Source organism: Littorina saxatilis, linkage group LG5 (genome assembly GCF_037325665.1).
Source record: "Littorina saxatilis isolate snail1 linkage group LG5, US_GU_Lsax_2.0, whole genome shotgun sequence".
NCBI lineage: Eukaryota > Metazoa > Mollusca > Gastropoda > Littorinimorpha > Littorinidae > Littorina > Littorina saxatilis.
This window is the reverse complement of record NC_090249.1, coordinates 6032916-6314920: the sequence shown is the minus strand read 5'-3', so window position 1 is coordinate 6314920 and position 282005 is coordinate 6032916. Positions and strand designations below refer to the sequence as shown.

General features: G+C 42.4%; 17 protein-coding genes and 1 long non-coding RNA gene across 21 annotated transcripts in view; 10 read left to right on the top strand and 8 right to left on the bottom strand.

Moving 5' to 3' along the window:
- Positions 1 to 6169: 6169 nt before the first annotated feature.
- On the top strand, positions 6170 to 15194 carry LOC138966179 (U-reduvitoxin-Pr21-like). The gene is made up of 4 exons (XM_070338310.1): positions 6170 to 6333; positions 11095 to 11230; positions 13010 to 13122; positions 13894 to 15194. The coding sequence occupies exons 1-4, from the start codon at positions 6270 to 6272 to the stop codon at positions 14034 to 14036; spliced, it is 456 nt and encodes a 151-aa protein (XP_070194411.1). The 5' UTR covers positions 6170 to 6269; the 3' UTR covers positions 14037 to 15194.
- Positions 15195 to 18561: 3367 nt separating this feature from the next.
- Positions 18562 to 24208, top strand: LOC138965986 (serine/threonine-protein kinase mos-like). The gene is made up of 4 exons (XM_070338071.1): positions 18562 to 18830; positions 20667 to 20828; positions 21541 to 21865; positions 22720 to 24208. Exons 1-4 carry the CDS (start codon positions 18562 to 18564, stop codon positions 22978 to 22980), a joined length of 1017 nt encoding a protein of 338 aa, XP_070194172.1. The 3' UTR covers positions 22981 to 24208.
- Positions 24209 to 41033: 16825 nt separating this feature from the next.
- Positions 41034 to 71485, bottom strand: LOC138966178 (uridine-cytidine kinase-like 1). Its single transcript, XM_070338309.1, has 13 exons — positions 71410 to 71485; positions 66216 to 66475; positions 65836 to 65942; positions 63726 to 63896; positions 61853 to 61924; positions 60305 to 60556; positions 59411 to 59529; positions 56285 to 56378; positions 55737 to 55799; positions 54477 to 54599; positions 54133 to 54298; positions 44083 to 44181; positions 41034 to 43432 (listed from the first exon to the last, which is right to left on the bottom strand). Exons 1-13 carry the CDS (start codon positions 71457 to 71459, stop codon positions 43380 to 43382), a joined length of 1629 nt encoding a protein of 542 aa, XP_070194410.1. The 5' UTR covers positions 71460 to 71485; the 3' UTR covers positions 41034 to 43379.
- A 214-nt stretch (positions 71486 to 71699) lies between these two features.
- On the top strand, positions 71700 to 82853 carry LOC138966177 (squalene monooxygenase-like). Its single transcript, XM_070338308.1, has 8 exons — positions 71700 to 72150; positions 72577 to 72799; positions 74959 to 75136; positions 75914 to 76010; positions 76402 to 76687; positions 77265 to 77600; positions 79801 to 79888; positions 80725 to 82853. Exons 1-8 carry the CDS (start codon positions 72019 to 72021, stop codon positions 80915 to 80917), a joined length of 1533 nt encoding a protein of 510 aa, XP_070194409.1. The 5' UTR covers positions 71700 to 72018; the 3' UTR covers positions 80918 to 82853.
- A 10403-nt stretch (positions 82854 to 93256) lies between these two features.
- Positions 93257 to 106125, top strand: LOC138966176 (putative ferric-chelate reductase 1). Its single transcript, XM_070338307.1, has 6 exons — positions 93257 to 93682; positions 97046 to 97276; positions 99777 to 99928; positions 102379 to 102470; positions 102945 to 103195; positions 103610 to 106125. The coding sequence occupies exons 2-6, from the start codon at positions 97060 to 97062 to the stop codon at positions 103984 to 103986; spliced, it is 1089 nt and encodes a 362-aa protein (XP_070194408.1). The 5' UTR covers positions 93257 to 93682; positions 97046 to 97059; the 3' UTR covers positions 103987 to 106125.
- Positions 106126 to 106396: 271 nt separating this feature from the next.
- LOC138966175 (ankyrin repeat domain-containing protein 66-like) lies at positions 106397 to 115492 on the bottom strand. Of its 2 annotated transcripts, none has more exons than XM_070338305.1 (4): positions 115363 to 115492; positions 111994 to 112160; positions 109166 to 109394; positions 106397 to 108800 (listed from the first exon to the last, which is right to left on the bottom strand). In XM_070338305.1, the coding sequence occupies exons 2-4, from the start codon at positions 112142 to 112144 to the stop codon at positions 108707 to 108709; spliced, it is 474 nt and encodes a 157-aa protein (XP_070194406.1). In that variant the 5' UTR covers positions 112145 to 112160; positions 115363 to 115492; the 3' UTR covers positions 106397 to 108706. The 2 variants fall into 2 exon arrangements, with proteins under 2 accessions (XP_070194406.1, XP_070194407.1); XM_070338306.1 differs by having other exon boundaries at positions 115231 to 115363.
- Positions 115493 to 118766: 3274 nt separating this feature from the next.
- Positions 118767 to 126815, top strand: LOC138966174 (uncharacterized). The gene is made up of 9 exons (XM_070338303.1): positions 118767 to 118901; positions 121033 to 121150; positions 121651 to 121691; positions 122581 to 122698; positions 123134 to 123174; positions 124772 to 124889; positions 125282 to 125322; positions 126018 to 126135; positions 126704 to 126815. Exons 1-9 carry the CDS (start codon positions 118841 to 118843, stop codon positions 126714 to 126716), a joined length of 669 nt encoding a protein of 222 aa, XP_070194404.1. The 5' UTR covers positions 118767 to 118840; the 3' UTR covers positions 126717 to 126815.
- A 412-nt stretch (positions 126816 to 127227) lies between these two features.
- Positions 127228 to 148843, bottom strand: LOC138966173 (coiled-coil and C2 domain-containing protein 1A-like). The gene is made up of 17 exons (XM_070338302.1): positions 148714 to 148843; positions 147038 to 147154; positions 145859 to 145949; positions 145321 to 145454; positions 144504 to 144594; positions 141528 to 141649; positions 139379 to 139469; positions 137703 to 137836; positions 136760 to 136871; positions 135871 to 135995; positions 133945 to 134001; positions 133476 to 133565; positions 131818 to 132443; positions 131170 to 131227; positions 130571 to 130667; positions 129887 to 130011; positions 127228 to 129408 (listed from the first exon to the last, which is right to left on the bottom strand). The coding sequence occupies exons 1-17, from the start codon at positions 148720 to 148722 to the stop codon at positions 129367 to 129369; spliced, it is 2121 nt and encodes a 706-aa protein (XP_070194403.1). The 5' UTR covers positions 148723 to 148843; the 3' UTR covers positions 127228 to 129366.
- A 3913-nt stretch (positions 148844 to 152756) lies between these two features.
- On the bottom strand, positions 152757 to 163171 carry LOC138966172 (histone chaperone asf1b-like). Its single transcript, XM_070338301.1, has 4 exons — positions 162962 to 163171; positions 159582 to 159697; positions 159020 to 159196; positions 152757 to 156491 (listed from the first exon to the last, which is right to left on the bottom strand). Exons 1-4 carry the CDS (start codon positions 163068 to 163070, stop codon positions 156228 to 156230), a joined length of 666 nt encoding a protein of 221 aa, XP_070194402.1. The 5' UTR covers positions 163071 to 163171; the 3' UTR covers positions 152757 to 156227.
- LOC138965808 (uncharacterized) lies at positions 157130 to 158613 on the bottom strand. Its single transcript, XR_011455534.1, has 2 exons — positions 158067 to 158613; positions 157130 to 157511 (listed from the first exon to the last, which is right to left on the bottom strand). It is a non-coding gene; the product is annotated as an uncharacterized lncRNA (long non-coding RNA).
- A 4612-nt stretch (positions 163172 to 167783) lies between the features above and the next one.
- On the top strand, positions 167784 to 171708 carry LOC138966170 (vimentin-type intermediate filament-associated coiled-coil protein-like). Its single transcript, XM_070338300.1, has one exon. It carries the CDS (start codon positions 168205 to 168207, stop codon positions 168766 to 168768), a length of 564 nt encoding a protein of 187 aa, XP_070194401.1. The 5' UTR covers positions 167784 to 168204; the 3' UTR covers positions 168769 to 171708.
- An 8849-nt stretch (positions 171709 to 180557) lies between these two features.
- On the top strand, positions 180558 to 198598 carry LOC138966169 (uroporphyrinogen decarboxylase-like). Its single transcript, XM_070338299.1, has 10 exons — positions 180558 to 180631; positions 181495 to 181600; positions 182201 to 182280; positions 183158 to 183256; positions 183724 to 183885; positions 184467 to 184631; positions 185620 to 185757; positions 187816 to 187916; positions 188479 to 188545; positions 197449 to 198598. The coding sequence occupies exons 1-10, from the start codon at positions 180602 to 180604 to the stop codon at positions 197611 to 197613; spliced, it is 1113 nt and encodes a 370-aa protein (XP_070194400.1). The 5' UTR covers positions 180558 to 180601; the 3' UTR covers positions 197614 to 198598.
- Positions 198419 to 216074, bottom strand: LOC138966168 (chloride channel CLIC-like protein 1). Its single transcript, XM_070338298.1, has 8 exons — positions 216028 to 216074; positions 214561 to 214717; positions 212586 to 212867; positions 211461 to 211691; positions 210478 to 210615; positions 203195 to 203389; positions 202673 to 202900; positions 198419 to 201246 (listed from the first exon to the last, which is right to left on the bottom strand). Exons 2-8 carry the CDS (start codon positions 214696 to 214698, stop codon positions 200830 to 200832), a joined length of 1629 nt encoding a protein of 542 aa, XP_070194399.1. The 5' UTR covers positions 214699 to 214717; positions 216028 to 216074; the 3' UTR covers positions 198419 to 200829.
- Positions 216075 to 221750: 5676 nt separating this feature from the next.
- On the top strand, positions 221751 to 228838 carry LOC138966167 (cytochrome b-c1 complex subunit 6, mitochondrial-like). The gene is made up of 4 exons (XM_070338297.1): positions 221751 to 221877; positions 224021 to 224044; positions 226763 to 226921; positions 228625 to 228838. Exons 1-4 carry the CDS (start codon positions 221833 to 221835, stop codon positions 228655 to 228657), a joined length of 261 nt encoding a protein of 86 aa, XP_070194398.1. The 5' UTR covers positions 221751 to 221832; the 3' UTR covers positions 228658 to 228838.
- Positions 228839 to 230800: 1962 nt separating this feature from the next.
- On the top strand, positions 230801 to 237186 carry LOC138966166 (ATP synthase subunit delta, mitochondrial-like). Its single transcript, XM_070338296.1, has 4 exons — positions 230801 to 230959; positions 232624 to 232777; positions 234778 to 234866; positions 235928 to 237186. The coding sequence occupies exons 1-4, from the start codon at positions 230837 to 230839 to the stop codon at positions 236051 to 236053; spliced, it is 492 nt and encodes a 163-aa protein (XP_070194397.1). The 5' UTR covers positions 230801 to 230836; the 3' UTR covers positions 236054 to 237186.
- LOC138966165 (diisopropyl-fluorophosphatase-like) lies at positions 237090 to 245248 on the bottom strand. The gene is made up of 5 exons (XM_070338295.1): positions 245043 to 245248; positions 243628 to 243768; positions 242427 to 242558; positions 240912 to 241128; positions 237090 to 239358 (listed from the first exon to the last, which is right to left on the bottom strand). Exons 1-5 carry the CDS (start codon positions 245214 to 245216, stop codon positions 239093 to 239095), a joined length of 930 nt encoding a protein of 309 aa, XP_070194396.1. The 5' UTR covers positions 245217 to 245248; the 3' UTR covers positions 237090 to 239092.
- A 5133-nt stretch (positions 245249 to 250381) lies between these two features.
- Positions 250382 to 278241, bottom strand: LOC138966164 (uncharacterized). Its single transcript, XM_070338294.1, has 6 exons — positions 276923 to 278241; positions 276159 to 276434; positions 257247 to 257481; positions 255676 to 255846; positions 255072 to 255271; positions 250382 to 254513 (listed from the first exon to the last, which is right to left on the bottom strand). The coding sequence occupies exons 1-6, from the start codon at positions 278072 to 278074 to the stop codon at positions 254193 to 254195; spliced, it is 2355 nt and encodes a 784-aa protein (XP_070194395.1). The 5' UTR covers positions 278075 to 278241; the 3' UTR covers positions 250382 to 254192.
- Positions 278242 to 278486: 245 nt separating this feature from the next.
- The window catches only part of LOC138966163 (homeobox-containing protein 1-like), a 17091-nt gene continuing 13572 nt past the window's right edge, over positions 278487 to 282005 (top strand). For all 3 annotated transcript variants that reach the window (XM_070338291.1, XM_070338290.1, XM_070338292.1), the window contains exons 1-3: positions 278487 to 278632; positions 280644 to 280856; positions 281992 to 282005. The exon at positions 281992 to 282005 is cut by the window's right edge and continues 429 nt beyond it. In XM_070338291.1, coding sequence (XP_070194392.1) covers positions 280644 to 280856; positions 281992 to 282005 — 227 coding nt within the window. In that variant the 5' untranslated portion in view covers positions 278487 to 278632. The remainder of the gene's footprint in view (positions 278633 to 280643; positions 280857 to 281991) is intronic.

Sequence of the window (282005 nt, the reverse complement as noted above, 5' to 3'; positions counted from 1 at the left end):
CATAACACATTTTATCTATATATATAATATATATATATATATATGTTATTATTCAGGAAAGTTAAAAGCATAGATTAAATCCACTTTTGTGTCTGTTATTGCAATCTTTTTAACGATCGGCGCGAGTTTTCGATCTCAAAATACAACCGCAAAAGTCGCCGATGCAAATCCAACGAAAGCACGGTTCAGTTTTAAATTCCATTATACTTATAACCTGCAAAACGCTGTTTTCAGTTTCTTGCATCAAAACTTTTCTACGTCTTCTGCTCCTATAAACCACAGAAGAAACCCTAGTCGGATGAAGCTGGCCGCAACATCTGACGCAGTGAAAAATCAACCGACAGAACGTGAACCCGAACGCGTCGAAGCAGAGGCCAACGAAACTTGGTCTTCCAACGAAAGGGTGAAGGAAGAAGGGGAACACTTACTTGTTGTTTTACGCCCCTCCTGATTTCCTCAAGTCCTCGGTCCACACAGTTTACTTACCTCAAAGGAGCTATCAGACGTTTAAAACAGTACAGACATATATGATGACGTTTCCGACCAATATCCTTGTATATTATATATATACCAACCATTTTAAGCACCGGTAAAGCAATCAACAGTCCAACCAGACATCGGTAAAAGAATAAATGCTCTGTGATCTTGCAAACACAAATTGTGTTAAAACTGCAAAAATAACCTTTGTTTCAATTTTTAAAAAAGCACCTGTCAACGAAATTTCAGCGCATCACTGTCTGCATAGACAAGGACTACAACTGTCAAAAGGTTTTCGATTTCAATAACGCACAATTCTCATTTGGCATCGATGTGTATTTAAATGTGACTGGCTAGTTCATCAAATAATTGGCCTCTTCTGTTGGCGTCGACTGATTACTCTCTTTGCTGTCGGATAGCTCCTTTAAAACGGCAATGCACAAAACATGCAAAACGAAACGAGGCAGAAAGACAAAAGCATACAACACAAGACAATTAAAATAGCACAGCGCAAAACGAAACGAGACAGGCAAACAAGACCATACAAAGCAAGACAACCAAAACAACATCACAAGACAAACGACAATCACACAAAATGAAATATCTATAGACGTTCACTTGAAGTGACGCTGTCCGTCGAGCGTCCAGTACTGGCAGTAGTAACCAGAAACAAGCCAGCTTTTTTTTATAATTTTTTTTTTAGACATGATTGTTTCAGATTTGTGTGGGTGTTGTTATTTGTTCCTTCTTTTTTTTACATTTAGTCAAGTTTTGTTTCTTTTTTCTTTATTCTTTTTTTTTCCTTTGTCGTTTTAGACGTGTAGAAAAAGACCTATGAGTTTATTAGAATGTTTAATTTCAGACAAGAAAGAAAACGTGAACAACAGTGGACAGAATCACTTCAAGGGCCTATAAGTAGACGTGAATACAGGACATGAAATACCGGGCATATAAAATGTGGGTGACAAAGTTAGCAACCGGCTGGGAGCCGGCCGCTGGGTGTACATACGGTGTGCATGCTGGAAGTACTTGACGTGCATGTCCAAAATACTTTAGTTGTGGTGCATGTACGACCTGGTGGTTGGATGGGTCGGAGTGGAACACTTGACGTGCATGTCCAAAATACTTTAGTTGTGGTGCATGTACGACCTGGTGGTTGGATGGGTCGGAGTGGAACACATGCGGAGACAAATGGCCAGAAAAAATACCCCTTCCTAGCAAGAAACTTGTCAGAGGAAACAATGCAATTCCCACTGATTTCCAATGAACTTTTCATTGGTAAAATCAAATCCGAAGAACCCGTTTTATTTGCATTGGCATTACTCTTTAAAATTAAAAATATAACTCTTAGCTTTGATATTTTTATGTTTAGAATTCTAGTATTTAAGGTGAAGTAATCGCCATTATTATTGCAGGTATGTCAACTTGGAACTATTTTACAACTGCGAACAGACCACAAAGAAGGTCTTGAGTGTCTACCTGTAGACAAGTTTCGTTTTAAGTCGAGGTCTCCTTCCCAAGCGAGAGTTCTTACCTTCACCTTCCTTGCCGATGCCTGCTTGCCTTGGTCCTCTCCTTTTCCGGCACAGAATATGGTATCCAAGGTTCGCAATACTGTCCCGTCGTGAAGACAGGATGGTATCTATTGTTCATCACAGTGTCCTCTTCCGAACACAAGAATATTATCCACTGGTCACGACGATGTCATATTCCGAACACAGAATAGCATCCACTGCTCGCAGCACTCTTCTTTTTGTGAACACAACAGCCCCCACTGTTCGCGACGCTGTCCTTTTGTGAACACAACAGCCCCCACTGTTCGCGACGCTGTCCTTTTGTGAACACAACAGCACCCACTGTTCGCGACGCTGTCCTTTTGTGAACACAACAGCACCCACTGTTCGCGACGCTGTCCTTTTGTGAACACAACAGCCCCCACTGTTCGCGACGCTGTCCTTTTGTGAACACAACAGCACCCACTGTTCACGACGCTGTCCTTTTGTGAACACAACAGCACCCACTGTTCACGACGCTGTCCTTTTATGAACACAACAGCACCCACTGTTCACGACGCTGTCCTTTTGTGAACACAACAGCACCCACTGTTCGCGACGCTGTCCTTTTGTGAACACAACAGCACCCACTGTTCACGACGCTGTCCTTTTGTGAACACAACAGCACCCACTGTTCACGACGCTGTCCTTTTGTGAACACAACAGCACCCACTGTTCACGACGCTGTCCTTTTGTGAACACAACAGCCCCCACTGTTCGCGACGCTGTCCTTTTGTGAACACAACAGCACCCACTGTTCACGACGCTGTCCTTTTGTGAACACAACAGCACCCACTGTTCGCGACGCTGTCCTTTTTTGAACACAACAGCACCCACTGTTCGCGACGCTGTCCTTTTGTGAACACAACAGCACCCACTGTTCACGACGCTGTCCTTTTGTGAACACAACAGCACCCACTGTTCACGACGCTGTCCTTTTGTGAACACAACAGCACCCACTGTTCACGACGTATCCTTGTACTTGTGCAAACACAATAGCATTTCCTCAACTGTTATTATCACAGACCAATACCCACTGTTCAAAACGGTACTTTCAGAAGACAGAAAAGACTCTTTTTCATGTAGTAGCCATTGCTGTGAGCCAAGTTTTGTTGGTTTTTATTTTGGTGTTTTTTTGGTGTGTTTTTTGGTGGGGGGTGGAGGGTCATTTTGTACACTGTTGTCAACTGCTTATGTCTTTTGTGTGAACATAGCCTGTTGGCATTTACTGCTCATGATATCTTCCGATACAGAATTATATCCACCATCAAATTATTATATCATTATATCAAATAAAGAAAGGCGCAGTTTCACCAAGAAAGGTATCAAGTGCTGATTACAGAAATTACTTTTACATCAGTCCTGGATCCTTCAGTCCCCAGTTCAGCTACTGTCTGCTTGTCCAAGTTGGGTGCAGCGTGTATCGGTGTGTCCTGCAATAACAAATAATGAAATAACTAACAACAACAAAAGTAAACCGTTTAAATTATTCTCCCCATAGGGAAGACTAAGGAAAGGCTTCAAACATACTGACCTAACCTATTTCATAAAATATTACACAACTATGCATGGGCGTATTAAAACAGAGAGAGAGAGAGAGAGAGAGAGAGAGAGAGAGAGAGAGAGAGAGAGGTGGTGGGTGCTGTTTTTCTGAGAAACTACTGAAGGAGCAAAACGAACATAAAGTAAGCTAAGCTGAGAGAGAGAGAGAGAGAGAGAGAGAGAGAGAGAGAGAGAGAGAGAGAGAGAGAGAGAGAGAGAGAGAGAGAGAGAGAGAGAGAGAGAGAGAGACGGTTACGGATGAAGGAGTAAGGGACCTTTGCCAACTGATGCACAAGTTCCACAACATCCCAAGAATACTGACACTGCAAAACGTACTGGGTGATGGCGTGCACGACGGTACAAGGTTCAGTTTGCCCAAAGAGATTGAAAGGAAGCGCACAGGAAGACAATAAATAAAATGTCCCGAATGCCCACCCCCCATGTCTACCTACAAACTAGTTTTCATAATTTGTCGGGGAAGCTGCTTTGTACTTCTTCTTTTTTTTAAACATACGCCGTACAAACAAACTATCGTCTGCTCACACTTGCTGCAAAAATGTGGTGACTGTTCGCCTGCATTTCAGTTTCTCTGACTAAATTGCAGGAAGAACCTTGAAGCTATTCTGTCATTGTGTGATCACATTGACCACATTCTAACAGTCAAAGATAAACCGTACATTCTATCAACTTCAAACACAAACATTACCAAAATGACACGCCAAATCCCTGTCGTCTGCAGCCAAGTGTTGTCCACAAATATGTAAATGATGTTCAGCTTTGATTGTGATTGGTCGGCTCATCGAAAGAGCTCACGTACAAATCGTAGAACCCATGGAACCTGCGACGATGAAGCTTGTCGTGTCAACTGTGTCTGTCTATTGACACAGAATGTATTTTTAATTCACGTGTAAATGATAAATGGTAAGAAGGAGGATGTGGGCAGTGTAGTCGGTGGAATCTTTCTGTGCCCTGCACGTTTTGACTCGAAGGGAACGAAAGATGTTTTGAAGTGTGTGTGTGTGTGTGTGTGTGTGTGTGTGTGTGTGTGTGTGGTGTGTGTGTGTGTGTGTTTGTGTGTGTTAGCGTGTATGTGTTTGGGTGGGGTGTGTGTAGGGGAAGGGGGGAGTAATACCCAGATTTAGTTACGTGGGAGGTTAACCGGCACACACTAAACAAAGCACTCTTCTTTCAGTACGTGACGTCCCTTATTCCACGGGGCTGCCTCCATTACTCACGTCTTCAATGCTTTGTGCTGTTTATCACAAAATATGAATGTATTCTAATATGGGTTGCTTTACATGCCAAAAGTATGCACTGATACGTAGAAGAATGTACAAACATCTATCAATATCAATTTTAGGATTCCAATCAAAAGAAAAAGGGGGATATGTGTGTGTTGTGTTGAGAACCTCAGACGCTGCTTGTTACAATCATGACCGCCGTTTATGTCGCTGCAGACACACTTGAAGCCAAACCCTAAGAATCTCTCACCGCATTCACACTGTCAGGAGATCTTACAGTCAGCTTCCTGCCAGATTTGGGTGTTTCTGCCTTCTTGTTGATGTTGTTGACTGATCCTGTGGCTTTAAATTTGTGAACCCAACGATAAATTTGGCTTTTCTGGGGATAATTGTTGAAGTGGAACTTCCTGCGATATTTCGCTTGCACTGTTTTGAATGATTTCGTCTCCAAATAAGTAGTGACACAAAATACTTTTTGCTCTTTTGTCCAAGGCATTTTTAATTTGTCTGATTGCTAATTATTCGTTGTTATGGTCTCCTCTTTGCAAATCTGAAAAATAAGAAAAATAACATAAACTATTGACAGAGTTATTAGCACTAACATGGGTTGCAAGTATTCTGGGACACCCTGTATGATAACAGTAATAACCATGTGCAATATAAACAAGAAAAAAATCATCAATCTTAAAGAACTGAGGCAGTGGAACACGCGTAATGCTGTTAAAATCTATGATTGCAGATAATACAAGATCGTGCTCTAACCTACTGGGTTCTATTTGTACAACATCTGCTGCTTCACAGCTGGAGAAACAAGGGGTGGAAATCGTGTGGAGATAATAATTACGTTTGTAGCTTTTCTGTTCATTTTCTAACTTGCAAAATGCGTTGTTTTGTCACAAATACATGCAGAACAGATGTCCATCGTGTCAAGATTAAAATCTGTATTTATGCTCACGGTTATAAAAAAAAAAAAACCACACACGTGAAAACAAAGCTCCCAATGACACTTCGTTGTTACGGCGAACAAACAGAGTAAAAATTATGTTGTTGATGTTTTGGTGTAGTTTTTTTTTTATATATATATATACTGTTCACATTCAGAAACGCATTAATTTTTAAATGAACACGAAACTGTGAATTAAACTTCACTACTACGACCACAACAATTGTACGAATACTATGTTTTTGTAATATGCTGTTCACACACTCAGAAACGCATTGAGCTAAGACGACATTTCACAAAATAATACAAACACAAATGCAGACCTGTTCATGCAGATTATTCGCGTTTCTTTTCTTGGGTAGTATACTTGTGGACAATGATTCGGCCGTACGTGTTTATATACACGAGTATTTCACGTATTGCTGATACCCTCGCTCTTATCTTCTGCACAGTTGTGAACGATTTACAGCCTACAGAAACTGAGAGAAGACTGTTATAGGATAATAATTCAAGATGAAGACTGCTACCGTTGTTTGTGTTTTTATCGTGTGCTTCTTAATCGGCGACGTACATTCAGGTATTTTCTGTCTGTCTGTCTGTCTGTCTGTGTCACTGTCGGTGTCACTGTCTGTCTGTCTGTCTGTGTCACTGTCTGTGTCACTGTCTGTCTCTCTGTCTGTGTCTGTCTGTCTGTGTGTGTCACTGTCTGTATCACTGTCTGTCTGTCTGTCTGTCTGTCTTTATCACTGTCTATGTTACAGTATATGTCACTCTCTGTGTCACTGTCACTGTCTGTGTCATTGTCTGTCTGTCTGTCTGTCTGCCTGTGTTTATACCAGTCTATGTCTCCGCGTGTGTCATTGTATGGCTGTGTCTCGGCGTGTGTATGTCTGCGCGCGTGTCTGTCCAACCGTATTTGTTTTAGACTGCACGTATCTGTCTCTTGGGACCCACACTTTCAAAAAGCAGATTTCCAGGCTCGGAAGTGAATAAGTAATTTCTACAAGATTTGGGAAAAAAATCTGAATTTTGAACCAAAAACTAAATGTGTGCATGTGTGTGCGTGTGTGCGTGTGTGTGAGGGAGAATGTCTGTGTCTGGCTGTCTAGCTTTGTCTCTGTCAGCCTGCCTGCGAGCCTGTCTGTCTGTCTATCTGTCTTTCTGCGAAAGTGCGCGTTTCCATCCCCCGTATTTGCATGTAAATGTACACACCCTGTAGTTATTGACCTTTGTTCTCGTGGAAACCACCATGTGAACCAGAGATCTGTATCTCTGTGTGAACCACAGGACATCAGTGTATCTCTGTGTGAACCACAGGACATCTGTATCTCTGTGTGAACCACAGGACATCTGTATCTCTGTGTGAACCACAGGACATCTGTATCTCTGTGTGAACCACAGGACATCAGTGTATCTCTGTGTGAACCACAGGACATCTGTATCTCTGTGTGAACCACAGGACATCAGTGTATCTCTGTGTGAACCACAGGACATCTGTATCTCTGTGTGAACCACAGGACATCTGTATCTCTGTGTGAACCACAGGACATCTGTATCTCTGTGTGAACAACAGGACATCTGTATCTCTGTGTGAACCACAGGACATCTGTCCAGACTTTGACAAGGAATAAGAGCATCTCTCCACAAAGACACATACCACACATATCGGTTCAAAGCACACTCTTCACGTGAAAATATCATCACTCTTAGATCTGGCCAAGCTTTCACGTGGAATAAGACGTACCATCCCACCACTTGGTCACATACCATCCCACCACTTGGTCACATACCATCCCTCCACTTGGTCACATACCATCCCACCCCTTGGTCACATACCATCCCACCACTTGGTCACATACCATCCCACCACTTGGTCACATACCATCCCACCACTTGGTCACATACCATCCCACCACTTGGTCACATACCATCCCACCACTTGGTCACATACCATCCCACCACTTGGTCACATACCATCCCACCACTTGGTCACATACCATCCCACCCCTTGGTCACATACCATCCCACCCCTTGGTCACATACCATCCCACCACTTGGTCACATACCATCCCACCACTTGGTCACATACCATCCCTCCACTTGGTCACATACCATCCCACCACTTGGTCACATACCATCCCTCCACTTGGTCACATACCATCCCTCCACTTGGTCACATACCATCCCTCCACTTGGTCACATACCATCCCACCACTTGGTCACATACCATCCCACCACTTGGTCACATACCATCCCTCCACTTGGTCACATACCATCCCACCACTTGGTCACATACCATCCCTCCACTTGGTCACATACCATCCCTCCACTTGGTCACATACCATCCCACCCCTTGGTCACATACCATCCCTCACTTGGTCACATACCATCACACCACTTGGTCACATACCAACACACCACTTGGTCACATACCATCACACCACTTGGTCACATACCATCACACCACTTGGTCACATACCATCCCACCCCTTGGTCACATACCATCACACCACTTGGTCACATACCATCCCACCACTTGGTCACATACCATCACACCACTTGGTCACATACCATCACACCACTTGGTCACATACCATCACACCACTTGGTCACATACCATCACACCACTTGGTCACATACCATCACACCACTTGGTCACATACCATCACACCACTTGGTCACATACCATCCCACCACTTGGTCACATACCATCCCACCACTTGGTCACATACCATCCCACCACTTGGTCACATACCATCACACCACTTGGTCACATACCATCACACCACTTGGTCACATACCATCACACCACTTGGTCACATACCATCACACCACTTGGTCACGTACCATCCCACCACTTGGTCACATACCATCCCACCACTTGGTCACATACCATCCCACCACTTGGTCACATACCATCCCTCCACTTGGTTACATACCATCCCACCACTTGGTCACATACCATCCCACCACTTGGTCACATACCATCCCACCACTTGGTCCCATACCATCCCACCACTTGGTCACGTACCATCCCACCACTTGGTCACATACCATCCCACCACTTGGTCACATACCATCCCACCACTTGGTCACGTACCATCCCACCACTTGGTCCCATACCATCCCACCACTTGGTCACATACCATCCCACCACTTGGTCACATACCATCCCACCACTTGGTCACGTACCATCCCACCACTTGGTCCCATACCATCACACCACTTGGTCACATACCATCCCACCACTTGGTCACATACCATCCCACCACTTGGTCACATACCATCCCACCACTTGGTCACATACCATCCCACCACTTGGTCCCATACCATCCCACCACTTGGTCACATACCATCCCACCACTTGGTCATATACCATCCCACCACTTGGTCACATACCATCCCACCACTTGGTCACATACCATCCCTCCACTTGGTCACATACCATCCCACCACTTGGTCACATACCATCCCACCACTTGGTCACATACCATTCCACCACTTGGTCACATACCAACACACCACTTGGTCACATACCATCACACCACTTGGTCACATACCATCACACCACTTGGTCACATACCATCACACCACTTGGTCACATACCATCACACCACTTGGTCACATACCATCACACCACTTGGTCACATACCATCACACCACTTGGTCACATACCATCACACCACTTGGTCACATACCATCCCACCACTTGGTCACATACCATCCCACCACTTGGTCCCATACCATCACACCACTTGGTCACATACCAACACACCACTTGGTCACATACCATCACACCACTTGGTCACATACCATCACACCACTTGGTCACATACCATCACACCACTTGGTCACATACCATCACACCACTTGGTCACATACCATCCCACCACTTGGTCCCATACCATCCCACCACTTGGTCACATACCATCCCACCACTTGGTCACATACAATCCCACCACTTGGTCACATACCATCCCACCACTTGGTCCCATACCATCACACCACTTGGTCACATACCAACACACCACTTGGTCACATACCATCACACCACTTGGTCACATACCATCACACCACTTGGTCACATACCATCCCACCACTTGGTCACATACCATCCCACCACTTGGTCACATACCATCCCACCACTTGGTCCCATACCATCCCACCACTTGGTCACATACCATCACACCACTTGGTCACATACCATCCCTCCACTTGGTCACATACCATCCCACCACTTGGTCACATACCATCCCTCCACTTGGTCACATACCATCCCACCACTTGGTCACATACCATCACACCACTTGGTCACATACCATCACACCACTTGGTCACATACCATCACACCACTTGGTCACATACCATCACACCACTTGGTCCCATACCATCACACCACTTGGTCACATACCATCCCACCACTTGGTCACATACCATCCCACCACTTGGTCACATACCATCCCACCACTTGGTCACATACCATCCCACCACTTGGTCCCATACCATCCCACCACTTGGTCACATACCATCCCACCACTTGGTCACATACCATCCCACCACTTGGTCACATACCATCCCACCACTTGGTCACATACCATCCCACCACTTGGTCACATACCCTGACATGACTGCTATCTGTGGTGATTCGGATTTGTTTTCGTGAATTAATTTCTTAAAAAGCTACCAGTGGCTTTCACAAAGATAATTCATTAAACAATTCCCCACCGGCACGGTTGGCCTAGTGGTAAGGCGTCCGCCCCGTGATCGGGAGGTCGTGGGTTCGAACCCCGGCCGGGTCATACCTAAGACTTTAAAATTGGCAATCTAGTGGCTGCTCCGCCTGGCGTCTGGCATTATGGGGTTAGTGCTAGGACTGGTTGGTCCGGTGTCAGAATAATGTGACTGGGTGAGACATGAAGCCTGTGCTGCGACTTCTGTCTTGTGTGTGGCGCACGTTATATGTCAAAGCAGCACCGCCCTGATATGGCTCTTCGTGGTCGGCTGGGCGTTAAGCAAACAAACAAACAAACAAGCAAACAAACAATTCTCACTGTACACAGAGAGCACAAAGGCGGTTCATTTTTGGTATGTGACCAAGTGGAGGGATGGTCCTTTTCCCTGTGCAAGCATGGTCAGATCTTAAGGATAAGGACAAGGATAAGATTCATATAGTCCTGTGACGTTACCCTCATGAATATTCGGGCTGCTTTCTCCCTGGAAAAAGCGAGCTGCCATCCAGCATACGGCGCTACCTTTTTTCCTGCATGGTGAGACGAAGTGTTTTTACGTGAAGGAATGTTGCTTTAACGGTTAACTGGCAACTGGCATTGTATTTCAGAGTGTCTGGACAGCATGGGCAACACCAAGACGGACGGGATGGGAACGTACCTCGGAGAAGATGGTTGCAACACATGTTTCTGTCGCGGCGACTTCTCTGTGTGCACCAAGATGATGTGCATACCGGGACACAAGAGGTGAGCACGGGCAACCCGTAACTAATAGTGCACGCAATTTGTTTTCATACGCTAACTGTTCAGAACATATTTCACGGGTCGATACTCCGCGCCCAGACGCCCAATAAGGATCTATTTGGCCACTTGAAACTAACTATGAGTGATACGGAAGTCGGATTGTCCACATTCACTGTTTGAGCTGCCTTAGCTTGATGACTTTTCTTGTTCTCCCGTTCACTGTGTCTTGAAAAGCGAAATCAAATAGCATTGACTTCCAGGGTGAACAACATAATTATGTTGGCACTAACTCCGAAAGGCATTGACCAATCACAAAAGGGCACTAACGACATTCAACAAACATGAATTCCCCAGAGTTCCCTCTGATTTGAAACAATTCAACGCTCCTTTGGATGCCTTTAATTTGGTGCGATGACACCTTCGGTTTATTATGGTAAGGGGAAGCAACCGGTTGCGGTTGGGCGTCGACAGAAACAATAAGGAACGATAGGCTTAATTGTGCTTTACTTTATCATTCCATTCCTGGCAAATTCGGGTCGTTTTCTCTTAGTAAACAGCTAGCAGCAACAAGAGTCGCGCTGAGCAGGTGTATGCCATTCTGATAAACATCGGTCCACGCTATCGCTCATGTCTGAGGGATAAATGAGACCCGAAGGGAAGGAACTCATTTTACCTGAGTTCAGGATGGGTGTATGCGTGCTACGGTGTGGTCAGCCACCTGCACTTCTGGCAAACCGACCGAAATCTTCCACGTGTCAAAGCGATAGGACATGCTTACTGTCTCTGAGTTGACCAGAAGCTCTCCCGACTTGGATTCGAAGCTGCAGCCCAAGGATCAAAAGTCCTGTGCTCACTCAACTGAGCTACCATGCCCCCATTGTTATTAGGTATGATTACCAATTCAGTGCCCCATATGGCCTTTTGACCAATCAGGACGGATTCTAGGTGACCCTCTAAATGTTATAACGTTCAGGCAGGGACCCTTTTTGTTTATCACGCTAAAAATTAACAAGACAAAGTAAAAATGTAATTCAACAATATCAGCGTGATTTATTCTAAAGAATGACACTTCAAATGCTGTCAGATAATACTCTCTTTATCTAAAAAATACCGAAAAGCGAGTTTTGTCGGTGGGTGCGTTACGGAACAGCAAGGCACCGCCCATCGTCTGAGTGTGCAATGCCGACCGCTCACTTGAAATCTAAATGATCAAAGTTCGCAAAAATGAAGTGAAAGTGCGTGACTCGCTTTACATCAATGTATATTTACGTCATTTCCCATCCGTCTGGAGTCGGTTCTAAATCTGTCGCTCTCTGTTCAACGAGAAAAAGCGAAGAAACCGAAACACATGTTCAACATGGTTTATCTTGTGAGATTGTTGTGCACGTCAAAGGCAGTTGATCTGTGAATATTCATCACGTCAGGTGTGTTACTCTGATTGACTGACTCAGGTCACGAGAATTCTTTGACTGACAGGCATAATCAGGTAATAAAACCGTTATTTCTAATATGCTGACTGTTAGCAAATGATAACAGACATGTCTCACAAACGATATCAGCATTCGCCCAAAAGGCTCATGCTTGATATTTTTTTTCTCGACATGTCTTGTTATCATTTGCAAACAGTCAGCATAATTATTAGAAATAACTCATAATATCAAGCTGGAAATGTTTGAATGGTTTGCACCTCTTTCGGCTCCTATGATGTATCCAACGAACAACACATAGTTTAAATTCAGATCAAGATTTTGTATGTTCGTGTTTTTTTTGTTTTTTTTTAAGATGCATGGGCTCAGATGGGCGGATTCACAGCAGCGGGGACTCTTTCAAGTCGGCGGACGGATGCAACACGTGTGGGTGTCGAGACGGCTTTATCATGTGTACCGAGAGGGCCTGTAAGTACCAAGTGCAGTTAGGTGTGTGTGTGTGTGTGTGTGTGTGTGTGTGTGTGTGTGTGTGCATGCGTGCGTTGATGCGTGCGTGTGTGTGTGTGTGTGTGTATGTGTGTGTGTGCGTGCATGCGTGCGTGCGTGCGTGTGTGTGCGTGTGGGCGTGCGTGCGTATATGTGTGTTGTGTGTGTTTGTGTGTGCACGGTTTGTGTGTGTGTGTGTGTGTGCACGGTTTGTGTGTGTGTGCGTGCGTGCGTGCGTGCATGCGTGCGTGCGTGCGTGCGTGCGTGCGTGTGCGTGCGTGCGGGCGTGCGTATGCGTATGTGTGTGTGCGTATGTGTGTGTGTGTGTGTGTGTGTGCACGGTTTGTGTGTGTGTGCGTGCGCACGGTTTGTGTGTGTGTGCGTGCGTGTATGCGTGCTGGCGTGCGTGCTCGGGTGTGCGTGCTGGCGTGCGTGCTCGGGTGTGCGTGCTTGCGTGCGTATGCGTATGTGTGTGTTGTGTGTGTGTGTGTGTGTGTGTGTGTGTGTGTGTGTGTGTGTGTGAGTGTGTGTGTGTGTGTGTGTGTGTGTGTGTGTGTGTGTGTGTGTGTGTGTGTGTGTGTGTGTGTGTGTGAGTGTTGCTCTGTTTGGTCTGTCTGTCTGTCTGCTGTCTATTTCAGTATGCACATGTCTGTTTGTATTTTTGTTTTTCTCTGTGATGTTGAGTTTTAAGTCCCCTGTCTTGTCCGCCTTTCTGTCTCCACGTGATGAATATTCCTCATTGTTGTTCAACAGGCCTCAACGGTTGTCTGGACTCTACGAGTGGTACATTCCACCAAGTGGGCGAGTCTTTCCCTTCCTCTGATGGCTGCAACACCTGTGTCTGTTCCACGGGAAATCAGATCTCCTGCACTGAGATGGCCTGTCTGGCTGGCTGAAATGACGCACCTTCCACGACGCATTGAAACCTCTGTTTAACGACCCTCCCTCTATTGTACGACTGTGTTTGATTTTAAAGTCTGCCAATGAATTTGGAAGTAGCCTAGCCATTCGCTCTTTGCTTTCCAACTAATATTGACTCCATCTACATGAAGCTTGTATTTTCGCAGACATTCTCTTTAGGCCAAAAAAAAAAAAGCAAAATAGCGTAAAAATATGGTTTTTTGGCAAAAAAAAATCCCGACCTACCGACCCTATTTTTTTGGCCTATGTTACCGTAAACAGACCTCTTTTTTTTGGCCTTAAAGAAATCTTTCATTTTAAGACCGTATTTTGACAGCCCTTGTCTTGTACTCAAAGTCTGTCAATTTACCTTAATGTCCAAACTTCCTCTACTTTATGACCGTATCAGTTTTCTCACACGTTCTTCTCTAAAAAATCCTAGGTTCCTCTATTTTAAGAAACTCCTATTTTTAGACTCCCTCTATTCTAAAACTGTATTTTCACAGACTTTCTATCTTATTCCTAGTCTCCTCCGAAAACGGCGTATGGCTGCCTAAATGGCGGGGTAAAAAACGGTCATACACGTAAAATTCCACTCGTGCAAAAAACACGAGTGTACGTGGGAGTTTCAGCCCACCAACGCAGAAGAAGAAGAAGAATTCCTAGTCTGTCTGAAAATGTTTCCCTAAATGAATTAAACCGTATTTGTGCATAATCCTTTCTGAGAGTCGACTGACTGATCAACTTACCTCTATTTGACGACTCCTTCTTCTATACAAGAGCGTAATTTCGTACACCTCTAGCTCTGGCTGAAAGTCCTTAAATCAACCTCTGAATTAAGATTTCTCTTCTTTAAGAGCGTAATTGAATACTCAGACTTTCTTTTAAACAGTAAAAAAAAATAAAAAATCTAGGCCCTATCAGTTTATATCTATTTTTAGCTTCCCTCTCATTCACGATCGACCGTATTCGCTTTTACCTCGTCCTCTCAACGTGTGTATATTTATCGGTGCTTTGACGCTCAGCCTCTCTTTTCGGATTAGATTCTCTAAGATTTCAACGGGTCGTAGAAAGAGGGATCACTGCAGCAGTGAAAGACGTCGCACAATTGCAAGAATATGTTTGCCATTCTAATAAAAACTGTTCGTGATTTATTTATCTTGTTGTTTTAAGTATGAAACGTTTTTCAGTCTTTGTGCGGTAGATTGGTTGAGTGCACGTGATATGTCTGTCTAACTGTCTGTCTGTCCGTGTGTGTCTGTGTGTGTGTGTGTGTGTGTGTCTCTCTCTCTCTCTCTCTCTCTGTGAGTGTCGACTCGGAAAGCGCCAAAAAAAATGTCTGTGAGTGTTAACGGATGTGTAGCTGATTTGAGCAACTTTACTCCCAAATGAAAGGTATAACTATGTCAATGTAATTTTGTAATGTTTGAGTTCTCCTCATGTTTGTTTGTTTGCTTAACGCCCAGCCGACCACGAGGAGCCATATCAGGGCGGTGCTGCTTTGACATATAACGTGCGCCACACACAAGACAGAAGTCGCAGCACAGGCTTCATGTCTCACCCAGTCACATTATTCTGACACCGGACCAACCAGTCCTAGCACTAACCCCATAATGCCAGACGCCAGGCGGAGCAGCCACTAGAATGCCAATTTTAAAGTCTTAGGTATGACCCGGCCGGGGTTCGAACCCACGACCTCCCGATCACGGGGCGGACGCCTTACCACTAGGCCAACCGTGCCGGTCCAGTTCTCCTTATGTAATTCCTTAAATGCACATTGTGTTGCATTCCATACAATATATTTCTGCATTTTATATTATGGAATTTTGATTTGTTATGTCCGTCTGTCTTTATGTGTTGTATTTATAAAGGACAAGTTGGAAGAATAGGCTTTGCCTAAAACCTTTATCCTTTTGAAATAAAGGTCTGAGTCTGAGTCTCTCTCTCTTTTGAATCTTAATCCTTGTAAAATAAAGTTCAATTCTATTCTCTTTGTTCGATTTTCCTCACGCACATGTACACACACGGGATTCTGTGTGATGCTGACGTGCGTATGTCTGTCTGTCTGTCTGTCTGTCTGCCTGCCTGTCTGTCTGTCTGTCTGTCTGCGCACGGTTTTCTATTTTGTGTCCATCGCCAACAAGTTGCACGACTAAAAACAGTACACGTATGCTTGTGTTTGTGAAAATGAGTTGCGGTGGTTTTCGGCTAGCAAACGCTGTTGCCTCAGTACTGGGAAATATGACTAGTGTGAGCGAAGTTCACACTGAGTATGAACAGAACGCAGTTCGCAGAGAGAGAAAAAACGTCTTCCTTTCTCAGTGAAGCGCTGTGCACGGAAGAAGAAACACGCGATAGGTAAGTGTGTGTGTGGTCTGCCTTGGTGTTTGATTTTTGCTTTGAATCTTGCTTTCAATTACATTTTGCTTTGCTCGGTTATATGTGCTTAGCGTGTGTGTGTGTGTGTGTGTGTTAGTGTACGGCGTATGAGCACTGGATTTTAATTTAACTGACAACACAAAGAAGCGACTTTTGTCTTGAAATGTGTCCTTTTTATATTTAGTCAAGTTTTGACTAAATATTTTAACATCGAGGGGGAATCGAAACGAGGGTCGTGGTGTATGTGCGTGTGTCTGTGTGTCTGTGTGTGTGTGTAGAGCGATTCAGACTAAACTACTGGACCGATCTTTATGAAATTTGACATGAGAGTTCCTGGGTATGAAATCCCCGAACGTTTTTTTCATTTTTTTGATAAATGTCTTTGATGACGTCATATCCGGCTTTTCGTGAAAGTTGAGGCGGCACTGTCACGCCCTCATTTTTCAACCAAATTGGTTCAAATTTTGGTCAAGTAATCTTCGACGAAGCCCGGACTTCGGTATTGCATTTCAGCTTGGTGGCTTAAAAATTAATTAATGACTTTGGTCATTAAAAATCTGAAAATTGTAAAAAAAATTAAAAATTTATAAAACGATCCAAATTTACGTTTATCTTATTCTCCATCATTTGCTGATTCCAAAAACATATAAATATGTTATATTCGGATTAAAAACAAGCTCTGAAAATTAAATATATAAAAATTATTATCAAATTTATTTTTTCGAAATCAATTTAAAAACACTTTCATCTTATTCCTTGTTGGTTCCTGATTCCAAAAACATATAGATATAATATGTTTGGATTAAAAACACGCTCAGAAAGTTAAAACGAAGAGAGGTACAGAAAAGCGTGCTATCCTTCTCAGCGCAACGAATACCCCGCTCTTCTTGTCAATTCCACGGGCACTGCCTTTGCCACGGGCGGTGGAGTGACGATGCTACGAGTATACGGTCTTGCTGCGTTGCGTTGCGTTCAGTTTCATTCTGTGAGTTCGACAGCTACTTGACTAAATATTGTATTTTCGCTTTACGCGACTTGTTACATTATTTTAGTCAAGTTTTGACTAAATGTTTTAACGTAGAGGGGGGAATCGAGACGAGGGTCGTGGTGTATGTGCGTGTGTGTGTGTGTGTGTCTGTGTGTGTGTGTGTGTAGAGCGATTCAGACTAAACTACTGGATCGATCGTTATGAAATTTGACATGAGAGTTCCTGGGTACGATATCCCCGGACGTTTTTTTCATTTTTTCGATAAATGTCTTTGATGACGTCATATCCGGCTTTTCGTGAAAGTTGAGGCGGCACTGTCACGCTCTCATTTTTCAACCAAATTGGTTGAAATTTTGGTCAAGTAATCTTCGACAAAGCCCGGACTTCGGTATTGCATTTCAGCTTGGTGGCTTAAAAATTAATTAATGACTTTGGTCATTAAAAATCTGAAAATTGTAAAAAAAAACAAACATTTTTATAAAACGATCCAAATTTATGTTTATCTTATTCTCCATCATTTTCTGATTCCAAAAACATATAAATATGTTATATTTAGATTAAAAACAAGCTCTGAAAATTAAAAATATAAAAATTATTATCAAAATTAAATTTTCGAAATCAATTTAAAAACACTTTCATCTTATTCCTTGTCGGTTCCTGATTCCAAAAACATATAGATATGATATGTTTGGATTAAAAACACGCTCAGAAAATTAAAACGAAGAGAGGTACAGAAAAGCGTGCTACCCTTCTCAGCGCAACTACTAAACCGCTCTTCTTGTCAATTTCACTGCCTTTGCCATGAGCATGAGCGGTGGACTGACGATGCTACGAGTATACGGTCTTGATGAAAAATTGCATTGCGTTCAGTTTCATTCTGTGAGTTCAACAGCTACTTGACTAAATGTTGTATTTTCGCCTTACGCGACTTGTTTCAGTTCAGAAAGACAACCCAATTTTGGTGGACGCAGTCAGTGTAATAGTTTTATTCTTATCCCCATGTCTAGATTGCACTCTCAGCCCCGACATAGTCTCCGGACTGCAACAACAACACCAACCTCACCACCACCAACCTCACCACCACCAACAACAACAACAGCACCACCGACAACAATAACAACAACAGCACCACCGTCAACAATAACAATAGCACGATGGTGAGCGAAACGCTGCTGCACTCCAGCCCTTCCACCCCCAGTCGCTACATCGGCTCGCCCATAGCTAGGGGCAACACGCCAGCGCGCTGCGGACGAGTCGAGCAGGACCAGATCATTCTGGGCAACCTGGTGGGGACAGGGGGGTTCGGGTCGGTGTACGTGGCCAGTATCCGAGGCCGCACTGTGGCGGTCAAGATGTACCACAAGCACCTCGCCAACCCCAAGGCTCTGGTCCAGTCCTACAACTCCGAGCTTCTGGTGTACAGGTAAGATTTAAATGAGTACAGTGGAACCCACCCCCCCCCCCCCCACCCCCTTTTCAGACCTAAACAAATATGAGAAAATCGGGTTTCAAAAGAGGGCAGTCTTGTTTGTTTGTTTGTTTCGATCATGAGCTGAAACTCCCACGGCTTTTACGTGTATGACCGTTTTTATCCCGCCATTAAGGCAGCCATACGCCGCTTTCGGAGGAAGCATGCTGGGTATTTTCGTGTTTCTATAACCCACCGAACTCTGACATGGATTATAGGATCTTTTTCGTGCGCACTTGGTCTTGTGCTTGCGTGTACACACGCGGGGTGTTCGGACACCGAGGAGAGTCTGCACACAAAGTTGACTCTGAGAAATAAATCTCTCGCCGAACGTGGGGACGAACTCACGCTGACAGCGGCCAACTGGATACAAATCCAGCGCGCTACCGACTGAGCTACATCCCCGCCCTGCTCTACCGACTGAGCTACATCCCCGCCCTGCTCTACCGACTGAGCTACATCCCCGCCCAGCTCTACCGACTGAGCTACATCCCCGCCCTGCTCTACCGACTGAGCTACATCCCCGCCATGCTCTACCGACTGAGCTACATCCCCGCCCTGCTCTACCGACTGAGCTACATCCCCGCCCTGCTCTACCGACTGAGCTACATCCCCGCCGAAGGGAGTCTTTAAATGTGGAGTAATTTGATAGAGGTTATGAACAGAAAGTCTGAGAAAACAAGGTCTTAAAAGGAAGGGGTCTTAAAAGGGGGGTTCCACTGTAATTATTGCCTTCTTTAAGGCTGTAAACCGGCTCAACCCCCGTCTCGGTCTTCGAGTTTCGGCTAGCCACCAAGCCTTGCTAGTCTCGATGATGACGAAGTTGACTTTGCGAAGACTTCGTGAAGGTTTGTTTTCTTTACCAACGATTCAGTGCCAATTTGGGCTTCGTGCAGCAAACTCTGCGTGAAGTAGATTTTGCGAAGTTGACTTAGCCGAATTAATATCAGGCTCCAAGACCAGATGTCTTCTTCTCCAGTCTTTCGACTTAATGTCGTCTCTAGAGATAAATTTATTCTGCTTATTCTTATCCTTTTTACAGTGTTTAACATTTATTTTCGGGTCTAGCTGTTTTGGCCAGAAAAGGTCATAGGTCACCTGCAGACATCAAAAGTGTGTACTATTGAGCGCATAATAACCTATATAATATACGCAATTCAGACGACAGTAACCTACTGATTTACTGGTAACTGATGTGTCCACTTTTGTTTACATGTTTGACAGTGACCTAAGTATGCTTGCAAATGAGACCATCCCTGATTCTGGGAAACAAAGCTTTAACAACGGTATTAGTGAAATAAGAATGAAAAACCTCGAGTCCTCCAAATTTCTGATCTGATTTGTTCGAATACATCATCAACCCACAGTTTACTCGTTGTATACAGAGATGGGCACCTGTTGCATTTGTTGCATTTATTGCGACACTACAGCCGCAGTTCTGTCCGAACCTGTTTAAATGTATTTGAAAAAGACTCGTGATTCTTGCACAATGTGCTTGTGTTGTCCACGCAGACTTGTCCAGAAGCACCGCAATGTGGTGAGCGTGGAGGAGGTCTGTCGTCGGTCCTAAAGCTGTTTCGTTGGTGTCGTACTTCTTTAATGTAATTGGTACAGACTCGATTCTTGCACAATGTCATTGCATTGTCTACGCAGACTAGCCCTGAAGCACCGCAATGTGGTGAGCGTCTGTCGTCAGTCCTAGAGCTGTTTCGTTGGTGTCGTACTTCTTTAATGTAATTGATACAGACCCTTGATTCTTGCACAATTAATGAGCTTGTGTTGTCGATACAGGTTGGGCCTGAAGCACCGCAACATAGTGAGTGTGCTGGGCGCCACGTCGCTGCACGGCTTCGTGGAGGGCGCCTACATCATCATGGACTACGTGGGAATCCATAACCTACAGACCGTCATCAACGACCCGCTCCACGACCTCGACACCCCTACCACACTCAGGTGGGCGGTTCTTTCATTTTTCATTTTTCATGTCCATTAATGTATTATCCCAATGCTGGGAAGTTGGGGGCGCTTCTCCCAGTGCAAAACTGGCAGCAACCAAAGTCGCGCTCTCCAGGTGTGTGAGTGGTTCGGTGCAATCAGACACCTGTGTTTATGCCACATGTTTATGTTTATAAATTATGGCAGAATGGTCGATGTCTTTTACGTGCCACTGTGGTGACACACAGTTGGGCCATAGATACCGTCTCTGATTCTGCACATAAAGCTTCAGAAGTTAGTTGTAGCGTTATGCCCGCGGTGTTGTCAGGTTCTGTCAGTAGTTGTTGTTGTTGTTGTTGTTGTTGTTGTTGTTGTTGTTGTTGTTGTTGTTGTTGTTGTTGTTGACGAAAAATCAGATTTTCTATAATCCTGTGCTTGGTGGTATGCTTTGATGCAGGACAGAAAAGTGGACCAACACACCACTAGTGTGGTAGAACTCCTTAGCCCATACTGAGTTCTCTGTAACTTAAACTCCTCATCCCCTACATTCGTATTTAGTTTTTGTTTTGTTTGTTTGCTGTTGATATTCTAATGTTATCATTCAAGGGAAAAAAAAAGAACCTTCTTGTACAAACGGGTTTTTTTTGTATCAAGCTCATACGGGTAAAATGTGTTTTAAGAAAACAGCTTCACACACACAAAATTGAGGTTTCCGTGAGTATTGTTTCAGCCTGGCATTGCAGATGGCCCGCGGACTGCACTACCTCCACTCCCTCAACATCGTACACCTGGACCTCAAGCCAGCCAACTGCATCCTCACCAAAGACCTCACGCTACGCATCGCGGACTTTGGCTGCTGCCACCAGCTGGCCCCCGTGGGAGGGAGAGGGGAGGAGGAGCTCGGGGAGGGGCTGGGAGAGGGAGGAGCAGGGGGAGTGTGGAGGGGGAACGAAGTGGCGGGGACGCTGGCGTACAGAGCTCCGGAGCTGCTGAGGGGCCTCAGGCCGTGTCCCCGCTCTGACGTGTACTCCTTGGGGGTGACTCTGTGGCAGATGGTGAGTAGTGCAATTTTTGTTGCTGGGCCTCATCTAAAATGGTTGTGATACAATACAATACAATACAATACAATACAATACAATAACTTTATTAATCTCTAAAAGAGAAATTACATTGCTGAGCTGATGTCTGGAATTGCTGGCTTCACGTAAACGTTTGTTTGTTTGTTGATTTGTTGATTTGTTGTCTGCAAAACAATTAACATGGAAGGATCAGGCAGACAAGGACCTCTCACTTTTCCCAGTTGCTTACTGCTTTGGTACATATGTAGATAGTGAGATAGCCACGTGCGTTTGTGTTTGTGAACGTTAGCTGGATACTTGTTCTAGCCGCGATCAGTCAGTCAAAAGAAAAAAAAGGCTGAAACTTTCCGTACCCCCGGGGCTCCTCAGCACACCTAACTGGTCGTTTGTTTGTTTGTTTGTTCGTTCATGGGCTGAAACTCCCACGGCTTTTACGTGTATGACCGTTTTTACCCCGCCATTTAGGCAGCCATACGCCGCTTTTGGAGGAAGCATGCTGGGTCTTTTCGTGTTTCTATAACCCACCGAACTCTGACATGGATTACAGGATCTTTTTCGTGCGCACTGGACTTGGTTCTTGTGCTTGCGTGTACACACGGGGGTGTTCGGACACCGAGGATAGTCTGCACACAAAGTTGACTCTGAGAAATAAATCTCTCGCCGAACGTGACGTGGGGACGAACTCACGCTGACAGCGGCCAACTGGATACAAACTCCAGCGCGCTACCGACTGAGCTACATCCCCGCCCCTTATATGGTCGAGTAATCTGTTCGGCAATGCCAAACACGTAACTGTTCTCTTCGTGGTTTTTTTCCTCCATTTGTTGCAGCGCACCCGTCGAGGACCGTACGAGGGCTTACCGCCTCATGCAGTGGTCTACCAGGTAGTTTCCAACAACCTTCGCCCTCGTCGTCCTCCCATCAAAGACGTCGACGTCGATGACGACAAGGACGATGACAAGGACGACGACAATCCGTTTGAGGTCCTGTTCTGCGACCTGTACACGCAGTGCTGGGCAGGAGCCCGCGAGGACAGACCTACATCGCTGGATATCGTTCACGCCGTGGGTCTCTGGATGGAGCATGTGTGAATCATGTGACCTTCATTTGTTGTGACGTCATCACAATACAACCAACAAAACCAGCCGTTGCGGCTTCACTGCATGTGTGTACTTCGTATCCTGCTGCAACATTTTAAAACGAAAATGAGATGATCTAGGTTTGGTGTGATGATCTTACCACGAGTAAGCTCACGGTGCCAACCTAATGACATCACCTAGCTGATACGGCCTACAAGTTATATCAGCCTGGCTTCTTGAATAATGTCATATCATGTTCAGGTGACGTCACGAGTCATGGAACAAAGACATGACTACTTTCCATCACTCCATTTGTGACTGTCGGGTTCCTCCGGGCCATTTTCAAACACACACATTGAAGAAAATCGTTTGGTGTGGTGTTTCCGCTATTTCGATCCAGTACTGAGTTGTATCTATAGCTTACATGCTTGATTGTAAGATGCTGTCTGATGGTGTGTGTGTGTGTGTAAGTCATTACGGTCACAGCGACATTCAAGGAATCACAGGAGTTCATCAGAAATTGTGTTTACACACACTGTGCTACCATGTCAAGATGCTTTCACCGATCACAGCACTAAACGGCTACACGGATTGTGTGATAAACTGTCCTGAATGCCGTGGCCTGCAATGTTTGAAGTATTTTCCTTAAGGTGTGAGAGAAAAAAGCTCATTATAATCGTTCATATTTATTATTACTGTTGTTTTGGTTAATCAAATATTGGTCGAAAGATCAATATGAAACACCAAGTCTTTGTAACCTATTTTAACTTGAAAGAGATATATTTCCCTTCAAAGTGGCCCATCTCTGATTCATGTAAAACATGATCACAAAAATATGGCACAGTTGTAACAGCCTCAGAGATGATAAATGTGCACAAACACTATTGTGAAAAGGCTACGTTTACAGGAGAATGCATTCCGTACCATATTATCGTTGTGCCGCTCCACAATAGCCCAATATAATTGGTTTACGCTTTATGGCCTTTCCTGCTGCAACATTTCCAAGGTATCATCTACATGTCAAAGTCATCATGTTGAACCAGAACAGTGATTTGAGTCTGGTGAACACTGCAAGTGATAACCAGCCTCTTTATTCAAGACACCAACCTTCTTGGGGGGGCCCGGTAGCTCAGTTGGTAGAGCACTGGACTTGTGATCGAAAGGTCGCTGGTTCGAATCCGGGCCGGGACGGACACGGGTCAACTTAATGTGCAGACCCAGAGACGGAAGCCATGTCCCACCCCCGTGTCATCACAATGGCATGTAAAAGACCTTGGTCATTCTGCCATAAGTGCAGGTGGCTGAATACACCTAAACACGCAGACACCTGGGTAGCGCGACTCCGTTGCTGCTAGCTTTCCACTGGGAGGAAGCGACCCGAATTTCCCAGCGATGGGACAATAAAGTAATGAAAATGAAAAATTAAAAATGAATTACACGCTTCCAAAAGCACAAAATTGTGATTTTCATGATTTAATTGTTGTGTTCATTTCTGGAGTGTTCGCAAGGCCCAGGGTTTAATAATAATTTTTTAAATAAATTTGTATGATGCCAAAAATGTTTTCCCATGTTAAACAAGAACAGGTCTGACCGCAGCAATCAAGATCAGATCTACATGACTTATGACACAAAAGGAAGAAAAAACTGCTAAAAGCGGAGTGTGTCAACTCACTGCTTTTGGGTTTGGCAATGACTGTTTTGTTCTGGCATCCAAGTTTCCCTTGAGATGATGTTTATGTGTGTTTGAAAATACACACCTTTCATTTTCAAATGCAGAACAACTGCATGACATTGACTAGAGCATACAATCTTTCTCTATATTGAAAATGCTTCAACTTATTGTTATAAAAATTGTGTCATGCAAGTGATTTTATGTCAAAAGATATGTATTTACAATTGTTAAACCCAGCTTTAATTTGTTTGTTTGTTTGTTTGCTTAACGCCCAGCCGACCACGAAGGGCCACATCAGGGCGGTCCAGCTTTAATGCTTTAGTTTTGTGCTAATGGAAGTGTGTCTAGCAGAAACCAAACACCAAAAGTGTTTAGTGTACATGTACCTGTAGAAATACCGCCTGTATCTAATGAACAAATAAAAATTGGGCAGAAAATGAAATCTGTCCTCGTATGCATGATAATTAAACTGTGTGTTTCTGAGCTGTTTTGTATAATTTCTATAAATAAATGACCAAACAAGCAAGCAAACACACATAAACACGCACACACTTTATTTTATCAATTTTAATGTTGTACATGTACATGCCTTTTCGCCGAGACAAATAATTCTCTCATTTGATTTCTTTCTTTATTTGGTGTTTTACGTCGTTTTCAACCACGAAGGTTATATCGCGACGGGGGAAGGGGGAGATGGGATAGTCAATTGTTTCTTGTTCACAAAAGCACTAATCAAAAATTTGCTCCAGGGGCTTGCAACGTAGTACAATATATTACCTTACTGGGAGAGTGCAAGTTTCCAGTACAAAGGACTTAACATTTCTTACATACTGCTTGACTAAAATCTTTACAAAAATTGACTATTCTATACAAGAAACACTTAACAAGGGTAAAAGGAGAAACAGAATCCGTTAGTCGCCTCTTACGACATGCTGGGGAGCATCGGGTAAATTCTTTCTCGTCCCAACCAATATGCGACTCCCCCTAACCCGCGGGGGGCCTCTCATTTGATATGTACAATTGTTTACTAAAGGCATGCACAATACGCATACTGAACACATGAGGTTTACAACATGCTCAACACAAAGAAAGTAATCTTGTGTTATTGACATAACGACTGTTGCCACAATCAACTTTTACAGCTGATTCAATCATGCCACTTTTTCAAATCAGCGATAAAATGTTTTTCTTCAAGGCAAGGCATTTTACACATATATATGGCAAGCTTATGTACAAAATCATAAAACATGTTGGTTATGGGGATTTGGAACAGACGCACTATTTCCTTTTTTTCTTCATTTCTTCAGGATCAAAAAACAAGACTGTAAGGTTGTTGGAACGTTTGTGATTTTTCTTTTTTTATTTCTTTATTTGGTGTTTAAAGGCATATGTACTCGATGACTATACACGCTAATTGCTTTACCAACAGCTGGAGACATGCTAAATTAAGTTCCCTGCAAAATATTGTGGTCTAGGACCCCTTCAATGTTGAGATATGTTAATTTTCATTTTGATCTGGATCGTCCTATTTATAGATTTGGCAACACATGTAACGTTGATGCAAGGGAGCTAACACCGCGGCTTTGTTGACATCCTCACTTTTTCAGAGGCTAGAACAAGCTGTAATGCATGTATTATGGTCCGCGCATGGTGACATATCGTCATTATATGGTCTTATGGTGCGTTTGACATCGATTATGGGCAAACTACACTTTGTAAACACGGGAGCGCGTACATATGCCTTTAACGTCGTTTTCAACCACGCAGGTTATATCGCGACGGGGAAAGGGGGGAGATGGGATAGAGCCACTTGTCAATTGTTTCTTGTTCACAAAAGCACTAATCAAAAATGTGCTCCAGGGGCTTCCAACGTAGTACAATGTATTACCGTACTGGGAGAATGCAAGTTTCCAGTACATTCTTTCTTTAATTGGTGTTTATCGTCGTTTTCAACCGTTCAAGGTTATATCGCGACGGGGAAAGGGGGGGGGGGGGGGGGGGGGGATGGGATAGAGCCACTTGTTAATCGTTTCTTGTTCACAAAAGCACTAATCAAAAAATTGCTCCAGGGGCTTGCAACGTAGTACAATATATGACCTTACTGGGAGAATGCAAGTTTCCAGTACAAAGGACTTAACATTTCTTACATACTGCTTGACTAAAATCTTTACAAACATTGACAAGAAACACTTAATAAGGGTAAAAGGAGAAACAGAATCCGTTAGTCGCCTCTTACGACATGCTGGGGAGCATCAGGTAAATTCTTCCCCCTAACCTGCGGGGGGAAAACGTAAATCAAAGATTGACTAAAATCAATAAAACCTCCAATCACAACAGCATACCATATGTACACAAAAGCAACCCTGTTCGTTCCGGCCTTCACACTAAATAAAACCCCACCAAAGCAGAAAAGCTCATTTGAAAAATCTATCTTTATACAAAACTATTTGAATTTTCAATCCACTCCAATAAATTTTGACCTCACAAGAAATATGATTCTACTTCATAGGGTCAGACACAATACAAGAGATAATCTGCAAAAGTACACCATCTTTCGTCTCTCTATCTTTAATAGTTTGTTTTCTTTTTTGAAACCACCTCAATATGTGTTGTAACTCTGTACTCATACACACAAAGCTACTCAACATGTGAAAGGAACGCCAACAGAATTCACTACAAACAAAGTGGAATCCACGATTAAACACACACACACACACACACACACACACACACACACACACACACAAACACACAAAAGAAAAGCACACACACACACACACACACACACACACACACACACACACACACACACACACACACACACACACACACACACACACACACACACACACACACACACACACAAAAGAAAAGCAATTTACAATTTCGATCAAGAAAATGTTTGCTGTTAGCTGGATTGCAGGGAACATCAGAAATGCATGTATTCTTCCTCTCCTCACACCCAAACTTAAAAGCAAAATCAAAATCAACACAAGTTGTGTCGGAAAGAACGCGCCAAATATCCCAGTAACCAAGCACACCCAGCACAGCAAAATCATAAACCACACAAAACCATACAGCACTTTAAAACATTCAAGAGTAGTCACAAACAAATCATACCAAATAAAAGAAAAAAGAACATTCAATGCACAAGTACATAATGTACATGACTTATCTTTCCGTCAACGGCATCAAATTGTGTACAAACACTGAACTATGTCAAATTGTGTGCAAGTTGATAAACTGCTACAGGCACACACAAAAATGTCTCCAAAAAGATTGACTGATACGACTGAAAACAAAACTACAAAATACTTTGTATAAACAAAAAGCAAAAAAACAAAAACACTGGGTTTTGTCAAAACAGTTGACTACTTGATACATGTACAACAGAAATGTTAAATAAAAAGCAAATCATTTCATTTTCATAATTTGTACTCGCACAAACTGTATCAAATTGGGACCAGAACAGCACAATTTGTTTTATATGTAGAACAAAATCTCCGAGTACAAGCGAGACAAAGTTGAAACCAAAGCCATGTTAGGCCTAAAAACAAAATAGGTGTGGTTACGGTAACCCGACCTACCCTATTTTTAGGGGCCGACCCTATAACTTTTTATTACATTTGTCAAAAAAACACACAAAAAAACAAGAAAACGAGTGCAGAAAACGCAATGAAAGCGAAATCGCCCGAGTCGCACACTTATTTCCCTGTCAAGTAGGTTTAATTTGTACACATTACAAAAAAAAGTTTTACAAAAAAAAAGTGATTGCCTACCTTCCTACCCTATTTTTTTTGGCTATGTTACCGTAACCACACCTATTTTATTTTTTTTGCCTTACAGGCATCTGTACACATCATTTAAAGATTACATTTTTAACTTTCTTGTGCACAATAAAAACTTTCATTTTATGACTTTTAACAAAAAATGCTCAATGCCATTATTTCGCCTGAATTTAAAAGCTGCTAAATAAACTATGTGCAAATAGACACTTACATAAACATCAAGCCTAATACTCATTGCAACACAAACTTGTTCCTTTCATTTAAATCCAAAGATCAAGAATAAGTGAACACATAAACTGTGTTTTCTCCTGAGAAATGAAAGAGATGGTCCCACAGAAGGATTGGCAGGAAAATAAACAAAGGAAAAAAAAGGGTAGGCATCATTCAGCAATCGAAATGCATGATACAGGGTCCCCACTGGTTTTTTGAAACAAAATTCCATGACTTTTCCATGACTTTCCATGAGCCTCAATAACATTTTCCATGACTAGATCCACAGGTCGCCATTTCCGAACACGCAAACTTTTTACGTCTTGTACTGCCAGTTTTGACACTGGCTTGCTTTGCACTGAATTTGAGTCAGTTTCTACGCAGTGTCTCTTCGACAAGAAAAGGAAAGCATTTGCTACGCAGTCAGATTATCGGTAATGTTTGCTGGTCCTGTCATTTCACTAAACTGGACCACAGGCACAGGCGGAAGGTATCGTTCACTGGACCACTACTTTCATAGAAAGACTTTCTATGAAAGTAGTGGTCCAGTGAACGATACCTTCCGCCTGTGACAGGACCAGCCACTGTTTGTATCCATCTGCACTTTCGTAAATTCCGTTTCGTAACCGTCACTGTGACTTGACGAACTGTCATTTTGTAGAAGGGTGGAAGGAGGAGGAGGAAAATAAAGACGACAAAGAAGTCTCCAAGACGTTGCCATTTCTCTTGCTCTTTATTCCATATTTAACTTGACATAACCTCCGGTAAACTTGTAAACATACAAGCTAGAAGCTAGAAGCTTGAAGTTTGAAGGGCCTGAAAACATACAAGAAACACTAGTAAGTATTTGTTCTAATAAAATTATACAAGAATCAAGTTCAAATAAAATTATAAAACAACCTTGAGTTGGAATGCCTGTGTTTTACAATTGCTTGAATGTGATCTGGCTGAGTGTCTGTATAAGTGCAAATGTTCAATGGAAATATTTCATAATGTTCCAAAAACGAATTTACAATTTGATTAACAATGTTATAAAGTCTCATAAAAAGAATCTAAGCTTTGATTGCTGACATTCAGAAATCAAACAGAACTGTTTACATTTTGAAAAAGGGGTTTCCCCAACTACACACATTTCTACGACATCACTACTCTATGAGTAAACTAATACACCATTTCCGGTGACGTCATGGGTCTGTGCATGGAAATCCTTTTTATGACATCACAGGTTACACGAGATCTATTGACGTCACAATCTAAAAATACGTCCAAAAAATAGCTAAAGTGGGGAAGAAGAAGGGAAAAAGGGGTTGTACTTGATCACTATGCCTAGCTTGGGAAAAGTCTTAAAAATCATCTGAAACTGTTTCCTGCTGATTTACGCACTTATCTCATATCGGAATAACCAAAGCATAAAAAAATCAATGCTAATTGCTGATTCCGTTTACAGTATACATTTTCATAGACCGGTTGAAAAAGCACATGTTTACTGCCTGACTTCACTTCAAATGGCTCTAACCGACAAACCATGAAGAAAAGCCTCAAATGAGCATACATCGTCAATAATGAAATAACAATGCATCATATTACATACCTTGGGACAAAGATCTTGCACACTCTTGCTTCGCTCTCCCTCTCCGTGGGAAAGCCACTCGGAAGGCGCAAGGATAAATTGTACGAATACTAAACATGAGGAGAAAGTAGGTGACAAGAAACTAGACCGGAGAAGAAAGTTATATTTATTTAGATTTCTGACTGAAACTATTGAGCTGTCGGAATAAAGGGACAGAAATATAGTTTTAGAGCAACACTCAATTTACTAATTTCAGGAAAGAGGTTGCATTAAGAAAACAAAAGGGACGCTAACTAAAATACTACGCAAAGAAAACTGGATCCCCATGAGCTCGAAGGTAGAAGTTTGATTCCGGATCTTCGGCAGCTCATAGGTACCAGTAGTTAGATTTTTGTCTGGTCACATAAATCTCCCCTGCTCAATATTCATGGTCCCCATGAATACAACCAAAAACTACAACAGCAAAAATCTATTGTCCGCACCCAAAAACCAGCGGATAAAATACACCAACAATTTCCTGAAAACGGTCTCCAAGTAAAACCATAACTAAAAACCACCGGCAAACATGTTTACAAGTTCTATACAGACATGTTGAAAATGTAACGTCAACTCAACTCTCCAGACTCCGCATGACACAATTTTAGGCAACGACAATCGGATAAAAATGGCGAAGAGCGTTAAAGCTAAACAAAGTTGGATTATCGTTACAGACAAATCAATGTCTATTGTCGCTACATACACATGTCTACTCAAACGGATATACCTGAACACCTCAGGTCTCCAGTCATGAGAAAATCAGTACGCAGCTATAATATTTACACCCAACAAAATCAACTAGCTAATCTTCCAATCGTTAAAGATTAAAGGTAATCTGTTGGCTTTTAAACCTGACAAGAATAAACCAGTGCATTTAAGCCAACCGACTCGAAATCGTCAAAACAGAAAAACCAAATCATCAGTATTTCACCGATGCCAGTACAACAAATCCGAAAACTTTACTAGAAGGACCACCTCAAAACGTCCTTTTGAAACATACTTACAAGAATTATTCTCACAAACAAAAACTTCAACGCATTTACATTATGCTCCCCAGCTCAAATGAAAACCAGGGTCTCATAAAAAATGAAATTACCTCCCCTGCTCTGTTAGGAGCAGAGGCGAAAAAAAAACAATTATAAAAAAACAAGACATGTAAGGCTGGAGATGTTCCTCAAATGCAATATCATACAAACATACATTTTAATTTCAAAAGCAAAAAAACCTGTGCAGCATATATTCTTCATAACAAATGTGTGAGGAGTCTGAGTCATCAGTTCAGTCTAGCGACTACATATAGGTGACAAAAACAAACACTAGCTTGTATATCCACTTAGTGCAAAACTGACTGAAACCAGGTTTTTAAACCGAATGATCAGAAAGCCTAATACAAAGCTACACCATTTCCCGTCGAAGTACAGTACACTTGTACTTAAGTCTCATATTTAGGTGAGTAACACTAGCTATGTTTAGCTGACTGTTAACCCTAACACTGACAAAGCAACCTGTTAAGTTGAATAACTAAGTTTATTGTCTTTATCATCATTGCACATGATAGATCCTGTATCTATAGGCATCCATCCACACACACAAGAACAGTTTTTGTGACTACAGAATACTGAATGTCATTGTCACAAATGACTACAGCTGCTGAAATCTGACAGGGGGTTTACCCTTAGTCTCTCTGTGGGACCGTCTCTCTGGGTCAGGGGGAGGGGGCTGATATGCACGTGGACGACCACGTGGGATTTTGGGCCCTGAGGCTGGGAATCTTGTTGGTGAGGCCGGGGATGGGAGTACCGGTGCGACCACGGGTACTGCAGGGATTGGAATCCTGGATGGTCTGAGAGGGGGAAGGGTCACCGTCCATTCTACATACACATCCGACTCTTTCTGAACTGGTTCGGACTCTGGCACTGCTGGCTCGGGGGTGCCCATGGGTTGGAGAAACAGGGGGGGAAAGTACGGTCGGAGTTCTGAACGCGTGACTGTGAACGCTTGGCCAGCTCCATCTTGCGGTTTGACTACATGGGGACCGCCACTTGCCGTTGGCGCCTCGACTACAATGAACACTCGTTCTCCCCACTGGTCTTGGATCTTGCTGCGCCCAGAGTAACGCCGTCGTAGCAACACAAAATCGCCCGGTCGCAGGTCCGAACTTGCCAGTCCACGGTCGTAGCGTTCCTTCCGTTTGTCTGCCTTGGCACCCGACCGCTTTGCAGCTGCATCATGCGCCCACTTCAATCTGTCGAGGTGGTTTCCCAACCACTCGTTCGGCATCACGGCTTGCCAAGCTTCTTGTTTCTCTCCCAAAAACAGGTCTAAAGGCATTCTGGGGTCTCTACCGAACATCAAGTAAAATGGGGAGAAACCGGTAGTGGCATGGGGGGTACAGTTGTACACGTGGCAAAGTTCCGGGAGGTAGGCGGGCCATTTCTTCTTCTGTTCTGATTCCAGAGTTCGCAGCAAACCGTGCATGGTGCGATTAAATCTCTCGCACTGGCCGTTCCCAGCTGGATGGTAAGCTGTAGTGCGAGATTTCATGATGCCGTAGTGTGCACAGAGCTCCTGCATGATGGACGACTCGAAGTTCCGGCCGCGATCGGAGTGGATGCGCTGGGGAATTGCATAGTGCGCGAACCAGTGTGTGATCAATGCCTTTGCCACTGTGGCTGCCGTCTGGTCCTTGGTGACGACTGTGATGGCGAATTTAGTGAACACGTCGGTGATGACTAAAACGTTTTCTTTCCCATCACTGGACGGTTCCAACACCGTGAAGTCAATGGAAACCACTTCGAGCGGCTTGGTCGCCAGGAGGTGTCCCATAGGTGTTCTAGGCGTCGTGCCTGGTTTCTTTGCTACTTGACATCTCTGGCAACGTCTGCACCACTCGTCTGCATCAAGGTGCATGTTCGGCCAGAATACACGACGGCGTAGCAGTTGGAGGGCTCGGTCTGGGCCCTGGTGACCAGCTTGCTGATGGACAAGGTCCAGCATCATAGGCCGCAGACTTTCTGGCACAACGATCTGTGAAATCGTGCCGTGCACGGGGTCTATAGCATCTTTGTAAATCACGTTGTCTTCTATCCTCATTTTGGCAAGATGACGGAGATACGGCTTTGCTCCACTTCCCAGGGTCACGGCTTCTTTCAACGAGGGTCTGTTCTTCTTTCGGATGAAAGGGGCGAGAGACATGAGGGAGGAGTCCGAAAGTGTAGCCTCGGCAAGTCTTGCTTTTCCGAGCGAGGGGAAGCAGGTCGCTAGGAGGTCGGGGTAGGTGTCCTCTTGCACTTTCAGGGGGTTCTTAGGACCGGTGATGTCGAATTGTTCCTCTCCGAGGCGGCTGATTGCGTTAAGCTCTTCAACCGATGCTCGATGAACAACCACTTCTATTTCAGGATCCCTCGTTTGCTGACTGCACGAAACCGCGATCAGTTCGTCGTCTTCACTGTCCGATTTGGTGTCGGGGGTGGGGAATCGACTTAACGCGTCGGCGTTAATGTTTTCCCTTCCCGAGCGGAACTTGATCGTGAAATCGAAACACGCCAACTCTGCTGCCCACCTTTGTTCGATCGCCCCCAACTTGGCCGTCTTCAAATGACTGAGTGGATTGTTGTCCGTGTACGCCAGTACAGTTGATCCCATCAGGTAATGTCTGAACTTTTCGCATATCGCCCACTTCAGGGCAAGTAACTCTAGCTTCAGGCTGCTGTAGTTACTCGTGTTCCGTTCTCCCTGTCGTAACGTACGACTGGCATATGCGATGACTCGGCGACCTTCTGGTTGGTCTTGGCTCAAAACGGCGCCTATGCCTTGGCTGCAGGCGTCTGTTTCAAGGATGAAGGGGCGGTCAAAAGATGCATAGCCCAACACCGGTGGTGAAATCAAAGCGGCCTTCAGGGTGTCGAACGCTTTTTGACAGTCAGGAGTCCAATTTGAGGCGATGTCGACGTTCTTGCTTTGTCGTTTCTTTGGTCCCTGCGTCTGATACGCCAACGAAACGAGGTTGTTGAGTGGGGCTGCAATCTTGGCGAAATTTCTCACGAAGCGTCGATAATAACTGGCGAAGCCAAGAAACGCCCTCAGTTCTCGCAGCGTGGTCGGCACTTTCCACGACGATACAGCCCTCGTTTTCTCTTTGGACGCTGCGATGCCGTCTGCAGAGACGGTGTGACCAAGGTACTCTACCGACTTCTGAGCAAATGTGCATTTCTTGGGGTTGACTTTCAGCCCGACTTGCTGCAATCTTGAGAGGACAATCTCTAGTCTCTCGAGGTGCTCTTCGAAGTTGCTGCTGTAGATTAACAGGTCGTCCAGGTACACCAGAAGAATCTTGAACGCCAAATCGGACATGGTGGAAGACATCATTCTTTGGAACGTGGCTCCTGAGTTAATTAAACCCATTGGCATTCTCAGATATTCGTACAACCCGAAGGGTGTGGTGAATGCGGTCTTCTGCCGGTCTCTTTCGTCCATGGCGACTTGATGGTACCCAGACGCCAAGTCCAAAGTGGTGAAAAGCTTTGCCTTGCCCAAAGCGTCCAGTGAATCATCTATTCTGGGAAGGGGAAAAGCATCAGGGATAGTTTTGGCGTTCAATTTCCTGTAATCTATGCACATTCTGATGTCTCCGTTTTTCTTTCGCACTATCACGATGGGCGACGCGTAAGGGCTAGTGCTTTTGGTGATGATGTTTTGGTCCAATAAACTCTCAATATGTTTCTTGACCTCTTGAATTTCATTCGGGGGAATTCTCCTGAAAGGGGAAGTGACTGGGACATCATCTGTCACATGGATACGGTGTTTGTTCACCTCTGTGTAACCGAGGCCGGTTTCAGGGGTGTAATACAGGTCGGGGAACTTGGAAAGGAGTGTTTCTAACTTCTTCTTATCTGAGGGGGCAACATCACATTCTGACAAATCAAAAGGGATGCTACAATGTTCCTCTGCTGCGTTCACTACCACCACCCTGTCACATTTCACTTCAAGCTCCACTGAGCTTCGAGGCGCTTCACCGCAAACAAAGTGGAAAGTGCCTATTCTTGTCTTTGGTTTCAAAATTATGTCTTCTACGTTCACATTCACCACTTGCACCCACACATCTCTCCCACGCACTTCACTCGCAGTCGGCAGTATAATCAAGCCATGGGGAGAAATGGGTAGGGGCTCAATCAAAACCTGAGACGGCCGGAGATCAGTCTCACGCAACCCACCCACACGTACACGGACGGCAGATCCAGAAGGGATCAAAACAGAGTCTCTACCGGCTACTTTAGCTGTCCCTAGCAGCTCTGGGCACGACTCGAATTCTTTCAACTCGCTCAAAATGTTCATGCCTATAATAACGTCTTCGCTAGACTGACTGCTGGCCGACTCCTTTCCCACAAGAAAAACTTTTTTTCGGACCAACTGTCCCCACACAATCACATCAGATTCGAAATAACCATCATATGGGATTTCTGACCCATTTGCCGCTGTTACTTTCATGGTTAATGGCACTGATCTCACGTTGCGTGAAAATTTAGCAAACACGCGTTCGCTAACTAAACTAACTTGGGAACCCGTGTCAATCAACGCAGGAATCTTGTGGCCGCCAATGTCTACCACCGTTCTAGGGCTCTTCCCCACAGCTCTGGTGAGAAAGGAGTCACGGCTCAGTTCATCATCCTCCACGTGCCGACTCCTTAGTTGCGCCGTGGAGGCCCTCCGTTTAACTGTGGGCATGACCGCCGAATATGGCCCAGAACCCCACACTCCAGACAGTACGGCCGCCCATCCTTGGAGAAAGGTAACTTCTGGCCGGGGTCGCGCTGGCCGCCTTCACGGTCGTCAGGACGCCGATTCCTCTCCAACCGGTCGACTCGGGTGGTCAGCTTCTGCAGTCCCGACAGCACCTGTTGTTGAAGGTCCAACACCTTGGTCACCTTCGCTTCCAGCTCCAAGTTGGTGGAAACTTTCTGGCTGCTAGCGGACGTACTGCTAGAGTCTTCTTCTGCCCATCTTACTGCTTGGTCTCGTAGAGCGAGGAACGTGACGCCTTTTTTCCTCTCAATCTCCTCGCGCAACTGCTTGCGCAAGAAGTTGTTCGTCAGCACACCGACAAACCTGTCTCTCAATACATCCGCAGCCATGGCTGTCTGCTTCTCATCTTTCAGTTTCTGTTGCAACTTCATGAAAGCACTGTTCAGACGATGTGAGAATGATGTTATACTTTCACCCTCTACCTGTTTTACTAAGTAGAACTTTTCTAGCAAGTCGCTAACATTGTCTTTTTCTCCGAATGCATCTTGTAGTGTTTGAAGTAATGCTTCAGCCGTTCTATCAGGATTCCTACAGGCTACCTCATCTCTCACGTCTTGTGACACGTGTCTTATGATAAAATCATACTGTTCGTCTTCTTCCAAGCTTCTTTCAGACAGCAATCTCGCGATATCTTGTTGAAATTTATCAAAGTTTTGTCCGTAAAATTTTTTTACTTCTCTCTGTTCGGATGGTAGGATAATCAGCTTGGTTTGCTGCTTCTTAAGTTCCGCAACCTCTCGTTGCAGTGCCGCAACGGCTTCCGCGGCTTCGTCTGCCATGATCTCGTTCAGGATGTAGTTGTTGTCCTGCGCGGTGTTACTGCGCCCATCCTGCCCTCGAAGTTGCTGAGGTCGTTCAGGATGTTGTTGTCCTGCGCGGTGTTACTGCGCCCATCCTGCCCTCGAAGTTGCTGAGGTCGTTCAGGATGTTGTTGTCCTGCGCGGTGTTACTGCGCCCATCCTGCCCTCGAAGTTGTTGAAGTCGTTCAGGATGTTGTTGTCCTGCGCGGTGTTACTGCGCCCATCCTGCCCTCAAAGTTGTTGAGGTCATTCCCGCGTCCACAAGGCCCTGTGTCCATCCTGTTGTCGGCGACGCCACTTGTAGAAGGGTGGAAGGAGGAGGAGGAAAATAAAGACGACAAAGAAGTCTCCAAGACGTTGCCATTTCTCTTGCTCTTTATTCCATATTTAACTTGACATAACCTCCGGTAAACTTGTAAACATACAAGCTAGAAGCTAGAAGCTTGAAGTTTGAAGGGCCTGAAAACATACAAGAAACACTAGTAAGTATTTGTTCTAATAAAATTATACAAGAATCAAGTTCAAATAAAATTATAAAACAACCTTGAGTTGGAATGCCTGTGTTTTACAATTGCTTGAATGTGATCTGGCTGAGTGTCTGTATAAGTGCAAATGTTCAATGGAAATATTTCATAATGTTCCAAAAACGAATTTACAATTTGATTAACAATGTTATAAAGTCTCATAAAAAGAATCTAAGCTTTGATTGCTGACATTCAGAAATCAAACAGAACTGTTTACATTTTGAAAAAGGGGTTTCCCCAACTACACACATTTCTACGACATCACTACTCTATGAGTAAACTAATACACCATTTCCGGTGACGTCATGGGTCTGTGCATGGAAATCCTTTTTATGACATCACAGGTTACACGAGATCTATTGACGTCACAATCTAAAAATACGTCCAAAAAATAGCTAAAGTGGGGAAGAAGAAGGGAAAAAGGGGTTGTACTTGATCACTATGCCTAGCTTGGGAAAAGTCTTAAAAATCATCTGAAACTGTTTCCTGCTGATTTACGCACTTATCTCATATCGGAATAACCAAAGCATAAAAAAATCAATGCTAATTGCTGATTCCGTTTACAGTATACATTTTCATAGACCGGTTGAAAAAGCACATGTTTACTGCCTGACTTCACTTCAAATGGCTCTAACCGACAAACCATGAAGAAAAGCCTCAAATGAGCATACATCGTCAATAATGAAATAACAATGCATCATATTACATACCTTGGGACAAAGATCTTGCACACTCTTGCTTCGCTCTCCCTCTCCGTGGGAAAGCCACTCGGAAGGCGCAAGGATAAATTGTACGAATACTAAACATGAGGAGAAAGTAGGTGACAAGAAACTAGACCGGAGAAGAAAGTTATATTTATTTAGATTTCTGACTGAAACTATTGAGCTGTCGGAATAAAGGGACAGAAATATAGTTTTAGAGCAACACTCAATTTACTAATTTCAGGAAAGAGGTTGCATTAAGAAAACAAAAGGGACGCTAACTAAAATACTACGCAAAGAAAACTGGATCCCCATGAGCTCGAAGGTAGAAGTTTGATTCCGGATCTTCGGCAGCTCATAGGTACCAGTAGTTAGATTTTTGTCTGGTCACAATTTTTTTCACCGTGATACACAGTTCATTGCGAAGATCTTCCTTGGTAATTCGTTCCAATTCTGCATACTTTTTGTTGTCAAGAAACAACTCGAAAGAAAGTTTCAAACTCATCATCCTCCATCTTGCTTGTCGAAGCGCTAAAGTACTTTATCGATGCAAAAACAAAAGCAGAAAACTTCGACGAAACCGACTCAAATGCAGCGCAGACGACACGACGAGATAACGGAAGGAAGTGAGCCTCGCTTTGGCTTAGGTGCCGTTAAAAATACCGTTATTCTCGTATGCAAATACGAACAAGAAGTTGGTCATACGAACAAGCCTTGTGCTGGCGACGCAAATCGCTGCTGGCTGGCAAAGGGGGGGGGGGGGGGGGGGGGGGGGGGGGGGGGAAATGGCTGGGCGACGAAAATAGCCGCTGGCGTGCTAAAGTGTGTTTTTTTTCTTTCTTATTTTTGTTAAATTCCATGACTTTCCATGATGACTTGAATTGAAATTCCATGACTTTCCAGGCCTGGAAAATTAAAAATCAAATTCCATGACTTTCCAGGTTTTCCATGACCTGTACGAACCCTGATGATAATTGTTAGCAACCCTACAAATGATCTCTACAATCCTGATCAAATGCTTGGCCACAAGAGAAAAAAAAATCTCATTATTCAAACAAATCCACTGCAGTCCTATGTATAACAAGAAGAGCAAACGCTCGATCGAGTCACTTTCGCAGTTCTGAATATTATATGAGGCATCAGATGGACAGGAAGAAATTGCTATTCACAACACAATGAGTCACGTTCACATAAAATTTGAGCCCGGTCACTTTTATAGTTTCCGAGAAAAGCCCAACGTTAAGTTGTGTGTTGCCGAACAGAAAAGGCTAGTTATCTCCCTTGTTTTTCTGATAACGTTCGTAAAAGGCTACAGATGTAAATACTTTGATGTAAAGAATAATCCTACAAAGTTTCAATCACATCCGATGAACTTTGTCAAAGATATAAAATGTCTAATTTTTCCTTTGACGCTGACCTGTGACCTTGAAAAAGGTCAAAGGTCAACGAAACCATCGTTAAAGTGTAGAGGTCATTGGAGGTCACGACTAAACAAAATATGAGCCCGATCGCTTTGATAGTTTCCGAGAAAAGTCCAACGTTAAGGTGGTGTCTACGGACGGCCGGCCGTCCGGCCGGCCGGACAGACTAACACTGACCGATTACATAGAGTCACTTTTTCTCAAGTGACTCAAAAATAAAAAAACACAGAAGAAAGTATTTAAATAATTAAGTTCTAAAGAATTCTGAATATCACAACAACAAAAATTTTCTCAACACAAAAATCAAATCCCTGGCGTCTGTCTGGCATGATTTGTATGCAATATATACTTCCTGAAACCAAAAGAAGTTCTAAATTAAAATTAATGCCACAAGCAACCACACAACCCAACCAGCTATTTCTTGGCAGAGTACTGACCGATCGATTATTTCACAACTATTAGTCTCTCGACAACAACAAAATCTCCACAGACTCAATACGAACTATTAGTCTCTCGACAACAACAAAATCTCCACAGACTCAATAGTCTATACAGGACACACACCCCCCCCCCCCCTCCTTCTCCCTGTAAAATGGCAATGCCTCATGTAAAACAAGTTTTGATCTGAAACAATGCACAGCAATTTCAGATCATCATTATCATGCTAACAATTTGTCCACAGATATTCTTAAAATATATCCAAACAAGACCTGATAGGTTATTTCTACAACGAATATATTTTTTAAACTGTGTGGGGTGTTTGTTTTTTTTTACAAATAGAGCTTCATCATAACAGGCATTCTATGTAAAACAACAAATACAATCCCCAGCCTCCCAGGTTTTCTTTGGTGTGTCATGTCTATCACGCATGGATATATTAACTCTCGCATGCAAAAACAAGTCGCGTAAGGCGAAAATACAACATTTAGTCAAGTAGCTGTCGAACTCACAGAATGAAACTGAACGCAATGCAACGCAGCAAGACCGTATGCTCGTAGCATCGTCAGTCCACTGCGGACGGCAAAGGCAGTGAAATTGACAAGAAGAGCGGGGTAGTACTTGCGCTGAGAAGGATAGCACGCTTTTCTGTACCACTCTTCGTTTTAACTTTCTGAGCATGTTTTTAATCCAAACATATCATATCTATATGTTTTTGGAATCAGGAACCGACAAGGAATAAGATGAAAGTGTTTTTAAATTGATTTGGACAATTTAATTTTGATAATAATTTTTATATTTTTAATTTTCAGAGCTTGTTTTTAATCCAAATATAACATATGTATATGTTTTTGGAATCAGAAAATGATGGGGAATAAGATGAACGTAAATTTGGATCGTTTTATAAAAAAAAATATTTTTTTTACAATTTTCAGATTTTTAATGACCAAAGTCATTAATTAATTTTTAAGCCACCAAGCTGAAATGCAATACCGAAGTCCAGGCTTCGTCGAAGATTACTTGACCAAAATTTCAACCAATTTGGTTGAAAAATGAGAGCGTGACAGTGCCGCCTCAACTTTCACGAAAAGCCGGATATGACGTCATACAGGGTGACCCAAAAAAAAGAGTACCCAAACAAAACGTCATAAATTAAACAAAAATAAAGCAATCTTCATAAAATTTATTTACACACACAAGTAGCCTCTGCGTGATTTGCACAGAAAATTTTAACGTTCTAGCTTGTCTTTCAGGAAAGTTATGCTCATTCTACAGAACATGCTCCAAATGGCCTCCGCGCCGCTGCAGGCAAACTTGAACTCGCAGTGCAAAGTTATCAATCACCCGCACACACTCCTGTTGCGAGATTCCGCGAATGATTGTTGTGATGGCTCTCTTGAGTTCTGTGATTGTCTGTGGGTTGTTCCTGTAGAGGTTGTCTTTCAGGAGCCCCCAAAGATAGAAAGCCATTTGGAGCATGTTCTGTAGAATGAGCATAACTTTCCTGAAAGAGAAGCTAGAACGTTAAAATTTTCTGTGCAAATCATGCAGAGGCTACTTGTGTGTGTAAATAAATTTTATGAAGATTGCTTTATTTTTGTTCAATTTATGACGTTTTGTTTGGGTACTCTTTTTTTTGGGTCACCCTGTAAAAGACATTTATCGAAAAAATGAAAAAAACGTCTGGGGATTTCATACCCAGGAACTCTCATGTCAAATTTCATAAAGATCGGTCCAGTAGTTTAGTCTGAATCGCTCTACACACACACACAGACACACATACACCACGACCATCGTCTCGATTCCCCCCTCTACGTTAAAACATTTAGTCAAAACTTGACTAAATGTAAAAAACCAAGGTAATAATGTATGTGCTGAACAATGGTGTTAACAAAGAGTGCTTGTTGCAAAAAAAGACCTAACACTAGAATACCACAGTAACATGCTAATATCCTTGCATGAAATAACTAATCTGGACAAACAGACAAACAGATTGACAAACAAACAGACAGACAGACAAGACAGACAGAGTGAAACCTATACCTATACACACCACCGCATCTACCGGTATCAAAAAGGACTGGGTGGCCGAGTGGTAACGCACTTGCGCTCGGAAGCGAGAGGTTGCGAGTTTGACCCTGGGTCAGGGCGTTAGCAATTTTCTCCCCCCTTTCTTAACCTAGGTGGTGAGTTCAAGTGCTAGTCTTTCGGATGAGACGAAAAACCGAGGTTCCTTCGTGTACACTACATTGAGGTGTGCACGTTAAAGATCCCACGATTGACAAAAGGGTCTTTCCTGGCAAAATTGTATAGGCATAGATAAAAAATGTCCACCAAAATACCCGTGTGACTTGGAATAATAGGCCGTGAAAAGTAGGATATGCGCCGAAATGGCTGCGATCTGCTGGTCGATGTGAATGCGTGATGTATTGTGTAAAAAAATTCCATCTCACACGGCATAAATAGATCCCTGCGCCTTGAGTCCGAGTCTGGAGATACGCGCGCGATATAAGACTTCATATAACATAACATAAAAAACACACCAAACAGGCACATTCTAACCAATCAAACACCAAATAAACAATTTGCCAATGATGCACCTGTCCCAAAATATACACCTGACAAAGTTTTGTTCAGAGCATTGTTCTCTGTACACAGAGAGGGTCCAAGCGAAGTCAAGTTTGACGACAAATACCACGATACAAACTCAGAGGTCAGATCTGGCAAGTGGCTTTTTACAGCAGAGAGAAGACACAGCAGAATACACTGGGGGAAGGCTGCATGAACAACACTTACAGTTTTGAAAAATAGTCCTCACTTAACATCTATTTCCCATTGGTTTCATACACTGACCCTGGGCTATTTATCTATGATAAAGCAGATTATGACTTTTATATCAAGTTTATATAGGAACAAATCAAAATGACCAGACATTTTTGTTGAGTAGCTAAAATCCCATACAAACAAAATTAGAACAAACTTCAGGCATCTTTATTCAGACAGTTAGAATTTCAAATTTTCAAACAACAAAATGTGCAGTTTTGACTTCAAACTGTTCACTTCACTGAGACTCAATCTTTAAATATTTTGCCATCAAAATATTTTGTCAGACCTAAAAAAGTACATGTATGCTAGAGGTTTTCCCTAATTTAAATGTTTTCTGATCAAGAGTAAATCTTTTCAAGGCGTAAATGTTCCACATGCAAACTGCCCCCAGAAGGCAAAGTCACGGAGTACATGACATGTAAAAATACTTTTAAAGGTAAGTATCCGGGCAGTGACAGTTTTGACTTTTCTTTCTATTTCCAGCTGCCTCTGTAAAGACATGGCATCTCCTGAGATCAGTTTTTGTAAGCCACAGGAAAAAAAGGAAGAAAAAATAAGGAAAATAAACTCAAGAGGCCAAGTGGAAATGTGTCAAGTTGAAATAAAGTTGGTCGACTCCAGCTCTATACCTGGCTCTCTGTAAAGTCTGTGCCGAAGAATCTGTCCCCATAGTTACCTGCAAGATAGACAACAAAAAAACATGATACAAATGGCTGCCAGTGGTTAATACAACACCAATACTATAGCTCTCTTTCTTAGCTTTCTTGTATAAATGTCCAATAAAATGCCTAATTTTCTTTACCCAAAAACCCTTTGCCCAAATCTGTGTTATCATGACAAGCCCTTAACTGTATTACTACAAACCTACTAAACCCATTCTTTTGCTTAATCCTCATTAACAAGAAACCGTAAGCATAAAATATCAGTATTGGCAAGCCAAAGAGTTAAATAAATTTGAAAAACATCCACATTTGTTGACGTTCTTTTTTTCTTTTTGTGTAGTGTTCTCCTTCTGCTTCTGTTTGGATTCTTTAAATTGGACAGGTGTTTTTTTCCATCCGACACAATCATACTTATTACAAAACCATCCCCAGATATCGGCGTATGGCCACCTAAATGGCGGGGTAAAAACGCTCATGGACGTAAAACCCCACTCGTGCAAAAAATAAGTGTACATGGGAGTCTCAACCCAGGAAAGCAAAAAAGGAATAATTCCAAAACCAGAACCAAGAAATAAAAGGTGGTTGGTTGTTTATTTATAATTGTTTAACGTCTCTTCACCAGTTAAGTGCTATTTGAGACCGATGCACAGAAGGTGGTGCCTACCTATTCCAGGCAGAATGTGGAATTTCTCGTTGACTTCCTTGTCCACATCGGTGGTGACAATCTTCAGCTTGGGGAATGCGTAGGCCACGGAGTGCACACCTGCAGCCACAAACAACTTCAGTAAATTAGCGCACACACTTTGACAGGAACAATTTACACACTGACAAGTTCATGCAATGAATTTCTCTTACAAGAGAGTGAAACAATTTTGGCAAAAACAGCAGAGGGTGTGGTTTGAAAAAATAACACCTGAACAAACTCACTTCCAGTTATTTATAACTCATCAGTAGGTTCAATTCAAGACTCTGAAAGGTGCAAAATCATGTGCCTTCTTTAAAAATAAAGCATGTACTGGACTTCTTTCAAAACTATGACTCTCGAATAAAAGTAGAACCTGCGATGTAAATGTGTGAACACACACACACAAATATCCCACCCTCTCTCTTTGTGTCTCTCTCCACTATCCTTGTATAATACAGTTTTTGAGTTTGAATTATAGATTTCTCTCTGTCTCTCTCACACTCTCTGAAAAAAAAAATGGCGCCGCACGGCAAGGGCGACTCGGTGTTGGTGATGTTTGGACTGTTGTTTGCAAGTTGTATGCTGATTGAAAGAACTGAAAGTGTGCTGAGGTATAGCAGAGATGATCTTCTACGTGTGAGAGAGACTATTGGCAGTAAGTACAGCCCTGAACTCCTGATTTCGACTGATTTCCTTTTGAGTGAACTCGACTTCTCTGCCACAAGCGCCCGCAACGTGTCCTCGTCCCCTAACGAACAGTATCGTAGGCCTCATCGCAAGCGAGGCAAGCGTGGCGGCTTGCTTGTTCGTCTTCGTAACCGCTCCACTCGTCCCCCTCTGCCGTCGATATTTCTGTCAAACGTGCGTTCATCAGACAATAAGAAAGATGAACTGTTCTACTTGTTGAAGACCCAGCGTGATTACAGTGACTGTTCTGTGTTTTGCTTCACGGAGACGTGGCTAAAACCCACCACACCTGACGCCCCCCTCCAACCCTCCGGCTTTTCCATCCATCGTGTCGATCGGTCGCCTGAACTCTCTCAGAAGACACAGGGAGGTGGGATTTGCTTTATGATCAATGATCGATGGTGCACTGACTGTAAAGTGCTTTCTACGCACGGTTCGCCAGATCTCGAAACGATAACTCTACAGTGCAAGCCTTTCTACTTGCCGAGAGAGTTTACCTCCCTTGTCTTGGTCGGCGTGTATATTCACCCACAGGCACACGCAGCTACAGCCATTCAAGAACTCTCTAGGCAAGTGACTGTAATGGAGAATAGGTTTCCTGACTGTCGGGTGCTGGTGATGGGGGACTTTAACCATACGAAGCTGAACAAGGAACTCCCCAGGTACAAACAGCACGTCAAGGTTGGCACGCGTAACAAGGCTACACTCGACCACTGCTACAGTACCATCAGTGGTGCGTACCGCGCCATCAGTCGCCCCCCTCTCGGTCGCTCCGACCACGTCATGGTCTACCTCCTCCCTGCCTACCGTCAGCGGCTGAAGACAGCCAAGTCCCACGTCAGAACAGTTAAACGCTGGAACTCAGATTCCATCGAGCAGCTGCAAGGCTGTTTTGGCTGTACAGACTGGGCGGCGCTTACCCAGCCATGCGTCGACGTTCACGAGCAGGCCGACGTTTTGACGTCCTACATCGCATTCTGCGAAGACGTCTGTATCCCGACCAAGGAGGTGAAGTCCTGGGCCAACGACAAGCCGTGGTTCAACGGCAGCCTGAAGAAGCAGCTGAAGGCCAAGGACGACGCCCACAAGAGCGCTGACGAGGCGCAGTTCAAGCGGGCCAAGTACGACCTCCAGCGGGAGATGTGTAAGGCGAGGTGGGACTACAAGTGCAAACTGGAGGAGCAATTCCAGTCCGGCAACTCTCGTGCTGTGTGGCACGGGCTCCAGGCGGTCACGAACTACAAGAAGAAGAGCCCCCCAGTAGCCGACGACCCCACCCTCCCTGACAAACTTAACGAGTTTTACGCTCGTTTTGACCGCGACAACCACACCCCTGTGACGGCGTCATTCCCCGACCCCTCGTCCCCCCTGCCTCCCCCCTTCACTGTCAGTGAGCGGGATGTCCGGCTGCTTCTCCGCAAACAGAAAAGCAGGAAAGCGGCTGGCCCAGACGGCGTCTCAGGCCCTACCCTACGGCATTGTGGGGATCAGCTGACACCTGTTCTCACTGACCTCTTTAACTCCTCCCTCCAGCTCTGTACTGTTCCCCACTGCTTAAAGGCCTCAACCATCATCCCCGTCCCCAAGAAGCCCACAGCGTCGGCCATGAACGACTACAGACCGGTGGCCCTTACCTCCCTGGTGATGAAAGTGCTTGAGCGCCTGGTCCTCAAGCACCTCCAGTCCGTCATCAGCGGTAGGCTCGATCCCCTCCAGTTCGCCTACCAGGCCAACCGGTCTGTGGACGACGCTGTCGCCGTTGCCCTCCACTTCATCCTCCAGCACCTCGAGACCCCCAACTCCTATGCCCGCCTCCTCTTTGTGGACTACTCCTCGGCCTTTAACACCATTATCCCCCAAAAACTGTATGACAAGCTCCTCCTCTTTGACCTTGCCCCTTCCCTCTGCCTGTGGCTCCTTGACTTCCTCCTTCAGCGCCCCCAGACAGTCAGGGTCAACGGCCTCCTCTCCAAGACGCTGGTCCTGAGCACCGGAGCACCCCAGGGGTGCGTCCTCTCACCGCTGCTCTACTGCCTCTTCACCAACGACTGCGTCGCCTCTCATGACTCAGTTCAGCTGGTGAAGTTCGCTGACGACACCACAGCCGAAGGTCTCATCACCGGCGGTGATGAGACCGTGTACCGCCAGGAGGTCGACTGTCTGGTGTCGTGGTGCGACAACAACAATCTCCTGCTGAACGCCACCAAGACCAAGGAGATGGTGGTGGACTTTCGCAGGAAAAAAGGCCCTGTGGCTCCACTGATCATCAACGGCGATCCCATCGAGATGGTGGACTTTTTCAAGTTCTTGGGCACCACCATCTCCAACGACCTGTGCTGGGATGATAACGTTGACGCCATCGTCAAGCGAGCGCGGCAACGCCTCTACTTCTTGCGCCAGCTCAAGAAGTTCTGCCTCAGCCAGGTCATCCTGGTCCAGTTCTACAGGGCCGTGGTGGAGAGCATCTTGACATTCTCCATCACAGTGTGGTACGGCAACACCTCCCAGCTGCTCAAGAACAAGCTGGAGCGTGTGGTGCGCACTGCTAGCAGGATCGTCGGCTGTGAGCTGCCCTCCCTAGCATCCCTCTATGCCAAGCGCATGCTGTCCAGAGCCCAGAAAATTGTGGCTGACGAGTCCCACCCTGGCCATCCCCTCTTCGAGCGCCTGCCCTCAGGTCGTCGATTCCGATCCCTGGGGGCACGCACTCGACGTCTCCAGACCTCTTTCTTCCCCCAAGCTGTTTCCTCCCTTAACGCATCCCATCCCTCAGTTGGGCAGCTTCGCAGTCGGTGATCCTGCTGGCGGTGAGCCCACCACATCCTGTGACTCAGTGTTAGGTAGTGGTGGTGGTGGTGGTGGTGGTGGGGAGGGGGGGGGGGGGTTGAGTGGGACTTTGATGTGTGATTCGAAAATTTTATTGTAAATTTTCATTTAATAAATATACCTACCCGAATCACATGTAGCATTGACACAATCGGAGATGCTAGGTTCTGAAAAGGCTAACCGTCTAAGGGAAGCAACCCCAACCACAAAAAGTGTAAACGTAGCCATGGTAATGACCATACACCCGGGGAGTTACCTCCCATCGTGCATGCCATGTCACTACTGCTACTGAACACGTGGCTCATATCATTCGACCTAAAGAATAAATTCTCCAAATCAAAAGCGGGGTTGGCGGGAGGGAATATACTATGTGATTCGGGTAGGTATATTTATTAAATGAAAATTTACAATAAAATTTTCGATTAAATTACATATTCCTACTCCGAATCACATGTAGCAGATTGCAACAACAAGGCGGTGGGAAAGAAAAATCTAACTCACTCAAAAAACCTTGCCAAAAACCTGGACCGCTGCCAAAGAATCAGGGCGGTCCCAGTGGGAAAGAAAATCTAACCCACTCAAAAGCCCTTGCCAGGGCTGGCCCACTGCCAACAGGCAGTGAGGGAACCAAGGAAAGTCCTGATTGACAGCCGAGAAGTATCTCAGGCAAAGCGAAAGAGACAACCTCAGAGATCCAGAAAGCTGTGCTCAGCACTTCTTCCAATCTCCTAGCCGTAAAAAAGCAGCACAGGAATAGACCCAAGCCTTGGATTAAAAACCCTGGCGAGCCAAGGGAAAGACAAGCTTCCCCCCCCCCCCCTTTTATTGGAAGGAAATGCTAATGTCCTGAGAAGATCCGTGCGTAAGGTTGTCCCCTCAACTGAGAAGGACGAACCCCCGCGGTGACCTTAAGACAACCATGCCAAAGTCTGCAAACCTTGGGATGTAGTAAAGCCCAAAAGGCTTGTGAGAAAGAAGTCAGCTCAAAATAAGAGTGACCAATCCCCACGAAAGAGCGAGAGAGAGACATCCAAGCACTAAGTACCAGAGTCCACCTCGAAGAGAAAACTCACAAATAGAAGGTCGCCAGTCATCCCCTACCAGTCCCTGCGAACGCAGGGAGAGAGGTAGCACCCGACAGCAGCCACTTACGACTGTGCGTAAGCTACCGGAAGTGAGGACCCACGGTGGTCAAAAACCGATGTGACTGGCAACCATAAACAAAATGGCTAAAAGCCAGAATGTTCCCAAAACAGTCTGCTTGAAGGTAATCGAGAGTGAATCAAAAACCGAAAGCAGAAAACCAAGACTGGTAAACGTAAACCGTGAAGCCAGCCAGCCATAAGACTCCCGAAACCAGAGTTCTCAGGGAAAAAACAGGCAGTTAACTTCCTAGCCAAATCAAGAGCCTACCTGAGTTTGGCCAGAAACCCAGAGCGCGTCTGTCCCTGTCTGAAGACAGAGTCCAACGCGGAGAAAAACGGACAACCGCCCTAGACAAAGTTGCCTTTTGTAGCCGGGCGACTGTAAGGAAACCCGACCCAACGGACGTCATCCGGACTCGCCTCATACTAAGATGAGGAAGAAGAGAGGAAAGGCCCAAGACTGAAGTCACAGGAACCGAACCTTAACTAAACCTCTGCCCGAAGGAGAAGAGTAGCCAAAACCTGAGAGAGAGGAGGAAAGCCACAAAGAACTACTCCTCAAACATCCATTGTCCAAGACAATGCCCCCTCAGGAAAACCTGAATGTTACTTCCGAGGCCAACTCAAGTGAACCTTAAGTTTGGACGAAACACCAGAACGCGTCTGATCACTAGAGAAAGACAGAGTCCGACTCGATGAAAGACAACAAGGACCAAAGTCCGAACGTTTGTGGCCAAACAGGGGTAACCTGAAGCCAGAGAACCCCACAAGCCACAAGAAACAGGAAGGCAACAACCACCATCGCCGCAACGTGGAATGGCTGTTGCCCGGCCAAGGCTGCCTATTGGCTGCCAGCTTAGCTTAACCAGAGGAATGAGCATGCTTCTGCTAAGCATGTTTCTGAGTATGCTAGCCCTACCTTCCTTCAACCCTTGTAAAGCAGTCAGAGACCTGGTGATCTCTACTCGACTGAATCTCTACTGCAGGCAAAGTTTAAGCGACTCTCTTTGACTGTTCAGGGAACTGAGAACGCGAGAGAAACGAGTCCCTCCGACACCCGCCGTACGAGCGTAGAGAAGGAAGGGCAGCCTCATCTGCTCCATGCTCACCCTAGCAAGGGCTGGCCAACAGAGTAGAGAAAGGAGGCAAGTTCCAAAGGCTGAATAAGCAAGAAGGAACAAAAGGTGAAGCCCGTGTAGCCGAAGCCAGCCAAGGCTGCATGTTCCGGAACTGAACCATAGTAGAAACAGCGGCAGAACCAAAACACTAGAGATACCACCTTCGGGAGGAGATGGCCTAGCCAAAACCTGCAACCCGTGGTACCTACAAAAGGTGACTAAGGAACCGGAAGTAGAAAAAACATCCTATCTTCACGGAACGGAAGTCCGACATCGACAACAAAGTCAACCAACAAGGAAGCCACCAATGTCGATGCACCCAAGGGAAATCCTGAGCCGAAGCTTGAGCTGCGACGGAAATCCAGAACGTGTTCGATTGCTGACTAAAGACTGAGAACCAGAATAGCTCAGCTACGAACGCAAACCGAAGTCACAGTTGCTGGTGGTAAACTGATGAATGAGATGACCGGAAACCGGAAAACCATCCAACCGGAAAAAGACCTGACTTATCCCCCTACTGACGGTCGTGAATAGGGGAAACGTCCAGGGCCACCCGAACTGACTAGGCAGTAAACGCAACACCCAACAGGTAAAGTGAAGACTGCCCCGGCTGAGGCTAAAAGCCTAAATGCCCGTAGGCCAGCCGCTGTTCCTCACCCACCGACCTCCGAAGGAGTGTCAGGAAGAGGAGAAGTGTATCCGAACAGAGCCGGAAATGCAGCAGACAAAACCGCAAAAAACGGAAGCGAAAGATGCATAGAGTAGACTGAGGCCGGAAGCCCGAACGCCCGTAGGCCAGTCCTCTGTCAACTCCAGTCAAAACCGCAACGTGTACTTGAAATGGAGGACTTATGCTTCCAGTAAAACCGGAAACACCACGCCGACAACGGCTGCCGCACTGGTGAAACACAAATGCCCACGACGGAACAAGAGTGAGACAGACCAGAAGAGGACTGGGGCCGGAACCCGAACGCCCGTAGGCCAGTCCTCGATCAACCCCAGACAAGCCACTACGTGCGCTTGTGATGGAGAACCTATGCTTCCAGACAGGAAGTGTAGGAGGCCGAAGCCCCGCCCGGGAAAACCTTCGACGTGACCTCTGCCGCAGCTTAGAGGACAGCGTTAAGCCTTTTTCCCAATAACCAGCACGTGTGGAATCGCTGACGACAGACTGAATGTCCGACACAACCGGCGAAAAAACCGAAGTCCACGTACTGGTGGAAGGCCGGTGAAACGGCATAACCGGAAAACCGGAAATCCGTCCCCCCCGACGTCGTCCTAACTCATGCCTCGACCAGGCTAAGAGAGAGAAGACGGCAAGTCTGCAGCCGCAGGCACCGGAACGGCAGTCGACGCGACAACCGAAGGTTGAAACGCTGACTACATCGGCCAGAGCTGAGACACCACCTGCCCGAAGGGCTGGCGCTGCTCCTCAGCTACCGACATCCGGGAGGAAGTGGAAGCGAAAGGAGCAGTAAATCCGGGTGGAGCCGGAAAGCACCAGACGAGACCGCGAAAAGCGGAAGCGCCGAATGCGAGGACGGAGGCCGGAAGCCCGAATGCCCTAAAAGGCAACGTCCGGTCAACCCCGGAAACGACCACAGCGGGTGCGTACGTCAGAGGACCTATGCTTCCAGCGAGTGCCGGAAGCGCAGCGCCAGAAACGGCTACCGCCATTGCTCCGCCACACAATGGTCTTCGAGGAAGCCAGGGTGTGACTGAACAGAGGACGAATGCCCGGGGGGCAACGTCCGGTCAACCCCGGAAACGACCACAGCGGGTGCGTACGTCAGAGGACCTATGCTTCCAGCGAGTGCCGGAAGCGCAGCGCCGGAAACGGCTACCGCCACTGCTCCGCCACACAATGGTCTTCGAGGAAACCAGGGTGCGACTGAACAGAGGACGAATGCCCGGGGGGCAACGTCCGGTCAACCCCGGAAACGACCACAGCGGGTGCGCACATCGGGGGACCTGGTCAACCCCGGAAACGACCACAGCGGGTGCGTACATCGGGGGACCTATGCTTCCGGCGAGTGCCGGAAGCGCAGCAGTCGGAAACGGCTAGACAACTCCGGAAACGACCCCAGCGGGTGCGTACGTCGGAGAAGTAGCCGGAACCAACTGCCGCCATTGCTCAGCCACACAATGGTCTTCAGTGAAGCCAGGGTGCGACTGAACAGGGGTTTGCGGGTCGTGAACCCGCCGAAAAGAGCTGTGTCCCAGCAGGGACTGTCCGACGGCCTCACGAGGGCCTGTGGACCAGCTCGACTTACTTGAATCGCCAACCACAGCGGTAGAAGACGAAGAAGCAAAACATCCGCCCTAGACAACGTCTCGGCCGGAAGCGTCAAAGAAGCCAACAAGGTGACGTCGCCCACAGACAGCGGGACCAACGGAAGACGCAGGCTTGGAACGCGAAAATTTCTTCACAAAGATAAGCAGACACCTGCAACACCTGATCTGCTAACGGCAGAAGGCGAGGAGAAGAAACAGGACATACAACAGTATATAACTGCCCCACAAAGTGTTTGTTCGAGGCAGAAAGAGTAACGAACAAAACATAACAAACATGTTAAATCCGAAACCACGACCAGTCCTACGGACTGGTAGATACCTGCTAAAACCTAGCCAAGTAAACCACTGTCAGCAACGCTGATACACAAAATGGCGGCCAAGCGATAAGTTACTGGACAAAATTTAGAAGTCCAAAACGGACGAAAATTAAGCAATAACAAAAATTCCTGTCAAAGTAATGACGAAATATGAAATGGCTTACCAACTAACAAAGCAGAAGGCAAAAACGCAGGTAAAGTAAGGAGAACCTCACCATAACATAGGCCTAGCCACATAAATAAGCTGTCAGGAAAGCTGAGCAACCGAAAGTGGCGGCCACAAGATAAGTTACTGAAACGCATTTAGGAGTCCAAACGGACAAAAAGTCAGCAACTATAGATAAATTCCTGTCAAACCAAAGACAAGAAGGAACAAGCTTACCAACTAAACAAAGCAGCAAGCAAGTAAGAAGGTAAAATTACGTTTACCTCCAAAATACATCGGCCTAGCCACAAAAATCTGTCAACTCATGCTGACAACAAAAATGGCGGCCAACAGTAGTCACTGAAATATCACAGGTCCAAACACGGACGAAAATCAGCAACTACAACAAATTTCCTGTCAAAATAATGACCAAAATGGAAAGAGCTCACCAACTACGAAGCAGGAGGCAAGATAGACGGTAACGTGGCCGGTGGGTGTCAAAACAACACCAAACAGCGCAGCCACAGGGGAGCCCAAAAATCAACAACCTGCTCCCTCGAAAGCTGTAAGGTCGAATGATATGAGCCACGTGTTCAGTAGCAGTAGTGACATGGCATGCACGATGGGAGGTAACTCCCCGGGTGTATGGTCATTACCATGGCTACGTTTACACTTTTTGTGGTTGGGGTTGCTTCCCTTAGACGGTTAGCCTTTTCAGAACCTAGCATCTCCGATTGTGTCAATGCTACATGTGATTCGGAGTAGGAATATGTAATTTAATCCTGATTTCCAAATGTTCAACATTTTCTTTAGCTGCATTATTTTAGTTATTCATGAGTGGGTGGGTGGAGGGGATGGGCTAGTTCTAACTATGCATTAGATTATAAAATTGTATTCTGTGTAGACCCTTCCACCAGCATCTTAGACCACTCTTTGTACATTTTCTTTTAATAGATGATTGTCATTTGTTTTACCTCATGTCTGCCCTGCGTGTGATGGTGTGATCGTGACTGCTGTAGTGTGGGCGTGTGTGTGTTGGTGTGTATGTCAGTGTATGTGTGGGCGTGTGTGTGTGTCAGTGTGTGTGTGGGTGTGTGTGTGTGCGTGATTTTACCAACACTACGCGAAATTCCTTGTGCTTTAAATGTTTTTTAATGTCACTTGGCTCAATAAATACTGTATTCTGTATTCTGTATTCTCTCTGCAGCAGCCTGCTCAGCTCTCTGGGTGAGGTCTGGTTGAAAAAGTCTCGTTTGTATTGCTTATGCCATAACCCTTGTAAAATAACATTTGATTTGATTTGATTTGATCTCTCTGTAACACTTTCACATCAGTCCGCTGAGCTCACGCGACTCAGCCATGAGCAGTGAGCAGAGCTTGATGTTGTGCTTGGGCAAGTCTCAGTCAGGCAGCACTCTGATGGCAATAATGCCTCTCTCTGTCACTCTCTCTCACACTCTCACTCTCTCTCTCACACAGCAGTCTGCTCAGCTCACCTGACTCAGCCATGAGCAGTGAGCAGAGTGTGATGTTCTCCTCGGGCACGTCGTGGTCAAGCAGCACTCTGATGGCCATCATGGCCGCAGCACCAGTGGCCACTGTGGCGTCCATCAGAAAGATGTGATAGTCACGGATGTCCTTCGGCAACCTCAGGTAATGCAGCTGCAACAGAATTATATCTTGACCATGCTATCTTTTTATCTTGATGCATCTTTATATGTCCTCTTTCTATCCATATTTGTGTTTGTGTGTGTGTGGGTGTGTGTGTGTGTGTGTGTGTGTGTGTGTGTGTGTGTGTGTGTGTGTGTGTGTGTGTGTATCAGGAGGAGACATAACCCACCTCAGGTTCCCCAGTGTCCAGGTTGGTCTGAATGAGAATTTTGCCAATGCTGATGTCCTTGATTACTTCCCTTAGCGCCTGCTCCATTGTCTCCCCTGCTCGCAGGATTGACACGCCTGCCATCTGTGAAAAAATGCTGGTCTTTAGCTTTCAATCTTTTCTTCAACCAGCGCAACACAACTTATTATGTTCTGAAGAAAAATGTATGAGCCCACCCACCCCTAAAGCAAATTAAGCAAAAAATAAATACACAAGAAGGGCAAAGCCCATACGACTCACATGCTTGACCTTGACCCTTACGTGACCTTGACCTTCAGGGTCAAGGTCAAATAACTAAACCTAGCAATGACATCATACACTAAGAACTGCTTTACACATTTTTCCTACCAAAATACATCCAAAAGGTCATCCAAGGTCATGCAACACAAAACTGTTAATTCAAGACATAGGAAGTACAATGGTGCTTATTGGCTCTTTCTACTATGAGATATGGTCACTTTTAGTGGTTCACTACCTTATTTTGGTCACATTTCATAAGGGTCAAAGTGACCTTGACCTTGATCATATGTGACCAAATGTGTCTCATGATGAAAGCATAACATGTGCCCCACATAATTTTTAAGTTTGAAACAGTTATCTTCCATAGTTCAGGGTCAAGGTCACTTCAAAATATGTTTACAATCCAACTTTAAAGGACCCTTGCGACCTTGACCTTGAAGCAAGGTCAACCAAACTGGTGTCCAAAGATAGGGCTTACATTGCCCTGTATAGCATACATAGCTAAGGTGGCCATTCTCGATAACTTCAGAAAAAAATGCGAAAATGTGAAAAATGGTCGTTTTTCAGACAACAATTACGGCCCCTGTGACCTTGAACTTGAAGTGAGGTCAAGTTGCCGCACATGTTTTTTGAGATCTTGTAACCATACACCATCAGGCCACATCAGGTGTTGATAGACTTAAAGTGCCCAAGAAATATCCAACGTTAAAGTTTTCCGGACGGACGCCGGGACGGACGGACGACTCGGGTGAGTACATAGACTCACTTTTGCTTCGCATGTGAGTCAAAAATCACCAAACCAACCAACAGTAAATAACAGCTAAACCTAATACAAACAGACACTATGCTTTTCTCTGCGCTAGTCTTCATTTGAAACTCCCAGTGTGAGTATTATAACTAGTTTTATAGTTTTCCTAGTTTGATCAACATCCCTTAATGCCACAAAACAAGGTAACAACCAAGAGAACTGTTCACACTTACCTTAATATCTGACAATCTCTTTCCTGAGTATTCAATACCCGGTTGTGTTTCCACGGTGACAGACTGAAAACAAGCAACCATCTTTGAATCAGCAATACCATTTCCAGTTCACTAACACTGCAATGTAACTTGAATGCCAAGAATGTTAAATTCTTGCTTTATGTCACATGCCCCTTATTTCCTTTTATTTCTAGTCATTTCTTACATCATACAACTTCTAGTCTGTTCTCTTCAGTTCCCTATTTTCACCACACACACACTCTCCTCTCCCTTGCTGCCTTTACCTTCACCGCCCATGAATAGGGTCAGGTATCTATTTCCAGCTGGATGGGCTGGAGCTGGAGACTGGTCGGAAAAGGCGGGCATTTGCGTGAGAGGCAAGCGCTCTAACCACTATGCCACTCTAGCTCTCATACCTAATTTTGAGTGCCGACAAACACAGAAACACAGACGCCGTTTAGCTGGGGCTTTCAAATTTACGGAAAATTGTCCATCCATGTCAAACAATGAAAACGTCTGGAAAGTGATATCATTGCAAGACTTCTTACCTTGAAAGGCAACAAGGACATGGCAAACTCAAACAGCAGATGCATCAGTCTTTTGGAGTAGAAGATGAATTCATCTCGGTTTGTTTCCTGGTTTCTGCACACGCATAAAACATACCAAACCATGCATGAACAATTACGTTATCCATGCTGACTGTTCTCCCAGCTTAATAAGGCGCTGATGGCATGTACAGTAGTACCTGCGATGAGTGGCCACTCCAATGAGAGGTCTGGACACCTGCACATAAAGTACACCTTTCGTTGTCCCATTGACTATCAATTTGACAAAATTATACCTCTCATCAAATGCCACCTGCTTCATATGGACACTTGTGGATGGACTCAAGGTGTCTTTTTATCGCAGCATAGACCATTTATCCTGGACCGCCAACTAGCTCTCTCTCCGCTCTGTCTCTCTATTACGAGGTAGCGGCCTCATGCATTTAGGAAGCTACGCTTACTAGCCTTTCAGAAATCAGGGGGATGTCATATCCGGTATTGATTGTAAACATGGACGAAGTTGCCGAGGTAAGTTTTGAAAATGCTAAAATAAACTCAGCTAAAGTGCATATGGAACATGTTTTTCGATGAGTTTTGTAAAGTTTAGTTTGGAGTTTTGGAAAATCCAGTTCATTGTCACCTCCCATTGTCACAAATAACTGGAGCGTGCTTTCTTTTCACTGTCTTTCAAACCGGACGCTAAGCGCCCCTGTGAAAGTCGAGCATCATAACCTCGAAGGGTCACGTGACGAGTTGGCGGTCCAGGCTATTTGGTCTATGATCGCAGGTACCACTGTCCTGGGTGATGGTGCATGTCATGCATTTGAGCGGTGTTCCTACATAACTAAGGTAACACTACAGTGCACCAAGAGAAGTTGCATATCTGGTAATGGTACTACAGTAAAACCTGCGAGCAAAGGACGCTCTTGGGGAGCCTTGCCACTGTCCTTTGTAGCAAGGTGTCCTTTCTTATGAATATGAATGCGCCAACATTTTTTTGGACAAAAAAAAAAAGTCACAGATTCTTTTTTGACAGTGATTATTAAAACTCAAAGTTTTGAAGCCCTCAAGTTTTTTTGTTTTTATATTTAGTCAAGTTTTGACTAAATATTTTAACGTAGAGGGGGGAATCGAGAAGAGGGTCGTGGTGTATGTGTGTGTGTGTGTGTCTGTCTGTCTGTGTGTGTGTGTAGAGCGATTCAGACTAAACTACTGGACCGATCTTTATGAAATTTGACATGAGAGTTCCTGGGTATGAAATCCCCATACGTTTTTTTTCATTTTTTCAATAAATGTCTTTGATGACGTCATATCCGGCTTTTCGTGAAAGTTGAGGCGGCACTGTCACGCTCTCATTTTTCAACCAAATTGGTTGAAATTTTGGTCAAGTAATCTTCGACGAAGGCCGGGGTTTGGTATTGCATTTCAGCTTGGTAGCTTAAAACCTAATGAGTGAGTTTGGTCATTAAAAATCTGAAAATTGTAAAAAAATTATTTTTTTTATAAAACGATCCAAATTTACGTACATCTTATTCTTTATCATTTTCTGATTCCAAAAATATATAAATATGTTATATTTGGATTAAAAACAAGCTCTGAAAATTAAAAATATAAAAATTATTATCAAAATTAAATTGTCCAAATCAATTTAAAAACACCTTCATCTTATTCCTTGTCGGTTCCTGATTCCAAAAACATATAGATATATGTTTGGATTAAAAACACGCTCAGAAAGTTAAAACAAGAGAGGTACAGAAAAGCGTGCTATCCTTCTCAGCGCAAGTACTACCCCGCTCTTCTTGTCAATTTCACTGCCTTTGCCGTGCGCGGTGGACTGACGATGCTACGAGTATACGGTCTTGCTGCGTTGCATTGCGTTCAGTTTCATTCTGTGAGTTCGACAGCTACTTGACTAAATGTTGTATTTTCACCTTACGCGACTTGTTTGTTTTTGTTCAAAGAAAAGGAGAGAGAGAGAGAGAGAGAGAGAGAGAGAGAGAGAGAGAGAGAGAGAGAGAGAGAGAGAGAGAGAGAGAGAGAGAGAGAGAGAGAGAGAGAGAGAGAGAGAGAAAGAGAAAGAGAAAAGAGAGAGAGAGAGAGAGAGAGAGAGAACGAGCGAAGGCGAAGGAGAGAGAGAGAGAACGAGCGAAGGCGAAGGTGAGAGAGAGAGAGAGAGAGAGAGAGAGAGAGAGAGAGAGGTGCAATCGGTTTCTTATCTGAAGCAATGGGCCATTCACTGGAAGATTCTTTGATCGAGCTGTTGAAAACCACTAGAAGAGTTCTTCGTTCAACTCATCATAGGTTGTTTTTCTTCTCTTAACACATTTTGCCGTCGATCTGGCACCGGAGTCCCACTGACTGAGAATTTGTGTTCGATCAGCTTTTATGTTGGAAATTTGAGTTTTTCCGCAATTCAGCTCATCAGCAACTTTTCGAACGGTCTTTATGACATCGACTCTCTCTTCTAAAGTCAAAATTTGTCGTTTTGGCATGATGAGACGAAGACGAAGGATGAGACGAAGATGCACCACAGTACAGAAAGTAGAAACCCGAAATGTTTGTGAGTTCACGGCATCGACCAATGAGTGTGCACCATACAGAAATCAACTTCTTTCAAGTGCTGTCGTTGGCTTACAAAATAAGCTTCTCGCGTGTTCACATCGCCAGCGAGATTGTATTTGCAGAACCAAGATGGCGGACCAGCGTCTGCTAAAAGCTGTCTGCTTCAAGGGTTTGTCCGTTGTTGACAAGTAACGAACCCAATCGGGACCACAAAAGGGTGTCCGCGTCCGCGCCTTTGAGGTGTTCGCTCTTTGAAGGTGTTTTTGAGAGTAAAATACATCTGTCCTCACTTGAATTGTCCGTTATGCTAAGGTGTCCGCCAGATGCAGGGTTTACTGTAGTCCAATGCATCTAGGTCAATGTTCCACAACTAAGAAAACTAAGGGTAACCTGCTGGAAGGGACGAAGGAGTAAAAAAAAAAAAAAAAAGGGAGAAAGAGGGATAAGAAGACTTGGAATAGAGAGGGGAAGGGAGATAATGTATCGTTTTTGTGAGAGTTGGTGTCATGCACTTTGGAAAATTCTCAACAGAAAAAATAAACATCATGCACCTGTAGGATTTCTCACCTGATAAAGGTATGGATGCCATGCACCTGAGGTGTTTTCACTAGAACATACAAGGAATCTGGCATGGGTTCATCCTTGTGCTCAAAGTTGGCCAGCTTGTTGCGAAGCTTAAAGCCACGCTGAAAAGCAAGACCACATTCACTCACAGTCTGAACAAGGACACAGTTCTTCTCTCATATCTATGCCTCTGTCTTGAGATCAACCCGACACACAACAATAAACAAAACAATGTGGCAGAAATTTGTGAGTATATCCACATGAGAAACTTACAAAAGATACTGTGATAAGAAATACTCCATCTTTAACAATTTCCTTGCCCTGAGAAAAACCCAGTTGGTCAATAATTCTATTAACGTTACGAGGAAGACTTCAGACTAGCACATGCACTACAAGGCAGGTTTGTGTCCGATAGCAGTTTAGTGGCAACATGACAATTTGTGACAAACCAAGTGTGCATTTTGTAGACCACACTTCAAGCATATCTCTGTACACAATGAATCTGTAAACGAGACCCAACAGCCTCCAGAAATGCAGAAAAGTTCCGAATCAAATCTTTTGTTACACAAAATTAACATAGCACTCAAAAAGTTAAGACAGCCAGAATTATCCAGTCCCACCCCCCCCCCCCCCCCCCAGCAAGATAATCCAGAAAAGTCTATCCCAAAAAAAATTAATCAAAGCACTCAGAAAGCTTAAACAGCCAGGGCTGCTTTAACCAGTTACCCCCCCCCCCCCCCATAACCTCCTTACCAGGGGACTGAACCAAGCTGAAATATTACAAGCAACCAGAGGGATGAAGCAACCAAAAAAACATACATCACAGTCCCCCCCTCCTTGCCAATCCCCCCCCCACCCCCCCCCACACACACACACACACAAAGAAAACCAACTTACTGCCAAAAGCTGGTTGTGGACGTGCATCACGATAAGGTTGATGGCCACGTCATTCTCTCCGCCACGGGGAACAATGATGTCAGCTGCAGTCATGGTTGGTTCGATGTAATGCTCGAAGGAAGGCTTGACGAATGTGCTGTACTGCTTCAACACCCCTTCCAGGTCTCGGCCTCGCTCCGTGATGTCGCGCTTCAGTCGCCTCGCTAACCGCACATCCGAATCCGTGTCCACAAACACTTTCAGGTCCATTAGCTGAAGAACAAAAATAATAACAATAACAGATAAGAACCGAAGGAAAAACAGTGTAAATAAACACACAGCATTCATAGTTACTTTTTGATAAAGGACGTAATAAAACACAATCTGGAGAGCAGAAGAACAATGGTGACTGCAGTGAGTGAGAGCAATAAATCAAAAGACCCAAAAATACAGTACTCACGTGTGAACGAAGAATGCGCAACAAATAGCAACAATGTTTCAACCCCAGTAATCGTTACATCTGTAGTTCTTCTTTCTGTTCTATTGTCTGTCTTTTGTTTTCCCCTACTTTGTTTCTGTACCTAAAGAAGACCCTAGGGTTGAAACGTTGCTGTTATTTGTTCCCTATTCTTCGTTCACGCGTGAGTAAAATATTTGTTGGTATTTTTACAACCTGGAGAGCTAATTTAGTTGCTGGTCACTAATTACAGTCATTGGGGGGGGGGGGGGGGGGAGTGTACACAAATAAGTAGCCTAATGCATTTATACCCAGTAGCAGCCTGCAGTGCTCCACTCAACTTACAATAGCATTGCATATAAAGCAGCATCAGCTCACCCCAGCAGAATATTAAGTTGTAACAACGCCAGTGGTCTCATGACTGCACTAACTTGCTCATATCATCTCTGGACAAAATGTCAGCAGCATGAGCATGCGTATGATCACACAGTCTTGAATGTCATTCCAAATGTCAGTCACAACAGCTGCGAGATATGTATAACATGTGACTGGAAGCCAAAAGAACAACAGCTGCGAGATATGTATAACATGTGACTGGAAGCCAAAACACTTTGCGCCAAACAGACCTGTTTAACCCATAACTTGATAGAGCAACTGTCAAGTCAAAAAATAGTAAGGCCAAAAAAAAATAGGTCTGTTTACGGTAACATAGGCCAAAAAAAATAGGGTCGGTAGGTCGGGATTTTTTTTTTCCCCCAAAAAAACCATATTTTTACGGTTTTTTTGCCCAAATGCCAAAAAAAGTCTAGGGTCGCGCAAAAAAAATAGGGTCGGTCGGGTTACCGTAAACAGACTATTTTTTTTTTTTGCCTAAACTGATGACCAAAATAATAATCCAGTAAATGTAGTTACCAAACACCAACACGAGCAAAACCAACCTAATCTGCCGCACATTTGAACATCACAGTCTAGATACAAATGTTTCATTTTTTTGTGCTCAAAATCCTTAAAAAATCTCAATAAATTGCTCCAGAATAATAAGAGTAAACGAACCTGACAACAGATCAAAAGAGAGAGACAGTGAGAGTTACACAGACTCAGACCTCACTTACCTTCAGCAGTTCCTTGCTTGTAAAAGACATGATGCCCTCAAACACTATCACGTTAGCACCATACAGTGTTTTCTGTGGATAAACACAAAGAAACTAAAACTTAATGAAAAAGAATGAGAATGGCAGAGAGACAGGGAAAGCTGCTGCAAGATAACGACAACAATGATTATTCAACAGATATAAAATCTATGATATGTTCTGCCTGCCAACTCCAATTACAGAAATAAGTAAACGAATCAAGTATTCAAAATATCAGGGTAATCAGTGTGTTTCAAAGAATAAAATCGATTGATTATCTAAGGAAAACCTCCCTGGTAGTTAATTATGCAGCAATTCCTAATGCACATCATTATGCAACCACGTGCATGACATACTTGAATCTCCTTTGGAGGCAAAGCCAGTCAAACAGGATTGATTGGGGGCTAAATAATAGCCCTATAAAAATCTACTATGATGAACTAGAACGTTTGCACGATCCCCATCACAAACAGCTGCCCACATCTGACAGGTGTGTCTAACCGACACTACTATAAATACTAAATAGCTCACGCTCAAGGTCGGCATATAACCGTGTAAATGCAGAGCAGCTGTTGCAAAAGGGGAATACTGCATCACCCTTTCACAAATATATGTGACCCTCCACCACGAAATGAGTCGCATGTCACCTCGCGCGGTTCTGCGCTAGGTTTAATATAAGTCCGGGGAGTGTCTGGTAACAGTGTGAGGGTCACCTTAGTCACAGGCTTATAACTCAAACAGTTTTCGCTTTTTTCTAAAACGGTTTTCACTACTGGATAGAGCATAAAAAATTCTTTAGGATAATGTAAAAATATGAAAATCATGCAAAGGTGACATGTGACTCATTCCGTGGTGGAGGGTCACATATATGTCAACACCAACAGACAGAAATGGCCAGTCACACAAGGACACTTGCCAGAACTCCGCCACTTGCTATCTTAGCACTTTGCCAACCTTATTTGCAAACACACAAGCAAGTAAGGCACAAAAAAAAAAATAGGTCTGTTTACTTTACGGTAACATAGGCCAAAAAAATAGGGTCGGTAGGTCGGGATTTTTTTCTTCTTTTTTTTCCCAAAAAACCATATTTTTACGTTATTTTGCAAAAAAACAAGATATTTTTTTTTCCCCCCCCAAATGCCAAAAAAAAGTCTAGGGTCGTGCTAAAAAAATAGGGTCGGTCGGGTTACCGTAAACAGACTTTTTTTTTTTTTTTGCCTAAGCAATACACAGTCAAACCTGTCGGAGATAACGACCACCTAAGTGACCGCTCAAAAGTGGATGTCGCAGACAGGTGGTCACCATGGAAAGGTGAATTGCATCGACAAAAATACTTGTCAGGGATTTCTTTAGGTGTTTTTTGTGGGCAGGTAGTCGTTATCGAGAGGTGCGGGGGGGGGGGGGGGGGGGGGGGGGGGTGGGCAGAGCAGGTTCCACTGTACCCACAATATTTTGGGATCCCTGGCATGGTTGGAAAGGTGAATTTTTTTGTGAACAAAAATACTTTCAGGGATCTGTTAGGGTGGCTTTTGAGGGCAGGTGGTCGTTATCGAGAGGTAGTCGTCAGGGCAGGTTCCACTAGTACTATACAGGGATCTCTGGCATGGGTGGAAAGGTGAATTATATTAGGAAAAATACTCGTCACGGATCTTTTGAGGTGGTTGCTGTGGGCAGGTGGTCGTTATCGAGAGTCCAGGGCAGATTCAACTGTACCTACCATATTTTGGGATCCCTGGCATAGTTGGAAAGGTGAATTAAATTGTGAACAAATACTTTTACAGATCTGTTAGGGTGGTTTTTTTGGGCAGGTGGTCGTTATGGACAGGTGGTGACCAGGACGTTTCACTGTACCTACCATATGGGGATCCCTGGCATGGGTATTAAAGTTGTAGACAGGCACGTCAACATTTTTCCCTTCCTTCAGTCTCTGCAGCGTGGCCGCCAGAAGCGGGACGTCAAAGGCGTCGGGGTGATCAAAGTTGTACTCGTTGCGAGCTGCTTGCTCATGCTGCTCGGAGTTGAGTACCTAACAAATGCACGAAAGATGCTGTAACAAACCATATGTCTGTGCTAAATAAAAACAACATTTACTACTCATGAGGACTAGAGATCAGCAACTGTATCAGACTGAAAAGTTTATGAACCTGTCAAGAAAGAATACTTGACTTATTGACATATATATTATCCTTCCCTTCTTTTTATTCTCCCTGGAATGGGACTTGAGAATGATAGTTAGAGGGCAAGGCCAGGCAAAAGGCTGAACAACAAGAGCAACAAGTGCTCCATTTTGCTTTTTTACTGGGGGTAGAAAAGTGTAAATTGTAATGTCAGGAATAACAGTATGCTTTGACTCATGACTCACAATTTCTCGGTGCTATCTAAATTCAATAAGCAGAGCATGAAGTATACAGGGCAATGCTTGTGGATTTCACTTCAGTTTCAGTAACTTGTCCATGCTTCTACTGCAAAACCGCTAAACCTGGTCATTCACCAAGTCACAGAAGATTGAGGACTATCACCCCAGAGCAAAGATAAACAAGAAGGGCAAAGCCCATACGACTCACATGCTTGACCTTGACCTTTACATGACCTTGACCTTCAGGGTCAAGGTCAAATAACTAAACCTAGCAATGACATCATACAGTTGATACACTAAGAACTGCTTTACACATTTTTCCTACCAAATACCCAAGGTCAAGGTCATCCAAGGTCATGCAACACAAAGCTGTTAATTCAAGACATAGGAAGTACAATGGTGCTTATTGGCTCTTTCTACCATGAGATATGGTCACTTTTAGTGGTTCACTACCTTATTTTGGTCACATTTCATAAGGGTCAAAGTGACCTTGACCTTGATCATATGTGACCAAATGTGTCTCATGATGAAAGCATAACGTGCCCCACATAATTTTTAAGTTTGAAACAGTTATCTTCCATAGTTCAGGGTCAAGGTCACTTCAAAATATGTATACAATCCAACTTTGAAGAGCTCCTGTGACCTTGACCTTGAAGCAAGGTAAACCAAACTGGTATCAAAAGATGGGGCTTACTTTGCCCTATATATCATATATAGGTGAGGTATAGAATCTCAAAAACTTCAGAGAAAATGGGAAAAATGTGAAAAATAGCTGTTTTTTAGGCAACATTTATGGCCCCTGCGACCTTGACCTTGAAGCAAGGTCAAGATGCTATGTATGTTTTTTGGGGCCTTGTCATCATACACCATCTTGCCAAATTTGGTACTGATAGACTGAATAGTGTCCAAGAAATATCCAACGTTAAAGTTTTCCGGACGGACGGACGGACGACTCGGGTGAGTACATAGACTCACTTTTGCTTCGCATGTGAGTCAAAAAACACTAGCATCAGTACTTATCAGCCCTGATCTTTAACCCCATCCATTATCAAAGCGGCTGAAGCCTCTCAACCACACGCATCTTTCTACTGACAGTGTTAACAGTTTGTAGTTTCCTGGATGCATAAAAATGTGCAGCATACGTACATGCACAACATACTCTGCCTAAAGTTTGTTGGGATCCACCAATATCATGAGATAATCATTATTCTTACTTTGGACTAAGTATCCCCCCACCTCCCCTCCCTACTCGAATGCTCATGTCAGAATTTTAGCATCTGTCATTGCCACATGTACACATACAGTTTAGGCCAAAAAAATAGAATGTTTGTTTCCGATGACATGGCAAAAATAATTAGAGTCGGTAGGTTGGGGTTTTTTCTTTTTCTTTGAGTGGCTTTTTATCGGCTGGAAATCGGGTGAGCTGTGTCACTTGAATGTCAAAGAAAAGTAACTTTCCTGACAAAATCTGCAAAATCAATTTGTTTCTTGTTTTCTTTTTTGAAGCGTCAAAAAAAGTTCTAGGGTCAAGAGGAAAATAAAAGGGTTGATCAGGGTATCAGAAACATTAATTTGTTTATTCTTGGTCTAAAAGTTTCTGCAAACTTACTTTATAAAAAGAGTCCATGCTGAGCAAGCTGACCCAAGGTACATCCAGAGCCTCGATGATCTTGTTCGCCACTGTGGTCTTCCCCGAGGCACTGCCTCCGCTGATTCCTGTAATCAATACAGATCAGATTTCACTTTCACACAAACAGGCACACATATCGTACAGACAGACATATACTTTTAAAGTCTAAAAAGTAAATCACAAACATTGCTTTGACGTTTATGATTTTTAGCACAAGTATGCGTGTGTGGGGTTTTTTTTACCACGTAACTTTTTTCTATTCATTATATTCTTTGCATATATTTTCACCAAAGTAGTTTACACTGGAACTTCGACAGCACAGATTTGTATCTAAATTTTATCTTTATGTTCTGACTTACCAATAACGAAGGCATTTTTCAACTGTCCGTGTGTGTCGTACCAAGGTGGTCGTCCAGCTGTGTACAGAGTGCGATTTGCAGTGTGCACAACCCGTGTCGCTTTGGTAGGGTTGGAGGCATAGCCTTTCTTCTTTCCACCTGAAGTCTTGGTAGGGCTCTTTGGAACAGGAGATTTTATTTCGGGTGAAGCTAGCCCTGCTTCAATTCCATTGTCTGGGGATGAAGCATCCCGATCACTGGACGCATCTTCACCGCTACCACTGTACATTTAAAGCATAAAAACTGAGTGAAACTCTCAAATAATTTTTCTGCTACTGAACCAAAACAAAACTGTTCATGCCAAAGCGTTAATAACATTAAAACAAAAACCAAGGACAGAACATGCTAACAAACAATAACAAATTTGAATGAGGGAAAAATATTCATACGACTAAGTGCCAAAAGGTGCTCACAGAACAGAAGACGACTTTGTTTTACAATAAAAATGTTTCTAAAAACGTGTGTCTGCTGAAAATTGGTGTGTGTGTGGATGAATGTGCGAAGAGATAGTGGACATAATTTCGTGTGTCTGACTTGAACGGTTTTGAAGTTATCTTTGTTTAAAGTCAAAAATAACGCCAAAACCGGCCATCTGAAAACGGACATCGTGATACCTCGTGTTTTGAATATGCCACAGAAAAATAACAAGAAGCACAAATGCCTTGCATTTCGTTTGATTGAATGCTTGAAACATAGCTTAACAGACGAGACCAAACGTCAAATCTAAATCTTGAGAGAATTTTTTTTTTTCGATAACCGAATTTTAAGGTGTCGCACGCAAGATGTGTCGTCATCACGGCATACATTTTTCAATCGCAGATATTTACCAAATTTCTTTTTCAAAAACTCTGGAATTGATGTTGACACGTCAAGCGATAACGGTGTATCAAACTGCTGTCTTTCAAGTAATCCAGCAAAGACTGCAGAACTTTTGAACAGCAATTTTGAAAACGATCTGAAAATGTCGTCATATCTTGCATGCGACATAATGTTCGGTAATTAACGGTTATTTTCTTTTAAAAACAAAACTTACATGTACAAGGATCTACTTCATCTAGGGAACCATGTGACACATTCTGTGTTCAAAATTTGTGAAGAAATCACGAACCATGAAAGCGCTACCAAGTGTTGAAATTATGTTGTCAACATCTTTTGAGATCTTGCGTGCGACACCATCTTGCGTTCAACATAAAATGTCACTAGCTTATCGAGTTTAATGGGAAAACTAACTATTTGTTGTCTTAGTTTAATCTTCTTAATTATAAGCGTAATAAAACAGAACTTCCAAGATAAATTTTAATTGAGATTAGCGAAAGAGCGGGTACGCAAGTCGACCTTAAAGCAACAAAATAAAAACACGAGCGTTTGTCGTGATGTCTTGCGTGCAACACGTTCTCAAAAAAGAAAATATATTATTTTCTCAGACTTTTTTAAGTTAAAACCTTGCAACTTCACATACATTTGGGCCTAATCGCCCCCATGCATGGTAAAAGTCTTGTTGACCCTTGTCAAATTTCAAGGTCACGGCTGGGTCACATGGAGATCAAAAAACGTAAGAAAAATATTTTTTCAGAGATTTTTGAAGCTAGAACCTTGAAACTTCAAACAACGCTTTTGCTTAATCATCACTCGACAAGAAAATTTCAGGTTGATCTTTGAGAAATTTGAAGGTCATAGCAAGGTCTCGTGTTGGTAAAAAAAAAACCCACAGAAATTAACCCTTTTCTCAGAATTATTGAAAGCAAGAACCCTAAAGTTCACACACTTTTGGGCTTAATTAATAGCCTCCATACACGGTGGAAGTCTGGTTGACCTTTGTCTAATGTCAAGGTCACGTATGGGCCAATAATTTTTTTTAAATTATCACTTTTTTCCGTTGTTTTTAAAGGGAGAGCCTTCGAACATCATAAACGCCGTAGCTCAATGATTCTTCGACACAAAGAAGTTCAGAAAGATCCTTGTCAAATGTGAAGGTCACAGCAGGGTCTCGTACGGGTAAAAAACAAACAAACAGACAATAATCCTTTTCACAGCTTTGTGGTAAGCTAGAAACTTGAAACTTTACACACATTCAGGGCTTGATAACGTTTTGACACGGTGAAAGTCTGGTTGACCCTTGTCAAATCTCAAGGTCACAGCCGTGTCGCTCATGGGTTAAAAAACCAGACTGTTATCCATTTCTGTTTTATTTCTAAAGTTAGAACCTTGAAACTTCATACAACGCAATCGATCAATTATCCTTCGACATGGAGAAGATCAAGTCGATCCTCAACAAAATTCAAGGTCACGACTGGTTCTCCTGACTGTATAAAACGGCATTTTTTTTCTCAGACACTTGTGAAGCTAGAACTTTGAATCTTCACGCATATTCGGGGCTAAATAGCCTTCTGACATGTTGGAAGTCTGGTTGACCCTTGTACAATTCAAGATTACAGCTGGGTTGCGTATGGGTGGCATTGCTTTTGAAGCTGGAGAAATTGAACTTGGTATAACACATTTGCTTGATAATTCTCCGAGATGGAAATTAAAGCTTAAGTTGAGTCTTGTAAAATTTCAAGGTCGCAACAGGGTCGAGTTGGGATCATCAAAATGGAAAATTATCAATTTACTGACCATTTGTACATCTAGAACTTTGAAAATTCACACCAGTTGGGTGCTAAAAAGCCAGCCTTCAGGCATGGTAGAAGTATACTTGACCCTTGTCAAATTTCAAGGTCACAACTCGGTCGCGTATGGCTTAACAAGGATAACAAATGATTTTCTGCATTGCCTTTAAAGCAATAGCCTTGGCACTTCGCACAACGCCTTTGCTTAATGATTCTTCAAATGTTTCTCGTCAAATTTCAAGGTCACAGCGGGGTCAAGTTGAGGCACAAATAATGCGAAGTTATGAAATTACCAAACTTATTGTAAGCTAGAGAGTTGAAACTTCATCGATGACCTTTACACGTGACTACAGTATGGGTGATAATACTCAAATTACAAAGTCACAGCTATTGGGGTCGAGTGCAGGCCAGAAAGTTAATTCCTTTTAAGCTTCAAAACGTGGCTACGTTATAGTCACTAGCTCGTATTTATATTTCTGAGGCTAGAACTTAAACACATGTGCATCTTTGTAGATCTAGAGCTTGAGCTCTTTCAAACATGACCCAAATCTGGTTGACCAAAGACAAATTTCAGGGTCACAACAGGGTCAATTTGGGATCTTAAAATGGAAAATTATCAATGTTTTGAACATTTTTTAAACTACAGTTTACACTTTAACAATTTCTAGGATTGGATGCCCCTTCTGACGTGACCAAAGTCTGGTTGACGTTTGTGAAATGACACATTTATATTTTTGACATCAACAAGACCTTGCTGTGACCTTGATGCTTGGCGTTTTCATAAAGACTTCATAAAGACTAGACAGTGTAAAGGACAGCATACTCTAGAAATGTGTGTATTTTCACAGCTCGTGCTATAAACGCATTGACGAAATGAAAATATTCCAAATTTTGAACCAAACCTGACCCCGCTATGACCTTGAAATTGACAAAGATTAACCAGGTCACTTTCTTTTTAAATGGCATCAACATTCTAAAAGTATGTAAAGTTGGCTAAAGTGTAATGTTTCTAGCTTTAAAACATGTAAGACAACGAACATTTTCCAATTTGGAAAGCAACTTTACACCTTACTGTGACCTTTGAATTTGATGAGGTTTGATGCGACCTGCGCCACACAAGGGGGTCATTAAACCTTGGAAGTGTGCCAAGTTTCAAAGCCCTAGCTTCAAAAACATGCGAGAAATCCTCAATGACAAATCTTTATGTTTGACCTCAACGCAACCCTGCTGTGACCTTGACCTTTTCAACCTAATCTGTAATCGCGTGTAGAGGTCATCATACACTAAAAATGTCTGTATTCTCAAAGTTTGTGCTATAAACGCGCTGAATAAATTGACACTTCCAAATTTTGAACCAGATGTGACCCCACTGTGACCTTGACATTCTTAGAAAGATTAACCAGGTGGTCACTTTTGTTAAGATTTCATCAAAATTCTGAAAGTATGTAAAGTATGTAAAGTCTAACTGATCTAGCTTTAAAACATGTAAGACGTACAACGACAATTGTCCAGTTTGGAAAGGAAATTTAACCTAGCTGTGACCTTGAAATTCAATGTGGTTTAATGTGATCTGTACCATATCTGGGGGTCACCATACTTTGGTAGTGTGCCAAGTTTCAAAGCCCTAGCTTCAGAAACGTGCGAGATAACCTGAATGCTACGTCTCAGTGCCATGTTGAATAATATAACGAACAAAATTCCCGTTATTTGTGAAATAATTTGAGTGCATTTGTCTTTTCTTTTTATAATTGGGTTCCAACATCTGTTGTCTTAACAAAAATCACAATATCAGTCTTGTTTGTCAACTTTTATTTTTTAGCCCCTTTGTCCGCTTTTCGTGCGCACCTTTTGGCACTTAGTCATATACATTTTCTTAACTTCATAATTTCTTCACAATTTTGTCTTGACATTTTACCAGTCTTTATCTATTATGGCTATTAAGAGAACACTCATCACATACAAATGTCAATATATATTTATCATTTGTTTACATGCAACTGCAAGCACCTGGCATATTTTTATTCTCATTTGAAACTTTGCACCACACTTTGAAATGCAAGTAAGTCATTGGTATAACAATTCCACTCTACAAAATGTGACAATTATGATGTTCAATTAGCAAGGCAGCTGCAAACCAGAAGTGGCACAGTACTCTGAAGAGGGGGAGGGATCTCTTGAACTCTTCAGTCTTTCAACTTTGTTCCGAGCACTCTGTCTGCTCCAGTATGGTCACGCCCTGCTTTCCGAGTGTCATTATCATTTTTGACTGCACAATAACACCTAGCACTTAACTCGACACATTTACATCAATGAAAGCTGGGCCTAAGTCATTAGTGAGTCGTGTGCCACGCACAACTAAACCCACATCAACACGCATGCATTTTGGCCCCTCGTCGGAAGCAGACAGCATGATTCACATGTGGCGCAACAGTTAGCATCACAACAAACTGTTTTCCCGCGATCCCATGAATGACAAATCGTCGTTTTAAGGTAGGTACCGTAACAAACTAATTTCCTGTCGAATGTGCTTAGAAGAAAAAGTTACCTACCTGTCAGAAGCCGAGCTGTTTGTGCTAAATTTGAAAACAATGTCTGTCATTGTTTTTTGGATTGATCCTTGTGGCAGGAACACCGCAGTGAAGTTAAAATGGAGATTCTAAAAATAGACTAACCTAAATAACGGCAACTTTTGCTTTCTTTAATTTTTTTACAGTAAATATGATAACCTATAATATTTTCAGTGAAAAAGTTATGAAACTTTTAAGTTCATGAAATGAAAAGCTGAAGGAGCTTAAAGTATCTCTTGCTTCTGATTGGATAATTTCAATCAGCAGACGAATCATGTTGAATGTGAGGTGATGCTGTTTCGTCGAGATTAGACCTCGGTGCTTATGCAAAAATGCCACTATAATCAAATCAACAGTGCTGATTGCACAGCAGGGGTGACTTAAAAAAGTGAAAATATATTTCAAGTATGATGGTTCCGATCTGGCATGTGCATCAGTGAATTATTGAAATTAAGCGTTTTGAACGCACGGATTTCGGTTTCATACCAGCGGACTGAAAAGAAACCAAGCTCTGACAAACCAAGCATCAAACCAAGCGTGCGATCTTCACATGTTCAGTAACTTGGAGATATAACTAACCAAAAAAAAAAAATGCAAAGCCAAATAATTCGCATTGGTGGAGAAATATGGAGTCAACTGCCATCACTGCTAGCAATTTTTACAACACTTTTTGTTTGCGTCGTCTGCTGTTTGTTCATCTTTCTTTTCCTCAGAAGAAGGAAGGTGGGTGCAATATTGTTTATGTATGTTTAAGACAGGTTCGTATGTTGTCGTGATTGTGTACCAGTCCTCCCTTACTATTGTATCTGAGATGTTCTTGCTTCCATTATTTCAAGCCAACGCAACTTTGATCCTTTAAATTTCATTTCATTTCTGAAGCACACACATACATAATATATACTCAAACACATATGCTAAACACAGACACACGACTTCACAGTCCCACAGAAAATGGTCAGACACACTAAAGTTTCAGAAAGTTCTTTTCAAGGAACATATGGTGCACCAGGAAGCTTTAGATTTTCGGTTCTTCACTTTTTTCTCTAACGACTAATAATTAATTGGCCTGTCTTGTAATTTTCATGAAACAATTAAATTATTAATTGATTTAAAACAAGATTTAGTGTGGACTCGTGTTTTTTCTTACAGACTCCTTGCAAAGTTGAAGCCCCAAGAAAACAGTTTACCGGCAATGATCCAGAGATCATCATCATTGGTTCCGGAGTGGCAGGATCGGCCATGGCGACAGTCTTGGCTCGTGACGGCAGACGGGTGACAGTCATCGAGCGAGATCTGAAAGAACCAGACAGGATTGTGGGAGAGCTGCTTCAACCCGGTGGATTGGAAGTCCTCGAAAGGCTTGGTCTAAAAGGTCTCATTTTGTTGTCTCTTTCTGCTCTGAATTGTTTCTTTTTTTCAAGCCTTTTAATTATTTTTCTTAAATGTATTAGCTCTACTATAACATGTTGTAAAAAATTTGTCGCTCAGTGGCATAAGAACTAGCGGTTCCTGTTGATGTTTTTTTGTTGCTCTTCTTTTTTTGTTTCTATATATTTTACATGCCTTTTCTTGTCCTTATTTCCTTACTGTCTTGCTTCCTTGTTTACTTGTCTCCTGTTTTATGTATGTGGAGTTACCTTTTTTTCATAAGCTTTTTCTCCTGACTGTTTGACTTTGTGCAGTCTGTTTTCTGGCTTTTTACATTTAGTCAAGTTTTGACTAAATGTTTTAACATAGAGGGGGAATCGAGACGAGGGTCGTGGTGTATGTGTGTGTGTGTGTGTGTGTGTCTGTCTGTCTGTGCGTGTGTGTGTGTAGAGCGATTCAGACTAAACTACTGGACCGATCTTTATGAAATTTTACATGAGAGTTCCTGGGAATGATATCCCCGGACGTTTTTTTCTTTTTTTCGATAAATGTCTTTGATGACGTCATATCCGGCTTTTTGTCAAAGTTGAGGCGGCACTGTCACACCCTCATTTTTTAATCAAATTGATTGAAGTTTTGGCCAAGCAATCTTCGACAAAGGCCGGACTTCGGTATTGCATTTCAGCTTGGTGGCTTAAAAATTAATTAATGACTTTGGTCATTAAAAATCTGAAAATTGTTAAAAAAAAAAATTATAAAACGATCCAAATTTACGTTCATTTTATTCTTCATCATTTCCTGATTCCAAAAACATATAAATATGTTATATTTGGATTAAAAACAAGCTCTGAAAATTAAAAATAAAAAAATTATGATCAAAATTAAATTTTCGAAATCAATTTAAAAACAAAACTTTCATCTTATTCCTTGTCGGTTCCTGATTCCAAAAACATATAGATATGATATGTTTGGATTAAAAACACGCTCAGAAAGTTAAAACGAAGAGAGGTACAGAAAAGCGTGCTATCCTTCTCAGCGCAACTACTACCCCGCTCTTCTTGTCAATTTCACTGCCTTTGCCACGGGCGGTGGACTTACGATGCTACGAGTATACGGTTTTGCTGAAAAATTGCATTGCGTTCAGTTTCATTCTGTGAGTTCGACAGCTTGACTAAATGTTGTATTTTTGCCTTACGCGACTTGTTTCCAGTTGTAAATGGGGGAGGAGTGACCTTTATCAACACTTGTTATCTCTTTGCTGATAAACAGATTCCATGACCTGGTGTAAGAAAGATGGACCAGCGTTTGATTAGTATTGCGTAGGTGTAAGTTAGATTGCATAACTCCTGTCATCACTGGAACACTGTAGAAATGAAGAAAGAGTTGAACAACTTGATGTTTTTCCACCCATGAATTTGACACTGAATTCAGAAAGACGGCTAATTTGTGAATTTATTAAAGTTTGCGTCTATTGAGCATGTGTTTGCGTTTATGGTCCGCTCTCTCTCTCTTTCTCTCTCTCTCTATCTCTTTCTCTACTATTACCTTTGTTTGTGAATGCTTGTAGCTTGATTGTATCGTTTATACATCCTCATTTTAGCAACGAAATGACTGTAAGATAAGGCTAATATCTCCATCTTTGAGTAAAACAGATTGTTCATTTGTTCGTTCCTTTGTTCATTTGTTCGTTCTCTCTCTCTCTCTCTCTCTCTCTCTCTCTCTCTCTCTCTCTCTCTCTCTCTCTCTCTCTCTCTCTCTCTCTCTCTCTTTCTCTTTTTTTTCTTCATACAAACACATATTTCTCTGTTATATATAATTTTCAAGCATTGCTAAAGAATCACAATGCATCTTAAAATGTCTTATTGGTTGCTTAACATGTTAATTATGTAAATATGTCATTTGTACTATAGTTAAACTTATCTTTTATTTCTTCTTGTTTGTTACCCCTCAATGGGCGAGGGCCGGATGAAAAAAAGCATGTATAAATTGCTTATTCTGTCACCCTCGTAAAATAAATTTCAATTCAATTCAATTCAATTCAATTCTCTCTCTCACACTCACTCCTCTGTCATTCTAAACCTTTATCCTTGTAAAATAATATTTGTTCGTTCATTGGTTCGTTCACAGATATCACTCATTCAAAAACTCCTACTTTATCTTCAGATTGTGTGGAAGGGTTTGACGCCCACACTGTAAAAGGCTACGTCATCCATGACTTGGAGTCCAGTAGCCGAGTCCACATCCCTTACCCAGAGAAAGATGCCGAGCAAAAAGTGGGGCGAGCATTCCATCACGGCAAGTTCATCATGGCCCTCAGGCAGGCTGCCAAACAGGAAAACAAGTAAGTTTTTTGTCTTTTTTCGTGGCTTTGACATTCAGAGCACATTCATGTTTGTTAATTTATTTGTGCTGTTTGTTTTCTCTTGTCTTTATGAAGTTTTGCCTTTTGGACATGTGCCGTCTATCCTGTGAATTGTACAAAGTGTCACATTTTAAAATGCAGACCTGAATGAAGACACACGTTCAGACCTGACTGGACAAGCACACAGGCATAAATAATTGCCTGCACACACTTGTGCAGGTACATGCAAGTGCGTATGCACACACAAGCACACAGGCATGCGTGCACACACGTGCTTGCACATACAACCATGTGAGCACACATAAACACACACAATCCCCCTCTTTCTCTCTCGATCTCTCTCTCCCCCATATCTCTCTCTTTCTCTCACTAACACATGTGTACACAAACAAAGCGCACGAGGGAGAAAAATCACAGATGTGACACACCCAAGAGAGGGGATGACATCACAGTGCATTCACACAGGCACGAATGTACACACAGAAACAAACACACACATGTATACATACACACACACACTCATATGCACACATACACATGTATGCACGTACACAAGCATGTGAGCACATACATAGTGTATGATACATACATGTGCAGACAAACCCGTAAATACCTTTAATATATCTTGCAGGTGGGAATAAATAGATGGAGAAGTATTTGAAGATCTTATCCTTGCTTGTTTGTTTCTGTATGTTGTTTGTTGTCTCTTTTCTATTGTTCAATTCTCATCCAGATGTTAATTCCTTATGATTACAGCGTCCATTACATAGAAGCAACAGCGAGTCGACTAATAGAGGACAACGGTGTCGTAATCGGAGTACAGTGCAGGTTAAAGAACTCCAATGAACACAAGGTAAGGCTAGGGTGAATGTCACATCAGATTGTCCCCCCCTTGAACTGTTAGTGTGCATAGTCTGGCTGAGGGGCAGGTGGTGAACATTTTATCATTTGAAGAAAAAAAAAGCAACTACTGTCTCTACTTCAGCTAACTATGATAAATACAGGGATCAGTCTGTCTTAGAAGCTTTGAAAAGTGTTTAAAAATATTGACTGCAAAGGACGCATAACAACATGGGTACAATGCCAGAAGTTGTAAATGGAAATTTATGATCCGATTGGTTTTCTGTTCGTTTGTTGCATTGTTGTTGTTGTTTTTTAGTAGGGGGGGGGGTGATTTGTCTTTATAGACAGATGTATTCTGTGCTACACATCACAAATTTACTTCTAACACACTTCTGTTTCAGGAGGTTTATGCACCTTTGACCATAGTGGTAGATGGGTGCTTCTCCAAATTCCGCAAGGAGCTGGTCAAAGAACCTGTGAAGGTCACCTCACACTTCGTCGGAACACTGATGCAGAACTGCCCCCAGGTGAAAGCCAACCATGCGGAACTCGTCCTAGCGTCTCCAAGCCCTGTGCTGGTGTACCAGATCTCTTCCAAAGACACCAGAGTGTTGGTGGACGTGAGAGGCAACATGCCCAAGGACCTCAAGGGTCATCTCATAGAGCATGTCCTGCCCCAGCTTCCTGGTAGGTTGTTTCTCAGAGACAGTGTGTCGTACAGTGGAATCCCCTTTTAACCTTCACCGGATCACTCTTTGGGCTACACAGTCTCGATCGTCGCGATATAACCTTCGTGGTTGAAAACGACGTTAAACACCAAATAAAGAAAGAAAGAAATACACAGTCCCGATGATGTGGGTTGTGTACGACCCATACTTTCTAAAGAAGCATTCAACGTAAAAAGTATGGGTCGTACACAACCCACGCCATCCGAACCGGGATAACTCTTTACTGCCTCGTTGCAGAGAATGGGTCGTACACGGCCCACGCCATGCAAATAGGGATAAACACAGTAAAATGCCTTCTTTAATTCCATATGGGTCGTCCACGACCCACAACATACGGACTGTGTAGTTCATGACGTCATTGTTTATTTGTTTGTTTACAAAGATAATCCTTTCAAATTGGTCGATAGGAGAGAGCGTAATTCAGCAAAGTAACAAGAATCTGAATGTCTCTTTTGTCCCAGAGCACTTGCAGGATCCTTTCCAAGACAGCAGAATACAGCCAAGTAACAAGAACCCGTATGTCTCTTTTGTCCCAGAGCACTTGAAGGATCCTTTCCAAGACAGTGTGGAGAACGGCAGGGTGCGCAGCATGCCGAACAGCTTCTTGCCCCCCAGTCCCGTGGAGCGGCCGGGCGTCCTGGTCCTCGGCGACGCCTTCAACATGCGCCACCCTCTTACCGGCGGAGGGATGAGCGTGGCGTTGAACGACGTCGCCCTGTGGCGCGAGCTGCTCAGGCCAATCTCAGAACTGAACGATTACGAGCAGGTGCTGGGAGCGCTGCGTGTGTTCCACTTACGTCGCAAGAACACCCACTCCTTTGTGGTCAACATTCTTGCCCAGGCCTTGTATGAGCTGTTTGCTGCTAATAATGGTAAGTTGGCTGTTGTAGATCAAGAGATCTTTATCTTTTTGTATTGTTGAAGGCATTGCATCACTGAACAGCATGTAGATAGACCTGAAGTCAGAATTCCAGCAGTCTGATAAGCACTCCATTAAGCAGTCTAGAAAACTATGGTCTGAGTCATGAAAAAGTGATGATCATTTTGTGGTATTCATAGCTTTGGAAAAAGATTGTTCGAAGTTTTTTTGTACAGGATTAAACTAACAATGTCCTGCAGGGAAAGGTGTTTTTTTTTTTAATTCATGGCAGTTCATATTGTTTTAAAATCAGCCACTGGGCATTTCAGATTGTTTTGAAGCCACTTGGCTGGGGAGATTGTTTTAAAATGAGCCATCTGGCAATTCAGCTTGTTTGAAGTTAGCCAGTTAGTTTCAAAGGAGAAAAAAGTCACTTTGAAAAATCAGCGATTGTTGGACTGTGTTCAGGACTATAGTACAGTCCAGAAGATAACTGCGGTGTGCAACTCAAACTTTCTTGGTCTTACATAACAAATAACAAGTCGCGTAAGGCGAAATAACAACATTTAGTCAAGCTGTCGAACTTACAAAATGAAACTGAACGCAATGCATTTTTTCCGCAAGACCGTACACTCGAAGCATCGTCTGTCCACCGCTCGTGGCAAAGGCAGTTAAATTAACAATCCCCAAAAGCGCGGTTGCGCTGAGGAGGATAGCACGCTTTTCTATATCTCTATTCTTTTTAACTCTCTGAACGTGTTTTTAATCCAAACATATATCTATATGTTTTGGGAATCAGGAACGGACAAGGAATACATGTAAGATGAAATTGTTTTTAAATCGATTTTGGAAATTTAATTTTAATCATAATTTGTATATTTTTAATTTTCAGAGCTTGTTTTTAATCCGAATATAACATATTTATATGTTTTTGGAATCAGAAAATGATGAAGAATACAATAAACGTAATTTTGGATCGTTTTATAAAAACATAATATTAATTACAATTTTCAGATTTTTAATGACCAAAGTCATCAAATAATTTTTAAGCCTCCAAGCTGAAATGCAATACCAAAGTCCGGCCTTCGTCGAAGATTGTTTGGCCAAAATTTCAATCAATTTGATTGAAAAATGAGGGTGTGACAGTGCCGCCTCAACTTTTACAAAATGCCGGATATGACGTCATCAAAGACATTTATCAAAAAAATGAAAAAAATGTCTGGGGATATCATATCCAGGAACTCTCATGAAAAATGTCATAAAGATCGGTCCAGTAGTTTACTCTGAATCACTCTACACACACACACACACACACACACACACACACACACACACACACACACACACACACACACACACACACACACACACACACACACACACACACACACAAACACACACACATTTCGATTCCCCCCTCTATGTTAAAACATTTAGTCAAAACTTGACTAAATGTAAAAAGTATGGTTCCTCCGCCAACACCTTTAAGACTGTTTTCTCACAATTTCTGTTCATAACCTGGAGGTGGACTGGGTGGCCGAGTCGTAACGCACTTGCGCTCGGAAGCGAGAGGTTGCGGGTTCGACCCTGGGTCAGGGCGTTAGCAATTTTCTCCCCCCTTTCCTAACCTAGGTGGTGGGTTCAAGTGCTAGTCTTTCGGATGAGACGAAAAACCGAGGTCCCTTCGTGTACACTACATTGGGGTGTGCACGTTAAAGATCCCACGATTGACAAAAGGGTCTTTCCTGGCAACATTTTATAGGCATAGATAAAAAATGTCCACCAAAATACCCGTGTGACTTGGAATAATAGCCGTGAAAAGTAGGATATGCGCCGAAATGGCTGCGATCTGCTGGCCGATGTGAATGCGTGATGTATTGTGTAACAAAAATTCCATCTCACACGGCACAAATAAATCCTTGCGCCTTGAATATGTGCGCGATATAAATTGCATAAAATAAAAATTAAAAACATTAAAAAATAAATCCCTGCGCTTAGAACTGTACCCACGGAATACACGCGATATAAGCCTCATATTGATTGATTGATTGATAACCTCTGTAAATTTACCCCCATTTTAAGGCTCCCTCATTGTTAAGCCCTGATTTTCTCAGGTTTTTGGATGTCTCAAAAGGCTGGTTCCACTGCAAACGTTTCATTGACTTTCATTCGTCATTCCTATGTAATAAGAGGTTTTTTTATTTGAATTTCAGAACATCTACAGACCCTGAAGCGAGCGTGTTTCCAGTATTTCCAGCTTGGTGGGGAGTGTGTCTCTGGTCCTGTTGGTCTTCTTTCTGTGTAAGTTAGATTTTTGGGTTTTAGAGATTATTTTTATATTTTATATTTTGAGGTATGATACAGAGAAAATGGTCAAATGTGATTTTCGCGGCGACTACAGCATCCCTTAGAACTACTCTCCTCTTTTTTTTCTTTCTTTTTTTAATGTCTTATACAAGTTATAGGTAACAGACTTTTTGACAAGAAAAAAAAGAAAGAAAAAAAACGCGACAGGACAATGATACTATGTGTACCATTAGTCGAATAGCACTCTCCTCCTTAGATGCATTGTCGCCTGAGCCTTCAGGAATGGTCTTCCGAGAGGGGCGGGGATGTAGCTCAGTCGGTAGCGCGCTGGATTTGTATCCAGTTGGCCGCTGTCGGCGTGAGTTCGTCCCCACGTTCGGCGACAGATTTATTTCTCAGAGTCAACTTTGTGTGCAGACTCTCCTCGGTGTCCGAACACCCCCCGTGTGTACACGCAAGCACAAGACCAGGTGCGCACGAAAAAGATCCTGTGATCCATGTCAGAGTTTGGTGGGTTATAGAAACATGAAAATACCCAGCATGCTTCCTCCGAAAACGGCGTATGGCTGCCTAAATGGCGGGGTAAAAAACGGTCATACACGTAAAATTCCACTCGTGCAAAAAACACGAGTGTACGTGGGAGTTTCAGCCCACGAACGCAGAAGAAGAAGAAAAAGAAGAAGGTCTTCCGAGAGTCCTCTTTGTGGACAGCTTTGAGCTCTGATTTCACACCTTTTGCAAGGTCCTGGATGCAGTGAAACTTCGTAGCATGATAGATTTCGATATGGTAAAACATTCTGTGATAAATTCGTCTGTCGTTTTTGTTTCAGCCTTTCCCCCAAACCTCACATTCTTCTGGGCCACTTCTTTGCCGTTGCCCTGTACGCCGTGTACTCTGTTGTGAAAAGTGAACACATCTGGGGATTTCACCGTGCCATATACCGTTCCGTCATGATCTTCTACTCTGCATTGACAGTGATTGTGCCCCTTATTTGGACCGAAGTCAAGTCACTGCTTTTCTGATGGATGAAATGTTTCCAGTGGCTGTAGTGATGGATGGATGGGAGTTCAAGCTCTTTCCTTCAAGATTGACACCAAGGGCAAAATCCTCCAATTGTAAATAATAAACTGTGAAGAACACAAAAAATCGGATTTAAAAAAAGCAATTAAAAAAAATAGTTGAGAGAAAATACACAAAAAGCAAACTCTTTTAGGTTGTAAGGCTTTTTCCTTTTGTGTTCTTTAAAAAAAAAAAAAAAATTAATGTATTTTGTGAGTGTGTGCGTGTTTATCTGTGTGTGTGTGTGTGTGAGTGGTCACTGGTGTTTGAAACAGTCAGGGAATGTAATGTTAAATATTGTTACTTAAAATGTATACATGTACAGTATTACCTTTCTGTTTTGAAATATTCTTACTGTGAAAGCATTTTATAACTTGTGTGTTTTGTGAGTTTGAGTATTACAGTGTATTACATTTATGACGGGCGCAGTAGCGTAGTGAATAAGACATCGGCATCCTAATCGGAAGGTCGTGAGTTCAAATCCTGGGCCGCGGCTACCTGTTGGGTTTAGGGTGGAGATTGCTCCGATCTCCCAGGTCAACTAATGTGCAGACCTGCTAGTGCCTTATCCCCCTTTGTTTTTACACGCAAGCACAATACCAAGTGCGCACGGAAAAGATCCTGTAAGCTATGTCAGAGTTTGGTGGGTTATGGAAACACGAAAATACCCAGCATGCATCCCCTGAAATTGGCGTATGCTGCCTTAAAAAAGGTCACACACGTAAAAATCCACTCGTGGGAGTTTCAGTCAATGAAAGAAGTAGAAGTATTATAATTATCAGCTGCTTTTGAATGATGACAATTAATTCTGTGTGTATTTGATTGTTGTGATTAGTACTACAGTGTAGTGTGAAAACTAACTCTCTCTCTCTCTCTCTCTCTCTCTCTCTCTCTCTCTCTCTCTCTCTCTCTCTCTCTGATTATAAAAAATTAAAGATTCTTCCTATCAAATCAAGATTTACCTATAACAAAGGTGCAATGATGCATAGAATTATGTCAGGGGATGCACCTACATTCATTGCCTCAAATTTCAAACTGAATAATTCAATAAAACTAAACAAATTAATTACCCCAACCCCTAGAATTGACCTTTACAAATCAAGTCTTTCTTATTCTGGCGCCTTATTGTGGAACTCCATTCCTGATTTAATTAAAATGCAATTCAGTGAAACTTCCTTCAAAGAAATGTACATGCTGTTTCTCTTGGAAACAAGTAAATAATTATGTGATAATATTACATCATTGCTTGATATTCATAATGCATTTTGAAATGTCTTTTTTAATCTTTTGACATGTTAGTTATATAAATTGTATTGTAATTAACTTAACTTCTATTTCTTCTTGTTATTAATCGAGTTACCCTCAATGGGCGAGGGCCGTACGAAAAAAAGCATGTATACTTTGCTTATTCTGTTACCCTCGATAGATAAATAAAGTTCAAAGTTCTCTCTCTCTCTTTCTTAATTTTTTTAAATTTTTAATTGTATCATTGTGTGTCTGTGCGTCCCAAGGACAGATTGTAAGAAAAGGCATAGCCTTAAATTTTAATCCTTGTAAAATATAGTTCAATTCAATCCTCTCTCTGTCTGTAGATGGATGGTGTCTGTTTCACTCAATGTGGAAGTCTTTAGTTGGGACTATTTCCTGTTGGTCTCATCAGTCAGTCTCCGGGAAAGTAAAGAAATGCAATCAAAAGTTATCATGACATGCATCATAAAACAGGGCGTTTTGACACTTGGTCACATTCATAGATATATCCATGGTCACATTGCATGCATTAGATATTGGCATGTAATTAACGATAACTTGTCTGGAATTTGTGATTCACAGATGTGGTTTGCATTCCAACTTTTCTGGATGTTGATGCGTTTCTGTGTATAAATTAAAAATGTATTGATATGCCACTTCTTTTGTCTGTAGTGTGTGTGTGTGTGCGTGTGCTCAACATAATCTACCTATTGGTCAGGACATCTTCCATGTGGAAGGTTTAAGGTTCAACCCCCCCCCCCCCCCCCCCCCCCGCGGGTTAGGGGGAAGAATTTACCCGATGCTCCCCAGCATGTCGTAAGAGGCGACTAACGGATTCTGTTTCTCCTTTCACCCTTGTTAAGTGTTTCTTGTATAGAGTATAGTCAATGTTTGTAAAGATTTTAGTCAAGCAGTATGTAAGAAATGTTAAGTCCTTTGTACTGCAAACTTGCATTCTCCCAGTAAGGTCATATATTGTACTACGTTGCTAGCCCCTGGAGCAATTTTTTGATTATTGCTTTTGTGAACAAGAAACAATTAACAAGTGGCTCTATCCCATCTCCCCCCTTTTCCCGTCGCGATATAACCTTCGTGGTTGAAAACAACGTTAAACCCCAAATAAAGAAAGAAAGAAAGAGGTTCAAAACTCAGCTGCCCAGCACTTCTTTTTTTGTTGGAAAAAAAATGTGATTGAAAACTAAATGCAAAACCGAACTAAATATAGGCGCTTCTAGCTTCGCTGTAAATTCGTCCAACTATTTTTTGTTTAATTTAAATCATATATATAATTTTTTGATTGATAACTCTTGGATGTTCCTTGATTTATTACTTAAAAACGAAAAAAAAAAACCAGCCTCAAAATTGTCCTGTTTGAATAAAAACAACTCGAGTTGGATTCTTAAATAAACAAGTGTTGACCTTAACGGGGTCGGGGTGGACATGGATTTTTGATCGAGACTTCATGTAAATCTCAAACACCATAGATCGTTCACTCTGTGATTCAATTAGAGAGGGAGAGCCCGGGCCGTATTCTAATCCGCGACCAATGCAAATGCTAGGTTTTACTGAAGAGAGACAGACAGACAGACAGACAGACACAGACAGAGAGACAGATGGAGGGAGAAAAAAAAGTGTATGGCATGTGACGTACTGCATAACTTTGACCGTGTGCTCAGTTGTATTACACAATGCACAAATGCGCGCGCGCATGCGACGGTGTGTGTGTGCGTGTAATCTGCACTCAGCGGATTTATTGCTAGTGTCATTAAATCATTACCACTAATAATGCTTCCCAATAACCGTCAGAAAAAAGGTGAATATCACACACAAAAACAACACACACACACACACACACACACATAACGGGAATTTACAGAGGTTCACAAGAAAGGCACACACACCAAGGAGAAGTATACAGTCAGACTCGGAAGGGAAGTAACTCGGAGTTCTGGGTGCGGGAATTCCCGCAAACCTATGGATCTGTCAGTGGGTTTCGTCCCCTGGCTCGGTTTGTAAAAGCATTAAAAGCCAATATCTTCCGTTTGACTACCGTTAGGAATGTAATTTTTTGCATACACCCTGTCTAACCCTATTCCTAACAATTTCCCGAAATTTGAGCTTAATTGACCGAGAGATACAAGTCTTACCCGACAAACACCGACCGACTGACCGCATGCCCGCCCGCCTCAAACAAACAAACAAACAAACAGAGCAAATCCAGTAAGCCCCATTATACTAATGGCGGCTTAAAAAAACCACCGGGTTAATTCTATAGTCTAAGAAAACAAAAGACGGGCGCAGTGGCTTGGTGGTAAGATGTCGGCCTCCTAATCGGGAGGGCGTTAGTTCGAATCCCGGTCGCTGGTGGGTTAAGAGTGGAGATTTTTCCGATCTCCCAGGTCAACTTATGTGCAGACCTGCTAGTGACTTAACCCCCTTCGTGTGTACACGCAAGCACAAGACCAACGGTGCGCACGAAAAAGATCCTGTAATCCATGTCAGAGTTCGGTGGGTTATAGAAACACGATAATACCCAGCATGCCTCCCCCGAAATCGGCGTATGCTGTCTGCATGGCGGGGTAAAAACGGTCATACACGTAAAAATCCACTCATGCTAAAACATGAGTGAACGTGGGAGTTTCAGCCCATGAACGAAGAAGAAGAAGTAAGAAAACAAATTGTCCAACAGTTTCCATTTGCAATACTTTGGAGTTATAACTATTCCTTCCTTAATTTTGTTGTCTTGCTCAGTTATAAACTCTTTGAAGTAATTGTCTCCTTTTTGACTCACATGCGAAGCAAAAGTGAGTCTATGTACTCACCCGAGTCGTCCGTCCGTCCGTCCGTCCGGACGTCCGTCCGGACGTCCGGACGTCCGTCCGGAAAACTTTAACGTTGGATATTTCTTGGACACTATTCAGTCTATCAGTACCAAATTTGGCAAGATGGTGTATGATGACAAGGCCCCAAAAAACATACATAGCATCTTGACCTTGCTTCAAGGTCAAGGTCGCAGGGGCCATAAATGTTGCCTAAAAAACAGCTATTTTTCATATTTTTCCCATTTTCTCTGAAGTTTTTGAGATTCAATACCTCACCTATATATGATATATAGGGCAAAATAAGCCCCATCTTTTGATACCAGTTTGGTTTACCTTGCTTCAAGGTCAAGGTCACAGGAGCTCTTCAAAGTTGGATTGTATACATATTTTGAAGTGACCTTGACCCTGAACTATGGAAGATAACTGTTTCAAACTTAAAAATTATGTGTGGCACATGTTATGCTTTCATCATGAGACACATTTGGTCACATATGATCAAGGTCAAGGTCACTTTGACCCTTATGAAATGTGACCAAAATAAGGTAGTGAACCACTGACTAAAAGTGACCATATCTCATGGTAGAAAGAGCCAATAAGCACCATTGTACTTCCTATGTCTTGAATTAACAGCTTTGTGTTGCATGACCTTGGATGACCTTGGGTCAAGGTCACATGTATTTTGGTAGGAAAAATGTGTAAAGCATGTGAGTCGTATGGGCTTTGCCCTTCTTGTTTTGTTGTAAACGAAAGCAGTTGTTTTAATACAGGCCACCCCATACAGACCACCCCATAAAAAGGCCAGGCCACCCCATAAAAACGCTAATAACTACTACGACATGTTAAGTGAATTACTTCATATTTGGTTTACATTAACTTCCGCTTATGCTTGATCAATTCACAAAGTTTCGAATTCGTAGATCAGTTGGTCTGATTTTTGTGTTCTTTCGAGAGAAAAAAAGTTCCACCAAATTCGGGAAACGACTCAACAGCAGGAGGGTCGAAATTGAGCAGTACCCATGAACTCTCACCCGATTTAAACCTTCAAGAATGTTACCTTTTGCCATGTATCTGATGGTCCAAGTATGCAAAAAACACCAAAGATCCTTGTTGACCCAAAGAAATCAATTACAACCAGGTTCAGGCCAATCCCCATTCAGAAAAATGTTCGGACAATTCCGGAGGGGTTATTTGGAACACATTTTGAAGAAAAGATAAAAGTCGGACCATTTGACCTACAGACAGGTAAAGTTCAGCAATGATCGCGTACACACTGAAGTTCATGCACACCAACTATGAAGATATTTGCTGAACTCAAATTAACTGGAATATTTTTAAAGGTCTTCCTTCGTGTTTAATTCACACTTGCAAGTTGCGCGCACAAATGTATTATACGACATGCGCGCAGTTCCTCAATTCGGAAAGGCTTTATCCCGCCTGTCTCCAATTATAAGTCACCGATTATCTGAAGTTTCTTTTCATACACTAATTCCTACAGATAACCAGCCCACTAGCCAGATAACCAGCCCACTAGCCAGATAACCAGCCCACTAGCCAGATAACCAGCCCACTAGCCAGATAACCAGCCCACTAGCCAGATAACCAGCCCACTAGCCAGATAACCAGCCCACTAGCCAGATAACCAGCCCACTAGCTAGATCATTTAACATATAAACGTGTTTGGGTAACAGTGTTCCTCTAAAAAATAAAATTAAAAAACGTCTCCGATTGTCCAATTATTTTCACTTGCAGAACTTCTGAGTACCTGTTTAAATCTGTCCAACCGTTTATTTTTAACTTGTCTGTCGCTAAACAAATTCTTTGATTTAATTGTCTCAGTTTTTAAGAAGAGTAATTATTTTTATTCTAAGAAAAATTATTAATGTTTAAGACAAAAAAAGACATCTTGCCCAAGTAATTGCATCAGTTTTGCATAACAGAACTTAGAGCTTCTAACTTCCCTGTTAAATATGTGCCGCTATTTTTTCCTTATGTGTTTCTTGCTTAAAAAAGGTCTGTTTAAAATGACAGCACCTTTGTTATACCTTCAAATTCGAGAAGCGGCTTCTATAAACTAAGAGAAAAAAAAACCGCTCCATCTGTTTCCATTTGCAAAACAGAATCTGGAGTTTTTCACTTCCCCTTCCTTGCCTAAAAACTCTTTGCATGGTCTCATTAAACAAAAGCACTTTTATGTCTCCAAAAAAAAAGTTAAACATTTAAACAAATACAAAAAGAGATAGAAAAAAGCCCCGACTGGTTAATTCAAAATAGCCAGTCCAACTGTTTCCATTTGCAAAACAGAACTCGGAATTCCGAATACCTCTTTAAATCCGACCAAACGTTTTCCCTTTAATTTGTCTTTCGCTTAACAAACTCTTAAACGTGATGTAACGTTGAACAGTATCGCTTAGTTTAACCCTGTAGCGTTTAACTTTGCGGTCAACGACTGATTGAGTTTCATTCCTTTGCTTTTTCTGACCGCCCACTTCTGTGTAGCGTGGCCTCGGTGCAGGCAAGAGGCCACCATTTGTTCTTCTAATGTTCGTGTCAGCTCTCTGTCTTTGCGTCGCCAATGTTTGTCCTGGACACAAACTAACACACAAGAAGGTTTGGGTGGGAGGAGTGTGAGACAAGGCCCGGGGGGAGAGGGGGGGGGGCGAGGTAAGGAGGAAGAAGGGAGGTAGGGGAGGAGAGATTGAACTGGCGTGAGGAACTGAACACAACTGAGTACAGTTGAACCCAACTGAGTACAGTTGCACCCCTGTTTTAAGACATCCAAAAATATGAGAAAATCACGTCTTAAAAAGGAGGGAACATAAAATGGGGGGGGGGGGGTAAATTTACAGAGGTTATCAAGAGAAAATCAGAAAAGTAAGGCCTTAGAATGGGGGAATTCTTAAATCGGGGCAGAGGGGGGGGGGGGGGTCTTAAAAGGGAGGTTCCACTGTAACTCTTGCTTCCTTCCCTTGTCAACTGACCCTTTCCACCTTTGCCAATCCCTCCACTCACCCTCCTTTCCGATCTTGTGCTGTTTTTCTCTCTTCGTTTTTCGCATCTGCGCCTTTTGAAACTAGTTTAAATTTGCTTTGTTGAAAAATATTGTTCGTAAACTTCAAAAACATTTTAACAACAGCCAGTTTCTTTTCACACTTGCATTCACGCCCAACTGTCAAGAAAAACACATGAACCAAAATATGATGCAATCGAAAGCAGAGGAGTCTTGGCAGGTGACAAAACTGTCAACTGAAATGCAGAGTATTAAACGTTATTTGCAGTTTTCACCCAAATATGACATTTAGTCTTTCGGATGAGACGAAAAACCGAGGTCCCTTCGTGTACACTACATTGGGGTGTGCACGTTAAAGATCCCACGATTGACAAAAGGGTATTTCCTGGAAAAATTGTATAGGCATAGATAAAAATGTCCACCAAAATACCCGTGTGACTTGGAATAATATGCCGTGAAAAGTAGGATATGCGCCGAAATGGCTGCGATCTGCTGGCCAATGTGAATGCGTGATGTATTGTGTAAAAAAAAATTCCATCTCACACGGCATAAATAAATCCCTGCGCCTTGAATATGTGCGCGATATAAATTGCATAAAAAATAAAAATAAAATAAAAAAATAAATCCCTGCGCTTAGAACTGTACCCACGGAATACGCGCGATATAAGCCTCATATTGATTGATTGATTGATTTTACACATGTTTATCGAGACATACATTATTCTGCGTACCAGACAGCATAAGCGCTATTCATTATATGGAATATGACTGAATTGCAAATATTTTATCTCTAATTCACGGTCTCGCTTAGCCATATCGGTTAAAGAGGCGTAAACAAAAACAAGAACCAACCGTTGTCTCTAATTCATATTGCGTATGGCCCGTGAAGGTGAGTCGAATGAGCATTTGCTCGATTTTTACATTTTGTCAAGTTTTGACTAAATGGGAATCGAGACGAGGGTCGTGGTGTATGTGTGTGTGTGTGTGTGTCTGTCTGTGTGTGTGTAGAGCGATTCAGACTAAACTTCTGGACCGATCTTTATGAAATTTGACATGAAAGTTCCTGGGTATGATATCCTCAGACGTTTTTTTTCATTTTTTTGATAAATGTCTTTGATGACGTCATATCCGGCTTTTCGTGAAAGTTGAGGCGGCACTGTCACTCTCTCATTGTTCAACCAAATTGGTTGAAATTTTGGTCAAGTAATCTCCGACGAAGCCCGGACTTCGGTATTGCATTTCAGCTTGGTGGCTTAAAAATTAATGAATGACTTTGGTCATTAAAACTCTGAAAATTGTAAAAAAAATATTTGTTTTAATAAAACGATCCAAATTTACGTTCATCTTATTCTCCATAATTTTCTGATTCCAAAAACATATAAATATGTTATATTTGGATTAAAAACAAGCTCTGAAAATTAAAAATATAAAAATTATGATCAAAATTAAATTTTTGAAATCAATTTAAAAACACTTTCATCTTATTCCTTGTCGGTTCCTGATTCCAAAAACATATAGATATGATATGTTTGGATTGAAAACACGCTCAGAAAGTTAAAACGAAGAGAGGTACAGAAAAGCGTGCTATCCTTCTCAGCGCAACTACTACCCCGCTCTTCTTGTCAATTTCACTGCCTTTGCCATGAGCGGTGGACTGACGATGCTACGAGTATACGGTCTTGCTGCGTTGCATTGCGTTCAGCTTCATTCTGTGAGTTCGACAGCTACTTGACTAAATGTTGTATTTTCGCCTTACGCGACTTGTTATTTCCCCCTAAAGCTGGCTATATATATATATATATATATATATATATATATATATATATATATATATATATTGCGGTCTTTTGTTCAGTGATATGTAACTGTAGTGAAACCCATCCGCAAACTTCGTCAGTCAAGGTAGGGCCCGGGGAGACATCATAGTGTGCTAATTGTTCTCTTTCAATTCAGTCGCGGTGACCCAAGCACGTTTCGCAGTTTCTAGCGAAACAGTTCTTGAAGGTTGTGCACAAGGGCAAGAACCGGTCCCCGCCGTCTGGGAATGTTTACAAACATGCACGGGCTATCTACCTCCACGGAATTTTTTTTACTTTCGCTGGAATAAGTTCAAGCGACGAAATGTAATCATCTTAGTTCTCTTCGGCAGTCCTCTGAAACACTTTGGAACTTAGCTGTCTCGGTGTTTTTACTTCAAAACTGAGCATTTAGCGGCTTTCAAGCGTGGTGTGGTATTCTTCGGCTGTCCACAGAAAGACCGTTGAAAGGTTTCCAGAAATCTTAATCCTTGTGCTTCAAAAGCATGGGTTCCATACTTGCTGTGACGTTTTATCTTTTAACTAAAGAGTGCCTTGTTAACAAGAGTTAATGGCCTCGTTGGTTAAACCATTTCATCCTGAAAACGGACATCATTTTAACTAAAAATACTGAAACGTCCACGAAAATGTCTTTACTTTAAGATTTTGGATTTGATCCCAGCTGGAAGCATGGATATTAAATCATTCCGTCGAACGCTGAAGAAGAAGAATCATTTTGGTTCTCGGCGCCACTCGGCCAAAATGCCCTCAATAGCTGTCTGGAATATTCTCTTTTGCTTTAGAAGCATGGTTTTCCTGCTTTCTATTGGCGTCTTCTCATTCTGGTAAATACAGTATGAACAGGTAAACCAAAAATTCCGTTATTTAGGATAATTGATGTAAAATATAATTTTTTAAATAACAAGGTTTTCTGCAAATAGGGTGGGTGGGTGGGTGGGTGGGTGGGTGTGTTTTGTTTGTTTTTTATTTGTTCATTTTTCTTTCATCAATTTCAAAACATACAAGCTGTCTACACTGGGGGGTGTTTTGTGGCTGACTTTCTTTCAATATTTATGAAGCATCCGCTGTAATTTGACATGTTTCTGCTATTTTCAAACAACCTAGAACCAGACGGTATCAAGCAAAAGGATAAATGCGAGCTGTGCATCTGCGATCGATCAAGAATGAGCTATACATCTGAGTTTTAATCCAAGTTTTTGAGGGGTCAGAGAAAATGACGCAGAAGGAATTAGAAAATTCATCCCCAAAAATGGCAATATGAAAGCATTTCACCTTTCTAACACTTTTTTCACTTACGTAACAGTTACAACAATAACCTCAACCCATATGGACGCTTGACGTTCAAGAAAATCAACAGATGCTTCATTTTTTTCACACATCCAACAAACGGCATTTTTCTCTGGCAGGTGGCATAATAACTAGCCTCATTCGAGTGCTTTTTGGCGGATGAAATACGAATAAGAAACATGAAATAAATACCAACGCACACACGATTCATTCAAAACCGTGTTTGCCTCTGCGCGCCACGAGAGGCGAAGCTACGCTAAACTGCCAAGGTCCCAGGCTGTCTTCAGATCCAGAGTTACTCCAGGACTTTTTGCGATGTCCCCGCTCGTTCGCATACGCCATTGTTGAATCGGCCGGTAAATATTGATCGTGTCCACGCAGGCATTGTTTCTCCTAATTTACCCCAAACACAAAAACTGTCCCCCGGGCCACCAAGTTGTCTGACTTGCTTGCTTGTAGCTTTACAGTTGCCAGCTATCATGCAAGCCGCATTGTGAGTGAGAAAGTGTGTGTGTCAGGGCGAAATTCGTTGGATGGGCAATGCTCAGGCCAGACATTTTGCAAGAACGTTTCTCCCAATGGAAGCTGATATATTCTGAGATGGGATGTGCGGATAGACGCTAAAAACGCCTTTTCTGCCAATCTTAGCACACGGAGAAGCCAATGTGTAATGTTCAATTTATTGGAATTTCTTCGAGGCTTCGCCAGAAGGCCCCTTCCTCCCACAAAGATCCCCACCCCGGAACCCTCGACCAAGTTTCATTTTTACCCAAGTACCCCTACGTATTTGCGCTTTTGTGTATACATTTTTGCTGGCAATGCCAGACACATTGTTTGAAGTTGGCAAGCCTGCGTGTTCAACCGCCTTAACCAGGGACCTCAGTTTCAGAATCGCCCTTTTTCCAGATCCTCGGAAAAACATTCGTATGTCCCAGACATCCTGGTTTTAAGCTGCCAATGAAAGGTCACCTCTTCTTGATAAACATGAGAAAAGGTTTAGATCAAAATCATAAAAACGTAGGCTATGGTTCAGCCAGAATCAGCCTTGGTTGCATCCGGGTCACGTTGTGAATGTATAAATAACTGGGGTTCGTGATGATTGTGACAGACATGCCGGCGCCTTACGATTGGGGGTTGTTCGCGAAATCTTTACACCCCCGGTATAGGGGTGTGTATAGGATTCGGTGATGTGTTTGTTTGTTTGTTTGTGTGTTTGTGTTCGCATATAGATCTCAAGAATGAACGGACCGATCGTCACCAAACTTGGTGAACAGGTTCTATACATTCCTGAGACGGTCCTTACAAAAATTGGGACCAGTCAAACACACGGTTAGGGAGTTATTGGTGGATTAAGATTCTACAAGGACTTATAGAGGGACATATTAATGGTCAAAGGGAAATAACCTTCTCAGTTGGTGGCAGTGAGAATGGTAAGGACGGGGGTGTTTTTCCTACCTCGGAGGAATTTCTTGTTTTTACTGAATCTTCAGTGCCAAAGCTTCGTGCAGCGAGCTTCGTGAATTACACTTCGCAAAGTCGACTTGGCACAATTGATATCAGGTTTGAAGGTGATCATAATACTATTTTAACTTCATTTCTGCAATAATTCGAACTTTGAAGTGAAGCGTGTTGCATGGGCATTGGTTTGTGTCACCCTTTTCTTGGAAGACAACAGTACTGCGACGAAGATAGCGTGAGCCCAAGGAACGCATTTAAGAGGCAGACCCGGTAATCTTTTAAATGTGTGTTTGTTTTGGATATCTTTCGTTTGTAGTCTTGTGAAAAGAGTTGCATCACTCATAACAGGAATACCTAGGACATTTTTTTCTCTCTGGTACACTTTCTTGGCCAGAGCACAGACTTCTCTACCTTCCACTACCACCCTCTTTTATTTTTACTCCTCCCCCCCCCCCCCCCCCCCCCTCCCCGCTTCTCGTCTACACGCGGTGCAGTGTCCGTTCTGTCACGGGATCGTGTAATTTTAGAAATTGAGGAGCGACTTGATATGTGGGCGCAGGTGGCGTTGGCGCTGGCGTCGCAGAACCGATGACGTCATCACGAAATGTTCCGGTCGTCTGCGAGCTGGAGTTCGTGAAACAGTTACCTCCCTGATCTCTTCGGAAGAGGCTCATTTGGAGTTTAGGCTCATCGGTTGTTGGCTGTTATCTGGCTTTTTTTGAATAATGGGGTCTTGATTGTGTGGCCTTAGATACGTTAATTACGTGTGCCTGACATCGAAAGTCACAAAACGAGGAAAGATTGTTTTTCCATTTTTCCAGTAAAGTGGTTGCTTGAGAAATTATATTTAAAAAAACAAGACGAAAACCGGGGTAAAATCAAGATTCATAATTTGCAAGCGGAACGGACTTTGGATTTTGTCTTGGTGTCAGAAAGACTCATTTGGAAAAATGACAACGGACAAAGGAATTAGTCTGTATTAAAACTCAGACTGCACATCTTGTAGTATTGTGAAGTATTTGAAGTGTATAAATCTACTGCGCTGCGGAAACGTGGATCAAAGTTCATTGGATACATTTGGTGAAACAGGTAAGATACTTCCTTCTAAATCTCTTCTCTTTCGTTTTTTCTTCTAAACATCAGTTATCAAATCGTCCAACTATTTTGTTGGTGTTTAAATTATGGTCTTGGGTGTAAATAACGGTCAGATTTATAAGAGAGGCAAAAGGACGTTACACATTTTACAAGCATCAAACTTGAAACAAATATAATACATATCATAAACATAACATTTGACACAAACAGGTTTTGCAAATCAGACTGCTTTTACAATAAGGCGTAATTGGCAAAACACAAATTTTGTGAATGTGTGAAAGTAAACTTAGTGAATTTCAAGTTGTGTACAAAATTTAAATCTTGACAAAATGTAAAGTTTAACACGAATAAACCTGTGCTCAATCATTCCATGCAAACAAAAGCGCCACATTTCACATGTCTCTTGTATTCTTCAGTAGCATTAACTGATAAATATAAAGCGTATATGATTTATTATTGGATGTATGCAATTCCCTGCAGGACATCACCATTATGCAAAAAGATGGTCAATAAGAGTTGCTTGAGTCTCGTACAGTTTTGAAAAATTATACAGTTTTTTCATTTCCAAGCAACAAGAAAATCCATTTTCTGTCAACCACGTCATAAAACTTCCCCAGAAATAACACTTTCATGCCAAGAAAAATATCCCATGCAAAAACTAAGGCTCGATATAATCCCAAGCCTTAGGATCATACTCAGCAAAAGGCTTTAACAGTTCGTTGTTCAAGTCGATCCCAAAACACACCGGATAGTTAACAAAACAAGGGATATTGATGGTAATATCCACGGTTGTCCAAGGTCTTAGAAAGGCTGAACTAAACCTTTGAGCGTGGCCAACTTTTTGACGGACACCTTCGTTATGGGCAATAGTCATAATCGTGTCAGACGCAAGACAGGAGCCAAAATAAACACGCTTCCCCTTTGTCATTCTCTTTTGACGGCCCGGTTTGTTTCAAAGTAAGGCAGAGCAGTGTCTGAACCAGTTGAGGCAGTCCGTTTCACATGGATGGTCAATAGTCAGCCTTGCGCAAAAGTATGTCCCACATCAATCCTGTAACACTTCTGTCATTTTAAACCTCATTTAAGTTTCACGGTTCAAGTAAACTTAGCAAAAATATTATTGCCAAAAATTTCTCATCCCAATTAAAGCGTTAATTCCCGTGTCATTTCACTCAGACTGTATATGCCATTTAAGGCCGTCCACTTGACTATCTGGATTCCCTTTTGGATAAAAGATTTCTGTTACAGGGGTCACGTGATCGCCGCTCAAAATCGACCGGGAAAAAACTGAAAGGACCAATTAAAAATCGACGAAAAATCATAATACGCAAAACTTGAAAACTTTTACACACGAGAAGAAAGCCAAATCAATTAACTACCCAGAACATGTTGTTTAGTTAAGCTAGCTTGCGTATTTCGTGTGCTATGCTATTCCTACTGATGCACGTGTCGATCGCAGGAGCGGTCAAAAACAGGAGATTTTGCGTCATTTCAATTGTGCAGAATGTAAAAATAAAAGTATTGTAGGGAATGTTTTGCATCTTGAAAAGGAGTTCTCAATATATCAGTTTCTTCGTAGAAAAATACGCTGAAACTAGAACTAAAAATGTTATCTACAGGCTTTACTACAGACTTTTTTGCACCAAAACTGGAACTGGAAATGTGGTGGTTTTTTTAAATCTTTGTTACACTGAAACTGGAACTTATGATATTATCTTTTTCTCCCAATTGCAGGTGTTTCTTACACTAAAACTTCGAACTGAAAATATCTTTTTTTTCTATTTTCTGCAGACTTTTATTTACACTAAAACTGGAATTGAAAATATTATCTTCTTCTCTTCACTGCAGACTTTCCTTACACTAAAACTGGAACTGAAAATAGTATCTTCTCTTTACTGCAGGCTTTTCTTACACTAAAACAGGCACAGAAAATATTATCTTCTTCCCGTTACTGACTGTGGAGTTTTCTTACACTAAAGCTTCGACCTAAAAATATGATCTTCTTCTCTTTACTGCAGACTTTTCTTACACTAAAACTGGAACTGAAAATATTATCCACTTCTCTTTACTGCAGAGTTTTCTCACACTTAAAACTGGAACTAAAAGTATTTTCTTCTCCTCTTTACTGCAGACGTTTCTCGCACTAAAACTGGAACTGAAAATGTTATCTTCTTCTCTTTACTGCAGACTTTTTTCTGCACTAAAACTCGAACGTAAAGTATGAGTGTTCTGTTTCTCCCCATTGCAGAAATGTTTTGACATAACACTAAAACTGAAAAAAAATTCTTCTTCTCCCGATTGTAGACTTTTCTTACTCTAATACTTCGTACAGAAAATATCTTCTTCTTCTCTTTAGTGCAATTTTTGTGCACTAAAACTTGAAGTAATACCGGCCCCCGTAGCGCAGTGGTTAGCGCATCGGACTGTGGGCCGGGAGGTCGTGGGTTCGAATCCCATCAGGGTCATGTGGGTTTTTCGGGCTACGGTCGGCTCCTACCCACAGTGGAAGTGCTATGGTTCCTATGGGAAGGCTGGAATCACACAGCCGAGTGTCATTCACTTAACGAATGCGACTTTGAGGGTGCTCAGGTTCTGTTTACCTGACCAACACCGCAGGTGCTGCAGTTCTCGGGCCTGGTTGACACCAGGATATATTATGACAGTAAGCGTAGAGTGCTGCCCTGTCACGTAGTCTCAAACCAAAATTGGAAATCCATAGCATCATCATTATAATCATCCTCATCTCATTAATCATCCAAAAATTATAAATTGTCCTTGCTCTTGTGGCCCTTCATGCCCGGAGCTCTCATGGTGACCTTGGTCTCAGTGTTCCTGTTCCATCCTTCCCTGAAAAGTACTTCTGCTGTCAGTCTTCAACGTGTGACGTTCTGGGGGGTCGACGGAGGGACGTGGTGGCTGTCTGCTCTCTGGAGGGGACCCTCACTCAGTCTGGCTCCGCGACTTAGCAGTCAATGTCGTTAGTAGGGGGCATAGTAGGTAGTGGGCTGCGTCCGTTAGCTCGGGACAGACCCACTACTGAACACCGTCGAAGTGACTCAGCAGAAGTGCAGTGTCATCTTCCGAGGGTAGCCTACCGCAACGACCCGACATCCCTCCCTGGAGCGTCTGTAAAATCGGCAAGTCTGGCAGCGGAACGAAATTCAGATGTGGATGGAGCAGTGAGTGCAGGGACGGGGCGGCGTGAGAGCACACCGGGACAAGGAACAGGTGTAAGGGGAAAAAAAAGAAAAAAAAAAAAAAAACTTGAAGTAATAATATTATTATCTTCTTCTCTTTTCTGCAGATTGTTCTTACACTAAAACTGGAACTAAAAATATTATCTTTCCTTTACTGCAGACTTTTCTGTCACGATGACACCACAGCAAAAGATCACGACCACCGCGTGGAACCTGGTCCTGGGACTTCTGTTTCTAGTGCGAGGTGGGCGTGGATACCCCGGGGGTGCGCCGGACATGGCCTGTCAATCAATGCTGCCCACCGGTCACGGGGCGGCGCCACAAGCCTCGGACCCGCCCTTCAACATCTTCGTAAACAAGAAAAGCTACAAACCCGGAGAGACTTTACAAGGTAAAATAAAATGGATTGTAACATCTTCGTAAACAAGAAAAGTTATAAACCCGGAGAGACTTTACAAGGTAAAATGAAAGGGATTGTAACATCTTCCTGAACAAGAAAAGTTATAAACCCGGAGAAACTTTACTAGATAAAATTAAAGGGATTGTAAAATCTTCGGGAACAAGAAAAGTTATAAACCTGTAGAGACTTTACTAGATAAAATGAAAGGGATTGTAACATCTTCGTGAACAAGAAAAGTTATAAACCTGGAGAGACTTTACTAGATAAAATGAAAGGGATTGTAACATCTTCGTGTCCAAGAAAAGTTATAAACCCGGAGAGACTTTACAAGGTAAAATGATAGGGATTGTAACATCTTCGAGTCCAAGAAAGTTATAAACCCGGAGAGACTTTACTATATACAATGAAAGGGATTGAAAGTATTTAACAAGTCGCGAAAGGCGAAATTACTACATTTAGTCAAGCTGTGGAACTCACAGAATGAAACTGAACGCACTGCATTTTTTCACAATGACCGTAGTCCGCCGCTTGTGCAAAACGGAGTGAAACTGACGAGCCTGTTCAGCGCGATAGTAGTTTCGCTGTGCTGCATAGCACGCTTTTCTGTACCTCTCTTCGTTTTAACTTTCTGAGCGTGTTTTTAATCCAAACATATCATATCTATTATGTTTTTGGAATCAGGAACCGACAAGGAATAAGATAAATTTGTTTTTTAATCGATTTCGGAAATTTAATTTTGATCATAATTTTTATATTTTTAATTTTCAGAGCTTGTTTTTAATCCAAATATAACATATTTATATGTTTTTTGAATCAGCAAATGATGTAAAATAAGATGAACGTAAATTTGGATCGTTTTATATTAAAAAAAAAATTACAATTTTCAGATTTTTAATGACCAAAGTCATTAATTATTAAGCCACCCAGCTGAAATGCAATACCGAAGTCCGGCCTTCGTCGAAGATTGCTTTACACAAATTTCAATCAATTTGATTGAAAAATGAGGGTGTGACAGTGCCGCCTCAACCTTTACAAAAAGCCGGATATGACGTCATCAAAAGTATTTATCGAAAAAATGGAAAAAATGGCCGGGGATATCATTCCCAGGAACTCTCATGTCAAATTTCATAAAGATCGGTCCAGTAGTTTGGTCTGAATCGCTCTACACACACACACGCATAGACAGACAGACACACACACATACACCACGACCCTCGTCTCGATTCCCCCTCTATGTTAAAACATTTAGTCAAAACTTGACTAAATGTAATTTTAAAACAAGTCGCGTAAGGCGAAAATACAATATTTAGTCAAGTAGCTGTGGAACTCACAGAATGAAAGTGAACGCAATGTAATTTTTCAGCAAGACCGTATACTCGTAGCATCGTCAGTCCACCGCTCATGGCAAAGGCAGTGAAATTGACAAGAAGAGCGGGGTAGTAGTTGCGCTAAGAAGGATAGCACGCTTTTCTGTACCTCTCTTTGTTTTAACTTTCTGAGCGTGTTTTTAATCCAAACATATCATATCTATATGTTTTTGGAATCAGGAACCGACCAGGAATAAGATGAAAGTGTTTTTAAATTGATTTCGACAATTTAATTTTGATAATAATTTTTATATATTTAATTTTCAGAGCTTGTTTTTAATCCGAATATAACATATTTATATGTTTTTGGAATCAGCAAATGATGAAGAATAAGATAAACGTAAATTTGGATCGTTTTATAAATTTTTATTTTTTTTTACAATTTTCAGATTTTTAATGACCAAAGTCATTAATTAATTTTTAAGCCACCAAGCTGAAATGCAATACCGAACCCCGGGCTTCGTCGAAGATTACTTGACCAAAATTTCAACCAATTTGGTTGAAAAATGAGGGCGTGACAGTGCCGCCTCAACTTTCACGAAAAGCCGGATATGACGTCATCAAAGACATTTATCAAAAAAATGAAAAAAACGTTCGGGGATTTCATACCCAGGAACTCTCATGTCAAATTTCATAAAGATCGGTCCAGTAGTTTAGTCTGAATCGCTCTACACACACACACAGACACACACACACACACACACACACACACACATACACCACGACCCTCGTCTCGATTCCCCCCCTCTACGTTAAAATATTTAGTCAAAACTTGACTAAATATAAAAAGGACACAAATATATACTATGTTTTAATTTTGTGTTGCATGTCTGTATCCTTATCTATTTGGAATATTACTGAAAAGACTGAAGTGCATGTCACAAAATGGTACACAGCTCTGGATATGTACATGATAGTAACCTCGCTTTGGCGAAGTATGAGACTGATTTTCTGCAGAGTTCTTGTCGTTCGTATACTGTGTGTATTTGGAAGTGTTATTTGACAGTCAAAGTAGATATCGTATACCTCACAGATGTGTTCACGACAGGCAACACCCCAAAAGTGGGTCCGGTTTTAACCTGCTCTATTATACTGTTGTCCATTTTTTTCATATTCTTCATCAGTCGTGGTGCAGGCTGAAGGAGACGACTACTACAAAGGATTTTTCCTGCAAGCGCGCATGACCGGATGTAACGTGAACGAGACCAGGATTGTGGGAATGTTCACCACCACCGACGGAGAATTGCAGACCAGACATTGCTTTGGGGACGTTCACGTGAGTAGCTTTTCAGAAGTACAAAATACAGTTTCTTGCAATTTCCAAAATTGTGAAATTGCCATTTTCGTCCGGAAAATTAAACTTTTCAGGATCGATGTGAAAAACCAGTCCACCTGCGGCTAAGATTATAAAATTGAAAGGCAGTTTAATGACAATTAACAAACTTCTTACACGATCGAAGCACCAAATTAAAGTGTACGTGAATACGCACCCTCATTTGTTGAAACTTTCCGTTGGTGGAAATTCAAAGGAATACTAAATATAACTGATCAATGTAATCGCTAGAATGTCTTTCTGCTGCCTAATTTCAGTGAATCAGCAGAAGCTAAAAGGTTCGATTTTGTTCAAGTTTTTTTTTTTATCTGACGTTGTTGGAGAAAAGTTAAAAGGTTGACCATAAGTCAGCAGATCCCATTTTCGAGTGTGTTTGTGTGTGTGTGTGTGTGTGTGTGTGTGTGTGTGTGTGTGTGTGTGTGTGTGTGTGTGTGTGTGTGTGTGTGTGTGTGTGTGTGTGTGTAAATGCGCGGTAGACTGAAAACTATTTTGTTTAATTATTCTACTTTCATTATATTTAGTCAAGTTTTGACTAAATATTTTAACATCGAGGGGGAATCGAAACGAGGGTCGTGGTGTATGTGTGTGTGTATGTGTGTGTGTGTGTGTGTGTGTGTGCGTGCGTGCGTGCGTGCGTGCGTGTAGAGCGATTCAGACCAAACTACTGGACCGATCTTTATGAAATTTGACATGAGAGTTCCTGGGATTGATATCCCCATACGTTTTTTTCATTTTTTTGATAAATGTCTTTGATGACGTCATATCCGGCTTTTCGTGAAAGTTGAGGCGGCACTGTCACGCTCTCATTTTTCAACCAAATTGGTTGAAATTTTGGTCAAGTAATCTTCGACGAAGCCCGGGGTTCGGTATTGCATTTCAGCTTGGTGGCTTAAAAATTAATTAATGACTTTGGTCATTAAAAATCTGAAAATTGTAAAAAAAAAATAAAAATTTATAAAACGATCCAAATTTACGTTTATCTTATTCTCCATCATTTGCTGATTCCAAAAACATATAAATATGTTATATTCGGATTAAAAACAAGCTCTGAAAATTAAATATATAAAAATTATTATCAAAATTAAATTGTCCAAATCAATTTAAAAACACTTTCATCTTATTCCTTGTCGGTTCCTGATTCCAAAAACATATAGATATGATATGTTTGGATTAAAAACACGCTCAGAAAGTTAAAACAAAGAGAGGTACAGAAAAGCGTGCTATCCTTCTTAGCGCAACTACTACCCCGCTCTTCTTGTCAATTTCACTGCCTTTGCCATGAGCGGTGGCCTGACGATGCTACGAGTAAAATGGCATTGCGTTTCATTCTGTGAGTTCGACAGCTACTTGACTAAATATTGTATTTTCGCCTTACGCGACTTGTTTTTGTTTTCCATTCTCCATTGCATTCTTAAAGTCAGACCAATCAAAATGCTTTGTGTAGTTAATCGTATACTATTTTTTATATTTAGTCAAGTTTTGACTAAATATTTTAACATCGAGGGGGAATCGAAACGAGGGTCGTGGTGTATGTGCGTGTGTGCGTGTGTGTGTCTGTGTGTGTGTCTGTGTGTGTGTGTGTGTAGAGCGATTCAGACTAAACTACTGGACCGATCTTTATGAAATTTGACATGAGAGTTCCTGGGTATGAAATCCCCGAACGTTTTTTTCATTTTTTTGATAAATGTCTTTGATGACGTCATATCCGGCTTTTCGTGAAAGTTGAGGCGGCACTGTCACGCCCTCATTTTTCAACCAAATTGGTTGAAATTTTGGTCAAGTACTCTTCGACGAAGCCCGGGGTTCGGTATTGCATTTCAGCTTGGTGGCTTAAAAATTAATTAATGACTTTGGTCATTAAAAATCTGAAAATTGTAAAAAAAATTAAAAATTTATAAAACGATCCAAATTTACGTTTATCTTATTCTCCATCATTTGCTGATTCCAAAAACATATCAATATGTTATATTTGGATTAAAAACAAGCTCTGAAAATTAAATATATAAAAATTATTATCAAATTTTTTTTTTCGAAATCAATTTAAAAACACTTTCATCGTATTCCTTGTCGGTTCCTGATTCCAAAAATATATAGATATGATATGTTTGGATTAAAAACACGCTCAGAAAGTTAAAACGAAGAGAGGTACAGAAAAGCGTGCTATCCTTCTTAGCGCAACGAATACCCCGCTCTTCTTGTCAATTCCACGGGCACTGCCTTTGCCACGGGCGGTGGAGTGACGATGCTACGAGTATACGGTCTTGCTGCGTTCAGTTTCATTCTGTGAGTTCGACAGCTACTTGACTAAATATTGTATTTTCGCCTTACGCGACTTGTTTTCTGTTGTTTTCTCTGTTTTAAAACTGGATTCGTTTCCGTGAATTCTCTTGCAGTCGGCAGTGACCCACAATTCAAACAGAAAGAAACTGTCGAAAACTTTCTACTGGACGGCTCCGGTTGTGACGTCTGGTCACGTGGTAATGAGGTTTGTACACTGTGATGAGCAACATAATTATTAAGCGAAATGTTTCAGTAATTTGTAATAAACTCGACAAAACGACAAAAAAGTATTGCACCCCTTAATGTACCCCAGCTAAAACATTCATTCCCGTGTCATTTCATTCAAACTTTCTATGCTATAAAAGGCACTCAACTTGGCTGTCTGGCACGCTTTTCGGATCAAAGATTTCTTTTACATGGGTTACGTGATCGCCTTGCAAATAAGGGTACCCCAAAATCGACCTGACAAAAACTTACGGTACGGGCCATTTAAAAATCGACAGAAATTCAGAACAGGCATAACTTGGCAATTTTGACGTACGAGTTGAAAGTCAAAACAATTATCTATCAAGAACAGGTTTCGCAATCTTGTGTATTTCGTGTGTCACGCCATTCCTATATACAACTCAGTGCACAAAAGTCCGTATCCCATGTCTATGTTTTTTGTTTTGCTATTCAGGGCCACAATTGTACGAGAGCTGAACGAGTACTGGACAGAAGTCGAATCTCCAGTGGTGGCGGACCTCAACGCCAACATATCCCCCAAATGTGCGACCACCCTTGTGCCCCCCTCCAAGCCGGAGACCTCTTCAGGTACTACCAATGATGTCTCAACTTCTTCTGGAAGCTCCTCCACTTCCACGAGTACTGACGCACAGGATGGGACAAATCTTGTAGACACTGACACCACCACGAAAGGCAAACAAATGAGTAAGTACTTGTACATTGTGAGGATGGTGATTATTGTTGCAGGTATGTCGGTTGGCGTCGGTAGTCGAAATAACGCTGACACTTCTTTCAAAGCGACGAAAATGTTGTCGTCATTTCGGCAGATCCGTTCCCGTGTTTGCTTTTGTTTGTTTTAGTTTTTTTCGCCAAAGCGCTAACCGAAATTTGCCGAAACTAGTATAATTTTTATTTCGCAAAATTGGTCGACGAAAATCAATTCCACTAATACTCTTATCATAGTGACTTACCGAAGAAGAACCATAGAAAATTGACGCATCAGGACATACTTTGAATTTAAAATCTCCTCTTGATTCTTGTCATTTTATTGCAAATGTTACTACTTAAAGGCAGACGTGCCCAAACATTCCAAACTAATATCAAATTTCTACCATTCAGGCACGATCAAAACAAGCACCGTGACTAAGCAGAAACAAGCAGCGCAAGTGACGACGAAGAAAACGGAAATGACGACAAAGAAAAAAGCGGAAGTGACGACAAAGAAAACGGAAATGACAAAAAAGATGAAGGCGGAAGTGACGACAAAGAAGCAATCAATAGAGGATGCAGATGGAAATATGCCCTCCTGGCTGGGACCTTCTTTTAACGAAGTTAAAACGACGGAGGAAACGGGGACAAAAGATCCTTCCTGGCTCATACCCGCTTACCAGAAGGCTGTCTCCTCCTCCCCGTCCATGCTCTTGCTTAAAAGCTGGTGGTATCGTTGTGGTTTGGTGTTTTTGTCTGCGATCTGGACTGTTCTGGCGTTGTCTTAAAGAAAAGATTTTAAACTTTGTGATGAACTGCTGTACATAGCGTTGTCTGGAATAAAACTAGGGTTATGGTCGGAATGTGATGTTGTGTGTATGGTGTACATAGATCTGTCAGTTAGCTTCATAAAGTATGCCTTTAAAGAAAGCCCTTTCTCCAAGCTGCCAACCCACCCCGAGCGCCAGTACCTATCTTACAATTATTTCTCATCTTTGCCAACGTTCTTAATAGAAGCGTTCCACTTTTGAACACGCTTACTGCAACCAGTTTTTAACACAGCGTGAATTGTCAAGACATGTGGCACATGGTAAACACAGTGCATGTATTTCAATGTGAACAATACAATATTTAGTAAGTCTTAGCTTTAACACATCTCTACACATTGTGACCACACCAGTACGGTTAACTCAACTCAACTCAACTCAAATTTTATTGGCTTCAATTTTCATAGAAGAATTTGTCTTGCGCTTGGGAGAAAGTAAGAGTATAACATATAAAAACAGCATTCATATCACATTTCATGTATCACACACAGTAATCACTAGTATAAGCCTACAATTATCACATTTGTACCTGTATCATACATGCAAATAAATAGTATCACATTTCCACGTATCACACACAATATATACATTACATAACATACAGCAAGCTTCCATCTCCCGCCCCCCCCCCTCCCACACATACATATCCTCGCACGTGCGTCGACTCCATACAAATGACATCATCAGTCCATTAACTAAAATGCACAATGACTAGCAGTGGGTACATGATACTTAATACGTGCTCAACTAGACCTGCTAACTAAAATAATAACAGAAACAAAAACAAGGACTGGGCACAACATTTACACGTGTGTGACCTACTTACATCAGGTGCCTGTGATCTATAAATAACAATGATTGCGTTTAAAGTAAAACATGAATAATGCCGATGTTTACTAACAATGAATACATAACAACTAAGATAAGAATGTATGTGCTTTCATAATATGATTATTTTATAAAACACAGTGGGGAAATTTGGAAAATAATTTTTATACGAAACTGCGCCTAATGTGCCTAAGCAAATTAGAGACTTGGCTGACGTTCGCCTTCCCGCACAGCGATTGTGTTCATGGTAAATCGAGTTTTTTGCCCTTTAAATCCAGGTTATTTTGAGGGTGAAAACTTATTTTTAACCTTTTTAAGTATCTCGAGGTTTTTGTCAAACTATTGGGGCTACTATTCAATCTTTTACGGCGAGCCTGACAGTAACCAGAACATCAAGCGGGCGATGCAGATGCTTGGAGTGCGTAAGCTTTTCGTTAATTGATTTTATTTTGTTTCCTGTTCGTGTATTTTTTTTCCTTTTTTGGATGCTTGAGTGTTGAAGCTTCCAAACCAAAACCAAAAGTCGCAAGGACTTTTTTTGTTTGTTTGTCATTTTAGTTCTTCATGTTCTTTGCCAAGCGGTTTTTTTCTCCATTCGTGCATCAAAGTTCAGAACGTGAGCGATGTAATGCATTGTATAAATTATACGGTCTGTAAATCCAAAAACAAAAAGACGTACAAACTTTTTGGATAATTATATTGTTTTCAATAACAAACGTTCCCAAAACTTACCGTTCTTGTTTTTTATTCATACGGTCTGTGTTATTTGTATGTATGTTGCCAGACACGGTTATATATTCTTTGGCTTACGTGCGCAACACTTATGCATCATATAAATCATACGGTCTGTGTTATTTGTTTGGATGTTGCCACAAATGGTTATATCCTTTGACTTACGTGAGCAACACTATGCATTGTATAAATTATACGGTCTGTGTTATTTGTTTGGATGTTGCCACAAATGGCTATGTCTTTTGGCTTTTTGACGACATCATCTGCTTCTATGTGACTAAGATTTACTGTTTGAGTGCTTTATGAAAAATGTTTCATCGTTTTCAAGGCTAACATTATTCTATGGTGTGTTTGTTTTGTTAATGACATCATTGAGGGCCTCATTTCGCAATTTTTAGTCTGTATAATCTCCCTTTTATTTTACATTTGCTTGGTATCGTGTGTTTTTGCTGTTGTTTGTTTGTTTTGCTGGGATACTACTACTTTGAGATGAATAGTGAACCATATGTCATAGATTGTAAATAAATACTTTTTTGCCTATTTGACAAATTATGTTGTGTTTGTTTCAGCAGTACCCATCTAAAGTTCTCAGATTTTAGAGACTCTAGACTCGTCCGAACAAAATGCAGTCACAAACATACACATTCACGCACGCATGCACGCACGCCTGTACACACACACACACACACCCAAGTTACACACGTACACACATACACACTCACTCACACACACACACACACACACACACACACATACATACATACATACATACACATGCAATCGCACACACATGAAGACAGAGTCACAGAGATCATGTTTCAGTCTCCTCCACCACTATGTTGAATATATATCTACACATCTTTAGACGAAAATAAATACAGCATACACATGTTAAAACCGATAGTTTGCTTGATGTAAGATTGCAACAACAAATTACTAACTGTATAATAAATAAGAACAGAAAACCAAAAAATAAAAATAAAAATAAATGCATTGATAAATAAAATACATAAATGACTACAAAATTTCAAATAAAAATAACAATAATTATGAATGCTTTTTCTACCTTCGGTGTTTATTGGTGGTTTTTTGTTTTGTTTTTTTGTTGTTGTGTCATTTGTAATACCAGACGTACCCAAGGATGCAAGCGGTCTCGAGTATAAAACAAATCCATGCCAAGACACGCGTACCATAAACGCGGCCGTTAAATCGGCTACAGGTTCCAATAAAATATCCCCATACAACGATAAAATATATCTTGACTTATAGTGTTCGAAGTATGTATTCTCTCCACGTTAAATTACATGTAATTTTAATTCACGCTGATTATTTAATTTATTGAAAGAATCGTCATAAGGTTACACTTCTGTACACCTTAATTTGTCACGTTACGTCAGTCATAATCGTTAGTGCGCATGCGTGCCACATCACGTGATTGCAGCATGCAAATCATATGACGATCAACGCAGTTATATTACTGTAGTAACAATTTAAATGAATTATGAGCCGTTATCAAATTCTTCCCAGACAAAGAAGGCGCTGAAAATCCAATGGTTTCCACGTATGTTCACAGAGAATGACTGCATCGTGAGCAATGTTCTTTGCATGGAATTGTTTTTTTTGAAAATAGTAACCAAAATTTCCCACTAAAGTATGACACACCTACTTTACTAAAGTCGTGAAGAGAAAAAGACATGAATTACACACAGCTTGGTAAGTATTACAGTATTGCACATTCGTATCCGACCATAATTTGCTAAGAAATAATGAATGCAAGGTTAATTTCAAAACTTCGAGTGTCTGAATAATAACTTTTTAAAACAAAAATTACGAGAGTCAAGAAACATTGATGAACAGTATGTGCATCGAACAAAAACAAAACAAAGATACACGTGGAGCGGAAAAAAAGTTAAACTTGGAGGAAGCAGAGACATACATTGTTCTATGTCTCTGGAGGAAGTAAGAGTAAGAATAACTTTGCTGACTGTAATTGACAGAAAATGATATGGTTCTAATTTCGCTCTCATATAAAAGTTTGCACTTTGCTGAGATATGTGTATATCTTTGATGTCTAAGGTGCTGTTTATAAAGATTGAACAACGGTCTCACCAGTCTACTTATATGATTGTTTGATTGTACTCATTAGACCAGATTCTCCAAAATGCCACGTGCCAACATCGTCATTACGAGCACGCTTAATCACACGGCTAAAAATAAACTGATTGAATAAATGCATTAGAATTGCGTCACTAGGACAGCTATTTTAAAGTGTTCCTCTCATTTTCTTTCTCACGCACACAAGTACGTTGGTTTAAAATTATTTCACAGATACCGCAACACGGTGGCCTAGTGGTAAGGCGTCCGCCCCGTGATCGGGAGGTCGTGGGTTCGAACCCCGGCCGGGTCATACCTAAGACTTTAAAATTGGCAATCTAGTGGCTGTTCCGCCTGGCGTCTGGCATTATGGGGTTAGTGCTAGGACTGGTTGGTCCGGTGTCAGAATAATGTGACTGGGTGAGACATGAAGCCTGTGCTGCGACTTCTGTCTTGTGTGTGGCGCACGTTAAATGTCAAAGCAGCACCGCCCTGATATCACCCTTCGTGGTGGACTGGGCGTTAAGCAAACAAACAAACAAAAATATCACAGATAAAAGAAACGTTAATTCAATCAAGCTGGGTTTTGAATGTACATGTAACAAATTCTGTGATAAGTCAGATTACTGGTGTTCAATTTTTGATAAACACCGGGAACGCTCATGGAACATCTGCTAAGGAGGCGCATTGATACACGTGCAACCAGTTTCTGTTAGCTGTGGGGGTCGTTTGCAAGTAGTTAAGACAGAGCGAGCGCAAAACGCCGAGACGATAAAGCATGCGAAGAGATGACGTCGATCGCATGACGGGTTTTACTACGGCTCAGTCAACGCTCATCAACTCAAAGTTTGAAATTGAAGCCTATCAGTGTGTAAATGCGACTATTTTCTAAGGAACTTTCAACTACGTTTCGTGCGGCCTTTGGTTGGCTTGTTATTGGTTGGTTGGTTGGTTGGTTGATTGTTCATCGCAATATTGTTCTTGTGGCCAATACAATATGCAGGCCTACGACTGATGCGGTATGACGTCACGCAGAGCCATTGTCGTCGTCACTAAAATCATCATCCTCTTCCTCAAGAATGCCGCCCGTTTTACGCCTCTCCACCAACTCCGCTTCGGCCCTGAAAGGCATTTACCAAAAATAACCATTATAATAAATTTTAAAAAAAAAATTAAAAAAAAATAATCGCCAAAAAAAACACCAAGGGATTTATGCATGAACAGTGTTGTCTAGCATTCAGTCGAGGAAGTTGTTAAATACAGTAGCGTCAAAAACTACGAGACTCGCTTGGATTGAACTTGAATCGTGGCCCGGCGAATGTCTAACAATAACAGGTGTTGACCCGTGATTTGTAAAAATGTAAAACCGCAAAGCCTCTGTAAATTGACCTCAATTTCAAGACTCCCTCTTTTCGTAGACCTGATTTTCTAAAATAAAAAATGAACTGGATCCGAGGTTTCAAAAAGGGTGTTCCACTGTACTCACTGAAGGAGGTACTTGACGCAGTCGTGATGGCCGTAGATAGAAGCAATGCGCCTGGGCGTGTCACCGAACTTGTCCTTGCGGTCAATGGGCACGAGCGCGGCGTGCAGAGCTCTGAGGGCAGGGATTCTGTTGCTCTCCGCAGCACAATGGGCTGGGGTCCACCCACTCGACGTGCGGGCTGACCCGTCCGCTCCGTACTCCAGGAGCAGGCGGATGCACTCTACATAGCCTGCAACACCACGAGGCTCGATCGTTATGCATGGATAATGAAGGCGCAATGCAGAAGAGCAAAAGTGACTGAGTGTGAGAACGATGAATACAATAAAAAGATTTTTTTTTAAATACTTTGCTTACGTGGGAACGAAGAAGACGAAATCAATAACGGTTTTTTCGTGATGACTTAATCAATACGCTAAATACCTTCATATCCGTTATTTGTTTTGTCTTCTCCGTTTGTTCCGACGTGAGGACAGAATATTTGTTGGTCTTTTTATGAAGGCGCAATGGAAGGATGAAGCTTCTGTCCCACGGGGCTGAGTCCATCAGGGAGTGGTCTTGGTAGTTCGCTAGTTAAAGGCGCAATGGTTTTGGGCTCCATTCATTTATAGTGCGCGGGAAGCCCCACTGGCTCTGTTCTCTGTTACCTTCTGTGCAGTATTGCGTTAGTGTGGTTTAGAGAAGGGACAGCAATAAACGCGGATGACCGCCTTAGACGTGTTTGTTTGTTTGCTTGTGTGTTTGTTTTTTTGTTTGTTTGTTTGTTTGTTTGTTGGTTTGTTGGTTGGTTGGTTGGTTGGTTGGTTGGTTGGTTGATGGTTGGTTGGATGGTTGGTTGGTTGGTTGGGGTTGGGTGGGTTTTTTTTTTTGGGGGGGGGGGGAGGGGCGACTGTTCAGTTCCGATTCGTGAAGATGTTGCTTTTGGGACAGGGAGGGGGAGAGATCAGAGGGCTCCCTAGTGAACCTCCAATCGTCGCCCCGCCCACCCCCAACCCCCTTAAACTCGTAAACAAGCACTGTGCCTCTGTGATATGCCAATATCAAACTCACCCCCACTCCCACCCCACAGGATATAAAAGGCTGTAGGACCTGAAGCTTTCTCTCTTTCTTTTTATATTTAGTCAAGTTTTGACTAAATATTTTAACATCGAGGGGGAATCGAAACGAGGGTCGTGGTGTATGTGCGTGTGTGTGTGCGTGCGTGCGTGTGTGCGTGCGTGTGTGTGTGTGTGTGTGTGTAGAGCGATTCAGACTAAACTACTGGACCGATCTTTATGAAATTTGACATGAGAGTTCCTGGGTATGAAATCCCCATACGTTTTTTTCATTTTTTTGATAAATGTCTTTGATGACGTCATATCCGGCTTTTCGTGAAAGTTGAGGCGGCACTGTCACGCCCTCATTTTTCAACCAAATTGGTTGAAATTTTGGTCAAGTAATCTTCGACGAAGCCCGGGGTTCGGTATTGCATTTCAGCTTGGTGGCTTAAAAATTAATTAATGACTTTGGTCATTAAAAATCTGAAAATTGTAAAAAAAAATAAAAATTTATAAAACGATCCAAATTTACATTTATCGTATTCTCCATCATTTGCTGATTCCAAAAACATATAAATATGTTATATTCGGATTAAAAACAAGCTCTGAAAATTAAATATATAAAAATTATTATCAAAATTAAATTGTCCAAATCAATTTAAAAACACTTTCATCTTATTCCTTGTCGGTTCCTGATTCCAAAAACATATAGATATGATATGTTTGGATTAAAAACACGCTCAGAAAGTTAAAACAAAGAGAGGTACAGAAAAGCGTGCTATCCTTCTTAGCGCAACTACTACCCCGCTCTTCTTGTCAATTTCACTGCCTTTGCCATGAGCGGTGGACTGACGATGCTACGAGTATACGGTCTTGCTGAAAAATGGCAGCTACTTGACTAAATATTGTATTTTCGCCTTACGCGACTTGTTACATTTAGTCAAGTTATGACTAAATGTTTTAACATCGAGGGGGGAATCGAGACGAGGGTCGTGGTGTATGTGTGTGTGTGTGTGTAGAGCGATTCAGACTAAACTACTGGACCGATCTTTATGAAATTTGACATGAGAGTTTCTGGGTATGAAATCCCCGAACGTTTTTTTCTTTTTTTTGATAAATGTCTTTGATGACGTCATATCCGGCTTTTCGTGAAAGTTGAGGCGGCACTGTCACGCCCTCATTTTTCAACCAAATTGGCTGAAATTTTGGTCAAGTAATCTTCGACGAAGCCCGGACTTCGGTATTGCATTTCAGCTTGGTGGCTTAAAAATTAATTAATGACTTTGGTCATTAAAAATCTGAAAATTGTAAAAAAAAATAAAAATTTATAAAACGATCCAAATTTACGTTTATTTTATTCTCCATCATTTGCTGATTCCAAAAACATATAAATATGTTATATTCGGATTAAAAACAAGCTCTGAAAATTAAATATATATACAAATTATTATCAAAATTTTTTTCAAAATCAATTTAAAAACACTTTCATCTTATTCCTTGTCGGTTCCTGATTCCAAAAACATATAGATATGATATGTTTGGATTAAAAACACGCTCAGAAAGTTAAAACGAAGAGAGGGACAGAAAAGCGTGCTATCCTTCTCAGCGCAACGAATACCCCGCTCTTCTTGTCAATTCCACGGGCACTGCCTTTGCCACGGGCGGTGGAGTGACGATGCTACGAGTATACGGTCTTGCTGCGTTGCGTTGCGTTCAGTTTCATTCTGTGAGTTCGACAGCTACTTGACTAAATGTTGTATTTTCGCCTTACGCGACTTGTTTCTTTTTTCTAACCTTTCTGGCAAGCCCAGTGGAGAGCTGTTCTGTTGTGGGTGTCGATGTCTTTGAGGTTGAGGTCATACTTCCCCGATTTGACGTACTCCTCCAGCGCGTCATAGTCTCCTGTCGACGCAGCGTCGTGTAATTCGAGCCCCATTTGCGTCATGATATGAGTGCACGAGCTGTAAACATGTTATGACCTCATACTTTATAGTGACGTAGTGCGGATAAACTTATTATGTTTGCTATGAAAAAGTGATAATAAAAGAATGTGGTAGCAATTTCAAAATGTACATTTGTAAAAATAAAACAAATAAAAATGAAACCTCATCATACACCTGAACACCACACAACTACACCATTTCAGCAACCACATTACAAATTACACCAGTTATTCAAAAAGATGCACTGCCAACTCGTGTCTGCGTATCTAAAGAGACAGTGGTCCATGCACTTCTCCTCTTGTGTATCTAGCTAAGTATTCAGGCAGCTTCAACGACGTATTGTTCAGATTCAGATTCAGTCAAACATAACCCTTTGCTCGTTGCGGCTCTGGTAAGGTGGTACGTAAACATCCACAGGACAACAAACCAGGCTAACAAAAATCAAACAGGCAAGCAAGCGAACAAACAAAAGTTAGTATAACAAAGAGTTCCGTGAAGTTAGAAGCTTCGAAGACCGTTTCCGTAAAACCTTTCTAAAAGGAAACAGCGGTACAACCTATTAGCGATCGTGAACTCTTTCCTCCAACTGAATGGCTTTCTTTTCAATTGAATTTTGTAGGTCGTCTCTAAAGGTCCGGTCATGCAGGAAGCACTTATCATGTTGAAAAATGTCTCTTTGAAGAACTGAAGCGACCTGTGCTTTTTGTGTGGGTTATTTCTATATACCTCCATTCAGGGAATATATTATCATTCAAACAATCCAAGTCAAGTTGAGTGTGACACCGTTTTTGTGAAAAGGAACTAGCGGCGAAAGAAGGTGCGACGTTTTCTATTTGCTCTTTCTGCATTCAACACGGGTTGACAAATAGGGACTCCGCCCCAACTTTTAGAAGAAGAATAAATCCCAAGTCAATCATATTATATATATATAGGCTTGCTTGAGTTTTTTTTTAATTATCGATTTGTGAGCGCCAGAGAGAAAACGACTGGGGGAAGCGGGAGGTGGGTAGGGCAGGCAGAGAAAAAGACACACAGATCGTAGGCTAATGATACTGGGGTGAGGGCGGGAGGGGGTGTGCGAGTTGTATTAGAAAGCAGGGGGAGAGCTCCCCCCCCTTCCCCCACCTCCCCCCCATACACACACGCACACTGTTATGAGACAGACAGACAGACAGTTTGTGAGCCTCCATCTCTTGGACAATACCAGTGTCCATTAATTTTAAATGAACACTCATCCCCGTGAAAACAATCTGACTCACCATCTCAGAACTGGTCAGGCTTTTGCATGGAATAAGACAATCCCTCCACTTGGTCACATACCACAAATGAACAGCCTGGGTACTATTAATTTTGTGCGACGTGGGAATTGTTTGATGAATTAAATTCGTAAAAGTCACTGATGGCATTTTAAGGAATTATTTCATCAAAAACGGCTAAAGCACCACATAACTTTTGGTATGTGTCAAAGTGGAAGGATCGTCGTATTCCATGTAAAAGCCTGAGTCCAGATCTGAGATGGTGACCCCAACTGTGTCGATAAGAAGGACTTAAACTTGGTTTTCAATTAGTGCCGCCCGGTGTATTTGGAGACATGTACGTACGTTTAACATTGCGTGGAATATCAGTTCAGGAAAACATACGATCTGAAGTTTTATATATTCTGACAAGCCGCCGTTTGGTACGAGGATATCTACGCTTTTTGTTCTTAACAAAAAAGTTTCATCACGTAAGAAAACACTGTTGCGGTTGTTTGATCGTACTCTAGCTTATTGTCGATGACTCACTGCTTGGTATAATTCCTTTATTGTATTGTATGCAATTAGGCTGTTCCTGTGCGTAAAGTGCTTTTGAAGGTGGGCACACGTGCTTTCTTTTGTTTATCAAAATAAGTCGCTTCTACTTAAAAACTTTACAAAGAATCCTGATGGCAGAAAACAAACGCTTTGAACTAAGCAATTCGGGAATGAAGCCACATGCCTAATCAATAGTTTTCTCAAAAATGTGTTTAGAAATACACTGAAAACGCAGTGTTGTTTTGATCCACGGAGCTTTATCGCGAGAGGAGTTAGTATCACTCACCTGAATTACATCAAAATGCTTGGTTCAATAAAGAAAGAAAAAATACTTCCAGCAGTGTTTCAGACCATGCAAACTGAGCTAAATTGGTGGAAGAAAGTTTATTATCCTACATACGTGAGAGAGACACTCGTGAGATAATAATCGTTCAAATCACACGTGTGTATATCATGTAAATGAGGTCATGTCAAGCAAGTCTGATACGTAGGGACCTGTTTTTTCACTGCTTATGATGTCAAAGTCACCGAGACAAACGTCATTATAGAAAACAAAAATTGCGCTCGCTAATTACCCTCGATGAATTGTTAGAACTAACACGTCACGCCACACTTTGAGAGTGACGTTTCTTTCCTTTGACGTTATAGGTTGCACGAGGCTTTAGAAGAGATCGAGGTTCCAAAACAAGCGTCTTCAATTTAGCTGCCTCGACTGCAGGACATTTTCAGTAAAAGACACGTAACTACAGTATGTAGGATAAACAGAATACTACATGGCTTGCTGTTTCGTACCAGATTTACACTCGTTACTTTTTCAAATAGTGAACAGCTCGCTTTCGCTCGCAGTTCAATATTTTTTTTTTTTTAAAACTCGTGTAAATCTGGTACGACACAGCAACCCATGTATTATTCTCTATTTCACATACCTTCAGGGTGACGGTTGACTATTTTCAAGTCAAAGAGAGTAACCTATTTCCAGCGCCTCTACTCATTGTTTGCTTGTCACAATGCAATAATTAAAAGTCTTCACTACGCAATGAATAACACGTTTATTACATTTGCTGGCGGCTCGCTTGAACGGTATGTCGTGCAGAATATGAATACACTATCAACAATAGAAGTATTTGACTGTTGTCCAGAAATAATAATACACATATTGTCACAGAACAATGTTGACAATGACGACAATGACATCATTCACGATTGCACTGCATGTACCTGATAGGTCCGAGTGAGAAGCCAAGACAATATCGATACACCTCAACAAAATCCCTCAAGAAATCGATCTTTCTCACCTTTCTCCTCAGTCAAAACCCCTAAACCGATAATCACACACACAGATAACTACATACTCTCAAAGTTAATCCGTATTGAAATATAGACTCCTGCAAAAAATAGCAGAAGTAAATATGGAAGGCTTTACGCACCTCTCCGAGTAGAGAACGCCTCTCTGGGCTTCCCTCGCAACCAGTATGGCGCGCGCTTTGTTCGCTGTCACTGCCGTGCGAGATCGAAGTGGTGGCGATCGGAATTCGTTTAATAGGCGCTTGTCGTTAGTATCTGGTTCGACTTTCTGTTGACAAGAGGTGTCCATACCGCCTCATTGGTACTGATGTGCTTTGTTTTTGCTCTGACTTTTCCATGCCAATGACCTTCTTCTTTGTTCATGCGCTGAAACTCCAACGGTTTTTAACGTGAATGACCTCTTTTACCCTGCCCATTCAGGCAGCCATGCGGCTTTCGGGGGATGCATTCTTGGTATTTTCGTGTTTCTATAACCCACCAAACTCTGACATGGATAACAGAATATTTTTCTCGCGAGTACACACGACTGAAGGGGGATAAGGCACCAGCAGGACCTGGGAGATTAGAAAAATCTCCACCCTCAACCCACCAGGCGCGGTCGGGATTCGATCCCATGACCTTCCGCTTGGTATGCCGACGTATTAACCACTAGGCCATTGCGCCCGTCTCCTGCCAGGAGGAAAGGCAGGCGGCGATGGGGGGGGGGGGGGGGGGGGGGGCAGGCGGGGAGGGGGGGGGGGGTGATCGGACGAACATGCATAGCGGGATAGTTCTTTTTAGATCGCGCTTTGTGTTGAAGACTAGGGATGGCACTGTTTTAAATATATACCCACCTTCCAACCAAAACTGAACACTGCCCGTGGTGGCTGCTTTCTGTTGAAAATTTTACTGAATAAATTTTGCGGAGCAGATTTATATATTTGTTAACCAATGTCAAATACCTGTGTTCTCCAAGCAGGTAAAACGCATTAGTCAGTTTTGCATTTTTTTCGCTAAGCTCGCACATTTTATAACACGGAAGTTCTGGGCAATGCAACACATGTCAAGCGCCTGTGATTCCGAGCGATTGTGGTGACGTCAGTGATAAACCTGTTCAAGCTGGTACCGCCGCCTTGGGGTCAAAAGTCAACGTGGGTCAGAGTGCACGACTTTCTATAGGCGATTGTGACTAACGTTGTTCCGCGATCCGTACCGAACAGAATTGTTTGCTGTTGCGGTAAAGTTATGAGTCTTGAATACAGTGTGGAAAGGTTATAAGGGCCGGAGACCGGGGATTTCTATACTTGATCAGGGACTGTAGAGTACACAGTCTGTATACTCTACATTCTCTCTGACTTAATTCAGTTGGTGCCTCTGAGCATTTTGACAATTCCCTTTTTTTCCTATTCTAGTGCACTCGAGGAGGGCTCGGACATCTGATTAAATTCGAAACGTCCACAACCTGACAGCTTGTCGAGGCACGGTGTGTGGCGTGGAAAGTTGGATGAGTAAAACATCTAGTTCAAGCAGCTCCACAGAAGACACACTGTCAAGAACAACTGAAAACACATGCCCACACTGACGTGCACACATTAACTCAGTGCACACACTCACTCACACACACACACACACACACACACACACACACACACACACACACACACACACACACACACACACACACTAACACACACCGCCACTGACACACACGCGCTGGCACGCCGCGGCACACACACGAGCCCGCACACTGACACGAGCGCACACAAACACACACACACACAAACACACACACACACTGGAAAAACGACTGACAGATACACAGACTCTCTCTCTCTCTCTCTCTCTCTCTCTCTCTCTCTCTCTCTCTCTCTCTCTCTCTCTCTCTCTCTCTCTTCAGTGGCATAATTAAACGCTTTTTGTTGACGACCGGTACAAATAAGGGGACAAATAAACTTCAGAATCATCAAAAATCAAACAAATGTCTTGAAAGGTACACGAGTTCGTACATGGTAGTCCTCTGACCTTTGATACCGTCAGCAGGTCCTTAAATGACCTTATGATGTACCAGTTTTCCTTATCTTTAATGCAGACTTATAGAAAGCTGGAACAACTTTTAAGTACTATATTACTGACAACAGGAATATGATCTACAAGTTCCTATCCCCCTACATTGGCTCTGTCGACGCTCGTTTTAACCACTTCCTTCCCTTTTCATAATAAACCGACCATAGAGCGTCGTCGTCCCGAACTAAATCTTCAAAATCTCCAAAAGCGTTTGGAATTCTGGTTGGCTCAATTGGTACAGAGCTCGACCACTAATTTTGACCCGTTGGTCACGAGGTCGAATCGCTTAACTGGCCCGGGCAAGAATATTTGTTTTTTATTTTTAAATGTTTCGAATTAATTTTTTGAACTCGTAATCCTTGTATTTTATTCATGTTTACTTCATTCCAAAGGTTTGAGTGGTGTGTTGAAAATCGAATTTATCAAAGCGTTGCAAAATTATCGAGTTCTTCCAGTGAACGATTTCCACAGAATTACCCATTCTATTTTTAGTAACACCGCCTTCTGGGAAAATAATGCCCTATGGCCGATTTTATTCTCCGCGCGTCGACTGTATCATGTATGTAATGTTCGTAGACTACTTCTAATAATAATGTACTTCTGTACTAACTCAATTCAAAACTCCAAGAGTGGCGTGCCTGGCCATGTGGTCGAAGTGAACTACATTTACATAACTTCACGTGCGATGTAACGTGTTCGTGTGTAATGCACTATGCACTATAAGGTCATTCTTCAACCAGTTTTGTCTGATTTTGTCATTTAAGTAGTATTGTATATGTTATTTTTGTTGGCTTATTACCTCTAGTTTTACTTCAATTCTGCAGTTAATGATTGGGTGTGTGTGGGCTCTGACACCTCCGCCAACAAAGTCTTAATCTAAATCTCTTTTTCTTTTAGTGCTAATGACTGGTAAAGCTTTGCATTTTCTTGTGGAAAGGAATCTGAACTACTATTAGTAAAATGTTAATTTCTTGAACTCAGTTTTACACAAAGCATACCTTGGGCCAGTTTCAAGATGATTGTATGTATGGAAGTGTATATTGCCAATTTATTTTGTTTGGTTGTATAGTATTGTTGTATTTGTCCGCTCAATTTGTATACATTTATTAACTGTCTGATTTGTTACCTTTTTTTTTGTTAAAATTATATCTTTGTTTCAAAGCCCTCTGGGCCCAAAACAATAAAATACTTGACTTGACTTCACTTGGTTATCAACAGTTTGCCCCTACGTATAACGGCGTTTAATCAAGAGTTCAAGACAACGTGAGGACGTAAGTCAGAGATTGGAGTCACAAACATATAACAAACTAAAATTATGTTTTTCTGCAGCACCTATGAAAGTAGGTCAGCAGGTAACGAAACACCGAAATCTTATCAAATATTAAAAACTAAAAACGAACACAGTGACGTCATTGCGTTCCTTCAAAAGTCAATGAATATTCATAAAACGCGGTCTACATTTTTGGTGTATAAAAGTCAAGACTAGCGTGTACACCTGTCACTTTTCTTGCTGTCTTTGACTCGCTGTTCTCTTGTTCTTGGTCAGTGTCTGGCACCATGTTCTGCAAAGTCATCGTTCTTCTTCTGGCACTGGGCTGCAGCCTGGCTGATCAGAATGGTAGGTGACATTTGAATTACTGTTTTTTGTGCTTATGTTTGTTTGTTTGTTTGTTTGTTTGCTTAACGCCCAGCCGACCACGAAGGGCCATATCAGGGCGGTGCAGCTTTGACATATAACGTGCGCCACACACAAGACAGAAGTCGCAGCACAGGCTTCATGTCTTACCCAGTCACATTATTCTGACACCGGACCAACCAGTCCTAGCACTAACCCCATAATGCCAGACGCCAGGCGGAGCAGCCACTAGATTGCCAATTTTAAAGTCTTAGGTATGACCCGGCCGGGGTTCGAACCCACGACCTCCCGATCACGGGGCGGACGCCTTACCACTAGGCCAACCGTGCCGGTGTGCTTATGTTCCAGATTGGGTTTTACATTTCGTCGTCGTGGTGGAATTTTGGCGTAACTAGTTTTAAACAGCTTTCCAGAAGGAAAAGACGAATTATTTTTTATTATGAAATAGTGTGTATATTTATTACGAGCTACGCCAAAATTCCACGACGACATCGATTTGTTATTTTAAAACAATATGTGTGTCTCCTCTTTGGTTTTCTTTTCTTTTAAAATAATTTTTCCGGGCATGTAACATTCTGATTCAAGTAGACATTACAATTTTGTTTTACCAAAAACATGTATTTATTCAAATTGCAATGTCAGCCTTGAAAAAGTAGTTGCATTTTATTTACTTATTTATTTATTTGTTACAATTGTTGGGTTGTTCTGGAGGTTTTTGTGTGTGTATGAGGCTTTTCTGTTTGTTTGTTTTCTTGTTAGAGCTAGCTGTACGTGCTCTACAAATGACGCGCTGGAAATTTTTCCGAAGAAAAAGACAAGAAAATTGACGGGCAATTAACGCAATATAACTTCCTTTTTCGTACGCTGTGGCGAGAAAAAATCTGGAAAAGATTATGTGTTCAATCTACATGTAGCCTACACACTATTTATAAAATGTACACATTTATAACCTCTTCAATCTCGTTCATTTTGATGATAATGATAAGGAAATGGAAATGATGAAGATGATATTAAAAACTTAATTGGAAATGATGAAGATGGTAATGAATAGTTTATTGGAAATGATGAATATGAAAGTGAATAGTTAATTCAAAATGATGAAGATGATAGTGAATAGTTAATTCAAATTGATGAAGATGATAGTGAATAGTTAATTCAAAATGATGAAGATGATAGTGAACAGTTAATTCAAAATGATGAAGATGATAGTGAATAGTTAATTCAAAATGATGAAGATGATAGTGAATAGTTAATTGGAAATGATGAAGATGATAGTGAATAGTTAATTCAAAATGATGAAGATGATAGTGAATAGTTAATTCAAATTGATGAAGATTATAGTGAATAGTTAATTGGAAATGATGAAGATGATAGTGAATAGTTAATTCAAAATGATGAAGATGATAGTGAACAGTTAATTCAAAATGATGAAGATGATAGTGAATAGTTTATTGGAAATGATGAATATGAAAGTGAATAGTTAATTCAAAATGATGAAGATGATAGTGAATCGTTAATTCAAAATGATGAAGATGATAGTGAATAGTTAATTGAAAATTATGAAGATGATAGTGAACATTCAAAATGATGAAGATGATAGTGAATAGTTAATTCAACATGATGAAGATGATAGTGAACAGTTAATTCAAAATGATGAAGATGATAGTGAATCGTAAATTCAAAATGAGGAAGATGATAGTGAACAGTTAATTCAAAATGATGAAGATGATAGTGAATCGCTAATTGAAAATGATGAAGATGATAGTGAATAGTTAATTCAAAATAATGAAGATGATAGTGAATAGTTAATTGAAAATTATGAAGATGATAGTGAATAGTTAATTGAAAATGATGAAGATGATAGTGAATGGTGAATTGAAAAGGATGAAGATGATAGTGAATAGTGAAGCGCATAGTGCTTTTAGTTATGCGCTATAGAAATCTCCTTAATAAATAAATAAATTGAAAAGGATGAAGATGATAGTGAATAGGAGGAGGAGTCGAATATCAAATGAAAATTGAAATGCTCGTAACGTTGACCATAAAGATGGGTTTTATTATTTTTATTTTATGTTTTATTTATTTTGTTGTTGTTGTTGTTGTTGTGGCTCAGCTGGCTGCCTGTTCGACGGTACTAATTACGCCAAGGGCGACAAGATCATTATCCAGCCCTACCTGGCAGAGCTGACTTGTCTGGGAAACAACTTGTATTCTGAAGTCACTTCTCTTGGGTATGTATGGGTATTATTCGTTAGAGCACACAGGATCATATATATCATCAGAGAAAAATACCCTAGCAGTACACGATTCGCACACCCATATAGTGACAGCCAGCCAGCCAGCCAGCCAGCCAGCCAGACACGCACGCACGCACGCACGTACACACGCACGTACGGCACGCACGCACGCACGGCGCACGCGGCACGCACACACACACACACACACACACACACACACACACACACACGTCCCACAAACTTTGATTCCTCGAACACGGTAAAACGTTCAACAAGTACATGTACTTCTTTTATACAGACACTGTTTTATACATGTATACTCCTTTCAATTGTTGACAGAAAATAGCTTTCTTGTTGCAGGGATAGTTTACCAGATACAACTCTTTTCAGTTGATTGGACTTTTGACGGACTGTGGTATTCTTCTCTCAATCAGTATCGTTGAGGGTCTGAAAGATTCAACTTTACATTTAGGAAGTTTCTTCTGTCGTTGCAGAGGAGTGAGTCCCAAGCAGACTCGTGATGTTGATGGTCAAAGTAAGTACATAATTTCATTTTTAATACTTTATTGTCCCATCGCTGGAAAATTCGGGTGGCTTCCTCCCAATGGAAAGCTAGCAGCAACAGAGTCGCGCTACCCAGGTGTGTGCGTGTTTAGGTGTAATCAGTCACCTGCACGTATGGCAGAATGACCGAGGTCTTTTACGTGACACAACGGTGACACGGGGGTGGAATATGGATACCCCCTCTGAGTCTGCACATCAAGTTAACCCGTGTCCGTCCCGGCCCCGATTCGAACCCGTGACTCTAGGATCAAATCAAATCAAATCAAATTTTATTTTACGAGGGTCAAGTTGTGGCATAAGCATTACAAACGAGCTTTTTTTCAACCAGCCCTCGCCCAGAGTATCATCTGTCATTGACTGTCTGCAGTATTTGCTTCTTCTTAGTTAATTGACTGAAACTCCCACAATTTGTTCGCGTATGACCGTTTTTACCCCGACATCCATGCAGCCATACGCCGCTTTCGGTGGATGCATGCTTGGTATTTTTGTGTTTCCATAACCCACGGAACTCTGACTGACATGAAGTATACGGGATCTTTTCCGTGCGCACTTGGCCTTGTGCTTGCGTGTACACACGAAGGGGGATGAGGCACTAGCAGATCTGCACAAAAGTTGACCCGGGAGATCGAAAAAATATGCACCCTTAACCCAACAGGCGCGGCCGGGATTCGAACGGACACGACTACCTTTCGCTCAGGAGACAGGCGCCTTATCCACAAAGCCATTACGCGCGCGTGCAGTATTTGCTTCTCTTTTTTTGCGGTTTAAATCGCATTGAAGACATATCAAGAAAAGTATTCTTTGTCTTGTATATTTAACCTACACATTAAACAGTTTATGCTGTCTTTTTTCTGTCATAGCTGGCTGTCTGCTTGACGGTACTGTGTACGCCAAGGGCGACAAGATCATTATCCAGCCCTGCCTGGCAGAGTTGACTTGTCTTGGGAATAATGATTATTCTGAAATTACTTCTCTGGGGTATTTATTACGCAAACTCTTTCTTACACACACACGGACACACAAACAGACACATACATTCAGCCAGACACACATACACTCCCACACATTGACACACACGCGCACGCACACACTCACACACACACCACACACACGCGCACGCACACACTCACACACACACACACTCTCTCTCTCTCACTGACACACACACACTGACACACACTCATGCACGCACACACACTCACACAATCTCGTACTGAGTGTGGCCTCGCCCTCCATATCCTGATCGCGTAGTTGTGCTTGTGTGCCACGCAGCTTTCACACGTGTGAGTGTGTATGACTATGAGTGTGTGTGAAAAACAGTTCCAACGGAAAACACTGTGCACATGTTATTACTCAATTATATACTCGTGTAAGGTGTTTTTACATTTATAATAAATGCCATTTCTGTTTCAGAGGACAATGCCCAAAACAAACTCGTGACGTGGATGGACAGAGTGAGTTATGGTTCTTTAGTTGTTATTCATTTAGATTTGTATTTATTTATCTTATTGTTATGTTTTTCATTCTGTTGCGCTTTATTCCCAATGCCTGGGTGCGCGCGCGCGTGTGTGTGTGTGTGTGTGTGTGTGTGTGTGCGTGTGTGTGTGCATGAGTGTTTGTGCGTGCGTGCATATGTGTGTGCGTGTGTGCCTGTATGTTGGTCTTACGGCCGTCTGTGTCACTGAGTGTGCATGAGCCTGCGTACGAGTAAATGTATGGAAAGCCGTTTGGCTCATAACCATTACACGTGTAAAAAATTATTAGTACACGTGTAATAAATAATTAATACACGTGTAATTAATGATTAATACACGTGTAATAAAAATGTCATACACGTGTACGAAATGATCATTAAATACACGCGTAATAAACATTTCTTACACGTGCATGAAATATTTATTACACGTGTATTTAATCATTTCTTACACGTGTATGAAATATTTATTACACGTGTATTTAATCATTATGCTATTCCATAGCATAAGAAAAAAGATAAATTACACGTGCAATAAGAAATAAATACACGTGTATTAATCATTTATTACACGTGTATTTATGATTTATTACACGTGTAATGGTTATAACCATTACACGTCAGTGTAAAAAATGATTAGTACACGTGTAATAAATAATTAATACACGTGTAATTAATTATTAAAGGCACAGTGCAGCTCACAGCCTTCGTTTTACGTTTTTGTTGCAGCTGAGTGCATTTACAGTTCAAAAATCCTCCTATGGTAGTAAAACAAACCCAAAAATACCCAACGACGACATCTGTGAAGCTCGACAGTTTCTTGTTCACGCGAGTGCATAAATTAACCTAGTTATTACGTGGTGTTTGGTTGGAGTTCGATTCAACTGAGTGATTCCGGCCTCCATTTTGTTTTACACAAACTCATGATGACGTCTGACATAATTTGCTAGTGACGTGTCTTTTTGTGCATGATGTGGTGATCTACCTGATCTAAATTTAGATCCAAAAATAGGCCAAGACCAGCCGGGCCCGAGTACGAAATTAATTCATAAAAAAATCGCAGTTCTTGACTCTTTGGGTGCAAGTCAATGAAACTTGGTAGTTCTTCTAATGGATAGCTGCCTGAGGTATGACTAAAAGCCCCCTGCAGGGGCTCCGTGCACCTGGATTTGACTAGTTCAGTACCTTTAATACACGTGTAATAAAAATGTCATACACGTGTACGAAATGATCATTAAATACACGCGTAATAAACATTTCTTACACGTGCATGAAATATTTATTACACGTGTATTTAATCATTTCTTACACGTGTATGAAATATTTATTACACGTGTATTTAATCATTATGATATTCCATAGCATAAGAAAAAAGATAAATTACACGTGCAATAAGAAATAAATACACGTGTATTAATAATTTATTACACGTGTATTTATAATTTATTACACGTGTAATGGTTATGAGCCAAACGGCTTTCCATATAAATGCGTGCGCCTTAGTGCTTGTTTGTAAGTGAATGGATGAGCCAACTAAAAATGCAACGCAGAAACTGACAATGGTTTTATTCCTGTAGCTGGCTGTCTGTTTGACGGTACTGTGTACGCCACGGGTGACAAGATCATTATCCAGCCCTGCCTGGCAGAGTTGACTTGTCAGGGAAACAACGCTTATACTGAAGTTACTGCTCTGGGGTATGTAATATATTGGGACACACACCGACAAGCAGTGAAAAGGCCTGCCAACACACACACACTATGATACGCACGCGCACACACATGGGCGTACACACACAAGCACACACAGGCTTGCACACTCCGACAAACACATCCTTTCTCTGTATGTGTAACCCCCACCCCTTCAAACATAATTGCATGCGATCACACACAATTTGGTGCACGCCTCTCTTACCCCCTAACCCCTTCTTCCGTTTCTCTTTCTTTCATCTGTCTTCTGGCCTCTCTGACACTCTATGATAACTTGTATCACAGATAGACTACCAACATTGACTTCCACACCTTGTGCTTACCATTTGTTCCCCGACAGTGTGATACATGTAATGACAAGCCTTGTGTCTTTGTTACAGAGGGGTGTGCCCCAAGCAGACACGAGACGTGGACGGCCAGAGTAAGTCAAGTAAAGTCCCTGTCGCTGATATAGCTGTTATCATTTTGTGCAGCCACTCAGTAGGAGACATTGCAATACCCATGCTCATCAACACACACGGCACACTTGGCGCGCACACTCACAAACGAACGAACACACACACACACACACACACACACACACACACACACTCAAACAACCTCCCTTCTTCTCTCTCTCTTTGTTCCATTTTTCAGAACAAGAAAAAAAAGAAAAACCGCCAAAAATACTCTGTCACATTCTTCTTCCTCTCCACTCTTTTCTTATTTACTTGAATAATCCTGGCTTTCCTCTCTGTGTAGCTCACGCGATTGTCGTTCACGTATTAGAAATGAAAGTGTACATGTACAACAAACGGTAACACTAGTATTAATAAGGGAACCTAACTGTCCATGTATATGTATGTGCATATGCATCAAGTAAGAAATGGTGAGCTGTCAAGCAGTTACCTCCCATCAAATAAAACAACTTGGAAATTAGATCGATATTTGGTTGTCCCAAACTTGTGATTCCACCAAAAAAAGGCTGACTTTTCTGGACATTGTCAAGGTCACTATTCAGAGGTTGTGCGTTCTTACAATAGAATTGTATGATGCATTATACAATAGTATTGTTAGTTAGTGAAACCTCTGAATAGCTTATAACCATAATGACTCGACTGCTTTGTTTTCTTGTAGCTGGCTGTCTGTATGACGGTACTATGTATGCCAAGGGTGACAAGATCATTATCCAGCCCTGCCTGGCAGAGTTGACGTGCGAGGGCAACAACAACTACTCTGAAATTACAGAACTGGGGTGAGTAGCATATGGAAATTCGCTTCATTGGACACTTGGGCTTCAACAGTAAACATATCTTTACTGTCTCAAGCGATAGAATTTTATAGAATTGAGGTAAATTAACACATATTTTGAAACATCTGACAAGTTCTTAGGATGTGTTTGGGTGTACTTACTAAAGTATCACTCATATGAAGATACAATGGACACATTTTGGAAATAACTGAGGTTTGGGGGGTTGTGGAAGTGTAGCTTTCCCTTGGAAACAATGAGGCAAGCTACACATGATATTGTAGGCTTGTCTCAGTGTTGCTATGTAAAATAAAAAGGGGGAAGCAACTCTTCCAAAACCCATACAAACTTGACCGATATTTCTGAACGCCTATTTCCGTCAGAAAATCATCAGTCTATAAATGTGAATACTACCAGGCTTCATGCAAAACTATTGTTAAACTTTCCCCTAAAATGATCCTGTGAAAGAAAAATCATCCATATATATATGTAATTCATTTGGAACAGATCAACAAAATATAGGAGCACTGTCAAATCTTGTATCCTTCGTACAGTGTTTTCTGGTGTTTTTCAGTGGCCAGTGTTAGGTGAAAGACTGAAGCAGAAGATCAACACTCACAGAGGTTCAGGACCCTCCCTGATGAGTGTGAACTTGATCTGTAAAAATTAAATATTTTGTATTTCAATGTGCCTCATGTGATATTTGCCAAGTTTGTATAATAACCGTTTTAAATAGGTCTCTCCTTTTATTGTTATCAGAGAGAGAGAGAGAGGGAGAGAAAGAGAGAGAGAGAGAGAGAGAGAGAGAGAGAGAGAGAGAGAGAGAGAGAGAGAGAGAGAGGGAGAGAGAGAGAGAGAGAGAGAGAGAGAAAGAGAGAAAGAGAGAGAGAGTGTGTGAGCAAGGTATATGTCATATTCGATAAGTTTGTATTATTACATTTTTAAATACATCTCTTCTTTTATTATTATCAGCCGGAAAGAAAGAAAGTGAGTGAGAGAATGATGGAAAGAGAGACAGAGACAGACAGAGAGACAGAGAAAAGCAAACACACACACACACACACACACACACACACAATGAATGCAAAGAAAACTGCATTGGGATTCAATACAACTTTTAAAATACAATCTCTCTGTGATATAACACCTCAGAACAAATAAATACTTCAACAATGATAACAATTTCTTCATTTGCGTCAGTTCTTTGGGTATTTCGGAGGTGTCAGAATACTGGTGTATGATTAAAGGAATGTCAGGCAAAGATAAAGCCAACCAACAAGCAGTTTTTAACATCAGCTGCCTTCTGTAGTACCATCGTCGATATTTCCAGTAAAATCGTACAACAAATCTGTCTCTAGCATTCGTAAAACAGGTGGGAGAATTCGACAAAAAAGTGCAGAACTGGACACCACGCACACACAAAAATTCAAGAACAATGAAACAGCGGAAAATTGCATTTTGATTTGAGAACCTTGCCCTGACAAACTTTTCATAAAATGTCAGATGCATGGTGAAGTTTTGACAAAATGGAATGCTAACAATAGATGCAGTGAAAGAAATATCAAATAAGGTGATTATAACAATATTTTAGACATAGTAATTCTTTCAAGACAAAAAACCAGTACAGATAAGTTGGTTTGTTGCAACGCATATTATGAACATAAAACATACAACATAAACTACATTTGTTTTGTAACAAAAAGAAGTCCCTACGAACATTAAACAATATTTACAACATACAGTCTTTGATCTCTGAACTGTCACTTTTATGACACAACTGTCATTCATATTTGACAAAAAACAATGTCAGACATAATAAAATTCAGACAATTTCTTTTTTGAGTACAAAATAAAAACCAGTGATTCAAGATTTAAATGGATTTGGTGGGATTAATTAAAAACAAACACATTTTCAACAGTTCTGCAATTCCATAAAGATGCAACATCCCAAATACTCTATTATTTGAAGCAGAACTTTCCTATAACTACCTCATATGCAAAAACGTAAAACTTAGGTCAGATCTCTATCTCTCTCTCTCTCTGACAGATGCTTGTGCATGCGCACACACACTTACACGTACACACCAATGTCTTTGATTCATGTATATTTGGTAACCATGGAGAGGACAACCTTCCCATATATATATATGTACAAACGCCTCAAACCTTGCAATCCCAAGGGTAAGCCCAGCAGTGATATGTTCCATTTCCACACCATGAGAAATACCCAATACACTTATATCCATACAGACATAAATACACCTTACAACCCTTTGAGAATACCAGTCCAGAGTACACAACTTTCCAGGAACATTACAAAAATGGACTATACAATACAATGTAAATGCAATAACCCTCCTCCGATATGCCATTTACAACGGCTTTGTCATTCATGAAATGACAATACACAAAATAATATAAAAACTAAGGAAGGTGTCCATACATTGAGGAAACAATATGGGGAGCATTACATGTACCACAGAAGATGACATTTTTTTGTTCTCTAGCAGTATGGCTGGCTGTCAATACACAAAAATAATCATAATAATAATGAAAAAAATAAAAAATAAATAAATAAGTTATATATTACTTCCATATTTGGACTGATACCCTGGAAAAAAATTTCTTCGACTGGAACTCATGATACTTTTGTCTTGCTACTTCATACAATACTTCTACTGGCGCTCACAGTCTTATGTTAATGGTACCCTCAATGCTTCTCTATTTCTGGCATCTTAAGCAATTCTTTACTGCTGGCACCCATAATACTTCTCTACTACTGGTACCCATAATGTATTTTTCTGGTACTGGCACATCTAATAGTTTGAAAAACCCTTACTGTAATCTTGATGCATTCGCTGATTAAATGTCTAAACATTCACACATTTAAATTGTCAACTTTTTTTTTTATAAAATCAGCTTGGAGCGAAAAAGGTTTGACGTTTTCCGAAGTTGCTAATACATAACGGATCACATGATCATCTTTTGGAAAATCATCTTCATTTGTCTTGGTGAAAGCAGGGAATCTGGTTCTTTCTTCATTGACAAATACTGTGGCACCTATAATTGAGGGCCACTCCAATAAAAGAAAACTTCTGCATAAGGAACAGCCTCCCTTGTTCTAATAACTTCACCAAACTCTCCCTGCCATTAGAGGACTACTACAAGAGAAGAGACACTCTGGCTTGGTCGCATATTCAAATTCTTTCTCCTGCCACTCAGGCTTTGTGTTGTCAGCTAAGTCTGCAGCTCTGGTAGTCGTTTCCTCATGACCGCAAGCTGTGGTCAAGAAAAACAAAGGAAAGTCATGTTAGCACTGCTCAGTGCTTGATACATTGTGTTATCAAAATCAATTTTTGTCAACATTCAAAATTGTTAGCTATTCACATGAACACCAAAGTGAACCCCTACTTCATTATGCATTCACATTAGCATGCACGCATTACATATAATTATGTTGCATGTACAAACTTTCTCAAAATGAAGGACTATTGTGGTTATCAGTTCTTGCTCCTTACCCAACTTTCTTTCTCATAAACACTTTCAACTTTCACTTGACCGAGAGACAAACAAATTGATTGACACACGACAGAAAAACATTACCCTCCTTACTCACCCCACGTTCAGCAATTTCTTTCTTGATGATAAGAGAAGCCAGTGTGTCTTTCTGACCTCCCTCCCTGGCTAGCGCTCACTCTCTGTCACACACATCCCCCACCCCCCACCCCCCCCCCCACCCCCCTTCCCTTCCACTCACCTCTCGTTCAGCCAGTTCTTTCTTGATGATAAGAGAAGACAGCGCCTCCTCCTGACCTCTCTCCCTGGCCAACTTCATCTCACAGTTGAGGTTGGTCACGTCCTCTTCTACCTCACCCAGGTACGCTGCAACACGGCAACGTCAGGGTGAACTTCTCAAGAAACAGAGGAACTAAAATGTGTAACTGCCTGAAAAATGTGCTATTTCCACAGGAAAAATGTGCAATAAGCGCAAACCATGACGACCGTTTCACAACTGAAAAAATATGTGCTTCTGTAGTAGAAGTGAACCATAAAACAATTTCCCCCGAAGACGGAGTATGGTTGCCTAAATGGTGGGGAGTCATACAAGTAAAATCCCACTCGTCCAAAATGCGAGTGTACATAAGAGTTGCAGCCCATGAGCGCTGAAGAAGAATACAACAATTATTCTCCCTGACATGAGTTCACCCAGAAGAGGACATTAAAACAGAATGGGCTTTTCTACTGCTCTTTTGTGCAAGTGTGATTTTATCTCCTTCTAGTAGCAGGTGTTGCCGACAAATCTCACTCAATGCACTTGCCTGTATGCAACACACATACACACACACACACACACACACACACACACACACACACACACATACATACACACACACACACACACACCCATGTACACTCAGGAATAAAACAGCAGTTAACTTACCAAGCCAAGCCTCATATCCTCCTGCTCGAAGTCGTTGTTTCTCCTCTTCCATCTGCCGATTCAATTTCTCTGCTGCAACCTTTGCATCGTCGCTGCCCTGGAGATAAATAAAATAAAATTTAAAATTCAACAAGCCTATCATCAAATACAGTTAAACCTGCCCTCGCAACCATCTCTCAAAAGCGACCACCTGCCCACAACGACCACTCCCAAGGACCCCAGACGAGTTTTTCTTTTTCTAATTCAGCTTTCCATAGCAAGCACCTGTCTATGATGACTACATTTGGTCGCTCCCTTGGGCGGTCAATATAGGCAGGTTCCACTGTATCATAAAAGAGTTGCAATTCTAAAAACACATATTCTTAAAACAGAAGCTCACCTGCAGCATGATGCATTTTGAAAGTAATTCTTACAAAATGAGAAAAAAAATGAAAAAAGGCCTACTAACATGGCATGACATGTAACATTATGTACTGAAAGTGAAATCAACAACTCCTGCCTTGTAAAAAAAAAAAGAAGAAGAAAAAAGGCGTGTTATGTAGGCAGAAACCTGAGGAGGGACAAGTACAAATTCAACCAAAAAACCCATAAAAACAAACCTCTTTTTCAAGCTGCATTCTCTCATACTTCAGAATCTCAATGCATGTCATCTCAGAACTGAAATATAAAAAAGACAGTGTTAGCAAGAAGTTGGCTTCAGGAGCAACCAAATAGCAATTCTGTTATCATGAATGCTACCAGATGCTCTATGGTATGAGGTACCCAAATAAAATTCATCGAAATGTTGTCAACCCAAAATCAAATACTTTCAAGTAAAAAGAAAACCCAAAACTGTCACATGTGCAACTGCAAGGCAGGTGCTTTTCTGCTGGAAAAATATGCTCTTGTAGACAACTACACCCACAAAGTCTGATCTGTTGGCTGTAAGCAAAATACTAACGCTGTTTTTGTGTGCTTTTTTCATGCTAATTTGACTAATGCAAACAAGAGTATCACTTCCATGCTGAAGTAATGTTGGCTATAATCAAAAGCCCTCTAGATTTAAACTCTTTCTTCAGTTCACAACGAAAAAATGCATACTTTGCACATGGTTGAAAACCAAACATTTTCTCCCAGCATATTCTTGCTATTTGCGGTGAATAACTGTTAACAAAACCACTAACTTTTCAGTGATAAAGAATGCTCTAACAATTCAAGCCCACTGTGCATAATTGTGTCATCACTCAATTTTCGAAGAAGAAACCAACCTGAGATTAGATGTTCCGTTATTCTGCACGGTCAGTCTGCTCACTTGCTGCATAAGTGCCGTGCTCTCCTTCTTCTTTCCATCCGGCAGAACCTGATTCTGACGTACAGGCTCCAGAATCACACTGTTACCGTGAAAACCGTTCACCGATTCCAGCAAATTGTGCTGCGGAGGCACAGGTGAAGTGTTCACCCCAGAACCTGGTTTCAGCGCTCGACTGGGAATCAGAGGAGTAAGAGGCTGGTTGGGAACACACTGAGAACTTTGTGGAGCGTTCATGACGGCACTTTTTTCGCGCGGCGACTGTGCAGGCAACATCTGTTCAGAGTTTTGCGTTAAAGCGTACAAAGGGTTCAAGCCCGAAGAAGAGGGCGTCTGCTGCGACAAACGGTGTAGAGGTTTGTGACCTCTAGGTTGACCTTGCCGCACAACGTTCGATGATTTGTCGGTGGGTTTGATCTTTTCCGGGCTGGAACTGCTACTGTCCGATTGTGAACTGCTTCTGCTGCTGTTGCTGCTGCTGCTGCTGCTACTGCCCACAAGGGGAGATGAATCACCCAGATAGGCAGACAACTCTTCCGCCAGGCTTATGCCACCAAGACTGCTGTCTGGATGCGGTCGTTCTTCCTGAAATAGGCGAGTTGCAGTTGTAATAAAACCGAGATTTGTGTTCTCCTTGTTTACCTTAATAGGTGAGGGAGGGTAGGGCGTTGGGTGAGATGTTAGTGCATACAGATACTAGTACAGAAAAAAAAAGAAAAAAAAAAAAGGAGCTGAAGAATCTAGGTGTAACATTTTACCCTGTCCATGTCAGCAACAGTCAAATCAAACCACGTATGAGTTACAGTGGACAGACAGACTTACTGGCTAATTTCGCTTTAACCAACCAAAATTCCCCGACAGCAATTGACAGCAGATCCACACAAGTCAGGTTTTTCCATGACTGATAATACTGGCAAATCCAAAACTGGTACAAGTTAAATGAGCACTTCTAATCTATCTCCACCTTTTAGCCAAAAGAAAAAAAGCAAGAAGGGAAGACCCTGAAAGCACAGCCATACAATCCCCATAGCTGCCAACCCCTGTGAAACCCAAATAGTAGCATAATGCTGCAGTTTGACAGTTTCAGAGTAGCAATGAGCTTTTAAGCGTAGCATTGTCTTCAATTTGAATCGCACACCCGCATTTTGCGAGGTTTGCCTTGGACTTTTTTTTTTCCTCTCTCGTTGTCCGTGTCAACGGCATGGCGGCAAGTGGGACACAGTGCCTCGGTAACCCACACCTCCAAGAACGTGTTCAAAGTCAATCAAACAGAACACGCAAACCAAGACTACAACGCTCTTGACTGGATGTAGGACAAAACCGTCCCCTGATTGGATCAGACGTTTCCATCACAAGCGCAGTTTTTACTGACTGCTGCTGACTGTCCAGTAATAAGTGGAAATTTTGCATGCTTGTCATTTTTTGTTTAAGCGTAGCTATTTTGGGCTTAGCGTAGCCATTGCTGCAAAATCGTAGCATGCTACGCTGAAATCGTAGCAGTTGGCAGCTCTGAATCCCTCCCCAAACTTCTTAAGTATTCACAACGCAGTCCTATTCTCTAGCTGCTATTCATCTGCCCCCCCTGCCCCAGGCCCTCCAATTTCAAAATCTCTTCACCCTCAGAGCTGGCTCTTGTGGCCTCTGTTGTGTCAAGACCCTGGCTGCTTCCTCAGTGGTGGGCGTTTGTTCTAATGGTGGTGGTGGCACCTGTTATGCAACAAAAAAATTCTATTATACTCAACTCTAGTATTGAAAAAGGTCAAGGAACAAACAGAAAAAAGTAAAGTCTCTTTTTCTCCAAGAAAACCACCGCAGAGCAAGATAGCTACCTAGCTTTTCTACAGTGACCAAATCACTGCAATTCATAACAATCTTTCTTTCCCCCCAAAAGCCAGTCAATACAATGGCCCTTTTACCACAATCATGACAACCTTTCTTTCCATCTATCAACAAAGCAACATCAACTGTTTGTGTCCCAACAAAGCAACAAGTTCATACAGTAAGCAGATCTGTATCTGAACCACACCAATGGCAATTCACAAAAACATGAGTATCAAATTCAAAAGTAAAATAATGTTTCTTATACCTGAGTCATGTCAATGGGGACTCCCTTATCAAGGGACTGCACCAAAGCCTGAAGTCCCTGCAACAGATTCAATCAATCCAATGTCATTCGCTGCCGGTATTACAGGTTGGTCTTCCCAGCTTGGATTTGCAGCTACATGCTACAGTGGAACCCCCCTTTTACGACTTTTAACAAAGTTAAAAAACAAAGGATTACTGTACTCACCGTTACAAAGACGACACAAGACGATTACGAATTTTCGCTTCTGGAAGCTTCATCAGGAAAAGAACATAAAAGACAACAAAAAGCAGACGCAACACGGAACGAACAGGATTTGAAAGAAAATGGAGGGGAAACACGCAAAAAGGGGAAGGAACTCTAGGAACGGAAATGAATGAAAGGGGAGAGAAGTGGTTGGATGATGTCAAGGGCACAGGCATACAGACTAAAAGTAATACTACAGTAATCCTTTGTTTTTTAACTTTGTTCGTCTTACCACAGTCACTTTGTTGTTTAGACTTTTAACAAAGTAAGAATATCAGGTATTAAAAAGGAGGGAGTCTTAAAATGGGGGGGGGGGGGGGGGATTTTAAAAGGGGGGTTCCACTGACTGTATACAATACAATGGTACCTGTTATGAACAGACATGCTTTGGGACAAGTCAGAAGCATCCCTATATTGTAGGTGGTCATTTGACACCAGGTATATATTTTTGGTCAATACAATCGAACCTCCCTTTTAGGTCCCCACAATTTAAGACTTCCTCCTATTCAAGACCTTACTTTTTCACATTTTCCATTCATAACCTCTGTAAATGTACCTCCATTGTAACTCAAATGTAAGACTCTCTCCTTTATTAGGCCTAAAAATAAAATAGGTGTGGTTACGGTAACCCGACCTACACTATTTTTAGGGGCCGACCCTATAACTTTTTATTACATTTGTCAAAACAAAAAAACCCACACAAGAAAACGAGTGCAGAAAACGCAATGAAAGCGAAAGCGCCCAAGTCGCACACTTATTTCCCTGTCAAGTGGGTTTAATTTGTACACATCACAAAAAAGTTTTAAAAAAAAAGTGATTGCCTACCTTCCTACCCTATTTGTTTTGGCTATGTTACCGTAACCACACCTATTATTTTGTTTGGCCTTAGACCTGATTGTCTCAGAAGTTTTGAGGTCTTAACAGGGGGGGGAGGTCCACTGTAGTCAAATTGACAACAGGTGTCCTTTATTTGAAGGTGTCCTCCCATCAGAAGGGCCTTATATCACAGGTACCACTGTACAATGCATACAAACTTTAAAGAGTTATACATACAGAGAAACACAGACAAAGACCAAAGCACAAGCATGCAATTTTTAAAATGATAACCCTGAAGCTTCCCCTTAAATTACCGGTAAAGCAAGAACTCCTCATTACCTGTCCACAAATTACAGTGCTGACAGAGATAATCATGACAGTTATTATAGTGCTGTCAAGGCTCAACACCAGATTTTTAGCAAACGTGATACAGTGGAACCCTCCCCCCTACACATTCTAAGACCTCAAAAACTTTGAGAAAAAGGCGTTTTCAAATGAAAGTTAATTTACAGAGTTTTTATTACATTCAATTTTACTGAGGCTATGTATGACCACAGTATCTGAAAAATGTAATACATTAAAAAGAGTGAAGTCTTAAATTGGGGGATCTTAAAACAGGGGTTCCACTGTATCCAGGGGTTCCACTGTATCTATCAGTTGCTTTAGGACGTGCAGATGTGTGGCTTTCCTCTTCACCTCAGAAAAAATATAGCACAAGTACTTAGTAAATTCTGAGTTTTTTTTCTGCACACACAAACAAATTATTTGAGGGAACACTATCTGAAGGCTTGTTTACACAGGTGCATGTGTATGCAATCACACTTTTTCCCCTTTTGACCAGTGGATGAACGCTTAATGGACGCTTACCTTGACCACTCTCATGTGCTGCAGGGCCTGATCTTTCTGACCAGCGCGTTTGGCTTTCAGAGCCTCCAGCTTGTACTGGTTGCATCTCAAGCGTACCGTCTCTGCATCCTGGATATGCTGACTGGCTGAAAAATGGAGACAAAAGAGGACCCCTTATGCTCTATGCTCCTCATCTTAATTGTAAACAATCAGTGATGTGAACCAAACCCAACGCAACAGGGGAAAAAACAAAAAAATAGAACCCTAAAAAAGAACCCACTACACATATGTCACCTTTCAGAAGTTATTTACTCCAAAACATGTCACAACTAAACTAACAAAAAATATTCCCCTCCTTGAAGCGGCAATACATTTTCTGCTGGCAGTACACATTTTTGTGTGCGGACTGACATCATGCTGATATGAATTAAAAAAAAAAGAAAAGATAAAATTCATGAGTCAGAGTGTGATGGGGTGGAGGGACAGAGGATGGATCGAGCCATTCGTTGAAAGGACACAGAGCAGGTACCAAAATAGCACTCTTGATATGACAGATTTTTTGGAGCTACGTTTTACTAAGGCCAAAAAAAATAAAAATAGTCTGTTTACGGTAACCTGACCGACCCTATTTTTTTCGTGCGACCCTAGACTTTTTTTTGGCATTTGGGGGGAAAAAAATAAATAAAAAATAACGTAAAAATATGGTTTTTTGGGAAAAAAAAAAGAAAAAAAAAATCCCGACCTATTGACCCTATTTTTTGGGCCTATGTTACCGTAAACAGACCTATTTTTTTTTTGGGCCTAACAAAATCACTCACATTTTTAACCCCAAAGCATACCATGCCTCAGAAAAAGATATGGGCATTTGTATCCCCCATTCAAAACACTGACATTACACAGCACACTGTACCTGGGACCCCAGCCTGATCAGCCAAGCGTTCAATGTCGGCCAAGGAGTACGGACATGCCGACATGTCCAGTGGTTTACCCATCTCGTAGTCTTGTAGAACTTGGGTCAGCATCTGCAAGCAAATTACTTAGTTAGGATTGCAATTTTATCTCAGTTTTAATAATACAACTTTATGAATAGTGTTCATTTTTAGGATGTTCAATTTCATGGCGGAGTCACACCAAGACAACGCACGGCCAGCGCACTGAAAATGAAATCAAAAATGAAAAATAATGATCACCGCGTCGTTGTGTGACCGCGGTTTTGTAGAAGCACATTTTTGTGCATGCTCAAAAAGTCCCAACGCACACAGCGAATGACAACGAATGCGTAGCGTTGGTCTAGCGCACTCGACAAACGAGTAACGCATATTGACGCACACCCAGTGAACGACAACGCACTGAGCAAAATCGCAATTTTTCGCGATATGTTCAGTGCGCTGGCCGTGCGTCGTCTTGGTGTGACTCCGCCATCAGAGCGAAAACTTTACAACCAGTGTCAAAACAAGATTAAATTTTTTTTTTAAACCATCTGATGAGTCACGGGGAGAAAACATTCAAAATACTCCATATCAGGTAAGGGGAAGCTAGTCTCTGGTAGACACAGTCATGCCACAATCAATGTCTGTTTCACAGTAGGACCTGCAACGCAATGCCTATGCGTCATATGGTGTAACATCTTAAAACCATGACATGTCTGCCCACTCCCCCCAAAAAGGGTTACATGCACCAAAGATACTCTCTTGGATACCCTTAAAATCTCCTTCTCTTTACAGGCCTTTAAAATCGCTTATATGTTTAGAAAAAAAGAGGGGTACAGTACAGTACTAGCAGAGGCCATCTTAATCACAGAGGAATTCACACACACACACACACACAGAGACAAACAAACAAGAACTATTTACCTTTGCATTGTGTAGCAGTTGACTCTCCATTTTTGTGTCACCCCTTGCACCAGCAAGCTTGGCGGCTCTCGCACTGAGTCCACTCATTTTTGTCAGCAGCTCAACTGTCGTTCTGTACTCCTCTGTTTGTTTGCCTGTGTCATCATCATCATCATCATCATCATGTTTGGCATATACTCATCCTAATATCTGCACCCTCAATTCTGACTTGATCACTGTCACAACCTTACCATCGCTCCACATAATCATAACTGTACATGTCACTATCACACAGTTACAAACATGAAATTTTACTTCTTTCCACCCCAAGCACAGTTTTCAACTTCAACAGCCTCACAAACTTCCCTGGCTTTCCTAGTTTATGAGTCATTCTCTACACAATATCACACTCAAAAACAATTTGTAGAAAAAAAATGACTAGCTGACTGAGGGGGGCCCAGTAGCTCAGTTGGTAGAGCACTGGACTTATGATCCCTGGGTCACAGGTTCAAATCCAGGTTCGGACGGACACAGGTCAACTTTATGCAGACCTGTTTACCCTAAACCCGAGGCAAGAGTACTTTCCCAAAAAGTTGAGTGTATTTTTCAAAAAGTTGGTGTACTTTGCAAGCAAAGCCATATGGGGTAGGGAAAATGTACGCGTGGGTGCAAACGTGTTTGTGTAAGAATAGCATGTCTTGTGAACACCTTCAGAATTTAACTCCTTCCAATACAACAGGAATAAAACTATTTTATTTACCTGTCAGTTTATAGCATTATAACCAGTGTCTTCCAAACAGATTGATTTGATAATGAAAAGATGAAGTTCGTGAAATAGCATCTGCGGTTGACAGTGGCAAGTTCATTTTTACCATCATCTCAGAAAATATTGCTTCAGCGCGGACTACAGCCTTTTCTTCTGGCAGGATTTGCTTTGCGGGAATGAACTTCATAATTCCTTGGCAGCTTTCAGCGGATTTCTTTGCAGCAACCTTGTCCAGGTGAGTTTTAGAACTGCAGTGTCGTTCGATGTCATATTTCCCAGCATGGGCAACGGAGAAATCTGATTTACAATACTTGCAGTGTGCATGACTTTTTCCCATAGTAGACTCCACAATTCCTGGCTCTTTCTTATATTTCTCCAAGAAAATCTGCTGCTTCTGCTGTTTAGACTTGGTACAGTCATCCGAAACTGGCACATTTTTCCGCTTCATTTTGCCACGATTGTCCAGATGGCACGTGCCAACAACTGAACAAGGTTTCCACAGCTGAAGACTCGCTGTCATGGTTATCTCCCTTCGACCGAAACCGGTATCAGTTGTACCATTCCGTAATCAGCACACCAACACCGGAAAACGTATTCTAGACTTTTTCTTAGGCGTATTTTGTGCGTGTGTCGCGTATTTGCGTACCGATAATAATTTGGCGTACAAAATACGCCCAAATCGTACTGGTAAACAGGTCTGTTTACGTGCAGATTCAGAGACGGTATTCATGTCCCGTGTCACCACAGACGTTAACGACCTCAGTCATTCTGCCATAAGTGCAGGTGGCTGATTACACCTAAACTCACACACACCTCGCTAGCGCGACTCTTGTTGCTATTAGCTTTCCACTGGGAGGAAGCGACCTTAATTTCCCAGCAATGGGATATTAAAGTAACTGAAAGGAAAAGACAGATAAAAGTGCAAGCTTACGGAATTTGCTGCCAAGAGCAGGCGAACACGGAAGGTCCTTCTTGTAAACGGGAATGTTGGCTTCAGCACGTTTCAGCAAATACTCCAATTTCTGCAGCAAGAAAAAACAAAAAATGGCAATTAAAACAGGAGGGAAAAGAAAGAAAAAATAGCTTGCAAACAGGTCTGATCACAAGCTGATGCTGTGTTAGGAGTGACCTTCAATCAATCAATCAATCAATAGGAAGCTTATATAGCGCGTATTCCGTGGGTACAGTTCTAAGCGCTTGTCGAAGAGTTGTCAACACAGGACTAACAATTTGTTTGTTTGTTTGTTTATTTGTTGCTTAACGTCCAGCCGACTACGCAGAGCCATATCAGGACGAGGAAGGGGGGGATGAAGGGGGCCACTTGTCAAGCGATTCCTGTTTACAAATGCACTAACCCATTACTTGTGTCCCAGCAGGCTTTAGTAAAACTAAATTAATACCTACTGGAAGATTACCAGTTTCCAGTATGTTAAAATAGGCTTAACCTATCTACTGCTGGACTTACATCAGAACACTAACAGATTAAACTATACATGAATCGCGAGACAAGCGGCAAGAGAAGAGATTTTTGGAAAAAATACAGGTGAATGAGCAAGAAGGCAGAAAAAAGAAAAGAATTCATGAAGAAAAAGAGAGCATGACAGGAAAGAGGAACCAAAAATCTACCTAACAGCAAACTAGAAAGCTCCTGCGGTTCCAAAAACAGGAGGGGCCTTTAATTTCATAACCGCAGTGCCCCACTGCGGGAACAGGACTAACAAAGAAACTAACATCTACAGACGGACACGAACCCTATCACACACTAGCAAACCCTGATAAACATACAACAAACAACTGTTTAACAACAATGTACACATCAATAGCTAGGTCCAAACAAAATAATATTAAGCACAAAGAAAACACCTCTCACAGAGCACAGCACAAGAATGTCTTTTGGGGCACAACACATCACGTCGAACATGAAAGTCGCAGCCAGCTACGGGAAGAACTGAGTCTTCAACCTACTCTTGAACGCGTCAAGAGAGGGGCTCTGGCGAAGCTCAAGCGGCAGGGAGTTCCAGATGGAGGGGCCCGCGGAGGGAAATGCACGCTGACCAGCAGATGCGAGTTTCGAGCGAGGGATGTGAAGGCGGAGTGGGTCAGCAGCAGAACGAAGGGGACGGTCGGAGGGCTGGGTGTACAGGTCCAGGGAGGATTGAAGGGACCTTCATGAAAGACTGTGAATGTCTGCCTGTCATGTTTGACGTTCTTACATTCTTGACCAATTCCTGCTTATGCTGTTTAACCTTGCATGTAAAACCACCTCAAATTGTTAGACTGTAAAAAATTTTTAAAAATTTAAAAATCATCTGCATTTCACTTTATTTCAAGTACAGTACCTTGATTGCACTGCAGACTTAGGTACTGGGTTATAACTGAATTCTTGTCAGCGCTGCTTGAAAAATCCTCATGCATTCTACGATGCTTTAGTAAACCCACACAATGTTTCTGAAAAGGATTCGTTTGTTTGTTTGTTTGTTTATTTGTTGCTTAACGTCCAGCCGACTACGCAGAGCCATATCAGGACGAGGAAGGGGGGATGAAGGGGGCCACTTGTCAAGCGATTCCTGTTTACAAATGCACTAACCCATTACTTGTGTCCCAGCAGGCTTTAGTAAAACTAAATTAATACCTACTGGAAGATTACCAGTTTCCAGTATGTTAAAATAGGCTTAACCTATCTACTGCTGGACTTACATCAGAACACTAACAGATTAAACTATACATGAATCGCGAGACAAGCGGCAAGAGAAGAGATTTTTGGAAAAAATACAGGTGAATGAGCAAGAAGGCAGAAAAAAGAAAAGAATTCATGAAGAAAAAGAGAGCATGACAGGAAAGAGGAACCAAAAATCTACCTAACAGCAAACTAGAAAGCTCCTGCGGTTCCAAAAACAGGAGGGGCCTTTAATTTCATAACCGCAGTGCCCCACTGCGGGATTCTGAAAAGAATATCAGCTTTCCATTAAACAATGTTTGAAACCTAAATAAATGCACCACGTGTTTATTCATCATGCATTATATATGTGAGTGTGCATGTTGATCTGTGTATGTATCATGTATGTGCAATGGAACCATACCTGAATTCCCAACTGCAATGTCTGCACCTTGGTCTTCTTCCCCTCCTCCTGTGCTACTTCTATGGCCTGGTAATACAGCGCGATTCGCTCTGTGATCACTGACTGGGGGTCAGCCACAAACTCTGAAAAATAAAAACAATTCATGACAAAAATCTTCTTCTGCGTTGATGGGCTGAAATGCCTACAAAAATTCATGTTTTGAGTGGTTTTTTTTAAGGGTGTCACGATTTAGTGACATGGATCGAGAAAGTGTCACTCTGTGGGGTGCCTTTCTCGAATTGCGACAGAAAGCACCTGTTGTTTTCTGTCAACGGCTGGTTTTTTTTTAGCTGACATAGCATAGCGAACACGGGAATTTCGTGTTGCATGGATTTCACGTGGGTGATTTCTGCTGTCAGGGCAAAACTGTCGATAACTGAACTGGGGTAGTGACAAGGTGAGTCACGGGATTCTGTCAAGGTTGTCTGTGTGAGACAAGTATCGACACACTCAAAACTCAGCGGCTGGAGAGAACAGTCGGTGTCATATTTTCCTGCGAGTTTGATGGTCTTCAACGCGTTGACTTCTGCACTGTTTGTCAACGTGCCGTTCTGCTAAGTACAGTAGGGCTTCAAGGAACTTCAAGTTAGACACCACTTTCTCTCTGTTTACATGCTGGCTGACGGACGGGGCGTCAATGTATTTCTTCGCTGTGCGGGGAAAGTTTTTCACCGCATAAGGATTCAGCGCAAGAGGGTGGATGGCGGTATTTCTGTTGACGAACGGGAGCCATTCAAAAGGAAGCAGTTTTGCTTAAATGAGAGAGCTACCTACATTGGGCTGTTGAGGTAATAAATCATTATTTAACGCTGTTGACGAGTCTGTGTTTGTGGAATGAAATACTCTCTGTTGTTCTTTCCAGGTTAGCGCATAATTTGCTCTTTGTGACGCTAAAATACTAATCTGTATATGGTTTTTGCAGATATGGAGAGAAGGAAGGAAAATGGCTGATTTGTTGTTGTAAAAGTTCGTTTGTGCAGGCCCACGTGCTCTATGAAATATGTAAAGGTGACATGTTTGATGGTGGAGGGTAAAGGGTTGCGTGGCATGTTTAGTGCACCGATGCTTTTTGTTGCAGCCTATCCTTCTACGTAACGTTCTTCTACGTACTCATCGGTATGCTGTAACCTGAGTGTTGGAGCTGTAACCTGCTAACCTGGTGTTCTGGTGTACTGGTGGTTGCTGTCGTCATCCTGCCAATCTACACTTCTATCTTCTGGTAGACTACGGGGAGGATCTTCAGCGACTGAGTGTGGCGCCTGATGTCTCCACTGTTCCCTGCTTCGTCGCCACGCTAGCCGGCACTACATTCGACGGAGCAGTTGTAGAGACTAAAGACTAATTACGGGCCGCCCACTCAGTGGCAAAAAGCTAAGTGCACCATGTCATAGCGCCCTTATACCACCTTGTCATCTTGTATATTAATGATTTCATGTGAGTAGTGACAACGTGGGGTGTGTGACACCTGCATTAACCAGCACTTTTTACAGATCAGCAACTTTTTTTTAACTATACACGGGATCAGCATGTTACTATAATTTTCTATACTTTAACTGGCATTTTTGTCAGTGACCACTTGATTTACGTTTTGAACGTAAAAAGAACATCTTTTGGAGTGAAGTCACGAGGGAGGTGGCGTGATATTACATAAACAGGCGTCTGAAACTATTACTTTTGTTGATTCTATTTAATTGTATGACTGCGAGAGTGGATCGTGGTGTGGTTAGTTAGTTAGAAGTAACTAACCGTTCATAATCACCTTATGTGATATATTGAAACGTGACAAAGGGGGATAAGGAAAAGGTTAAGGATAAGGAAAAGATTTCATATAGTTGCCCTCGTGAAAATTCAAGCTGCTTTCTCAATGGGAAAACGAGCTGCCATACAGTATGGCGCTACCTATTTTTTTCCTGCATGCGTGTACTCATGTTTCCAAGCCATGAGACTTTCGCTGTAAACTTGGGTTCTTTATCATACGCATGCATGCACACCGGACCCTGAGGAGAGTCTGCACTAAGTTGTCCCTGGGAAATAAATCCCTCGCCGAACGTGGGGATTGCACCCACGCCGATAGCAACAATTGGTTTTGAAGCCAGCGTCGCTACGGACTGAGATATTTCCCCGCCCGAAAGTGCACGACTGTTTTTACCTGCCATTTAGGCAACAGAAATCTGAAAAAGGTAGACTGCTTCACAAGATTGTCAAAAGCAGTCCTACATATACAGTGGTACCTGCCCCCTCTGATGAGAGGACACTTTCCAATAGAGGACACCTGTGTTCTTTTGTCACTTTGTCTATTAATTTGAATAAAACATACATGTTATGAGAGGGCACTTGCATTGTGGGACACGTTCGGTGTCGTCGTCCTTTCAACACAGGCGTTGCAACAGTGGAACCTCCCATTTAAATCCTAACAAAATCTGGGAAACAGGAGGGAGTCTTAATGAAATGTGGGTACATTTACATGGGTGTTACTGGGAAAAATCAAAAAACCTGAAAGGCAGGGGTCCAAAATGCTCAAGTTTGAAAGAAAGTTTCTGGACACCGACGAAACCAAATCATAATAAGCAAGATGGCGGCAAATCCAAGGGAGCGAACCGAGAAAGCACGCGAACTGGTGTCAAAAGTCGGATCGGAACCGCTGCTCGTTATTTCAACTTAGCGAAACGAAGCTTTTTTTGTTTTTGTTTTTGAAAACCCGGAAAACCGGAATTTCCGGCTTCAGATTTTTTCAAAAACCGGAAATCCGGCAAAAGCCGGAAGAGTAACACCCATGCATTTATAGACGTTCTAAACAAAAAAATCGTGGAAAACATGGAATTACAGGGGGGAGGTCTTACTTTAGGGGTCTTAAAAGGGGGTTCCACTGTACCTGTTTAGAAAACACCTACCGCAACCACTCAAAAGGTTAAGATGTCAAGCGAATACGGAACTTACCATCATCTGTGGGAAGACTTACAGGAGGCGGAATCTCCTCAGCTCGGATAGGGAACCCTGCCTGGGCTTTCTCTTGGAGTTTCTGTATCATCTGGTGTAGACACATTGAATGAAAGAACATTATTACAGGGTAAAGAAAGAACATTATTACAGGGTAAAGAAAGAACATTATTACAGGGTAAAGAAAGAACAAGCTATTATACATGGAAAAACTTATGTATTCGATTCATCAAATAAAAAAGTGGCAATGAAAAACTATGCACATCTATCTCCAGTGGGTTTTTTTACACTAATAACTGAATTTAATAATTGCCATGATGCTCTTTTCATTAAAATACTGCCTATAAAACAATAAAACTCAAGTCTTGAAAAAAATAAAGAAAAATTTCATGAATGAACAGCAAACGAGGGGAAAGAAAGAATGAGTTATATCAATAACGCAAAATAAGTCCTAGAAAAAAAAGTCTTGATATGAAAGAATTAAAAACGCTTTGTAAAAGAATTCAAGAAAAAGACAGCAGCCCGCTGCACTTTAAGTACAGCATGAAACAGAAAGTATACTACTTAAGCATAGTGGAATCCTCCTTTAAATACATCCAACAATCCTAGAAGATAACGTACGTCTTGAAAGGGAGGAAGTCTTAAAATTCAGACAAATTTACATAGGTAATGAACAGAAAATCCGAGAAAGCAAGATCTAAAATAAATAAGAGGCAAGTCTTGCAATGGTTTTAAAAATAAAATCAGGGTTTCATCGTGACCTTATCTTAAAATAAAAAATAAGAAAGAAAAACACACACACACAAAAAAAACTCACTTGTAAGCCTCGCTGTAGTGTCTGTATCTGTTGCGTGCGATTCTCCCCAATTTCTATGTCAGCGTAATACAGTGCCTTGTGGTAGTCTGCCAGTCTTGCTGACAGCTCACCTAGTGGATTGGCCAGCGGCTCGCCTGTTCATGGCGTATATAAAAAAAATTTTATAATCAAAGGGAAGTTTGAATGACATGATAAACAATCTTGCTGAAAACAATTGCGTTTGTGTGTGTGTGTGTGTGTGTGTGCATGTGTCTGTCTGTGGCAATGTGCCTGTACAGTGTGAAAGTATGTACTGTTTATTTGTGTAACCATGAAGAGAACAACTGACTCATAATTTACAGTACATGTACTTTTTTTTAAATGAAAAAACTTCATACTTATGACACAAAATATTGAAGCTAACAAAAAATCTTTCAGTCTAAAATTTTTACACAGATGTAAGAATATTGCAGAAAAACGCTGGTATATATATTGTTCTTTTAGCTCTCAAACAATCCCAACCAGAACACACATCTGCAAGCAAAAAACGGATTCAAACCTGCGTTTGAGTGAATGCGTAGAGGAGGGGGCACCATATCCACAGTAACCACTTGACCAACGCTGACTCTCTCCATCAGATCCATCAGTTTCTGTCAGAAATAAATAACAACAAATAGTGAAATACTGCAGTGCGCAACACAGAAATTCATGCCTGTACGTCTGGGTGTATCACTGTCAGTCTCACTTTCTCTCTCTCTGGGTGACTGCATGCATGTGTCAACTTTGACAATGGAATATAATAACTGTTCCATCAATTCAATTCATTCAATTCAATATGAGGCTTATATCGCGCGTATTCCGTGGGTACAGTTCTAAGCGCAGGGATTTATTTTTATTTTTTATTTTATGCAATTTATATCGCGCACATATTCAAGGCGCAGAGATTTATTTATGCCGTGTGAGATGGATTTTTTTTTACACAATACATCACGCATTCACATCGGCCAGCAGATCGCAGCCATTTCGGAGCATATCCTACTTTTCACGGCCTATTATTCCAAGTCACACGGGTATTTTGGTGGACATTTTTATCTATGCCTATACAATTTTGCCAGGAAAGACCCTTTTGTCAATCGTGGGATCTTTAACGTGCACACCCCAATGTAGTGTACACGAAGGGACCTCGGTTTTTCGTCTCATCCGAAAGACTAGCACTTGAACCCACCACCTAGGTTAGGAAAGGGGAGAGAAAATTTCTAACGCCCTGACCCAGGGTCGAACTCGCAACCTCTCGCTTCCGAGCGCAAGTGCCACCCAGACCAATTCATCAACAGCTGTAATAGAACCTGACATTTTGAAATCAAATCAAAGCCGGCATGCGATCATAAGCTTACTGAAAAATCATGTACGCACACCAGCTCCGCTCTCTCATTCTCTCTGTCTCTCAGCGGCTGATGTGTTCATGTTGTGCGGCAGTCGCTTTGAAATGGGGGGGGGGGGGGAGAATCCGAATTTATTCCACAGAAAACGTCTGCGTGTCAATGGCATTGATAAACATTGATTTAGTCATCGTTTGCCTTTGACTGGTTGCCTTGGCAGGTTGACCGATTTTCATGAGAGCATTGTGGTCAGCTCATGATGTCATACCGGTTTGAAAGATATCTAGCGCAATCACTGTGTAAGAATGACTATCTCCCTAAAATCCTGCCATGTATAACCAGGTCAAACAGCACCTTACCTGAATATCTTTCTCCAGCCTTTCTCTGCCTGTGCTATCGTTGGCAGCTGTGGCATATTCTATGGCCTGAAGATACATGGCCACCCTTTCTTCCAGTACACTGCTCATTACTGGGGTCTGCAGAAAGAAAACAAAACAAGTGTTAATTTAATCCAATCTCGTCTGCCGTATTTACAGGTGTGGGCACTTGTCCAAAATGTTGCATTTTAATTTTATGAAACATAGCAAATCTTTGTCGACCAAAAGTGGGGGATTCCCTGTAGGTGGATTTCCTGTGAGCGTTTTCTTTGTATACAGGGAATCCCCCTGGGTGGATTTCCTGTAGAGTTTTGCCTATCTTGCTGAAAGTCACATGATGCTTTACAACATTCGTAGAGTTTGATGTTTTTCAATCTTTTTCGGTATTTCTTGGAAATTTGATTTTGTTTTGCAATTTTTATTGAAAAAAAGTTTTAAATCGATAACTAAATGAAAGTAAACCCAGCTAAAATAAATTAACTGCAATAACGACATGCTGCATGCGAATTAAGGAATTTCACAAGATTTTCCTGTCGAACCGCCATTTTGAAAGGGGAAGCAACGCTCAGGTAATTCAAATGGGTTAACGGCAGTCGAGCGATTGAACGGTATTGTACTTTCCTACAAGAAATCCACCTACAGAGAATCCCCCACTTTTTGTCGACATAGACCCCTTCAGCTCCATGCATGCCCGTGAGTTATGACAGTGTTTACATCATCATTCACACATATAATACTTATACAGCAATTTCACATCAGAAATATATGTTAATATAATGTTAGCATCATTTACCACCCTTGGAGGGTAATATATGTTAATATAATGTTAGCATCATTTACCACCCTTGGAGGGTGATGGAGGCACAACTCATAGCTATCAGGATCACAAATAATTTGCACATTTGTGCACAGCGTGACAAATCTGATCGTTACTCGATCCTATCTAATTTGTGCCCATGCAGATGATTCTGCGGGTTTTCTAATGAAACAACGAAAACATACTCTGATTATTCATTGGTCCTAAGAGGAAGTAACGCTCAACTAGACTTATTAGTAAAATAAAGGTTTGTCATGCCTGCAAACTATAAGGTCTGTCATGCCTGCAAACTATGCAATATTGTTTCATATTGTGATGTTGTGCCGACAACCTATTTTTGGGGGGAGGAAGGGGCATACATTCGTTCCTCACAGCTAGTGTCTCTTTTTTCTTTTTGTAAAGTGTATAGCTGCCCAAATGGAGGGAAGCCTTTCAACAACATAATTTCCAGAGGCGTAATTGCTAACTCCCTTAAAGTTAAACTGGAGCATGAACAAGAGAATGTTAGTTTATACATAAACTTTAAGCAAATGTTTAGGTAAGCTTAATTGTGACCATGTCACGTCAAAGCTGAAAGCCTGTCACTATTCACCCCTGCATTGACCACTTGTCACAGACGGTTGAACATGTAATGATGTATACATTACATGTCCTACGCATCCCCATTCTCGTCCAATTTTTGCAGCCAACGCCTCTGGACAAAGCCCACTTTCGTTCTGATCACACGTCTGCTTCAGACCTGTGACACGCAGAAAACTTGATCGACCGAAGTTTATGAACAATCAGTCAAACGTGTCAGTAATACCAAAGTAGCTCCTGAAAGATTTGATCAACCACCCACCTTATCCATGGCGGCTGCCTGTCTTTCTCCTTCTTTAAACAGCAACGAACAAGAAATCGTGACACTGTCACAAGATCACATCCTTTCCCTTCTTCCCGCAGACATCATGCCACGTTCAAACAAAGGACATCCCGCTTCAAACTATGCGGAAGTGTGTGGTGGGAATTGATAACAACGGCGGGCGTTGTATGTTCTGAACACGCTTCTTCACCAAAAGTGGGTCAGTGGCAAGTGGTTGAAAGGAGGCGAGAATTTGATCCGATTATCTCCCTTGTGAAGAAGCCTGTCAAATGACTGTGCCACAGAAAGTTCACACTTTGGCATTTGGGGTTTTCTGTGTTCCAGTAAATCCCCATGCGAATATTTTACTCTCTGGCCGAACTGATGTATATCATGATTTACTTCCGTACTAATCTGAACTACATGCATAATACTACTTTTTCTCTTGAAATGGTTGCAGAGCTTCATTACATTTTGCTAACCTAGCTTAGATATAAAACATATCTTTTCAGGATACTTTGACCATAAAAAAAGCTAAATCTTGATGGCTATAAAACACATACACAAACATTTGTTCATGCATGCAAGGCATTGATGCAGCAGTGTATCTAGGCTTACCCAATTCAACACACTCCAATCCAGGTGTACTGGAATTCTTTTCATCAAAACTAAATGTTAACAGAATTATATTTTAAAAATGCTACCCAAGCTGTGATAGTTTTGGTGTTCAACAAAATCAAAATAAAACATTCTGGGGATCTGAAGAATGATCTCTGGTGTTTTGTAAGTTCCTGATATCCGCCGCTTGCTGTGACGTTAATCTTTTAATTCCACCCGACACAGATGCTCTAACCCTAAGTCTTTTAAACAAGAAGAGCAAACGCTCGATCGAGTCACTTTCGCAGTTCTGAATATTATATGAGGCATCAGATGGACAGGAAGAAATTGCTATTCACAACACAATGAGTCACGTTCACATAAAATTTGAGCCCGGTCACTTTTATAGTTTCCGAGAAAAGCCCAACGTTAAGTTGTGTGTTGCCGAACAGAAAAGGCTAGTTATCTCCCTTGTTTTTCTGATAACGTTCGTAAAAGGCTACAGATGTAAATACTTTGATGTAAAGAATAATCCTACAAAGTTTCAATCACATCCGATGAACTTTGTCAAAGATATAAAATGTCTAATTTTTCCTTTGACGCTGACCTGTGACCTTGAAAAAGGTCAAAGGTCAACGAAACCATCGTTAAAGTGTAGAGGTCATTGGAGGTCACGACTAAACAAAATATGAGCCCGATCGCTTTGATAGTTTCCGAGAAAAGTCCAACGTACGTTAAGGTGGTGTCTACGGACGGCCGGCCGGCCGGCCGGACAGACTAACACTGACCGATTACATAGAGTCACTTTTTCTCAAGTGACTCAATAAAAATTGAGCAAATATAGTTCTTCTGCAACATTTAATTTGTTTGCTCTTCAGCTGAAGTGTACAAGCCAAACTCCAAGCCTTATAGTACATTAAAAAATGTGTATTGCTAAACAAGCAGGCATCTACATGTATATTTTCCTGGAGTTAACTTGTGCATAAGCCGAATATAATCAACAGGCATGGGAATTCCAAAATAGAAAAAACTCTGAAAATAGGCCAAGGTCCAGAGGCCGCCCAGGCCCCGGCGGGGTACAGGGGCTCTCCCCATTGGGGGGAGAAGCCCCCCGGAAGAAAAACGAATTTTAGCATTTTAGACCAATATTTTGATAGTTCTTGTGTAAGCAAATAATGGATAGAGAGACAATAGTATACATATAATTTCATTTAGCTTTTTTTTTGCAGCGGACAATTTTTTCCCCCGCTGAAACGTAATTTCCTTTTCGCGGAAATATGCGATTTCGCGGACAATTCCCATGCCTGAATCAATCAGTGCATCTCATGATCTGTATCACGAAATGAAATCCTCCAACAAGGTGTTTTGCAATGTGTTTATTGCAGAAAATATGCTCATAAGCTTTTTCTTTTGACAGTCAGTGAAGAGAATCCTTGCAGTATCTGTATGTTCCCTTTCTTGTTGCTGACTGGTTTGCTTGCAATATACTGGACTGGACATTCCATGTACTTACTTAACTCATTGCATAAGCACTGAAATCAACAGTGGTGGCTACCACTCAGTAAGGCCAACAAAAATAATAGTTGTGATTACGGTAACATAGCCAAAAAAAATAGGGTAGGAAGGTAGGCAATCACTTTTTTTTTTTAAACTTTTTTTCTAATGTGTACAAATTAAACCTACTTGACAGGGAAATAAGTGTGCGACTCGGGCGCTTTCGCTGCGTTTTCTGCACTCGTTTACTTGGGGTTTTTTTGTATTTTTGTGACAAATGTAATAAAAAGTTATAGGGTCGGCCCAAATAAATAGGGTAGGTCGGGTTACCGTAACCACACCTATTTTTTTTTTAGGCCTAAAGAAAAAACGAAAGAGATGGAATGGAAGGACAAAGACAGAGAGTGAGAGAGGAACACACATACACATACAAACACTGGTGCAGTTTTGTCTTATATTGTATTATTTCAGGTTTTGGCAAAGAAATAACAGAAACCAAATTCTGCATCAACCACGCACAGTCAGTACTAAATCAAAAGTGGATTTCACACATTCCACCACAGCACAGATTGGTACCTGGAAAGACACAGTGCTTTCCATGAAAAACATTTGGCTCACAGTCACAATCTGAGATCTGGTCAAGATCATACCTGGGATTCGGTTCTTTCTTTCTTTCTTTGGTGTTTAACGTTGTTTTCGACAACCATTCAAGGTTATATCGCGACGGAGGGAAGGGGTGAGATGGGATAGAGCCACTTGTCAATTGTTTCTTGTTCACAAAAGCACTAATCAAAAATTTGCTCCAGGGGCTTGCAACGTAGTACAATATATGACCTTACTGGGAGAATGCAAGTTTCCAGTACAAAGGACTTAACATTTCTTACATACTGCTTGACTAAAATCTTTACAAACATTGACTATATTCTATACAACAAACACTTAACAAGGGTAAAAGGAGAAACAGAATCCGTTAGTCGCCTCTTACGACATGATGGGGAGCATCGGGTAAATAAAATTCTTCCCCCTAACCCGCGAGGGGTAACGAAAGAGATGGAATGGAAGGACAAAGACAGAGAGTGAGAGAGGAACACACATACATACAAACACCGGTGCAGTTTTGTCTTATATTGTATTATTTCAGGTTTTGGCAAAGAAATAACAGAAACCAAATTCTGCATCAACCACGCACAGTCAGTAACTAAATCAAAAGTGGATTTCACACATTCCACCACAGCACAGATTGGTATCTGTAAAGAGACGGTGCTTTCCATGAAAAACATTTGGCTCAGTCACAATCTGAGATCTGGTCAAGATCATACCTGGGATTCGGTTATCCCCCCACTTGGACACATACCCTAAATGAGAATTCAACACCCTGATTGCCTTCTTTGTAGAGTGAGATTTTTTTAATGAATAAATTAGCATCTTAAATTTTAAACTCTGTACAGGAAGCAGTCAGGTGGTGATTTTTGGTATGTATCCAAGAGGAGATGGTCTTAGCCTATGTAAGAGCCTGAACAGGTCTGAGATACAGTGAGCTAAACTCTTTTCATGTGAAGGAATCTGTTTACACGCTTTACAGTAAAATAACCTTCAGCCAACGGGCTCAAACTACATATACATGAATTGAAACAATAAGTTTACGACATAAATTAGTTTCGACTCCTCCTTATCAACAAAAACACTATAAAAACAGACCTAGGTGATTCATAAATATTGTTTCAATTCATCCATGCGAGTTCCCAGACGTGAATCTCCAGTAATTTACGCATACTTTTTTAAAATTTGTTTTGATCCTAGGATGGCCGAATGTCCTATAGATTTGAAACACGAGATGTCTTTTGACAAAACAATTTTCTTGCAGCCAGGACATTTTGAATCCAGGTCCAACTGACCTATTGTCTTCTGTCCAGGAACATTACCGATTCACATTTATTTCTGAAGAAAAGGTGAACCACTGTTTCTTTATTTCAAACAATAAAATGTTCACTCTACAGTCTCAGAAAAGCAGAGATGGAGAAAAATAAAATGCATTGCAGTGCAAATCAAATTTGTTATTCACACACACACACAAAATTACTCATAATCGCTCAGGATGAAATAAAACACATTTTGTTACCAGTGAAGATTTCTGATAACTAAAACCTGTACTGTGTACAACTATGCATGATTTCGAAGACGCTTTGCATAATAACAACACCAAAAAAAGGTTTCCACAAACCTCTGAAATATTGCATCGACATATTTCCGTGGGGAAAAAATGCCACTATCAGTTTGAAGCTTGGGAGGTACAGTAAATCCTCCCAGTAGCAACCTTCAAAATTTTCAGAAAAATGGGTTGTAAAATGGAGGAGTCTTTATTGAGAATAACACATTTTGGAACCCGCGTCAAAACCCAATAAAAATTCCTGGACGTTTAATAAGAAAGAAAGTAACGGTTTGACATGATTTTACTCCCTTTGTGGGCGGGGATGTAGCTCAGTCGGTAGCGCGCTGAATTTGTATCCAGTTGGCCGCTGTCAGCGTGAGTTCGTCCCCACGTTCGGCGAGAGATTTATTTCTCAGTCAACTTTGTGTGCAGACTCTCCTCGGTGTCCGAACACCCCCGTGTGTACACGCAAGCACAAGACCAAGTGCGCACGAAAAAGATCCTGTAATCCATGTCAGAGTTCGGTGGGTTATAGAAACACGAAAATACCCAGCATGCTTCCTCCAAAAGCGGCGTATGGCTGCCTAAATGGCGGGGTAAAAACGGTCATACACGTAAAAGCCGTGGGAGTTTCAGCCCATGAACGAACAAACAAACAAAACTCCCTTTGTTACTGGCTGCTGCTCTTTTTCTCTTTCGACATGCAGGTTGCCACACAAAAATACCACTCTGTCACGATAAACAATCATAGATTCAAACTTAGCACAAGAATGCACTGGCTCTATCTGCAGGAAAAAACAACAGATAACAAATCAGTAGAGCCAAATGGCTGATGACTCCCCACTGTCCTCATTATTTTGAATGTGAAACTGCATATAAATGTATGCAATTTATGATTACATCATCCATACTTGTACGGAAGGTATGTGGTTCACCCTTACACTCTCAAACTGAAATACAATGGCCAGAATGTCTATCAACACATGTGTATAGAAAGGCACTAACTTTTTAATGCCTGCAAGTTTTATTTTTACAGCCTCTTTCTCAAAACCAAAACAAAGAAAAACAACCATGTCATTACATTCTCACAACACCCAACTAAAATTGTATCAGCCCTGAATTTACAGAAAGCGAAAGATATCTGATAAAGATCCCGTAAAGTAAATGTTTTTTTCTGAATAGGTTAATGAAATAACATTGACAAAGGCATGTCAAGATGGAAATCTGTCAAAAACAGCTTATTTAATGCAACCATACTGTCTGTTGTTAATTTATATGCATTTTCCTTGAGAAGTAGTGGAATACAAAAGACACAGCTCTGGAATTGGAGGGTGTTGTCAACCAAGCACAAATACTCCTCTTACACTAGAAGCAGGAAACCAGAAAGACTACGATATATTATGCAAATATCAGTTTAACAAGAAGAGCAAACGCTCGATCGAGTCACTTTCGCAGTTCTGAATATTATATGAGGCATCAGATGGACAGGAAGAAATTGCTATTCACAACACAATGAGTCACGTTCACATAAAATTTGAGCCCGGTCACTTTTATAGTTTCCGAGAAAAGCCCAACGTTAAGTTGTGTGTTGCCGAACAGAAAAGGCTAGTTATCTCCCTTGTTTTTCTGATAACGTTCGTAAAAGGCTACAGATGTAAATACTTTGATGTAAAGAATAATCCTACAAAGTTTCAATCACATCCGATGAACTTTGTCAAAGATATAAAATGTCTAATTTTTCCTTTGACGCTGACCTGTGACCTTGAAAAAGGTCAAAGGTCAACGAAACCATCGTTAAAGTGTAGAGGTCATTGGAGGTCACGACTAAACAAAATATGAGCCCGATCGCTTTGATAGTTTCCGAGAAAAGATATAAAATGTCTAATTTTTCCTTTGACCTGTGACCTTGAAAAAGGTCAAAGGTCAACGAAACCATCGTTAAAGTGTAGAGGTCATTGGAGGTCACGACTAAACAAAATATGAGCCCGATCGCTTTGATAGTTTCCGAGAAAAGTCCAACGTTAAGGTGGTGTCTACGGACGGCCGGCCGGCCGGCCGGACAGACTAACACTGACCGATTACATAGAGTCACTTTTTCTCAAGTGACTCAATAATATACGACACCAATACATGCACAGCCTGACAGTGACCTCAAGATTAATTTTCTACTGCCGATATGTCGAAGTCACAGAGACAAACTTTGTTCTTAAAATTCTTGGTCACTTCCTTAAGAGACATGTAGAAGAAGTGACAGAATGTTTACACAACGTCATTATTTATGGTACGTCTTTTCGAACTTTGGCTTTTGAAATCAGAGATTTGACTTCGAAAGAGAGGGTAAAAAAGATATCTTGTTTTTTGTGGGGGATTTTGTATTATCAATATCCTATGTCTTTAAAGCACACACTTATGCATACCCCCTACACCTTTCACAAACATTTTGCATTCATCACATCACACTGAACTCTGCTCTACAAACCAGACATCTGTGATCTGAAGTTGTCACCTCTTTAGCATAGATCAAACTTGTTAACCTGTCATAGTTTAAAAGAATTACACCAGTTAAATAATTATACACAAAACATCTGCACAATACACACCAAAACTCGACACAAACTGCTGAGTAATACTAATAAGTTCCCATGTACATCAAGGAACACATACAGTATTGTTGCTTGCCTTTAAATAGATTCATTCATAACAGCACGGTCCTGTCATGTTATGTGTGGGGAAAATAAAACACCCAGTGATCAAAACTATGAAACGCACACCGATTCAATTCTGGAAATGGCAGTTCACCCACACAGACTGTCGAGATAATACTACACGCACACTCAGTGAAATTTAACAAGTTTTACATTTACGGGACACACACAGAAACAGGGATGCAAGCACACATGAGTTCTCCCTATGCATCCAAATACAAGTTACGAATAAATTGCAAGCAGTCACACCCCTTCTTCCTTGTTTTTCATTCAAACTATTAGCTTGCAAAGAAGCCTACATTTCAGGTAGACACATACGCAACACATCCACACACTGTATCCTTCCTTTTGGACATGATTGTGAGAATATTTGATTACTGAACCTACAATCAGAAACGATACGCGTACCAATGGTAGAAAACACAAATATCTGAAAACCAATGAGCACAAACCAAACATCAAACGATAAAACAGTTTTAACACAACTGCAAATATCGGTTAAAAAAATATGCTCAAAGGTGGGTGAACATCTGAACAATGATTAACACAAAAATTGCACTAAACTATCTCTATGATTTACCAGAGAACAGTTTTTCAAGTTCGTCCATGCTTTCCTCACGAGGGGGAAGCGGAGACTTTGACTGAGGGAAAGTGTTAATATTGGAATCATCCATGAGATTGGATAAGGATTCAGTGTTTCCTGTTGGCATCACGTTTTCCAAGTTCTCCTGAATCTGCTGCCGATCTCTCTGCTCCTTGAGTTGCTGTTCGGACATCCACTGAACGTTGAACCGTGTCACTCGAGGCTTGTCCGCAAGAATGTTCCGTGTGATCTGTATCAAAAGAAAAAAATTGGACTCATCATTTACTGGTATTTGAATTTAGTGAAAGGATAATTTGGTTGCATGCACCCCCCCCCCCCCCAAAATAAAAACCTCCAACATAAACAGATACAAGAGACACCATAGGACAGAAGTCAAACACAAAGTACACAGTCATTGAGTCAAAGCATGGTCACAAACACACTCTCTAGATATATACAAATATCACTCAGTAAAAGTAACACCTTCTAACATGTAATGTAATGCTCAAATCAGACCCAAATGGACTTGTTTTGAGGGCTGTCCATTTTCATAAAGTTGTTATGCAGTACAGCCATTTAGGCAGCCATACACTGATTTTGGGGTAAAATCAGGTTTCAAAAATGAAAGAGACAGTCAAAACACAGGTAAATTGACAGATTTTATCAATACAAAATTAGAGACAGAATGGTCTTGAAACTAAAAGGGGCAATTCTTAAATAACCAGTATGAATTTGTGTGTGACTGTGAGGGATGTGTGTGTCAGGGTTCCTGCAGGGCAGAGCTGATACAATTCAAGGAGTTTTCAAGGACATTTCCAGGACCAAATAAATGCTTTTCAAGGACATGATTTTCCCCAAATTAATGCAAAGCACCAAGCTTACCTTCAGTTTTTCAAGTCATCAAGTTTCTGGTGAATTTCTATTAGTCATTCCGTAGTTGTTTCCCTTGCCAACTTCCGGGAAGGGAAGCAACTACGGGTGACTAGTAATAGTTCATCTGCTTTCGTTTTCACTCGATCTTTTATTCTCCCCAAATGTGTACTGTATTTGCAGGCATGGGAATTGAAAATTGTAAAAAAGGCGGAAAATTTATAACTGAAGACGCGAAGCGTCAAGTCGACGGCACGAAGCGCCTAGCCTTACTAGGGGGGTCCGGGGGCATGCCCCCCCCTGACATTTTTTTCTCCAAAGAACCCAGATGGTGCAATCTGGTGTCATCTGAGCTCCAAGTTTGCCATTAAATTCTGTTTTTAGAATCAGAGTTTTTAGCCTACAACAAGAAGAGCAAACGCTCGATCGAGTCACTTTCGCAGTTCTGAATATTATATGAGGCATCAGATGGACAGGAGGAAATTGCTATTCACAACACAATGAGTCACGTTCACATAAAATTTGAGCCCGGTCACTTTTATAGTTTCCGAGAAAAGCCCAACGTTAAGTTGTGTGTTGCCGAACAGAAAAGGCTAGTTATCTCCCTTGTTTTTCTGATAACGTTCGTAAAAGGCTACAGATGTAAATACTTTGATGTAAAGAATAATCCTACAAAGTTTCAATCACATCCGATGAACTTTGTCAAAGATATAAAATGTCTAATTTTTCCTTTGACGCTGACCTGTGACCTTGAAAAAGGTCAAAGGTCAACGAAACCATCGTTAAAGTGTAGAGGTCATTGGAGGTCACGACTAAACAAAATATGAGCCCGATCGCTTTGATAGTTTCCGAGAAAAGTCCAACGTTAAGGTGGTGTCTACGGACGGCCGGCCGGCCGGCCGGCCGGACAGACTAACACTGACCGATTACATAGAGTCACTTTTTCTCAAGTGACTCAAAAATGTACCAAATTTTGCTTACATGTATTATATATTATGGTTTAAATTTGTAAAAAAATGTATCTGTTGAGACAAACAGGAAAATGTAACTTGTAACACAATCTGTGCAATCTGGTTTACTTTCAAACATAATAGTTCAATAACTGAGGCGGGCGGTAGCAGTGCGTGAACAAAGTACGGAAAGTTTTCGCGGGCTTTTGCGCAAAGGCCAAAGTAACCGGTGCTTTTTTTGTGTGCCTCCCCCCTTTATTTTTTCGGCGGACACTTTTGCATTTTCGGCGGAACAAAAAAAAAAATTCGGCGGAAATCCGCCATTCGGCGGACAATTCCCATGCCTGATTTGACGAAAAAAAAGGGGGTTGCATTTTTTTTTTAAATAAGACAAGCTGCTGACGAAATGTATAGACAACAATTTGGAAAAATCAAGTACTTTTCAATGACTATTTAACAAAACTCTATTTTCAAGCACTTTTCAAGGCCTGGAAAAGGTTTTCCAATTTTCAAGGAGTTTTCCAGGGTTCAAGGACTCTGTACGAACCCTGGTGTGTGCATTGCAACTCGCAAGAAAAGACAAGTCAGAACAAACATAAGAGTCTCTTACTCTTAGGCCCCCCCCAAAAAGTTGTATGTTTCTGGTCACCTGACCCTACCTAGTTTTTTCCCGCTGACCCTAAACTTTTTTTTATTTTATTGCATTTGTAAAAAAAAAATATAAGAAAAAAAGCATCAAAATGAAAGTAACAGACGGCAGACGACACAAGGGGGATAACCCCGCATCCCGTTTGTCTCATTTGTTTTGTAATGTGTTGTCTTTCTCTTTGTATAGTAAGTCCAGTCTCTTTGCGTCACTGTATAGTTATTTTCTACCCTGACCAAAAAAACTACCTACCTACCCTATTTTTTTGTAGCCATGTTACCAGTAACATACAACTTTTATTTTTGGCCTTACCTTGTCAAACTGTGGGATGGAAGGAATGTTCTCTCTCAGCTCTGGGTCATCATACTCGTTGTTGACAAAGTAGCCGACACGGATGAACTCCTGACCACGATAGGAACAGGTCAGCAGCACGACGGTCACCCCCAAGACATCAGCGTCTGGAATTCGTTTGGTGTCAGGTGGACCTGCCTGCAGTATAGGAAAATGATGTGAAGGGGGTCAGAGGGATGACATTTCAATATTCAAATCTTCCATGGTAGCACAGAAAATCTAGCAGGAGCACACTAATACATGTATTACTAACCAATACAGCCAATGAGCCATACAGTCAGAAATGATCTTGAGCTTAGCAGAGTCAAGCGACACACTTATCACACAGCAAGAGCAACCACCACTTAAAAAACAAACCACAACACCACAGGATGAGTAACTGAAGACTTAAATGCAAAATAAACATCGCATTAAACTTAAAGTAACAACATTCTCAACAAAGTTCTAACAATTTTTAAAAATGACTAAATAAACAAATGGAACAAAATTCATTCTCAGTTCACCTCCTTTGAGTATGCCTTACCTCAAAAACGAACATATGACTGCCACCTGGAACAGGACCAACCAAAATGGTTTCAAGCACTTGGTCACAGTCCATACTTTCTGCTGAGCCAACATAGATGATTTTCCATTCCAAATCTGCAAACAAAATACATCAGGCCTAAAAAAAAAATAGGTGTGGTTACGGTAACCCGACCTACCCTATTTAATTTTTAGGGGCCGATCCTATAACTTTTTATTACATTTGTCAAAAAAAAAAAAAAAAAAAAAAAAAACGAGTGCAAAAAACGCAATAAAAGCGAAAGCGCCCGTGTCGCACACTTATTTCCCTGTTAAGTACCCGGTAGGTTTAATTTGTACACATTAGAAAAAAAAGTTAAAAAAAAAAAAAAAGTGATTGCCTTCCTACCTACCCTATTTTTTTTGGCTATGTTACCGTAACCACACCTATTTTTTTTTTTTGCCTCAGGGTAATTATGGAGTAGAAACCACCAATAGCTATAGAAAAAGACACTTCTTATTTTGACAACCCTTAGACTTAACACCCAGGTGATCATAGCACAGTGGATAACAGCACTCAGGACTGTTGCCCGGGGGTTGAGTCCTCCTGTCACCGTTTTAATTTTTTGTTTTTAGGATTTCAACATTCATTTTGAAATCTTTCATGTCCTCCTCCTCTTCAGTCTTCAAACAAGTTTAAGTGCTGTATGAAAGATTAAAGATCGCCACAACAAATCCCACGATCGAGTCACCTATTCCATTGACATTTTGCCATCAGCCACCACAGTGTATGAGTCTGCGAACCAAGCAGCGCCGGTTGAATCACAACTAGCCCAGAGGCATGAAGCAGTATTTATCAACAAACTGCAGTACATAAATAAATCAACGCTAGGAACTCCATAACCGACTCACTGGATCTCCAAACACGGACAAGTAATGAATAATAGAATTGTTGAAAGCAATGAAACTCGAAGTAAAATGACTAAACATTATCTGTAATACTAATATTAAAAATAGAGTACATAGTCAACTTTGTCAAGACAAAGTGTTACGTTATTATGAGATGTTAAATTGTTATTAAAAGTTATACAATAACTATTACAGAGTGCTCTTTTCAATTTCAAATTCCAGTGACATTATCTGTAACAAACACCGTTCTACTACTGCAAGGCAGAAAGTATCCTCATAAAATGGTGTTTGCATGATGTTGTCACTGTCCGATATTTTTTTCAGATTGTCACACTTAAAAAAGAAACTGTGTTACAACTTACAGTTACACCCTAGGAATCAGATGACACTAACAGTAACACCGACAGTGATACACTGATACTATAGAACCTTGTGTGTCACTCACAGATTGCAAGCCTCATTCGAGTCATTGGTTCCTGACTGTAGTACTGAATTAATTTTACTACGGACTCTTCTATTAATCTGTAAAAGTAATTCAGCAAAGAGTTTCCATTCAATGATTCATTGATTCAGCACAGAAAGATGCTGACTTTGGTACACATGACATGTGCCTATTAGGCAAAAAAAAAAAAAATGCTTTGGTTACGGTTTCATGGCCAAAAAAAATAGGGTAGGTAGGTCGATTAAACTTTTTTTTGTTTTTGTTTTTTTGTTGGTCCCTCTTGAAATGATAAAAATAGTTTTCGAGAGTCATGCCAAAGTCCAGTTCGAAAGAGTCTTCGGGCTCGGCACTTATTTTCGTCGACCCAACACATTTTATCCCGAACAGTTTGCCGTCCAAAGTTGGATGAAAATCATGAAAAATGTCCACCAAGGTTGCACTCTTCGAGTACCGACTTATCAGTCGTGTTTGTTCGATATGAACGCACTTTCCGAATACGATTGCAAATGCAGACGACATCTTTTTACGTTCGCGCAACGAACGAACGCACGAGACTGACTTCCCTTGGATATGGGAGTTGTAAAAAGCGGAGTGGTGTCCCTTGTCGGGCTTGTTGTTGTCTGCTCGCCGGCGATCGATGTTTTCTCTGTGCCGTGGTGTTGTCGTTTTCGGTGGGTTTTTGTGTGTGTGTGTGTGGTTTTTTTTTTTTGTGTGTGTGTGTGTGGTTTTTTTTTTTTGTGTATGTATGTGTTTGGTTCATTGAGTCACTTGAGAAAAAGTGACTCTATGTAATCGGTCAGTGTTAGTCTGTCCGGCCGTCCGTCCGTAGACACCACCTTAACGTTGGACTTTTCTCGGAAACTATCAAAGCGATCGGGCTCATATTTTGTTTAGTCGTGACCTCCAATGACCTCTACACTTTAACGATGGTTTCGTTGACCTTTGACCTTTTTCAAGGTCACAGGTCAGCGTCAAAGGAAAAATTAGACATTTTATATCTTTGACAAAGTTCATCGGATGTGATTGAAACTTTGTAGGATTATTCTTTACATCAAAGTATTTACATCTGTAGCCTTTTACGAACGTTATCAGAAAAACAAGGGAGATAACTAGCCTTTTCTGTTCGGCAACACACAACTTAACGTTGGGCTTTTCTCGGAAACTATAAAAGTGACCGGGCTCAAATTTTATGTGAACGTGACTCATTGTGTTGTGAATAGCAATTTCTTCCTGTCCATCTGATGCCTCATATAATATTCAGAACTGCGAAAGTGACTCGATCGAGCGTTTGCTCTTCTTGTTTTATTTTTAGCTTTAGGACCAAAAAAAAAGTTTAGGGTCGGCCCAAAAAGTTAGGGTCGGTCGGGAAACCGTAACCAAAGCATTTTTTTTTTTTTTGCCTTAAAGTCCTAAGTAACATAAACACAGGACTTGTTTGTATTTCATTACACACAATTCTTCTGATGTACACGTAACAAGAAGGTGCACTTTCCAACGAAGACAAAACTTATAGTCACCAAAAATAATCGGACTTGTCTTGTCAAATACCATCCTTTGTTTGTGGGTGACACAGAACAGCAGGATACTGCCACTGGATAGGCCGGTGTGACGTTTTCATCTTTCGCAGTGGTGATATTTCGATTCTCGGCCTCGTTGATACAGTATAAACTCTACACTGAACAAAAAACCACCCTTCGATAGTACTGATGAGCGACCTTGTGTACCTTACATTCATGGGGCCAAATTTGTCCAACCAATTTTTTTTATTTAACTTAGAAATTTGATTCATCCTAAATGCTAAAATGTTTCCCTTCTTACTCAAGGGACGTAACCACTCGGTACACGTTTTCGAATAAATCGATTTTGGGGGTGAAATCTATTACATTTCGCCACCAATTTTCTTCACATGCAAGAAACTGACATGCTTTTCGTCCATAAATAATTTCACTTCTTAATTTTACCAGGAAACAACATTTCAGTCTTGTGAGTATATATCGAGGGGGAAATATGTACACAGGCGAAAGATGAAATACCAGACATCCTTAACTTACCTTGTGGCAAATCTTCCGCGCACTCAAAAGTTATTTCAAACTGAAAAGGGCGTAGGAATGGTGATGGATTGTCCAAGACAGTCACATTAACGATGTTCACGAGTGCCATAATAACTTTCTCGGACAGAAATCTGTGGTCGCCTGTGCTCTTCCAACTCGTTGGCGCGAACAAGGTGCCTGTTTGTAAATCTTGCACCACGCATGCGCAATATTCTGCGTTCTGCCGTCCAGAGTTGTCGTGTGAGTTTAGAGGGAGCGGTCAGCGACCATAAACTCTATTTAAACGAGACAGATATGCAGCAAAAGGAGGGGGGGGAGGAGGTGTCAGTAGAGGTAATGCAGGAGGAAGTGATAGCAGAGTCCCGTGGGAACGAATGCGGGGAATGAAGAGGGTTGGAGGGCAGGGGGGAGGTGATGAGTGAAGGAGAGCAGTCTGGAATGAAACAATGGTAACAGATAAGGGAGTCCGAGAGAGAGCGAGAGAGAGCGAGGACCGAAGTCATTAGTAGCAGCGCAGCGGCCAGCAAGCAAGTTCAGCGATTTTCAGTTCTGCAAACTATGGAGTTCAATTTTTCTTCTTGGGCAAAAAATCTGCCCCAACCTGTAATTGAGGTTCTGGAAAAAGAGGAGTTCACAAGCCTCAGTGCCTTGAAATATGCAGGAGAAAAGGACCTGGAAAGCCTTAAGTTAAAACGAGGCCACATAGTGGAATTAAAAGCGGCAGTGGCAGACCTGCAACAGAAGTACGGGGGAGGGCCGTTGCGTGCTGCCGACCAAGTGGCACCGCTCCAGGGTCTTCTTGGCAACATGGCCATACAGTCTGCTTCACCAGGTGAGACTTATTTACGAATTGTTGACTTCGTACCGGCTTCTATGGCGGTGGAGGAAGAGGTGACACTCGGGGGAGGTGTCACGCTCAAGCTGGCCAACAAATCAAAGTTGGAGAAAGTATCCCCCTGCCACTGGATCGTGGCAAATGCTAAAATAATGGCAAAACTCATGAACACCGCCGTGGACTTCGACCACGAAGCTTACCTCTGTTATACAGAGATGGTGGGCGAGCTCGGCGCAAGATTTTCCTGGCAGTCGGTGCTCCTTTACGATGATGAGTACAGGAAGCGCCAGTCTACCAGCGGGTTTGCTTGGGGAACCCCCAACCCCCACCTGTCCACAGTGATTCTCCGTGAGCGTGCCCAACAAGTTCCTGGCAACAAAAGCGGCAAGGCCATGACGGGAAGCGGCGGTATTCGACGACCTGTGGGACCCAGTGGGAAGGAGGTGTGCCTGCAGTACACAAACAAAGGCACATGCCTCTACGGGTCCCGCTGCAGGTTCGAACACGTGTGTGACACGTGTGGAAAGGAGCACCCCGGCAAAGACCACCAGGCGACAGCAAACACCAGTGCCTAGGATACAGCGCAGCGAACTGACAACACAACGGTAGGCCCCACCTATTCCAGCCCGTTCCCTCAATTAGATCCTCATGACTGTGCATTTTTGGGAAATCATGCATCTATTAGTGCAAAATCTCAAATGTGGCACTCAGTGCTAGAGGGCGATTGTGACAGAGAATTTTTGTTAGACGGTATACAGCACGGTTTTCGGGTAACAGAAAAACATAAAACATGTGTGTTAGCAGCAGAACAAAGCAATCATAAATCAGCGTACGATCATCGCGACGTGGTAGAACAAGAACTGTTAGATCAAATAGCAAAAGGAAATTATATAGTGGCAAGTAAGAAGCCAACGGTCGTAAGCGCACTAGCCGCGATCCCCAAAGAAGATGGTAGCGTTAGGCTAATTCATGATGCCAGCAAACCAACAGGTAGGGCAATGAACGATTACTCCATCCCTGAGTCAGTGAAGTTTCAAACAGTCTCTGATGCGTGCGCCTTAGCGAAGACAGATTATTGGTGTGCTAAAGTCGACTTGCAGTCCGCATATCGCTCAGTGTGCATCAGTCCGGATGATTATTGTGTAACGGGACTCAAGTGGCATTTCAAAGGTAAAAACAGACCGACTTATTTGTTTGACAGTCGACTTCCATTTGGTAGCAATGTAGGACCGTCACATTTTCATAGACTTTCACAGTCAATTCGCAGGTGCATGGCCAGGAGAGGCATGCCTGGTGTGTTAGCATACATAGATGATTTTCTTTTAGTAGCAGCAACAAAAGAGGAGTGCAACGACATGTTATTTTCTTTGATTAGATTATTGAGGGAACTAGGCTTCAACATTAGCTGGAAGAAGGTGGTGGGGCCCACCCAACGTATCACATTTCTTGGAGTCGACATCGACACGCGAAACAACACTCTGTCACTTGGAAGTGACAAACTGCAGCAACTGCGGCGGCGACTACTGCAATTTCGAGGAAAGAAGCGCGCGACAAAAACTCAGCTTCAAAGCATCGCGGGTTCTCTTAATTGGGCCTGTCAAGCTGTCAGAGGAGGAAAATTCTTTCTGCGGCGGATACTGGACACAATAAAACCCCTTCAGCAGCAGCGGCACAAAGCAAAGCTTTCTAGCGAATTCCAAAAAGATGTGCAATGGTGGCTTTCTTTTATGCATGTATTTAATGGAACAGTGTATTATTTCCACAATGCAAAACAGCATGTCCATGTGGACGCATGTAATATTGCAGCAGGTGCCTTTTGGCAGGGCGACTGGCAGTACACCTATTTTAAAAAAGACATGCCGGCAGCGAACAATTTACACATAAACTTTAAAGAAGTATGTGCTGTGTTACAAGCTGTGACACGATGGGCACCGATGTGGTGCGGACAAGAAGTGATTGTGCATACTGATAGCACTGTGACAAAATCAATTATCAATAAAGGCAGATCTACTAATAAGTATGTCAACAGCTTACTTCGGAAAATGGCATGGGAATGTGCTAAAGTAAACTGTAGCATTGCGGCGGTGCATGTGGCCGGTTGTGTAAACATTATGGCTGACACTATTTCACGTCTTCACGAGCCTAGGCGGCGCGAAGAGTTAGTGCGGCTGTTGACTTTCTGGCACCGGGGGAGACCCCCCAACGTGAACCTGTGTGATCATATGTCTGACCAAGCCCTTGTGTTCCTTCTTTCCAGATGAAGGATGCGAATAATGTTTATGTAAACATTGTAAACAAGACATTGTGTTCTTGGGCGGCGTGTTTGGTGTGTTTTTTCTTTGTGGAGTTCTCCAAAAAATCGAACTTGTTCCAGGACAACGGGAATCTTGATCCCGATAAGCAGCTTACACGAGATCGCGTGGTGATTTTGGAGACGGACAGTGTGTCAATAACTTTTCAATGGAGTAAGACAATTCAGCGTAAAGAACGCTCCGTGGGAACAAAAAGGGCTTCCTGCAATCCCTTCACATCCTTTATGCCCAGTGTCCGCAGTGACTGATATGTTTCATGTTTTTGGGACCGATGGGCCCCAAGGCGCAGGTTTTTTCCGATCAAAGGATCTGATTTCAATAAGAAACTGCGTGTAACTGCTGCTGTTGCTGGAGGGGATTTCTCTAGTCACAGTTTCTGGCGGGGCGGCGCCGCGGGGGCGTTGAGTTGTGGTGTGCCGGGTGAAATCGTCAAGGTGATGGGGGACTGGAAAAGCACTGCTTACTTAGGTTACTTAGATCAGCTGCCGCCCAAGGTGATTGACTCGTATAGATTGCATATAGTCCGCAAAACACCTTCAACTATTACAATATAACAATCCTAACAAAATATTACCACTTCTTGAATTGGGCGGAATAACGAGTGTTAATTACTTCCTATTTGGGATTTATCTCTGTACAATGTTATCTTTCATGGTCATTGTCAGATGGTATTTTTCTCTGAAGTAAACTGCCCTCGTTACTTGGCCCAAATCAAATAAACCTTTTGGCTACGTATGTTGGTACGGAAGCGCGAGTCTGTGTGTGTGTGTGCAGTGCGTGCGTGCGTGTAGGTGTGTGTGTGTGTCTGCGCGCGCGCGTGTGACGGTGTCTGTATGCGTGTGTGTATTAGCCAGGGACAGTTGCCTAGTGTTCTACAATTGCAGCTAGGGGGGGGGGGGGGGGGGGAGCATTAGTGAGTAGTTTAAGTGTGAGTTTAGAGGGAGCGGTCAGCGACCATAAACTCTATTTAAACGAGACAGATATGCAGCAAAAGGAGGGGGGGGAGGAGGTGTCAGTAGAGGTAATGCAGGAGGAAGTGATAGCAGAGTCCCGTGGGAACGAATGCGGGGAATGAAGAGGGTTGGAGGGCAGGGGGGAGGTGATGAGTGAAGGAGAGCAGTCTGGAATGAAACAATGGTAACAGATAAGGGAGTCCGAGAGAGAGCGAGAGAGAGCGAGGACCGAAGTCATTAGTAGCAGCGCAGCGGCCAGCAAGCAAGTTCAGCGATTTTCAGTTCTGCAAACCCCCCATCCACCCCCTGGCATCCACCTATTAGTTTTGTTGACGGTTCGCTGCGTGCATTGTGTACCCCCCTTTTGGAGATGATTGCATTTGCATCATTTGAATCAATTTCCTGCATAGTATAACTATAATCAAAATGAGGGCTATATGTATGTGTTAATTAGTAATTGATGTTTTGTTGAATTCATTGTCATTTTGTTTTATGAATTGATATGTATGTAAACATTTGTTTCTTTTGTGTGTGTGTGTCTGCGCGCGCGCGTGTGACGGTGTCTGTATGCGTGTGTGTATTAGCCAGGGACAGTTGCCTAGTGTTCTACAATTGCAGCTAGGGGGGGGGGGGGGGGGGGAGCATTAGTGAGTAGTTTAATACCCTGGTTTCATCTCCGTTCTTGGAATAGATTTGTATTCTAAAACGCACAACACATATGAACGAACTAAAAATAAATAAAGAGAAAGCCCCATAGACGAAATTTTTTAGCTCGTGGTACATCAGCATACTTTAGAAAGTATTATATAGCTTTTCATAAGAGGAACGCTCTTTCGACTTGGAGATAGAAAAGGCACTTCGTGACAGCATGTCAACATAGGTTATTCTGGTGATTATATGGGCTTCTGCTGTCTTTTTTTTTTCGACGGATGTTCTTCTTTTGTGGAAGATAAGCCTGTATTGCCGTACTCTAAAACATGGGTCCTCGTGCTTTCTCAGTTCTCTGATCAAAAGTTTGGCCGTCTGAGCTTGATTAAACTCCAAACATTGATTTGAAGTGAACCCAAACTAAGCAGATCGGTGTGTTGGTTTCTGGAAAGTACTGGTTTTTTTTAATCTGTGGCATACTTTTCAAAGACGAACATGATCCCGAGAACCAGCATCGATGAAGCCAATAAGCATCTAAGTCTGCTGCACACTCGTGTGAGCGGTCTGGAAAAGACTGTGGCGGAGCAGCATGATGCTCTTGTTGCCAAAGATGAACATTTGCAGAGCAAGCTGGCAGAAATTTCGTCTGCTAAAGACGCAGAGATCGAGGGTCTGCGGCGCAAACTTCACGAAACCGAAAGAACTGTTTACTTATTACAGCAACAGGTGCAGCACAAGGACCACGAGATAGAAACCCTACAGCATAAGTTTGGGTCACTGGAAACTTTGCTGAGTCACAGAACCAGTGTGCAGCACCTTCTGCATGCGATGAAAGAGGCGGAGAAAAACATTCGGGAAGTTGACCACAGCAGAGGGTCGCCCCCACCAGACCCTCATGCTCACAGCAAAGATCCACCCATGAATGGTGTTAATGGCGTGTTGTCCAGCCCAGAATCACACACTGACCACAAGGCTGACCATCCAACAAAGCGTGGATCTGCGTACAAAAAGGGCCAGGGAAAGAGTAAAAAGGGTACTGGGAAGGAATTCTACTTGTGAACATTGCTTCCACTTCCAGTTCTAGTACAGTTCTACATACCACTGGACATCAAGCTGAGGAAATAATCAACCAGGAGAGTCATTATGTGTTCATGTTGATGCTTAGTATAGAGTCTAAAAAAAATAAAGAAGTGTTGAGAAGAAGATGAAAATCTTTAGCAACTGCATGACTTTCAAAAGAGCAGGCCGGAATATTTTTTACTTGCTATTACCAGTCATGGATGAGACGTTCATTCAGAATAAAACAGTAGTAGTCCTGGAGTTTATGATAAACTGAAGAAAAAAGAGAAGAAAAAAAGCAGTAACTTCTTACTTTCAATAAGGTACAAGTTGTGACTCAAACAATAAATCATTAAATGTATATAAATTCAGTGTTGCAAACTGTTGAGGGAAGGAGGGAGGTTGTTGCATTAGTATCAAACCTTGTAGGTCAATAACAAAGACTTTTTTAATTGCTTTTGTATATATGATTATGAATAGTCATAAATATTGCTTTTACAATTCACTACATGGTATAGATCTGCAGTTAAAGCGCATAAATATATTTGGGAATTGCTGTGTCCCTTAGTAACAACAGGCCTAGTATATTTTTAGTCAAGTTAACAGACAAAGGCACAACAGAAGGTGTCCTTTACTATAGGAGTTGTCCTCTCCTCCAAGGGGCCTCACATACATTGCAAGAACCACTGTAGCAGCTGATAATTAGTGAAATCATGGTAGCGTCCGTAATCAGAGATACATATAATATATATATATACATATATATACATGTCTGAAAGTGAAACCTATGTAAAAATATTATAGTAACCATACATTACATGCATTGAATTTGTTTTGAATATATTCTAAGGTTGGGCCACTCATGCATTTTTGTCTCTCTTTTATTGGAGTTTTGGAGAGAAAAAAAGGGTTTAAAAGGTGTTTTCTTTCATGGTTTAAAGGTTTATTTGCTGAGTGGCTCATGCAACGAAAATGTTACATGTTACAGGTTGACTGGGGCAGAAGCAAATTTCATTAAACAGAGCAATGTAAACAAAAAATGCTGCTGCATATTGCTTGTAGAAAACCACTAACTTTTAAAAGGGTGAAGGGTATCATGTCTGTAATCAAAGTACAACCAGCAAATGTTTTTGAGTCACTTGAGAAAAAGTGACTCTATGTAATCGGTCAGTGTTAGTCTGTCCGGCCGGCCGGCCGTCCGTAGACACCACCTTAACGTTGGACTTTTCTCGGAAACTATCAAAGCGATCCGGCTCATATTTTGTTTAGTCGTGACCTCCAATGACCTCTACACTTTAACGATGGTTTCGTTGACCTTTGACCTTTTTCAAGGTCACAGGTCAGCGTCAAAGGAAAAATTAGACATTTTATATCTTTGACAAAGTTCATCGGATGTGATTGAAACTTTGTAAGATTATTCTTTACATCAAAGTATTTACATCTGTAGCCTTTTACGAACGTTATCAGAAAAACAAGGGAGATAACTAGCCTTTTCTGTTCGGCAACACACAACTTAACGTTGGGCTTTTCTCGGAAACTATAAAAGTGACCGGGCTCAAATTTTATGTGAACGTGACTCCCAGTGACCTCTACACTTTGACGTCTGCTTTGGTGACCTTTGACCTTTTTCAAGGTCACAGGTATGTCTTGAAGGAAAAAAATTGAAATATCATATCTCTGAAACTATTCATCGGATTTGATTCAAACTTTATAGGATTATTCTTTACATCAAATTATTTACATCTGTATTGTGTTGTGAATAGCAATTTCTTCCTGTCCATCTGATGCCTCATATAATATTCAGAACTGCGAAAGTGACTCGATCGAGCGTTTGCTCTTCTTGTTTAAACATGGAACTGCTGACCCCTTCTTTTAAGTGAAACTCTTTGGAGTGCTTATATATATCATGTTTTGTTTTACAACAGCTGATCTGTTTTCACTTTTGTTTCTATTTTAATTCAGGGTAAAAATTAATGCTCACACGAGTTGCATTTCTCTGCTGTTTTTCTGGCAGTATTGTACGTATTGTTTCAATGCAGGGCTCAGCCTGTAAGAAAAAGGCTATGGGTCATTTGACCCCTCATAAAAATTGTGATGGAACATAGTTGTGGAACATATTTGAAGATGCAAGGCACCAAGCGGAGTTGGGGTTTCCAGGGGAGATCCCCCTCCCCCATCTGAGCTTAGGATTTGCCATTTAGGATTTGTCACTTATGATACCTAATTTCAAATGCTGTGCTTTGATGTAAACTAGCTGTGCATAGGGTGTCGAAGTGGTTCATATTCTCGATGCATTCTTTGACATTCTTATGGGTCATTTTCAGATTGTGTGTGTGAGTGGCCCATGGCATGTTATTAAACTGAACCAGGCGTTGTGCAATTTATTTTGTGTCTGTGTTAGTGCTGTTACTGTTATGGCATTCGTTGTTGTGTACATTTAATATGATTTATACATAATGTATAACTTTCTCAGTCTGCATTCCTTTTAAAACAATTTTGGATTGCACACAGTGATTTTTACAGCTGATGTGTATGGATAAAACAAGATTTTGTTTACATTTTTATTTGTCGTTGTTAACAGAACATTTGTCCAGGCTATGAGTGATTTTTTCCAGTAGACAGGATTTTTGCCTTTCATTCCAAAAATCTAAATAGAAGTCGATTTTGTTTTCAACCATTGTACTTTCTAGCCCAAGAAAAGGGGTGTCATTGTTTAAGATGCTGACAGCTGTACATGTATTTTATTGGATAGTTATGGTAACAATTGAAGTAGGGTCAGTATATATTAAAAGATTGTTTTTTCTTCTCATTTTCATATAAATAAATTAATAATGTTTGTTGAGGCTGCTTGTGATGAGAAGCTCATTATTGTTTTGTTGTTGTTGTTTATCCTGAAAATTCTTTTGTGTGTGTGTGCTAAATACTGCTAGGTAATGGGGTACACAGATTTGAAATTGGGGTGGGGGGGGGGGGGGGGGGGGGCATAGAGGTGTTTGATCTGTTAAGGCAAAAAAAAAAGGGGGGGGGGGGGTGGGGGCTTGTTTCCAATGACAAGGCCATAAAATTAGGGAATTGGAAACATTGTTTTCTTGGCCTTATGATTTACCTGTCTTGTCTTGTTGTGAGGAGACATGTGTAAATGTCAGTTGTTCACTCTTGATCGAAGAAGAAACCATGAAATTGTATTGTTTTTTAAGCCATTTTATGGGTTATTTCAAAGTCTAATGGTCAGAAATATGTTCTTTGCATGTATTTACAGAGATATTAGTCAGTCATACACACCTTCTCTCTCTCTCTCTCTCTCTCTCTCTCTCTCTCTCTCTCTCTCTCTCTCTCTCTCTCTTTCTCTCTCCCCTCTCTCTCTCTCTCTCCCTCTCTCTCTCTCTCTCTCCCTCTCTCTCTCTCTCTCTCTCTCTCTCTCTCTCTCTCTCTCTCTCTCTCTCTCTCTCTCTCTCTCTCTCTCTCTCTCTCTCTCTCTCTCAAAACTCACCTATCTTTCCCCTCCCCATTTCAGTTGAGTAGCAGTAAATGCATTCCACTTCCAGTATTTCTCTTTTCTAAGTTGTGCTTAGAGTTTCTGTTTTTGAGATAGGCAATGTGCAGTGTAATATTTACAGAAAAATCATAATCACTTTGAAAAAGACAACAACAGGTGATATGACCATATGTTGGGCTGAACTAAGCCACAGGAATTTTGTTGTTCATTAACTCAGGTATGATCTAGGTTATGAATACACACCTAAAGTATTGCTTTGCATGGCAGCAACAGAGTGCAACACTTTTGTTAATGCTGATTGAAGCCAAGGTAGACAAGTGCGGACACTGTATACATGTACGCACTTTTAGTGGATGATGTATCTGTTAAATGCATAATTATGGTACATGTACTATTTCTTTTCTACTTCGTCACATGTGGAAATGAATCACAAGCATAAGATTTTCTGTGATCTCTCTCTCTCTCTCTCTCTGTCTCTCTCTGTCTGTCTCTCTCTGTCTCTCTCTCTCTCTCTGTCTCTCTTTCTCTCTCTCTCTCTCTCTCTCTCTCTCTCTCTCTCTCTCTCTCTCTCTCTCTCTCTCTCTCTTGTCTCTCTCTCTCTCTCTCTCTTTAGCTGTTTTTCTCTCCCTCTGTCTCTCTCTACAGTTTTTTCTTCTTTGAAATTATTTGTGTGTGTTTTTTGTCTAAATTTGTGTGCAATAAAATTATTTCTGCAACAGTCGCAGTATAAATAGTATAAGATGTTTGGTGGCTTGTTGACAGACCAGCTTTTTTGTTGGTCCAAGGGGACCATATCGTCTTTTGTTTCATCTTTATCGACCAAGGCCGAAGGCCGCGGTTGATAAATATGAGACAAAAGGCGATATGCTCCCCGAGGACCAACAACAAAGTGCTGGTCTGACAACAAGCTACCAAACATCGTTTTTGTCATCATTTTGGTTGTGCAACAAAATGCACAATAACCCACAGGGAGACAAATTTTTAGAATCCAACTCCGGGCCACAAAGCATCGTCACAGTAGCACGAGATAACACGTCAAACCTGTATGTGACGTCAAACGTAGCTTGTTGACGCTTTTCTTCCAGTCTGAAAATGTACAGAGCTGCGATCATACCTGTGAATTCAGTAAGTGTTGTGCATATTTCTTTTCTTTCAAGTGTTTATGACTTTTTGTTGTGGATTTTGCGATTACAGAGATAAGTTGCAAATTGACCATGAGTTGCCGCGGTAATTATCAACATTGATTGGGTCTTTGAGAGTGAATGCTTACAATCGTTGTCCTCGGAAACACAAATCCAAAGCCACGATGGTTCCACACATCAAACAATCAGCCTGATTGGCTTTTACTTTGACAATCCACGTTTCACCTGAAAGCTGACAAACCCATTCACCACCTCGAGTTATTGCATGGGGAACATGAGATTTATTTACCAGGTGTTTGTGAATGAAAACTCGTGAAAATGATGACAATATATAATGTCCGATAATTGCTGTTTACATTCAAAGCATTGTGTGTTACTTGCCTGACTCGGTCATTAGGACATGTGTATAGTATGTTTAAACAAGTACTGTCAGACAAAAGGTCTAGATTAGTGATTTAGATCATTAACATAATTGGCTTTGTTATATGAATTTTGCATCATATTCATGAATTTATGGGGCTCTGGTTTCTTGAAATATAGACATAATCTTTTTGTTTTTCTTCATGTATATGTATGCTGTTGTTGTTTTATGTATTATTGATAGCACTGACTTTTGAAATACTAGAGTATGATTAGAACAGTTCTGTTTATTTTTCAGTATTATTCATGTAATTAATTCTTTACCGCGGGGATGCACATGGTTTTAGATCCCCCCGCGGGTTAGGGGGAAGAATTTACCCGATGCTCCCCAGCATGTCGTAAGAGGCGACTGACGGATTCTGTTTCTCCTTTTACCCTTGTTAAGTGTTTCTTGTGTAGAATATAGTCCATTTTTGTAAAGATTTTAGTCAAGCAGTATGTAAGAAATGTTAAGTCCTTTGTACTGGAAAATTGCATTCTCCCATTAAGGTCATATATTGTACTACGTTGCAAGCCCCTGGAGCAAATTTTTGATTAGTGCTTTTGTGAACAAGAAACAATTGACAAGTGGCTCTATCCCATCTCCCCCCTTTCCCCGTCGCGATATAACCTTCGTGGTTGAAAACGACGTTTAACACCAAATAAAGAAAGAAAGAACATGGTTTTAGAGCTGTGAGATTTTCTACCCTGATCATGTGATCTGTAGAATCAGGAAATAATCTCTCTGCAACTTTTCCCCACAGAAGTTTAGACTATATGGTGATGGATGCAATATGTGATTTTTTTATTATTTAAATGATGGGTCAGCTGGTTGTGTAAAAAGAATAGCTTGTAAGCAACAATGAAACAATGTTACAGTGATATTCACTAATTTACCTTTGTTCTCAACTGTTAAGTCACTAGTGCAATATTTGTTTACGATTTAGGTTTTAAAAAATGATACATTTTATTTTGTTGCATTGCATATTTTATGTTGCTAGTCATATGACCATATGTACTGACTTTCATGGTGTGAAAACTATGACACCACCTGACACCAATTTTTGGTTTGTCAGCTTTTTTATTTTACAAGGTACATGTTGATGTATATAAGCATTTGTTTCGCAAATATTGTTCCTCAGAAGTGGGTATTATTGCTGAAAAAACATGAATCATGGATGTTTTAAGTGTGTGTAACATTCCATTCACAAGATTTTTGTTAAAATGCTCTTTGTTGCAATGAAACTAATGTAAGTTTTGTGCATGTGCAGAAAATCTCTTCACTTATATAATGAATATAGTTCATTTCAAAATGCTGGTCTCCCCCCGCGGGTTAGGGGGAAGAATTTACCCGATGCTCCCCAGCATGTCGTAAGAGGCGACTAACGGATTCTGTTTCTCCTTTTACCCTTGTTAAGTGTTTCTTGTATAGAATATTTGTTTGTAAAGATTTTAGTCAAGCAGTATTTAAGAAATGTTAAGTCCTTTGTACTGGAAACTTGCATTCTCCCAGTAAGGTCATATATTGTACTACGTTGCAAGCCCCTGGAGCAAATTTTTGATCAGTGCTTTTGTGAACAAGAAACAATTGACAAGTGGCTCTATCCCATCTCCCCCCTTTCCCCGTCGCGATATAACCTTCGTGGTTGAAAACTACGTTAAACACCAAATAAAGAAAGAAAGAAAATGCTGGTCTCAATTGGATGTCCTCAAATTGACAAAGATTTGTTTTTTAAAATGTTGTTCTTGGACTTTGGTCACTTCTAGACGTCATCAGGGTTGATTGAGGTGTGAAGTTTGAAGAGTCTAACTTCATAAACATTCAAGAAAATGTCAATGTCATTATTATTATTATTTTCTTGTGGCCCAAAATGGTCATAGCAAGAAAATTGTCATTTTCATCGAGTCAGTACCAGATTTGAAAGTAGAATTAGTTTCCACTCCATCCAACACTTACTATCAAGGTAACAAAGTTTACCCAAAATTTGTGTCATTTTAGCCTTTTTAGCATATCTACCGCCACACATCTTCAACATTGATAAAACTTCTTATGTAGGTTGCCTGGTATATCATGGCAACCATGAGCATTCAATAATGCAGTTTAATTTTGAAGTTGAAATGAGCAAGAAACAGAGTGACCAGCATTGTAGAAAGTACCATATATCATAGTATAGTGTACATGTAGTTATTTTCTTTAGATCCTGACAAATGTTCAAGTGTTTCTGCTGTAAATCAAGATAATGTTTTCTAATTTTACTTCCATTCCAATTGTTTTTACAAGTGTAACTGCATGCATGTATGTTATTTTCAGTTTACAAATGGTAATTCATTTTTGAATTATGAAATAAATAATCTCTGGAGCAAATGTGAATCTGTGTGTGTGTGTGTGTGTGAAGTTCAATGAAAGTACAATGTATCATTAATGATTCCCTAATTAACTTTGCACATAAAGCAATAGAGAATATTTCACACACTGACAATACAAGACGAGCCATTTTCATTTTAGTTGCAAGAGCCGTTTTTAACCATTTTTGATCGAGATGTTCAGCTTCATCAGCACCTTGAATGGAGTTAAGCTTTGTGTCTCATCTCATGCTCAAATAACCCTTTTCAGTTTAAATAAAACGTTTTGGTTATAAATTGAATAGGCCAAAAAATATTTGTTTATCTGCCGATTCGTGAGAGGTGCATGTATTTAACTATCCATATCTTTTAAACAGATCGGCTTACCATCTCAGATGGGGCCAGGCTATTGCATGGGATAAGACCATCCCTCCATTAATGGGTCCCTGACCAAAAATGAACAGCCTAGATGTTCTTTGTGCACAGTGGCAATTTTTTTTATGAATTGATATCGTAAAAGCCACTAGTTGCTTTTTGAGTCACTTGAGAAAAAGTGACTCTATGTAATCGGTCAGTGTTAGTCTGTCCGGCCGGCCGGCCAGCCGGCCGGCCGTCCGTAGACACCACCTTAACGTTGGACTTTTCTCGGAAACTATCAAAGCGATCGGGCTCATATTTTGTTTAGTCGTGACCTCCAATGACCTCTACACTTTAACGATGGTTTCGTTGACCTTTGACCTTTTTCAAGGTCACAGGTCAGCGTCAAAGGAAAAATTAGACATTTTATATCTTTGACAAAGTTCATCGGATGTGATTGAAACTTTGTAGGATTATTCTTTACATCAAAGTATTTACATCTGTAGCCTTTTACGAACGTTATCAGAAAAACAAGGGAGATAACTAGCCTTTTCTGTTCGGCAACACACAACTTAACGTTGGGCTTTTCTCGGAAACTATAAAAGTGACCGGGCTCAAATTTTATGTGAATGTGACTCATTGTGTTGTGAATAGCAATTTCTTCCTGTCCATCTGATGCCTCATATAATATTCAGAACTGCGAAAGTGACTCGATCGAGCGTTTGCTCTTCTTGTTATGAGGAGTGTGCCTTTTAATGGCTGTTTTTCTTTGTCCTTTTTTTTATTACATTTAGTCAAGTTTTGACTAAATGTTTTAACTAGAGGGGGGAATCGAGACGAAGGTTGTGGTGTATGTCTGTGTGTCTGTGTGTCTGTCTGTCTGTCTGTGTGTGTGTGTGTGTGTGTGTGTGTAGAGCGATTCAGACCAAACTACTGGACTGATCTTTATGAAATTTGACATGAGAGTTCCTGGGAATGATATCCCCGGACGTTTTTTTCTTTTTTTCGATAAATACCTTTGATGACGTCATATCCGGCTTTTTGTAAAAGTTGAGGCGGCACTGTCACACCCTCATTTTTCAATCAAATTGGTTGAAATTTTGGCCCAGCAATCTTCTTTATTATTAAAATAACATTTCCAAAATCGATTTAAAAACAATTTCATCTTATTCCTTGTGGGTTCCTGATTCCAAAAACATATAGATGTGATATGTTTGGATTAAAAACACGCTCAGAAAGTTAAAAAGAATAGAGATAAAGAAAAGCGTGCTATCCTTCTCAGCGCAACTACTACCCCGCTCTTCTTGTCAATTCCACTGCCTGTGCATCGAGCGGTGGACTGACGATGCTACGAGTATACGCTCTTGCTGTAAAAATGCAGTGAGTTCAGTTTCTTCCCGCAGTGGGGCACTGCGGTTATGAAATTAAAGGCCCCTCCTGTTTTTGGAACCGCAGGAGCTTTCTAGTTTGCTGTTAGGTAGATTTTTGGTTCCTCTTTCCTCTCATGCTCTCTTTTTCTTCATGAATTCTTTTCTTTTTTCTGCCTTCTTGCTCATTCACCTGTATTTTTTCCAAAAATCTCTTCTCTTGCCGCTTGTCTCGCGATTCATGTATAGTTTAATCTGTTAGTGTTCTGATGTAAGTCCAGCAGTAGATAGGTTAAGCCTATTTTAACATACTGGAAACTGGTAATCTTCCAGTAGGTATTAATTTAGTTTTACTAAAGCCTGCTGGGACACAAGTAATGGGTTAGTGCATTTGTAAACAGGAATCGCTTGACAAGTGGCCCCCTTCATCCCCCCCTTCCTCGTCCTGATATGGCTCTGCGTAGTCGGCTGGACGTTAAGCAACAAATAAACAAAACAAAACAAACAAGTTTCATTCTGTTAGTTCGACAGCTTGACTAAATGTTGTAATTTCGCCTTACGCGACTTGTTGCTTTTTCCCTATTTCTTTTAGATTAATTTATTTCTCCATAAAGAGCAGATGAGAAAATGAGAGACACATAATTTTGAAAAATAAAAAAGTGCAGAGAAAAAAAATAACAATATAAGATGTTTGATGGGTTGTTGACAGACCAGCTTTTTTGTCGGTCCGAGGGGGAGCATATCGTCTTTTGTTTCATATTTATTGACCAAGGCCGAAGGCCGCGGTCAATAAATATGAAACAAAAGTCGATATGCCCCCCGAGGACCGACAAAAAAGCTGGTCTGGCAACAAACCATCAAACATCGTTTTTGTCATCATTTTGGTGGTTCAACATTAAGTGAAAAATCAACACAGGGAGCCATGGTTTGAAACGCGAGTTCTGTTATTATAATGCATGTTCAGGGCCCCAGCACGTTGTTCAAAGCTGGCGTGCGAAAGCAACTTACTGTGTGTGATTTGAGTTTATAATGTTGAGACAAGTATGTCAGGTTTGAGGATGCGAAGTTCTGTAGGTTCCGACTACAGAGTGGTGTGTGAAACCAACAGTAAGCGCCTTTGAGACGATAGTGTCCACATGTTGCATTCGAGCGATGGGATTGTCGTATTTCAAACGAGGTGATTTGCTTGCACAGTCAGCGTTGACCATCTCACAACAGATCTGTTATGTGGATTATCGTGCGACGTTCGAGTCGGGGGCAAGGAATCGCAGGAAGCAAAGATGAGTCTTTTTCCATTGTCACCTTTCTTTCCGGTTGTTGGTGCATATAATATTGTGCGGACAAAATGATGCGACGGCGAGTGTTTTTTGCCTCCAAGATTTTGTGGTGTGGGTATTGTTTTGCTCGTTTCATACCCACACCAAAACCTGAAACACACCCCACCCCACCCTCCCCCTCCCTCACAATCAGTCCATGAACACAAACACTGACACACACAAATTAATGATCAAGTTACCCCCCCCCCCCCCCAACCCTTCACTTGCACACCTGCAACGCAGACGATCATATTATTGATTAAATATTCATATAGGTCAGTGTTGGGTTTTTTGTTCTTGTTTGTGTTATTGCAGAATCGGTTTTCTCTTATGGCTACACGTGTCTCTTCATTACATTTCACCATCGCCCTACCACCCTGCCCCTCTCGGTATTCCACCCCTCGGTTTTCAGTGGTAAATATTAGTAATCGAATATTGAAGCTACGTTGAGTCAAAGGTCACAGAAGATTTGCATCGTGCAGCACTGCACGAATTGGGTCAAAGGACACAAACGATTTGCGTCGTGCCGCGAAGGAAAGATAATCGCGATCTTGTTTCTCATTGCCTCTCTGTTTTTCATTAGACTTGTCATTCTGCTTGCTCGGCTTTGTCAGATGTCTTCATTTCTTGTTGCTATGTTCTTTGCTTTTTTATTATTATTTTTTTATTTGCGCTTAGTTTATCGATACAACGTCTTGTGCACGGGTCCAAATGTGTGTGTCAGGGGTCAATTGGTTTGACTTAAACTTGACGTTGTGTTTCTCCAAACAGAGGTACACGCACTCCATGACTTTGTGAGAAGATAAAACATATCGATAGGTTTCATTTGTTTGCGATAAAGCATAAATGTATGACCTTTGATGAGGTAGTTTTTTGTTTACATTTGCCAGTTTGCCAGTTCGTATTTGGAACTTGGCGAAGCAGTGTCGTCTGTTTAGGTCTGGGGAAACGCCAATGAAAAGAGCCGAAGAATCCTCGAGCGTTTCTATTGGGTTTGCTTTTGATTATCCATGTAATAGGGCTTCCTGCAACTATGGTAACCGGGGATTTATTCCCCGGGGAACATGACATTTATTTCCCAGGTGCTTGTGAATGAAATCTCGTGAAAATGATGACAACAGCTTTTGTTTGCATGTTTTTGCAAGCAGTGAATAACTAACACAGGCTTAGAGGCACTTGGAAGTCAGGCGCAGTCTACCTGCATGGATTCTCTCATTCCCTCTACTAGTGAGAGACATGACAGGCTAAACAGTGTAGATACATGTACCTATTATGTTGCAAACCTGTGATGCGGTAAAAAAAAAAATAAGAGAAAAAAAGAGTGGGCGTGGCATGTCCCAAACACTCAAGGGAACGAACTCCTACGGCACAAAACTAGGGGAGAGTACCTGTCGCGCGTCGTCTGTCAAAAACATGGCTGCTCCGAGAACTCCAAACTTGAAGGTACTTCACTTTGCTTCAGATTAAGCTAGAACGGCGTTTTGCTTACAATCCACATAATTCGAAACGCTGGTAATCTTGAATACGGAATCAACATACTGTTTATTGTCAGTGTCATGCTGGCGGACTTGAACATAGTCAGAAGCAAAACTTGGACGCCTGCCCTTTTTGCAGGTGTCACGCAGATGTTAAGAATGAGGGACCGGTGGTTTTTTGACAGTCATTTTCCTTTCTTATTGAATAAACCGCGAATGATTATTATTCGTAATGCTGTTTTCCGACAAAGTCATTTCTGCAAGGTATAACCCCGGCAATTTCTGTCGGAAAGTTAAAAATTAAATAACTTGTGTAATCACCTCTCAGCATCAGTTGCTATACATGTATGTGACGCGTGTGCGAGTAGATCTGCTGTGTCACCATACCCGACCAGTCGTAGAATGAATAATGTTATCGTCACAGCAGGTGAGGGTTGTTGAGAACACTCTTGAAGAACTCTAAATTCATTCATTATGATTAGCCTAGTATTATCATGCAGTGACTTGGAAAGAAGTATATAGTCACAGTTTTGCTTCAAGCCATATTGCACAAGCCATTCTTTAGTGATAAATTACAAGTACAATATCCAAGACCCAACATTTTCATTTAGTTGTCTTTATGCATTCTGCACATAGACGTACCACTTCTTGCTGTTTATTTATTTATTTTTCATTTATTTACTGACAAAACAATGTTTATTTGTGTCCGTCGAGCCAAATGAATCGAGTTTTTATTGTTTTTGTTTGTGCAAAATGTATTTCAGAGTTCACATAAACCTGTGACGCGGAGTGCATATGCTCAGATCCAATTTATATTTATCCCACTTTTAGCCTTTTCCACCTCTTCAAAATGATCTGATCCTGAGGGCAGCAAGGGGAGAACGAACAGAGAAAGTGCCGGTATGGGTCATGCGACAAGCTGGTCGATACCTTCCAGGTAAATGCATAATTCTAAGTGCAAACATTGTTCTTTCCCTCTTCTTGAGGTTTCATGTTTAAGTAAAGATTTGTTTTCTTCTGCGATAAAAAGATCAGGGACCGCGTTTTCTGGTATTTTAACGATTGAGATTCGCCAATACCGATAAAAAAAAAAGGGTGCTTGGTCAGACGTACCGATTGTTACTTGGACCCGGGAAAAAATAAAGAGTGAAAAAGAATCCATGGTCTTTACGAGAGAGAGAGAGAGAGAGAGAGAGAGAGAGAGAGAGAGAGAGAGTTGAATAGCTTGTTGTGACAGGTGTCATGTTGAAACAATGTTGCCATTGTCTCATGGAAAACAAATTGATGAGGTTTGGTGTCGCAAGGTCCTGTTAACGAAACGTCAAAAATGATGTCAAAATAACAGCAGGACGCTAAAGCCGGCATGCGATCAGAAGCTTACTAAAAAATCACGAACGCACACCAGCTCCGCTCTCTCATTCTCTCTGTCTCTCAGCGGCTGATGTGCTCATGTTGTATGAATGCAGTCTGCACTTTTAACATATTTTGTCTGTTTGGTGGGAACCTTTGCAATGTTTTCTTTTGTTTTCTCTCCCAGAGTACAAAGCTGCAAAGGGTGACAAAAAGTTCTTTGCAACATGCAGGGATCCAGAACTGGTCAGCGAGCTTACAATCCAGGTACAGTACAGCTTCACACATAAAAGCATGTAATGTGAGCCAGAAGTTTGGCCTTCTGGTAGAGCAGTTTAGGTTTGTCAGTATGAAAGAAATGTTTATGGCCTGGAGACATTTGTATGACCTGGAGACATTTGTATGGCCTGGAGACATTTGTATGACCTGGAGACATTTGTATGACCTGGAGACATTTGTATGACCTGGATTATCATATTCCTTATATGCATGCCGAGAGAAAGAGAGAGAGAGAGAGAGAGCATGTGTATGTGTGTGTGTGATTACAGGGGCGGATCAGTTCATTTTATGGGGGGGGTTTCCAAAAGTATATTGTGAAGATATGGGTGTGAAGGCGCGAAGCGCCGAGCCGAAGATGCAAAGCGCCGAGCCGAAGACGCGAAGCGCCGAGCCGAAGACGCGAAGCGCCGAGCCGAAGACGCGAAGCGCCGAGCCGAAGACGCGAAGCGCCGAGCCGAAGACGCGAAGCGCCTAGCTTGCTAGCTTAGCTTGAAAAAAAGGATGCAAAATGGTGCAATCTGGTGCATTCTGAGGATGATCATTACAAGTTTCAGGCAGCAGATTTTGTCACTGATTAATACCCCAAAAATTGAAACTCAACCCCAAAAAACACAAAAATATTTTTATTTTTTGGCTGGGTGGGGGGGGGGGGGGGTTTCCGGAGACCCGAGAAACCCCCCCCCCCCCCCCCTCGTCCGCCCCTGGATTATGTGTGCATGATAGAATCTTTATGTTTGTTAAAAGAAGCAATGTTACAAACAAAAGTATGTGATTATGTATGTGGGTGTTTGTGTGTCCATGACTGTGTGTTTGTGTCGGTTAAATAAGAGCAGGAACAAAAGCCTGTGTGATTTGCGTGTTTCAGCCGGTGAAGAGGTTCCCAGTAGATGCTGCCATCATTTTCTCCGACATCTTGGTCATACCCATTGCCTTGGGAATGAAAGTGGCCAATGATCCAGGGGAGGTAAGTTGGCCATACAAGAATTGGTGAGATGATGTGCAGTTGTGATTCTTCCCACATAGCGGAGCTTTAGTATGCTGTTGAATGCTTAGCGACGGGCACAGTGGCGTAGTGGATAAGACATTGGCCTTTTAATCGGAAGGTCGTGAGTTCAAATCCCGGCCGCGGCTGCCTGGTGGGTTAAGGGTGGAGATTTGTCCTATCTCCTAGGTGAACTTATGTGCAGACCTGCTTGTGCCTTATCCCCCTTCGTGTGTACATGCAAGCACATGACCAAGTGCGCACTGAAAAGATCCTGTAATCCATGTCAGAGTTTGGTGGGTTATAGAAATACAAAAATACCCACCATGCTTCCGCTTAAATTGGATGATTGATTGTTGATTAATTAATTGCTTGCTTGATTGATTAGCTGATTGTCCTTTTTTTTTGCCAGGGAAGGTATGTCAGGTCTGATTATGTCTGTGTTTCAGGGTCCGGTATTTGCGGAACCAATCCTGAAAGCAGAGGACGTGGACAAGCTGAAGCCAGACTTTGACATCCAGGAAGAGCTGGGCTATGTGTACGAGGCCATCACCCTCACCAGACACAACCTGGAGGGCAAGGTGCCCCTCTTCGGCTTCTGCGGCGCTCCTGTGAGTTTGGCATTTGAGTGAACTCTGGAAATTGGGACTAAAGCCTGTGAGTTTGGCATTAGAGTGAACTCTTGAAATTGGGACTAAAGCCTGTGAGTTTGGCATGAGAGTGAACTCTGGAAATTGGGACTAAAGCCTGTGCGACGTATACTTCGTAAAGCTGGCTGCACAGAGTTGACTTCGGGCTCAATTAAGTACCGCCAGGACAATTGATATGTGGACATGTACAAAAAGTAGCATCCCAATTAAAGTGGCATTGTTCAGAACATGCACTCAAAAATTAGTTGTTTGTGTGGAGTAGATGAAGGTGGTTATGTGTGCTGAAAAACACAGCTAGCACACATCCCCCAAATTTGTTTAGTTTTCTCTGGCATGTTTATTTTTTCAAAGCACTAGCTGTTTGAACCCAGGCATGTGTCATGATTCTGCTCTTCACAAGCAGTTTGTAATAATAAAGAAAAAACCAAGCTAGGTAGATTATGGGAACAATGAATCGTGACAAGTCAAAACGTTATGGTCTAACATGTTGGCAGGCTTTTTGTTTTTTGATTTTTGCAAGCAGTTTGTGTTTTCTGTTTCAGTTCACAATCGCGCGGTTCATGGTTGAGAATGTGAGTGCGGGGCCTAACATCAACAGAACTCGAAGATTTTTGGTGGAGTGCCCAGAGGCTGGCCACCGTCTGCTTAACATCCTCAAAGACGCCATTGTGCGCCACCTGGTGGAACAAATTGCAGCAGGGGCTCAGGTGCGTTCTTGCTGACATCATTTTGTTTTGGCACAGTTTGTCTGTATTGCAGTTTTCAAGTGGAAGGCATAAATACTGTATATAATTGTCAAAATAGTTTGCGAACAGATTCAATCAAAAATATATTTTTGTTTGTTCAGTTTTAAAGACTTGATTTAGATTTGAAATGTTCACGCAGTCTTATCTGCTTGAAATCTGATGAGAACTACATGTAATGTATTTAAGATCTTAAAAGTTATACCTCTGTGGTTTAACAGTTTATTAGCGGGGAAAACAAAGATAGAAATAAGAACAAACTGCATCTTTTCATTCTGTTACATTATCTGTAGTGTGTAAAATCTGTAGTGTGCAATCAAGAACACTGCTTTCAGACATTAATTTTAAGTAAACTATCAATCTTCTTCTTCTTCTGCGTTCGTGGGCTGAAACTCCCACGTACACTCGTGGTTTTTTTGCACGGGTGGAATTTTACGTGTATGACCGTTTTTTACCCCGCCATTTAGGCAGCTATACGCCGTTTTCGGAAGAAGCATGCTGGGTATTTTCGTTTTTCTATAACCCACCGAACTCTGACATGGATTACAGGATCTTTTTCGTGCGCACTTGGTCTTGTGCTTGCGTGTACACACGGGGGTGTTCGGACACAGAGGAGAGTCTGCACACAAAGTTGACTCTGAGAAATAAATCTCTCGCCAAACGTGGGGTCGAACTCACGCTGACAGCGGCCAACTGGATACAAATCCAGCGCGCTACCGACTGAGCTACATCCCCGCCCTGTAAACTATCAGTGAAGATGCACTGTGTACTTGACATGTCACTGTTTCGCAATCAGGCAAGCTAGCTTTGTGCAGTACTTGCTAAAAAGGCCTCAATTCCTGCCAATCAACTGCTCTGTGTGTGCGCTGTAGTGTAGGTATCTGGCTGCATGTCTCTTAAGGGTTGTCTAGATTGGACATAAAAATGTTTGCTTTATTAAAATTATTTGCAGATTGTGCAAGTGTTTGACACATATGCAGGGGAGCTTGGTCCAGGTCTCTTTGCCAGATATGAGCTACCAATGCTGAGAGCCATTTCAATGGAGGTCAGGGAGAAGCTTGCGGAGAGGAAGATTGCCCAGGTTCCCATGGTGAGTAACTTAAAGGCACAGTGCAGCTCACAGCCTTCGTTTTGCATTTTTGTTGCAGCTGAGTGCATTTACAGTTCAAAAATCCTCCTATGGTAGTAAAACAAACCCAAAACTACCCAACGACGACATCTGTGAAGCTCGACAGTTTCTTGTTCACGCGAGTGCATAAATTAACCTAGTTATTACGTGGTGTTTGGTCGGAGTTCGATTCAACTGAGTGATTCCGGCCTCCATTTTGTTTTACACAAACTCATGATGACGTCAGACATAGTTTGCTAGTGACGTGTCTTTTTGTGCATGATGTGGTGATCTACCTGATCTAAATTTAGATCCAAAAATAGGCGAAGACCAGCCGGGTCCGAGTACGAAATTAATCCGTAAAAAATTCGCAGTTCTTGACTCTTTGGGTGCAAGTCAATGAAACTTGGTAGTTCTTCTAACGGATAGCTGCCTAAAAGCCCCAGGGGCTCCGTGCACCTGAATTTGACAAGTTCAGTACCTTTAATACATATTTCTGTGCTCCTCTTCGGTTTCTGCAGCGCTCCTGTGAGTTTGGCATTAGAGTGAACTCTGGAAATTGGGATTAAAGCCTGTGCGACGTATACTTCGCAAAACTAAATAATATATTTAGATCATTGAATATTGATATTTCTGTCATTCAAGAAATTTGTTTTTACTCAATCAATCAATCAATGAGGCTTATATCGCGCATATTCCGTGGGTACAGTTCTAGGCGCTCTGCAGTGATGCCGTGTGAGATGAAATTTTATACGGCCAGTAGATTGCAGCCATGTCGGCGCATATTTACCTTTCACGGCCTTATTCCAAGTCACACGGGTATGGTAGACAATTATTAACTGTGCCTAAGCAATTTTGCCAGGAAAGACCCTTTTGTCAATCGTGGGATCTTTAACGTGCACACCAAATGTAGTATACACGGGGGGTGGTTCGGACAAAGCAAAGTTGTGTGTATGTGTTGGGGGAGGGTGGTGTGAATGTGTGAGTGCATGTGTGAAAAGTGTATGTGCATGTGCGTGCACCCACAAGAGAGAGAGAGAGAGAGTAGTTGAAGACAAAGTCAACAATTTTTAATTCAAAGGGATTTGTAGCATAAAGCATCAGAAGACTTTGTATACACCTTGAGAGAGATAGAGGAACCTGTCTAAAAGCTAGCCTTTTTTTTACATTTAGTCAAGTTTTGACTAAATGTTTTAACGTAGAGGGGGGAATCGAAACGAGGGTCGTGGTGTATGTGCGTGTGTGTGTGTGTGTGTGTGTCTGTGTGTGTAGAGCGATTCAGACTAAACTACTGGACCGATCTTTATGAAATTTGACATGAAAGTTCCTGGGTATGAAATCCCCGAACGTTTTTTTCATTTTTTTGATAAATGTCTTTGATGACGTCATATCCGGCTTTTCGTGAAAGTTGAGGCGGCACTGTCACGCCCTCATTTTTCAACCAAATTGGTTGAAATTTTGGTCAAGTACTCTTCGACGAAGCCCGGACTTCGGTATTGCATTTCAGCGTGGTGGCTTAAAAATTAATTAATGACTTTGGTCATTAAAAATCTGAAAATTGTAAAAAAAATATGTTTTTTATAAAACGATCCAAATTTACGTTTATCTTATTCTCCATCATTTGCTGATTCCAAAAACATATAAATATGTTATATTCGGATTAAAAACAAGCTCTGAAAATTAAATATATAAAAATTATGATCAAAATTAAATTTTCCAAATCAATTTAAAAACACTTTCATCTTATTCCTTGTCGGTTCCTGATTCCAAAAACATATAGATATGATATGTTTGGATTAAAAACACGCTCAGAAAGTTAAAACGAAGAGAGGTACAGAAAAGCGTGCTATCCTTCCCAGCGCAACTACAACCCCGCTCTTCTTGTCAATTTCACTGCCTATGCCGTGAGCGGTGGACTGACGATGCTACGAGTATACGGTCTTGCTGCGTTGCATTGCGTTCAGTTTCATTCTGTGAGTTCGACAGCTACTTGACTAAATGTTGTATTTTCGCCTTACGCGACTTGTTTCATGATTACAGATTCTCTTCTGCAAAGATGTTCATTTTGCGCTGGAGGAGTTATCAAAGAGCGGCTATGAAGTGGTCGGACTTGACTGGACTATTCCACCTTTGCATGCCAGGTAAAGTTCACTTCCATTCATCTTGCTAACAATTATTTGCTTTGGCAAACTTTGCCGAAATGGCCATAAAAGTTTCAACAATTTTCCAAAGCCCTTGACTTCCCCTTTCCCCTACCATAGAGAAAATTCAGCAAAAGTGCCAAATTATGACGGCCAAACTTTCTGTAATTTTGAAGTTTTTGCAGTTTACCCACTGTGGCTGCCAAATGACATCCCTTATACTGTAGTATTTTTGATTTTGATTTGTGACAATGTTATATAAGCCCTTTGAGAACTAACAAATCCATTGCTGGTACCATATTTGTATTTATCAGGTTACGACTGTAGACCTCTATCAATTCTGTCTTTCAGCATTGGATTCTCTTTCCAGCTCTTCTACTTTGTTAAAAGGCTTGTTCATGTGAACAAGTATAGGCGTTTTTTTCGAGAGAAAAAAAAATGTTTGAAAAACATCAGGAATTTATTATTCTTTCCGAGGAAGGAAAACAATGAAAGTAGAACAGAAAAGAGGTTTGAACATTTTTGGATAAATAGCTAATTACAGTGGTTGCCCTATTTTCAGGCGGTTAATGGGACCGAAGGTGACTCTACAGGGTAACCTGGACCCAGTCATGATGTTTACCACCAAGGTTTGTTTGTCGTTTTATTCTTGCTTTGTTTGTCTGTGGTTTGTTCAGCGTTAACATGAGAATCTGCTTTTTGTTGTTGATTATTCTTCAATCAGACACAAACCATGTGATTTTCTTTTAAGGTGTTCCTTTTTGAATAAAAATGACGTACTGGCCAGAATGATTTTGTTTGACTAGTCTTGTTAATTTGCAAAATGCAGAGTACATGGGTGTTACTGGGAAAAATCAAAAAACCTGAAAGGCAGGGGTCCAAAATGCTCAAGTTTGAAAGAAAGTTTCTGGACACCGACGAAACCAAATCATAATAAGCAAGATGGCGGCAAATCCAAGGGAGCGAACCGAGAAAGCACGCGAACCGGTGTCAAAAGTCGGATCGGAACCGCTGCTCGTTATTTCAACTTAGCGAAACGAAGCTTTTTTTTTGCTTTTTTTTTTGAAAACCCGAAAAACCGGAATTTCCGGCTTCAGATTTTTTCAAAAACCGGAAATCCGGCAAAAGCCGGAAGAGTAACACCCATGAGAGTAAATTTGTCAACGCTGTAAGACAAGGTGAAGATGGAAGCAATAGCCCAGTGGATAAGACGTTGGCCTCCATGTGGAGGGTTGGGTGTTTGAATCCTGGCTGCACCTGGTGGCTTTAGGGTGGACATTTTTTCCCATCACCCACATCAACATATGTGCAGACCTGCTGGTGCCTTATCCCCCTTCATGTATTCACACAAGCACAGGACCAAGTACACATCAAAAAGATCCTTTGATCCATGTCAGTGGGCAATAGAAACATGAAAATACCAAGCTTGCATCTCCTGAAAACGGAATATACTGCCAAAATGGTGAGGGTTAACGTCAAAACCCACTAAAGCGGGAAAAAACAAGTATACATGGGAGTTGCAGCCCTGCATGAATGCACAAGAAGAAGAAGACAGCGTCACAGTTACATTTTTGGCACTCGGAATTGCATTGGAAACTTTTTCCAAGACATCTTTTTATTCAGACCTTTATCAAACAGAATATTAGACAATATATTTCATGCAAGTCAAGAATTGAAAGGCTGCAGCGAAGAGAGAATGCAAAAGGTACTGCTTGGTGTGCCTCACTCTTTGTGGGTGTACACCATCAATTCATCAAATTTCTCTGTCACTTTGCTAACCCAGGGTTCGTACAGAGTCCTTGAACCCTGGAAAACTCCTTGAAAATTGGAAAACTTTTTCCAGGCCTTTCTTTCTTTCTTTATTTATTTGGTGTTTAACGTCGTTTTCAACCATTCAAGGTTATATCGCGACGGGGAGATGGGATAGGGGAAAGGGGGGAGATGGGCTAGAGCCACTTGTTAATTGTTTCTTGTTCACAAAAGCACTAATAAAAAAATTGCTCCAGGGGCTTGCAACGTAGTACAATATATGACCTTACTGGGAGAATGCAAGTTTCCAGTACAAAGGACTTAACATTTCTTACATACTGCTTGACTAAAATCTTTACAAACATTGATTCAATCACATATTCTTACCTCAACTCACATAAATGGCATTAACTTCAGTTCATTGCTAAGATATTGAAGTAGTACTCGACCCTGGTAAGGGGGGAAGTAACTCCCTAAGAAAAACAATCCGTAGTCAAGGACGGGAGTCACCTCCCCTACCGGTAACCCGCACATGCGCGGTCCTGCTACCGGCCTTCATTCCACCCACTTCAACACTACTGCACAGACGTGTTGTTGTACTCCGGCATATTTTTTGCCTTGGCCTTTGTGGAAGGCCATTTGACCCTGGTTTTTGCGTTGCTATCTTTAGGTAAGATCGTTTCAATCTCTTCGCTGCTTTCGTTCGAGTATTTTCGTTCGTTTGAGTATTTTCGCTGTTGTAATTCATCTCCACGTGCGCGTGTTTCGATATTGCAAATGGCGGACAAAAACTCAAAAAGCAAGGGCAAACTTGTTTCCCTACTCTCTTCACCGGGAAAAGAGAAGGATAAAGACAAGCCCAAGTCTAAATCAAAGGCGCGTGCCTCTGTGTCTTCTTCACAGCCTACTTCTTTAATTCTGGTCACTGACCCGGCGACTAAGAAGACAGAACGGGTGTCGCTCAACTCTACGTCACCGTCACCGGTTTTCCCTACGCGGGAACGTTCTACTTCTCCTCTCTCGCGCTCGCAGACGCCACGGTCTAGCGAGTCCGTGTCGCGGGAAGAAATTCTGGCTATGTTTGCAACTCTGAAACATGACCTAGTTGCCTTACATTCGGCGGAAAGGCCTGTCGCTCCCCTCCCGCCTGGCGTGGGGGGGGTGGCTTCTCTTTCTAGGCTGCGGCCGTCCGCGACGATCACGTCGGCTGATCTCGGGCCGGATTTTTCTGGTTCGGTTGCGGATTCCCCTGCCTTTTCAGGGGGGTTCGCGGCCTTAGCGCCGCCCGTTTCCAGCGCTTCGGCGTTGGGCGGCGTTTGTGGGAGTCCCCATCTTTTTGGGGGCTCACACTTGCCTGCGGGCCCGGGTTACGCTCTTGCGTCGCCGGGTTCGCAGACGGCTCCTCCCCGGCAGTACACCGTCCATCACGTGGCGGGTGCGCTAGGGAGCGGCGTAGCGCGCCAGCCTGCCCCCCTGGGATCAGTTTCGGCTGTCCCGGCCTCTGGGGGGCAGGCAGCAGCGTCTTGTTTGCCCAGCTCTGGCCTACAAGATTCTGTCGGCGGTCATCGACCTGTAGCTCTTGGTTCGGCTGCCGCCGTTCCTGGTTGGAGTTCGCAGGGGGTAGGCTCCTCTGGTTGCCCCTCGGGGCTTCCGGTCGGGCCTGCCCGCGGATTGTCGTCCTCGACTTCCGGTTGTGCTGTGGCAGGCACTTCCGGTGGAGGACAGCGGGCTAGTGGTTCCGGTGGCAGTGTCCCTGCTATCCCGTCCCTGGTTACGCATCGACTTCCGGCCCCAACTTCCGGTTCCGCCGCGGCGGTTCCGGTTGTCGGCGGTGCTGTTGGTGGACAGTTTGCGGCGCTTCCGCCTATTGTTCAACCGACTCTAGCCACTTCCGCTTCCGTGGACGGGTGGGTTTCCGGTTTGCCGGACCCTCCTTCTGATGGAGATCAGGAAGGTTTTGGAGAGGAACAGGAAGGGGATGAGGATTGCTCTGAATCCGTTACCCCTTTACGGATTCCCAATAAACTGGGCCCTACTCTGGAGTTGGCTGCGGAGATAACCTCACGGTATTTCCCTGAGGGTGTCTCCGCCGATTCTACTGTGGTCGCACCCCCTCCTTCTGCTTTGGCAGATTTTGCGGGCGCGGGGGACACGAAGGTGAAGTTCCGGTTCATGGAATCTCCTTCCGTCCCTTTTGTGATGGCTCAGGTGTTGGCGGACGCTAACACACCCTACCCTCTCCTGGCTGCTCATGGGGAAGCCCCCCCGTCTGCTCAGCCTTGGTTAGCCTCGGCTCAGGCAGGCGGCGGCCTCCCAGCTAATTCAAGAAGATCGCGGCTGCCTAGCAGGCCACATTCTCTTCTCTCCTCGTTTTCACTGCCCACAGCTCCACTTCCGGTGACTCCGGAACTGGCTCGCTTACGGCAGGACGGTTATAGCCGAGATAGGACTGCCGTGTGTACGGAACAGAGTCTACTCGGGCTGGAGGAGAGCGGGCGTTCTTCCCTCGAACTGACCTCTTTAGCGGAAACGCTCATCCGGTCTCTCACGAGAGCCATCGCTTCGTCCATCGAACCTTTTAGGTTCCGTGACGATGCCATTGAGGCTGACGCTGCCATGCTCTTGGCGGCCCTCGCGAAGGTCACTGACAGTCAGATGACTCTTGCTGCTCGGCTCTACTCTCAGGTTGTGTTTTGGAGGCGCGAGGCTTTTCTTAACGGCTCACGCCTGACGGATAAGGCCACCATAGACTCTTTGAGAGTCTCTCCCTTCTCAGAGGGTGCGTTGCTGGGATCACGCTCTTTGGATGCCCTCCGGCAGCAAACGGAGGAGGCTCGTGACCATCATGTGGTGCAACTGACGGAACTCGCTCTTAAGCAGCACGGTAACAAACCACGGAGTTCTGCACCAGCTGCAGGCAAGTCCTCGGGGCAGAAGTCGTCTCAGGCAGGTAGGGGTGGTTCACGTTCCCGCCCTTACCAGCGTAAACCTTCCTTTGGGAAGCGGGGGTCTGGGCGCAAGCCCAACCCCCAATGAGACCCCCCCGATCCAGTCACCCCCCCAGCCTCTACCCTTTCGGTAGCAGGCGGCCTCTCCCGGGCCCTTCCAGTGTGGCTGTCTCGGACAAGCAGCCTATGGATCATGGGGGTGATTCGATCGGGGTTCCGCCTTCCTTGGCAGGAAGGCAAGGCCCCTTTGTCCAGAGCGCCGGCCAATTTCCGGTTTCCGGCCAGCCTCGACGCTCGGGAGGCAATTCAGGCGGAAATCCTTCTCTTGCTGCAGAAGCAGGCTATAGAGGAGGTTCTCGACCACTCCTCCTTGGGTTTTTACGGAAGAATCTTCGTTGTTCCCAAGGCTTCCGGGGGGTGGCGGCCAGTCTTAGACCTCTCTCCACTGAACCGCTTTTTGCGCAAAATTCGGTTCACTATGGAAACGCCGGCGACCGTCAGGGAGGCGCTTCGCCCGGGCGACTGGGTGACGTCCGTCGACCTGACGGACGCCTACTTCCACATCCTCATGCACGAGGCGGACCGGAAGTGGTTGCGTTTTCTGTGGGGGGACCGAATCTTCCAGTTTCGAGCCCTTCCCTTCGGGCTGTCACTTGCTCCCTGGGTATTCACCATGGTGGTGCGCCAACTTTGTGCCCTCGTTCGGCAGCACGGGGTTCGGCTCAGGGCATACTTGGACGACTGGCTGATCCTTCATCAGCAGGAAGCGCTCTGCCTTCAGCATACCCAGTTTGTCCTTGCCCAGGCTCAGGATCTCGGCTTCCGAGTCAACCACACCAAGTCCGAGCTGACTCCGTCGCAGACCTTTACTTACCTTGGCATGGCGTTCGATTCACGGGAGTGGACAGTCCGTCCCACTCAACGCCGGGTGGACAAACTGCAGGCCCTTCTGTCTTCCCTGTTAGGGCTTCAGTCAGCCCCAGCCCGGACGCTTGCGTCTGTACAGGGCCAGATGGAGTCCATGTCGTCCCTTATTCCGCTAGGCAGATCCCACAAGCGCCCGTTTCAGGCGGCGCTCAGTTCAGTCTGGAATCCGACTTCACAAGGCTGGGACGTTTCAGTCCCGCTCGGGGTCTGGTTTCAGCAGACCACGCTTCAGTGGATGAACACCCCTTGGCTTCTGCAGGGAGTGCCCATAGCGCTTCCTCCTCCCTCCACGCATCTCTTTTCGGACGCGTCTCAGAAGGGTTGGGGGGCTCACGTGGACACACACACGACGTCCGGTCGGTGGTCACAAGAGCAGCGGCTTTGGCACATCAATCGCCTCGAGCTCGAGGCAGTCTTTCTGGGGCTTCAGCATTTTCTCTCTGCCCTTCAGGGCACCCATGTGTTGATTCATACCGACAACACGACAGTTGCTGCCTACCTCAACAAACAGGGCGGTTCCCGATCTCAACTGTTGTCCAGCCGAGCATGCGAGATCCTTTCTTGGTGCGCTCGCCATCAGATTCTGGTCTCGGCTCGCTACCTGCCCGGCTGCCTGAACGTCCTGGCCGACGCCCTCAGCCGGTCCTCTCAGATCCTCCACACAGAGTGGACCATCGCACATCAGGCGCTCCTCCGCCTTTGGGCGCAGGTAGAGCGACCGATGGTCGACCTCTTTGCCACGAGGTTTTCGCGTCGCCTTCCGATCTTTGTCTCCCCGTTTCCGGACCCGGAAGCGTGGAAGATCGACGCGATGACGATCAGCTGGACAGGGCTAGTGGCTTACGCCTTTCCTCCCACTCCACTCATCGGAAGGGTCCTGCGAAAAGCCGACTTAGAGCGGCCTCGCCTTCTTCTCGTGGCACCGCGCTGGCCCAGTCAGCATTGGTTCCCGGACCTCCTGCGGCTCGCCAGCGGCCCGCCAATTCCGCTCAGCCTCCGGCGAGGGGAGCTTCTACAGCCCAGGACGGGCATTCTTCACGATCGCCCCGAGTTCCTGGATCTTCACGCCTGGCGACTGTTCGGCGATCACTGAAGCGCTCAGGCGCCTCAGATCTTACTCTGGACTTAGTCCAGAAGGCTCACAGGCGTTCCACCTCCTCTGTTTATTCATCGCACTGGCTAGCTTGGACTCGATGGTGTGCAGCTAACAATGTTGTCCCGGTCGCCCCGCGGTCAATGCAGGTCGCAAACCACTTGGCATGGCTCTCCGCTCAGGGACGCGCCGCGTCCACTTTGCGCGTTCGCCGCTCAGCCATCTCGGTTACTCTCAAGCAGCTTGGTCGCTCCATCTCCCTCGGGGGAGTCATCGCGAGTGTGCTAAAGGGCGCGGCCCTCAGTTCTGCAACGGAGAGAACTTCTGTTCCGGCTTGGGACGTTCTGCTAGTACTCGAATTTCTCCGTTCTAGTGCTTTTGAACCTTTACAAGACGCTAGTCTTTCTGACCTTACGCGCAAGACTCTCATGCTCATACTGCTCGCTTCTGCGCGAAGGGGCAGCGAGATCCACGGCCTCTCAGGTTTAGACCGTGATATCACTTTTGAAAGAGACGGCTCGGTTTCACTGCGTTTCCGTCCCGATTTTCTCGCCAAAAATCAAAAACCTGACCATCTTTCACCGATCATTTCCATTCGGCCTCTTCGGCACATTTTAGCCCCCGGCGATCCGGATCTTTCTAACTGTCCGGTACGCGCGCTTAAGGCTTACTTGTTGCGTACCGCCCCGATTCGAGCATCAGCTCAGAAGTTGTTGTTTATTTCGATTAATACAGCCCGAAATAAAGACATTGCAAAAACCACGCTTACCAGATGGTCTTCCACACTTATAAGGCATGCCTATCAGTGGTGGCAGACACAAGGGGGGGGGCAGTCAGTCCTTCCTCTTCGATCACCTCGGACTCACGAGGCTCGAGCGTGGGCAACTTCCTTAGCTGTCCTCAAGTCTGGTAGGATGTCAGACGTCCTCAAAGCTGCATACTGGACGTCTCAAGATGTCTTCCTCAGCTACTACCTCCGGGACATTGCCAGCACTCACCCGGACGGTACCAACTGCCTCCCAGCCATGGTTGCCGCAGGCCAGATACTTCCAAGAGTTTAATGTGAGTATCCCACCGCCTTTATGTGCAATCTGCCATTTATGTGAGTTGAGGTAAGAATATGTGATTGAATCGAAAATTTCAAAACTAAATTTTCATTTAATTAATATACTTACTCAACTCACATCGTTTATACCCTCCCATCCATCCCCGCTAACATTATATGTGTTACAGGTGTGTGTTTCCGTGGGGGAATGAAGGCCGGTAGCAGGACCGCGCATGTGCGGGTTACCGGTAGGGGAGGTGACTCCCGTCCTTGACTACGGATTGTTTTTCTTAGGGAGTTACTTCCCCCCTTACCAGGGTCGAGTACTACTTCAATATCTTAGCAATGAACTGAAGTTAATGCCATTTATGTGAGTTGAGTAAGTATATTAATTAAATGAAAATTTAGTTTTGAAATTTTCGACTATATTCTATACAAGAAACACTTATCAAGGGTAAAAGAAGAAACAGAACCGTTAGTCGCCTCTTACGACATGCTGGGTAGCATCGGGTAAATTCTTTCTCGTCCCAACCAATATGGGACTTCCCCTAACCCGCGGTGGGTTTCCAGGCCTTGAAAAGTGCTTGAAAATAGAGTTTTGTCAAATATTCATTGAAAAGTACTTGATTTTTCCAAATTGTTGCCTATACATTTCGTCAGCAGCTTGTCTTATTTAAAAAAAAAAAAATGCAACCCCCTTTTTTTTGGTCAAATACAGTACACATTTTGGAAGAATAAAAGATCGAGTGAAAATGAAAGCAGACGAACTAACTATTACTAGTCACCCGTAGTTGCTTCCCTTCCCGGAAGTTGGCAAGGGAAACAACTACGGAATGACTAATAGTTTGCTGACGCGGAGAACCGCAGTGGCATTTTTATATATCTTCCTGTGTCTTAGCGTGGAAAATGGGGAAAGGCAACTGCGTCTTCAATCGTCAATGGCTTGCCAATGCAAAATACAAAGCTTGGCTTGTAGAAGCATCGGATAAATCGAAACATCATGCGCGATGCTTCGTGTGTAAAAAAGACTTCAACATTTCGAGCATGGGAGAAGCCGCCTTGAAAAGCCACATGGCCGGTGCACGACACCAGATGCTCATCAAAGGAAATGAAAAATGGTGCTTATCATTAGTTTTTGAACATCCAATGATTTAAATCGGCGTGCGGGAAGAGGGTATAATAACTAGCGAGTGTTTCATTGGGAGCTTTGAAGGTAAGAGGGTGCTTGATTTTCTCTTCAGAAGGTCTTGAAAGTCCTTGAAAAGTCCTTGAATTTTAGAACAACAAAACTGTACGAACCCTGCTAACAAGTTTTTGGTGTACAGTGGAACCCCCCTTTTAACCCCTTCACTGCCACAGTATAACAGCATTATCCGAACGGTCTATGGGAAAGAAATGTGTTTAGAACCCCTACAAGTACTTGGACAGTGGTTACCTCCCATTTAGTTTTCAGAAATGTCCTGAAATGTTGTTGACACAAATCCCACGTATGAGATTCGGTTATGGGCGTAGGACAAACCGAAAATGACCACATATTACATACGGGGTGGGCAGTGAAGGGGTTAAGACGCTCCAATTTATCAGCTCCTTTATCTCTCTGTTTTATCAGCCTTTCTGTTCATAACCTCTGTAAATTTACCCCAATTAATGAATTTTCAGACTCCCTTATTTTTAAGACCGGATTTTCTCTGATCTTGTTAGGTCTTAAAAGGGGGGTTCCACTGTACTACGAGACGGCCGAATGACATACGAATATCTGTGTTCTTTCAGGAGGAGATCCGCAAGGCAGTCAAAGAGATGGTGGAGAAATTTGGCACCCAGCGTTACATCGCTAACCTGGGTCACGGGGTCATGAAGGACACCGACCCTGACCACCTGGGAGAGTTCATCAACGCCGTCCACAAATACTCCGAAGACATGAACGCTATATCTTAGCTGCTTGTGCTGTCTGTAGAGAAAGTGCAAAAGTCTGAGGTCTTCCGCGAATGTTCTGATTTACACAGCATTTAGTTTGACGCAGCTGCCCATTTTGTGAGGTCTTCTATGAACGCTTTCATTTATCATAGCATTTAGTTTGATGCATGCAGCTGACCAATCAATCAAAATCGAAAGAGGGTAATATTGTAGTTCAGAGCATTCCTTGTGTACTTGTGGGGTACGAAAGTAGAAGCTGACTGAATGCCAAGTAAAAAAAAACTGCATGTATACTATTACTACTGGCATTCCTTCTACGTGTACAGTAAAACACACACACACAAACATTTTCACACTATTCATTTCTTTGGCGGATTCCATTGACAAATACAATGTTATACAAGGAACATACAGGCAATCAACTACTTGAGTTTCATATTCTTAAAGTATGATTGAAACACTGGACATTCTTTATTTTAAATGTTTTGTTTTTTTACAGGGTTCCGGTTTTGTAACCTTTTATGTGTCTTTGTAGTCTTCAGAGTGTTTTACAATTCAGTTCCTGAAAGTGATACATAGTAAAATGTCAGATAATTTGTGTTTGTTTATGGGGTCTTTTCCTTCTTCTTGGCACTATTAAAAGAGAATCATGAGGGAAAAAAGTACTGAAAATGTGATTAACTACATCAAAGACATATACATTTGTTCTCACTGCCTTACAAAGAATGTTGACTTGTCCTGTGTTAGGATTTTTCTGACCAAACCAAATACAGTGTGACGATTCAACATTTTAACAAGAGTGGAAGACATTTTCTGTTTAATGCTGTTTATGGATGTCAGGGGAACAAAAGCAGAATAACCAAGCTTTAACATTCATGCATTTGAGACATAATTTTACTCCCTCCCTAAATCCCCCATGTATAAGCATAGATGACAATGCATTTTATTATACCGCAAATATACAAGTGAAAAAGAGAAATAAATATAGGGAAATGGATGAAAATATGGTCATTCTGGTTTGGAATTTACTGCAGTCTCTTGGACACACACAATGTACTCCCTCAAGCTTAGACCAAACATGACACAGACTCTGTGTGTGTGTGTGTGTGTGTGTGTGCATGGTACCCTAGTTGTCTGGAGAGCAGCAATGGTCTAGTACCTCAGTCTTCAGCTCTCCTGGTTTCCTCATTATCCCAGTTTACTTTCCAATAAACGATTTGCCGATCAGGGCTGACGGGCATCGGGTTTGTTTCTCCGGGGTGTCCTTCCCCGTAGCTAGAGCTTTTATGGCGATTCTTAATCGCCATGATGAGCCTGTCATAGGACATGTAAGGCATTTTGTAGAAGTAGTGGAACCACCCTCTACCCCACCTCATCCTGTTAGGACCATCGCCAGTTGGTTCGGGACTGCTTATTTGTTAAAGCTAGCTTATTCACAGCTAACCCCTATATCTAAGGGCCGTTCACTATCCACCACCTGTGACCCGCTGGGTTGGGGATGGTCGCCCCGCAACTGAAATTTAGGTGACCTTGAGACTGCGCTTGGTTTCATTCAAGTCACGTACTGCAGCTTACCGGCAAAGCAAAGTCTAATTTGGTATATGTGACAGCACGTGAGAAAAAAAGGCATATTGGAAATTTTTTTGTCAAAGTGAGCTTCAATTTCATGACAGCTTCGTAACATGCAAAATTAATGCATTGATCTTTCTCACTGTTAGAAGGTACGGGATTTACAGAAGCTGTGCACAGGGATACAGAGCAAAATCACCTTTTTTAATGTTATGTCTAAACACAAAAACATTAACTGAATATAGGTACCAATGCTTTTCATGAAGATGAAAAATGTAGCATTCAGTCAACAGTACATGTAGTACACAGACACATTCACCTGGAAATAATCACCAAAAATTACTAGTAGGCTATGACAGTAGAGGTATTACAATTTGACAAAAGAAAGAAAAAACATAACAATGTAGCACCTTGGTAATAAAGGAAGGGAGACATAAAGAACAAATTTTTATTATCACTTGAAACGTTCCAAACTTGTTTCTATGTGACTACATGTTATTTACAAGAATGCCGCAGGATTGTACTGTCAATATTCTATCAATCAGTACCAGCATCATATATTAGCACCCTATATATCAACACATTGCAAAGCTATCCCACTGGAAATATGGCCTCTCTCCAGAAAAGTATGTGTGTGCGTATTTTGTGTGTGTGTATGCAGCAGTAGTAGCTAAAAAGTACTTTCGCATCCTTTTTCTGTGTGCTGTTGCTGTACATGGACACACTTAAAGCTGACCACACAAATCTATCCCTCACAGAAGTCAAAGGCTCAATAAGAGGCATCTGGTGGTTTCCTTGGAGGAACAACTATTTGAAATATTTCATCAATGATTTGAAACATGGATTTCTATGCATCCATGCATGTGTGTGTGTGTGTGTGTGTTAGTTGCACCATCATGTAAACTTGGCCAAAAAATAATGCATCAAATTTCGCATCAAAGTTAAAGCATTAATTCCAGTCATTTCATTAAAAGTTTATATGCCAGTTAGGGCCGTTCACTTTACTATCAGGATCACCTTTTGGATTAAAGATTTCTTTTACAGAGATCATGTGACTGCCACTCAAATAAGGGTACCGTCAAAATCGACCCGACAAAAACAGAAGGGCCGAATGAGAAATCGACAAAAAATCACAAAAGGCAAAACTTTGCAACTTTCACATACAAGAAGAAAGTCAAATAATGATCTACCCTGAACAGGTGGATTTTTTTTAGCTGCCTTGCGTTTTTGTGTGCTATGCTATTCCTGCTGCAGGTGTCGATCGCAAAAGCGATCAAAAACAGGACTTTTTGCATCATTTTTTAGGGGTACCATGACAAAAAAACGCTGCACTTTAGCAATAACTTGTTCGATTGACTTGAAACTTTCAGACTCTCTTCTTGTATGTCAAAGTTGCAAAGTTTTGCCTATTGTGATTTTTTGTCGATTTCTCATTTGACCCTTCCCTTTTTGTCTGGTCGATTTTGAGAGTACCCTTATTTAAGCAGCGGACACGTGATCCCTTTAAAAGAAATCTTTAATCCAAAAGGTGTTCCTGATAGTTAAGTAAACGGCCTTTACTGGCATATGCAGTTTTAATGAAATGACACTGGAATTAATGCTGTAATTTGGGTTCGAAATTTGTTGCAATACTTTTTGACCCAGTTTAGTTTTAGTAATAACACGGCTTCAGCTTGCTATTTGTGGGAGATAGTCTTCCCCTAATGGTCCAACCTCTTGCACAGGCTGCGCCAGACCTGGGCTTGGCACAGAGTGATCAGTCTCTTGCCCGTCTTCCCCTGAACAGGGCTGTTTCTTGGCAGTTTCTTTCTTAGTAGTCTCACAAGACCTTTGTGTGATTGAATCCTCTGTACTGCAGACCTCGGCCGCAATGGCTGATGTTTCAGGAGAAGGGCTAAGTGGCAGGGCTCTCACAGTTTCTGGCTGCGACGCGGTGATGTTACTGCTAGTAATCTGCTGCACAAGTGGAGCGGAGGCAGAGGGGCGAAGGGCAGGTCTATGTGTACTGCTGCCCGAGGGCCCCTTGCTTTCCACCATCGCATGCAGGTCTTGTATTCCTTGCCTCAGTGCTCTCATATCCCCTGACTGTAACAGACATAAGCAAAATAAATAAATGTACATGTACATCCAAAAATTTCTCTGTTACTGTTGTCTATATTTTACATTGCTTATTTTGCCTTGAGAATCATAACCAACTGAGGCAAAGCGCTATTTTACGAGCTAAGAAGGGTAAAGACTGTTCTAAATAAACGCAGTAAGCCGCAGCACAGCTGTGCCACAGCTGCGCAGCGTTCAGTGTTGCCTTCTTAATATGCTTTCACTGCGCTGAGTGCAGCGTTTAGTCATATCAATTCTTCTTCTTCTTCTTTGTTCATGGGCTGAAACTCCCACGTTCACTCATGTTTTTTGCACGAGTGGATTTTTACGTGTATGACCGTTTTTACCCCGCCATTCACGCAGTCATACGCCGATTCCGGGGAAAGCATGCTGGGTAATCCGACAAGAATTTGCCAAAAAACAAACAAACAAAAAAGCTTGAAATGGTGCCAGAGATCCAGACTGGAACCCAGTTTCGAAGAAATATTGTCACACTTGTGATTTTGTCATAAGGCTAAAACGTACACTGTACGCAGCGTGTATTAAGAACAGGCGTTGGTGAGAGTAATGCTCAACCAATCTCCCAGGACCTGACACAATAACAAGCACAGAAATGAACAAGCGACTTTAATTCTCTTTTTAATTGACTTACAGTTACAGAGGAGGAAAGTTGCTTGTCATTTCACTCGCTGGTTATTCTCTCAGGTGCTAGGACCAGATTCCGCATAAATCTCACTTAATGCTCTTGTACACGCCAGCTTTATTACACCCCCGGTATAGGGGTGTGTATAGGTTTCGCTCGATGTGTTTGTTTGTTTGTTTGTTTGTTTGTTTGTGTTCGCATATAGATCTCAAGAATGAACGGACCGATCGTCACCAAACTTGGTGAACAGGTTCTATACATTCCTGAGACGGTCCTTACAAAAATTGGGACCAGTCAAACACACGGTTAGGGAGTTATTGGTGGATTAAAATTATACAAGGACTTATAGAGGGACATCTTCATGGTCAAAGGGAAATAACCATTCTCACTCAGTCACTGCCACCAACTGAGAAGGTTATTTCCCTTTGACGGGGGTGTTTTTCCTACCTCGTAGGAATTTCTTGTTTAGAATGCTCACATCCCTTGCTTTCTTAGATCTCATTTTTACTTGGTATTTGATCTGGTAACATACATGATACGAAAAATTACGAAAAGTACAGAGTTGTCAATGAACAATTCTTCTTCTTCTTCTACTACGTTAATAAGCTGAATCTCCCACGTTCACTCATGTTTTTGCACGAGTGGGTTTTTATGTGTATGACCATTTTATTGCGCCATTAAGGCAGCCATACACCGCTTTCGAGAGGAATGAACAATTCAACAACATTTTGGAATTTGCTAAACAACAGAATAACTTGAAAGCATACTCACATCGTCTCTACAACGAGATGGTTCTATGGCGAGTAGAAAGGGGATACGAAACCCGTAACCACAAGAGAGAAAAAGCGCCAGAAAGATGAAGACAAAGACAATGACGATGGTGACAAACTGCCACTGTACAGGCAGATCCTTGATCAGGGCGCGGATGAATTCGCTGATCTCCGTACCTATTGTCCGCATAGGTTTCAGTACTGTCTGCACTACTGCTACAGCCAAGGCCTGGGTCATGAAAGGAAACAAAGAATGCATGTTGAGTAAGGGATAAAGCTAAGTCTGAGAATAAAAACTTCAAGAGTTTTCACTATCTGTCAATCCTTTATTGACAAAAACACATGTAAATGTTTTGAAGACAATGAAGACAACTTTGTCTAAAATTATTTACACACACACACACACATAGCTGTAAACATACAACACGCACACACACACAAACACACCTGTAAACACTCGCACACACCTGTACACTCTAAAAACAACGTATTTCGCCCAACATACAGCTCACTTCTCACGTACCTCCATAGGGCTGACTTTAACTATGGGATCGATAAAGATATGTTCGTAGAACTCCACACAGGCGTCTTGCTGGAAAGTGAAGTAATTCCTGTAGAAGTTTACAATGTTCTCAAGTGGGCTGCCTTCCTCCTTAAGTCTTTCGCAGCCAGACGGAAGGTCTTTCATCATGGCGTTGTGTGTCTTGGCGACCTCACCCTGCACAGCAGAAAACAGTACAGTGGACCCTCTCTTTTGAGACCTTTGAAAACCAGGTCTTATAAAAAGGAGTCTGAAAATGGGGGTCTTCTTCTTCTTCTTCTGCGTTCGTGGGCTCAAACTCCCACGTACACTCGTGTTTATTGCACAAGTGGAATTTTACGTGTATGACCGTTTTTTACCCCGCCATTTAGGCAGCCATACGCCGTTTTCGGAGGAAGCATGCTGAGTATTTTCGTGTTTCTATAACCCACCGAACTCTGATATGGATTACAGGATCTTTTTCGTGCGCACTTGGTCTTGTGCTTGCGTGTACACACGGGGGTGTTCGGACACTGAGGAGAGTCTGCACACAAAGTTGACTCTGAGAAATAAATCTCTCGCCGAACGTGGGGACGAACTCACGCTGACAGCGGCCAACTGGATACAAATCCAGCGCGCTACCGACTGAGCTACATCCCCGCCCCAAAATGGGGGTCAATTTACAGAGGTTATGAACAGAAATTCTGAGAAAACAAGGTCTTAAAAGGGAGGGGGTCTTAAAAGGGAGGGAGTCTTAAAAATGGGGGTTCCACTTTTTGGACTGGTAAGTGTAAAGGCACAGTAAACCTCCCGTAAACTATCACAGATACTGTCAGGCTTTTACACACAGTACAAACACCCTTCCATTTGAACACTCACCGCTTGAGAACATCCTAGGTGCCCTCCGTAAAGAGCGAGCAATTTTCAAAGAATTTACTTTTGCGTGGTTTATCTTACCCCTGAGCCATCGTGAACCCGTGTGATCCAGTTTCCCTTTTTCACAATGTAGTCGTCAGTTAGTCATTTGAATGCGACTCGATGTGAGCTTATCTGCTATAGCACGTTATTATGTACCTCTGACTATGCACGAAACAAACGTGGTTCACAAGAACTCTAGCGATGGCTTTTGACTGTTCAGAGGAACTGGCGATAGACATTAACCGTCGTCTGCTACGAGAACCACAACCTTGCGTGACCCTGCTTCCGGGCTTTTCTGTTTTCAAACTTTCAAAACTTCGAATTGTACTGATCTTGTCTTGATAAAAAAAGAATTCTTTTATGATTTAAAAATGTTTGTGTACCAAGCTGTCAATTTATTATTTAGATTTTAAAAGCTAGGTCTAGTGCCAAAACGCACCACGGTCCGATTGTGAGACAATCCGCAAAATTAATTCTTTAAAAATTGCTCGCTCTTTACGTAGGGCACCTAGGATGTTCCCGTTTGGTGAGTGTTCAAATGAAAGGGTGTTTGTACTCTGTGTAAAAGCCTGACAGTATCTGTGATGGTTTACCGGAAGCTTACTGTGCCTTTAAGTAATGGGGAAAGAAGTGCACATTACAAATTGGAAAATTTCTAAAGTAAATTTTAATTTAATTAATATACTTACCCGAATCACATTAGCATTGAGTCACATGAGATGCTTAGCACTGAAAAACGCTTACCTATCTAAGGGAAGCAACCCCATCACCAAAACGAAAGCGAAAGTAGCTTTGGTAATGAGCAGTCACACTGGGAGTTACCTCCCATATTGGTGTGCACACGTCACTTCCCATAACTCCACGTGTCTACCCTCATACGGCTTTTAAACAAACATCAAAACCATACGCGGGGCAGGCGGGAGGGCATAAAATATGTGATTCGGGTAAGTATATTAATTAAATCAAAATTTACTTTAGAAATTTTCCATTAAATTACATATTCTTACTCCGAATCACATTAGCAGATAATCATCAACAAGGCGGTGGGAAAGAAAAATCTAACTCACTCTAAAAACCTTGCCAGGTAGTGGCCCCATGCCCACAAGGCAAGAAAGGCCCGGTGGAAAGAAAATTCTAACTCACACTAATCCTTAGCCAGGAACTGGCCCGCTGCCAACAAATCAGGAAGGGATCGGTGAAACGACTTGATTGACAGCCAAGGAGTCTCTAAAACCAAACTAGCCAAAGAAAAACCTCAGAGAGCTAGTAAGCTGTGCCCAAACCTTCGTACAATCCCACGGACGAAAAAGCAAAAAGGCACAGAGAGAGACCCAAGCCCCGGATTAAATGAACCGGAGCCGAGAAGAAGGGAAAGACAATCTGCCCCCCCCCCACCCTTTCTTCTTCTTGGAAGGAAAGGGTCAACCCAACAAGTGTGGAAAAAAGAGAGGCAGCTCAAAAGAAGAGCGACCAATCACCACGTAAAAGAAAGAGAGAGACGTCCGAGTACAAAGTACCAGAGTCCAACTCGATGACAAAAACTCACAAAGAGCGTAAGTGTACAGAAGTTCCAAGAACAAAAGAGTACGCAATTCAGTCTGCTTGTAGGAAAATAGAAAGAGAATCCAAACCCCAGACTGAAAGCAAGACTGATAAGCATCACAAAACCGTGGCGCCAAGCAGTCGAGAAAATTCCTGAGAAAAAAGTTCTCTGGAAAAGCTGGAAGATACGTTCGTAGCCAAATCGAGAGAAACCTGAAACTTGGACGAACCAACCAGAAAATGTCTGTCCGTCTCTGAGAGACGGAAGGCCAGACAAAAGGCAAAACACTTTAGCCATTGCTGCCTGTGGTAGAAAGGTGACCTTAAAAGGAAACCCAACCTAACGGAAGTCGATCTAACTCTCCTCATTTAGAATGAGGATGAAGAAAGCATAAGGTCCACAGACATAGGCACCCGAAAAAGCGAAGTCAAGCAGCTAAACGCTGCAGAACAACGCACAGACTAAGGCTAAGAGCCACAAAGACCGTAACCCAGTCGCTATTCCAAAATACCCGCTGAACACCGGTAAAGGAATGACTCAAAGGTTTCGGAACATTAGTTAGCCCTCTGCCGAGAGGAGAGGACTAATCAAAAAACCGAGAGAGAAGGTCAGCCACAAAGGATGATCCTTCGAACTGATATTGCCGAAGACAATGCCCCCTCAGAAAATCTGTATGTCACCTCCGAGGACGACTCAAGTGAAACTTAAGTTTGGACGAAACATCAGAACCAGTCCTTGCTAGAGAAAGGCAGAGCCTGACCCAGCGAAAGACCAACACCGGCCGCATAAGTCAGTCATTGTTCCTAAAGCGCCGACGTAACCATGACGTCAGTAAGAGAACAACTCTCCGGCTAGCCGGAAGTGCGACAGAAACAGCAAACTGTGGCTGAAACGACTGTCACGCTGACAGACCAGAAGCCAGAATACCCGAAGGTCAGCCCGAAACCCACCGGAAGAGATCCCAGAGGATGCTCAAGCCGGTGGACTTAACTCGCTGTGTGAACCTCACTAAAAGAGCAAAATCAAATCCCGCCGACACCCAAACGCGTGAGCGAGGTGAAGAGAGGATAATAGCATCTGATCTTCATTCACCTTAGGCAAGGTTGAACAAAGAATGAAGACGACATCATCGTATTGATCTACACAGAGTGTAAACAGATCAATCTAATCAGTCCTAGACCGAAAAATTTTGATGAAAGTCTCCTAAAGATGCCAGATCTAACACTGACGTCCCATCTCCTCCTAAGAGAGAAGGATGCGTCTTGAAACAGACACAACCGAGTCTCTCATAACTGAAAAACCAGTAGAGGAAGCAAAATCCGGGTCCCCAGTAAAGGCGACCGCGGAGAAGCAGAGGACGAGTGTCAGACGAAGCCCAAGTAGCCAAAACAAGCTAAGGCTAAAACTGTTCCGTAACTTGTCTTGAGGGACAGTAAAAAGGAACAGAAACGGCAGGAGTACCACTTCAGGTATGGGATGAAATAGCCCAAAAACCTGTAAAAGGTGGTATGCCACAGAAGAGGAATCTCCAAACCGAAGTAGGAAAAACTCCCTCTTCCCAACCAAACGGAAGTTGTCATCGCCGTACAGGCACCCAAAGAGTGTGCCAAAACAGCTGACGTCCTTCCGGAAAAAAACTTCCGCCGCAACCTACAGGGTAACCTGAGCCTTGACGGAAATCCCAAACAAGTCTGTTCGCTAGCCTCAGACCCACAGTCGGAGTGGACAAGCAGACGACAAAGACCAAAGTCACAGACCAGTGGCATAAAAAACGATGCACGAGTAACCAAAAAACCGGAAACTCGCGTACCAGAGTATCACTTTGACTTATACTCTGACTGGAGTGAGAGTAAAGAAAGCCAAGTGAAGAAAGCCCGAAGGCCTGTAACCACGGAGGGAAAAAGTGCGTACCGGAAGGAGAAGTCCCCCCCTTCGCGGAACGGAAATAAGCCATCGCCGACTGGGCTCCAAAAAACGGAGGCCGCCGAAAACCGATGTACCCTCAGAAAAATAACGGGATTAAAACTCGCCTAAGCTCAAGTAAAAACTTTAGCATGAGCGGAAATCCCGACTATATTCCTTCTCTGACCCAGACTGAACTTCAGAATGGGCCAGTGAAGGGCCTGACCGAAGTCAACAACCCAGAGGCGGAAGGAAACACGCAATAACCGGAGACCGGAACCCGTGTCTCTGGAAATCACCTGACTCATCCCTTGACTCAGAGGAAAAGGGTAAGCGGAGCGGCCATCCAACCACCGTGTCTGGAAGAGCGGAAGTCACAACACCCTCTGGGTGAAGCAAAAACTGCCCCGGCTGAAGCACAGAGTGCGACAATGCCGACCGCTGTTGCTCTCTCTCTGGCTGTAAGAAGCCAGAAAAAGAGACAGCATATCCAGCCAAAGCCAGAAAAGCAGCCCCTGAAACCACAATAGACTGAGGCCGAAGCCATAAAAGCCAGGAGGCCAGTCGGCGGTCCATCACGTCACCGTCGCGTACAGTAGGACCCCCTATTCCGGTGAGGACCGGAAAAAACGCAGCCGTCGCAACCGCAAAAAGCGGAAATGAAGGCTGCATAGACTGAGGCCAGACGCCATAAAGCCCGGAGGCCAGTCTGCAGTCCATCCCATCACCGGCGGCAGAGAGAACGCATGAGGGAGGACCTATGCTTCCGGTAAAACCGGAAACGCAGTGGCCGTAAACGGCTGCCGCTACTGTTCTGTATAGACCGTGACCACGGTGGGTAAGACGGAAGTATCAGAACAGGGGTTATGCTTCCGGTTGAAAACCGGAAACGCAGTAGCCATAAACGGCTGCCGCTACTGTTCTGTATAGTCCGTGACACGGTGGGTAAGACGGAAGTATCAGAACAGGAGTTATGCTTCCGGTTGAAAACGGAAACGCAGTAGCCGTAAACGGCTGCCGCTACTGTTCTGTATAGTCCGAGTCCTCGGTGGGTACAACGGAAGTGTCAGAACAGGAGTTATGCTTCCGGTTGAAAACGGAAACGCAGTAGCCGTAAACGGCTGCCGCTACTGTTCTGTATAGTCCGTGACACGGTGGGTAAGACGGAAGTATCAGAACAGCGGTTATGCTTCCGGTCGAAAACCGGAAACGCAGTAGCCGTAAACGGCTGCCGCTACCGTTCTGTATAGTCCGTGACCATGGTAGGTGACGGAAGTATCAGAACGGGGGTTATGCTTCCGGTTGAAAACCGGAAACGCAGTAGCCGTAAACGGCTGCCGCTACTGTTCTGCCGCAGTCCGTGCCCTCTGGGGAAATATCGGTTTTGGCAAAACAGGAGAATGCAAGGAGTGACCCTGCCCCAAAGAACTGTCTCCCCTAAGGGAGTGTCCAGACGTCTCACGAGGACTGTAGGACCAGTTCAACTTACCGGTAATGCCACCACAGAAGCGGCCACCGACAAGGCAGGAACCTGCTTCCCGGAAACGGAAGCATCCAACAAGGAAGCCAGGAACCGAACAACCACCACGGAAGGGAGCATGACACTGCCGACCGCCGTGGAACGCTGCATCTCCTCTCTCATCAATTCCGAACTCTGGGACAAAGATAACACGAGAGAGGACACCAAAACCCCCCTCCAACAAGAAGGGAGCACAGAAACAACGGACGTGAACGACTGCGCAAAGCACAAGTGCTAGAAGCAGAAACATGCACGGACAAAAGAGAGAGTTGCAGCCTAAACCGCAACCATCCCAAGCTAAAAAAGGCGACGGCGGACGAAAGCTAAACTAGCCTTAAACGTCAGCCTAGCCACAAAAGCTAAAACCAAACATAGCTACTGGTAACCGAAACAACGGACGAACTATCAATCGCTAAGAAAATACGAAAAACTTCGCACAAATTACTGACAGCACGTAAGTCCAACGGACAGAAAACTTCAGTAATTAAAAAAGTTCAAAGAACAACAACTAACCAAGCTTGTAAACTACCCAAGTAAACAAGCAAAGGCTACCTACCAAAAACATTAAAGTCAGCAAAGCTAACAAGATGCAAATGGCGAAAAACATACGGCTAAAATTACTGAAACACGCAAGCCGCAAAGGCCCGCCACGTCAGTAAACAAAATAATTCTCTAGAGAAACACCCAAAATAACCATGCTTGCCGAACCCAAAGGAGGCCCGCACGGCTAAATACCATTATTATGGAAGTTAGCAAGCTAACTGAACACACTAACAATGGCGACAACGCAACAAGTCACTGACAAACAAGTCCGAACACGGACGAAAGTTCAGCAACAAAAGCGAGAAAGAGAACACAATGACAGGAACGGGCTCACCAAACAGCAGTAGTGACGAGCAGACAGACAGGTAACATGGCCGGCAGGTGTCACAACAACACAAGAGCAGACCATAGGAGCGAAAAATTTCAGTGACCGTTCCCTCAGAGGTGAAAAGATCGTATGAGGGTAGACACGTGGAGTTATAGGAAGTGACATGTGCACACCAATATGGGAGGTAACTCCCAGTGTGACTGCTCATTACCAAAGCTACTTTCGCTTTCGTTTTGGTGATGGGGTTGCTTCCCTTAGATAGGTAAGCGTTTTTCAGTGCTAAGCATCTCATGTGACTCAATGCTAATGTGATTCGGAGTAAGAATTAAATATGTTCACACACACACACACACACACACACACAGTGAAAAAACAAAATACACTGCTTCAGTGCTCAAAGTCAGTGCCAGAGAAAATGAGGGTCAATCTATACCCCTCCTTGAGGAACATTTCAACTGTGAGAACGTCAATGTTAAAAATAAGCTTGAAAAAACGGCATTTTGTGAACACACAAAAGTCCAAATGCATCTTACCTTATACAACCGGATCCATGTTAATACGACACTGGCCAAAAAGGACAGGAAGAAAATCCAGATGACTAAATTTCTGGAAAGGTGAAGCTTGGACATCAACAGCACTGCCATGACAACTAGCACAAAGAGGAAAAGCACCTGCAAAACATGAAAATCAAAAAACACATCAGACTGACGATTTGAAAAAAAAAAAAATCAAAACAAACAAAAAAGACTTTGGCTAAGAGACTGTGCCTGAAACAAGACTTGATTGTAACCTAAGGAAATGACTTGTAATAAAACCACGGTGAGTCAAAAGTTGAAAATAATTAACTTCTTCTTCTGCGTTCCCGAAAATAATTAACAAGTTGTCTGGAAAGTGTTAGTCGCTCCACTGTTTTTTGAGGCATGAGCGTACCTGTACATATAGCCTTTCACCTGCCTGAAAATGATTCAGAAATAAAAAAAACTAGTTTTTCAACTTCTCTAACAAATAAGTTTTGCTTTATTTTGGTTATAAATGAAAACGGTGTCCATCCTGGACTGACAAAATTAACCTGTTGATTACACAGCTAAGTGCACAACGTCTGCTGCCAGTCAGACCTGAATGCTAAATGATCCATTATGTATAGACTACATCCCTAATTCTCTTAGTAACCTTCAACACAAAAACAGCTTTTGAAATTACGGTGAAGCATTTAATATCCGAGGGAAGAGTGAAAATACTGCGATGGGGTCAACACAATGATGATGGAGTCTCCCGTCGGTACAACGGATAAGTGGCAATACAACAATACAATAATACTTTATGATCTCAAAATGAGAAAATAAATTGTGGCTGACAATAACTGAACACACAATAATATTAACACACATCTATACACTTGCACACACGCTCACTTGCATGCATGCACGCACATACACATTCGCATGAAGACAGTAGAAGACGGACACATTTTATACCCAGATCACACAAAACCCACTCTCTCAGCTTTCATTTCTACCTTAAGCGCTTTCTCCACGGTGACGCCGAAATGTTCTTCAATCCATGTCATACGCAGGATGGGGTCATCATCGTGCAGAACGTACGCCCCTTTAACAGCTCGTGTCAAGATGTCGTGGGCGGTGAACACTCTGTCCCTAGAGTGGTCCTTCTTGAAATTCTCCAACACAACCAGATTCTGAGGCGTCAAAGCAATGCGTAAGCACAGCTCTGTTGAGGTTTTGTCATCTTCCTGCAGAAAGTCATTTATAATATGGCACATTCAAACCGCGTCTGTGTTAAAGTAATAATGACTGCATCACCTTAGCAGAGAGTTGAAAGTAGTAGCTTTACATAATGCAAAATGATTATTATTTGACACACTTAGCCAGACTCTAAAAGTATTTTGGCAAGAGGACACACTCAAAAATAATATAACACCTGTAACTTTATTAGCAGAATTCACTTGGCTTTCATTGTGTATATTTCAGTTACTCGCTGTATGTCTTTAGTACTGTCAATTGTGAGATCGTACTAAGATCTGGCCTAAAAACTATTTATTTATGCCATGAATTACATGTCGTACACATTCCAAACCTAAAAACAAATTCATAACCAATTAACAGCAGGGACAACTACGAGTACACGTTTCAAAATTGTGATAATGACACTAGTTCCAAAAAATGTGTATGCTGATGTTCAAAATGCTTTCTAAAAATTGTTGGCTTTTCTTGACAAATGACAGACAAAATGTTACCATCGTCAGAGAGCTTCTTCTGCATTACCCATTTGGGAGTTACTGCCTAGATATATGTATATGACTGTTAGGCCAAAAAAAAAAAAGGTCTGTTTACGGTAACCCGACCGAGCCTATTTTTTTCGCGCGACCCTAGACTTTTTTTTTGGCATTTGGGAAAAGAAAAAATAAATCTTGGTTTTTTTTGCAAAATAACGTAAAAATATGGTTTTTTGGAGAGAAAAAAATAAAAAATTCCCGACCTACCGACCCTATTTTTTGGGCCTATGTTACCGTAAACAGACCTATTTTTTGTTTGGCCTTATGGTGTTTTCTTGTGTTTTTTAATCCCCACCATGTGGGCAGCCACATGCAGTTTTTGTTGGAGTGACCAAACTAACTTGGCCTCACCTGGAAAACCTTGTCTTTGACGACGAGCAGGATCCGCGACACAAACTGCTGAAAAAGAGACAGGGCTGGACAGGAAACGGCCTCCTGTTGTTGCGGCCTTGACTCTTCTCCCACTGAAGACGTCTTATCTTTGTCTTCTGGGATCTTCTCCCCTTCTGACATCTCTTTGTCCTCCGGAATAGTTTCCCCTCTTGGTTGCTCCACCTCTCTTTTTGGTACCTGTAATTCTGGAATCTCTTCTTCTCTTGGAGCTTCTTCGTCTCCTGGTTGCTTGACAGACTTCTGAAATACAGAAAGAGTGCTCTGAGTGAACAAGCAGACGAAAAACAGTAAAAAACAACAGTATCTGAAAAAAAACCCATATCTTATCATGCAAAGACATTTATTTTGGTATAAATGTACATGGGCATAAGTTTTAAACTATGCACAGAAAGATTATTGATTTGTGAGTATGTTTCCGACAATCTGCACTAATTCACATAGATCTATCACTGCTCACTGGAAGCCATTTCAGGGAACATAGCGAAAAGGCCTAACTTCCAAGTTTCAGATGACACCTATGGTTGGGGGGTGGCTATATATGATTCAGAATACGCTTTTCCCACTATTTTGGTAGACCAGCTTTCTTGATACACGTAATGATGTCAGGAATCAACGTAGAGAAATGTTACTTGTCTTCTAACAAAGTGCAACTATGTTCAACATATTATCTGAAAATACAGGTGATTTCATTTTTTTTTCATTTTCATAATTTTCATTACTTTATTGTCCCATCGCTGGGAAATTCGGGTTGCTTCCTCCCATTGGAAAGCTAGCAGCAACAGAGTCGCGCTACCCAGGTGTATGCGTGTTTAGGTGTAATCAGCCACCTGCACTTATGGCAGAATGACCGAGGTCGTTTACATGCCACAGTGGTGACACGGGGGGTGGATTATGGATGCCGTCTCCGAGTTTGCACATAAATTTGACCCATGTCCGCCCCGGCCCGGATTCGAACCTGCGACCTTTCGATCACAAGTCCAGTGCTCTACCAATTGAGCTATTGGGCCCCTCGTCCTACATGTACTCGCTATTTTAAAAAGCGGCTGAAATATTGCCCATGGCTGTTGGTAGCTATATATATGCTTTGGCCACTGACTCCCCTCAAACATCTTTCAGCATGGCAACATAAGAGGATACCATGTTTTCAAGACTGTCACTTCAGAGTAGATCTCTTACAAGTTACAACATCATAAAGGCCAGAACAACTTCTATGAGGCATCACAATGTGTGGATCATCTAATTCAAACATGATACAAACACTTTGTGAGACAAAATTGGCATTTAGAGGCACTTTAAGGCTTACAGCATATGTTAGCTTTGCAGACTACGGTACTTTCCGGGTGACAAGGCGCTTCGTTATACAAGACACACCCCCTTCTTTTTAAAAAAAAAATTGTAATCCAGTCACCCATTGGACGCAGGGGGCCGATAGGGCGCACCAAAATGACCCAGTTTTTGCCATGAGAGGTGGTTCCCCTGTCATATCTGAGAGAGGAAACACTTCCTGCACCGGGGTCAGTGACCGACTTTAACTGAGTGAAAATATGTGTGCTCTGTGTGTGCTGCTAGATCAAAGGCATTGTGATAGCTGGGTGGCCTTGTTTATAGACACGACCTTCTTCCCAGGGGTCAATGACCCAGTTTTTGCCATGAGAGGTGGTTCCCCTGTCATATCTGAGAGAGGAAACACTTCCTGCACCGGGGTCAGTGACCGAGTTTAACAGAGTGGAAATCTGTGTGTGCGGCCAGATCAAAGGCAGTAGTAGCTGAAACATGCATTATCACAAGTTGTTTGACTGGTACTCAAGCGGTCTCTTTGATTTTTTTCGTATTTCATACACGGATTAGGCGCTTCCTTATACAAGACGCAGGGGTCGAACTCGAGGAAAAAAGTCGTGCCTTATGACCCGGAAAGTACGGTACATGCACTTGCCTTTTTCATCTTCATTTGGACGTGGTCGAAGTTGACCATGTCAAAAGGATCAAGTTCATCTTCCTCAGCATGCTCGTCACTGTCCACAGGCAGCAACAGCAACATACCCAGCAAAATCATGAACCACGCCCAAGACATATTGTCTCAAGTTGGTTACCTGCAAAATATTGCATTATATTGCAATACATGTAATCCCAATAATAAACTATTTGGAAAATGAGAGTTCCCATAGTAAGAAATTATCATAGTTTAAGTTAAGTTTAAAGTCAAATTCTTTTGCAGCAAGTTTTCAGTATGGACCGCATGGTCAAAATAGACTTTCTTAGAGTCTTTGTCAAATTCCCATATAAATAGTAGATCATGTGTAGGCTCAGAATATTACTGATATCTACCGTTGAACCCCCCTTAAAAGGCTCTGATATATATATGATATAACACCCTGTTTTCTTGGATTTTCTATTCATAACATCTGTAAATTTATCCCGGCTTTAAGACTTTCCCCTTTTTAACACCTGATTTTATCAGAATTTTTAGTTCTAATTAGTTTTAAAATGGGCTGTGCAACTACATGTCTTCTTCTTCTGCGTTCGTGGGCTGAAACTCCCACGTACACTCGTGTTTTGCACGAGTGGAATTTTACGTGTATGACCGTTTTTACCCTGCCATTTAGGCAGCCATACGCCGCTTTCGGAGGAAGCATGCTGGGTATTTTCGTGTTTCTATAACCCACCGAACTCTGACATGGATTACAGGATCTTTTTCGTGCGCACTTGGTCTTGTGCTTGCGTTTACACACGGGGGGTGTTCGGACACCGAGGAGAGTCTGCACACAAAGTTGACTCTGAGAAATAAATCTCTCGCTGAACGTACATGTCTTCTTAAAGGCACAGTCCTTCCCTTGTAAACATGCATAGCTCTACTTATTATCCTAGAGCTGCCCAAGGTTTTAAATTGAACAAGTCCATCCTTCCATTTCAAGTGGACACATAACACGAATCAACATCCTGAGTTGGAAATGTTGAATCTCATCAAATGTGTTTATGTGTTCTTGTTGTATTGTCAAATGGACTAACTGCCTGTAATGTGTATCTGTGATACATTTATTCATGAATGAATAAACTTGTCCCTTGAGTAGACCAGTTAATGATCAATTCATGTTGCAGATTGACACTATAAGTGGCTTTAAAGAAATTAATTCATTAAACAAATTTCACTGACCACAGAAAGCATCCAGACTATTCAGTATTGCGCATGTTGGGATGTGTCAAATTGGAATTACAAAGTAACTACAAGGACGGCTTTATCCCATGCGAAAGCCTTGGTCATCAGAATCCGCACAAGACCGATTTTGCCTTTACACGCAGGTAGAAGTGAAAACTAGAAAGTAAAATGAGATGCACTTTGCTTGAAACCTATAGTTACACACGTCATGACACAAACGAAACGCGCTGCAACTGTCATCATTACCTGATCGAACCGCACCAAAGTGAAACAAAGTTCAGTGCAGCTCTCTTGTGTGTGGAGTTACTAATAGGGGTCTGACTAATTACTGCGCGACCACGCGCGATCCCGCCGCGCGACCTCAAACTAAAGCATTTACATGTAATATTATTGTTGTTCTAGTATCTCCATAGTATTTTCTCACGTTGTATCATGTTTTAAGCCATAGAAATGAAAAACAAGTCGCGTAAGGCGAAATTACAACATTTAGTCAATCTGTCAGGAAATGATAAAGAATAAGATGAAATAATTTTTGGATCGATTTCTTAAATTATAATCGTAGTATTAATTAACCTATTTTCGTTAATTGTGATCACATTTTAAGAGTAAACATGACATACATAATTATGTACATATTTTTAGATTCAACATTCGATGCAACTCAATTTTCAAGTAAATCTGTTCGCGAAAAATCGATTTTAATGACAACTTTAATAAGAAAACTCGTGAATTAGTTTTTAAGCCTCCAAGCTGAAATGCAATACCAAACTGAGTCCGGGCTTCGTCGAAGATTACTTGACCAAAATGTAAACCAATTTGGTTCAGCCGAAAAACTGATGAGAGCCGCGTCACACTGCCGGTGTAACACGAGAAAATTACTCCCACGAGATTTTTACTCCGGAGTAAACATTTCGTACGAAAAAGTTACTCCCTTTACGAAAAAGGCACTCCCCCATTTCACGAAAAAATAACTCCCCGAGACAGGTGAGTTAGGAGTAAACATTTCGTACACAAATGTTACTCCCCTGACGAATAAATAACGAATAAATTACTTCACCCAAACACAAGCAATTTAACTTCCCATGCCAGGTGTACGAAATTTTTACTCCCTTGTCCCCTGTTAGTCTTGGTGGTGGAAGGGGTGGAAGGAGGGTACGTAGCGCGACATTCGTGTGCGCGAGATCACGTATTGGCATTATCCCTTCGCCCGCATCCCATTTTTGCATACGATATTTTTACTGGAAGTAAAAAAAATGGGGAGTAAAAATTTCGTGGAGGGAGTAATTTTTTCGTGCCGTGTGGAGTTCTTTTCTCGTACGAAAAGTGTACTCGGAGTAAGAATTTCGTACGAAATATTTACTCCGGAGTAAATTTGTCGTGGAGTAAAAATTTCGTGTTACACCGGCCTGACTAGCTGAGCCCCGCCTCAACTTTCACAAAAACTCGGATATGACGTCATCAAAGACATAGAGATATCGTACTCAGGAACTCTCATGTAAAGTTTCATAAAGATCGATACAGTAGTTTCTCTGAATTGTCTATACACTGGCACACACGCTGCACACACACACACTTCAAGGGCGAACATGCTAGGGGGGGGGGGGGGGGGGGGGTCCGGGAGCATGCCCCTCCGGACTTTTGCCTTTTTTCAAGGAAGCAAAATGCTGCAATCTAAGGCCACCTGAGCTCAGAAACTGTCATTTAATCATCTCTCTCTCTCTCTCTCTCTCTCTCTCTCTCTCTCTCTCTCTCTCTCTCTCTCTCTCTCTCTCTCAGTCTCTCTCTCTCTCTCTCTCTCTCTCTCTCTCTCTCTCTCTCTCTCTCTCTCTCTCTCTCTCTCTCTCTCTCTCATGCCCACATCTTATCCCATATTAATTACGCATCAACTCTTTGGGATGGCGTCTCTGATATTCACATGAAAAAATTAAACTCTCTGCATCGTCGGGCAGCTAAAATCAACGTTAACATTTAGTTATAACTTGACTTAAATGTAATAAGGGAGTTGTGCATTTTCGTCGAAGAGATAGCGAGCAAAAGTGAAAGCACTGGATTTCTGTCACATCCCCGACCATGTCCGACTTGACTTGTTTTTAGAACACGCGCGACCTCAAACTAAAGCATTTACATATAAAACTTACTTACTTGTACTTCAAGTGTACTTGTGCGACGTTGTAGGTTTATGAGAGCATTTCTTCTTTCTCTACTTCCTTTCTCTTTTATTAATTTGATGTGAGATGAGATGTGTTAGAGCTTGACTCACTGAACTTTCACTCGCGGCCGGATACAATGTGAGAAAATACTAAGAAGATACTAGAGCATCGCCGATCTTGGTATGAAACATAAGCTGCTGGGCTGGGCTCTAGCTAGCACTGATAGGCAGCTTGGGATGTATTACTGATATAATTATATTCCTAGTCGATCAGTAGAGCCTGTTCCAGTACGTGTCTAGTTTTGACTTGAAGGCGTTGACGGTGTCGACTGCTACGACAATGTCTGGTAGGCTATTCCAGTCAAGGACCACTCTCTCTGAGAAAAAAGTTCTTCGCACTCTTGCACTTGCAAAGTTTTTGAAGAGTTTCTGACTGTTTCTTCTTGTGTCATGAGATGTGCTTTGTGGTTTGGGGAACTTGGGCCTCTGGCTCTGGTAGACTCCCTTCAAGAATTTAAAAGTGTCTATCATGTCACCTCTTCGACAGCGGTGCTCAAGACTGCCATGCGCAGGTAGTTGAGAGCTCGAAGCCTCTGCTCGTAGGCCGGACAGGTCTTTTAGATCACTAAGCATTCTCGTTGCTCTTCTTTGAACTTGTTCAAGGTCCTTGGCGAGTCCTTTCCAGCTAGGGTTCCAGACGGAGTGGCCATATTCCAGAATGTAACATATTTGTTGCTCTAGTATCTTCTTAGTATTTTCTCACATTGTATCCGGCCGCGAGTGAAAGTTCAGTGAGTCAAGCTCTAACACATCTCATCTCACATCAAATTATCATCGATTAAATTTCCATCTTTTCAGTTGGAACTTGATCATAAATGGCTGATCAGTAATCGATTTTGTTTCTTTTTCGAGTCGTTCCGGGCTTCGAACCTGGTTTCATGTGTTCCACTGACATTTCGACAGTTCTGCAGCAGACTGTGACAACCCCAAGAGAGGGGTTCACTAGTCCGAGGGTTCACTAGTCCGAGGGTCCACTAGTCCGAGGGTTCACTAGTCCGAGGGTCCACTAGTCCGAGGGTTCACTAGTCCGAGGGTCCACTAGTCCGAGGGTTCACTAGTCCGGAGGTTCACTATAGACGCTTGAACAAAGGATATTCAATTTGATTTGTTTTTATTTTGTGTGTGTATGTGTGCGTGGATGTGCGTTTGCGTGCGTGCGTGTGTTTTTCTTTTGTTTTGCTTTGGGAACCAAATCGAAGAATATTCTCATAAAAACACTGAGTTGTTTTCATTCAAAAAGATAATGTGGTGTTTTATATTTTGACTGAAAAAATCTCAGACTATTTCCCCCAAGAAACTTAGTTATTTATATTTTGACTGAAGAAAGGATATTAAATTTAGCAGGATACCGCCCCGACTGGACAATTACGTGATCGAACTGCCTACAGTTTTTAGTCATATTATATAGCACCTCGGGTTTCCTTTTGCCCGTGAGGGTCAATTAGTTATCCCACCGACCAGAATTATGCAGAGGATCGAGCCTGGGTTGTACTACAGCCTCACACATAATTTCATTGAAATCGGTTCTCAAACATCGGATATCTATTTGCGGACAGACACACACACACACACACACACACACACACACACACACACACACACACACACACACAAACACACACACACACACACACACACACACAAACAGGGCCGGACCCAGGGGGGGGTTCCAGGGGTTCCGGAACCCCACCCCTGGAAAAAGCATGTACCTTGCTTTGACTTTTACTAGTTTTAGCACCAAAACAATGCTGCTCTTAACCCTCAAAACAAGGCCCAGAATGCACCAGATTGCACAGATTTTAACCGTTTTTCAAAAAATTTCCGGGGGAGCATGCCCCCGCCGACCCCCCTAGTTCGCGCGCCTGCTTTGCAGGCGCGCGCTTGTGGCTTCGCCACTTCGCTGATTTGCTCCCCCAAAAAAGGAGGAACCCCCCCCCCCCCTTACAACTCATTTGGTCCGGCCCTGCACAAACACACACACAGACACAGTGAAACCTACATACCGCCTTTTTCGGGGCGGTATAATAACTGGAAAATCAAGCGTCTATAGCAAACCCTCGGACTAGTGAACCCTCGGACTAGTGGGACGAACTGGAAAAGAGACTGAGCGTCTATAGTAAACCCTCGGACTAGTGAACCCTCTGACTAGTGAACCCTCGGACTAGCCTGTGAACCCTCGGACTAGTGAACCCTCGGCGGACTAGTAAACCCTCGGACTAGTGAACCCTCGGACTAGTGAACCCTCGTACTAGTGAACCCTCGGACTAGTGAACCCTCGGACTAGTGGGACGTTCCCCATTTTGAGCTGGTACTCAGTGATTTTCACCGGTTTTAAAATTTGCCTCCAAAAGTCATGGTGCACCGCGGCTTTCAACCTCAACAGATGAAACGAGGGTTTGTGTCAAATCTCAAAATATGCCATTCAGTGACTCTCCTTGGACTCAGTGCCCCATATGCTTAGTTAAATAATATGTCCATGTCCATCATTACTGGCACACACACACACAGACGCACACATATACACACACATACGCATACAACTTCGCGCACTCACTCTAAACACAAAGTGACGCACACACACTGACACACACACACACACACTGACACACTGACTACACACACACTGCCGGGCACACACACACACACACACACACACACACACACACACACACACACACACACACACACACACACACATACCACACGTACACGAGTTTTATTTCATATGACTTAAAACCTGGTACAAGGTGAGAAAATACTGTGAAGATACTAGAACAACCAAAAATAGTACACGTCCATGCTTTGGTTGAGGTCAGTCGCGCTTGTTTGTTCTAAAAACAAGTCGGGCATGGTCGGATGTGACAAAAATCCGGTGCTTTCACGGCTTTCGCTCGCTAGCTCTTCGAAAATGCATGATAACTTCCTTTGTGTTCTTTTATATGGCTTAACACGTGGTACAACATGATAAATACTGTGAAGATACTAGATCACCAAAAATATTTCATGTTCAGGGCCGGACCAAATGAGTTGTAAGGGGGGGGGGTTCCTCCTTTTTGGGGGGGGCAAATCAGCAAAGTGGCGAAGCCACAAGCGCGCGCCTGCAAAGCAGGCGCGCGAACTAGGGGGGTCCGGGGGCATGGTCCCCCGGAAAATTTTTGAAAAACGGTTAAAATCTGTGCAATCTGGTGCATTCTGGGCCTTGTTTTGAGGGTTAAGAGCAGCATTGTTTTGGTGCTAAAACTAGTAAAAGTCAAAGCAAGGTACATGCTTTTTCCAGGGGTGGGGTTCCGGAACCCCTGGAACCCCCCCCCCCCCCCCCCCCCCCCTGGGTCCGGCCCTGATGTTGATGCTTTTGTTTGACTCGGGTCGCGCGTGTGCTAAAAACAAGTCGGACAGCGGACGTGACAGGAATCCGGTGCTTTCACTTTCGATCGCCAGCTCTTCGAAAATGCACCACAACTCCCTTATTTTTCATTTCTATGGCTTAAAACTTGGTACAAACGTGAGAAAATACTGTGATAATACTAGAACAACAAAAATATTATATGTAAATGCTTTAGTTTAAGGTCGCGCGTGGTCGCGCAGTAATTAGTCAGACAGACTCAATTATGCTCCCTACCTTTATTGCCAAATTTAACAATTCCGTTTTTTTCTCATTTGTTAGTGACTCAAACGCGTTTTTTAAAGTCAAGAATGAATAAAATATGTATTTACCAGATCATAAAATAAGGGATTAAGAATAAGAAGTAATGAGTGTAAGATCTTTCCGAACAAAACATGAATACACAAATACCTCCCGCACATCGGCTAACACATCCGGGGTTGTTCTTTCCACGGTCAAGATGGCGCTCGGGGACGAGGTTGTTCTAGCAGGAGATCCAAATGAGGTGTTGTAATATTAACAAGCACATTTTTAAACTTGAGTTTACACAGAACTGCTAATTTTAATGTCCGAAAATGTGGGCTATTTAATTGCTTATTCATTTCCGCTTACTTCACGAGACTCGCCCACCTTTACCGTTTGACCTTGCTGCGGTACAATATATTCCGTCTGCTGTAGGACATTTCCGACAACGATCGACATGAATACATCATTTTCACGTAACATTGTCTTTGTCAGTGTTGACAAGATCACACGATCGATTCACGCGGGTGTACATTTGGATGACAAGAATATGTTCTAAATCAATCGTTCATGAGGCGATCACCTGCTAGACATGATGATGAATTCAGCAGAGTTTGAAATAGAATTACTCAATTTGACAATTAGAACAAGTCCTGATGAATCATGAAATTGAAAATGTTGGCCAAGTCTGACGGTTGATAACTCTTGGGCTACTTTTGCTTTTGTTGAAAAACAAGAAAAATACCGAAAATTACGGGAATTAAGCAAGAATACAAACAAACAAATAATGTAGAAAGGATTTTCTAGATTGCAACGGACATAAAATGTACTACTGATTTGCCAGATTGTGGTTTACTTTCACCTGCTGTTTCTGTTTGCTATGACTCGGAATGTAATCTACAACTAAGAGTTAAAACTGCTCAATTCTTGTCATAATGTCAATCACCCTCTCAACCTTTGCAATTACTAAAATAAGTATTACACACACACCAGGGTTCGACACTAGCGGGGGCGGGGGGCGGAACGCCCCAGAGTTTTGTGTTCCGCCCCAAACATTGCCGAAGCCTGGGGCCCACTCCGCCCCAGGATAAATTCCAACAATGACAAACCGAAAATTCTAATGCCAGAGCCAATCACGAAAAATCGCCAGTCAAAGTCGTCACTGAAATTTGCGTTACGATTAATGCCACAGTCAAGAAAAAAAAACATTGAAATCGTCGAAGGACAATGCCGCAAGGGAAATAACTCCCAGATTGTGCTCTTTAGTGTGAGAGATAAGTATCGCCTTCAAATGCCAAACGCAAAATGTGGCGACACATCCCTGGTGTAAAACGACATGGAAATGAAGATGAAGAACAGGGTGGAGAGAAACGAAAAAAGGAGACCGATGCAGCCAATGTGTGTGTGTGTGTGTGTGTGTGTGTGTGTGTGTGTACTTTTAACATTGTACGCTAAGTTTTGCTTAGTGCTTGGGTTCTTGGTGTTATGTCTCAGTTAAATGTATGCTTTGTATGCTTGTTGATTTGCGCTAGTTTATTCTATAATGAATTTGTAAAGCGCCTGGAGCCAATTGATGGGACTCGCGCTATAGAAAAGTTATTTATTATTATTATTATTATTATAATTTCAATGTCGAATGGTGGAAAGAAAAACAGACAATGCATTGCCGCCCGTGTAGATCTTATGGCGGAGAACCACTTGGAAAAAGTGGGGATTCTGAAGGTAATGTTATATACCTTTTTCATCAATATGAAGTAAAAGAACAACTAGATACGTTGATGCCGATCATGGGGTACAGTACTGTACACTCTTTTTCACTTTTCTTGTGTTTTTTATTATTAATTTTTTTTTAATAAGAGTGGGCCCCAGATTTGTGTTTTCCGCCCCAGCAATTTCCATCTCTGGGGCCAGTGTGGCCCCAGGCCAAATAAGTTAGTGTCGACCCCTGCACACACACACACACAAACACACACACACACACACACACACACACACACACACACACACACACACACACACACACACACACACACACACACACACACAACACCTGCCTCAAAGGTCAATGGTTTTAGAGTTTGGATTTGGCAAAAAATGACAACACACACCAGGAACAAATGCACCTAAAAAATAGTGTTCGAAGGTTGAGTTATTCCAAATAGAACACACTGTCTTACAATACACTGTTTTTTTGTTTGTTCAATTCATTTTGATTTCAAAGCGCAATTTGCCATACATGTGGTTAATTGACATTTTGTCCCGCAGTATTGCTCCTGGTGGCAGGTGTACTTGCCGTCATTAGTGTCAATGTTCTTGGATACTGTTTTGTATTATTATCAAGTTTAAAAACTAGTGAATTTATTTATTTACACTTGGTTAAACAAATTCTTTTGTTTCTTTTTCAGGATGGCGAGGAGGAAGAGATGGTGGTAAGAAAGAAAAAAATTAACAAGTCCTTGTTTTCTTGTCTTTCTCCCTGTTTTGTCAGTTGAGACTCAAATAATGTAGAAGTGTTGTTTTAGAACTTAGATCTCAAATTTGTGTTGTTATTCCCTGAGTTGGTACATCCCTCTTCTTTGAAATACAAGATGAGGCCAAACAAAGGAAACATTTATTTCCATTGACAAGTCCCAAAAAATTTGGAGTGGGTAAGTCGTTTACACTTACAGTTAAAAAAAAAGTTGTTAAAGGCACAGTAAGCCTCCCGTAAACCATCACAGAGCTCCCCGAGCGTCTACATACAGTACAAGCATACTTCCATTTGAACGCTTACCGAACGGGAACATCCTGGCTGCTTTCTGTCGAGCGTGAGAAATTTTTAAAGAATTTATTTTCGTGTACTTGGTCCTCTACAACAATGGCGCCTCATTTTGGTGCTGGACGGCTGTTATGAATATTCCCGGAAATCACGCCCGGACAGTAAGCCTCCCGTAAACCATCACAGATACTGTCAGGCTTTTACACTCAGTACAAACACCCTTCCATTTAAACGCTCACCAAACGGGAACATCCTAGGTGCCCTACGTAAAGAGCGAGCAATTTTTAAAGAATTAATTTTGCAGATTGTCTCGAACACTTTTTGGACCCATCCTGAACTCAGGTCAAACATGAGTTACTTCCCTTCGGGTCTCATTCTATCGATGTAAACTGGCGATAGCCGTGAATCGATGATTATCAAAATGTTTTTGGACCGTGGTGCGTTTTTGCGCTAGACCTAACTTTTAAAATCTAAATAATAAATTGACAGCTTGTTACACAAACATTCTTTAATCATAAAAGAATTCTTTTTTCATCAAGACAAGATCAGTACAATTCGAAGTTGTGAAAGTTTAAAAAAAGAAAAGCCCGGAAGCAAGGTCACGCAAGGGTTGTAGCAGACGACGGTTTATGCATATCACCGTTCCTCTCAGCAGTCAAAAGCCATCGCTAGAGTTCTTGTGAACCACAGCCGTTTGTTTCGTGCATAAAAACGTGCTATTGTAAATAAGCTCACATCGAGTCGCATTCAAATGACTAACTGATGACTACATTGTGAAAAAGGGAAACTGGATCACACGGGTTCACGATGGCTCAGGGGTAAGATAAACCACGCAAAAATAAATTCTTTGAAAATTGCTCGCTCTTTACGGAGGGCACTTAGGATGTTCTCAATCAGTGAGTGTTTAAATGAAAAGGTGTTTGTACTGTGTGTAAAAGCCTGACCGTATCTGTGATGGTTTACAGGAGGCTTACTGTGCCTTTAAGGTTTCTTCTTCTTCTTGTCGATCACTCAGATGGAAACGCCGGTTCTCCGCGCAAATGTTGCCGTGCGCTGTAGGTCGTCCAGACTGCCATAGAGCTTCCCTTGCACCGTTGTCGCCTCCGCCCAGATCTGGCTCCTGAGGCCATCGTGTAGTGGGCAAGTCTGCAGCAGGTGTTCCGTTGTCATGCTGCCTGTTTGACAAGGGCACTGGTCTGACTGGCCAATTCTGAACTTGGTGAAAAGGTGGTGGTTCATTCGGTTGTGGCCTGTCCGCAGCCTGAATATGAGGACCTGCTCAGACCTTGTGAGCAGGTGAAAGGCGTCGTTTTTGTTGTAGTGTGGGTGCTGCTGCAACCACTTTTTGTGTTGCTTGGCCTTGATGATGGTCTTGGCTTCTTTGAAGGTGGTTGATCTGTCATTCTGGTCCTTCGTAGTGCCCTCCTTTGCCAGAGTATCTGCGGTTTCGTTGCCTAGTATGTTGCAGTGAGAGGGGACCCATTGCAGCACGACTGTGTGGGCTCTGCACAGGGAGGTCAAGGCGGATGACAGGTCATTCAGTTCTTTGTCTCTGGCAGTGTCTAAGGCCTGCAGGACTGACTTTGCGTCGCTGAAGAACACAACGTTGTTAGAGGAGAGTGGACTGTGCTCAATGTGGGCTGCACCTGTCTGGAGCGCTACTGCTTCAGCCTTGAAGTTGGTGGAGTAGAGGCCGGTAGCGAGGGAGATGTGTTCTTCTTCTCGACCTCCTGGGTACTTTATGTAGATTCCGGCACCACCATTTCTGACAGCCTGGTCGGCAGATCCGTCAGTGTATACATGAGTCCATTGGCGTTGGGGGTAGGAGTTGTGGATGTGTTCAATGGTGAGAGACTTCAGTTCAGCACAGCTCTGGGAGTCTTTCTTGCCAACGCCAGGAATACTGCAGCGTATCTGGGGTCTTCCTTCATCACTCCAGCTTGGGTTTTCAAGGTATTGGGGGATATCTTTGGGTTGCTGGTCCAGGATATCTTGGTGTCTCCTTTCCAACACCCTCGTCTGGTGGATGAAGCCTTTAAGGTTTAAGTCTTCTTCTTTTTCTTTTACCCAGGTGCATGTAGCTTTTTACTTGCCATAACTTATGGGAGCTGTGTCACCTAAACATCGTAGAAGAGTAGCTTATCTCGTAAAGTATGCAAAATTGAGTATTCATAAGGGTCCAAAAAAGTTCTATGGTCTTGATGGAGAAAAAAAAAGGGTCAGTCAGGGAACCAGAAACAATGGATTTTGTTTAAGGCCTGATCAACATGAGTTGTAAATGTTATTTTTCATGTTAATAAATAACATTAACAAGTTCTATACTTTTGCTTGGAACTTTTTCTGATACATGTATGATAATTGATATTGATAATGTTTTCCCTGTGAACAGGATCCGCAGGATACTTCAAAGGAGACCTGCTCAGAATCCTCAGAATGCCAGAAGTACAAAGCCAAGCTAGACGAGTGTAACGAAAGAGTCGGCAGAGGCAACACAGAAGAAACATGTGAAGAGGAGCTGTTCGACTTCGTACACTGCGTCGATAGCTGTGTAAGTATTGAAAAAGACCAAGTGCAATTGGTTAAAGGCACAGTACGCCTCCCGTAAACCATCACAGATACTGTCAGGCTTTTACACACAGTACAAACACCCTTCCATTTGAACGCTCACCGAACGGGAACATCCTAGGTGCCTTACGTAAAGAGCGAGCAATTTTCAAAGAATTAATTTTGCGGATTGTCTGATAACAAAATCGGACCGTGGTGCGTTTTGACGCTAGACCTAACTTTTAAAATCTAAATAATACATTGACAGCTTGTTACACAAACATTTTTAAATCATAAAAGAATTCTTTTTTCATCAAGACAAGATCAGTACAATTCGAAGTTTTGAAAGTTTGAAAAAAGAAAAGCCCGGAAGCAAGGTCGTGGTTCTCGTAGCAGACGACGGTTATGCCTATCGCCAGTTCCTCTGAACAGTCAAAAGCCATAGCTACAGTTCTTGTGAATCACAGTCGTTTGTTTCGTTTAGATTCAGAGGTACATAATAACGTGCTATTGCAGATAAGCTTACAGCAAGTCGCATTCAAATCACAAACTGACGACTTCATTGAGAAAAAAGGAAACTGGATCACACGGGTTCACGATGGCTCAGGGGTAAGATAAACTACGCAAAAATAAATTCTTTGAAAATTGCTCGCTCTTTACGGAGGGCACCTAGGATGTTCTCAAGCAGTGAGTTTAAATGAAAGGGTGTTTGTACTGTGTGTAAAAGCCTGACAGTATCTGTGATGGTTTACGGGAGGCTTACTGTGCCTTTAAGGTTGGAACGGGTGCTCTGTCTTTCCATGGGGATTCATGCATCAACCTTGCAATGTCTGAAAAATAAAATTGAAAGGCCTGATCGCAATAGGTTATGTTCGGAAATAGGTCTATTTCACAAGATGAAGAAGAAAGAAGACAGGTCTGAGGCTAGTGGCCCTTTGTAGTCCCTTGCTCTGTTAATTAACCAATCTCTCTACCATGAGACTGGATGGACACCTGTAGTGTAGGGATACTTAAATTGGTGTCTTTCTGTGAGAGGTAACACTGTGCATCGATTCTTCTAAAGCCCCACTGCAACTCATTTTCAAACATTCACACTCACAATCTGTTGTGCAATTCTAATATATTGTATTTGTTGACAAAAGTTTTTTCTTGCCCTTGTGTTTTGCTGTTGTTTCTCAATATGTCAGCCTAAAGTACTATAAAAAACACAACCGATCAGTGAACAGATTTCGTATTCAGATAAGGCCACCAAAAAAGAAAATAGGTCTGTTTACGGTAACATAGGCCCAAAAAAATAGGGTCGGTAGGTCGGGATTTTTTTTTTTTTCTTTCCCTAATGCCAAAAAGTCTAGGGTCGCGCGAAAAAAATAGGGTCGGTCGGGTTACCGTAAACAGACTATTTTTTTGTTGTTGGCCTAAGCAGCATTCCCAATGGGCTTTGAGCATTCTGTACAAACTTTCTCTGTTGGTTAAATGATACTAGAAGACAGATTTTGACACTAAAGAACAAATTGTGTAACATAAGTCTTTTCTTATTGGTACTCATCTGTCACCAAAGCATAGATAATTTGTGGTGAATTAGATAGCGCTGTCGAAGCTTTTAGCATTTAAGCATTTTCAGTCTGTTCTTCTTTTAATTTTTTTTATTTTTTACACTGTTAACATTGGTTATTGTTTTAATACTTACCTTGCCTTTCTATGTTTCAGGTTTCTAAAGGTTTATTCAACAACCTGAAATAGGACACCTCATCTTGTAGATAGCCATTATGTGTGCATGTGAAGCCGAAGTTGTTGAATTAGACCCAACAAACATTTGTCGTTGTCCCACGGACAATTTTTTAGCAGCGTAAAGCAGAATGTTAGTCTCACAACACAAAACAACAAGTTATGAATGTAATAAATTGAATGTTTAAGTTTGTCATTCCTGTTTTTGAACTCTTGTGTCACCAGTGTGTGTGTGTGTGTGTGTGAAAAGATGCAGGGCAGCTGGTCATTGAATCATGCTGATGCTACAAATCCAGTTGTTCCTTTGCTACACTTCACTTTTATTAGAGACTCTTGCGTACATGTACAAAGATACAAGAAAAACATTGTGGGGGGGGGGGGGGATATTGTTTCATAGTGATGACATAATCAACTGAAGTTCCATCCCACAACTACACAAAGTATTCAACACATACAGAATCACTACTGATGGGCAACACCCTGAACAAAGAATTAACCTTCACCGTGGGTCGTGGACGACCCAGAGCCTCACAAAATTGTCTTTTATCTCTGAAACTATTTGGAGTTTTTAATTGAGACTTCATGTAATCTATCACCATACAACCATCCCATTGCCCAGCTTTTGAAAACTTATCTTTGTAAACCACCAAATAAACGATGTCGTAATTTCAACTACACAGTCCAGATGATGTGGGTTGTGGACGACCCATATGGAATTACGTAAAGAATTTTATATTGTTTATCCTTATTCGGATGGTGTGGGTCGTATACGACCCATACTTTGTAAAGAGGCGGCAAAACGTTTATCCCTATTCGGATGGCGTGGGTCGTGTACGACCCATACTTTTTACATTGAATCCTTTGGAAAGAATGGGTCGAACACAACCCACATCATCCGGACTGTGTAGTCCGAAGCGTGATCCGGTGAAGGCTAAGAGAAAACCAATGCAACTTTACATAAACCTGAATGAGTTCATAAACGAAACTAGATTATCTACACAGTGTTGTTCTCAGACTGATACACAGAGGACAATAGATCAATTCAACCTGGATTCAAAATATATATTCGTCAAAATATCCTGGCCGCAAAATAAACGTGCTAAAAGACACCAGTCATGGCAAAACACGGACATTTAACCAGAATGATGCGAAAAGACTGAGGCTGGGAACAACACTATACACTAGTCTACACCTAAAAATAAATATTTGGTGTCAAGCACAGGCTAAAGTATTGGAAGGCATTTGTCAAAGGAGGGGGACAACACATACAATCTTTTTTTTTTTAGCATAAAGAAACAAAAACTTGTGGAAATGAAGAAAAAAGGAAATACAAATGTATTAGGCAAAAAAAAAAAATAGTCTGTTTACGGTAACCCGACCGACCCTATTTTTTTCGCGCGACCCTAGACTTTTTTTTGGCATTTGGGGAAAAAAAATTGGGTTTTTTGTGCAAAATAACGTAAAAATATGGTTTTTTGGAAGGAAAAAAAAATCCCGACCTACCGACCCTATTTTTTTGGCCTATGTTACCGTAAACAGACCTATTTTTTTTGGCCTTATAAACAGATGATAAAAGAAAGACACAAAAAAGTCCAAAGACTAAATGAAGACAAACTGTAAAGCAAAAGATCAATATATAAGAATCACCCAAAAAAGCGTAGGCTTACTGTAATACATTGCTGCCTGGCAAAAAAAGAAATTATTGGATACAGAACAAAATATGTCAACGAAATTGACTTGGCGACATTCAAAATGAATAAACAAGTGCCGGAGGTCAAAGAAATGAGAAGAAAAAAAATAGGTTTATCAATTGAAGGATTTATAATCAACACTACAAAACAATCAATTTTAAAAATATAATAAAAATTCAGATACAGCAACTGCTTCTGGTTTGGAAAAGAATACACTAACAAAAATGAAACAAATAATCATGTAAAAGAGTCTATAGATTTTTTGTTCAATTCTTTTTCTCTCATTTATTTGACCTCGGGCATTCGGTTCTTCCATTGAAAATAACATAAATGACCAACACCATCAGCACATTTTATTTGCACGCCCAACCATAGATGTGTATCTCTGGCCTAACCAACACGTTTTCTACTTCCAACCAACAAGGGAGATCATCCCGTCAGTCTGTGAACTTTTCTTGATATTGGTCTCCCCTTTCGCCCTTGAATACGCCATATTGACAACCATGGCCGGCTTACTGAAGAATGGGATCAGGGCAGCAACGCTTGCTCGACAGTGCTCGAGACTAGCAGTCTCTCAACAGAGAAGCTATTCTGAAATGTCATTTACGTTTGCGTCGCCAGCAAATGTAAGTACGCTACAATCATTGTATTAAACGTGTAGTAAAACATACAAAACCGCTGTCACTTCGTGTCCGAACGTTCAGGACCCCGAGTTCGATACTTACTAAGAGTTTTAACCGTAAAGGTTCAGGGCATAACCATGATTTTTAGGTTGTTGTTGCGGCTATACTAATTGGTACGATTGTTGTTGCGGTTGTGTTTACGTGTGTGTCATGATCGAGGAAGTGTACACACGTGTGTTTGTGTGAGTTAGAGAGAGAGATTCTATCATTCTTGACTTTGATTCCTCTTGCAGAAGAAATAGAGAATATTAAATAAATAATAAGTTTCAGTGCATACATTTTGTAAGGATCACATGATTTGTGACTTGAGTATTTATTTGAGATTCATTACTGTCACTATGGCAGAAGTGTGACTGAGAAGCGGTCTAATATAATTCGACCTAAAGTGGGTGCATTTCTTGTAGCAGCACTCTTCCTATTGAGGTCTAACGAATGACGTCTCACAACGTGCGTGGTCGCCCTTGGCGGTCAAGAAAGCCGCCGCGATCATTGCGCAGACGACACTTCTAGACCGCCAATATTTGTTGTGCGCATCACGTGCTCCACAAAAATCGGCCGGAAACGAAGCAATTTTGGGAAACCTGGATAGGTGCTTTTCCTGTATACAGGGAATGTACCCCGGTGCAGTTCCTGAAAAAAAACCCATCACACTCAATGTCATGTCCTATGCAAGACTACCATAAACTGCTGTGTTCAGTTTCACTTTGAGAAGACTGAAGTACTGTATATATATATATAAGTGGTGCTGCCATGATCAAAGACGCACTTTAATTGACTAACCAGCAAGAGTTGGACCATTTGCTAGACAGCTGACAGCACAGTGATACCGACCGTCATGTGGTGGTGAAGTGGTCATATCATCCTTGCATTAAGCTATGTAGACTTCAAAACTGCTCTAGTGATTTGCCGCTGTATGTCATCATTTAATTTCTATAATTGTAACTAAAGTAAAAATGTCATTTTTTTCCACTTACGATTACAGCAATAAAGCTTTCTGTTTTCCGGTTTTAGATAAAAAAAACCTTTTGGTTAAAACTGAATATTTGTGGGTGTAACAAAGTGTCATGCGACCTCTATTGAGATCAGAGAAAAACACAAAAAAGGGCATCTGGGAGCCGGTTAGATACCTGTCATTTAGTGTCAATTGCAGAGAACTGTTTGTGCTGAGGTCCGGCAGGTGTTGTCTCCTGGTGTACTCGGCAGGTTTTTTTTAAGGGCTTAGACGAATTCTGGAAATAACTATCAAGTTTTTATGGGCAGCATAAGGTTGCCTTATCTTGTAAAATCGAGGGCTAACAAAACCATGTGACAAAATAGGCCAATCATTATTGATTTGCGTGTCTTACACGTGCTCGATGACAACGTGTAGCAACACGCCGCTTGTTAGATTGGTGCACAATGTCACACATGTTTTCCCTCTTTTTCCTCCCAGCAAAAGTTATTTCCGAACTTTGTCTATTTAGCCTTAAAATCTAAATCCTCTTTGACCTGCTTTGCCTTAAAAGGTGATTCTTGTGCTTTAGGCACTCGGTTAGATAGGCATTTATTTTAGATAATTATTCTTATGAAATGATAAAGTAATTCAGATGGTTATGATTGCTTTTCAGGTGTACTACACTGCTGCCAATGTAAAGCAAGTAGATGTGCCCTCGTTCAGCGGCAGTTTCGGTATTCTGCCAAACCATGTTCCCTCTTTGGCAGTTCTCAAACCAGGAGTGGTCACCGTATTTGAAGAAGATGGGTCCAACAAAAAATTCTTTGGTGAGACAGTAATGCTGTGAAAAGCAATCAGAAACACATACATACACATATTAACGCACACATTACGCAAGCATTGTGTAAGAGGGGTGCTTGAAGTACAATACAGCAGGGATGTTACTACAAATTCATACCTATAGGACAAATGTCCTAGCTCTTCAGCATCAATAGGACATTTGACCGCTTTCAGAAATTTCAAAAGGACGTCAGAATTTTTTCATTTTTAAGAATGACGCTCGCCGTGTTCCCCCCTATTTTTGACCCTAATGTAGCACAGGATGCCGTTGAATAGCCGAACGTGTTCAGCTTTTGTTGAACTTTGGCAGGCCTTATTTTTATTTTTCGGTGGCATAATTCAGTGCGCTTCGTCAAAATGTCTCGACCTGAAACTGAAAGCAAAAGCAGATGCAAGACTTAGTCAATTGGAGTTGTCTCCCATACTCCTAATTTTAATGTGCTGGAGACGGGTGTCACCCAAACGCAAGATCCGCACTGCACAACTTCAGTGCAACTGTACGCGAGAGTGCTTGGTCGCTTTTTGAAAATGTGTATCTTGAAAGGAACATTAACGAATATCGTGCTGCTCCCATGGGGTCGCCTTCACGCGGCGGGAGTGTTTCCACAGAGCTACCCCACCCCTTTACTTCTCTTCTTTTGTCTTATTTCTGCCTTACCAGTCCTTTCACCTATATTTCCTTCCAAGAAAACTCTCCCTACTATTCCCTGCAGATTTCCAATTCTTTTCTTGTTGTCTTATTTCTATCTGACTGGATCCATCACCTTTATTTCACTTACCAAAAGTCTTCTTTTCCACATCCTTATTTCTCTGCACCCCGCATGTCGTAAGAGGCGACTAACGGATTATGTTTCTCCTTTTACCCTTGTTTAGTGGTTCTTGTATAGAATATAGTCAATGTTTGTAAAGATTTTAGTCAAGCAGTATGTAAGAAATGTTTAGTCCTTTGTACTGGAAACTTGCATTCTCCCAGTAAGGTCATATATTGTACTACGTTGCAAGCCCCTGGAGCAATTTTTTGATTAGTGCTTTTGTGAACAAGAAACACTTAACAAGTGGCTCTATCCCATCTCCCCCCTTTCCCCTATCCCATCTCCCCCCTTTCCCTCGTCGCGATATAACCTTCGTGGTTGAAAACGACGTTAAACACCAAATAAAGAAAGAAAGAATATCGGGCTGTCCGAAGGAATTGAGTTATCGGACAATGCCAGCGCTCAGTTCAAAACAATAGGACATCTGACCGCCATGCGGCTATGTGAATCGGACATTTGAGCCTCTTAATCGGTCGATGTCCGACGCCTGACGACATCCCTGATACAGGGCTCCCCAAACGGAGTTTTTGTGTCCTATATGCACTATAAGTATAAGCACACTAAAACGAACTAGAAACCCTGATGGTATTATCCGGAACTGTGAAAGTCAGTGTGTGCAGTGAGTATGGTCAGTTGTTATGAAACATGACTGCTGTACCAATCACTAGTACCATTGGCAGTTAACTATTAGTGTCATAGACCTTCAAGAATTAGTAGAAACAATATTTTAGAAAACTGTTTCACAAAAAGCAACAACTTACAGTTACAACTTACACTGAACATGTGCATGTAAAACAAATGTGAATATATATCTTCTGACGTGCTTGTTTCATATGTATAGATACAGTTTATGTATTTCACAAATTATATGTTGCCACTTTAGGCTAAATCTGTGAGAAAGTCTATTTTATCATTTATGCTGTCCCAAAAATAATCTTTTTTCTGTTTTTTGTTTGTTTATTAGCAAAAGGTTAGAATGTGGAATACTACCAAAAAGTATTTAAGCGTTTGCTGGTCTTTTGTTTAACTGCAGTGTGCACACTTTGTTCCCATATTGGAGTTTGTGCAAACAAAATTTCACCAGGATTCCAGGTGCTTAGTAGTTTAGTTAATTTTAAATGCTTGGTCCTGACATCGGTTTCTTGAATTATCAGTTCTAATCGTTGTGTTTCCAGTGAGCAGCGGGTCAATCTCAATCAACGAAGACTCATCTGTACAAGTTCTGGCAGAAGAAGCACATCCCCTAGAAAATCTTGATGCTCAGGTAAAAGATCTTTAAACACGGTGAAGTTTTTGAAATGTCTTTGCTGTAAGCAAGTAATCAATGTTTGGAAGCTGCAATCACATTATTGTAGTTTTTCTTTCATTCTGGAGTGAATATATTATGAGGATTTCTTTAATTTAATTTATTTTGTTTTCCTTTTTGAGTTTATGGTATAATACAGCGTTTTTGAAGAGCTTCATTAGTTTATCTTTATTTCATGTTACAATGCGATTTAAATGCATCGCATTAACTAAGCAACACACATTTTGTGGATGTTTGTTTGATGGGTTATAGTTGCCAGTGTGTTTGACTGGCTGTGCAAATTTAGCTTGAACTTGGTTCCAGCCAAGTGTTTGGCCCACTAGCTTTTGATTTTGTTTGTTATTAAAGAGTTCAAGGTTTGAAAGTAGAACTGTTCTGGTTTAAATACAGATTACACATAATCCGACATGAACTTACCCAAAAAGCAACAATACAAAGCAAAACATTCTGCCAGAGATCCAGACTGGGACCAAGTTTCAAAGGATGATATCTTCACACTTTTGATGCCCGCAGCCGTCATTAGGTTAAACTTGTCATGTAAATGTGTCATTGCCAGCCAGCCAATCAGCCCCGTCGCGATATAACCTTCGTGGTTGAAAACGACGTTAAACCCCAAATAAAGAAAGAAAGCCAATCAGCATTGACTGTGGGAGACGCAGTGTTCTATGCTGAAAGCAAAACTTGTGTAGCGCAATTCGCATGTATGTTTTACGTGCAGCTGCATTTTGCTTCGTGCAGCCTATATATAGAACAAACTTTATTATGTACTGTGGAATAGTTTCTTACTCTAGTCTCCGTGAAGGTGAGGCAAAATGTAATTGTACATACATGTACTCTATTTTGAGTGTTGGCTCAAAAGGATGACCTTTTTCTTTCGAAATATGCACATTGTAACTCTTGGCGCGATCAGCGTGTTTACATCTTGCCTCACCTGCAAGGAAAACAACTCTTGCAAAATGCATAAAAATCCTCGGAGCATTTCCGGAAAGCATCCATTCTCATGGTGCCTTGTGTTGCAGGCTGTCCGTGAGGGCATCTCCAAAGCAACGCAAGAGGTGAACGCGGCTGCTTCAGAGAAGGCGAAGGCTGAGGCCCAGATCGCCCTTGAGTGTTACGAAGCCCTTCAAAAGGCTCTGGAGAACTAGAGAAACTGTCAAGTGTGTAGGTTATATTTCTTTGATAATGAGTGAGGCATTCAAAAGCTGTGATGATCAGCTTGGATGCCTCTTCATTACACAAACAAAAAAGATCCATTGTGTGGGATGAACGTAGATGCTTGTTTTTTTTAATGTAACATTTTGTTCGAGCTTGATTGAATGAAATTTTGAACAAAAAACTTGTGTCGGTTTTAGATGCTCTCTCTCTCTCTCACACACACGGATGGCAATCTGGAAAGAAAGAGTATGATTTTTTTTTAATTACTCTAAAAAATGTGGTCACATAAATGATTTGTAAACACAACTGATACATGTCTTACAATAAAATCTTAGGTGACATTTGCTGCAAATGTAAACAATCATGTAAATCTAGTCTAGTAAATGTTTTAAATCCATTATTTAGTGACATCAAGATTCACATGTCGCAGTCATGCAAGCGATTTGTGATACCAGGTTTGTATAGTAAAACCTCGAACCACACACAGAGACATACAGTTACACAAATCAAAGTCTAATGCAGGCAAGCACTCATTTTGAAGCAATGATTTTCACATGATAGATGAAGCAGGTTTTCACCCAAAAAAGTTCACATCAAGCACCACATTATACACATTTCTTGGTGAATATAAGAGTGGTGTGAAAATTGTGCGACAATATAAATCAACGCTTGGATCAGCGAAACAGTGTAGAGGATTTCAATCATGAATTGTCTTCATCATTAGAAAATATATGATTTGTTATTTGAGAATGAAAGAAAGCAACAAAAACATTTGAAATGAAGTAACACGAGATGAGCTGGCCAAACTCATGACCAGCGAATTAAAAAAAATCTCACTTGCTATTCATATTCTGCCGAACACTGCCCAACAGCACACCAAAGCGTACTTATGCCGCATGAATAATTTCAACCTGGACAATTCATCAAATAATAACGTAACACATTTAACGCTTTTCTTACAACAAACTCGTTTGTTCATTTTGCTACACTGAAAACATAAGAAAGTGGTGCTTCAGTGGCATACTGTTTAAGCACACCATATACCAAAAAATAATGGCCAAGTAGACTTTTTCCACACGCAAACTGATGTCTCATTCTTTTTTTCAAACAAAAACATGCTGGGTTTGCTGGGCACAAATAAGACAAAACATGGAATTCTGAATTAAAAAAAACAAGTATCATTACATGTCGGTCATAAAATCATTCAGTGCACCTATCGCACATAATTCGCATTGAATAAACATTGTAAATAACTATTTGCCAGATCCACTTAACAAACGTTCAAAAGCATTTGCAGTGAAACTTTCTTTTTCTTCCCTTGCTGCTTAAATTCACTGTTAATTGAGAAAATCAGTGTCACAATCATAAATCAAAGCATAATACATAGTCACGCTTTATTAAGAATTTGTTTGACTCAATCCGGCAGTGAAGTCATTATTCTCATCATAAACTACGCACACAAAATACATGCATTCATAGGTCCAAGAATTTGAGTGCTTCGTCCATCCCTAAACCAGTCCTATCACCATTTAGTTGACAGGTTCTTTGCCCAGTTAGGTTATGCTTCACATTGCTTTGTCACTCAAATTTAACATTAAAACATTAAAAGACCTTTGATTTCTTTTTGGATAATGAAGATGAAGCAATGTTTGCCTAGTGATTAATTCTGTCCCTTCACAGTCGTTCAGCATGATTGTCAAAAGACACCCACATACAGACTTTCTTCTAACTATGTGCAGTGTGGTTAATAACATTGCATTTGTCCTGTTCTTTACAACCAGTTTGTAGCTGCCTGTACTCTTTCTCATTGGAATGCAAAATATAGCTGTCACATAATAGATCCCTGCGCCTTGAGTCTGAGTCTGGAGATACGCGCGAGATATAAGACTTCATATAATAATAATATATTCAAAACGGTTTATGAAAGACAAATTAGGCTGCTTGCTGCCCTACTTGCCAACCGGCATAACAGGCAGTAAGTAAGTAAGTAAGTAAGTAATTAGGCTGGTGAACAACAGTAATAAAGTTTGCACTTGAAATTGGTGCATTCTGATGGTCTCTTAACTCTTTTCTGACGGGCTACGACTATAGTCGTAACAGCTAAACAGTCTCTACTGCCGGGCTACGAATATAAACGTAACAGCAAACCTCCGTACAAATCCACATCTCAGTCCATGTTTTCAGTGCATAAAAGTGTTTCAGTGGTTACTTCCCTTGACCACTTCCTGTGTTTTCCCGATCACGTTTAATTTGGAGCATTATCTGCCGAAATTGAATCGAAATCGAAGATTTTCTTAACAAGAGGTTGTGAGAGAGCTCCAACTTGACTCTGATAGTGACATTGAAGACGACGATGATATTGAAGAAGCAGACATAGACGATTCGGAGGAATTAGTGCACGGTGTTAGAGTTACGATGGACGACTCGAATGAACCACAGCCCAGCACAAGTGATGAACGGTTAGTTATTTGCTTTTATTTGAAGTTATACATTTTTTGGCTGTTTCTAAAAGGCAGTCTCAGGCAGGCATGATTGCTAGATAAAGGCTGTGTCAGTCAGAAAAGGGTTAATAGACACATTCTGGAAATAACTCTGTCGCGTTTGTATGGGTTGCGAAAGAGTAAATACTGTTGTTTTCACCGAGGCAAACTTTCCCACTTGACATTATAGGCCGGTCACTAGCGATGAGTGTCTCCACATGTGCTCCTTATCCTATGTCACGTGGGAAAGTTTGCCTCAATAAAAGCAAAGAGTATCCTAGGCCAGTCACTAGCGATGAGTGTCTCCACATGTGCTCCTTATCCTATGTCACGTGGGAAAGTTTGCCTCAATAAAAGCAAAGAGTATCCACTCTTTCACAACCAACATAAACCCAACTGAGCTATTTCCAAACATCCTCTATTGCAGGAAATGTGCAGAAGTGATTTGTCTCAACAGAATTTGAGCTCACAGAAATGATTGACTCACGTCTCACCCACCACCACAATCATAGCAGCTTAAACAAAAGATAATACAGTCACAACAACTTGTCATTCTTTCTCACAGAACTGGGGCATCCCACACGTTTCCCACTCAAACTTCCACAGGCCGTTATTATCATGCTCTGTCATGTACACCGTCCTTGACTTGGGCTGGAAATGTAGATTGCTTGGAGTCTTAAACGGAGTGGGAATCCGTTTCGCAGGAGAACCCCCCTCTGGGGAGAACACCTCAATGTGGCCGGTGCCCCAGTGTGCAACCAGCAGGTTTCCTTTGTCGTCAAAGTCCATGCCGTCTGCCCCTCCTTCCAAGTTTCCTGAAAGCCAAAAGAGAAACTGTCATAGTTTGCAGATACATGTATGTTCTGATCAACAAAGGGAAGTAAGCGCTCTAAATGCATACGACGCGTGCAATAGAGTAGGTGAGAGTTATGTGGAACCAGTCTCCTTTCTTTCTTTCTTTATTTGGTGTTTAACGTCGTTTTCAACCATTCAAGGTTATATCGCGACGTGGAAAGGGGGGAGATGGGATAGGGGAAAGGGGGGAGATGGGATAGAGCCACTTGTTAATTGTTTCTTGTTCACAAAAGCACTAATAAAAAAATTGCTCCAGGGGCTTGCAACGTAGTACAATATATGACCTTACTGGGAGAATGCAAGTTTCCAGTACAAAGGACTTAACATTTCTTACATACTGCTTGACTAAAATCTTTACAAACATTGACTATATTCTATACAAGAAACACTTAACAAGGGTAAAAGGAGAAACAGAACCGTTAGTCGCCTCTTACGACATGCTGGGTAGCATCGGGTAAATTCTTTCTCATCCCAACCAATATGGGACTCCCCCTAACCCGCGGGGGGAACCAGTTTCCTGGCACCTGAGAGAGCAGCAAGCATTCAAATGAACAAGTGACTTTCATCCTCAAAATGAATATATATAGATCTATGTATTCCGTTCAACTGTATTACAATACATCATAGCATGCATGATTTTTTCATCCAATGGCAACCATGGTTACTTAGGTATGGGTCATTTTTCTGCAGCAACTGCAAGCCACAGATGCTAGCACTTGTAAGAGACATGTAAGACGACAAGAATATATACGGGAATTTTAAGATATCAGACTATTCCAGATACTAGAGAACAGATGGAACAAGGATTTTAATAAAATAAGTAAAAAAAATTTAAAAAAACACCTGGACCTAGTCTTTTATGAATACCACACTGGGCATATGGGGGATGAGACATGTAAACCGTCTCTGAGTCTGCCCACAAAGTTGACCCCTACAACAACCCCACCCAGATTTTAACGCGTGACACACCAATAAGTCTATTCTGTGCTCTAAGAACTGAGCTACTAGGCCTGACTCCGCAGCTTCAAACTTGACATGTCATGCACAAAGCTAAAGGGTTTTTTGCATCAAAGGAATGAAAAGATGCAAGGGGTCACCGTGTCCCATGCGAGTCATTTTGGCGCCATTTTGACGTTCAAGATTTATTTGGCTTTTACTAAATAATTATTTGCTTTGCATACAAATGGAAGTCATTTTTAAATGCATAAATATACAGTGGAACCTGACAATAATGACCAGCCAGGTGTTCTAAAGAAGTGGTCGCTATAGAAAGGTGAATTACATTGAACAAGAACTTGTCCAGATTGTTCGGGGAAGTCCTTGTGGACAGGTGGTCATTACTGAGAGGTGGTCGCCAGGGCAAGTTCCACTGTACTACATTTTACATCATGTTAACTATGTCATAAATGCACACAAAAACACAGGCTTCATGTATGGGTAATTTTAAGATGTTACCCAGTAGATCCGGGATGGTCTCACCTAGAATGAATAGATGCACAAACATATCAATCACCTGGCAGTTTGGCCCATTCTCGTTTGTTGCTGACGAGACCTGGTCCTTTGATGTCATAACTCCATAACAGTTTTGTGGGCGTCTCTGCAACGATCAGCTGGCATGCTTCACCCGATTCATCGTGCCGCACAGCAAGGCCGTTTGGAAACCAAAGCCCTGTGTCAATTCGAATCACCTTCCCTGGTTTTGTCAAGCAGTACACAGAGCCAAAGGGTGCCTGAAGAAAGAACAAGTCGCGTAAGGCGAAAATACAACATTTAGTCAAGTAGCTGTCGAACTCACAGAATGAAACTGAACGCAATGCCATTTTTCAGCAAGACCGTATACTCGTAGCATCGTCAGTCCACCGCTCACGGCATAGGCAGTGAAATTGACAAGAAGAGCAGGGTAGTAGTTGCGCTAAGAAGGATAGCACGCTTTTCTGTACCTCTCTTCGTTTTAACTTTCTGAGCGTGTTTTTAATCCAAACATATCATATCTATATGTTTTTGGAATCAGGAACCGACAAGGAATAAGATGAAAGTGTTTTTAAATTGATTTGGACAATTTAATTTTGATAATAATTTTTATATATTTAATTTTCAGAGCTTGTTTTTAATCCGAATATAACATATTTATATGTTTTTTGAATCAGCAAATGATGGAGAATAAGATAAACGTAAATTTGGATCGTTTTATAAAAAACATATTTTTTTTTACAATTTTCAGATTTTTAATGACCAAAGTCATTAATTAATTTTTAAGCCACCACGCTGAAATGCAATACCGAAGTCCGGGCTTCGTCGAACATTACCCGACCAAAATTTCAACCAATTTGGTTGAAAAATGAGGGCGTGACAGTGCCGCCTCAACTTTCACGAAAAGCCGGATATGACGTCATCAAAGACATTTATCAAAAAAATGAAAAGAACGTTCGGGGATTTCATACCCAGGAACTCTCATGTCAAATTTCATAAAGATCGGTCCAGTAGTTTAGTCTGAATCGCTCTACACACACACACAGACACACACACGCACATACACCACGACCCTCGTCTCGATTCCCCCCTCGATGTTAAAACATTTAGTCATAACTTGACTGAATGTAAAAAGCACAAATAAACGATTTCTTTTCATCTGCATAAGTAGGAATGGCATCCCAACACAAGGAATACAAAAGATTTTGTTTGTATGTGTGTCTATTTACAGTGTGCGTGTTTGCAATTAAGTGTCTGTGTTTATGCATCTGCTTATATATAGTGTGTATGTTTGTACAAACGCAAATGCATTTGTCTGTGTGTGTGTGTGTGTGTGTATGCATGTGTGCCTGTGTACAGTAGCATGCAGGCTCAGAGGAATGCGCACAACCTCAGTCCCTTGAGGACAGAGACTTGGCCAAGGCCGACGACCCTCCAAGAGAACTGCACGGCCCCGTGGAAGCTCTACAAAAGACCACCAGCTTCATTTCCAGAGCTAGACTCCAAGTGTAAAGGCGATCGAGAAGAAGAAGAAGAATGCACACAGGGGTGTGTTTACCTCAAAAGAGCGTCTGTATTCACTGGGCGCTATGTCTCCTGCTGGTCCAGTCACCCACAGGTTGCCGTTATAATCAAAGCTGCAGTCATTGCAGCCCTGCATTGTTCGCCCTTCACTGTCCACTTTGAAAAGCTGCACTAACATACACCCACACATTCATAACAACATAATCTGCTGAGGTAAACTGCTGTTGCTTGAAAACGCTACTTGAAAGATTTTTTTATTTGTAAAGAATTCTATTTCACACTCGTTCAAAGATGTTTGTTTGCGTTACTCATTAAAAGATGGATGGTTTTATCAGTAAAACAATTACATAATTTACATAAATGCATACATATTGTGCAAATACATGTATGTTCTATCAGGAACAGGCAGGAACAAGAATAGAGCAAAGAAACTCTATTTGCTCTTCTTTTTGGAGAGGATACACATACTCTTCAAAGCACTTCAAACGGCTACCAGTAAGTTCGTCACACAGTAGATTCGTCACCGGTCCCGGTAACTTCGCCACAGTAGTCCGAGCGCGGCTGTTATGTAATGGTAATACAACCTTGCACCTCCCACCCTCTCTCTCTCTCTCTCTCTCTCTCTCTGAGTCTATTGTTTATTCTCAGTCTCTCTCTCTCTCGCTATCTCTCTCTCTCGCTCTCTCTCTTTCTTTCTCTCTCGCTCCCTCTCAGACTACAGGCTGTTGAGAACTGCTCAATGAGTAGATCTCGGGTTTTAAAATAACAACGCTCGGACTGTGCCGTGTCAGTGAAAACTGCTCAGTTGAGAACTGCTCAATGAGTAGATCTCGCGTTTTAAAATAACAACGCTCGGACTGTGCCGTGTCAGTGAAAACTGCTCAGTTGAGAACTCTCTCTCTCTGTCAGTCTCTCTGTCTTTCTGAATCTCTCTCTCTCTCTTTCTCTCTCTTTCTCTCTCTCTCTCTCTCTAAAAAATGTGAATCTTGAATCTCTTCCACAAATCAAACATCTGAAAGCATAAGCTCTAAGCATAAACAGCCGCCTACCCTGCCGGTAACTTCGTCACCCGTGACGAATCTACCGTGTGACGAACTTACTGGTACAGTGGTAGCACTTCAAACTAGGTAAACAGGGGGGCTTTTTTACACATACACTGAGCAAAAGTATATTCTGTCAAGATCAGACAGGCGAAAAGACAGACCACCAAAACTTTCATTTTTGTGTGAGTATACCTGTTGGTATTGACCTGAAGGTGTAACTTTCAAGATTCCAAGTCGCATGTCGGCCACGTAGATGTTTCCTTCCTTGTCACACTGACAGCCGGCTGGGACGCCCCCATCTTCACCGACAGAGGGTTCACATACCAAAGTGGTCTGCAATAGATTATCATATCAATAGCATGAAGTAAATTTCAATTGCTCAAATATATTATCGTGGTGCCCTTTTCGTAAAACATCAAAATCGCAACAGATAACATAATGTTTACATTTCCTTTTTGAACAGGGGCGTTCTACAAACTCAACATTCTTGATCTTGATCTTGATCTTGATGAATTACACTGCTGGGTACCAGAAGACTGGCATTAATGCAGCGGGGGAGAGTGCGGCAGCCTAATGGTGGTGGACGGCTGCTAGCTTGGCTTTAAAGATGCCAATGCTTTTGGAGGTTACAATATTGTCCTCAAGTAGGTTCCAGTCTTGTGCCGTCTTCACAAAAAAGGAGTTCCTAAACTGATCAGTGCGGCCTTGGGGCACTGAATAGGGTCTAGAATTGTTTCTTGAATACTGTGAGACTATGTTGGATGTGTGATGGTCAGAGTGTCTCACTGGCCTGATTTTACGGCCTTGCTTCTGCTCAGTTAAGAACTGGTGTGATGGTAGTGCCGGTACCAGCCCCTCAACCACCCTATAGAAGAACGTCAGACGGAGTTGTTGACGTCGCTGTTGCAGAGGTTGGAGTCCAGTTTTCTCTAGGAGTCTGGTGACGCTGCCGGGGGTCGACGACCTGAAGTCGCCTGTGATAAACCTTGATGCTTTGCGTTGTACGCGTTCGATGCAGTCAACGTCTTTCTTCAGGTAGGGGTCCCAGACAACCGCCCCATATACTCCAGGAGGGGACGCACAAGGGAGAGGTAGGCCTGCTGACGGCAACGAGGCGGGCAGCGTTGGAGGTTGCGGCGAAGGAAGCCAAGGGTGCAGTTAGCTTTTTTAGTGATAGAAGAAATGTGGGGGCTCCATTTCATGTCGTCTGAGAAGAGAATGCCAAGGTAGGGTGTGGATCTAACGTTTTGGAGGATGCTGTTGTCCAGTTGGTAGTTGAAGTCAGAGGATTTGTTTATACTGAGGATATAGCATTTAGAGGCGTTGAAGCGCATGCCCCAGGTAACCGCCCATTCTTCGAGGTGTCTGAGGTCTTGTTGCAGGGATTGGTGGTCCGTGAAGGAGTTTATTTCCCTATACGGCTATAGAGCAGGCAGTCGTCGGCGAACAAGCGGACGATACGGAGGCTGGCAAGTCGTTAATATGGACAAGGAAGAGTAGTGGGCCGAGCACGGTCCCCTGCGGGACGCCAGAGTCTACTGTAGTTGATTCGGATGAAGTACCCTCGAGTACAACTTTCATGGAGCGCTTGAAGTAGTCCAATTTACCTTTCCAGTGTTCAGGTCAACTTTGAGAACCTGGCCAGCATGCTTGCCATTCTTCTCCACAGAAGGAGCAACCATGTAGAAGTTCCCCTTAGTATCAAACACGGGGCCCTCCGCTCCGGCGATACCATCGGCAATTTTAGAAAATTCGAACTTCGTGTCGTCTGCTCCTGCCATCTTGGATGAGCTTGATTTGTACGTTGCCGACTGCGAACGACTAAATACCGCGGTGTGCCGGAAATGTCCCGGAGTGTCAAATCCAATCAAAACAAGCATCAGATCAATGTTTATTTTCTGAAGTAATACAGAAAGCATGAAAAAATGCGTGTGTGTGTGTGTGTGGCCGGTTTTTGTTTGGGTGTTGTTGTTGTTGCCCAGCCCTTGCCCAATACATACATTCAATCAGTGGTGAGACACTGACAGAGACACGTGCGCGCACACACACACACACGTCGTGGCACACACACACACACACACCGGCACACTGTGACATGTATGCGGCGAGGCGCAGTCATTTCTCTCCTTTTCTGACTCTGTTCGATGTCTATAGTGATCTAGTGGGCGGCTTTGACGTGTACGTGCGTCACAGTGTACTGATATGTGTGTGTGCGTGCGTGAGAGAGAGACAGAGAGGGAGGGGATAGAACGAGAGACTGAGAGATAGACAGCACGGTAGACGTGTGTGTGTGTTTGTATGTGTGCGAGTGTGTGTCACAGCCGTGTGTGTGTGTGTGTATGTGTGTGCGTGAGTGCGAGCGACTGAGTGTGCTGTCGTTTTGTCACGAGTCAGTTAAGAGTGTCGGACAAACTCCCGGCAGTCAAGGTTACATACAACTTGAGCACGTACGTGTGTGAGAGCTTCAGGGTGGGGGTGGGGGGGCTGCAGAGGAGGGAGGGAGGACGGGTTGAAACTGAAATTGAAACAGTGTCATTAAATTTCGTTCGTGCATATGTTTAGCACAAGAGAGCCAGACATAGGCCTACAGTCTGATCTGACTGACAGAGTGGGTACATGCAAGCATTCATGTTCCCACTGACACACACAAGCCCACACACTCAATTATCGCACTCAGACACATATAGTCTCTAGACAGACACACGCACCACCCACACGAAGAAAGACACACTGATATACTGACACCCGCAGTCATGCGCATGTATACACACAAGCACCGATGCACACAAGCACTCAAACACACACACCATACACACAGACACACAGTTAAATGCAGAACAAACAGTTAACACCAATACACTTCTCCAAAGGTGCACACATTCAGTTGTGTGCATGCTTGAAACAAGTCACTCAAATTTTCACACAAGAAACAAACACTTTTTTTGCAGGATGTTCCTTTACTATGTTCATTAATTCAATCCCATTAAGGAACACAACATAAATCCATCGTGCTTTACTGAGAAAATGACAAAAACACAGCAATCTGAAGTACATAGCACTGTGTGTCTGAGACATGCAATTGTTCAAAGTTGTTCATAACAAGCTTTTCTTCAACAACAAAATCAAATTTAGTGTGTAAAAACATTATTTGTTCTGCATGTGGAGCTTTCTTTTTACATCAGCAATTAGTTACAGATTCTCCAAACAACAACAACTACTTGACGAAGAAGAAGAAGAAGAACGAAAAGATTTTTGTTTGTTTATTTGTTGCTTAACGTCCAGCCGACTACGCAGAGCCATGTGAGGGGTTTTCAGTTTTGGGGCAAAAATGAAAAAAAAAATCGGGGGGGAATAATCTTCACCAAAGGAATCAGCAATAATTTTATGTTGAACTATACACATTGGGTATTCCATAGGTCGCTTCTTGCCACTTTTACAAAACTATGTGAAGAAATATAAAAATGTAAAAAAATGTACACATGTGAAAATGTCCGTCGTGTCACGGACAAGTTTTTTATTTTTTTTTATGATAAATTTAATCACTCAGTCCATTTCTTTTCAGTTACACAACACACAGATCAGCCTTCAATGGAATAAATCAAAATATGTGGGTTTTGTTTTAAAGAAAGTGCATTGATTACAGAAAATAATAGAGTAGAAAGAAAAATTAATAAATCACAGCACACGTCAACACACATAAAACTGAAACAAATGCACACATTTATGTGAAATTTTTTTTACTAGTAACTCTAAACGATGGCAACAAGCACCCAAAACCCTTGATTATGAAACAACATCTTTGGTTTGCAAATTAAGCCTTAGTGTGCAGTGTGACACGATGGACACGCTCGTGACACGATGGACACGCTCGTGACACGATAGACATTTGCACATACAAAAGGAAGCAAGTTTGAAAATTACATTTTTTTTAAATTGGGTATTGAACTAAGCAAACAAAAAGCAGAATTGGAATGCCTTTCCACATGGCATTTTTATAAAACTGAACGAGTCAAGAGGAACGACTGAAAAAGTGTAAAGGTAACCGTCTTTGAACTTAATGTCTGTTATGATAGCGAGCTCTAGGTTGAGTGAACACATTAGACTGCAACGGGGTGTGTCTCCGGAAAAGCTTCTCTTGCACATGATTCCATACAAATAGATCTACAGTGTAATGATCAGAGAAGCCATCTTTTTTAACTGGCTCAGAGATGACAGCCAGAATATCTTCATGGGGGTACCATAGTGTGTCCTTCATTCTTGGTGAAAAGAAACAATTGTCCTTTCCAAGTTGGTGCAAGCAGTCCACCAGGTATTCTCCATTGTCAACGTCTACCACTAGACCGGGATATGCCATCTTGTCGTAAGCGACAAACACCCAACGCCCAAGATAATCTTCCGGTCGAATTCCTTCTACACTTCAAAAAAAGTTAAGGATAACTTTTTTACAAGCACGCCACACATAACAGACAAGACCGAATTCTTTCTTTTTTTTAAAAATTATATAATTGAACAACCAAGGCGTAATGACAAACAAAGCAAAGATCGAACGCGGCAGCGACAATTTAGCTAGAGTGTGTCAAACGTGACAACCCTCGAAAATGGAATTCACAATAATGTGAATCAGTGTCAATAACGCGTGTGCCCTCCGTTGTGTGCCAGGCATTCAACACATCGTTGGCGCATGGAGTGGATCAGGTTGCATATGTATGCTCTGGGAACTCCATTCCACTCCTGCTGGAGCCATTGCAGCAGTTGACCCAGATTGGCAGGAGGAGGGTGATGTTGCTGTACCCGACAACAAAGCTCGTCCCACATGTGCTCTATGGGGTTCAGGTCCGAGCTGTTGGCTGGCCACATCATCCTGTTGACCCTGGCCTGCTGGATGAAGGTGTTTACAGCTGCAGAGCGATGGGGAGGTGCGTTGTCATCCTGAAGAATCGCACGAGGGCCGATCGCTTGGAGGGCTGGAATGACCAGGGGTTGCAGGATCTCATTCTGGTAGCGGACAACGGTCAAGTTGCCCACTACATGGTACAGAGGTGTCCTTTGACGTGTGCTGATCCCTCCCCAGACCATCACAGAGCCTCCGCCAAAACGCTGTCGTTCCAGAACAGCGCCTTCTGCGAAGAGCTCTCCGCGACGCCTCCACACTCGGATGCGACCATCAGCAGGTTCCAAGCAAAAGCGGGACTCATCTGTAAACAACACCTGAGCCCACTGCTGGTGTTGCCATCTCACATGTTGAGTGCACCAGGATTGGCGAGCTGCTCGGTGATTAGCAGTCAAGGTTGGTCCTCGGACTGGACGCCTTGCACGCCAGCTAAATTTGTGTAAGCGGTTTCGGATCGTTTGACCACTAACAACAGTGTTGCCGTGGTAGCTTGTAGGCGTTGCCTAATGTTGTTTGCCGTAGCCATTCTTTGTTGCATGGCCTGCCTCTGAATGAAGCGATCCTCTCTTTGTGAGGTGACTCTGGGCCGACGAGAACGTTGTCGCTCCTGCACTCTTCTAGCTGCGTGGAATCTCTGTTTTAGTCTAATGATGACAGAGGGAGCCACTGCAAGCCTTGGGGCCACTTGCCTGGCAGCAACACTGTCTTGTAGCCATCCTATTGCCCTTACTCTAAGTCCAAATTGATCAGTTTTCTTCGTGGGGGCATGTTGCTACTGTGCATAATTGTGTCAGCGTGTCAACCTTTAAATACAAGCTGGTGACCGATGTTAATAGCCAGGACCCTGTTGTAGCACGTGCATCACAACCTTTTGCCCTGGCATGCGTTCCGCAAACTTCATGGGGCTATAAAAAACCACCCTTTTTCTACCAAAATGCAGAAACTTTTGAGAAGTCACACAAAGGGAAATAACTCTGCCTGCCAAACAAAATTCTAGGTCAAGACTCATTGTTTATTTGTTAATTCAAACACATTAATCTTTTGATTATTATGTCGATGTTTAATTTTTTGGCAATTTTTTATAATTAGATCCGTTTTTTCAACCGATCCTTAACTTTTTTTGAAGAGTGTATGTATCACTAGATCTACATGCTTACATTGTCAGGTGTATAGCTAGCCCATTTCATCGCCTATACATAAATAACTGAATTACATCGAACAAGACACACGAATATGTCCGTTGTGTCACAATTGTGTCCATCGTGTCACGACTGAGATCGTGACACGATGGACCGTGACACGATGGACAAATTTCAACAAAAAAAATTATGAATGCTCCCTGTTCCAAATTTGATTGCAATTTCAAATCTAGATAGTTAAGTGTCCCAAAGTCCCACGTATTGAATGTGATTTGAGCACATTTCAAGTTTTAATCACTATCACACACCCCGTGACACGATGGACATAAAATAATTTTAATACTCACTTTGACAACTTCAGGACACCAATAAAATAAGACGTAAAGGCCACGCGGCGATAGGTTTTTCCTGAAAGGAGGCGACAAAAGGGACGCGATCTTGGTTACATTTAAAATTACGAAAAAAGGGACCCGTCATTGTTTTTCAGTCGCGTTCAGTAAACGTGACACGACGGACATAAAAAGTGAAGACAGCATTTTTTGCTCTTTTATTTTCGTTTCATAAATAAAGTATAAAAGGACATTAAAAAAGCTGCTCACAGATCGGTTAGTGTTCTAAAAAACAATTTTTTGAATATTTTTTCATTCATGTACGATTTTTTTCTGACGATCTACAGACATTTGAAATTTTGCCTTCTAACCAAAAGACACCCATTTTTTGACACCCTCGCTTACTATTTGACCTTAAAAGGTATAAGGTAAACACACAAATAACGCAAAACTCTTGACCAGTTTGCGAAGGACATTTTGAAGAAGACATTAACCCGAATTTCAGTACAATCGGAGCACTGTGTGAAGCTCTGAATTTTTTTGAAGTTCAAAGACACGTTTTTGCCTCAAAATTGAAAAACCGTCATATCAGGACGAGGAAGGGGGGGATGAAGGGGGCCACTTGTCAAGCGATTCCTGTTTACAAATGCACTAACCCATTACTTGTGTCCCAGCAGGCTTTAGTAAAACTAAATTAATACCTACTGGAAGATTACCATGCAGTTTCCAGTATGTTAAAATAGGCTTAACCTATCTACTGCTGGACTTACATCAGAACACTAACAGATTAAACTATACATGAATCGCGAGACAAGCGGCAAGAGAAGAGATTTTTGGAAAAAATACAGGTGAATGAGCAAGAAGGCAGAAAAAAGAAAAGAATTCATGAAGAAAAAGAGAGCATGACAGGAAAGAGTAACCAAAAATCTACCTAACAGCAAACTAGAAAGCTCCTGCGGTTCCAAAAACAGGAGGGGCCTTTAATTTCATAACCGCAGTGCCCCACTGCGGGAAAGAACGAAAAGAATGACGATGACAATGAAGACAACGGCAACAACAACAACAACAACAACAACAACAACAACAAAATCAAACACACCAAAAGTGTGCATAGGTTTCAAGACCAGGTACAGGCAACAAATCAGACAATTCAGTTACAAACAAACTAAATAAAACAATAAAAAAAAACAATAAAAATCACCTCAACAACAAAAAAATAATAATGACGACAACATAACGATTATATATTGATAAAGTTAAGACAAGAAAGACTGTAGTCTGGAAGGTTTTAAACTTGGTTTGTGTCACAATACATGTAATACTCAGGCAGATAATGTCTTGAAGGAACAAACAAGCCAGAAGATACCTCCACAGAAGGCAACAAATGAAACGTTATCACAAATATTGTACCTTCTGCCACCTGAAGGGAAAAGACAAAGCGAGACCTACGTTTTTGGCAAAGTTCTAATGCTGTGGTGGGAAAATGGTTTACTATGTCTCTCTCTTTTCACACGCGCACACACACACACACACACACACCATTCGGACCGCACACACACACACACACACACACACACACACACACACACACACACACACACACACACACACACACACACACTTGTATATATACAGAGGCAGAAGTTTAAATGTAAATTCATCGCAATAGTTTAGGAAAGCAAACGCACGCATAAGAAAAAAAATGTCACAAAGACTTTAAACAATTTTTGTATCTCTCCCGGACAAACTCAGAAAGATATGCAAACAATTTAGCCTAAGACTGCATTTTGTAAAATGTAACCAACACTGTTCGTCCAAATTTGATATTTTTATTATTAAAAAACCCAAAAGTGAAACGCCAAAAATGAAAGCAATGGATGTTTGCATAGGAACGTTCACAAAAGCTTTGAGAAAAATAGCCACAGGTTGGCAGAATACAAATGAAACAGCAAACGTTAAACTCGACAAATGAAAGCAATAGATGCATGCATAGAAACAACCGGCACGGTTGGCCTAGTGGTAAGGCGTCCGCCCCTTGATCGGGAGGTCGTGGGTTCGAACCCCGGCCGGGTCATACCTAAGACTTTAAAATTGGCAATCTAGTGGCTGCTCCGCCTGGCGTCTGGCATTATGGGGTTAGTGCTAGAACTGGTTGGTCAGGTGTCAGAATAATGTGACTGGGTGAGACATGAAGCCTGTGCTGCGACTTCTGTCTTGTGTGTGGCGCACGTTATATGTCAAAGCAGCACCGCCCTGATATGGCCCTTCGTGGTCGGCTGGGCGTTAAGCAAAAAAAAAAGAAAGAAAAAAAAATGCATAGAAACGTTCATGAAAGCATTGAGAAAACAGCCACAGGTTCTTCTGAGGAAGCATAATTGTAAACAGGATTTCAGCAGTATAGAGACATGCAAATATTGCATAGCATGCAGAGAATGGCCAAAATGCAAGCACAGCACACAAATTGTATGTCACTTAATTCCCCCGAAAGCAGCGTATGGCTGTCTAAATGGCGGGGTAAAGACGGTCATACACATAAAAACCCACTCGTGCAAAAACACGAGTGTACGTGGGAGTTTCAGCCCATGAACGCCCACGAAGAAGAAGAAGTATGTAACCAAGAGCACGAGACACTTGAATCAAATTTGGAAGCAAAGACAGTCAGGTAGAAGTGAGTTTTGGGAACTTACAAAGAAAATAGTGTAGCTCAATAAAAAGTGCTATGTGAACTGAATGGTTTGCATGGTCGAGCATACCAGGTGACAACAGCAGTCCGACCCCATCACAAACAGCTCTGCACATCTCGCAGGTGTGCTGTCTATCGACGTACCTTCTTCTTCTTCAGCATTCCAGAATTTTCTGGTGACGTGTGAGCTCGTTTGCCCATTTGGGTTCCCCACACTATACTCTGAGAGCATAGTTGGCTTCACTCCGCTTTCGTTGAGTAGGCATGCTGGGTATTTCTGTGTTTCCATAACCCCCTGAACTCCGACATGGATTACAGGATCTTTTCCGTGCGCACTTGGTCTTGTGCTTGTGTGTACACACGAAGAGGGTTAAGTCACTAGCAGGTCTGCACATAAGTTGACCTGGGAGATCGGAAAAATCTCCACTCTTAACCCACCAGGCGGCAGCGACCGGGATTCGAACTCACGACCTCCCGATTAGGAGGCCGACGTCTTACCACCACGCCACTGCGCCCGTCGCCGACGTACCAAAAAACATACAGCTACTATAAATAGCTCACGCTCAAGTCAGGGAGACAAATCCTTCAGTGCAGAGCAGCTGCCCTGAGAGGGAGACTACTGCGTCACCTTGTCACATATAATGATGTGACCTTTTTTTAAGACAAACAAGTGATGACACCCCCCAGTGATTTATTCTTCGCATAGTCCAAAACAACAACTTCAAAGACAGTCAAATCTGTTGTTTTCACACACGTGATATATGCATAACGTATCACAGCTCACATATATTGACCATCATAGCGTGGATAAGAAATTGGCCGCTGCGGCACAGATTAAATTACTCATAATGTATTACAAGAACAAACAAACAAAAATGTGCACAACCGTTTATGAGCATCTCACAATGGCATCACAGCAGCAATATCAAAAACAAAACATCTACACAACCGCCTGACAATTCTTGAGTGACCTAACTTTATCATACATGTTACCTGGCCCTCTCCTTGGTCACAGCTATCACACTGACTGTAATGTAAAAACAAAAAACAAAAAATGTACAGGAATGTTTCTGACCTTATCACAATATCATCACAGTATCAACATCAACAACAAAACACCTGCACAACCATCTGACAATACCTCAGCGACCTTAACTACTACTACCCAATATTGACGGACTGTGTGATGATATCTTCTGCTATGGTCTGTTGAGACAGTGATATCAAAATCTCGACCTCCGGTCTCGATTTTGATATCACTGTCTCAACAGACCAAAAGCAGAAGATATCATCACACAGTCAGTCAATGTTCGATATATTGCTAATTCTCTGGACATTTTGTATTTACTGTAAAGAAATTACAAAAGTATTTGTCTCAGTTTTGGCTGTTCCATATCCCTCCCTCTGATTATTATTTCTTTTTGTTCACTCTTTTCTTGTACTTTTCAGTATTTCAAAATGTCTTTTCTTTCAAAAAGTCTTTAGTCACTTACTCAACTAAATTCTGGGATCATTACATTTTCATATATATTTGTTTGTTTTTAAATTTAGGTGTTTTTGTTTTTGAAGTGGGGAAGCAATAAAGAGGTCGTCGATATCAAAACTGATATCGACGGAAATGTCGTCGATATCACTTTTGCATTGAGCTCAGTTTTGCCCAATTGACCAATGGAAATCCACGTAACATATGAAATAGCAATATTTCGTTATACATGTTACCTGGCGCTCCCCTGGATCACACCTTTCTTCACTTTATCCAACACCACGCCGACATTTTGTTTGTACAAGCGCTCGTTGCTCAAATCTACATAGCTGTGCCGAAGCAGGATTCGCCGCACCTGAGAAGGGGCGCTTTCAAAGGGAGTGAACCGCAGCAGAAGGGGAACAATGGGCTTGCCAAAGGTCTCTGCGAGGGAGAGATCCTTGATACAGTTGTCGGACTGCAGGTACTTGGGAGTGATGCAGCACAGCACAACGGAGGACAGACGCATGCTGCGCTGGATCTGGCCTTGCAGCGTGTCGGACGCTGAGTCCACCTGAGAAAGAAGTACAGAAAATATATAGAAGACGAAGAGATGTACAGTGGTACCTGTGATGAAAGAACACCCTTGGGACTGCATTGCAGGTGGCCCGTCCATGACAGGTATATTTTGGTCTGGATAAAAAAGAAAAGGACAACAAAAGGTGTCCTTTTAAGGGAGGTGTCCTCTTGTCGGAGGGGCCATACATCACAGGCACCACCGTATCACCCAAAAGAGCTGCACTTAAGGGGGCTCTCTAAACTGTACATCTATGATCCAAGAGACCTTTCTGATTGTCCGCATATATAAATATAAAAGCCCCATCAAATTTGGTTGGCATCTCAAGAAGTTATAGGATCTCCAAACAAGGTCCTAAACACGAGGTCACCAGGGGCACTACTCTTGTAGCTGCCAGCTTTCCACTGGGAGGAAACAACCCAAATTTTATTGACACTCACACTCACACACACACCCCCACCCACACACACCGAGAGTGTGTGTGATAAGAATTTTAAGCAATGGGATACATAAATAATAAAGTCATGTAATTGAAAATGAAAAATGAAATCTCACCTGTCCAGTGAAGGTAGCACTGGAACGAGAAGAGCGACTGCTGTGGCCGCGCTGCTGGGACATGGCGATGTCAGCCCAGCAAGGGAAGCCACTCCTCTCCAGCAGCGAGCGGATCTCATCCACCTTGCTCTGCATGTCCCACTGGTAGCTGATGAACACCTTGGGGTCCTCCTCGCTCACAGCCACTGCACTCACCCCGTCTGCTGACACATATCTTAGTACAGTGGAACCCCCTTTTAAAGACCCCCCCCCCCCCACCCACCCTATTTAAGACTCCCTTCCTTTTAAGACTCTGTTTTTTCAGACTTTTTGTTCATAACCTCTGTAAACTTACCCCCATTTTAAGACCCAAATTTCTCAGATTTTTGGAGGTCTTAAAAGGGGGGTTCCACTGTACCCCCCCTCCCCCCTCTCTCTCTCTCTCTCTCTCAATCTTTATCCTTTAAATGCAATTCAGTTCAGTTCAGTTATCCCTCGCTCTCTCTCTCTCTCTTTCTTGCGAAGGTTGGGGAGATGAGGATCGATAGGGGTAGCGCGATCAACATGTCAACCGATTTTATTTTACAAAATCCTTAAAATGGGAAGCACATGTTGTTAAACTCACTGCTGGAGGAGACGAGATGCTCCAAGGGTTTGAGGCCGTCAGCCATCTTGTTGAGGTAGGTCTGCTCCAGCACCACGCCAGGCACACGTCTCAGCGGCTTGATGTGGTGCTCCAGCACATCCAACGACTCCGCGTACATCTTCGTCTCGAAATCCACAGATTGACATTCACCTGGTGATAAAGAGTCATGTGTAAATCTTTCTTTCTTTATTTGGTGTTTAACGTCGTTTTCAACCGTTCAAGGTTATATCGCGACGGGGAAAGGGGGGAGATGGGATAGAGCCACTTGCTAATTGTTTCTTGTTCACAAAAGCCCTAATCACAAAATTGCTCCAGGGGCTTGCAACGTAGTACAATATATTACCTTACTGGGAGAATGCAAGTTTCCAGTACAAAGGACTTAACATTTCTTACATACTGCTTGACTAAAATCTTTACAAACATTGACTATATTCTATACAAGAAACACTTAACAAGGGTAAAAGGAGAAACAGAATCCGTTAGTCTGGGGAGCATCGGGTAAATTCTTCCCCCTGACCCGCGGGGGGGTAGTCATGTGTCGTAAATGCTTCCGCTAATTGCTGACCTTAATTGAGCCTAATTAATTCAGCTGATTATACATGACGATGTGGTTCAGACTACAGTGGAACCACCTTGTCAAGACCCCCCAATTTAAGACTCACTCCCTCTTAAAATACCTGATTTCTCAGATTTTCTGTTCATAACCTCTGTAAATTTTGACCCATTTTACCACTCCCTCCTTTTTAAGACCTGATTTCTCAGATTTGGGGTGTTGGACTGTACTACACATTTACATTTATTAATGTTTAGAGGAAAATTTCAAAATCCAAAACCATTTTGGGTGTAGACTCAGAGACGGTTCGCGTCCTCCTCCCAGTGGAAAGCTAGCAGCAACAGTCACACTACTTCTTCTTCTTCTTCTTCTTCTTCTTCTTCTTCTTCTGCGTTCGTGGGCTCAAACTCCCACGTACACTCGTGTTTTTTGCACGAGTGGAATTTTACGTGTATGACCGTTTTTTACCCCGCCATTTAGGCAGCCATACGCCGTTTTCGGAGGAAGCATGCTGAGTATTTTCGTGTTTCTATAACCCACCGAACTCTGACATGGATTACAGGATCTTTTTCGTGCGCACTTGGTCTTGTGCTTGCGTGTACACACGGGGGTGTTCGGACACCGAGGAGAGTCTGCACACAAAGTTGACTCTGAGAAATAAATCTCTCGCCGAACGTGGGGACGAACTCACGCTGACAGCGGCCAACTGGATACAAATCCAACGCGCTACCAACTGAGCTACATCCCCGCCCAGTCACACTACCCAGGTGTATGAGTGTTTAGGTGTAATCAGCCACCTGCTCTTATGGTAGAATGACCGAGGTCTTTTACGTGCCACATTGGTGACACGGGGGTGAAACATGGATACCATCTCTGAGTCTGCACATACAGTTGACCCGTGTCCGTCCCGGCCCGGATTTGAACCTGCAACCCTGGGATCACAAGTCCAGTGCTCTACCAACTGAGCTACCGGGCCCCTCTATCATCCCCAGCTTACCCAGCACAGCTCGGAGCGAAAAGCGCATGGCGTTCCACACGTTCTTGAACATGGAGGTGACGATTCTCTTGCCCAGCCAGTCGGCGAACAGCACCTCGTGGAAGATGAACGGGGACGTCGTCATGGCGTCTGTCATCAGGACAACCACGTGTGTTGCCATGGCGATCTGGGGGCCGTTGATCTGAAGGAACTCCTCCTTGGAGCGACCCAGCTTCATGCTGTCATGGTGGATCACCTGTGAAAATAAAGCGTGTCAGGGATTATTGCCAGGATTTCTTTTCTTCGGAAAATTTGCTGAAAGCTTCTGCAAGTTTCCAAAGTTTAGGACAGCTTATGGCATAACCTTTCCCTCATATACCTTGAACAAAAATCAGTAATTCTGCTTAAATGTCAGTAAGCTTTAGGTGATTTGAAAGAGGTTTCGATGATTTGCCAACTGCTGACGCCAAAAAACGTCCCTGTTTGCAAAATTTTATCCAGCATGGCATGACAACCTTGGGAAGGGGGAGGGGGGGTCTTTCACCACGGGTACCAACATAAGCAGAGCAGCAGGGTACCGAATCAGCACAAAATTGTTTTATCTGACCTTTTCATCTCAAGAGGACCAACCAATCAGGAAAACAACCAAACACAAGAAATTCCTCCGAGGTAGGAAAAACACCCCCGTTGGTCAAAGGGAAATAACCATTCTCACTGCCACCAACTGAGAAGGTTATTTTCCTTTGACCATTAATATGTCCCTCTATAAGTCCTTGTAGAATCTTAATCCACCAATAACTCCCTAACCGTGTGTTTGACTGGTCCCAATTTTTGTAAGGACCGTCTCAGGAATGTATAGAACCTGTTCACCAAGTTTGGTGACGATCGGTCCGTTCATTCTTGAGATCTATATGCGAACACAAACACACACCCAAACAAACAAACAAACACATCAAGCGAATCCTATACACACCCCTATACCGGGGGTGTAAAAAAACCGAACAAACAAACAAAAACAATAATAAAAGCAAACAAACAAAAAGAGAAGCAAGCCACACACACAAAAAAGGAAAACAAAAGAAAAAGAACAAGGGTCATGTGGCCAGAATCAGCACAAAATGGGTCATTTGTGTAAATAAATGTGTCAGCCAAATGTGTCAGTCGTCCTTGGTGTCAGCCTATACCTCCCCTGACCCACTGTCAGAAGCTCAATGAGACACCTGACCCACTGATTGAAAATATCATTTTCAGGACTGATACCAAAGAAAGAAAGAAAGAAATGAAGGAAAGAAGGGAGAAAAGAAAAAAGGAAGGAAGGGAGAAAAAAGAAATGAACAAAAGAAAAAGGAATAATAGAAAGAAAGAAAGAAAGAAAGAAAGAAAGAACACACACACACACACACACACACACACACACACACACACACACACACACACACACAAGCAGTGTTCCAGTTAGAATAATTATTTATCCTACATACGTGAGAGAGACACCCGTGAGATAATAATCGTTCAAATCACACGTGTGTATATCATGTAAATGAGGTCATGTCAAGCAAGTCTGGCAGGGACAAGTTTTCCACTGCTTATGATGCCAAAGTCACCGAGACAAACGTCATTATAGAAACAAAAATTGCGCTCGCTAATTACCCTCGATGAATCTTTAGAACTAACACGTCACGCCACACTTTCAGAGTGACGTTTCTTTGCTTTGACGTAATAGATTGCACGAGGCTTTAGAAGAGATCGAGGTTCGAAAACAAGCGTCTTCCATTTAGCTGCCTCGACTGCAGGACATTTTCAGTCAAATACACGTAAGTAAAGTATGTAGGATAAACAGAATACTACATGGCTTGCTGTGTCGTACCAGATTTACACTAGTTGCTTTTTCAAATAGTGAACAGCTCGCTTTCGCTCGCAGTTCAATATTTTAAAAAAACAACTCGTGTAAATCTGGTACGACACAGCAAGCCATGTAGTATTCTCTATGTACCCCTGTGGTCTCAATCACTCATTAATACTTGCACAGACAGCCAGCCCCTAAAATAAAAAACCACACACACACACACAAAAGAGGCGTGCATGCAGATAAAATCATTAGAAAATTCGTGAAGTAAAATGAACGGCAGCTATTCTCTGTTGGCAGACAAAATGACAAGAGTCATTGCGGATTTGTACAACACACACTGCGGGTGGGTGTTGGTAAATCTAATTACCATGTCAAAAAAAGCCCCTGCTTGCCGAACTCTGTAATCAAGCGAGCAATGCCAGCAAATCACATTTGCATACACAGGCACACAAAGAGTTGTCTTTCTTTCTTCAATTTTTCTTTCTGTTTGTTTTTGTTCTTTCTTTCTTTTTTCTTTCTTTTATTCTTTAAATTTCTCTTTCTTTCATTCATTCTTTCTTTCTTTCTTTCCACAACAAAAGAACCCCTCCCCATACTTTTATAAACAACAACAGAGAAGGGGAATCAGTTAGGTGATCTGTAAATGTGTTTCAGTGATAGCAACTTTCCAACGCTTGAAAAAGCTAGCATGACATACTCTGTGCAAGTGCCCAAAACAGATGTTTTCATCCGGCGCCTGTGTTTTTCATAGAGCAACAAATTCGATATTGGTGGATAAACAGTATCCCTTAGGTTACGATTTCTAATTACAGACATGCCCTGTCAAAGATAGCCGTGTCAAGCTCGCTAAAATTACCAGGCTTCCGTCGGAACAAGGATGTTTAACGTAGAAGTTACACGCTAAATTGCTGATAGAGTCAGAGCACTCCAGCATTGTTTTGTCTGTGCTGCAGTGTAGAGTCAAAGTCGTGTGATAAAGGTAATGAAAACTGAATGTTTTGACATTGACACGCTTGAAGCTGTAATCTCTGAAGCTAAGCTAACTACCATAACTAAGTCTTATTTATGTAATGAACTAAATGACATATATTCTACAACAACAACGACAACACAACAAGATCAAAAACAACAACACCGTTTTCTTGTCACCCATTTTGACAAAATACCGCTCCAGAGCCACTTTCAAAAACCATCTCTGGTGGCAAGTTTAGTATTTCAGTCAACGCAGATTCACACACACACACACACACACACACACATACACACACAGGCCTTCGGTGTTTTTTGTGGGTTTTTTGTGACACTGAAATTGTGAGTTTGTGTGTGTGTGTGTGTGTGTGTGCGTGTGCGTACGTGCGTGTGCGTGCGTGCGTGCATGCGCGTGCGTGCGTGCCTGCCAGTGCGTGCCAAGCCTGCGTGCGTGCGTGTGCTCGTTTCTTTAACTACTGTTATCCGTTGTCTTTCAACTGCACACAGTAACAGCCAATACTATTGAACTTTTCGCGAGAAAAAAATCTTCCACCACTATATTCACCTGCCCCTCAACAAAAGGAGTGGTCAAAAGATCAAGAACTAGGCCTGGTGAGCCGTCAACATTCGTGCCGGACAAAGAAATCACTCACATAGCATTTATCATTTCATTGACTTCTCGCACAGAAAGTTGGACAGTGGTAAGTGGTACTTCCCTCCGACCCTCAAAATCTGAGGGGAAAAAAACTTCCTGAGAGGAAACTAGCCTTGCATTTGCAATGGAATTTCTGCAGGGCTGTTATCTAAACATGAGGAGGAGGAGGTTGTAAGAAACCTCAGGCTCTATCCTTGAAAAATAAAGTTCCATCATCATCATCATCATCATCATCATCATCATCATCATCATCATCATCATCACTCTTCCTCTTCGCGCCATCCTTCTCAGTATTCCTTCCCTCCCCTCCCTCTCTCTCTCCCTCAGTCTCCTCTTGCTCACCCTCTCTCTCTCTCGTCGCCAAACAAGTTATATAATGACATGATCCTGCGAAACGACAGTGTCATAAGGCCCCCCCCAAAAAAAAAGTCTGTTTACGGTAACCCGACCGACCCTATTTTTTTTTCGCGCGACCCTAGACTTTTTTTTGGCATTTGGGGGAAGAAAAAAAAATTGGTTTTTTTGCAAAATAACGTAAAAATATGTTTTTTTGCAAAAAAAAAAAAAATCCCGACCTACCGACCCTATTTTTTTGGCCTATGTGAACAGACCTATTTTTTTTGTGGCCTAACCACTAGACCTTTCTGACCGTCTTTCACATGCACATGTTCCGTGTCCGCAGTAATGGTACTTCGTTATAATTTCTGATTTCTTGGATTGGCTGTAACATATCCAAGACTGTGCTGTCTCAGAAATGTGGTTTCTGGAGCATATAAACAGTGTTCACAATAGTCTTAACAGAACGGGGACTAAGACTGCCTGATAATAATTATGATCCCTGATAAACGCCAGTGCCAACTTTAACTGACACTGTTTCTGTTAGAAAGCCATTGTTTATTCTAGCTCAGTTTAAAAAGCTTGCCCACACAACCGTAATAAGCTGATTGAACTAAGTTCATTGGCCGGTTGTATGATTGATTATTTAATCCCCAAAATCTCGACTGATCAGAAATCGTACAGGGTGGGTTGCTGGGATTTTTTTTCGGCCAATTTGCTGAAATTGTCATTCAAGTTTTGGTGATTTTTGTCTTCGGCGTCACATCTCTCTCTCTCAGTGTGAAAACAACCAAGCCGGAAAAAAAACGGTACACTTTTTGGCGTTTTGGAATTGAAGAAAAGTTTCGGCGCTTTGTCAACAGTGCCGACGCCACACGTATCCCGGCACGGGTAGCTCAGTTGGTGGCTGGACTTGTGATCCTAAAGTCACAGGTTAAAATCCCAGCAGGGACCGACACAGGTCAACTTTATGTGCAGACCCAGGGACGGTATCCATGTCCCACTCCCGTGCCACCAAAGTGGCACGTTAAAGACCTCGGCCATACTACCATAAGTGCAGGTGGCCGATTACACCTAAACACGCACACACCTGGGTAGCGCGACTCGTGTTGCTGCTAGCTTTCCACTGGGAGGAAGCGACCCGAATTTCCCAGCATTGGGGTAATGGAGTAAATGAAATGAAATTAAAAATCCCTGCAGGCTGAACCAATCCAGAACGAAAAGAAAACAACAACGAAAATCCTTTTCTATTGGTTTAAACAAAACTTTATTCAATTTTAATCATGACAAGAACAATGCATGAATGATTACATACTCAAGCATATAATGCATATTTTAAGCAATCATAATAATTACAAAATAAAGGTTAGCATGATGGCGGAATAAGTACATTAGCTCCTTTCAGGAAACGAAAAACAAAACAAAAGACAAAACAGATACACAAACAAGCAGAAAATGGGAAGGGGTTGGTGATACAGGAGGTGGGGAAAGGGCAGCTAGCTAGTAGCTAGCTTAAGGGAAGAAGAAGAAGAAGAAGAAGACTTGGAGCGCCAATATTTGAGGGGATTTTTTCAATTGTAATAAGTGCACATATGACACATCCTTTTCTATTCCTGTCTACGGTTAAAACATTCTTGACAAAGTTTACCTTTCAACCCCCATCCCTTTCATTCTTCCCTTGGGACTTTAATTGTCGACTCTAAAGGCAATTCTTCCCTTGGGACTTTAATTGTCGACTCTAAAGGCAATTCTTCCCTTGGGACTTTAATTGTCGACTCTAAAGGCAATTCTTCCCTTGGGACTTTAATTGTCGACTCTAAAGGCAATTCTTCCCTTGGGACTTTAATTGTCGACTCTAAAGGCAATTCTTCCCTTGGGACTTTAATTGTCGACTCTAAAGGCAATTCTTCCCTTGGGACTTTAATTGTCGACTCTAAAGGCAATTCTTCCCTTGGGACTTTAATTGTCGACTCTAAAGGCAATTCTTCCCTTGGGACTTTAATTGTCGACTCTAAAGGCAATTCTTCCCTTGGGACTTTAATTGTCGACTCTAAAGGCAATTCTTCCCTTGGGACTTTAATTGTCGACTCTAAAGGCAATTCTTCCCTTGGGACTTTAATTGTCGACTCTAAAGGCAATTCTTCCCTTGGGACTTTAATTGTCGACTCTAAAGGCACAGTCCTTCTCGTGGAAACAGTTCCGCTCACAATTTCAGATCATCTGGTCAGGCTATCACGTAAAATTATGGGGTAATACTTTTCCATACGCCAAACATCAACACGCTGCACACTTCTTGCCGTGGTGAGCTGAATAAGCTTTTAAATTAATTTCCTTAAAGCCACTGGTTGCATTTAAAAAAAAAAATCATCAACAACAACAAAAATCCCAGTGTGCGGCATAAGGAGCACCCTGGCTATACACTGTTGGTATGTGACCAAGTGGAGGGATGGTATTATCCCATGTAAAATGCCTGGCGAGATTTGAGATTTGTTTGTTTGTTTGTTTATTTGTTGCTTAACGTCCAGCCGACTACGCAGAGCCATATCAGGACGAGGAAGGGGGGGATGAAGGGGGCCACTTGTCAAGCGATTCCTGTTTACAAATGCACTAACCCATTACTTGTGTCCCAGCAGGCTTTAGTAAAACTAAATTAATACCTACTGGAAGATTGCCAGTTTCCAGTGTGTTAAAATAGGCTTAACCTATCTACTGCTGGACTTACATCAGAACACTAACAGATTAAACTATACATGAATCGCGAGACAAGCGGAAAGAGAAGAGATTTTTGGAAAAAATACAGGTGAATGAGCAAGAAGGCAGAAAAAGGAAAAGAATTCATGAAGAAAAAGAGAGCATGACAGGAAAGAGGAACCAAAAATCTACCTAACAGCAAACTAGAAAGCTCCTGCGGTTCCAAAAACAGGAGGGGCCTTTAATTTCATAACCGCAGTGCCCCACTGCGGGAGAGATTTGAGATAATGAGTAGCCTGAACTGTTTGCACGAGAAGGAGTGTGCCTTTAAATTGCTTTCATTGGCTCTGCCAGAACACACAAAAGACACTGATCTATCCCCGCTGCATTGACCCGCTCAAAGTACTTCCGAGGCGATTACGCTTGTTCCAGTTCAACGGTGAACAAACGACTGTACCGTCAATGATGGCACTGTTTGTATTCAACAACTAACTGATCATCGACCATAAGTTTTGCAGTTCGACACCCATTGTATCCACACACACACCAGCTCAGAAGCATGTAGAAGGTCGTTTCGTACCGGTGTAACACGAAATTTTTACTCCACGAACAATTTACTCCGGAGTAAATATTTCGTACGAAATTCTTACTCCGAGTACACTTTTCGTACAAGAAAAGAACTCCCCAAGGCACGAAAAAATTACTCCCTCCACGAAATTTTTACTCCCCATTTTTACATTTAGTCAAGTTTTGACTAAATGTTTTAACATAGAGGGGGGAATTGAGACGAGGGTCGTGGTGTATGTGTGTGTGTGTGTGTGTGTGTGTGTGTGTGTGTGTGTGTGTGTGTGTGTGTGTGTGTGTGTGTGTGTGTGTGTGTGTGTGTGTGTGTCTGTCTGTCTGTCTGTGTGTGTGTAGAGCGATTCAGAATAAACTACTGGGCCGATCTTTATGAAATTTGACATGAGAGTTCCTGGGTATGATATTCTCGGACTTTTTTTTCATTTTTTCGATAAATACCTTTGATGACGTCATATCCGGCTTTTTGTAAAAGTTGAGGCGGCACTGTCACACCCTCATTTTTCCATTAAATTGATTGAAATTTTGGCAAAGCAATCTTCGACGAAGGCCGGGGTTTGGTATTGCATTTCAGCTTGGTGGCTTAAAAACTAATGAGTGAGTTTGGTCATTAAAAATCGGAAACTTGTAATTCAAATTATTTTTTTATTAAACGATCCAAAAGCATCTTATTCTTCGTCATTTTCTGATTCCAAAAACATATGTTATATTTGGATTAAAAACAAGCTCTGAAAATTAAAAATATAAAAATTATGATCAAAATTAAATTTCCGAAATCGTTTTAAAAACTATTTCATCTTATTCCTTGTCGGTTGCTGATTCCAAAAACATATAGATATGATATGTTTGGATTAAAAACACGCTCAGAAAGTTAAAACGAAGAGAGGTACAGTAAAGCGTGCTATGAAGCACAGCGCAATCGCTACCGCGCCAAACAGGCTCGTCACTTTCACTGCCTTTTGCACTAGCGGCGGACTACGTTCAGTTTCATTCTGTGAGTTTCACAGCTTGACTAAATGTAGTACTTTCGCCTTACGCGACTTGTTTTTACTTCCAGTAAAAATCTCGTACGCAAAAATGGGATGCGGGCGAAGGGATAATGCCAATAAGTGATCTCGCGCACACGAATGTCGCGCTACCCTCCTTCCACCCCTTCCACCACCAAGACTAACAGGGGACAAGGGAGTAAACATTTCGTACACCTGGCATGGGAAGTTAAATTGCTCGTGTTGGGGTGAAGTAATTTATTCGTTATTTATTCGTCAGGGGAGTAACATTTTTGTACGAAATGTTTACTCGGAACTCACCTGTCTTGGGGAGTAATTTTCTCGTGCAATGGGGGAGTGCTTTTTTCGTAAAGGGAGTAACTTTTTCGTACGAAATGTTTACTCCGGAGTAAAAATCTCGTGGGAGTAATTTTCTCGTGTTACACCGGCATCGCTTTACGCATGTTATGCCTATCAAAAACACAAGAGAATGACAAGAGATAGAATATGTCAAAATGTGATTCCGTGTGAAAACAAACACATTCTTCGTATGTTTTGTATACATTGTTTTGTCCTTGCCGTTTATCCCATCTTCTTTATCATTGTCTATCTATGTAAAAGAGAATAGACTGCACGAGAAGATGTTAAGTGGGGATATGTTTCGAGGTATTTCAAAACATCCTGTGTACATTTCATGCATGCTTGGATTTATGCTACATGGTCTTGCTCTTCTTGGTCAGTTTGATCGAAAAAAAATGGCACTATGCGTACCATGGAAGAACTAAAATGTTCGCAAACACTATAAAATAAAAATCTTGAACTCATATACTTCTGTATATCCCTCAGCAGTAGTACGAGTCACTTTCCAAATGTTTTGACAGCTCCTATACGTGGAGAAAAAATCTTCCTCTCGAAAATGTGCTTCAGTTCAGCAAAGAAAGTGTCGGCCATGAACAATAAAATTACAGCATTGCGGTACACACTCACGCACGCACACACACAAACACGACACACACACGCGCGCGTACGCACTATGCGTACAGACGTACCTCAAAACTCTCTCCCCCTCTCTCTCTCTCTCTCTCTCTCTCTCTCTCTCTGTCTCTCTCTCTCTCTACCCCCTCCCCCTCTCTCTCTCTCTTTCTCTCTCTCTCTCTCTCTCTCTCTCTTTCTCTCTCACCGTACAGACGTACCTCAAAACTCTCCTCCCTCTCTCTCTCTCTCTCTCTCTCTCTCTCTCTCTCTCTCTCTCTCTCTCTCTCTCTCTCTCTCTCTCTCTCTCTTTAAGTAGGCCTTCTCCTCTTCACGGATACGACACACTCTGACACTTATTCGAAATTGATTTTAAATCGATCAGGAACGACGCAGTCAAGTTACTCTTGGAGATGAAAGATTGTGTGCTATTCGCAGGATAGCAACAATACTCCATGCCATGCGCAACTTGCATGCAGGATAGCAACAGAACTCCACAATCTTACTTTCCTCTGAAACCAAACGTAACCCCTCCCTTCCTGGTGTAAGCAAACGTTGGTATTAAACCTGACTGTAATATATCATAGCAAGTAAACAAAGAACGACAGTGCATTTACATTTACACTCAGGTCCCGGGCCGAAGTCAAGCGATTTTCTATTCTCCCGGAGGATCAACTGGATGGGAAGATCATATTAGGCTGTCAGAAGACAACATACAGATGTTCTGACAGTAAGATTAATAATGAAATCAACAGTCAGACCTTCGAACAACATTCGTATTATTATTATTATAACCCGGAAGAACCATTGAACGGGAATTTCTGGCTGTCTACTAATAAATGCGTATAAGTAATTTTCTGTGTAGATTTAAATACTTAACCACACTTAATCTAAGCATTGGCCATTGCTTGTTGTGTGGTCTCAAGTGTTTCTGTTGTATTACATGCCTCGGTACTCTATGTTTCCTGAATAAATCAAGTTTAAATCATGAAGAAGACTATATGACTACGCAAACGAGGGCCCTTGAAGGAGTTTAATCATTTTGGCGGTCAGTCAAGTACTTGCAAAACAGTCTGTTAATTTACCTCCACAGGAGTGACGAGAAAATGCACTGTAAATTATTGCTGTATAACAATAAAAAATAAATTAAAAAAGAGAGATCGCGCTCCCAGTAGGCTTACAATCTATAAGCACCGCACTGTTTTAACACTGATTGCTCAGTCTAGTTGCCAGGTCAAGCACCGAGAGCGGACCCTAAGGTCAGTGAAAGTAATTTATTGTTTTGCCTTTCCCACCCCTCTCGGTAGCAGTGAACAGCTTTAAAGTGCTACAGTCTACGGCAAACAAAAGCAGAATAACCCAATTTGACTTAGTTGTTGGTGTTGTTTTTGTTTTGTTTGTTTGTTTGTTTGGTTGGTTGGTTGGTGGTTGGTTGTTCAAACACAAATTCAAATATTGTATAATGTTCAGAATTTTAAAGAAATAAAAACACTTCAAACTTTGCAATTGTCCAGAACACAGAATGTTTTAATCGCACTTTTCTTTATTGTCTTTGGTGATGCAGTCAGAGTCTGCGTAAAACTCTTGAGAGAAAAACAAATTTTTTCAGGTGGACAATTGCCCTTTAAAGCTTTTTGGTAGAGTGCGGCTATCAGGTGGACAGTATCCCTTTAAAACTCTTTTGTAGAGTGCATGCAGTTAGTCAACAGGGCCTGTGAACAAGCCTTCAACACGACCCCTTCCCCGATTGATATTAGCCCTCGCTAGTCGTTGGCGGTGCTGAGTGTAGCGTGTTGCCAAGCTGTTTGTCACTCGATAGGCCGTCAGCAATAACAGCATGGGGCAATATTATCGCACGGTTCGCACACCTCACCCGTAAATATGTCGTACAGGTGTAGTAGATCTCCACAGTTTAGAGCGAGTAGGAACAAGGATTTGACACAGCTCATCGGCTCTTCACGCACCGTCAGCTCCGAGAAAGTGAGCCCGGTGTATTGAAGCGACTCTCTGGAACCACAGGCGCTTGAAACAGCATAGTAAAACTGATTCGCGGCCTGTCAAGTTCTACTTTGGTCAACATTTCCCTCGAAGCATGACAAGATACAGAGCTGCTAAGCTTCGAGAGCAAGCCGTAAAAAGCTCAAGCAGGACGTGACTAAAGCAAGATGAATTGAGTGTCATGCCCGCAGCTAAACTCAGTGACGATTCAGTTACGGAAAATGTATGGACAGACTACACGCGGTCTACATTCGCTGAGACTATATAACCCCTGAAGGCTTGGTATTGTCAAATGATTTCAAAACACGAAGAAAATCGTGTGCCTGCAAGCACTTGGAAGTGGTGCAAGTACTAAAGCGTTTCGCAGAATATGGAACCGCTCGTTGACCTGGTCAAGTACTGCCGGCAAAGTCTAGGCACCGAGTTCAAAGCTCTTGAAACCAGTGACAAATTGGTGGTTGACGAACAGATTACAGTGAAAAGCAGTACCTTCCGCGGTCAAACAGTTGCCAAACTATGAGGTTTGCTTGACCGCTCGACTGACTGATTTAAGTTTTAGCGTCTCTGATTGACACAAAAAAGGATGACACTCACTCTTCAGATAAGAGCTTATGTGTTTGTTTGTTTTTCCAGATACAAAGCTGCTCTCACTGGTGTTCGAGATAAACTTATTTGCAGAATAAATCTCTCTCTCTCTCTCTCTCTCTCTCTCTCTCTCTCTCTCTCTCTCTCTCTCTCACACACACACACACACTCTCTATATATGTGTCTATCTGTCTGTCTGTCTGTCTCTGTCTCTCTCCTCGCGTGCGTACGTATATATATGCGTGTCAGTGTGGTCACTGGTGCATACTGATGCAACAGTATCACATTTAAATCAGATCATTCCGGCGTCAGCTGTCAGATCTTTGACAGGTACGGTATTGAACCAGTTAGCCCTGAGTAACAGTCACAGAAAGAAGCCTCAATCAACCGAGACGGTAGCGTCGACCCCATGAGACGAGTCCATTTTTGGTTCAAGAAGGACGGTAGATTTTAAGTGTCGCCATAAACTGCAGGCTTTGATCTCGACTGATCGGTAGCATGGCCTTTCATGTTTACGACTCATATGACGTTCTGTGACTCTAAACTCGTGACAGAATTCAGACCTTGATGTGTATGATGATTACTTCAGTTCAGTCAGTGCTGCCGCTCTGATCCCTTTCAGCGGGCGGTGGGGGTGGGGCTCATAGAGCGGAGAGAGAGAGAGAGAGAGAGAGAGAGAGAGAGAGAGAGAGAGAGAGAGAGAGAGAGAGAATGTACACGAAATGAACGCCGAGCTGACTGCATGGAATCAACGAAGAAAACAACTGTTCAATATTGAAGCAGACAATTTAAAGTATCTGATATACGTGACAGGGAAATTAATACAAAGTCTACGTATCATCAGTCTTCTTCTTCTTCTTCTGCGTTCGTGGGCTGAAACTCCCACGTACACTCGGGTTTTTTTTTACACGAGTGGAATTTTACGTGTATGACCGTTTTTTACCCCGCCATTTAGGCAGCCATACGCCGTTTTCGGAGGAAATATCATCAGTAAATGCGATATAACACAGATTATAGGCCTAATACGAATAGCTTTTTAGCGTTATTTCCTCTCACCACTACAAAACAGGCAACAACAAAAACTAAACAAAAAAGGGGGCGGGGTATGACTTATAACGTACAGTCATTGACACTTTTTCTCGAGATAAACCAGGGCGTCAAATGTGCGAACACAAGAAGGCAATCTTTCCAGCCGCGCAATATTGCGAGTGAAGGCCGGCGTAAACACTGTGCAATAACTTCGTGTTTGTTTGACAGGGACATGTGCAGGTGCATGGAAGGTCTCTGTGTGGGGACGAAAAAGCAATATACATTGGGCACTTTGTCGATGCGGGTGGCATGACTAATTACATTAATTACATCGGCGATCGCAACGTATGCAATGTGGGTTTACACCTTTGCATATATATGATATACGTGAAGAATGTTAAAACGGGCAGAGACGTACGACTATTTCAAGATATATACCCTCTAAGAAGCCACGCTGGGAGAGTTTTCTGGCCAATTTGACTGTAAGAGGTCCAAGCTGAAATTCGGTGTGTTGAAATGTAGACATCCCTGCAACTGCGAAACTCTTGGTGCGATTTGATACAGGTGGTTTGTATGTGTGTGTGTGTGTGTGTGTGTGTGTGTGTGTGTGTGTGTGTGTGTGTGTGTGTGTGTGTGTGTGTGTGCCGTGTGTGTGTGTGTGTGTGTTTGGGGGGTGGCCGGGGGAGAGGGGGCTGGGGTTGGAAGTGTCTTTAGTTAAGCTGACAAACGAATAGACAGACACGCATGGCAAAGAAAGGGTCGTGACCACTGGCATCGAAGCTCGCCAAGACTGCGGGAATGTCTTCTATACGGATTGAATAAGAATAAGAATAAGAATACTTTATTATCTCATAGAGAAATTCAGGCGTGGTACATAACAATAATACAAACAGGACATTGTTTTTACATAAGACATATTGTTACCCTAAGAAACGATCACAGACACACAAAAAACAAACAAACAAACAAACAGACAGACAGACAATCAGTCAGGCAGTCACCCACGAAATTAGCAAGTCACTAAAGAAACAACAAGACAAGAAAATAACACAACGGGAGAACCGTGAAATATCGGGAGAAAGACGGGAGAACCGTGGAATATCGGGAGAAAAACGGGAGAACCGTGGAATATCGGGAGAAAAACGGGAGAACCGTGGAATATCGGGAGAAAGACGGGAGAACCGTGGAATATCGGGAGAAAAACGGGAGAACCGTGGAATATCGGGAGAAAAACGGGAGAACCGTGGAATATCGGGAGAAAAACGGAAGAACCGTGGAATATCGGGAGAAAAACGGGAGAACCGTGGAATATCGGGAGAAAAACGGAAGAACCGTGGAATATCGGGAGAAAAACGGAAGAACCGTGGAATATCGGGAGAAAAACGGGAGAACCGTGGAATATCGGGAGAAAGACGGGAGAACCGTGGAATATTGGGAGAAAAACGGGAGAACCGTGGAATATCGGGAGAAAAACGGGAGAACCGTGGAATATCGGGAGAAAAACGGAAGAACCGTGGAATATCGGGAGAAAAACGGGAGAACCGTGGAATATCGGGAGAAAGACGGGAGAACCGTGGAATATTGGAGAAAAAACGGGAGAACCGTAAAATATCGGGAGAAAAACGGGAGAACCGTGGAATATCGGGAGAAAGACGGGAGAACCGTGGAATATTGGGAGAAAAACGGGAGAACCGTGGAATATCGGGAGAAAAACGGGAGAACCGTGGAATATCGGGAGAAAAACGGAAGAACCGTGGAATATCGGGAGAAAAACGGGAGAACCGTGGAATATCGGGAGAAAGACGGGAGAACCGTGGAATATTGGGAGAAAAACGGGAGAACCGTGGAATATCGGGAGAAAAACGGGAGAACCGTGGAATATCGGGAGAAAAACGGAAGAACCGTGGAATATCGGGAGAAAAACGGGAGAACCGTGGAATATCGGGAGAAAAACGGGAGAACCGTGGAATATCGGGAGAAAGACGGGAGAACCGTGGAATATCGGGAGAAAAACGGGAGAACCGTGGAATATCGGGAGAAAAACGGGAGAACCGTGGAATATCGGGAGAAAGACGGGAGAACCGTGGAATATCGGGAGAAAAACGGGAGAACCGTGGAATATCGGGAGAAAGACGGGAGAACCGTGAAATATCGGGACTGACGGGAGGCCGGGTCTGGCAGGAAAATCAAAACCATATGCCGAACAACAAAAACATAGCCACAAACAACGCCATAACGGCAGGATGATTAATTTTTGTTCCTGATTTAACCACAGGCACATGCGTAACACTGAATTGAAGAAAAAGACATTCGGGATCAGTTTGATGGCCTCCTTGGAAGAAGGTGCGCTAGTGGCAGCCATCAGACCTCCCCCCACCCCACCCCCCCTGCCATGTCCCTGTAGATTCAACCTAGCCAGCTGGAGGAACACAACAAACATGTATATGCCACAGAACGTGACATATTGGAGACCGATGTTAAAGATTAAGAGGAGGCGGCCACCAGACCCCCCCCCCCCCTTCCAGCCAGTGTCATGTGCCTGTAAATTCAACCAAGCCAGCTAGATGGACAACAACCCCCCCACCCCCCCACCCCCATGTGCATGTAAACTCAACCCAGTCAGCTAGAGAGACAACACTACACGCTACAGAACCTGACATATTGATGACCGATTTTTTAAGATTGAGATCGACCTAGGAGGCAGCCACCAGACGCCCCTTTCACCCCACAGACAGAATCATGTGCCTGTATACATGACACTTATCTGGAGGGGCACCAACACACACTACAAAACGTGACATATTCTGTTTGATTAGGCCAACAACAAAACATAGGTGTGGTTATGGTAACATAGCCAAAAAAAATAGGGTTGGTAGGTAGGCAATCACTTTTTTTTTAAAACTTTTTTTTCTAATGTGTACAAATTAAACCTACTTGACAGGGAAATAAGTGTGCGACACGCGCTTTCGCTTTCATTGCGTTTTTTGCACTCGGTTTTTTGTTTGTTTTGTTTGACAAATGTAATAAAAAGTTATAGGATCGGCCCCTAAAAATAGGGTAGGTCGGGTTACAGTAACCACACCTATTTTTTTTTTTTAGGCCTTAAGGGTATTCAGCTGGTATTTCCTTGTTTTCACTACCTATTTTATTCATGTTTTTATTACTTAGTGGAAGAATCTTTTGTAATGTATGTTTGATGGTGTATGCTTTTAATTAAGCGTTGTTGACTATGAATGTAGTTTGATGGCCTCCTACTGCCTCTTCACCAACGACTGCGTCGCCTCTCATGACTCAGTTCAGCTGGGGAAGTTCGCTGACGACACCACAGCCAAAGGTCTCATCACCGGCGGTGATGAGACCGTGTACCGCCAGGAGGTCGACTGTCTGGTGTCGTGGTGCGACAACAACAATCTCCTGCTGAACGCCACCAAGACCAAGGAGATGGTGGTGGACTTTCGCAGGAAAAAAGGCCCTGTGGCTCCACTGATCATCAACGGCGATCCCATCGAGATGGTGGACTTTTTCAAGTTCTTAGGCACCACCATCTCCAACGACCTGTGCTGGGATGATAACGTTGACGCCATCGTCAAGCGAGCGCGGCAACGCCTCTACTTCTTGCGCCAGCTCAAGAAGTTCCGCCTCAGCCAGGTCATCCTGGTCCAGTTCTACAGGGCCGTGGTGGAGAGCATCTTGACATTCTCCATCACAGTGTGGTACGGCAACACCTCCCAGCTGCTCAAGAACAAGCTGGAGCGTGTGGTGCGCACTGCTAGCAGGATCGTCGGCTGTGAGCTGCCCTCCCTAGCATCCCTCTATGCCAAGCGCATGCTGTCCAGAGCCCAGAAAATTGTGGCTGACGAGTCCCACCCTGGCCATCCCCTCTTCGAGCGCCTGCCCTCAGGTCGTCGATTCCGATCCCTGGGGGCACGCACTCGACGTCTCCAGACCTCTTTCTTCCCCCAAGCTGTTTCCTCCCTTAACGCATCCCATCCCTCAGTTGGGCAGCTTCGCAGTCGGTGATCCTGCTGGCGGTGAGCTCACCACATCCTGTGACTCAGTGTTAGGTGGTGGTGGTGGTGGTGGTGGGGAGGGGGGGGGGGGGGGTTGAGTGGGACTTTGATGTGTGATTTTTATTTTTTTCTATATTTTTAGCTGCATTATTTTAGTCATTCATGAGTGGGTGGGTGGAGGGGATGGGCTAGTTCTAACTATGCATTAGATTATAAAATTGTATTCTGTGTAGACCCTTCCACCAGCATCTTAGACCACTCTTTGTACTTTTTCTTTTAATAGATGATTGTCATTTGTTTTACCTCATGTCTGCCCTGCGTGTGATGGTGTGATCGTGACTGCTGTAGTGTGGGCGTGTGTGTGTTGGTGTGTATGTCAGTGAATGTGTGGGCGTGTGTGTGTGTGTGTCAGTGTGTGTGTGGGTGTGTGTGTGTGCGTGATTTTACCAACACTACGCTAAATTCCTTGTGCTTAAAATGTTTTTTTAATGTCACTTGGCTCAATAAATACTGTATTCTGTATTCTGTATTCTGTATTCTGTATTCTGTATTCTGTAAATGCTTGTATAACTGTGTTTTAATTTTAAATGTGTCAAGCGCAAAGAGCATAATTGTAAAGTTATGATGTTGCGCTATATAAATGCTCATTTATTATTATTATATTGATGACCGACGTGTATGCAAATTACAGAACACCTGCAGGAAATTAAAAAAAGGCGGTTTGAACCGCGAACTGCTAAGGCTTTGAATGAACATTTGTGACAAGACTACAAATTAACTGTGATCAGAAGAAATAAGAAAGTATGGCTGAGAAGCATATCAATGGTACATGCATGCCTGAAGTGCTTCAACCAGCAGACCAGAAGATACACTACTGACAGGTGTACAGTGGTTTGAGTGCTGGAGAAACTATAACTCCAAAGAAACTGAGCACTAGTTTAAAAAACAAAACAAAACAAAAAACGAACGAGCAACTGAATAAGCAAAGAATCAAACAAACTGCAGAGTAATCAAACGCCCATCCTTCGTTCACAATCAATGGGAATGAAAGCAATCAATTATGTATCAATCACCAAGGGGGATAATCAGCAATTTGCAGACTGACATAACTCATAACTCATAACATTTTATTGATCCAACAAAGGAAATTAAATTGGTCATCAGCACATATAGGTCATTAATTAATAATTATAAAAGAATAAGAGAAGAAAATTCATAAAACCCATGATAACAAAAAAAAATATCTAAAGTAATATATGTACAACTACAATACCCTTTATACTTGCACACATGACACACCGACACACCAACACACATGCATACATACCTACATACATACCTACATACATACATACGTACATACATTCCATGTTAAAGTGTAGTTAAGAACATAACAGTAAGTATATCATTGTTTGGATTAACAGATAAGTTTTTATGTAAATGATGATAACAACAATCCATAATTAACGCTATTGCACTACCAAAAGAAGAGACATTTGACCTTATCACATGAAAAAAGCATTTTAATCAGTGAATTCTGCACTGAGCAGTGACAGAACAAAGTACTTTTATTTCATATATATATAAAACCCCGTTCACTTATCTACTGTGCCCTGTGTACAGAAATTGTCTTGGAATCAAGGGGCATAACTGTGTGATGATGATGAACTTTTCTGTGACACCATAGAAATTAATTACATGATGAATTAACAGATCTTTTCGGCAACACTACAGTAAAGAAAGAAAGAGAGAAAGAAATAGAAATAGAAAACTGAAACAGAAAACAGAAAACAGACACAGAAATAGAACTGAAAAAACAAGAAATTCCTCCGAGGTAGGAAAAACACCCCCGTCCTTACCATTCTCACTGCCACCAACTGAGAAGGTTATTTCCCTTTGACCATTAATATGTCCCTCTATAAGTCCTTGTAGAATCTTAATCCACCAATAACTCCCTAACCGTGTGTTTGACTGGTCCCAATTTTTGTAAGGACCGTCTCAGGAATGTATAGAACCTGTTCACCAAGTTTGGTGACGATCGGTCCGTTCATTCTTGAGATCTATATGCGAACACAAACACACACACAAACAAACAAACAAACAAACACATCGACCGAATCCTATACACACCCCTATACCGGGGGTGTAAAAAGAGGCACACACATCTTTTCACTACAGTTACATACAGACACAGACAACACAACATTAACCAACCAACACAAACTCCCACTCATCTCAACACAACTAAATCACACATGTATTTCATCCTCTCACCTGTAAACTTTTCTTCTTTAAATCCGCCTTAAGATTCTGGGCCAGCCTAACATCTGCGGGATCGTAGATGAGGTAGACCACGTCGGGTTTGGAGCGCTGGGCTCGAGCCCGTAAATGCCAGTTATCACTCTGTTTGTGCTCTTTGTCTAATGTGGACAAAATCTGCTGCATGATTTTCTTCCGAACCACTCGACTGTCAATCCCCAACTGCGAAACCATGTCGCGGTCCGTCATTGACATGAGGAGGAAGCCATCCACCATGGCTTCTGCGAGGCTCTGTTGGAATGAGGGTACATATGATTAACTTATTGGAAAAAACCCACAAAAAACACCACGAGAGTCAAGGTGCTAAGTGGGAAAATGTTACCTTAGAAACTCTGAAAAGATAGAATCAAGGATGGTCCATTTAAATCTTCAGGTAGTTTTATCAAATGAAAGGGCTGTTTATTAATAATTAATGATTGGAATTCTCATTAAAGAAATAGTTGTAAGAAAAATTTAAATTTCTTGTTACAAATATTGAATATAAAAGAATTTTGATCTATTTCTAATTCAAATTTAAAGAACACACACACATGCACATGCACATATACACATTACATTTTGTCTGTGAAATAACTGTAGGTTCAGGGTATATAAACGTGTACAATTAACAATCATCATGAAGAAAACACACAGTCACACAAAGTTGTTAAGTGCACAGGAATGATAAGTAACACTGATCATCGGGAAAAAAACACACCTAGCAAGTGATATGTACATACTTGTCTATAAAACTCTTTAATGCCAAGGTTAAAGAGCCACTCCTGTAAATCGGCGGCATTCCACTGGCAGATCTTTTTCTTCTTGTACTCCCCAGTGAACTCCGTGTCAGGGGGCGTAAACGGCACCGGAGGCGCGTTGACGGTCGCAAACTTTTCCAGTTCTTCCATGATTGCACCGATCACCACAGAAGTCTTCTCCGCCGATGATTTCTTCACATGCTTTTCTGTGTTGAGGTCTACCGCTGTGGTCATGGCTTGTAAATATTGCTTGGGGATCTCGGCGTTTTCTACCTGGGAGAAGAGAACGGAAAACACTTTGACCGTCGTAGGATCCATGCTCTGTCGCTCCAGCAAAACTTTGCCTTCATAGAGGGACACAGGGCAGCTAAAGTAACTGTCCGAGAGGATGAGAATCGCCGCACGACATTTCTCCACAGTCTCCATTCTTAAGGAGAACCAGCAGGGACCGTCAGTGTTTTTCTCGTCCTTGTCAAACCAGATGTCCTCCGCAAGGTTATTCTCCTTCATCTGTCTCACCATCTCCACCACAAAGCGACGCTCGAGGAAACCAGCGTCAGGGGAGTAGGACACGAAGATTCCCTTCTTGCTTCGCTTCATCCTCGGGGTTTGGGACATGGGGTGCAGGGAGGAGTCGAGTCCCGCTTTACCCTGCTCAATGAATTTCACGTCTTTGGCCGATTTGGTCTCATTGGCTCTCTCCGGCTGGGATCGGATGTTGGAGACGGAGTCGTTGAAGTTGACGTCGTCCTCTTTGATGTCCGGCACGCCTCCCTGGGGGTTGGCACTCACCTCCCCCTCATCACCCCCCTTCTGGTCGTCGGCATCCCCAGCCGGGCTCTCGCCGTTCTTGTCGTCTGCACCAGCATAGCCGAGGCCGTTTTCGTCGGTCTTAGAAACGTCGTCCTTCCCTGGTTTGTCGGACGATTCCTGAGCAGTATCTGTTCCCAGTCCCTCCCCTCCGTCCGCAGTTTTCCCCATCGTGTCGCTCCGAGCTGGGGGGTTCTCGGCACCCCCGTCCTCCCTCTCACCTTTCCCTGTGGCTGCTTCGCCCTCCAGCGCGGCCTCTGTTGTCGTCTGCAACTGTTCGGCCGCTGGGGCATCTTTCTCGGCAGAGGCGGCCGCCACGTTCATAGTTTGTACTTTTTCATCGTTCCCACGCCACCACGTCCTGACAAACTTCGCCTCTCGGCTTTTTTCACGGCGATTTTACGTTCACTTGTTCGCATCGAGTCCTAACAGCATGGCTTCTCTAGCAGCGCATAGAAACCAAACATTCTCCATTCAGCGACGGGGTCAACGGTGAGAGGTCAGAGGGGAAAGCACTGGCTGTTCTGATTTCCTCCCCACTTCTCTGTTCTTTCTCTATTGACCTACTTCTTCGAAGTCATATCTGATGTTAGACATTTTAAACCTTAGAATCTATATATGTTGTATGCACATGCACAAACATATCTACTCGAAGAACAGTAATTCTGCCGTTTACACGGACAATCTTACGGCTGTTTAAAGCAGTTCTTTTTACCTCCCTCGGTAAAGTGCCCTCCGATGCACAAAGAAAATGTGGGTTTACGTTGCACAAGTTAGCGTTGGGTTTAGGTTTGCCACAGCGAGGCAGACTGTGTCAGGGTTACGACCTAACCCCACAGTTACAGAAACGTGAATCTGAAAAGCACCGGAGTGACCAGGGAGGTAATATGCGCATCCTAGCTGTCGTCTTTATGCATGCTTGATGCCTTAATTATAGTCATTGTCATAGCGGTTTCCCCTTTCTCTGGAATCAGATGTTTACTGCCAAAAAGTCGCGATGTTGGTTTAACGTTGAAAAATGGGTTAGGACTAACCAAAATGGCGGTGCTCTTTTCGGGCAGCCTGATTCTTGCAGACCAGCCAGTGATGGGATGGGTGTGAAAGAAAATGCATGGTTTAAGCAGTTGTGATCCGGTTCCAATTAACAAGACTTTAAAAGCTACGCGACGTTTGTACTATTTAAAGTAGCATCAAAGACAGTTGCAGGAAGTGCACTTGAAGGGGCTGTGAGTGTGATTGTGGGGATCTTGAAGTACTAGTGCGTTGAGAGGGAGACCGTGACCGTTTTTCCCCCTGTGTAACCAGTCTCTGACACTTGCTTACGGCCGGGGGCGGGGTTCTTGTTATAAGGGGGTAGGGATGGTGGAGGAGGAGGGTTAACATACATGTATTATATTACAGTGGAACCCCCCTTTTAAGACCTCCAAAAATCTAAGAAAATCAGGTCTTAAATAGGAGGGAGTGTTAAAATGGGGGTAGTTTCACAGTGGTTATGAACAGAAAATGAGAGAAAACAGGGTCTTACTCTTAATACTAATTGGGAGGGAGTCTTAAATTGGGGGTTCCACTGTATAAGAGGTATGGATGGAGGAGAAGGAGGTTATCTTGTATTGTATTATTAGCAGACCCTGGTGCTAGTGCTGGTACAACTAAAATGAGACAAACCGAGAAAAAGAACAAAGGGAAATAGAGTTAACCGCTGAAACAAGTACTGTAAATCAGGATGCCTAGCTAGGGCTCCTATTTATGATGGCTTACTAGTGCCAAAACCTGGGGTTACCCATTATCACGTGATAATTACTAATTAACGCTGTCAGTTACTGTTTTCACTCGTTAGTTACTCATTTTCACGGGAATTTTTATTTTTGGCACTAGCAATCCGTCAGGAAGTGAGCCAAAACTAAAAATTAGTAATTAACAGGTGAAAGTTAGTAATTTTCCCGGGAAAATTAGTAATTAACACGTGAAAATGGTAATTATCAAGGGAAAATTACTAATGAGGTTTTGGCACTAGTAAGCCCTATGACGGCTTACTAGTGCCAAAACCTGGGGTTACCCATTATCACGTGATAATTACTACTTAACGCTGTCAGTTACTGTTTTCACCTGTCAGTTACTCATTTTCACGGGGAAATTACTAATTTTTAGTTTTGGCACTAGCAATCCGTCAGGAAGTGAGCCAAAACTAAAAATTAGTAATTAACAGGTAAAAGTTAGTAATTATTCTGGGAAAATTAGTAATTTTCCCGGAAAATTAGTAATAAACACGTGAAAATGGTAATTATCAAGGGAAAATTACTTATTTTCCCTTGATAATTACAATTATGAGGTTTTGGCACTAGTAAGCCGTCATACCTATTTCTTCTCCACCTTGACCCACACCACTGCACCCCCCCCCCTCCACCACTTCCATCCCCACCCCACTTTTTTGCACAATGCAAATGAATTACAAAAAAAGGCAAGGGGGGGGGGGGGGAGGGATCATTTAGACAGGTAAACAGAATAGTGAGAATGACTTCAGTCAGATTAGTAAGGACAGACAAATCAATGTTCTCTCACTCATCACCATTGCAGACATGCCCCCCCCCTCCCCCCATGTATCCCAAGCACCCCCCCCCCCCCCCCATTTCAAATAATTGAACCAACCCAGAACCCAGCTATCACCATATAATCCCTTTGTGTCATAAAACCACCAGTTCTACCTCGTTCTCGCACGGAGCAGAATTAAGCTTTCTGGTCAGCAATTTGTTGTTTTCCAGCATTTTATGAATATGTATCACACACATGTACTGTATGGCATTTCGCTTTTTCTAGAGAGAAAGCAACCCGAATTTCCATGAGGGTAACCTCACAGGACTATACAAAATCTGAACTTACTTATTTTTCTCTCCAGATGTCTGCAACAAGCCAAGGGCAGCGAGCCCAGCCCACCTTCACCATTGAGCAGATAGAACTCATCCGTCGGCTACGCAACAGTGGTTTGACGAAAGAACAAGTGGTGCAGGCCTTCGATTCCTTCGAGCGAGTGGATGCAGAGCTGGGAAACCTTTACACTGCCCCCATTTCTCTCAGTCAGCAGAAATCTTTCACGGCAGCTGGAGCACTGGTAAATACAATGGAATACCCCACCCCACCCCCTTTTAAGACCTCCAAAATATCAGAAAATCAGGTCTTCAAAAGGAGGGAGTCTTAAAATGGTGGTGGGCGGGGATGTAACTCAGTCGGTAGCGCGCTGGATTTGTATCCAGTTGGCCGCTGTCAGCGTGAGTTCGTCCCCACGTTCGGCGAGAGATTTATTTCTCAGAGTCAACTTTGTGTGCAGACTCTCCTCGGTGTCCGAACACCCCCGTGTGTACACGCAAGCACAAGACCAAGTGCGCACGAAAAAGATCCTGTAATCCATGTCAGAGTTCGGTGGGTTATAGAAACACGAAAATACCCAGCATGCTTCCTCCGAAAACGGCGTATGGCTGCCTAAATGGCGGGGTAAAAAACGGTCATACACGTAAAATTCCACTCGTGCGAAAAACACAAGTGTACGTGGGAGTTTCAGCCCACAAACGCAGAAGAAGAAGAAGAAAAATGGTGGTAAATTTACAGAGGTTTTGAACATAAAATCTGAAAAAAGCATGGTCTTAAAAGAAGGGGGAGGTCTTAAATAGGGGGGGGGGGGGGGGTATTCTGCTCTGTATGGGGGATAGGGGTCAGGAGACAAGAGAATGTGTATAAACCAGCCAAGTTTAGGTACTAAATATAATATGTGTGTGTTGTGTGTGTTTCTTTCTGTGTGTGTTTATGTTTGGTTTTGTGTGTGTGTGTGTGTGTGTGCGTGCCTGTGTTTTTCCTCTCTTTATTTTTTAAGTTTTTAATTTATTTATATTTTTCTCCCCCTTTCCCCCCCCCCCCCCCCCCCCTTTATGAGTGTGTATTACTTTTAGTTTGTATGCCTGTGCCCTTGACATCATCCAACCACTTCTCTCTCCTTTCATTCATTTCCGTTCCTTCCCCTTTTTGCGTGTTTCCTCATTTTCTTTCAAACCCTGTTCGTTCCGTGTTGCATCTGCTTTTTGTTGTCTTTTGTGTTCTTTTCCCGATGAAGCTTCCAGAAACGAAAATTCGTAATCGTCTTGTGTCGTCTTTGTATCGGTGAGCACAGTAATCCTTTGTTTTTTAACTTTACTAAATATAAGACAATTGACACTGCCTGGAAAAAGCTTATCAGAATATTCTTCTCTCTGCAGATGAGACCAGTGAA

Coding starts and splice junctions, on each gene's coding strand:
- LOC138966172 (XM_070338301.1), bottom strand. CDS start 163,070: ATGGCACTCGTGAACATCGTTAATGTGACTGTCTTGGACAATCCATCA. Junction 159,197..159,581: donor GTCATATGTTCGTTTTTGAG/GTAAGGCATACT, acceptor CCTATACTGCAG/GCAGGTCCACCTGACACCAA. Junction 156,492..159,019: donor CCATCCCACAGTTTGACAAG/GTAAGGCCAAAA, acceptor CTTTTGATACAG/ATCACACGGAACATTCTTGC.
- LOC138965986 (XM_070338071.1), top strand. CDS start 18,562: ATGGTGAGCGAAACGCTGCTGCACTCCAGCCCTTCCACCCCCAGTCGC. Junction 18,831..20,666: donor TCCGAGCTTCTGGTGTACAG/GTAAGATTTAAA, acceptor TTGTCGATACAG/GTTGGGCCTGAAGCACCGCA. Junction 21,866..22,719: donor GGGTGACTCTGTGGCAGATG/GTGAGTAGTGCA, acceptor CATTTGTTGCAG/CGCACCCGTCGAGGACCGTA.
- LOC138966173 (XM_070338302.1), bottom strand. Junction 145,455..145,858: donor ACGCATTCACTCAAACGCAG/GTTTGAATCCGT, acceptor CGCCATGAACAG/GCGAGCCGCTGGCCAATCCA. Junction 133,566..133,944: donor TCCCCATTGACATGACTCAG/GTATAAGAAACA, acceptor GTTGCATAACAG/GTGCCACCACCACCATTAGA.
- LOC138966165 (XM_070338295.1), bottom strand. CDS start 245,216: ATGGCAGGAGCAGACGACACGAAGTTCGAATTTTCTAAAATTGCCGAT. Junction 241,129..242,426: donor AATACAGACGCTCTTTTGAG/GTAAACACACCC, acceptor TTCTTTCTTCAG/GCACCCTTTGGCTCTGTGTA. Junction 239,359..240,911: donor AGAATGGGCCAAACTGCCAG/GTGATTGATATG, acceptor TTTGGCTTTCAG/GAAACTTGGAAGGAGGGGCA.
- LOC138966170 (XM_070338300.1), top strand. CDS start 168,205: ATGATCCCGAGAACCAGCATCGATGAAGCCAATAAGCATCTAAGTCTG.
- LOC138966169 (XM_070338299.1), top strand. CDS start 180,602: ATGGCTGCTCCGAGAACTCCAAACTTGAAG. Junction 183,886..184,466: donor TCGGCTTCTGCGGCGCTCCT/GTGAGTTTGGCA, acceptor TTTCTGTTTCAG/TTCACAATCGCGCGGTTCAT. Junction 187,917..188,478: donor ATTCCACCTTTGCATGCCAG/GTAAAGTTCACT, acceptor CCCTATTTTCAG/GCGGTTAATGGGACCGAAGG.
- LOC138966164 (XM_070338294.1), bottom strand. CDS start 278,074: ATGAACGTGGCGGCCGCCTCTGCCGAGAAAGATGCCCCAGCGGCCGAA. Junction 255,847..257,246: donor TTCGCTCCGAGCTGTGCTGG/GTAAGCTGGGGA, acceptor CTTTATCACCAG/GTGAATGTCAATCTGTGGAT. Junction 255,272..255,675: donor GCATCTCGTCTCCTCCAGCA/GTGAGTTTAACA, acceptor ATGTGTCAGCAG/ACGGGGTGAGTGCAGTGGCT.
- LOC138966175 (XM_070338305.1), bottom strand. CDS start 112,144: ATGACGCAAATGGGGCTCGAATTACACGACGCTGCGTCGACAGGAGAC. Junction 109,395..111,993: donor CCACTGGGCTTGCCAGAAAG/GTTAGAAAAAAG, acceptor GTGGTGTTGCAG/GCTATGTAGAGTGCATCCGC. Junction 108,801..109,165: donor TGCGTCAAGTACCTCCTTCA/GTGAGTACAGTG, acceptor AATGCCTTTCAG/GGCCGAAGCGGAGTTGGTGG.
- LOC138966168 (XM_070338298.1), bottom strand. CDS start 214,698: ATGTCTTGGGCGTGGTTCATGATTTTGCTGGGTATGTTGCTGTTGCTG. Junction 210,616..211,460: donor CCGTGGAGAAAGCGCTTAAG/GTAGAAATGAAA, acceptor CATGTTTTGCAG/GTGCTTTTCCTCTTTGTGCT. Junction 203,390..210,477: donor CATGGATCCGGTTGTATAAG/GTAAGATGCATT, acceptor TCTGCTGTGCAG/GGTGAGGTCGCCAAGACACA.
- LOC138966179 (XM_070338310.1), top strand. CDS start 6,270: ATGAAGACTGCTACCGTTGTTTGTGTTTTTATCGTGTGCTTCTTAATC. Junction 6,334..11,094: donor AATCGGCGACGTACATTCAG/GTATTTTCTGTC, acceptor ATTGTATTTCAG/AGTGTCTGGACAGCATGGGC. Junction 11,231..13,009: donor TGCATACCGGGACACAAGAG/GTGAGCACGGGC, acceptor TTTTTTTTTAAG/ATGCATGGGCTCAGATGGGC.
- LOC138966176 (XM_070338307.1), top strand. CDS start 97,060: ATGACACCACAGCAAAAGATCACGACCACCGCGTGGAACCTGGTCCTG. Junction 102,471..102,944: donor TCTGGTCACGTGGTAATGAG/GTTTGTACACTG, acceptor TTTGCTATTCAG/GGCCACAATTGTACGAGAGC. Junction 103,196..103,609: donor CACGAAAGGCAAACAAATGA/GTAAGTACTTGT, acceptor TCTACCATTCAG/GCACGATCAAAACAAGCACC.
- LOC138966174 (XM_070338303.1), top strand. CDS start 118,841: ATGTTCTGCAAAGTCATCGTTCTTCTTCTGGCACTGGGCTGCAGCCTG. Junction 121,151..121,650: donor TCTGAAGTCACTTCTCTTGG/GTATGTATGGGT, acceptor CTGTCGTTGCAG/AGGAGTGAGTCCCAAGCAGA. Junction 121,692..122,580: donor TCGTGATGTTGATGGTCAAA/GTAAGTACATAA, acceptor TTTCTGTCATAG/CTGGCTGTCTGCTTGACGGT.
- LOC138966178 (XM_070338309.1), bottom strand. CDS start 71,459: ATGACAGACATTGTTTTCAAATTTAGCACAAACAGCTCGGCTTCTGAC. Junction 63,897..65,835: donor GCATGGACTCTTTTTATAAA/GTAAGTTTGCAG, acceptor TGCATTTGTTAG/GTACTCAACTCCGAGCAGCA. Junction 60,557..61,852: donor CAAGCAAGGAACTGCTGAAG/GTAAGTGAGGTC, acceptor TTTGTTCTTCAG/CTAATGGACCTGAAAGTGTT.
- LOC138966177 (XM_070338308.1), top strand. CDS start 72,019: ATGCAAAGCCAAATAATTCGCATTGGTGGAGAAATATGGAGTCAACTG. Junction 72,151..72,576: donor TTTTCCTCAGAAGAAGGAAG/GTGGGTGCAATA, acceptor TTTTTCTTACAG/ACTCCTTGCAAAGTTGAAGC. Junction 79,889..80,724: donor CCTGTTGGTCTTCTTTCTGT/GTAAGTTAGATT, acceptor TTTTTGTTTCAG/CCTTTCCCCCAAACCTCACA.
- LOC138966166 (XM_070338296.1), top strand. CDS start 230,837: ATGGCCGGCTTACTGAAGAATGGGATCAGGGCAGCAACGCTTGCTCGA. Junction 232,778..234,777: donor GTCCAACAAAAAATTCTTTG/GTGAGACAGTAA, acceptor TTGTGTTTCCAG/TGAGCAGCGGGTCAATCTCA. Junction 234,867..235,927: donor TAGAAAATCTTGATGCTCAG/GTAAAAGATCTT, acceptor CTTGTGTTGCAG/GCTGTCCGTGAGGGCATCTC.
- LOC138966167 (XM_070338297.1), top strand. CDS start 221,833: ATGGCGCTCGGGGACGAGGTTGTTCTAGCAGGAGATCCAAATGAG. Junction 221,878..224,020: donor TAGCAGGAGATCCAAATGAG/GTGTTGTAATAT, acceptor TTTCTTTTTCAG/GATGGCGAGGAGGAAGAGAT. Junction 224,045..226,762: donor GCGAGGAGGAAGAGATGGTG/GTAAGAAAGAAA, acceptor CCCTGTGAACAG/GATCCGCAGGATACTTCAAA.